The sequence below is a fragment of the Aricia agestis genome, chromosome 21 (assembly GCF_905147365.1).
Source record: "Aricia agestis chromosome 21, ilAriAges1.1, whole genome shotgun sequence".
Taxonomy (NCBI): Eukaryota; Metazoa; Arthropoda; class Insecta; order Lepidoptera; family Lycaenidae; genus Aricia; species Aricia agestis.
Genome location: NC_056426.1, coordinates 4,636,214 through 4,883,881, shown reverse-complemented (window position 1 = coordinate 4,883,881; position 247,668 = coordinate 4,636,214). Strand labels below are relative to the sequence as shown.

The 247,668-nt window shown below is 38.0% G+C and overlaps 4 protein-coding genes and 2 long non-coding RNA genes across 6 annotated transcripts; 4 read left to right on the top strand and 2 right to left on the bottom strand.

Annotated features, from left to right (window-relative positions):
• Positions 1–35,521: 35,521 nt before the first annotated feature.
• LOC121737744 lies at positions 35,522–38,922 on the top strand. The gene is made up of 5 exons (XM_042129428.1): positions 35,522–35,662; positions 36,663–36,770; positions 37,395–37,492; positions 38,494–38,553; positions 38,845–38,922. Exons 1-5 carry the CDS (start codon positions 35,532–35,534, stop codon positions 38,901–38,903), a joined length of 456 nt encoding a protein of 151 aa, XP_041985362.1. The 5' UTR covers positions 35,522–35,531; the 3' UTR covers positions 38,904–38,922.
• Positions 38,923–41,028: 2,106 nt separating this feature from the next.
• On the bottom strand, positions 41,029–48,356 carry LOC121737737. The gene is made up of 5 exons (XM_042129424.1): positions 48,269–48,356; positions 47,072–47,191; positions 46,094–46,191; positions 43,237–43,296; positions 41,029–41,136 (listed from the first exon to the last, which is right to left on the bottom strand). The coding sequence occupies exons 1-5, from the start codon at positions 48,346–48,348 to the stop codon at positions 41,078–41,080; spliced, it is 417 nt and encodes a 138-aa protein (XP_041985358.1). The 5' UTR covers positions 48,349–48,356; the 3' UTR covers positions 41,029–41,077.
• Positions 48,357–60,062: 11,706 nt separating this feature from the next.
• LOC121737738 (ly-6/neurotoxin-like protein 1) lies at positions 60,063–160,135 on the bottom strand. Its single transcript, XM_042129426.1, has 4 exons — positions 160,100–160,135; positions 100,041–100,217; positions 78,312–78,369; positions 60,063–61,976 (listed from the first exon to the last, which is right to left on the bottom strand). The coding sequence occupies exons 2-4, from the start codon at positions 100,212–100,214 to the stop codon at positions 61,867–61,869; spliced, it is 342 nt and encodes a 113-aa protein (XP_041985360.1). The 5' UTR covers positions 100,215–100,217; positions 160,100–160,135; the 3' UTR covers positions 60,063–61,866.
• LOC121737735 lies at positions 132,794–134,125 on the top strand. Its single transcript, XM_042129422.1, has 2 exons — positions 132,794–133,416; positions 133,744–134,125. Exons 1-2 carry the CDS (start codon positions 132,837–132,839, stop codon positions 133,869–133,871), a joined length of 708 nt encoding a protein of 235 aa, XP_041985356.1. The 5' UTR covers positions 132,794–132,836; the 3' UTR covers positions 133,872–134,125.
• Positions 158,620–176,382, top strand: LOC121737739. The gene is made up of 3 exons (XR_006037180.1): positions 158,620–158,731; positions 169,870–169,871; positions 176,372–176,382. It is a non-coding gene; the product is annotated as an uncharacterized LOC121737739 (long non-coding RNA).
• A 14,932-nt stretch (positions 176,383–191,314) lies between these two features.
• On the top strand, positions 191,315–195,305 carry LOC121737740. Its single transcript, XR_006037181.1, has 3 exons — positions 191,315–191,373; positions 193,495–193,588; positions 195,172–195,305. It is a non-coding gene; the product is annotated as an uncharacterized LOC121737740 (long non-coding RNA).
• Positions 195,306–247,668: the final 52,363 nt, after the last annotated feature.

Genomic DNA, 247,668 nt, shown 5'->3' with positions numbered 1-247,668 from the left:
CGGCCGGCGCGGGCGGGCCCAAAGGATACGAAAATAGCCGAAGTTTAAAATATTAAGAACATAAACTACGTATTGCACTAGTACTAAGTCCACGTGCTACGTGGATCATCGGTTTTGTTCGGCTATTTCCGTATCCATTCGGCCTGCCCTGCCTGCCCTGCCCCGGGGCAGTTCCAGATGTCGAAAACGCTATTAAAGTTTGTTTGAAAGTTGGAGCTTCTAAAAGATATTACGTCTAAAATGACAACTCCTCGATCGGTCTGAATATCTTCGAGGCACTATTAGTAGGCAATATTCTCACAACGTATAGAATACCTACGGCAAAACATTAGTATCAATGCGGCAAATTGCCGGGTATTCTTATTTGAAAACCCTAATCTAAATTAAATGTTAATATTTAACCTGCAAACGATCTTTTACTATCTGGAATGCTAATCAAAGCTTATAGTGTCTTGTATTCTGAATAGGTAATAATATATTAATACCTCAAAATAATATCATAATATTAAATTGGGCACTGAAGATACATAATATTTAGGCCATCACCAAAAGCCAAAAGAACTTAATTATAATAGTAATCTGAGATTAATTTCTATATTTATTTTATTTGCAGTTCATATTATTAACTATATTGTAACATGACGCGCGTCGATACAATGTGATTGCGATTAACTTTTTTTAAACTTTTTATTAATTCTTTAATACTTCTTCTCCTTTGTCAGTTCGCTGGTCTATTATCCCCCGGATAATCTTATGCATTTTCAATTTTGTCACGTATCCAGGACGCCAGTTCTACATTTTTATTTTTTTATCCATCTCAAAAACTTTTCACGTCAGAATTTTTTGCGTATAGTGTGCGCTAGGGATTTCTGTATCTTCCCAACAAGCGGGCGAAATCAACCCTTTTCAAAAGGGCTTACCGACTCCGAAGCCACTCACCTGATACTTTATAGGTACATTAGTTAAGATAAAACTTACAATGGAACTTGATAGTTGTATAGTTCGATACATCCTAAAATTCGGTTAAATTTGCTCGTACGTATTGTTTGTATCTTTTTGAAACTATTATTTTCAGCAGATCTTCATGATTTTAAATAAGATTTACGTCATGCATAGTAGGTGCCTAAATAATATTATTATAGCTGATATTTAAAATTAAAATTTAGTTCAGTGGAACTCATATTTATTTTCGACCGTGTACCTACTTAGTTTATGTTTAGATAAAAAAAAAATAACTTACCGTCAACGACATCCCATCTTTTCAAAGATAAATTGTTCCATGTTCAAAAAAAGTTTTTGAAATTGGAAGATAATGGCCGACGAAAGTTAATGGAAATACTGAGAAACCAAGTGCGAGTCGGATTCTCATACTTTGAGTTCCGTGTTCATTTTATTATTAGTAAAGGCTTTCTCTTCTTTTTATAATTTAATGGCAAATGTTACATAAAAATATTTAAATACAGTAGGAAAACTTTATAATGTTTTGTCTTTATAGACAAGAACAAAAAGTTGTAGTTCTACTTACAAATTACAATAAGTATAAGTACTTAATATTATTATTTATCTTAAAAAAACGTTAACACATAGTTCTAGTCTCTAGAGTCAGGAGTCTAGACTCTAGATTAACGAGAAAGTACCCAATGAGTTTTGATTCACTTGTGAATGTCAAAAGTTAAGATTTGTTGGATCAAAAAAGGCTTTAACATCTTTCCGTTAACTTAGAAGTTTGATCTGTTGATGGCTTCAACTTTCAAGGGATCGAAACTTTAAGAGGAGTCCACACCGCCCTTTTTTCCATACAAACGTTACCCCCTGTTTCCTCCCTGGATAATGCTAGTAGAGTTATAATTTTTTCCTGAATATCTACGGCCACTAATACAATGTCCCTATGTTTTCTTTTTTTTCATAATTTAATTATTAAATAAGATATGAACGTTCAAAAACCCAAAAAAATTGGCCAGATTTTCCGCTGTGTTTAAACGTCCAGAAAACAGATTTGGCTAGAATATACAAAAAAAAAGCAAAACATAGGAACACAGCTCAAGCCTTTTTTTAATCTTTAATGAAAAAAGTACTTAGATCGGTTAAGTTTTGGAGAAGGAATCAGGGGACAACGAATTGTTGATTTTCTGGATTTTCTGCAGTTGTCTCTATCGCGTTCTGCAATATAGGCTTGAGGTAAGGGAGACAGCTATATATATTACACGTGCTTTTTTTTCATTTCTCTAACCCCTGGTGTATCCTCTTAAGTTTTATAAATAATGGATAACTATACAAGGTCTGCCTCTCTTTTTTATTGAGTAAGTAATTAGAAATATCGACCATATTAGCATCTAAACTCTAAAGCAGCCTTTCCCCAAGTGGGCGAAAACGCCGCCTTGTGGTCGCTGAAGGCCAGTGTTCCCACTTCCCGCTTCCACCGTTTCCGTGCCGTGCCTTCGGTGCCAAGAAAAAACTGGGGGCGTTGTGGAGGTTTTAATTTAAAAGTAGGTGAAACAAAGAGGGCGCCAAACATTTTTTTTTCTCAAAGTAAAGACAAAATAAGTTTGGGAACCCCTGCTCTAAAGCTTACCCACTGCCACACTCAAGAAATGAATTATTAATCACTATTAACTGTTAGCCGCATACATTAACTGTCAAATTCTTACATAATTTAATTTCCGTGTGATTATTATTTCGTACCTGTGTGCTCTACCAGGGAGGTAGAGTTCTACGCGTCCCGAAATAAGCCTTGGCAGACAAACGGACCTCAAAATTATCTGACTATGACTTGACGGACGTTGTCCGTAGAGTCCACATCCTGAGGATGCTCCGGTGTTGGGGCGAAACGCGCGTCGAGGTTTTCAACCTGCATGGTGGTGAGGGGCCTTGCACGGATTTACCAGCATTATTGCTTGTGTGGTGGTGGTGTTTGCAGGTTCTTGCATGCGAGTGTACGCATAGGCAGTGTGGGAGGAGGGAGGTGCTGTACGCATTCCAATGCGTACACTCACTCATTTACTTAAAGGTGGAAGTTTATTTCGTGGAATATTGCTGAAAATAATAACAAACTAAATTTTTTACTCAAAATTATCAGGGCTTATCTCTTTCACGGAACCCTAAAAGTATACACTATAGTTCCGATATTTTTCGTTTTTCGTTAATTCCACGAGAGTAATTACGCGCCGTGTCTGCAGGATGAGCAACGCTAACGACTTTGTTTGTTGTGTACTCCGGTGGCCATCTTGTGCACGTTAATTAAGCATTAACCGACTTCTAAAACGAAGGAGGTTATAATCCAGGGACAAAAAAGGATGGGAGCATCGAAATAACATAGGAATAGGGTAAATTAGTAAAAAATACGTACGTAACACTCGGGGACTGCCGCGGTGAAGTTATTGCATAGTTTTTTTATCAACTTATTTTTTTTCTTTATGAAATAAGAGGGCAAACGAGCAAACGGGTCACCTGATGGAAAGCAACTTCCGTCGCCCATGGAGACTCGCAGCATCAGAAGAGCTGCAGGTGCGTTGGCGGCCTTTTAAGAGGGAAGAGGTAATAGGGGAGGGTAGGGATGGGAAGGGAAGGGAATAGGGGAGGATAGGGAAGGGAATTGGACCTCTGGTAAACTCACTCTTTCGGCGAAACACAGCGCAAGCGCTGTTTCACGCCGGTTTTCTGTGAGAACGTGGTATTTACCCGGTCGAGCCGGCCCATTCGTGCCGAAGCATGGATCTCCCACGTATACGTAAACGTCTAGTCGCACGCACACAAACACCGTGCCGAAGTCTGGCAAACCTGCGCCGACCGGTACAGCGTATGGAGGTAACAGACATACACACTTTAAAAGAGTAAAGATATGTATATCGCAAAAACCTTGTAATTCTTTACACAGGCCAAATACAAGAGTTTCACTTGATTTGATGTCGCTTTTCATCTTGAAAATCATTTAAGTACAACATGCAAATATAAATCTAATGATAAATAACATAAAGTCGGATTTTAAACTACAACACCCACGTTGTTAGTTGTTTAAAAGCCATTCAAAAACTCATAAACTTATAATGAACCATCTTACAAAATGTTTGATAATTTCATTTATATTTAAGGGAACATTAAACTTAAACTGTACTTAATGTTAAAATAGCTCCTGTTAAGGGGACTGTAAATTGTGCCCATTTACATTAAAGTTTTATTAACCACTAGCTTTTTACGGTGGCTTCGTCCTTTTATATTACCTTTTTAGTTTTTAATCCTTTCAGTGGTAAAATTTTTTGCACTTCAAATTGGAATTTTAGCTTAGAATACCATCCCTCGTTTTAACCCTAAATGGGGATTTTAATAATATTTTCTAAAGATAGGTACATTATATGAGTAGGTGTACCACCACTATCCATACTATACTGATATTATAAATGCGAAGGTGTGTCTGTCTATCTGTCTGTCTGTTACCTCTCCACGCCCAAACCGCTGAAAAGATTTTGCGGAAAAAGAAACATTATAGTATGAGTATACCTCCACTATCCATACTATACTGATATTATAAATGCGAAGGTGTATCTGTTTATCTGTCTGTCTGTTACCTCTTCACGCCCAAACCGCTGAAAAGATTTTGCGGAAATTTAGTACCTATAGAGGCACCTATTTTGAGTCCCGGGAAAGGACATTAGAATACTTTATATCGCGGAAAAATGTACGGTTCCCGCGCGATAAACAAATTTTGGCACAACGGAGTTGCGGACGTCAACTAGTGTATAATACAATGATTAGAAAGGATACTTAATTGGATTAGTATTTGATACTAATAATATTACTAAAATATATTAGTATGTTTACCTCATAAAGTTAATATTAACTTTATGAGGTAAACATACCTAGCGGAAAAGAGCAACAATCTCGAGCTGTCAAACGAAACCGAAATTGATTTTCATCTGTGTGAAAAATATGTGTACGTATACACTTACACAAGCATGATTGAACATGAATTCTATGAGATTAAATTGTCAACGTGCGGCACGTGCCGACTGGACGTCAAAAAAGAGTGCTGCTGTCATGTATCACACGTCTCTTTTTACCACGCAATGTTACTGATAGTGACATCTCTCTTGCTCAGGCCTTTGTTTCACTATTCCGCTAGGTACCTATATACCTAGCGGAATAGAGAACTAACTTTATGGTTTACCTTTGGGACAATTTGCAGCATTCTATAGCTTTTTTATACAGGGTGTTATACAGAAAGTAGAAACCAACTAAGCGGATTCTTCAGATTGTTCGCAAATATGTCCGGTGATTATTGAATGATTGTTTTTCTTCCCAACTTTATCAATTACGGAAAAGGTTGGTGAAGTTGCGGAAGATAAAAACACGGAGGCGACACTAAAAGCAAAACTTTGAGCAGATTTTTGTCTCACAAACATCAGAGACATTTCCTCCAGCGTGAAAGAGAAAGATATAAGGTTTATCTATACTTTATTAATATTATAATTGGGAAGAGTTTGTTTGTTTGTTTGAACGCGCTAATCTCAGGAACTACTAGTCCGATTTGAAAAATTCTTTCAGTGTTAGATAGCCCATTTATAGAGGAAGGCTATAATTTATCACGCTAAGACTAACAGGAGCGAAGAAATAGAGAAAAATGTGGAAAAAACGGGGGGAAATTATTTGAAAGGGCTTATCTCACGAACTACTGGAGCAATTTTTCTGTTATTTGGCACAGATGAGAAGTAGACCACGTGAAGGATCATAGGCTATTTTTTGTGGACTAATTTGCCTGTTAAATATCTAATTTACGCCGTACGCGGGCGAAGCCGCGCGGAACGTCTAGTAGTTTATACGTAGCGTATTCAAGGTCCGCTGTGGTCCGCTGCCTTGGTCTGTCATGTAAATTATTGCAAACTAGACGACGCCCGTAACTCCAACCGCCCATTCTTCCGCTATAAAAAGTATCCTATGTCCTTTCCCGGCAAATTTCCGCAAAATCGGTTCAGCGGTTTGGGCGTGAAGAGGTAACAGACAGACAGACAGATATATAGATAGTTAGATAGACACACTTTCGTATTTATAATATTAGTATGGATATTTTTATCATTAACTTAAAGTCCATATCTGAGCACACAACAACGCATTCTATGCTGAAAGTCCTTACTCGGAGACGGAACCATTGTTTTGTGAATTATTGTGACAAAGAATGTGATGCTTGGATCCTCAAAGTTTGGATACACATTACACAGGTTTTATTGGGATGTTTTGCTCCTTTCCTTCGATTAAAGGGCTGAAAAAAGTATAAAAATACCTACCAATAGTAATTTTTCCTGCGGCCTGCCCTATTTGTTTTTGATTTCTTTGTCCCTGAAATCTGTTTTCGTAATTCTTACCTTGTTTATCGCAAGGGAACCGTACATTTTTCGGGGATAAAAAGTAAGTATCTCCGTAACAAATTTCAGCTAAATCGGTTCAGCGGCTTGCGCGTGAAGAGGTAACAGACGGACAGACACACAGACAGGCACAATTATTTTGCATTTAAAATGGATTCGCATAGTTTAGGTAATAAATATTTAGTAATCTGTGGTATATATTTTAATAATAAACAATGAACTAAACATTATAACAAGAAAAGGGATACAGTTCGTGATATCCGTATTTCTTAGTTCTCACTTCTTGTGCCCTAGCCCTCAAGTGTATAACGGCCCTTGAAGTGTTTTTACCGCGTGTGATGTGTCTGACACACCCTTTGTCCTGGTCCTTTGTCATAACAAAGGTACGATTATGTTTTATCCTTTTTGGAAGCTAAGGCATCTTATATTTTGGAGTTGTTTAGCTAAATAAATCTTAATTTGCAAAATGTTATCTATCTAATAATGTATGTAAATAAAAAGTAATTTTAAATTTTGTTAGTCTCGCTAAAATTCGAAAACGGCGGAAGTCAAAGGAAAGTTTATACTTTATACTATTAGAAGGAAAGGGATTGAAATTGAAACCAAAGCAATACATTCATAAACATACAATGTATTCATTTTATAAAATGCAATGGGTGGGGGGGCCGCGAAGTGTTTTTTTTTTACACCAGAAGTTCCATAATTATAGGTAAGTATATTAACTTTATGAGAGGTTCACATCACAAAAGGTTGAAAAGCACTGGATAAAAGTATCGAACGGTGGTCGCTTTGTATTTCCTACATGCAGCGTTTGTACGTGCCATGTACCATGTACAGCGTTTGCCATGTACAGTGCGTTAAGAAAGTGAAGAAATTAAAAAGTGGCAACATCGTAGTGTCATACCTTTCAAATCAATCTAAGAAAAAAAGGATGACATTACGATGTTGCCACTTTTTAATTTCTTCACTTTCCTGAGGCACTATAGGTACTCATTTAAGAAAAACTATATAACCTTTTTCACAAAAAGTGGGACTTCGACACACAGAGTAGAAACTTCTAGTCCCGGATTGGGACCATCTGTTTTGAGATCTCATCCCATCCGTGCATATATCAGGCAAATAAGGATTATAATTTCAAATATCGTGCCATTAGAGTTGGAAGCCCGCCAGCTCGGCCACAGACTGAAAAACTAATCCCAAATGCTATTGTTTTTAAAAATGGCCGCCATTTGTCAAAGAGGCTTTGTAAACGGCACTGGACATTGCATTTCATACAATTTTTTTTTATGAAATAAGGGGGCAAACGAGCAAACGGGTCACCTGATGGAAAGCAACTTCCGTCGCCCATAAGACACTCGCAGCATCAAAAGAGGTGCGTTGCTGGCCTTTAAAGAGGGAATATAGGGTAATAGGGGAGGGTAGGGATGGGAAGGGAAGGGAGCCGGCCCATTCGTGCCGAAGCATGGCTCTCCTACGTATAAAATTCTACACCAGCCTCGTCTTTACTAATATTATAAATGCGAAAGCGTATCTATTAGCTATCCGTTATCTGGCGACGCCGCGTTAAAGTAAAAAACCGTGTTGGATATGTTTTAGATTGCTTGTTTTCTATGAGACGCCGGCTCGGCCTCTTATAGAAAACAAGAAATCGCACAGCAAGAAATGGAGAGGGCGTAAGCGACAAAACGGTTTTTGTCGCGTAATTTAAAAACCATAAATATATTTCATATAAACTATGGGCAAATTAAAGTGTATGCTTGAACCAATCAAATTATTAAGGTGTCGGCTTAAATGGCTAAACTGATACTTAAGCAAATTAGATGAAAATTGCTATGGAGATACTTTAAAAGAGGGGAACGAATTTTGACGCAGCGGAGTTGCAGTCGTCATCTAGTTACTAAATAGTTACCATGACAGTGTAACGGACAGTGAGATAGACAGACAGACAATGAGATCGACACTTCCATTTCTGTTCTTCCTAAGTCTATAAAATCCGAACCAATAGATAGCAATGAAATGAAATGGCTGAAATATGCTAAGCAGGTAAGGCTGGTGTGGATTAAAAGTAGTATTTTCTCCGTTCACGTGTGAAAGTATTGCATTTGACGTCATTATTCTTGTTTTGCTTTATTTTCAGAGATGCCGTTTGGACCCCACTTATCGATACCTATTAACTTTTCTTTCGCTGTCAACCCCAAATCAAAATCTGCTCAGGATTTAGACCACAGATTTAGACAGATTATACACAAACATCCATCAATACTTACAACGTTTCGCATTTATTATGCACTAGATGAGGCCCAAGACTTCGTTGCGCCAAAATTCGTATATCGCGCAGGAACCGTACATTTTTCCGGAATTAGAAGTATCCTATGTCCTTTTCCGGGACTCAAAGTATTTTCAGACCAAATTTCAGTTATTTCGGTTCAGCGATTTTAGTGGACAGACGGACACACTTTCGCATTTATAATATTAGTATGATGCACAGTATCTCCGCAATATTATCCGGGATAAGCTAAAACTTAAGAGCTTACACGATCGATGCATGCACTTAGCCAACATAAAATATTAGCTTAAGGCGAGTGGTCCGCTACCTGCAGTGCGGCCATCTTCTAAGCTAAGAAGCCGTTAAAGTGCTTTATACACCATCCATCTTGACGTAAGTCCCACCAAGGTCATGCAGGATGCACGACTCAAAATGACAGTGTATAGGATTGACGTCCGTCAAAAAAATGGTCATGCACGGCGCACGACAAAAAACGACAGCTTTTAGACGTCAGATAATAATCATTATTATTGACGTACGTCAAGCCCATTCATTGCCATTTTACATCGTGATTCCTGCATAGCCTTGGCGGAACATACGTCAGGAATCAGGATGGATAATGAATACCGGGCTTAAGCGAAGCAACAGCCAAGTGCAGTTTTATGATGTTCGTACAAACTGACAGTGAAATGGTATTCCTTTCATCGGTGTATTTAGCCGACTACGGTGCAGCTAGGAGGGTAATGATTTTGGTAGAGCATCCATACTAATATTATAAATGCGAAAGTGTGTCTGTCTGTCACCTCTTCACGCCCAAACCGCTGAACTGACTTTGCTAAACCGTTGCAAAAACTATTGATCTAATTATTGCGAGTGCTGATAATAGATTTAAAATATTATATAGTTCTCTTCCTGTGACGTAAGATACTTACGAGTGTTGCCAATGGATACTCATAAAAAAGTTACAAGTGCTTTGCTGCCTTTTTAAGAGGGAACACGATTTCTTCTTGAAAGTTTGCAGGTCGTATTGGTCCGGAAATACTGCTGGCGACAGTGCGTTCCAGAGTTTTACAGTGCGTGGCAGAAAGTTACGCGAAAAACGCACTGTGAAAGACTGCCTCATCAAGGAATAAGGATATTATAATAAGGATTTATTTACCTGCTATTTTTTTTAAATAGCTGGAGCATTTTGGTTACAAGTTGCTCAAGATAGATATGCTTGGAAGTCTTTAGAGGAGGCCTTTGTCGAAAGACAAGCTGTTGAAAACCAACATCCATTTGCCGATGATAATAATTAATAGGTAAGTAATTACAGTTAAGCATTAGTTATAGGATTTTGTTATTTAAATATTTGTAAATTTTGTACAAAAGCAGCAATAGGCTATTTTATTTTATTCATTAATTAATAAGGATTTATTATATTTTTCGCGTGGAACGATAGAAAAATAATATCTTACTTAGATATAATTTTTCCCCATTAGTATCCCGCATGACATACTTAAACAAACAAAGCTGTAATAGCGACTAGCGTTTTACAGACATTTTTAAACAAAGGCGGGTCGGAAACAGAACACAATGGAACTGCACATTATGTGACATTATTGCGTATTTTGTTTTTAATTCAAGCTGTTATCGATAAAGAGCTAGTTAGCTGCACTCAAAACGCGCGGAATTTAATCATTCATATCAACATAATTTAAACTTTTATTACTATGATATTAAGTGTAACGTCTAGCCGTACTAAAACCATAAAGTTAATATAACTAGCGGAATAGAGCAACAATCTCGAGCTGTCAAACGAAACCAAAATTGGTCTCTGTGTGTAAAAATATGTGTACGTATACACTTACACAAGCATGATAGAACATTATTTCTATGAGATTAAATTGTCAATGTGCGGCACGTGCCGACTGGACGTCAAAAAAAGAGTGCTGCTGTCATGTATCACACGTCTCTTTTTACCACGCAGTGTTACTGATAGTGACATCTCTCTTGCTCAGGGTTTTGTTTCTCTATTCCGCTAGGTATATTAACTTTATGACTAAAACCGCTTTTCAGTGATGTGGGTGAAATAATTTTATTGTGGTTTCATTTATTCCTTTTTAATAAGCGCCTACAGCAATAGTACTTCAGTTTATTTAAATGTTAGTATTGATAAAGAAAATTTACAGGCGTTAATTATGTTTTTATAATATGACGTGTTGGGGTCAGTTCAGACTGCAACGTGACGAGGCCAGGCGAGACGCGGCGCGGAATAAATTTGTATGGATTTGACAGATTTCGATTGCGTGATACGTCTTGCGAATCCATATAAATTTAGAAATGCATCTACGCGTCGTGTTGCTGTCTGAATCAACCCCTAACCACCGTTTTAATATTTCCTGAAACTAATGCAATTTTTCACTTATGGTTGTTGGTTGCTTATGTACCTACCCATATTATAGAACCTATATTATATCTTCTTCTTCTTATATATAAAATTCTCGTGTAACAATGTTAGGCCGCGTACTCCCCCGAAACGGCTTAACTGATTTTAACCAAATTTTATATGCATATTCAGTGGGTCTGAGAATCGGCTACTGGGTACTTTTTATATTGATAAGTGCATTTGTTGAATAAATAATAGTAAATTATTACAACTCGAGACTGACGGCGACCATTACTTGTGCGACGGGATAGCGATGGACGTTGCCATGGTGACATACTTATTTAGTCACTTCAATAAAATAATACGGGCGAAATACTTTAATAAATGGCAAAGAAACGTTTGCCGGGACAGCTAGTGTTTATCTAATACTAGCTGTTGCCCGCGACTTCGTCCGCGTGGACTTCAGTTTATAGCGCGCGATGTCAACAAAATTGGTGTCAAAAGCTTTTATAAAAAAAACCCTAGTACCCCTTAAATCAAAACAGCTGTGCAGTGTGCCCATAATATTTCATTTTTTAAAATTAAACTTTACTTATATATTATGTCAAATTTTAAAGCTTATTTAGCCCCCCAATTACACAACTTTACCCATAAACTATTTATCATTGATAGGTTTAAGGTTACGTCACTGTATATAATATAAAGTACTGACTTATTAAATATCGTAAAAAAGAAATAACAATCGAAAAAAACTAAACTGTAATATATGATGATACCACCTCTTATAGAAAGATGTTGGGCAAGCGTTAGCGCGATGTAAGAGACGCACGGCGCCATCTAGTATGAATTTTTGGAACTAACTTAATTTGAACAAATTTTCGTATTTTCACCACCTTACAACCCTTTTTTTTCAGTAAAAAAGTAGCCTATGTCCTTTCTCAGGCTTTAGACTATCTGTATACAAAATTCCATTACAATCGGTTCGGTAGTTTTGGCGTGAAAGCGAGACAGACAGACAGACAGACAGAGATACTTTCGCATTTATAATATTAGTATAGATTATACTATCTACTAAAGATAAAGAGGAAATGTTACTTTGTTTGATTGTGTCGAATCGAAAATATTTGTACCTACCTATTGCAGTATGCTCTCTCGAATCTCGATCATCAGCATTCTTGGTTCTGCTAGGACTATTAAGTCATTCTGAATTTCCGTAAATACGATAAAATAAAATAAAATGAGTAAATAAATTAGAAAAAAAGTCCAAAAATAAAATGATTAAATCCACGTTCAGCCGGTGGCCTTATTCATTTAAAGTAAACCTCGGAGCATTTCTCATTAGTACCCACTAGTATTGTGTCGATTTATTTCGTCATTAAATAGTCTGGCTATGATACGTAGCTCATCCGCAGCTTGGCGGTCTGCCAACGTCAGGTGGTCTGGACTAGTGATGCGAGAGTGATATCGATAAAAAAAGCGTTGACGCAGCACTGCCGTTTGACGCATAACCGGCCACATGGTTGCACCGTTATTACGAAGCAGTCTTAAGTTAATATATCAACTCGGAAAGGGATCGTCACCGTATCGCCTTTCGCCTCGCCGTCAACCAGGCGTCAACCTAACGTATTACCAAAGCGTATCAGTAGCGCCTGCACGTCAACTCGGCTACGGCTAGGCGACGCCTCACTTACGGCTACGGAAGGGGAAAAGGGCAAGGGTGGACGAAGAAACGTAAGCTTGAGTACGGAGAGACGTAGGCACGGGGACGACGAGCCGTAAGCGGATGCATGTTCCAAATCGAGGCGATTACGTTACGGTTCCGCTTAGTGTGCGTTGCAGTAGGGAGTTTCATACAAACAATATTGAACGGCTCGAGGCGATACGATGCCGATCCCTTTCCGAGTTGATATGTGTGCTGTGACTTTTAACGTAAACACCCCCTCCCGCTTCGTTTCGGGGGCTACGCGCCGTGTGTACAGGGTCTTAGTTCCCGAACCGGTGGTAGGCACCTTATTGTAGTTTCGGCGTTCAGAAATAATTTGGTAAAAAAATTAATCTGAATAAAAAATATATTGATTTAGATTTAGAATTTGAATATTGCGAGTTGCGAGTATTGCGACAGCTATGCAACAGGCATTTACACCCGGTTTTGTGCAAGATTGCAACCAGTGGGTTGCATGAAATGCGTAACTAATCTCTACACCAATTTTGGTGTGTACAGTGTAGGGATAAAATTTATCAATTCTACTTCTTTGCTTTTTTTAGCGCCAAGACTATTAATTTTTATAGCAATTAGCAGTTTATCTAATAAATGTACTAGTCGATAAATAAATCATATTTAAAGTGGAATATCGATATCCAAATTATCGACAGCTACCCCATCTCTCGGCATACGTAAGACATTATACATAGGGGACCGTCCTATGCAAACTATAACTGTGCCAATGGCACGCCGGTTTATGCCAAACCGATAGGGGGACGGAAGCAAAACAAACAATTCGGATTATGCCAGACGGTTGGCGGGGAGATGCGTCGCCATGATGCAAGATGTAGGGAAGCCTAGTACCATTTATTTGATAAAAACAACCACTGTTGATTAGAGCTCTATTAAAATCTGCTGAATTATTCCGAATGAAATCTATACTTACTAATAAAAGGCAAAAATGTGTTTGTCAATCTATCTGTCTGTTTTGAGCGTGAAGATTACATTATTATATTCCTTCAAGCCCTATAAGGACACCGCGGTGACCGCGATAACAATAGAATACAATAGCATTTCCAAGAATCCCTAATCGAAGGAATTTAATCGTGAAGAACACGCCCAAAGCGCTGAACCGATTTTGTTGAAATTTGGTATGGAGATACTTTCAGTCTCGCAAAAGGACAAATTATACTTTTTATCCCTGAAAATGTACGGTTACCGCGCGACGAACGGAGTTGCGTATTTTGATAAAAACCAATCACCGTTGATTAAAGTGACCATAATATTTTATTACTGATTACAAAATATCCCGTAGGAAAGAGTTCAATTTTAAGTTTCATAGTTTAAAGAAGGAAAAGTAAAGAAGGAAAAGTTCAATAAGGGAGAAGCTGACCAGGCAAACGTTGCGTTGTTTATATACTATTTTGTTATTTTTGGGGTGGAATTATGTTGGCCAATTCTGTGACCTACTTATAACAGAAGATAAGCAATAAGTAAACGAAATTGGTCCAGCCACTTTAAAGAAGTTTGGCAACAAACGACACAAGTATTTTTTATAAAAATAAAAGTTTCGTTTCAGGTATAATATCTTCACGTTGCGATGTGAACTGACCTTTAGGGGCTCGTCAAATAAATTCCCTTCCGCTTCAGTTGACTTCGGAGGCATGATTTATAAATGACTGGACGTCAGCCAATTTGTTGTCCGTCAGCTCAAAGCGGCTAACCACCTTTATTGACTTGCGTTTGATTTTTGAACTAAGGGCCGAAACACGAAACTTTTCTTTGACTTTTTTATATTTACCCGACTACGATAAAGCCAAAAAGGAGGTTGATGAATTTGGCGGGCTATTAAAAATATGGCCTGACTTTAACAAATGGAGTGTCAATAGATAAGTAATGATAACACTTGTGACATATCAAAGGCTATATTTTTTTTGTGGCCCTATAGTTTCTATTTTAAAGGCCGGCAACGCACCTGCAGCTCACTATTTTCTAAGTACAATATCTTTTTTGTAGAAAAAAAGATGTCCGTTTTCCGCCATCTTGTGAAGCTGTTTTAAGATGTCACGTCGCCAACATAAATCAGTCGCAGCGGTTTGTAGCAGGTTCAGATTCATAAATATGTTTTTTTTAATGAAATAAGGGGCAAACGAGCAAACGGGTCACCTGATGGAAAGCAACTTCCACTCGCAGGATCAGAAGAGCTGCAGGTGCGTTGCCGGCCTTTTAAGAGTGAATAGGGTAATAGGGGAGGGTAGGGATGGGAAGTGAAGAGAATAGGGGAGGGTAGGGATGGGAAGTGAAGGGAATAGGGGAGGGTAGGGAAAAGGGAGGATAGGGTATTGGGCCTCCGGTAAACTCACTCACTCGGCAAACACAAACACAAAACACAGCGCAAGCGCCGTTTCATGCCGGTTTTCTGTGAGAGCGTGCTTTTTATCCGGTCGAGCCGGTCCATTTGTGCCGAAGCATGGCTCTCCCACGTCTAATGTTATGATTGTATCGTGAAGATACATTTTTAGTTTTACATTTAAGTAACGCCAATGGAGTTATCTATCTATCTTAAAAATGAATCTGTCTTTATCCGAATTTGTGCGAGCGGTGCTTACATAAGGCTTGATTTAACCATGAGTAGCGGCCAAATCGCTCGTTCGTGCGGACGCATATAAATCCAGACTAAGGGTGGGTTGTACCAACTTACTGTAACTGTAACTATAACTACAATGCAAAATGTCAAATCTTTCGTTTAAAGTCAAAATTGGACGCCATATTTAACCGTAACCTTGAGCTCGACAAGGCTTTAAATGGACGTGACGAAAAAAGGAACTAACGCTGTCATCATCATACAAAAACGCCATTTTTGACAGTTCTCCTTTACCAGCAGCACCCCCGTCCACGTTCATTTAAAGCCTTGTCGGACCAGCTGTCATCAAATTCTGTGGTTAAAGTTAAAGCTAAAGTTAGCCTTAACTATAAACATAACTTTAACTTTAACCACGCCTCTGGTGCAACCCAGGGTGGGTTGGACCATTATGACATAGCCCGCCCAACTAATTTGGGCGGGCTATGTCATAATTAAACGGAGATTTTGCACATCAACACCATGCATTATCTGTTAAACTCTTCATTAAATTGAAGTTAAGTTTTTTTTTTTATTCTGTTTAATTTAAGTATAAAACATCATTAAATGTGATCGACAGTCAGGGTGCTGCAAGATATGCTCAGTCGTTTAAATCATAACCGTCATTTCAAATTGAAAAAAAAAAAACCATTTGTTTCAATTGCGTATTATTATGTGGTGAAAGGAAAATTTTGTCAAGTCATAAAAAAGACCATTTCGGGCTTTTTACGAGGTGAAAAACAGTGAAATTTTCTGTGATAATTTCCAAACAAACAACTCTTGTCCCCCAGGGCGAATCATGTTAAATAATATTGCTGAAAGCTCGAAAAATTTCGCTTGTTTTAGGTCCATGCTAATGTTTAAAGGTCGGCTTACATTGCAACGTGACGCGAGGCGATGAATATTGTATCGAATGTTAAGAATTTGCTTGTTAATAATCTCGCTTTTGCTTATTAATTTAGCTAACTTCTAAGGATCAGTTCACATTGCTACCTTGCTACGTGACGAGGCGATGCGGTGGTTTTTTAACTGCAAGCGCATTGCCTTAATGAGGTAGGTATGTCATAAAATATGTGGGGAGCAGTGCGTCGCAGCATTATCTCCGATAAGCTTTGTCCACACTCCACACTGTGCCTTTTTCTGTTCGTCAAGGGCATGCGTTAGAGCGCAGTCAACAACAAACGTGAGGCATGCCCGCGACGCATGCTCTCTGACCGTATCCAAAACTTCAAAAATGACAATGTTGGCGTTGCGCTCCTTGACGCATTCAATTATTGAATGCGCCAATATGAAAGTTGATGACGAAAATTGAAGATGAAAGTGCACAGTGTAAACATTATTTTTCTCAGCTATTCGTTGCGTAATGCGTTGCTACTGCGTTAAAGCGACGGCAACGAAGCAACGCGAGAACAGACACACTTTCCCATTTATAATACTAATATTATAAATGCGAAAGTGTGTCTGTCTGGATACTAAAAATAAGGAAAACAAAAATCACGATCGCTTTAGAATGTTGACCTAAACGCGATCGCTAGTAATAGGTCAACTAATATATTTAGCAAAACTAATTTAAGATGGCCGTTAGAGAATCTAGGTTACACGTTAGATTTCCTAATTTTTAGGGTCAGCTCGCAACGTGTAGATGCTGTGAGATGGATTTCTAAGTGTTCAGACCGCAACGCGACGCGTAGCACCATTTCTAAGGCATCCATTACACGGTAGATTCCTCGTCAGTCAATTCCAATAATCATGAGTTCCGTTTGACTGTTGGTGAGTGATGGACTGACGAATGTATCCAGATTTTCGTTAATCACCGTCAGTCACGCTCTTACACGGTAGATTACCCATCAGTCACAGTCATGACTGTGGTAAAACTGACAGCAAAACCTACCGTCTAATAGATGCCTAGATAATAGGTTTGTATGGATTTGACAGATTTGTAAGACGTCTCACTCTCACGAAATCTGTCAATTTAGTACTTTAGAAATGCATCTACGCGTCGCGTTGCGGTTTTTTTTTTTATTAAATAAGGGGGCAAACGAGCAATCGGGTCACCTGATGGTAAGCAACTACCGTCGCCCATGGACACTCGCAATATCAGAAGAGCTGCAGGTGCGTTGCCGGCCTTTTAAGAGGGAATACGCTCTTTTCTTGAAGGTTTGCAGGTCGTATCGGTCTGGAAATACTGCTGGTGTTCATTCCAAAGTTTTACAGTGCGCGGCAGGTCTGGATTTACCCTCAGTTTACGTTGTAAAAACGCACTCAAGACGTCACAGTGCGATTATCCAGGCGTTTATCGAATGCAACGCAGACATGTTATTGTGGATAAGCGCTGCTTCACGCCCCAGTTCCTATGTGGGCCTCGTCTTATATTTTCTCAGCAAACACACTAATGTGTCATAGGGAAGTGCATTTGAGATGCTGAATTGCTGACGTAATAAGAAATAAGTGAAAGAAGTGGGTAACTATCATTTAAAAATTTTCATTTTATGAATAAACGAGCTTTTGCCCGCGGCTTCGCTCGCGTTAAGAAGTATTATTATATACAAACTTTCATCCCCTATTTGAACCCTTTGGGGTTGGATTTTATCAAAATTATTTCTTAGCGGATGCCTACGTCATAACATCTACCTGCAAGCCAAATTTCAGCCCGTTCCGTTCAATGGTTTGGGCTGTGCGTTGATAGATCACTATGTCAATCAGTCAGTCACCTTTGAGTTTTATATATATAGATTTGGATATGCTTAGGGCCGGGACTTTGATAAATATACGTAATAAAAATATGCATTAAATAGCCAGATATATTAGCCAGATGTTGAAGTAAGTAAGTTACAAGGTTTGCTTGAAATAAAAGATAAAAAATGAGTAATTCATAATTCATTTATTGCTAGAATGAAAACAGGTTGGTCTTAATTCTATATATTATACAATTGAATCTTTCATTCTACCATATTAAAATGGTGTGCAATACAAAATTAAGTCCTTATTAATAATATATATCAATATGAAATAAACTACCAATGAATTCTTTAAATAACGAGACAATAATAGTATATAATATAATTAAAAGTAAATCATTTTAATACATCATAATGATAATTTATAGGCACTGACCTCCATTATACAAGTACGCTGTATAATGGAGGTCAGTTTTATAGGTAATTATAAAATTTCGTATGTCAAAAACTGCCGTTATCTTATGAAATGTTAGTTATCTGGTTCTTCCACTCATGTCTTTTTTACTGACGTAATTACAGAACATTGTGCTGTAACTGCTAATTTCAGGATAGAAATCTGATGGACTATTATAATAAAAACTGGCCCCCGCACCGGTTTCGGTGACGGTGGCTGGTTTGATTGAAACCAGGCCAGTTAAGCAGGAGTAATTTATTAGTGCCCAAGTGTGCGTGCAGTCAGCAGTATACAAGAACAGTCTGTCTTGCTTAACTCTTATAACACAGTGGGACGGGCGACCGACACGACTGGCGAGAGATATCAGGCGCAGGGCCATCTCTGTCAGCCTGCATTGCCAAACTTGGAAATAACAGTCATGTTTCCAACGCAGGAATCGAACCCACGACCTCCGAGTCAAGAACCACGCTCTTAACCACTCGATCGATAGCTTTGACTGAGAGTATTATAATAGTTGTTGATACAACAAGTAATCATACTAGATACCATTTATCATGTTCATTCTCATTTTGTATTGTGATGCAATATGAGTGGTTTTAAAAGGGAAACAAAGCTAGGTGTTTATGCTCCGTCAGGCTGAAACCCTGTGTAGTAAATTATTATTGGAACGGAGTTCCTTATCGCGCGTTGCGAAAGGGGGCTAGACCGAGAAAGTTGTAACGACACTTTTTTATTAGTGCCTGCACGGTAGGGGCAGAGGGCGTTGATAGTATTCCTGGGCGTCAACTAGATGGCGTTTTTGAGAATAAACAGTGACATCTAAGTCCGACGTCGGACGCTTATAACTTCATTTTTTTTTTAATGAAATAAGGGGGCAAACGAGCAAACGGGTCACCTGATGGTAAGCAACTTCCGTCGCCCATGGACACTCGCAGCATCAGAAGAGCTGCAGGTGCGTTGCCGGCCTTCTAAGGGGTAATAGGGGAGGGTAGGGAAGGGAATAGGGGAGAGTACGGAAGGGAATAGGGGTGGGTACGGAAGGGAATAGGGGAGGGTACGGATGGAAATAGGGGAGGGTAGGGAAAGGAAAAGGGTAGGGGATTGGGCCTCCGGTAAACTCACTTACTCGGCGAAACACAGCGGAAACGCTGTTTCACGTTTCATTCATTCCATCAGGGTGTCCCTTGACACCTCTCAAGTTTTTTATCACATTATATTGTTACTAAGTAACAATAGGTACTAACTACTAAGTGATAATACTTATTATTACTATATTAAAAACTAAGTAACAATACTATAAAGTGAACGTCTCTACGCAAAGTGGGTGAGTGAGCTGTGAAGAAGATAACTTGGTATTGTCATTTATACTTTGTATGGTTTTGTAGCGCGATTATGACTCTTATTGGTGGTAGTATGCAATTTTATTAAAATCGGTTCAGCCTTTTGAGTCGGTAGAATGAAATATGTCAAAGTATGTTGTAAAATAACACTGAAAACTTTACACATAAGTCATAACAGTCATAATTCTTCTTTGTAATTAAACTTGAAATTACCCTACAGCTGTATTATGTAGGTACAGTGTTTTTCAACATTTTTCATCGTAAGACCCCCTTTTACTTACTTATGTAAATAATTCTGGACCCCCATATTCTTATGTTTTTATTTTAAAGTCTTGTAGTTTAAAATTTAAGACTTAAAAAAGATTTCTAGTCAACCAATATAGGATTAGGTGTCTAAACTTCTAGCAATAATTAAGAAAAAATAATCAAACAACGTTAAAATGATTTTATTTACCTTTTTACAAAGGACTTTACCATTTAGAATAGTTTACAGGCAACTACACGCCAGCAAACGAAATCGCTTCTAAAAGAGTGCAAAGTCTTTTATTTAAGTAGCGCTCACAGAATGAAAGAAACGATTCACAAAAGAATTTGAGGGGCACTGGCCCGCATGAGCCAGTTAAAAAAAACATGTTTAACGTTAAGTGCGGCGCGGAAAACTAAGTTATCGAGTTTTTTTTCTGCTTGATAGTTTGTTGGGGATTATTTATTTTTTAAATTATTGTAGATAATATATTGGTATTTCTTAGCGATACAGAAAAGCAAAATCAAGGCAAAAAAGGCAAAAATAAAAAGCAAGGCTTAAGAGGTTAAGCAAAAGTAACAGTTGATAGAAAAAAAATGGACTTATATTGTTTCCTTTGACAACATTGTCCTGACCTCTTTATTAAACACTCAAACGACGATGAATAAGGAAAAAAAGCAGCACAATATAGTTCTGTAGAATTAAATGACGGTGGAAAGAATTACAAAAATAGTTCCCGCATCATTCATGCTAGAATTTTCTTTTCTATGTGACATACTTGATAATTTGCCGTTTTCATTTTCTGAACTGTGTATTTTTAAATGAACGACGTGAAATTAAATAGCGCCGATATTTTAAAGGAATATAAAAAATTTACAACCCGAAAAAACTCGAAAACGTCTGGAGCTATTACTTTTTAATAATCCATTAAAATTTATTTTCTAAAGATTTTATGACAAGAGGAATTAAATAAATCGTTAGGGAATGTCATAAAAACGTGTATTTTTCTTTTCGTATTCATCCTTACTAATATTAGTGTGTCTGTCTGTCTGTTACCTCTTCACGACCGAGCCGCTGAACCGATTTTGTTGAAATTTACTTTGGAGATACTTTAAGTCCCGCGTGAGTACATAGTATACTTTTTATCCCGAAGAAATGTACGGTTCCCGCGCGATAAACCAATTTTGTTGCGACGGAGTTGCGGGCGTCATCTTGTGCAGAATATATTCCTGCCGTTACAATAAAATTTTACGTATTCCGTTGTTATTCAATGTTTTGGACATTATGTCGACGGCGGCTATAGCAATAAAAACTTATAGAAAATAAGGGACAAGAGAAGGTCACGAACCGCAATATAAGGTTATTGATAACATTATATTATAACTAATTAAATACAATAATTTTTAATTTTCCGACATTTGTTTCGATTTAAATACTAATTTTAATAATTCAATTCTTAAGGCAAATGTTAATTGGTTTAGCTAATAGTATTTATACTGTAAGGGTCAATTCAGACCGCATCGTGACGAGGCGAAGCGAAGCGCGGCGCGACATAAATTTCTTCTTCTTCTTTTTTATTAATGACCACATTTATTTCTGTGGATTTGACAGATTTCAATTGCGTGAGACGTCTTGCGAATCTGTCAAATCCATATAAATTTAGAAATGCATCTATGCGTCGCATTGCAGTCTGAATCAACCCTTATACCCCCAATCTAAATTGAAATATTGCTCCATAGAGAAAGTACTGAATTAAAAGTATATTTTTTTCATAAACTTTTTTCTGTTTCAAAATAATATTTGTAAACGTAGCCTAATATTAAGCAATTTCGTCAGCGTTCAAACTATTCCACGAACCCCAGGTTCCACGGAATGCACTTTGGGAATCCCTGGCCTAAATTTTTTGATTCTCAGAACAATAGATATACTTACTACAAAACAATATCTATTTCGATATAAATATTAAGATTTCGTTACTATAAACTCCGTTGCGCCAAAATTCGTTTGTCGCACGGGAACCGTATTTTTGTGTTCAAAGTATACCAAATTTCAGAAATTGGTTCGTGAAGAGGTAACAGATGGACAGACAAGCTTTATAACATTATTAATTTAGTGTTAGAATGATTATGATATTAATAGTAACTCCCACACCGGTTTCGGTGACGGTGGCTAGTTTCATTGAAACCAGGTCAGTTAGGCAGGAGTAATTTTATAGTGCCCAAGTGTGTGCGCAGTATACACACAAGAGCACTCTCTATTCCTATTTCTCTCATAACCCAGCGGGACAGAATACCGTCACGACCGGCGAGAGATCAGGTGCAGGAGCGACTTTTTACGTGCCCATCCGATGCATGGATCATCTTACTTGTCAGACAATCAAGTGATTAGCCTGCATTGTCCTAACTAAACTTGGAAATAATACATAATATTATGTTTCCAACACGGAAATCGAACCCACGACCTCCGAGTCAAGAGCCACGCTCTAAACCACTTGACCACGGAGGCGTTATTTTTTTTTAATAATATTAGTACCTATGGATATAGAATGATTATGATATTATTCCTAAACCAAGCCACGTACGTTAGAGTTTTCATACAAGCTGTGATACCATCTTCAAATATTGTATCTGTCCGTTGCAAATTAAATTTATAAACTAAACACGTACGATATCTAATTCGTTTTGCTCACGTTTGAAACTTATTGTTTGCTTAACAATGGCTTTGTTTAAAAACTTAATAACAAAACTTAATTGCATAATAATAATTATACAATATAACAATTATTGATTTTCAAAATCACTTGTATAAATTTTCTATTATTACTATAAGTTTTTCGTTCTACTGTTGCAGTGGTTATATTACCTAAATATTATATATTTTTTTTTCAACTGTACTATTATTATTTAGCCATAGTCAATCATACCATCCAAATATCATTGTTTTGATAAAGTTTAAAGTTGTAGCTAATGTATGTATACATTGATTTTAACTTCTCTCTCTCTCTCTTTTTTTTAGTATCATAACTATTAGTGGAAACTTGTAATTGGCTCTTAGCTTTCTAGTAATTTTTGTTAAAGCTATTTTTAAGTAAGTAGCTGTAAGTTTTCCAAATAAAATAAAAATAAAATAATATAAAAATAAAACAAACCAACAAAGCTTTAATACAGAGTTCTCAAACTTTTTTTTAAGTAGACCCCCTCGATTTTTATCCTCTTACTAAATAATTATATATCTTGTATCTATTACAAGGTATAACAAAACAAACTGATGATACTTTCGGGTGTTTTTTTTTTTATGAAATAAGGGGGCAAACGAGCAAACGGGTCACCTGATGGAAAGCAATTTCCGTCGCACATGGACACTCGCAGCATCAGAAGAGCTGCAGGTGCGTTGCCGGCCTTTTAAGGGGTAATAGGGGAGGGTACGGAAGGGAATAGGGGAGGGTACGGAAGGAAATAGGGGAGGGTAGGGAAAGGAAAAGGGTAGGGGATTGGGCCTCCGTTAAACTCACTCACTCGGCGAAACACAGCGGAAGCGCTGTTTCACGCCGGTTTTCTGTGAGGACGTGGTATTTCTCCGGTCAAGCCGGCCCACTCGTGCCGAAGCATGGCTCTCCCACGTCAAAACGGTCACGGTGTGTAATGTGTTCCTTATAATATAACAGAGTTATTATTAGGGAGGACTCGTGTTTAATCAAAACGCGTTCAATGCTATTTTCGATTGTTGTTTTAACACAATTTTGCTGTTATAACATAAATCAGGACTGTTCTGCCTGTATCATTACGGCATTTATGTTCAAGGTTTATTCAGCAGATTGACCTTCAGGTAACGGTACTTTTGAACAGGAAGCTAATAAGGTACGTGTGTTATAAGCCCACTTCACAGTCAATCGAGCGAAATAATAGGGTACGGCGATACAGCTTACGACAGGGGTTCCCAATCTTTTCCAGCCTGCGGCGCAGTTGCACGTCACCATAATTTGTCACGGAGCCCGGCCCTACTAGTTATTATAGTACGGGAGCCCTAGAACAATTTTTTTTGTGATTACTAACAAGCTAATTTTTTGTGAGTAGCTACATTTTGATAAGACGAACAACATTTTCGAGATTTTCAAAAAATCTCGAAAGTGGTAGTTAACTGAGATGGAAAGGATTTCATACTTTGACTTGATGGTCCTAAAATATGGATTGTTTTATTTGTAGGACAAGGTTACTCTTAAATTATTATTATTATTATTATTATTATTATCAGCCTACATTGTCCCACTGCTGGGCAAAGGCCTACCCTCTTTCCTTCCAAAGTTCACTATCTGTGCTGTTGTTGGCCACTCTTTATCAAACGCATCTAGTTCGCCGCGCCACCTTTTCTTGGGTCGGCCTTTGTTACGCCGACCAGTCGGTAGCCAAATCTTCTGCCAAATTCTATCTCTGTTAGCTACCACTTTCGAGATTTTTCGAAAATAAAAATGTTGTTCGTCTTATTTTATGTAGCTACTCACAAAACATTAGCTTGTTAGTAATCACAAAAAAAATTGTTATAGGGCTCCTACGAATAATAAAACTAAGGAAAAGTAACTCCGTCAAAAAACATGCTCCACAATACTTATCAAAAAAGTGTACCTTAGGTACACATTTCAATACGTATATTTTGCAATATTTAGGTGACCTTGAGTGGTACTAGGCTGACGTTACATGACAGATCAAAAGGAACCAAATTTAAAACGGTAATAGTATGGGAGTTATGTTTCCTTAGTTTTTATTATTTGTAGTAGGGCTCTGTCACTATTAGTAAAAAGATACATAAATAAACACCTTTTATGATTATATAAATTACGTTATGATCATAAATGGAAATCATACTAAAATACACAATATTATTACGTTATGCAGGTAAATAATAATAAACAAATAGTTAATAATCTACTTGCTTTACATAATAAGGGCCTGTTTCACCACTTTCTGATAAAGTGCCAAATAGGCTATTCACAGCTTTTTTGACAGATTCTCCATACTTCATCTGTCAAGTTAAGTGGTTGATAGCCTATTCGGCACTTATCAGGAAGTGGTGAAACAGGCCCTATAATAATTTTATTTTAATAATATATGTGGATTGAAGGCGCCCGGGCCTTGCCTTTCCACGGCGCACCAGGGCGCCGCGGCGCACACTTTGGGAACTTTGGCTTACGATATAATAATATAATGTTGCTTGTTATGTCGCAGTGGAAACAAGGCATGATATAATATATTTTAAGGTTTGGCTAAATCAAATATGAAAATATATTTTAGATTTTTAGATGCAGTTTAATATGGATAATAATCAATTGTTATATTTCCATAAATTAGTAAATGATTCGTCATACTTTTTTCCAACATTTCCGTATAAATTATCTTATATTATCATTGTACTATTGAGGAAATTGATTCCTAGGCAGTTGACGGACCTACGTCATGTGTTCGGCTTATGTCAATACAATGCTAGCTGTGATCGGTCGGATGGGTTTGACGTAACGCGACCAAACTACTTAGGTTCGCCATCTGCCTGGGAATCAACTTCCCTGATAGTACTGAAATTAGAGAGGACGATATTAATTACGTAATCCTAAAACTAGGAGTAAGGGCCAGGCCTCAACACTGCGTTGCGACGTCGCATCGCAAAAACTACATTGCTTTTCTAAGGTTGTTTTTGCGACGCGACTCCGCAACGCGGCCCTAACTAACAAATAACATGAGCCTGGCCTTCCTGCCATCAAGCGTAAAATGGCCACAGGCTACTTTGCTACCGCATGTACTTAACACTCGGAAAAGCATCCTGAAAATAATTGCTTGTAGATCAGCCATTTTCCAAAGGTCGAAGTAGCGCTGGTAAGGTAATAAACTTACTTATATTTCTAACAATAATTATACTACTGTACATTAAACGTTTGTGTTGTACCTGACACATACATTTTAAGGGACAATTCAGACCACAACGAGACCGTAGATATGCATTTCTTTTGTACTGCATTGACAATTTAGAAATGCATCTACGTGTCGCGTTGCGGTCTGAAACAACCCTAATAAAACATGGACTGCATCATTGTTTAAAAATCTATTTGAATCATATTTATTTTAATAATTAAGTCATAAACGGGTTGTTGAATATTATTATCATTTATATCTATATAATATATCTTCTTGCTGTAATCTTCTTCATTCATTACATTCCCTGTAATTCCAATTACATGGCATGATATCAATTTTTTTTCAGTCAGATCATAGCCATACAACACAGCCCTAACGCGGGTTGTTTGAGCTTTTCCACCCCGGCCAGCAGGCAGTAGGCAGTAGGCATAATTCGCAGGCCAATATGACGTAATGGTATAACGAGCACTTCTGCCCGTATTTATGCGTTTTGCTTTCCGCTACGATTGGCTAGGGTTGGCACTTATGGAAAAAAAATATTTTACGTAAACATTCGATTCTATCTAATATCCATACTTATATTATAATTATGGATATTAATTTGTTACGTGGTAGAGTCATGCTTTGGAACAAATGGACCGGCTCGACCGGAGAAGTACCACGGGCTCACAGAAAATCGGGGTGAAACAGCGCTTGCGCTGTGTTTTGTCGAGTGAGTTTACCGGAGGCCCAATTCCCTACCCTCCCCTTTCTTACTTCCCCTACCCTGTAATCCTATTCCCTCTTAAAAAGCCAGCGACACTTCTGCAGCTATTCTGATGTTGCGTGTGTCCATGGGCGACGGAAGTTGCTTTCGATCAGGTGACCCGTTTGCTCGTTTGCCCCCTTATTTCATTAAAAGATATATATGCGAAAGTGTGTCTGTCTGTTACCTCTTCACGCAAAAATCAGTGAATCGATTTTGCTAACATTTTGGTATATACTTTGAGTATCCTTTATGGGAAAGGTCCCGCCTTTCCTATAAAGGATACTTTTTATCCCGGAAAAATGTGCGGTTCCCGAATTGTGCGAATTTTTGAGCAACGGAGTTGCGGGCGTCATCTAGTCAGCTTATAATTCGATAGCTATACACTGTAATATTTTCTGAAAGTACCCTACTGCTTGTTTGAAATACAGAATTTTATTTAATTTTTCTTTTTTGTAAAAAGAATTCCGCAATACTAGGTTACATGACTTTTATTTTAACACATACAAAGTAGCAGATAGCATCAAGATGTTACGACACAATTTGCATAATATTTTTAGCAAATTGGCAGCCCTACAGGTAGCATGTTAGTTCGAGTTTTCCGAAGCAGAATAATTTCATGTGCAATATTAAATTTCTGAATACCTGCAGTTTGAGGCTAATACGTCTATCCTCGCCCTCGATATACCTTGTTTAGTTCCATGCAGCACTTGAATCAACTTCAACGAACTGTACGCATTTAATAGCTAAGGGAATGTAAGGGTAAATTAAAAATGATTCGCCTTTAAAATGATTTCTTTACTTTTAAATGGTTATCAGTATGCGTTGACTTTGTACAGTAGACTTTATAAAAATAACCCTTTTTATGTGTATACTGTACAAGGTCAAGTCTTAAGCCGAGTTACAAAACTTCTTATAAAAAACTTGATCTACTTATACATCCATACTAATATTATAAATGCAAAGTATCTCTGTCTGGCTGTCTGTCTGTCTCGCTTTCACGCCAAAACTACTGAACCGATTGCAATGAAATTTTGTACACAGTTATTCTAGAGTCTGAGAAAGGACATAGGCTACATTTTGATGTGGGAAAATATCTTATTTCCATGAAAATATCGATGAAAATAAATTCGCATTGCGCGTGGCCAGCGCTCATCCCGGGGGTCCTGGGTTCGAGTCCCGCAGGCGGAACAAAAAGTTTTCAATGTTCCTGGGTCTTGGATGTGTATTAAAATAAAATTTCAAAAATTTTAAATATATTTTATATATAATATTATAAAAAATCCAGAAATATATCGATGCAATTTGCAAAAACATTTTAGTTCTAATATGATTCAACAGATGGCGTTTTATTTTTTACTTCTTTGTAACATAGAACTAATCATACTTAAGAACTCCTACTGCATTTCTAATATATGTGACAAGTTGACAACAGAAGGCGCTCTAAAATAAAGGAGTTCAAGTGTACCCTGTTGGCCTATATTCCATCCAGAAAATATATCAATGCAATCAACATTTTAATTCTAATATATGAAAACAGATGGCGTTTTATTTTTTACTTAAATATATTTTATGTATAATATTATAAAAAATCCAGAAATATATCGATGCAATGAAGATTTTAGTTCTAATACGATTCAACAGATGGCGTTTTATTTTTTACTTCATTGTAACATAGAACTAATCATACATATTAGTTACTAGCTGTTGCCTACGACTTCGTCCGCGTGGACTTCAGTTTATAAAGCGCGATGTCAACAAAATTGGTGTCAAAAGCTTTTATAAAAAAAAACCCTGGTACCCCTTAAATCAATACAGCTGTGCAGTGTGCACACAATAATTATTTCATTTTTTTATATTAAACTTTATATTTTATGCCAAATTTTAAAGCTTAATTAGCCCCCCAATTACACAACTTTACCCATAAACTATTTATCATTGATAGGTTTAAGGTTACGTCACTGCACAGATAAAGTACTGAGTTATTTAATACCGTAGAATAGATATAACAATCGAAAAAAATTGAAACTTAAATGTAAGATCAAAGATGATACCACCTCTTATAGTAAGACTTTTGAGCAAGCGTCAGCACGATGTAGAAGACGCACGGCGCCATCTATTATGATTTTTTGGAACTAACTTAATTTGAACAAATTTACGCATTTTCACCCCCTGACAACACTTTTTTCTAGTAAAAAAGTAGCCTAAATCCTTTCTCAGGCTTTAGACTATCTTTATAATCATAATCATAATCATAATCATAATCATAATCATTTATTTGCCTTGAATGTAGGTTACAAAAGTTCTTACAATATTATAAATGGTACAAACATTCTGCTATAAGTAGCGTGCAAATGTTATCATAGTAGAGAGAATGCATAGAAATTAATTAATAAGTTATATTACTAAACAAAATATAAAGTATGTCAAAAAATAATTATCTATATGAAACAAATAACTTCTTAATCAAACTTAAATTCTACAATCTTAGTGTAATAATAGGTATGTCATTTTTTAAATTAAATGTCAATAAACCAATATTAAATAAATCAAGTAAATAAATTATTATTTTAATCTAAGTATTAACTGGAATGAGATTTGAAAGAAATTTCCTTATCCTTAATGAATTCATTAGTACTATAATAGCCTTTGTCAAGTAAGAAATTAAATATGTGATTTTTAAATGAATTTAATTGTAGTTGCCTTATGTCTTCGGGTAATTTATTATAAAAAGTTATAGCCATACAATATGCACTGTTTGCAAAAATATTGAGCCTTTTAATTGGAATTTGTAGTTTGTTTCCTCTATGTGGCCTTTCGCTTATTACTTCTTTTTTGTCATGAAACAATTCTTTGTGACTTTTAACGAACTTGAGTATTTCAAAGATATATAGGCAAGGTAGTGGTAGTACTTTAAGTTTTTTAAATAACGGCTTGCAGCTCTCTAGTCGTCGGGCACCACATATTGCTCTTAAGCAAGCTTTTTGTTTTATAAAAACTCTCTGGCTGTGTGCTGAATTGCCCCATAACACAATACCGTATCTTAAAATGGATGATATGTAACCGTGATAAGCTATAACAGCCGCCTTTTCATTGACATTTTGAGATAAGTTACGCAGTACGTATATAAATCTATCTATTTTTGTGCACAATCTATCTGTATGTTGTTTCCAAGAAAAGTGTTGGTCCATTATGATTCCTAAATATGTAGTTTCGTCAGTAAGAGCAATATTAGCACCACTATAACTTATATTTAAATATACATTTGAGCTATTTAATGTCTTGAAGTGTATCATATTCGTTTTATCTGCATTTATCTTTAAATTATTAGTCTCTATCCAATTATAAATTATTTTTAAGCTATTTTTTATTTCTTCATATAAAAGTTCTTTATTCTTACTTACGTAAATTATCGTAATATCATCTACATATAAACAACATTTATGCTTTATAATTTTTGGGAAATCGTTTATGTACAGCAAAAATAACAAAGGCCCTAATACACTACCTTGTGGTACGCCATATGGATTGTTTGTTATGTATGTCGACATTATGTTATCTGCCCATTTACCTTCTTTTCTAATAATTTCTACCGCCTGTTTCCTATTTTTTAAGTAGCTTTTGATCCACTCAAGTGCTATACCTCTGATGCCATATTTTTCTAATTTATTTAATAACCTTTTGTGACATATTAGATCAAAAGCTTTTGACATATCTAGGAACAAAGCCACCACTGAATTGCCAGCATTTATGTTTTCAGTTATGTATTTAGTTAGGCAAAAGCTTGCTAGAGTAGTGCTGCTATTTTTTTTATATCCAAATTGAGCCGGATCTAAAATGTTTTTGGACGTTACAAAACTATAAATTTTGTTGTACATTATTTTTTCGAAAATTTTTGCTAAGTTTGGTATTAATGTTACTGGACGATAATTATTCATGTCCTCTTTAGCGTTCTTTTTAAATAAAGGTTTAACTACTGAGTACTTCAAAATATCTGGAAATTTGCCTTGAACCAAAGACAAATTTATAATATGGCTTAATGGTTCAGATATTTTGTTACCTATTGTTTTTATTATTTTAGTTGATATTTGGTCAAAGCCAGTAGAATTCGTATCCCTCAAACCTTTAATTACTTTAGTGATATCATCTTTGGTAACTGGCGATAAAAATATTGTTGTATCGTTATGAGGAATTGAATCATTACTATTTTCATTAAAGCTAACATTGGATTTATTACATTTACTAATAGAAATAAAATATTTATTAAATTCATCTGCTATTCTTTCAGGATTGTTATATATCAAGTCATTGACTTTTATACATTTGATTTCATTAACAGATAAACCTTTGTTTTCTATATTTGAGTGTATTACTTCCCAAGCTGCTTTACTTTTGTTTTTAGCTGTATTAATATACTTTGTGTTACCTATGGATTGTGCTTTAGAAATACATTTTTTTAATAACTTTGAATACTTTTCATATTTCATTTTGTTAAAATATTTATTGTCTTTTGAGTAAGTATATTGTAAATATAATTTCCTTTTAACCAGACATGACCTTTTCAGTCCTTTAGTTATCCATTTATTTTTAAGTTTCTTATTAACTACTTTTAATGTTATGACAGGAAAGCACAAATTATAAAAAAGCGTTAATTCATTATGGAATATATTGAATGCCGCATTAGTTTCCTTCTGTTCTAAAACCTCATTGAAAGATAAAGCTGATATACAATTCTTAAATTTAGTAATGTTACTATTAGAATAATCCCTCCTTTTTTTAAAATAGTATTCTAATTTATTATTTTTGCTAGAACTACTATGCTGAATTGTAAAGGAAAGTGTCTGGGCTGTCTCATGATCTGAAAGACCAAGGTAATATGTGTTTGCTGTAGTATTCCTAATATTACTCACAATAAGATCTATACATGTTTCCTTTCTTGTTGGTTTTTTAATGTGATTAGTAACATTATGATGAGATAAGATTGAATTAAGTTCCTGAGAAAATTTGTTTACTTTTAGCATATTGATATTCCAATCCCCACACAAAATTATTTTCTTTTTGGCAGTTATCTTTAATTTAAGTAATAGTGAATTTAATTTATCAAAGAAAATGCTTATATCCGCTGTTGGAGTTCTATAAATGCAGATAATAAACAAATTAATTTCGGGTATTTGTACTGCACAGTATTCAAAGTGTGTTTCAACAGGTTCTATGTCACGATAAAGATAATCTAATTGAGTATAATAGAAATTATTTTTTATCATAATACACACTCCTCCCCTTTTTTTATTAAGTCTTGTAAATTGAGCAGCTATATTATAATTTTTAAATATAACATTTTGCTCAGAACCACGTTTTATAAAAGTTTCTGTCAAACAAATAATGTCTATAGAGTTTAAATTGTCTTTTAACCTTGATTCTTGCAGTAAATTATTTAATGTTAATTCCAATATGCCCAATTTTCCTAATAAACCAGCTATATTCTGATGTAGAACGGTTACTAACTTATTATTATAGAAAAAACGTACTTGTGTCCTTTAATTTAACTGTATTCAATTTTTTGAAGTAGTATGGAATGGTCCCCTTTTTTATGACATTTATTTTTTGTATCTCATGCTCATTTACATTATTATTCAACGTTACAATCTTCTTGCGTTTGTTCTCTGATGTAAAATAGTATGGAATTGTACCTTTTCTAATTTTAAGATTTGTAGACAATGTACTTACATTATTGGATAAAGAATTCTTGATAAAGTTATTTTTATAGTTTATGTTATCGATTTCCACATTTAATTTAAAAACAATGTATTCTAATGTATTCTTAAAATTGTATTGAGTATAGTTTAATTTAGATATATCTATATACGTACAATTCTGGAAATGATTAGCTAAAGTTTTTATTTTATAATTTAACAAAGTTGTATTAAGATACGGATTGTGATTTACACTTATAATAAATATCCTAATGTTTTTTAGTAAATTTAAGGTATTACATAAGTCTATATACAATCTATAAGGATTTTTATCATTCGATCCAATACCAATAACTACAATATCATCCTTATTCATATTTTTGCACTCATTATTACATTTGTCAAGAATGACATGTGACAGAGCGTATGATTTAATGTTGCCATTTATCTTATAAATGTCATTCCACTTATTTAGTCTACTTTGATACATATGAGTAGATAGATGTCGCAGTTGTTGATCTCCGAAGACATAGATATTATTTTTTTTCGATGTACCTTCCATCTTTTGTTTTTCTTGTGACAGCGATATGTCATTCTGTTTGACATTTGTTAAGTTTATTATCGTCGGTAGGTGCGGGCCTGTTGTTTTTATCTGTTTTTGTTGTGATGGCTGTGATACTGCTGGTGTTAGTGATAAATTTATCGTAGATTTGCGTACGGACATTATTTTTCTTGGCTTAGGCGTGCCCGAATTTCGTTGAGGTGTATTTGTATTGCTTGTGCTATAATCAGACAACTTTTTTAACAGTGCAATTGTTTTGTTTTTGGCTTCGATTTCACGTTTTAGTGATAGTACTTCGGTGTTGAGGTTAGTGATTTCCTCGTGTGCGCTGGTAAGTTCTTCACTTAATTTTTCAATTTGACATTTTAGTTCAATCGTTTCTGTCGAGTCGACGGGAATTATAACTGGTTGGCTTGAAGTGGAGATATCAAGTAAAGTTGAGTTATGTATTGATTCACTGTCCACTAACGATACTATATCTTGATCAGATTTGGACCGTACCAAATTTTTTTTTCCTGAATGTAATGTTAGTATCCATTATTTATTGTCAAGGTTTTGCTTTGTAGTGTTATTAATTTTGGTTTACTTTTCCGACTGCTAGATGGAGCTTTTGTAGTAACCGTTGAAAATCTTGATTATTTTGAAACCAACCACCAAAATCTTTATATTACTATATTTTACTGCGATAATCACTAAAATGGTTTGGTATCGTCACAAAATTTATTCAGTTCACTTGCATTTTCATAAATATTCCATTTAGATAAAATTAAAGATTTATTTCCAAAGTTTTACTCTTCCGTTTACACAGTCACTTTTTCCCTTTTGTTCACTAATTGTTCAGTTTTTTCTTTTGTAATAATAACGTAGCACTTTAAACTTATTGAATTATAATCACTTATCTAAATATTATACTCGTTTTTTAATTTAATTTAATTTAGAATACGGAGCCGATGTTTTCGTGTCAATTGACAGCTGTCAATTGACACGAAAACTATTGTCAAATATACAAAATTTCATTACAATCGGTTCGGTAGTTTTGGCGTTTGGCGTGAAAGCGAGACTGACAGACAGACAGACAGACAGAGATACTTTCGCATTTATAATATTAGTATAGATTATGTGCATACTGCACAGCTGTTTTTGGGTATTTTGATTAATTAAGGGCCGCGCTACACCGGAATGGCAGCGGCGAGGCGAGCACTTTCAGCGCTGCCATTCCGGTGTATTCCGCGGCCCTAAGAGCCACTTACCAGGCTTTTAAAAAGTTTTTAAATTTGACACAAATTTTGTTGACACCGCGCGCTATAAACTAAAGTCCACGCGGACGAAGTCGCGGGCAACAGCTAGTATTATTATAAAACAAAGTCGGTTTTTTCCCTCATGTCCCTTTGTTTCCTTTAATCTTTAAAACTACGCAACTGATTTTGATCATTCTTTCAGTGTTAGATAGCCCATTTAACGAGGAAGGCTATAGGCTATATTTTATTTCGCCAAGAAATAGAGGAAAATGTGGAAAAAACGGGGAAAATTATTTGAAAGGGCTAACTTGAACGCGCTAATCTCAGGAACTACTGGTCGAATCTGAAAAATTCTTTCAGTGTTAGATAGCCCATTTATTAAGCAAGGCTATAGGCTATATTTTATCACGCTAAAACTAATAGGAGCATGTGGAAAAAACGGGGGAAATTATTTGAAAGGTCTTATCTCTCGCGAACTACTGGAGCAATTTTTATGTTATTTGGCACAAATAAGAAGTAGATCACGTGAAGGATCATAGGCTATCGATTTCAATAATTTTTTCAGTGGCTATATATTTTATACCTGTGCGACGCCGGGGCGGGTCGCTAGTATGTAATAAATTACTACTTATTAAAATCTTAAAATCTAAAATCAATTATTATATTTCGATTGGTTTCAATTGTAATTTTATAGCGAAATACGCAAAACTTTTATTAAAAATGGCATGGTCAATTTATATTAAAAATTTTAATTTCAATTTACCAAGATAAGAAATTATTTTAGCACCAATTATACTCAGACGGCAAAACTACTACTATCATAATATTAAACTTGTAATAACAATTTTTTAACTTGTTTTAAAATAAATCTTCAACCATTCAAAGGCTACAAACAGTTTTTAGATTAAGCATTATTAAAATTAATAAGAAATATTCAATATTATATTTTACGAGCTTTTGATCGCGGCTTCGTTCGCATTAAGAAGTATTATTTTATACAAACTTTCATCCCCTATTTGAACCCCTTGGGGTTGGAATTTATCAAAATCCTTTCTTAGCGGATGCCTACGTCATAACATCTACCTGCATGCCAAATTTCAGCCCGATCCGTCCAGTGGTTTGGGCTGTGCGTTGATAGATCACTATGTCAATCAGTCAGTCACCTTTGAGTTTTATATATATATAGATAGAAGATAGATAGATAGATTAATAACATTACAGGCAAAAAATTACAAAATGACTTGTAACACCAGTCACACAAATTTTCTACAGACCCTGGGGTGCCGCAACGCACACTTTGAGAATCGCTGTGTTTTGAAACGTCAAGATTTTTTTACCATTTCACTTCAATGCAACTAACGTATCGCAATGAAAATTATAAAATTTCTAGTTCTAACATCACTAGTGGTTCCTGTGTTGCTGCAAGACGAACCTCTTATGACCCCTGGAACCCCTGTGACTCAGATGGGTCCCCCAGGTATGGAAGACCGTATGAAAATGTAAGTGTAATAAATAAACACATCGTTTAATAATAATTAATTATTATTACTTATAAATTATAAAAATTACTAGTAATCGTCCGTGGCCTGGCAGAGTAAAACTTTGAGTTCGCTCTCGAGATGGTGCAGGTTCGATCCCGGGTCTGCTGATGAAGTTGTGGTGTCGTACAGTTCCCGTGACTTCGTCAGGAAGCGGTGGCTGGGCGCACCGTAGAGTTTTAGTGGGTGGGGCCGCGGCACACACCATCTTCGCCCGCGGCGAGTCCCACATATCCGCAGTGGGAGTCCCCATCCCCTGCGGAAAGCGTCACAGCATTTCTCTACGTAAAAAAAAGGTTCGATCCCGGGTGGTGAATACCAATGAGACATATTTTTCTTATCTCAAGTAGGTACTAATAATTCAGTTTAAATAGAAGTCTTTGCTAATAATACGGACGCTCGTACGGGAGAGGAAAACATCGTCTAGCTACTAAAATATGTCAGTAACTGCAGACATATTCTAGTGGCCCAATGTTAATAGGTTTAATTTTCTAACGATCCATGCTGCCGCTGCTTTGTAATAGCGTAGAGCAAAATGAATCCTATCGTCTAGGCTCTAGGTCATAAAGGGGCAATTTATTAGAATTTTCCGCAGAAAATCGCCGTAAGTATCTAAACATCTAGTATGTTTAGATACTTACGGCGATTTTCTGATTTTTTTTCGCCATGATTACGCCAGTAATGCGCTACGCATACAATATAACGCGACGTAATTTCGGCATGGTGTGTCATCGGTAATTTAAAATACATTGCAGGCGGAATCATGCCGAACTTCCGCCGCGGAACTTCGGCATTGTGTGTTTAGACACTAAGGGTCAATTTATACTAGCGGCTAGCGTATAGTCGAAGCGCATCGAAGAGAATTATCAAAACTGACTGCGCTAGTATAAATTGACCCTAAGAAGTATCGTTCTATGATGTGTTGTATTTCGATGAATAAATATGAATCATTCTATTCCAGGTTCTCTTCAACCCCAAAAAGCAAGGTTCATAGGCGCACCACACCACCGAGGGTGTCTTTTCCAGAAAACTGCGACTACCTCGCCTTCTACTGCCTGAAGGCTTTTATGTAAGTTCAACGAGCGTATATCACCTGATGGGAATCCCGGAATATCAGGCTAGTGTTTGTAGTTTTTAGTTTTTCTCCAAGTGCGAAGAAGCTAGGCAGGGCAATAATTTTACAGGATAGGACAGTATAAGCTATTGAACCCATTTGAATCAATTAACAAAATACTTTCAACAATTTCATTCCTTTTTTTCTTTTTTCTCAATATTTTCCTTTTTTCCTTTATTTCCATTCCTTGTCTTGCCTTTTTGTCCTAATAACTATGGAATAACAACTGCATTTTATACGCACCTAAGGATCGTCTAGTCGCGTAACGTCTCGTCTTATTTCCTTACGAATACCGAAACAAGACGAGACGTAACGAGACGAGACGATCATTACGTAATTTATTTATTTTTTCTCTCACCTCTCACTCAGTTTCTACTTAAACAAGACAAAGCGGTAACGCTTTGTCTTGTTTAAGTAGAAACTGACCCTAAGGGTAAATTCAGACCGCAACGCGATGAGGCGAGGCGAGGCGCGGCGCGGCATTTTGTATGGATCTTCTTGCGAATCTGTCAAATCCATATAAATTTAGAAATTCATCTACGAGTTGCGGTCTGAATTGACCCATATTTTAAATTTTAGCACAGGAAAAGTGTGCGCCAGGAGCGCGCATTTCACATACTACACGTTCAAAAACTATTGCATGCTGGACTACGTCAACTGTATGGAAAGATATGATCGTGAGTTTGTTTCTGTTACTAGACGACACCCGCTACGTTGCGCCGAAATCCTTGCATGAGAACCGTACATTTTTCCATAAGAAACATAAAAATACGTACAAACTCGGAGACTGACGCAGTAAAGCTATTGCATACCGTTTTTTATGCAATTATAATTCGCATACGTCAAGTCGCACGCACACAGACACCGTGCCAAAGTCTATTGAACTGAAACAACGTTAGACGATGCACGGCATCGACGTCGGGGTGGAAGGTGTTAAGTTTATTTTCGTTACGGCATTTCTTCGGTCGCTGCGCTCAAACTTAACTATCTTAATAAATCCTTTTGCACCTCACAAAGTATCTCCAAACCAAATTTCATTATAATCCGTTCAGTCGCTTAAGATTGAAGAGGTAACAGACAGACAGACTTTCGCAAGTATATTCAGTATATTTAGGGGGTAATTTTTGACATGCTTCCCCTCTTTCCCTCAGCTCCAAGTATACCAATCATTTTAAAAGGTAGCCGAAATCTTCAACACATTAGCAAGACGCCTCTCAAAGTAATTTCACGCCCTACAAACTTGTGACGCGGCCGCCATCTTGTTTTGAGTGATGACGTCACGCTTGTTAGCCTCAAGTTGTCATAGCACTGATACAAGTTTTGAAGATGTGTTGATGATATAACGTGCAAGACATTCATATGGAGTAGAATATAGGGTAGTCTTTTATCCCGAAAAGTAGTACCCACGCGCTAAGCAAACATTTGTTTAGTACGTGGGTGCGGCACATTTTTCCAGGATAAAAATAATAAGTATTCTATGTTCTTACCCGAGTCTCAAAGTATCTCCCTACCAAATTTTATCGATTTTTTCAAGGTAAAGAACAGACACACTTTCGCACTTATAATATTAGTATTATATTTGTGTTTTAGTAGTTATGGATGTCCGCTACTATTTGTTAGAATAATTTTGAATCGAGGGTTGTTTTTAAATTTCTTTTGACATACATATTTTTTCTAGTGTGGCAACCTGTGTATATGGGGGAGTGTATAGAAATCAAACCTCTGGACGAATACGGGCGTAAGCATAGACTTATAATATATACTGTCGTATTATAGGTTTATGGGCGTAAGTATAAAACCTTTAATAAGGGCTATACTATAATATTATAATATTATATTTAACACGAAAATTAGCACGAAAGATCCTATTGAAAAAGAAAGAAAGAAAGAGAAAAAGAAGGAAAGAGTCGGAATTATTTGTGAAATAAATAACTGGCCAAGGCTCAGTTTTTATTAGTATTATTTTAAAAGAAACAAAACCAGGCACGACCCGACAATGCATTATTAAACAGTACGCAATTGTTTACAGATTACCCTTACGACGATGACTTGTTCCTGGATCAGTATTACATTATAGAAGATGTTTGATTAAAATAAAATGCAATAATACTTGGTATTCTTTTAAAGAAGGTCTGAGCCGAGCTCTCTTGTCAAAAACTACTAAGATATGCGAGAATGTTTCCAAAGGTGGCTCCGATCTTTGCCGCAAGCGACAAACACTTGAGAGGTGTCAAGGGACACCCGAATGGAACGAAGTTATTTCTTATGTTCAAAAAACCTGTATACATTTATATAGTATATAATATAGTTATATATGTTATAGTCAAAGTCCGGTACACAGTCTCTTCGCGGAAGGACTGGTTTATCCTAGGTTTGGCCAAAGTCGTTAGGCGATCCCCGAAATACATTTCAATTTCGCCCTTTGCCTGAAGTATTTTTAGTCAAACCCAGGAGCTCCTAACTTTTCAGTCAAACGTCGAAAGTAAATTATTCTGTTTCGGTTTTGGCCTAGTCAATCCTAGAAGCGACTGCAAAACTCGGTCAAACGTTGATCTGAACATGTTTAAAGGTTCATAATGTCTCTCGCGGTGTTCGGACCGATTGTTTTGTCATTTCATGTTCCTTCATTGAGCGCACGCTCAATTGTGTACGCACGCACGCGGGCGTGTAATTGTGTAAAATTGAAGATGAGTGAATCAAACGGTGTTGTTGTTACTAAAAACGTGGATAAAGAAGTTTATTAAAACAATTAACATTAACATTAATGCCTCACCATGTCAGAAAAATGATTAATTTGCCACTTTAACTACCTAAGAAATTATTAAAACAATTAACATTAAAGTTAATGCCTCACCGTGCCAGAAAAATGATAAATTTTCCATTTTAATTACTTAAGAAATTATTAAAACAATAAACATCAAAATTTTAAAAATGTTATTTTTTATACTTACCTAATCTTACAAACTAACCTCCGTATATTTCAAAGCACTTATTTATTTATTTTATACTTTATTGCACATCGTACAAAAGGCGGGCCACACGGCATTCTCTCAAAGCATCTCAAATATAAAAGTGAAAATCACGTAAGCTGACCAATCAGGTGTCAGAACTGGCAGAGTTAAGCGGTTAAGACTTGAAAGCTGCTTAAATGATAAAATGCTTCCAAATATACGAAGATAAGACACTTCATACCTATATCGGAGTTTGACTCGTCAAACCCCGATTTAATAAAATTGTGTTTTGACGTTTGCCTGACCAAATTAGTCCCTCCCAGGTTTGACGAAAATTGTTTAGTCAAAGGCCGAAAATTTACATTTGTTTGGGCTTTGACTAAGTCATTCAGTCTGACCTGAGGATTGACCAGTCCAACCTAGGAGCGCCGGAGCTTCGGAGTTTGCCTATAACATATACACTCAAAAAATATTAAAAATCGCCATCTAGTTGACGCACAGGAGTACTTACTATCAACGCCTTCTGCCCCTAACATGCAGGTACTAATAAAAAAGTGTCGGGGTCAAATCAAGGTCAAATATCGTTCTGTCTAGCCTTCAGATTGACACCGAACGCGCGATAAGGAACTTTGTTCCAAATTGACAGTTAATGACCTAAACTATAGGTTTGGTTTTACACTACAAAGCAGCGGATGGCATGGGGCGCTAGACCAACGTCGGTAGAAAATTAATCACAATAAAATGTAGGAAAGTTTTTTTATCTTATATCTTTAAACGAGCAATTCTTGTATATAATTTTATATATAATTGGAATCTCGCAATCGGCTCCAAAGATTTTCATGAGTATATAGGGCAGCGTTGCCAGACATCGTTTCATCAAAATCAAATGTCCCGCGCGGGGCAGGCTCAGTCCCGCTTTTCGGGGAAAGCGTACGTACGTACAGCGTTCTGAGAAAGAAAGATGCGTAATGAAGTTAATAGTGTGGGAGGTAGAGGGGTGGATTTTCTTTGGCTACTTTAGCTATCGATTGTCACGTAAACGTTTTTTAAACGCAAATAAAAAGATAATAATAAAAAAAAACTTTTTGATTTTATGCCTTTTTTTTCTTTGTCCCACTTTTGACTGTGGAATCCCGCTTTTTCACTCAAAAAGTTTCAAAGACCCGACTTGGTACAAAAAAAATCTGGCAACGCTGATATAGGGGGTTTTGGGGGCGATAAATCATTTTTAGAAAATGTCATTTTATTCGTGTTTTATCGAATACCGAGCAAAGCTCGGTCAAATAGCTAGTATTTTTAATACAAGAGATGTCAGTGATCTTCCATGACGTAGGTTTCATTGAGAAATTCGTCGTTCTCGTAGTGGTACACTGAAAAAATGTAAATGTATTAATGATCCACTCAAAACGCAACTTTATTACTACACAAGAAGGTATACATTTAATTGACAGACTTGACGCGTTGTTGGCCAGCCTGTCCCAATTTTGAATGTCTCATTAAAAATCGGCAAAGTGCGAATCGAACTCGCGCACGAAGGGTTCCGTACCATTATAGAGCAAAATTAGGCCAAAATTGTGTTTTTTTGCATGGGAGCCCCCCTTAATTTTTTATTTTATTTTAATATTATTATTAAATATTAAAGTACACATATAAGTTAGGACTTTGAGGACAATTCAAGTACCTATCTGTTGCCATCATTGATATAGAGCAAAAGAGGCCAAAAAAATCACGTTTGTTGTATGGGAGCCCCCCTTAAGTAATAATTTTATTTTGTTTTTAGTATTTATTGTTATAGTGGCAAAAGATATAAGTACATAATTTGTGAAAATTTCAACTTCAGAGAGACGGACAGACGGACAGATATCGAAGTCTCAGTAATAGGGTCCCGTTTTTACCCTTTGGGTACGGAACCCTAAAAATGATTCGCATCGTCTCGACACGTTGCAATGTGAACTAACTGAACAATATTGCTCTATTCACTAAGATGATATCCATACTAATTATCTATTTACACTGTGCTAATATTATAAATGTGCGAAAGTGTGTCAGTCAGTATGTCAAATTTTATAATTTAATTTCTAAACAAGCTGATTATCCAAAAGCCACAATATCGATCACAATTTTGTGGTAGTTTGTGGCTTGGCAAAATTAATACACCAGCTGTTACTTCCTATGCGGTACTTAACAGCTCTAATTATTAGATATGAATTAATAATTATTAATTAGTCTATGTAATGTGACGTTGGGTTATGTTGGATGACCATGATTGTCACCAAAAAGCTATCTACAAGCACAATCACCTGCGATTATGGGCAACCTAAAGGTGCTCCCTCACCGGGAGCATTCGCGTGAAATGTAACATTATAGATTTGATTTTGAGCATTACATTACAAAACTACCTCCCTGGCTGACGAGCATTCGCATGTAATGCAATCTTAAAATTAAATAGATTCGACTTTGATTCACGTAGCATAGAACTTACAATTGTATTAAGATATTACACACTGTATCATTACATTGTAATGATCGGTTCCTCACTGTTTTTTTTTTTATGAAATAAGGAGGCAAACGAGCAAACGGGTCACCTGATGGAAAGCAACTTCCGTCACCCATGGACACTCGCAGCATTAGAAGAGCTGCATGTGCGTTGCCGGCCTTTTAAGATGGAATAGGGTAATAGGGGATGGTAGGGAAGGGAAGGGAATAGGGGAGGGTAGGAAAGGAAATAGGGTAGGGGATTGGGCCTCCGGTAAACTCACTCACTCGGCGTGAAACAACGCAAGCGCTGTTTCACGCCGGTTTTCTGTGAGAACGTGGTATTTATCCGGCTGAGCCGGCCCATTCGTGCCGAAGCATGGCTCTCCCACGTATTAAAATGCTTTTAAAAATTTATGCTCGACTCTGTAACGTTACATTACAAGCGAATGCTCCCGGTGAGGGAGCACCTATAACGAATAGGTAATAAATAATTTGTGCGTAAGTAATTGCTTATATCAACCAAGCCTCCGTGGTCCAGTGGTTCAGAGCTCGGCTCTTGACTCGGAGATCGTGGGTTCGATTCCCGCGTTGGAAACATGTTATTTCCAAGTTTGGTTAGGATAATGCAGGCTGATCACCTGATTGTCTGACAAGTAAGATGATCCATGCGTCGGATGGGCATGTAAAATGTCGGTCCTGCGCCTGATCTCTCGCCAGTCGTGTCGGTCGTCCGTCCCACTGGGTTATGAGAGAAAAGGAATAGAGAGTGCTCTTGTGTACTGCGCACACACTTGGGCACTATAAAATTACTCCTGCGTAGCTGGCCTGGTTTCAACGAAACCGGCCACCGTCACCGAAACCGGTGTGGGAGCTATTATTATTATTATATATCAACCAAACACACTCAACAATGACACAAGTTATATGCGCACGTGACGTGATATTTAATTGTTTTGCTATTTATATTTTGGAGAAATTATGTTGATACTTACAACCGTACTCCGTGTCAAGAGGAAAATCAAAACATTCTCCCATGTGAACGATTTGCCAGACTGAAAAATACGAATTGAATTATATTTTATGTAAATTACTTATTGAAGAAATAGAGGGCGCTCCTTGTAGTACAAAAAATATTTTGTAACACGAAACAATAACGTACCACGAAATATTACATTTTTATACGTGGGAGAGCCATGCTTCGGCACGAATGGGCCGGCTCGACCGGGTAAATACCACGTTCTCACAGAAAACCGACGTGAAACAGCGCTTGCGCTGTGTTTCGCCGAGTGAGTGAGTTTACCGGAGGCCCAATTCCCTACCCTTCCCTTCCCTATTCCCTTCCTTACCTCCCCTACCCTGTAATCCTATTCCCTCTTAAAAGGCCGGCAACGCACCTGCAGCTCTTCTGATGCTGCGAGTTTCCATGGGCGACGGAAGTTGCTTTCCATTAGGTGACCCGTTTGCTCGATTGCCCCCTTATTTCATAAAAAAAAAATTGCACTACTACAAGCATACAATTATAGTATGCTTGTAGCTACGCACTACGTACTACGGCAATACGCAAGTGCTACGTGGGTGCTACGAGATCGCTACGCCGTAGCGTGCTACGGGCTACGAAGCTACAATTTTTTGTTATAGCTAGAAATACGATATTTTAAAATGATTTTCTTTTTCTTACACACAAAATAATATGATTGCTTCGTTAATATTATAAATGTGATAATCTGTCATAACTTTACGCTTTAACCACGATTCTTTGACATCCGGGAAAGGAGGTATGATAGTTTTTATCCCAGGAAACGGATCAGGAATATCTAGACGACATTTTAAAATAGCTATCAGCTTACCTCCTATTGCTTATATTTTAACTAGATGACGCCCGGAACTCCGTTGTGCCAAAATTCGTTTATCGGACGGAAACCGTACACTTTTCTATGGCCTTTCACGGGACTGCAACCCCAGAAAAATCGGTTCAGCGGTTTTGCCGTGAAGAAATAACAAACAGATACGCATTTATTATATTCGTATGCATATTTTTTGTACTCATTTTAAAAAGTGAAATTCCCGTTGTTTCACCGTAACAATGGGAGTATGCTGACGTGGCTACTGTCAGTTTACGAGTTTGTGCCGCATTGCGTACTGCACAACCGTAACTGATATTTTAACCGGCATCCGAAAAAGGAGGAAAGTAACTTGAAATTATTTTGGAAACCTAACTTAAAACTTTAGTTGTACATAATTATAATACTGTATAACATAATAACAATTTAGTTGTATATTTCATTTCTGTTCTGTGCCCTATCTGATGTTTTCTGATCAAATTTCTCTTCGAAGGTCTGCTGAAAGAAGTTTCTTTAGAGATAAGCAGTACCTGTTGTTCACGTTAGACGCCTCCGTGGTCTAGTGGTATAGAGCGCGGTTCTTGACTCGGAGGTCGTGGGTTCGATTCCCGCGTTGGAAACATGTTATTCCCAAGTTTGGTTAGGACAATGCAGGCTGATCACCTGATTGTCTGACAAGTAAGATGATCCATGCGTCGGATGGGCATGTAAAAAGTCGGTCCTGCGCCTGATCTCTCGCCAGTCGTGTCGGTCGTCCGTCCCACTGGGTTATGAGAGTAAAGGAATAGAGAGTGCTCTTGTGTCTGCGCACACACTTGGGCACTATAAAAATTACTCCTGCGTAGCTGGCCTGGTTTCAATGAAACCGGCCACCGTCACCGAAACCGGTGTGGGAGCTATTATACCTGTTGTTTCGTCTTTCTTTATAAGTATAACTTGTTACATGTCTTTTGTGTGCAATGAACGGTTAAATAAAAAAAAATACTATATGAATAATTTTTTAATTAATTGATAATATTTACTTACGTGAATTTTAAATATTCCAGTCTATGTCTATCATGAGATATTTTTCATATGACAAAAAGAAACAGACGTATTCTATACTTAGGCTGTTATCAGCAGCGTAAGTATTGTAAGGGTCAGTTCAGACCGCAGCGCGACGCGTAGATGCATTTCTAAATTTGTACTGAATTGACAGATTTCAATTGTCTAAATTGAAATCGCGGTGCAGTCTAAATTGACCCTTAGGGTTGATTCAGACTGCAACGCGACGCGTAGATGCATTTCTAAATTTATATGGATTTGACAGATTCGCAAGACGTCTCGCGCAATTGAAATCTGTCAAATCCATACAAATTTATGCCGCGCCGCGCCTCACCTCATCAAGTTGCGGTCTGAATTGACCCTTAAAAGTTACTTTAAAACGCTGCGAGACTTTGCAATGCATAAAGGCAATACGATGTAGCAACGGCTTGGCATTTAATTTCGTATCGTTAATACGCACTTTACAGCATAAACTGACCCTTAGTATCGAACGTTTGCAAGTAAAGGTGAGACTGCACTAAGCGACACTGCGCTGCTACTGAGCAACGCGATACGTCACGGTTAAATATTCTCTGTAATCGTATGAGGCAAGCTGCCTCACGCGTTTGTGACTTTCACGTGGTAGAGAGAATACCACGGGCTCACAGAAAACCGGCGTGAAACAGCGCTTGAACTGTGTTTCGCCGAGTGAGTGAGTTTACCGGAGGCCCAATCCCCTACCCTTCCCTTCCCTATTCCCTTCCTTACCTCCCCTACCCTGCAATCCTATTCCCTCTTAAAAGGCCGGCAACGCACCTGCAGCTCTTCTGATGCTGCGAGTTTCCATGGGCGACGGAAGTTGCTTTCCATCAGGTGACCCGATTGCTCGTTTGCCCCCTTATTTCATTAAAAAAAAAAGCGTAGTGTCGCTTAGTGCTGTCTCGGGTTTAAAATCTGAATAACACAGGTAACTCTAGATCTTTACCTTCATATCTCTCCAAACAGTTGACATAGTCCAGCATACAGTAAGTCTTGAACGTGTGATATACGTACTGCGCCGTCCGCGCGCATAATGTTCCAGTGCTGACAGATTTTATGAAAAAAAAAAGATTAATATCTTTCGACAGCTATGCAACATTATTTAGTATTGCACACTGACCTCCATTATACAAGTACGCTGGACTTATGATACCCAGCTGTTTTTTGTGCCTATTTGAAATGGAATCAGCGCCCCCAATGCGGGGGAAGAGAACTAATCTGACGTTAGTTTGACGTTTGAAAGTCGCCATATTGGCGTTGATAGCAGTAGTGAGTGTACTTGGAACTAATACTAGTTTCTACAACCAATAACGGTTAAGCGGCCATTTGCAAGTTACGTCAGATTTAGTTCTCTTCCCCCGCATTGGGGGCGCTGATTCCGCTTCAAATAGGCACAAAAAACAGCTGTCATTTCAAAGGGAATCATAAGTTCAACTTACTAGTATAATGGAGGTCAGTGGTATTGCACAGTAAGTGACTGGCAGACAGCAGAATTTCTTCACAAAGTTTTTGACACAGCAGATATAGCATCATAATTGCTGTCAAAATCCTGTTGCACAGACAGCTGTGCAAGATACGCCATCACCCTTCTGTCACTTCTGTTTCCATCAATAAAACTATTATGCTAAGTACTCACATGCGGTTTTGCTCGATAGTTTTACTCCGAATCGAAGGAAATGACATATGTACCATCGGAGCCGGCTCGAAGCAAGCCTTCGAGCTGTCAGTTTTGCGGTCCACACGGTGGTTATTGCTCGATTTGGAGTAAAACTATCGAGCAAAACCGTATGTCAGTACTTAGCATTATATATTTTTTTATTGTGTTTAATATCATACCAAACAAAGTTTCTTTTTTTCTCTTGAAATAACAGAATAGAAGTATTGCGTAACCTACCATCAGGCGATACGCTCATTGAATACTCACTTGTAAGCTCTAAGACAGTAGTGGGCTAGGTAGTCGCAGCTTTCATTGAAAGACAGTCGAAAATGGAGAGTCGTCTTGGTCTTAACCGTAGATGGAGTGGTGAGCCTCACAGGTGTTACTCTAAAATTTAAAATAGAAAATTAAAATAATCAGCCAAGTGCGAGTCGGACAGACAGACGGGCAGACAGCCGGGCAGACAGCCGGGTAGACAGACGGACAGACAACGAAGTATCATGAATACCCGTTTTCACCTTTCTTTGGGTACGGAACCCTAAAAAACAGGTTGCACGTCGGGAGTGCCAGAAGATTTGAAGAACGACCCTGAAGTGCAAAAATTGCTTCAGTAGTTCGTGAGATAAAGCCTTTCTAATATTTTCCCCGTTTTTACCACATTTTCCTGAGTTTCTTCATATGAGTCTTAGCGTGATAATATAATATAGCCTATAGCCTTCCTTGATAAATGGGCTATCTAACACTGAAATAATTTTTCAAATCGGACCAGTAGTTCCTGAGATTAGCGTGTTCAAACAAACAAACAAACTCTTCCCAAATATAATATTATATAGATTTCGCCCATATTATTTTATTGAAGACGTGACTAAATAAGTATGTCACCATGGCAACATCCACCGCTATCCCATCGCACAAACAATGGTCGCCGTCAGTCTCGAGTTGTAATAATTTACTATTATTTATTTAAAAAATGGACTTATCAATATAAAGAGTACCCAGTAGCTGATTCTCAGACCCGCTGAATATGCATATAAAATTTGGTTCAAATCAGTAAAGCAGTTTTGGAGGAGTACGCGGCCTAACATTTAAAAGATAACACATTTTACATGCTTTTGTAAATTATTTTAAGTTACTGTTGTAATTTTCCATCTTTTTAGTAAAATACGTTCTAAAAGTGTTAACTTTGTTAACCTATTTAGAAATAAATATTTTGATTTTGATAATAATGGTGCATGCTGCAGACAGCTAACATGGTTATTCATCAAATATGGAAAAACCTTTGGGATTAGGTCACACCGGAACAAAACGTGACGATACATGGACTGTTGCACTATGTAAAATAATGTTTCGATACATGCACTTCAAATTCTGTTAATAAAATGCGTCGCTACCAAAATAGTCCGAATGGCATATTTAAAAATGCATCAGTGCTTAAAAAATTAGTATTATTACTTAAATACTTACTCCTCTGAATTGACACCAATGACCATGAAAACAAATAAAGCTAAAAAGATTGGTTTATTAGAAACGAAAGTTAATTTCATTTTTACTACAATTTGTAATCGAAAATAATGCTATTGCTAATTAATTTGTGGTACCACTACGGTACATAAGCATAAGGGTCAGCTTACATCGCTACGTGGCGTTGACACACCTTTTAAGGGTCAATTCAGACCGTTACGCAACAGATCTGTCAATTCAGTACGAATTTCTAAATTTGTACTGAATGGACAGATTTCAATTGCGTGGGAACTGAGACGTATTGCAAATCTGTCAAATCCATACTTTAGAAATGCATCTACTCATCGCGTTGCGGTCTGAATTGACCCTTACGCGGCAAGTCAGTCAATTCAATGTGTATCTTCTTGTGTAGTAAATAAAGTCCAGTTTCAAATGGCTTATTTAAAAATGCACATCCTCGCCACCGCAATGTGTCAACTCCGTCCTTGATTAGTTATTTTCTATGGTTATTAAATTTTACGATGAAAAGTCATGAACATAAAGAAAATTGTAATAATTTTTAAATTCAATTTTATCGACTTACTATTAGCAATTTGCGTTAAGATAAGTTGTTATTGAGGTGGGAGAGCCATGCTTCGGCACGAATGGGCCGGCTCGACCGGAGAAATACCACGTCCTCACAGAAAACCGGCGTGAAACAGCGCTTGCGCTGTGTTTCGCCGAGTGAGTGAGTTTACCGGAGGCCCAATCCCCTACCCTATTCCCTTCCCTACCCTTCCCTATTCCCTTAACTTCCCATCCCTACCCTCCCCTTACCTATTAACCTATTCCCTCTTAAAAGGCCGGCAACGCACCTGCAGCTCTTCTGATGCTGCGAGTGTCCATGGGCGACGGAAGTTGCTTTCCATCAGGTGACCCGTTTGCTCGTTTGCCCCCTTATTTCATTAAAAAAAAAAAAAAACGTTGGTCTGTCAATTGCATAGGAATCAACTTCCTCGATGGTACAAAGCTTCAAATTATAGAAAAAAATTGTTTGAAATTCTGTACCCAGATAGTGAGGGTCATTTCACATTGCAATGTATGCATCGCCTAACCATAAGGGTCAATTCAGACCGCAACGCGACGCGTATATGCATTTCTAAATTTGTACTGAATTGACAGATTTCAATTGCGTGAGACGTCTTACAAATCTGTTAAATCTATACTTTAGAATTGCATATTATAACGCGTTGCGGTCTGAATTGACCCTTAAAGTCTACATAATGTTACCTTACCTCAAATAACCGCAACTTAGCGCCAAAACCAACCATAATAGTTGTTTCTAACAAAATCTGTCTTATGTGGGGTCCATTATATCCCAAGTAAAGTCGTTCGGGCTACATCAAGGGTTAAACTCGTTGTGGGAACATTACACCCCGAAAGAGTTTGCTCGTAATAATTATACAAGTTAGCATTGACGGGTTATCCTTAAGCACCTTTTACATTGTACATGCCATAAAAAAGAACGCGTTGTTTTTATCTAAGAAATAGCAGGCAAGGCATCAGTGGCGAAGAGTCCATATAACCCGATTCCCGTCGGCTTCCCTTTTAGAAAATCGAATCTATGGACCAAATACATTTTTATCTAATAAATATTTTACATACTTAAAAAACTTTGAATTCACTAAACGCCTACAAAATTTTATATGCAATAAATTTTTCTCTCACTTGAAATAGTTTGAATTAATAATTAATTGCCTATAAATTTATATAGGCAATGCAACGTGCAGGCCATCTCCGATAGAAGCCGATAAATTAGCGGGTTATTTCTTCATACAACGATATTTCATAGTAAGCATCTGTCCTTTTCATTCCTGTGAACTGATCGTCATGTTCTGTCTCGTTTTACCACGCGCCAATATACTCGGAAATAACTCGGCGAGTTATTACGGAGAAAGGTTAATTAGCAACGCACAAGTGCGAGCGAGAAAGATGAGTCATGAAGTAAAATTGTTATGAGTCAAATGGCGGATGAGTGTTTGTAAACAACTTGTTTGTTTTGTGTTTAAATGTCGAATGTTATTTTATTTTAGCGTTAAGAAGAGTGCAGTGTCGCGAATTTAAATTAAATTGTATTGTAATTTGTTAATTTTGACTCGTACAGCTGAGACTGTTGTCTGACAGATTATTTGCTGTCGAAGGGAACTTCGTTTTCCAAACTTAGTTTTAGTTTTAGTTTTGAATGACCATATGTGCCGTCAGTCGTCACGCATACAACTTAACTCAGAAGGCATTTTTCAAATTTGAAACTCGAACATTGTTGAACATCAGTGCTGAGCGTTTTGGTAAGTAGATTTTTTACTCCGGCTTCCCTTTTGAAAATATTCACCCTTCGCCACTGCAAGGCATATAATTATTTTACATGAGGTAGAAATAATTGTAATAGTTTTGATGTGTTCACTATTTATATACTTTACGTTAATAATTAAAATGTTTTTCTATTAAAAAAAAACAACTTTCAAACATTAAATAGAGATATGCATATTGTATTCGCAGCGTGCGAAGTGGGTGGAGGGGGTAAAGAAAGCGATTGCCGCGCTTGCCGCGGCAAAAATATGCAAAAAAGAGGCTCAGCTAATAGTCAAACAAACTTGTCAATCTTGTTTTAAAATTTTCAGAAATTGGTCTTAATTGTTTTTGTATCGTAGACTGCAAAAATAACAGCAGAAATCGGTAGTCAGTATACAAATTTAATGTTTTTCCTAAATCCACTAGGAAATTAGATCATATATAAATGGATAGCTGCTGTAAAAATGAAAAAGTATGTGATTCGATATAACCTAAAATTGCATTACCAAGTCAATTTTATTTGAGTTGCATTTTACAAAGCTATTAATACCTACCTATTATTTTAGTGTTGATGAATGATGGATCACCGTGGTCTCTCTCTCTGGACAAAACTTGCCGTGATAGTTTCATAGAATATTTCATTTAAATTCAAAGTATAGGTACTTTGAATTTAAATGAAATTTCAGGTGGAAGAAACAGTTACTCACAAATGACGATAAACCAGATACTACATCTGGTTTAATTGATCTTTTAGAAGCTGGAGATAGAGTTTTGAATGAAAAAGGTTTTCAAGTAAGCAAGTTTTAGATGAAACGGGTAAAAAATTAAAATTATTATGCCCCTATTTTGAGCAAAATAAAACGAGTACTCTCAAGAGGAAACCGAAAGGACTTATGATATTGCTCGAGTAAGAATCCATATTGAAAGCAATGATATTCTATGTTACTATTTTAGAAATCCATTTATTGAAAGTGTAACTCAGAAACATGAAGAATGTTTGCAGTGTTTTAGTAAATTTATAGACTCCAATTTTCTTCAAGAGTATTTATGTTGTGAAAATAAATAAAACAAGATTTTTAAAAACATTACATTAATTTATTTTATTTATTTATTTAATAATTTATGTACACAAAAAATGTTTACAGTGAAAGTCTTAAAACTAGAAATACATTTCAGTACAAAGGTACTACTTATTCCGATTGGAATCTCTTCCAGTAGACCTGTTACAGGAAATTTAGAAAACAGGTAACAAAAATCAGTGCACACAACAATTGAGTCTATATAAAAATAACAATTATTATAAATACCTACGCAAAATAACAGAAAACTATATAATTTGTTATCATATAACAAATTAAATAAAAATAAAATATAAATATATAAATGTAATACTAATCTATAATTATAATTACGTACCTACTTACATATTAAGTACTTATATATAAATAAAATATTATAGAAACAAATATTTTAAAATTTACAAATACACAAATATGTAAATATACATATACATATAATATATAATATATATTATTATATATATTACTTATATAAAATTTTAGGGGTTTGATTGAGGTGACATTGTTAGGTGAAGCTTAAATAGTGCTCATGCAGTCTTCTCTTAAAAAGTGCAAGAGTTTTACTTTCACGTATTTGACTTGGCAAGATTAATTTTTTCAAGTATAAAGTATTGCTCGTATTTTTGTTACTGATTAAGGGCCGGGACACATGTTTTTGTGTCCCGGCCCTAAAACAGTATGTTTGCACTTGCCGCTCTGGTTATAAACGCAGCTGCATTTTACTCCAGCAACAAGCCGATCATTATTATCTACCTGTAAGAATGAATATAAATGTTTAGACTTTTTATTTTTTTTATTTATTGTTTTAAGCGGGGGTTTTTTCCCAACGGAAAATATCACCCCCATGATACCATAAATTATTACAGTTCAAACAATACAAAATCAACACAAAGAGAAAAGAAAAAAGAAAAAAATAAAGATACAAAAACAAGACATGCTAACGCCGACTTACACAATATTTAAAAAGTTTATAAAGACCTCTGGCAGCTATAGAATTTGGAGAAGACAAAACTGTATTACAGAAACCTACTTGAAAATTATAATTAAATACATAAAAATAATCCTGTCTCTCGGCCTCGGCCCGGACACACTCCATCAGAACGTGATATACGTCCTCCACAACGTTACACTCCTCACAGTTGGGACTAGGCGTCTTCCTCATAAGGAAACCAAAAGCGTTCAATGGAATATGTCCAGACCTAAGCCGAAAGGCAGTGATGACCTCCTCTCGATTCAATTTTATGTTCTCGAACCAAGGGGATCTGCACAACGTATGCTGGATATTTATGCAAATGTTCAGTTACGTTTTTTGGTTGGTTGAGTACTTACGGTTGAACTTGTTTTATAGTTTGCTAAAGTCACCGATGTTCGGCGAATTATATTGGCTCGTATTAAATAAAAGATTGCCATTAGTTCTTAGCTCTTCTACATCCTTTACATGTCCTGCTAACACCAATTTATTTCATTTTAGCATAGATTGGGCCTTGAACTTAAAGAGTGTATTACACTCTCAAAACCTTTTTTTTTTTTATGAAATAAGGGGGCAAACGAGCAAACGGGTCACCTGATGGAAAGCAACTTCCATCGCCCATGGACACTCGCAGCATCAGAAGAGCTGCAAGTGCGTTGCCGACCTTTTAAGAGGGAATAGGGGGAGGGTAGGGAAGGGAAGGGAATAGTTGAGGGTAGGGAAGGGAATAGGGTAGGGGTTAGGGGATTGGGCCTCCGGTAAACTCACTCACTCAGCGAAACACAGCACAAGCGCTGTTTCACGCCGGTTTTCTGTGAGAACGTGGTATTTATCCGGTCGAGCCGGCCCATTCGTGCCGAAGCATGGCCCTCCCACGTATGAGATATTTTTATGATTATATTCATTCTCCACAAGTAGTTTTTAACTAAATATAACCCAAATACCATTAATTATTGTTCTATATATTTTATTTGCTTTATTATTTACAAAATAAACAAACTCTTGTTGTTTATTTTTTGACACATGCCCCTAAAACTTCGTTTGAAATGTGTCACTACTGACGTGCACGTTCCGATATTTTCTACGCTGGTTGTCTATAAACTCTTCTTACAAATTTTTGAACAGCAGCCTTATTCCCGAAACTGATATCAAACTGATATCAGATTTTTGACACTTTAGACATCTAAAATATGAAGAAATAGAATGTCCAAAGCAATGATATTCTATGTTACTAAGTATTTTAGAAACTCATTGGTCCAAAGTGTCAAAAATCTGATATCAGTTTGATGTCAGTTTCGGGATAAAGCTTAGGCCAAACCTACGCGACCAAAGCGACTGCGAAGCGCTAGCGTCTACCGCGCGGCGGACGTTGCCCATGTAATCTTATGGCGCCGTGCACACCTACGCGACCGCGACGCGAGATGTTCGGCAAAGCGAAACATGCGCGTCAAGTTGTCAGACGCGTGTTTTGAAATTTGAAGTGTACATAACTAGACTTCTTTTTTAAAACCTTTTTTATATTATTTTGTACAACTCTTTAGTTTATAATTTTTTGATTTGTTTAGGTATTGATCATAAAGTTAATATACCTAGCGGAATAGAGAAACAAAGGCTGAGCAAAAGAGATGTCACTATCAGTAACACTGCGTGGTAAAAAGAGACGTGTGATACATGACAACAGCACTCTTTTTTTGACGTCCAGTCGGCACGTGCCGCACGTTGACAATTTAATCTCATAGAATTCATGTTCAATCATGCTTGTGTAAGTGTATACGTACACATAATTTTCACACAGATGAAAACCAATTTCGGTTACGTTTGACAGCTCGAGATTGTTGCTCTATTCCGCTAGGTATATTAACTTTATGGTTTTGATAGATTGTGTCATGACATTAAGGCACCTACCACATGTGCATGCTTGAACATAGTTTTGCTAGCGCATGCTTCTCACATGGAAAGATGTAAGACTGACTTATCTACCACATGCATGCGCAATCCACATTCTTGCCGAGATGGCGTATAAACAATGTTTCTCAATGAAGAACTGCTTTTTCTTCTGCTTTAATTTTTCCAGTGTTTGCTAGCGACAAAATTGATAATGCATAAATATTTTTTTTTTTCATATGCGTATTTTTTTTATTCCTGTCAGAATAATCTTTCGATTTGATCTTCCACAGAGCGAGCAGAGATTTTTATAATTCAATGAATTCAGTTGCAAACTGACGTTTATAATATGTACGTAAATCTGCCATTTTATAGCAGCGTGCGCGCATTTTAACACCATGTTTTGACTGACAAAGAGCGGCTTGAACACTGAACTTCCAACAACACGCGCAGACAAGTCTAAACGAAGGCATGCCTGAATTTCAAGCAAGTTTAAAAAACAACAAGACAAACTTTGGGGCTTGCGCGTACTACAGTTTTACCAACTACACGCACAATGTTCAGTGTTCAAGCCGGCATGCGCAAGCAAATCTGTAGTCAAGCATGCACGTGTGGTAGGCGCCTAAATTAATTCAACTTGACCATTGTGGACGTGTTTTATTCCTCTGCACCTTCCAAATCAAAAGCAAGCTTAGCATCTCGCAACCCTCATGTCCATCCGTCACACGCATAGGACTCTGATATTAAGTATGAGGATGTCATTACCACAACAGTTAGCATACACCAGATAAAGTCGCGCGTCTTCAGTGACTGTTCATTAACAAATGAAGTTTGACGGTTCGCGCCGTAGTCGCGCACCTGCGCGACTACGGCGCGAACCGTCAAACTTCACGTGCACGGCCAGTTTCGCGTTGCAGGGGACAGGTGACAGGGGACGCGGTACGCGATACGGGAGCGCCGTATCGCGTACCGCGTCCCCTGTCACTGACGCGTAGGTTTGTTCTAAGCTGGCTGCAGACCACTGTTCTGACGCGATTTCAACATTTTTACTCACCCCAAAAAGTGCACAACGAACTTAGAAAAACTAAATAAAACAATATTCTTTGAGATAAATTGGTCTTTATTTAGCGAAAAACAAAACAGAACTTTACATACCAAAATATTTTTTTACAACAACACAAATTAATTTTTCATAATTTCTAACAAAATATTATCAACATTTTATGTGTTTATTCTGTTAAATAAAGGAAATTAAATTGTCACAAATTACAAAAATTCACATTCACAAAAATAACGTTAATAATGCTTTGACAAAAAATGTAAGTATTATTATTCTCGAAAAACAATATTTTTCTAGTTTATTGAAAATTTTAAAATACACAATTTAATAATAAAATAATTAGTTTAACTGTTATTAAAATTAAATTGTAATAAAATATAATATTTTAATATCTTATTTACAATAAATTACATAATATACGAAAACAGGGTAAAATTAGTATGATTGGATAAGCACTAATGCAATAAGATTTCTAAACGATTTTGAAGCCTTTGGCTACTTAGACAACCTGCATTCGATAACATCGACAGCGAAGTTATGCTAAGTACTCACATGCGGTTTTACTCGATAGTTTTACTCCAAATCTAGCAAAAATTACCGTATGGACTGCAAAACTCACAGCCCGAAGGCTCGCATCGAGCCGGCTCGATGGAATTAAATTAATCTAATTTCCTTCGAACTTACTCGACGCGAGCCGTCGAGCTTTACTCAAGCCATACTCAAGCGTGTGTGGCCTACAGTACGTTTTGCGGACCACACGATAATTTTTGCTCGATTTGGAGTAAAACTATCGAGTAATGCTAAATGTGTGGACGAAAGCCCGAGCCGTGGTTTTTACTCTACGTGATTGCTCGATCGAGCAAAACCGTATGTGAGTGCTTATCATTAGAAATCAGTGTTTTGACATAAGTCATCGCAAGCGCCTTGTTATATTTTATCTACGAGTATTGAAAAATCCTGTACATTTTGTACTATGTTTTTCTTTTTTTTGCTTTAAGAAATATCGAACGCAAGTTGTCTAAGCACCAATAAATAGGCTAAAGCTTTAGAATAATAAAATTTTATACTCTAAACATTAATCTCTTTTATACTCGTATTATATCGTGTTAAGACCCAATCACACTTGATCAATCTTCAGAAAGCTTTTTTTACTGTCTAAAATGGCCATTAATATAACTGACGCACTAAGAAACATTTTACGTCATCAGAAAGTGACATATTTCATTCAGATGACGAAAAAGGGCCATATCACATTTTGACAGTTTTCTACGTCATAATGACATTCCCCGCGTTCCATATAATGTTAAAAACGATCAAAACGCTCCAAATAGGAGGCATTGTGCTGAAATGTCAAATACGTTAATAATTAGAGGTTACTGTAGAGTCCAATCTTAATTTCAAAACGTTGCGCGATCGCACCATTTTACCATTTTAGAACGGCAAAAAGTTTGTCTTGTGTTTGTTTTTTTGGATTGTATTTTCTTAATATCGCACAAGTGTGTTTGAGTATTAATGTTTTTTTTTCTAAGATGTCCAGCCGCTTTCAACTTTTTTGTCACGACTGCCATCTTAGAAAACTAAATCTATCCTCTTAACGATTAAGTACTAACGCTAAAATAGTATTTTATAATAATTTAGAATAATTCTGTTATTATTTAGTAATGATATTTCTATAAAGCGTATTTTTATAATTAATTTACTCTAGGAAATTAAGATATAAGATATAATATTAACAATTTTGTAATGTTCTTTGGTTAAAGCGATGTTTACAAGCTAGAGGCAGCAGCAACATTGACAGTTAACAAAACAAAAAGACGTTTGACAACGGCACTATTCTGACATGACGTGTGCAACATGTCGGATTTTGGTCAGATTGTTTACTATCATAAAGTTAATATACCTAGCGGAATAGAGAAACAAAGGCCTGAGCAAGGGAGATGACACTATCAGCAACACTGCGTGGTATAAAGATACGTGTGATGTGACATGACAGCAGCACTCTTTTTTTGACGTCCAGTCGGCACATGCCGCACGTTGACAATTTAATCTCATAGAAATCATGTTCAGTCATGCTTGTGTAAGTGTATACGTACACATATTTTTACACACAGATGAAACCAATTTCGGTTTCGTTTGACAGCTCGAGATTGTTGCTCTATTCCGCTAGGCATATTAACTTTATGTTTACTAAATGTGCTAGTGTCGCTCTCTGGCGTAACCTTTGCATAATATTCCTATCACATGACTAGGTTAAAGTATAAGATTAAAAGTAAGAATGTCATTTACACAACGTAGTAATTCTGTAACTACTAATAATAACTATTTTCTATACTAACCACAGGCTTGAAAAATATACATAGTGAAAAATAATAACAGTGAAAAAATTAATGTTAATAAGTACTAAAATATTTCTATACATCAAACATTAATAGGTGTGAAGTCCGTTTTTTACTAAGGGTCAGGAACACCGAAAAATAAAAACGCATCGTCTCGCGTAGGGTGGTTGTGAGGGTGAAGTCGCACTAAAAGAATACATAATTGTGTTAATAACGCGTCGTATCATGTATAGGTGTTCCTGACCCTAACATTCTAAGTCACAACGTACTGATGCAAAAAATCAGAGTCTACATTGTGCCTTTTCATGACAATACAATACTTTACAGTTATATTCGATACTCATAAAAATAATTATACAGCGTCTGGTTGTCCTTGTCTCTCTTTAACAAATGTCACATATCAGACAAAGACAACCATAAACAGTAATTCGCTGTGTGAATATTTTTATTATCTGACTATTATAGTCTACTATCTTCCTTAGAATAGTAGATTTTTAGCGTCCGTGTGAATCTGCCTTTATGGCTTTCACACTAAACCAAAAAAACTGCAACACGTATTTTGTGAAAACTTTGCGACAATTGTTAAAATAATCATGGAATTAAAAAGACATATTAGTTACTAGATGACGCCTGCAAATTTGTTACACCAAAATTAGTTTATCGCGCGGGATAAAAAGTGTCCTATGTCCTTTCCCGGGACTCAAAGTATCCCAATAGCTAATTTCATCGAAATTGGTTCAGCGGTTTGGGCGTGAAGAGGTAACTGACAGACAGACAGATAGATTGATAGACAGACAAATAGGCAGACATACACACTTTCGCATTTATCATATTATTATGAATTCCATGACAAGGACACATTTAGTCAAAGGGTAAACAATACGGCTAAACCAACAAATGATCATCTGTATCTGATTTATCCACAAAGTTAAATTATAAAGATCATATCAAAGCGAACAAAAACAATCGCAAACAATAATGATACCAATATTGTTGCCGAAAATAATTATTCATTTCCTCTCGAGTTGAGGCCGTGCTATTGTTTTCGGAGATAATTTTAACTGGAGCCATATTTTAGTGCTTTATTTTCTGCACGAAACAAAAGGGCGAGTTAATCTTTTGGACCTTTGACGTCTATACCCTTCAGACATTATCTAGCAGCTGTGCAATTCTTTATAATTTTAAAAATACCCCATACAATTGGACGCTGGTAAGCATTCGTGTACTAGCCATAAAAAATTGCGTATTGAGTTATGAATGCAGTTATGTTCTTTAGATCATCGACTGACAAGACTGCATTCAAAATTAAAAAAAAAAAAATGTGGGCTAGGGCACAAATGCTTAAAAGCGAGCATATAAAGTATAACGTTAGGTACAGAGGGGTGAGCCAAGATCTTTTTTTTAATCGCTTCTTTATAGAAATATCAAAATGTATGGAATTGACATAAGACGAGTCGAACGTCAACGTCATATTAACGAACGCTTAAATGTCAATTCCATACATTTTGATCGGCAATTCTATAACGAAGCGATAACGAAAAAGTCTTGACTAAATGGCCAGTTCACATCGAGACGAAACAAGTTAAGGCGTAACTTAGCGATGCAAAATTCAAAATGTGAAATGGCGCGACGCCGCGCCCGCGCCGCCTAATATTCTCAACGTGACTAACAGTACTTTTTTTCTTTTCTGAAAACGGCTGTGACTGTTTTGCCAAGTAGCAGAGACCAAAAGGACATACTATTATACAAAATACACTGTAATGTCGAGCCTAATTTGTAGTGGGGATAAAACTACATTAAAATAATAACAAGCATTCGCCATTGCAACAGGATTAAAGGCTTTGTCGAACAAAGAACAGAAGCGATTACAATAACGACTAAGCGACGACTGCCGTTTCTGTCGCAGTGTGAAAACCTATTTTAAATTATTTCTTGACTTGGCTCCACGTTTTAAGTTCTATACAGTATGTATTACCAATTGCTTGGCATTAATTTGAAAAAAAAATAATATAAAAATATGATTTGGTTTCAAACATTCATCATGTTTTGAAAATCAATGAAAAGGTAATTAGGTAATTTCCAGATAAAAATGTTTTTAAATTTTTACTTTTTTCCTTTTAAAATTATAATTTAAAATATCTGTGGATATCGACTCTCGATCATCCGAAGTGCCAAATGCATTATGCATATTATTAAGCTTGGCTCCAAACGCTCACTTGAAACATTGAGTGAAACTAAAGTTAAATATTTGAAATTCTAATCCCTATTCGAATTTTAAATGTGCAAAATATAAGGTTTAGAATCTGATTACATTGCAAAGTGTCTCATCACTTTGCAATGTAATCTGTTGCAAATTGCAATGCATTTTCAAATAAGTCATTCTTTAGAACCGGCATGGCAATCCGAAACAGCGAGCGGTAAAGTCTTGTGTCATAAATAAAGTTTCATTTTGGATGACTCTTAAAAATGGCATTGCATCGCCGCGTTAAGATAGCATTCGAATCAAGACGACCGCGACGAGAGACCACGATTCGAGACCGCAACTGGCAACCGGTCGCAGGTCGCGGGGCGATAGCTACCTACGAATCTACGCGACCGAGTCGTGCGATCCATACAAAACTCGTAAAAATTTCATCTTCGTACGAAGAAAACGCGGCCATTTTGTATCTGTCGCGCCACGGCACCCTGTGAGCGACTGGGTCGCGCGACACAAGTCGCCGGCAGGCCACGCTCACACGTCGCGCGACTCGCTTCGCGATTGCTTGCATCCGTCAGCACTCAATACTTCCTATTAATTATTCATAAAAGGTCGCGGTCACCGGTCGCGGTCTCGAGTCGCAGTCTCGCGTCGCAGTCGTCTTGATTCGAACGCTACTTTTAAGTTGCATTGCGAACTAACCTTAAAGATTTAAAATATAATATGGCACATGTTAGGGTAGTGAGTAAATCAATACAGACAAAACACATTATAAGCACATCATTTTTATGTTGACTCGTTAATTTAAGAAATAGGCTCAGTACCTACACCAAAACGAGGTAAGACGACGTGGCATAATAGCAATACAAAATTAAAATATTCGGCGTCACCGCGTCACACAATGATAAATTTTGATTTTTATTACATCGTGGCATTTTAACGCAACGGCCGCGGAATCTCGTGTCGTTCTATTATGTACTAACCCTTAACCTGACAGTTAGAAACGATAGAAATGTACAGTTTAGCCACAATTTTCATATCTTTTACCAAGTCATCGGAATGAGCGCACGTCAGATACGTTCTGTGATCAAACTGTGTAGTTTTATCGTTACGTGTGTAGTGATTTTGTACATTCCTCTTACGTTTAAAGCCTATTCTTTAATCAAAATAACGAGACACAGAATTTCATACAAACATGAAGTTTTGTGCTTCGATTCGCCGTTCGGACTTAGGGTCAATTTAGACCGCAACGCGATGTTGATACATTTCTAAATTCGTATGGGTTTGACAGACTTGCATGACGTCTCACGCAATTGAAATCCACAAATTGAGAAATGCACTTACGCGTCGCGTTGCGGTCTGAATTGACCCATAAGGTACAAATGAATGCGTGACAAAATATAAAAATAATCTTCAGGTACACTAGAAGCAAGCGCTTACACTTAAGACTTGTCTCAAGACCGACTATTGCAATACGAAGTATTTGTTTGTGGGTGTGCAATGTGCATATTGTTCTGTATAGCAATAGTCTGTTTCCAGGGTAAGTTATAAAATTTAACGCAGTATACTAGCTAGTGTTCGTGACGTCATGAATCGACGCCATACTGGTGAATCTTTCCGAAATATACGCCCAGTGCCCACGTATATATCTTCACGACGTCATAAGCCAGTATACTGAGTCATATTTTAGAACTTACCCTTAGACGAATCTCAAGTGAGCGCGAGCCCTAAATGGTACTTAACACGGTCAGTGCGCATACAAAAACGCAGCGACGATCAGCGCGACGGCCGGCGTCAGTGTGAAAGCCCCGTTGCACTCGTCCGTGTCGCAGCAAAATGTACGGGCGCCCCACCATTCTGTGACAAAAACATAAAGTTAAAGACCTGTTTATGAAAAACAATAATTATTATCCATACTTCTTTACTTAATATTATAAATGCGAAAGTGTGTGTGTCTGTTACCTCTTCACGCCCAAACCGCTGAACCGATTTTGCTGCAATTTGGTATCGAGATACTTTGAGTCCCGGGAAAGGACATAGGTCACTTTTTATTCCGGAAAAATGTACGGTTCCCGCGCGACAAACGCATTTTGGCGCAACGGAGTTGCGGGCGTCATCTAGTATATTTAGGGTAAATTCAAACCGCAACGCGACGCGCAGATATTTTGCCAAAATTGTATAGATTTGACAGATTTGCAAGAAATCTCACGCAATTGAAATCTGTTAATTCAGTACTTTAGAAATGCATCTACGCGTCGCGTTGCGGTCTGATTTGACCCTTAGTATAACAAGCATCGTTGATCTTTCTTTTATAATCAAAAATCTACTTTAAATGTTTCTTTCTCAATAAGTGAAATGAAAAGTGAATTTTCCCAAAAAACCTTTCGAATATTCAACAAAAAGCTTCTCTTACTGGCATGAATCGCGCGAATGGAACAAAGCTAAAGTTTTCATTTTAAACACCATTTATAGAACGAATAAACCCTTTTGAGTATAATTTGAAACAAATTAATACAGAGATTGAAAAGCTGAAATGACAAAACTTAACGCGAACCGGGTCAAGCGTTGGACCATCGACGTACAATAGTCAGGGACATCGCAGTCTTAATTTAAAATATTATTTATATCATGTCAACATATTGCTCGATACTCCATTGCGCATCAATTTGTCTGTCGCGCGGGAACCGTTAATTTTTCGGGATAATAAATTTTCTACGTCCTGTCCCGATCCGTAAAGGATATACGTACAATTTTTATAGAGATCCTGTTTATATTTTTTCGATGAAAAAGTTTCTATATTATGTATGAAACAAAGTTACTGCAAATATTCAAAATGCCTCCATTTTAATATCCATAAATAAACAAAATATAATCTGTCAACACTAAAAACTTTAGGTTATTAGCTTGGCTCATATATTGATATTTGATATGATATTTGATATCCGGATTATTATACACCTTATATTGATATTTGATATGTTATTTGATATCCGGATACACCTATTTTTCTTAACTAAGACAAGTTTCTTTAAAAATTATAACGATTTAAATTTCAAGGTACATAATATCGCCAAAAATCTGCATGGTTATATTAAACTTAAAAGTGATCGTTCAAAAAATATTTACAAAAACACATTTTAATGACTTATTCTTATTTAAATAAAAATGAAATAAATCTGCATTAACTGAGAACTATGCTAATAAACTAATAATCAAAATATTGTGAAATGTAAACTTTTACCATCGAAAAGTTGTGAAACCTTTTCCTTGAATATATACGTGCGACTTCTCTAAATGGAACGTTAACGCAGTATCAGATAGCGCTAAGTTTTGAAAGCTCATGGTCTATATTTTAAATTTAAATTGACCTTGGCAATTTGGTGACGAAATTGGGACACAGGCTCTTGAAGTATTTTATCTGCCATATTTTTAGACATTTGAATATTTCTAGCAAAATACTTTGTGACAAAGTTTTTGGAATGTATAACTGTATTCACAGCGGAAAATGTACATTTTACAGTAGCCTATTGCTCTAAGTAGAGCGGCAAGACAGTACTTCCAACCAATTTGATTGGTCGAGAGCACTGTATCACCACTCTATTTCTTTTACTCTACGCCTACAAAGCAGCAGCATGGATCGCTAGACTAATATCGGTAGAAAACCTATAGCCTATACTTTTTCGTATCACCGTTCCCTTTTCTAAAGAAACCTTAAATTACTTAAGGCGCTGTGGTTGTTGCAACTACGTAAAATGGGTTTTTTAAAACACGTTTTTAGTAAAGGAAATGTCATTATTTAAGTATAAAATAAGTACCGTTTTAAAATTGAGAAAATTTCCTATACGCAAAGGTATATCAGTACACAATTTGAAAAATTCTGCTCGATAGAAAAAAATCTCAAAGATGACTGTTATAACGCTGTTTTTCATAATTAAATCGTTTTATGGCTAAATTACACACGTTCTAGAAAAAACAAAAAATGTAGTATATGTGTCGTAGCCTAAGGTAAACGAATTGATATATTTGATTTGTGTAATACTAAAAACAAAAGGTTTTTACTCCTATTTCCTATAATCAAGGCACGCGGCGAGCGCGTAACAGCAACTGCAGTACAAGGCGCACTGATATGCATGTTATTTTAATGTCCTTAACGTCGATATTCGTACTGACAGACATCGACCTGCTAATTTTAGGGACTACTGGGCCTTAAGTGCTATTCAATTTTTTTGTGATTCGGTGCATATTTTAAAGCATAATTTGGTGCTCACTATGCAGAGGTGGATCTATAACCTTCATTGTTGGTATAATAATTTTGATACTAGTTTTGTGACCAGTGGCGTGCTCCAAATTTTATGACGTAACGTGCCACTTACAGCACGCGTGCCATTGGGCATGCGGCATGCCGTATGCCATCCCTGCCCGAGGTCATATAGTGGCATTTTATTTAAATTTGTGTCGGTGACGGCGGAGCCCGCGGATGTCGACAAACGGCCTAACAAATTTAATTGGAATACTTTAAAATACTTTAAATAACAATATTAAATAAAACTTTAAAAGAAGTGCAATAGTTTTCTTATGTTACTTAGCACAGGCACAATAGACATAACGACCAGTACTTCGACTGCAAAGAGACGGACAGGTTTCAATATCTGTCAAATTCGTCGGGTTTCACTAGGATTATGAACGGAATGTGCCTCGCGCTGGCTGATATAATTTATTTTTAAATATTTGAAATAAAGATTTCAAAATCGGATTCTGACAATATTAATCGCATGTGCCAAAACACAAACAACAATACGACAAAGAGGAACACGTCCAGCGAATATGTCATAGTTTTAAATTCGTAGGTAACAATTTAACAACCCTAGCGACGATTTTCGTCATAATACGTCAAATTTAAAAATTTCAACATCAGTTCTAGGTCGGCATACTCTATATTTCTGTCTACTCTGCTGTAGTATTCTATCTACCCGAGTGTAGTTATACTAGACGAGCTACTATTATTGTTATCTGTTCGTGTGATAGTGTCATAAAAGTTGGCCTGAATTACGATAATAATAATAGTAGTCACGACCAATCACGTTTTTGAACGTACCTGTAGCTCTACCATGAGTTTAAAGCTATAGTATTTATCGATACTCGATACCGACTACCGTAAATTTTTTGTATGGCAAAATTTACAGCGCCTCTAGCGGTCACTTGCGGAACTAAAATCGCCATACTAAACATTTACGTAGTCGGTATCGAGTATCGATAAATACTACTCATTGTAGATACTGATTAAAAAATAGTACTTATCTAAATTCTAACAAAATATTTGTAATATATTAACAGAAGTATGTAATTTTCATCTCCGATTGCGGCAGATAGAGTCTTTTACAAGAATAAAGATTAAACTGTCCAAACATTGTTCTATAATAAGATTACTATAAATTCTGAAGCTTCTTCACTCAACTAAGTAAGTAATTGATAACTTTTTTCACGTCGATTGAGAAACTTAAATGAACTTTTTAATTCGTTCGCTTTTGAACTCATTTCGAGTCAGACTGAATAATTCGCTTGTATAAATGCCCAAGTGCTGTATGCGATTGAGATGAAAAATTGATATAGACGAAGAGAAATTGACTTTTTAATCAAATGAAGTCTTTTGTCAAGGAAAGTATTTTTCACTAGATGACGCCTACAACCGTTACGCCAAAATTCACATGGGAACCGTACATTTTTACAGGAAAAAAAGTATCTTATATCCTTTTCCGGGACTCAAAGTATCTCCTTACCAAATTTCAACCAAATCGGTTCGGTTTGGTCGGGAAGAGTCAGACTACTCTGACAGACAGACAAACTTTCGATGTGTAATATTAGTAATGTATCCTTTTGATTGCCCTTGAGATGAAATGTAAAAATACGAAAATCCTAAAATTCGTCCTCCATTTTAGAACACAGCAATCAGGATTTAAATTTTAAAAGTGGAATATGTTTTTTTTATTAAATGGGCTGCGAACGTGGCGTTTTGCCAATGTCCGCTGCGGTTCGATTCGGAATGGAAAACGTTAATTCTTTATTGCGCTTGTATTTTTAATTAAAATATGTATGTCAGTATAAAATGGATATCCTTTGTTTTGATGCTTCCATATCCAATATCCATACTGATTTTATAAATGCGAAAGATTTTTACCTCTTCATGATGAAACTGCCGAACTGTTTTTGAAATAAATTTTGGTATGGAGATAATTTAAGTCCCGGAATAGGACATTGGAATAAACATACTTTTTATCCCGGAAAATGTACGGTGATGCGGGCGTCATTTAGTACTAATAAGAAATGTGATAGGGTGTCTGTCTGTCTGTCTGTCCGTCATCACGCTTAAAACGTTGAACTGATTTTAATATGGGTAGAAAGATACCTTTAGGCTCGGGAGGGATATTTTGTCCCGGAAAAATGTACAATACAACCGCCCAATATATAGTTGGCACAATTTTAATATTAATTATAATTACTTAATTAAAACATGGCCTATTTTACCTGTATAACCCATGTAAAGTTCGATTCGAGCGGATGTGAATTTTAATAAAGTTTCATTAGGCTGGGTACACAATTGAATTATTAATATACCTCACCTTTACAAACAATAAACCTAGGTAGGGTGAACATGACTAGTAATTGGACAGTACTAGTTATTGGACAGAGCACAAAAACATTATAATATTTATTAAGGTTGCTTTAAAACTGCCTGTTTTTCTTAAAAATCAGGCGTTCTTTTACTTTAAAAACAGGCAGATTTTAAAGCAACCTTAATAAATATTGTGTTTTTATGCTTTGTCCAATGACTAGTACTGTCCAATGTATTAATCATTTACCCTAAATTATCATAATTTTAATGCATGGAAAATTTGTTTTGTTTGAGTAAAATAAACGCTTGCAAAGTTAAATATTCTTACTAGGGCAAAAGTAGTACAGCGAAGCTGAAAGCGATTTCAATAGTTTCAAAAGTGGCCTATTTAATACTAGTACTCGCGTAGGTTCCAAAATAAAACTCAGCACAAGACGCAATATTACATCCTCAATTACATCTAACGAAAAGCTATGCGATTCGTCAAGACACTGGCTTTTTTATAAAATAAGTGGGCAAACGAGCAATCGCGTCACATATATGAAAAACAACTACCGCTGCCCATGGACAATCGCAACAGCAGAGAAGTGTATGTGCGTTGTCGGCCTTATTTCGGAATGGCAACGATTCTAGACGTCTATTGGTGATATTGGTTATAATTTGGAACTTACATGTCGTTACATGATTTGGTCATAGCTATTCAAACAATATCACTTTGTAATTGCCGGTCATAAATGATGGAACATGGAAAAGTGTCACATAATTCTGAATCATAAAAATAACAATCCCAACACGGAGGGATGGTTTTATGATGACGGCGGAGTGGTTTTTTATGATGGCCGAATGATATGGGTCGGTTTTTATTAAAACCCAATTTGGGTTATTGATTTTGCCCATTGTGGGAAAGTGTACAACCCTTTTTTTGTCCCGAAACTAAATTTGGCGTTGATAGAAAGCGTTCCCTGTGTGGTGAAAAACACCTGGATGCTTAGTAAGATAACATTCGTTTGCTTAAAGAAATCTATTACGGAGGCTGAATGTTAACCGATTTTGATTATATTTTGTATGGAGATACTTTGAGTCCCGGGAAAGGACATAGGTAGATAATGCAATCTTGATCTTGCAAGATCAAGAGTCCACCAAGATCTTGAGTGATTTTCCAAGATTCAATCTTGAAAGCCATCAATCCTGAATTTCGAAATCCTGTTCGCGATCTTGACAAAATTGTCCAAGATTGTAACAAGATTTCGAGATTCAGACTGTTCATACCTACGCTGCAAAGCGCGAACCACAGATTTAAGGGTATATAATAGAGTTTTGCTGTGTTTTCTAATAAGTATTTCTGATCCCGAAAGACGATTGACTCAAATGAAATTGAGATTTATTTAATCAGTAGATGACGCCCGCATCTCCGTTGCGCCAAAACTCGTCTATCGCGGCGGAACCGTACATTTTTTCGGGATAAAAAGTATCCTATGTCCTTTTCCGGGACTTCAAGTATCTCCATGCCAAATTTCAGCAAAATCGGTCCAGCGGTTTGGGCGTGAAGAGGTAACAGACAGACAGACAGACAGACACACTTTCGCATTTATAATATTAGTATGGACGTAATATATTTATCTGATATTTGGCTAACGGAAAACACGATTCACTTATTTTGACTCGAAAGTTATATTTTTCGAAATTATGAGTCTTTCTGGGCTTTTCAACAAATATCTGTTACACTTATTAAGGTAATATCATTAAATCACACACTTTATAAATAATAGCTAAAGGAAATATTAGTATTGTATTCAATTTTTAAGTAATCATCAAAAACATTTTTGGGACTTATGACCTTTACTTTCGTGCGATATTGTTCACTATTAGCTGCAGCTTAAAGCACATTGCCCGGGAGCTGGAATCATTATAATATCACGATTAGAGGATAGCGGTGCTAGCGTTTTGACAATAGGCTCTTAAATGAAAATTCAGTTGATAGACTAGCACGAGTCGGCGCATGAGTACCGAAATTGAAATTTTAGAAGTCTTAATAATAGGGTTTACTAAGACTTCGTTGTCTGTCCGTCTGCCTGTTTGTCTATATATCTCCAGGCTGTATCTCAAGAACCGCTATAGCTAGACTTCTGACATTTTTACAGATTGTGTATGTCTGTTGCCGCTATAAGAACAAATACTAAAAATAAAATAAAGTTAATATTTAAGGGGTGCTTCCATACAAGAAATGTGTTTTTTTTGGCCTTTTTTGCTCGTAATCAATAATAGTAACAGCGACGCACTTGAAAATTTCACGAAATTCTTAATTATATTTGCACTTTAATAATTTATAATAAAATTAAAATAAAGTAATTGTTTAAGGGGGGCTCCCATACAAAAAACACAATTTTTGTCTACTTTTGCTAAGATAAAAAAAGATATAAACAATGAAATTTTTTCAAATCTTTATTAACAATATTATTAACTATTGTATAAAGAATTTTAAAAAATATATTACTTTGACATTATTTTTTTTTAATATATTTTTCATCGGTCGAAAGTACCCAAATTTGAGGTTTTTCGAACATTTAAAAATTAATATATTTAAAAATATTAACTTTATCGTAAAAACTCATGGGACCTTTTTTATTGGTATTTCAAAAAAAAAAAAAAAATTTGTTCGGTTGAAAAATAACAATTCCTTGCAATTGTTTAAGCAATGTTTGTTTAAACAATGTGGCACCGGGTTGCGCCCTGGCAACATGCGTTTATATCATCAGGAGGGCAAGTTGAAGTTGAATAGTTTTCGGTACTCATGCGCCGACTCGTCCTAGTCTATGAGGAAAATGTAGAGCTTGATATAACGATGACCAATACGAGCGATTACGAACGTGTATACGGGGTGTAACAAAATAAAGTGATGATACTTCAGGGTTTTGTGTATGAGTATAGTAATGTATAGACTGTCATAACTGTAAAGGGTCTAAACACACTATGCCGAATTCCCGCAGCGGAAATTCCGCATGATTACGTCAGCTATGTCAAACGCATAGGTACAATATAACGCGACGGAATTTCGGCATGGTGTGTCATCGGTAATTTAAAATACACTGCAGGGAAAACACTTCCCTGCAGTGTATTTTAACTTAGTGTCTAAGCACACCATGCCGAATTTCCGCGGCGGAAGTTCTGCTTGATTCCGCCTGCAATGTTTTTTAAATTACCGATGACACACTATGACGAAATTCCGTCACGTTATATTGTATGTGTTTGACATTGCTGACGTAATCATGCGGAATTTCCGCCGCGGAACTTCGGCATAGTGTGTTTAGATACTATGATTACTGATTTTACCTTGTATATTTCTTATTTCTTTAATGCAAAATCTAGCTCCATTCCATATTCGATCCTGTCCGTTTCATCATTAATTTTGTTGTTGATTAGCTATGTCCACACTGTGCACTTTCATCTTCAATTTTCGTCATCAACTTTCATATTGGCGGATTCAATAATTGAATGCATCAAGGAACGCAACGCCAATATTGTCATTTTTGAAGTTTTGGAAACGGTCAGAGGGCATGCGTCGCGGGCATGCCTCACGTTCGCTGTTGACTATGCTATAACGCATGCCTTTGACGAACAGAAAAAGGCACAGCGTGGACAAAGCTAATAGGCGTGTCCTATCCAACTACAAATGATGAGATTGGATCGAAAAAGGATCGAAGGTGCACCAACATTGATTTAGAACAGTAGAATAAGGGCCAATTCAGACCGGGACCGCAACGCGGCGCGTACATGCATTTCTAAAGTATGGATTTGACAGATTCGCAAGTCGTCTCACGCAATTGAAATCTGTTATTTATTCCGCGCCTCGCCTCGCCTCGTCGCGTTGATACATTTCTAAATTTGTATGGATTTGACAGACGTCGTCGTCTCACGCAATCGAAATCTGTCAAATCCATACAAATTTAGAAATGCATCTACGCGTCACGTTGCGGTCTAATTTAACCCTCAGATGTAGACTGGATATGTTTACATCGATATAGTGCTGATCCTCTGAATTCAGTGACTGGAGCCAGCTACAGTAAATCAGAATTTAAAGTGACATAGTGCGATTCGTTTCTAGGGTTCCGCACCCAAAGGGTGAAAACGATCTGCCCGACCGTCTGTCATCAGGTCGTAGCTCAAGACAGTTGAAATTTTTACGAATAGGCATGATGACAAATTTTTTTCTTATTGGTAATTGAAAGACCCTTAAAAAATAGAAACATCGCTCAAAGAATGACTCTGATAGCTTAAAAATTCACCAAGATATGACAATTCGAACATCTTATAAAATGCCGAACCTGCCCGAAACGCTCCATACAAAGTGCTACGAAAGTATGACGACACTCTTTCGTAGTTTGTACGCATCGGGAGACAACTTTGTTCGACAGATTAATTAATATTGCGTTTATGAAAGTTGTTTCATAACGAAAGTTGCTTTTAATTGCATAAGCTATCGAATATTAAGAAATTTTATTAAAAAAAAAATCGACTTGAATGTCCAACTTTGAAGGCGCATAACAAAAATAAATACAAATGTTATCAAGCTGAAATTTTGGGAACACTTATTTTTTATCGTGATTTCTTTATTTTATTAACAAAATTGGCTAATCTTTGACCTTGTCATCATCACTATTGTGTAGATATTTCTGTTGCCACTATAACAGTTAATCATAAAAAAAATATGAAATAAGTATTTAAAGGGCGCTCTCACACAAAAGCATGATTTTTTACCTACTTCTGGTCGATTTACAATAGGTTCAATGGTACGGAACCCATGCGCGAGTCTTACTCGCACTTGACCGAAGCTTGGAGCAGTGCCAGCACTAAATCATACCTTTTGAGCAATTTTATGCACTTGCAAGCTTCCGGTATTGCAGATTCACGATTTGAGGTGCGGGAAATGAGCTGGCGCATCACCTATTGGTAAGAGATTACCTAGGACTTAGCTCTTTGTGGTAAATGGCAAAATGTGTGCTTCACGGAGTTTTTCCGCGTAGCATATATATCTAGCCCATAATACAGGCGAAAGTGTGTCTGTCCGTCTTTTGCCTCTTCATGCCTAAACCGAATCGAGAGAAAACGAAGCGCAATTTGACAATGCATTAAGGCCGGTATAAATAGTCAGTACTCAAGATGCATCTCGGTCTCAAGACACGGTTCAGGCTCTGTGATTGGTTGGCTGTCAAATTTTGGACCAATCATAGAGCCGAACCGCGTCTTGAGACCGAGATGCATCTTGAGTACTGCAGACTATTTATACCGGCCTAAGTAATACAAAACTCAAATATCAAATAGCGATACGCCTCTTCTTGTCGCGGTGTGAACCGATTCTAAGTAATAAATACAGTAAAAATAAAAGTAAGCGTAAGTTAATACAGCACTCACAGGTGTTACCAGATCCTTAGTATTAAGACTATAGAAAAAGCTAGATTTAATTTATTATTTAAAGCACTCTATTTCTATACTGTACTGTACTGTACTCGGCGAAACATGGCGGTAGCGGTCATTGACTCCCTGTCAAAAACTTGTCATTTTCTATATAAACCGCGATTGACAATGGATTGTCAGATGTTGTCAATCGAGGCTTTGAATAGAAAATGACAAGTTTTTGACAGAGAGTCAATGACTTCTACCGCCATGTTTCGCCGAGTACTCAGTAAAGTCCACCGACGCTGCGAACTGCGAAACAGCGGCGAACCCATTTACTGTCTCATCCGCCACACGACAGTGCGTTTTATTGCATCTCGCTCTATTCCTGTTTCGCATTGGTTTCGCAGAGTTTTCACAGTTCGCACCAGAGAGACCAGAGACTATTTTCCTATAGTCTATAGTTAAACTAAGATCAACCCAAACGCCACTTTGAAATGAAATAAGACCTTCTTGTTTATATCCAAAGAAAAAAGGAAACACTTTGATAAATAAAATATTTATCCCGATTTCCAATTACAAACTTTCAACTTTTTTTCTTATCGAAGTCGCTCGTAAATATATCTAGGGGCCGATTCTAATTCTTCGAATTTCATTTCGACCGCTGGGCGTAGGCTATCACAGCAATAAGCATGAAATTATTGTCAGTTTGTTTTTTATTGTTAAAAATATGACATTCAAAGCATATAACATTGAAGAGGTTAAAAAACAGGGGATGAAAGTTTGTTCGCCCATCCAGTGATCGGCAAACAAACTTTCATCCTGTTCTTTCATCTCTGTTATCCCATATCATGGCTTTATCTGGGTCGATTTTGAAAAAAATAATTGTTAAGGGCTTGTTTTGAAATTGCTCCTATTGATATTTTGGTGTAGATCTAAATTATGGGATCCGCGGAAACAACTCATAAAAATTTTAATGCACACTAAGGGTGAAGCCAAACGAGCCTAATTTGTGAGTTGTGAGTCGTAGAATTTCGGCTGGCAGAAATTCTGCTGCATTCAGTTTCATACAAAAGTCCTCTTTGATTCACACGAGCGTAATTTTGTGAGTCATGATTTGTAAGAAAAGATTATTACGCGGCAGAAATTCTGCGACTCAAGACACTCAAGAGACAAGACAAGCAAGATTGCAAGCTATTTCACTTACGCGTGACACAGACAGAGCGCGTTATACACCTACTGACAGAGAGAGAATGTAGACTATTCGAAGTTTGAAGTTTTCTAGTTTCGAGGTCTGAGAATCGAGCACCAAGTGGAATTTATTCCACGCGTGCAGTGCGTGTGTGGAATAATAAATACACTTTATGGCCGCATAAAAATTTCCATCAAATGTAATCTTTTCTCAATTTACTCGAAGAAAGTGTTTGCCGTGAGGGCTGAACAGTGAACAACCAGCTGTTTTATACCGAAGCGAGAAGCGACGCGACGATGCATTAGGATCAGCTCAGCGGGGCTAAAATGGTCGCTTTGGAGAATCATATAATTAATCATAATATGATTAATTTTTAAACTCCACTTTGCGTGCATTAATGATTGGTCCCGCGAGCGGCGCTCGCGCGCTGAGACCAATCATTAATCGAAGCGAATCACTTTTAAACTCCACTTTGCGTGCAATTCATATAGTGATTCGCTTACATCAATGATTGGTCTCTCGCGCGGCGCTCGCGCGCGGCGACCAATCATTAATCGAAGCGAATCACTATGTGAATTGCACGCAAAGTGGAGTTTAAAAATGAATCATATTATGATTCAATATATGATTCTCCAAAGCGACCATTTTAGCCCCGCTGACTGTAACGCGATGCGTAGATGTCGTGAGATGCATTTGTAGTACTGAATTGACAGACTTCAATTGCGGGAGACGTCTTGCAAATCTGTCAAATCCATAAAAATTTAGGGTCAATTCAGACCGCAACGCGACGCGTAGATGCATTTCTAAAGTATGGATTTGACAGACTTGCAAGACGTCTCACGCAATTGAAATCTGTCAATTCAGTATAAATTTAGAAATACATCTACGCGTCGCGTTACGGTCTGAATTAACCCTTAGAAAAGTATTTCACGGCATCTACGCATCACGTTGTGTAACAAAAATAAGTAATAATACTTTAGGATGTGTACGTGTCCCTTGTAAAGAGTTCACTGTGAAAGTAGCAGCGCTGAAAGACAAAAATTTTTTGGGAACAAATATAATGACCACCAAAAAAATGCACTGATACCCTAAACTTGTTTACCAAAAAAAGATAATTAACCCCAAAAAAATAAAGTCTAAAATTGCAATACAACCAGCTATTTTAGTCATGACAACACTTCAAATTGTAATCGAACACCAAATATAGTAAATGATCACCAAATAAAGTAAATGATCACCAAATATAGTAAATGATCACCAAATCCTTGTGAGCAAATCAATGCGATATTCCTGTCCAAATAAATCACTACGATTGACAAAACATGTAAGCATAATATTGTTAACAAAATAGTCGGCAAGTGTGAGTCGGACATGGAGGGTTCCGTACCGTTATAGAACAAAATTAGACCTAAAATTGTGTTTTTGTATGGGAGTCCTTTTTAAATTATTTTTTTATATAATTATTACCTAATTGTTGAAGTTAACATTATAATAAATATAATCAAGGCCTTTGCGAAAATATCAACGTGCCTACCGGTTGCCATTATTGATATCGAGCAAAAAGACCAAAAAAATAACGTTTGTTGTATGGGAGCCACCTTAAATAATATTTTTATTTTGTTTTAGTACTTGTTGTTATAGCGGCAACAGATATACACAATCTGTGAAATTTTTAGAAGTCTAGCTGGAGCGGTTCTTGAGATACAGCCTAGGCCCTAGAGAAAGACAGAAGGACGGACAGACGGACAGACATCGAAGTCTCAGTAAAAGACTCCCGTTTTTAGGGTTCCGTACGGCGTACCCAAAGCGTACAAACGGGACTCTTTTACTAAGACTTCGATGTCTGTCTGTCCGTCTATATGTCTTCTTCTCTTTAGTAGGATATTTGCTAAATAAAAATATATTTGGTTATAATTTTACACTAAATGCTAACGTATAATGTTGCTGATCGTTTACTACTTTTGGTTTAAGTAACAATGATTTATTTGGAGTCATTTTGCATAAATGATAGCGAGATAATAAATCTTTGGTGATCATTTTATATTAAAATGCTAGTATAATGTTGGTGATCATTTACTATTTTTGGTTTTAAGATGTTAAATCTTTGGTTATCATTTTACATTAAAATGGTGGTCTGTATTTTCGTGATCGTTTACTATTTTTGTCTGTGAAATGTTACTATTTCTGGTGATCAGTTAATTATAAGCCAATTTTTTTTTCACTTTTGTATGGGGAAACTCGTGAGTTCGTGACGCTCGGGCCCTTGCCCATACAAAAGTGAAAAAAAAATTTCGTCTTTCAGAGCTGCTACTTTCACAGTGAACTCTCTACAAGGAACACGTACACACCTTAAAGTATTATCACTTATTTTTGTTACACACTGTATAGAGTGCAGCGCGGAAGATTATAATTTGTATTACCACGCGTACTACAAAATATTTTTTCTTTTACTAAATCACTGCATTACGTGTTAATCATTATTATTTATAAAATATCCATAACCAGCGCCAGACAGACATTATGGAACTATGAATATTTTCAAATAATAATGAAAAACACGTTATGCAGTGATTTAGTAAAAGAAAAAATATTTTGTAGTACGCGTGGTAATTTAAATATAATCTTCCATACCCATGGACGATTAATCAGTCAAGAACAAATCAAGAAAAACGAGTAGCATATCAGCCACGACACGAATTTCGCTTTATGGTCTTTTTGTGATTGCCAGAACGCGTCGTGGCCGTTTTCATTAGAGCCACGACGCGAATTTCGCGTCGTGGCTGTTTCACTGTGACCACAACGCGTTGTGAGCCATTTTTTCGCTCATTGAGCGATTTCAATTTTCGGTCTTTGAGCGTAACACATACAATAATTGCTTGTGATATCGCTGTGAAGCGGCCAAACCACGTGTTCGCACGATATCGCTGTGAAGCGGCCAAACCACGTGTTCGCACGATATCGCGGTGAAGCGGCCAAACCACGTGTTCGCACGATATCGCTGTGAAGCGGCCAAACCACGTGTTCGCACGATATCGCGGTGAAGCGGCCAAACCACGTGTTCGCACGATATCGCTGTGAAGCGGCCAAACCACGTGTTCGCCCGATATCACGGTGAAGCGGCCAAACCACGTGTTCGCACGATATCGCTGTGAAGCGGCCAAACCACGTGTTCGCACAATATCGCTGTGAAGCGGCCAAACCACGTGTTCGCACGATATCGCGGTGAAGCGGCCAAACCACGTGTTCGCACGATATCGCTGTGAAGCGGCCAAACCACGTGTTCGCACGATATCGCGGTGAAGCGGCCAAACCACATGTTCGCACGATATCGCTGTGAAGCGGCCAAACCACGTGTTCGCACGATATCGCGGTGAAGCGGCCAAACCACGTGTTCGCACGATATCGCGGTGAAGCGGCCAAACCACGCGTTCGCACCACCGGGTATTAATTAACGAAGTGTCTAGTCGTCCGATTACCGGATGAATAAAATAAAACTTAGTCGTCCAATTACCGGATGAATTAAAAAAAATAATTCGTCCGATTATCGGACGAATAGATTATCTTTTAGGGCTGTTGCTAGTCGTCTGGTGATCGGACGACTAAGATTTATTTTATTCATCCGTTTACCGGACGACTAGCAACAGCCATTAATTAATTAATTAATTTATTTTTTATTATAAATCCATATTTATAAATCCAGCCTAAGATATTTTCTACTGATATTAGTAAGGATAAAAACATATTCATGCACATGAATAAAAATACAAAATCGCCTGAAATCGTTGACCAAATAAAGAATTTATTCGATTTGAATACTTAATTCGATTGTTTTTCATTTCGCGGCCTAACGAGTAGTGAAAAATGTATTGAACATTTTAATTAAAAGTGGGAAGTAGAGCAAAAAACAACAAAAGAAGTGGAAAAGAAACAGCAGGACTGGTATACGTTTTACATAATGTAGGAATGGGCGCTTTTCCGTCCGCATGCGGGCGACAACAAGCTCTTGGCCGCGCGTGTTGTCGCATGACAGGAAAACATCTTTAAAATGATAGGACTATTTTGTTAAATTAAATGATTTTTTTTAAATACTAACATTAGCTTTTAAGATTTTTTTTTTTATGAAATAAGGGGGCAAACGAGCAAACGGGTCACCTGATGGAAAGCAACTTCCGTCGCCCATGGACACTCGCAGCATCAGAAGAGCTGCAGGTGCGTTGCCGGCCTTTTAAGAGGGAATAGGGAAGGGTAGGGAAGGGAAGGGAAGGAAATAGGGGAGGGTAGGGAAGGGAAGGGAATAGGGGAGGGTGGGGAGGGAAGGGAATAGGGGAGGGTAGGAAAGGGAATAGGGTAGGGGATTGGGCCTCCGGTAAACTCACTCACTCGGTGAAACACAGCGCAAGCGCTGTTTCACGCCGGTTTTCTGTGAGAACGTGGTATTTCTCCGGTCGAGCCGGCCCATTCGTGCCGAAGCATGGCTCTCCCACGTATAAGTAACGCGTTACTAACAATTGGGCCAAATGTAGTCGGAAAAAAAAATATTATAGGATGCGGGCAACCTGTATGCGGAGTGCGGACCAGCCACGCGCTCATGATTTCCTTTCGACTCTGATTCGAAAACTTTACGTGTTCTCATTGGTCAATACCGAGCGTGGCGAGCGTTTATTGGATGTCGAGTAATTTTCGAATCCGTGTCGAATTGCGTCGTGGATCAGACTCTTGATCCGCATGCGGGCGATAGCACGCATGAGTCATGTCAGGAAAAGCGTTCGTAATGGTAAGGGCACAGCGTAATAATAATTTCCATAGACTGTGGTAAGGGTCAATTCAGACCGCAACGCAACGCGTAGATGCATTTCTAAATTTGTACTGAATAGACAGACTTGCATGATGTCTTATGCAATTGAAGTCTGTCAATTCAGTACAAATTTAGAAATGCATCTACGCGTCGCGTTGCGGTCTCATTTGATCCTTAATGTAAGGTAAAGGGAGGTGAAGTTACCTTTTTCGCTGCAGGTCGGCACGCAGTCTCTCACTACTGTCAGCTCGCTGACATATTTCTGAAACAAAAGACATTTATTATTGTATAATGAATAATGATTAATGACATTAAGGGCCAGCTGTATACCTCTTCATGATAAGTGCCGGATAGGCTATCCACAACTTATCTGATAGATGGATCATGGACTTTAGAGCGTCTGTCAGTTTAGTTGTGGATAGCCGATAGATAGATAAGTTGCTTTTTCACCACTTCCTGATAAGTGTTATCAGGAAGTGATGACTCAGTCCTTTAATCGTAATATATATTTTTTGCTGCCGGCCGACCAACACAGGAATAAATTTTTACAAACTAATTATTACCTGAGTTATTTGAGACAAACATTTATTTATTTATTTGTCCGATTTCTTTGGCAAAATCTGATAAGACGTGTCACAAAAATCCTCTTTTGAGCTCTGCTATTTTTACAGCAAACTCTATGTAAGGGACATAATATACACATCCTAAACTTCTAAAGTATTACACCCTGTATATCGTCACGCCTTGCTTTGTCTCGTTTCAAAACGGTCCCTGAGCGATTAAAATACTTTCAAGGGTAAAATTCAAATAGGCTTTATCGCATATCGAGTAGGCAGCCCGTCACATGGCTTACCCCGGCTTACCCTGGGGCCTGGCGTCGCGTGCTAGTTCAGATTAGTCAGCTTATGATATTAAACTGACATTATTAAAGAGTAAGTTTTTTTTAATGAAATAAACGAGCAAACGGGTCACCTGATGGAAAGCAACTTCCGTCGCCCATGGACACTCGCAGCATCAGAAGAGCTGCAAGTCGGCCGGCCTTTTAAGAGGAAATGGTTAATAGAGGAGGGTAGGGAAGGGAAGGAAAGGGAATAGTTGAGGGTAGGGAAGGGAATAGGGTAGGGGTTAGGGGATTGGGCCTCCGGTAAACTCACTCACTCGGCGAAACACAGCGCAAGCGCTGTTTCACGCCGGCTCGACGATCTTAATGTGTGTCACCTAAAGTTCGCGTACTGTAAGCTGTCTACACACCGAAGCCGCCGGCCCGCCGGCACGAACCAGGCGGGTTAATGCCGGCAGGCAACCTCGGCGGCTTCTGAATGTTGCAATTCGGACGCCGGCCCGACGCAGGCGGCGGCACAAACCCGGCGGCTTCGGGCAGCGGGCAACTGAATGAGCGCGAGCTAAGTTGGTTCAAAATGAGGCCGCCGGCCTTGCCCGGCGACTTTGGTGTGTAGACAGCTTAAATATTGCCGCGCAAGATCGCCGTCTTGGAATTTTACTCGTAGCTCGTCTCGGCTCGTACGTCTGGCAAGACTGCGAACCGCGAGCCTGGGGACATGGTACTCCAGTGTGAGCCATTCTCGTATGTCACCGACGTCGAGCCGAGTAAGTTCGCGAACTTAAAACCCGCGTGCTTTAAGTTCGAACGTCTATCAGGCACTTTATAGTGACATTAGCAACAATATTATATGCAAAAGGATAATGCGGCATCTCCACCACAATGGACGATTTCTAACGCAAACTAGAGATGTTAATTCATAGGCAGACAGCTACAAAATTTGGTCGCACTTTTCCCATCAAATGTCAATTGTGAAGAGTCAATTCGGACTGCAACGCGACGTGTTGATGCATTTCTAAATTTGTACTGAATTGACAGATTTCAATTGCGTGAGACGTCATGCAAATCGGTTAAATCCATATAAATTAGAAATGCATCTACGCGTCGCGTTGCGGTCTGAATTAACCCTAAGAATTCTTTTAAGCACAATTTTGGGCTGGGTAAACAGAAAACAAAGTTTTCACTTCAATAAAACAAAACTGATCAAAAATAAATGCAAGAAAAATAATTTACGCGCGCATTTAATCAAATGGTATTACCGGTCCTCCGTACAGATATTTTATCCATTATAATTAAACCTCATAATATGCACTCAATGAAGTTCCATGCTAATAAATTTTGTTCTCTAGACGGAGATTTTATTAGCTATTTTGGTACCAGCTGCATGTTGCAGTTCGTTATGTACAACAAGAAAATATTCTGTATACTTAAATTATACACTCTGTATAAATTATGGAATTAGGGCGACGATATCGATTTTTCTCAACAATTATGACTAAAGCTAAGAAATTAAAATTCATTGTCAGTATTCATCATGTCTTGATATCTTTGAATTACCCATAGCATAACACGATTGGTCAACTTTTATAACACAGAATAATTAATCAAAAAGACCTGGGATAAAACAGGGATTCTAATTTTGCCAACAGAGGAGAGTGATTTAAGCTTCCAAAATTTGTACATAGATTAGTTCAAGCATACACTTAAATTTGCCCATAGCTTATATGAAATATATTTATGGTTTTTAAATTACGCGACAAAAGCCATTTTGTCGCTTACGCCATTCCCATTTCTTGCTGTTCCATTGCTTGTTTTCTATGAGAGGCCGGGCCGGCCAAGCGATCTAAACATATCCAAAACGATTTTTTACTTTAACGCGGTGGCATTTTCGTGAATTTCTAAGCGAATTTTGTGCCATCACGATTACTTTATAGAATTAATTATGGTGTGTATATATAATTATATACTCTGTATACTATTATTATTATAATATAGACTCTTAAGTAGAGGAATTATAGACTCCGGTAGTTAAATTAATTTGTAATCAAAGCAAACTTACATCTCAATTATTGAACGTATTTCTGAGTACAGCCCGTATATTATAATTTACTGACTATTACCACAGTATATGAGTATACATAATATTATTATTATGCCGTAGAGTGTAGACCATACCCTCCACTCATACGTTCACAGATACGTTCATGAATAGATTATAAAAAAACAATACAATACACGTCGTAGCGCTCGCTCGCTAAAACTTGTTTTTGTGCAACAAGATTTTTATTTTTTAATTAAACGTATTTTAAATTTTATAAATACGGCCCGGATCGGGCGCTTAGCCCCAATTTCACCAACGTCTGTTAGTGTTAACAGCTTGTTAAAATGTAATGTCTTCTCTTTCATTCATATGAAAATCGAAAGAGGTAACGTCATACTAATTCCGGCGTTAACTTTAACAGTCGTTGGTGAAATTGGGGCTTACACTCTTAGATATAAGTGTGAGGTACGTTTCGCGCTAGAAAACATGTCTTTGTGTTCTTGGATTTTGTTCAAGAACACGACTGAGTCACAGGTAGCATAAGGCGCTTTACAGACGACGGGGCGGGGCGGGCCGGTCAATTTCGCCGCGAACGATAGCACAAAGGGAATCCTATATTACCAACGCACACGGCGGGCAAAAAGACCGCGCCACAAGTGCCCGGCGGGCACTGGCGGTGCATGTCCGCGGCATGTCCGCGGCTGCCCGCCGTGGATCACACAAACCAGTTTACATGCAATAACGCAGACGGCGTGTGCTTAGTGTACGCGGTGCGGGCAGCCGCAGATATCGACGTGCGTACGCAGCAAAATTGACCGGCCCGCCCCGCCCCGTCGCGTCGTCTCTGTACTATCAGAGAAGTGACTCATAGGTAGATGGTTGATGGTGTTACATCAGTACTAATCGATGATCTACTTTGCTTCAATATAGCTCGACCAATGTACACTGGTCCGCCATCAGCAAAAGAACCAATTACTCTGATGGAATAACGCGCAACCTGAGTCGTGAACAGAAAAAACTCCGTGTTGCACAATTTCGAGAATACAGCGAAGTAACACTACCGTATTTGTACTGTGATAATGGAACCACTAAATAGGAATCCAAGATTGTGCGGCGCGGGTTTACTTAACAGCTCCGCGCTAACGATGCTGTTTGAACTACACAGGGTGTAAAGTTCTATTGTGGATAGAAATTATCCATACTTCCATACTAATATTAAAAAATGCGAAAGTTTGTCTGTTTGTAGTTACCTATTCATGCCCAAACCGCTGAATCGATTTAGCTAAATTTGGTAAGGAGATACTTTGTATTCCGGAAAAATATACGGTTCCCGCGCGATAAACTAGTTGATGCAATGGCGTTGCGGCCATCATCTAGAATCTAGATTCTAATAGGTAGTTATAAAACTTATCCCATATTATTTAGCTCTAAATCTCTTCTAATAAAATTCGCAGCGGCGTTAAGAGCGCATATGACCCTAACTTGACTACATACTTAAACCTAGATCTCAAAATCTGTAAGGTCTAGAAAACTGATTTTTTGACACAAGTAACTTCAGTTCATGAAGATTAAATGCTCAAGACGGAAACACGATTACTCAAAAAATGCTCAATAGTTTCCTTTTTACAAAAAACCTTGTTTTAGACACATTTTTGCTTGGATCTTCGAAGTTTGCTGTCTTTTCTTTAATATTTTTTAATATCTAAAAAGGTATTAATAAAACCTAAATTTGCTCAAAACACTTTTTTCACAATCATTATAGTTCGTCTTTTATTCAAGTAAAACTAACTCGGCGATGATTCCGCGCCGTCCTTTTTCACCTGGCATATGAAAGACGGGCGTGAGTGTGAAGAGAGAAGGACGATGATGGATTTTTAGAGTCAGGTGAGCTCTTAAGAATCGCTTACACGGGCAATAATTACGGCAATAATTGCTCGGCGACACGAATGGGGCGATCTGGAGCAATTAGTGGAGCAATATGGAGCAATTTATTTCATATCGCTCAATGTCATATCTATCAATGTCATAGCGTCCGCATTATGTAGGTACTTGAGATCAGAGATCTCAAGTTATCGTACGGTGACGGAAAACATCGCGAGGAAACCCGCACATGGTTGGTCCCAGACGTATTGACTAGTTAATCTTTCCTCTGGACTATGACGACTATGTTGCGAGAATGCCGTATGCGCTTGGGCAACCATACGGACATTTAAAAAATCTTGTCCCAGGTACTACAGTATTTGAGGAGTGGTTACTTCGCTCTAAAAATACTGTATCCACAATTACGGATGAAAAGGCCTAGTTTAATGTCATATCGCTCAAATATTCGATGGCCATGTATCACTCAATATTGTATTGCGCAATATTGCTGCTTGTTACCGCAAATTCCTGTAGTCCTGACGTCAAAGTTGACGAGAATTGACTGGAGTTGAGTAACTTTAGTTGCCCGTATAAGCGCACCATTAGACTGATGAGTAGTGACTCTTAAGAAGCGCTTACACGGGCAATTAATTGCCGGCGACACGAATGGAGCGATCTGGAGCAATTTAGCGGAGCAACAACATGGGGCAATTTTAATAAATTGCGGCGATACGAATTGACAAATATCCGATGGGCTCGTGTATGATAGACTAGTTGCTGATTGTTGCTGCTTGTTGCCGAAAATTGCTTGCTGTAGTCGTGACGTCAAAGTTGACGGGAGTGGAGCAATTTTAGTTGCCCGTATAAGCGTCCCTTAAGTAACTGCCACAAGTAAAATAATTTCCAATTAACTTTGACAATAAAAATTAAACTCGTTTAGCCGAAACAAAGCCGCGTTTATTATTTCGGCTACTTTCGTTTTAGTTATTGCCACTCTCCGGAATCACCCAAGAAGCTTTTCGCTGTACCTCTTTTATATAATTAGTCGCAGGACGTTGCCTGAAATCGTCCCAGTTCCCGTTTCTGAATTAAGAATACCTACTTACTCAGAGAGAAATTTAATGATTACTTATTATTTAACTACTACGAAATTTGTCGTAAGTATCTAAAATTACTCATCTTAGATAATTATATCTACACTGGTATAATACAGAGGCTACAAATAATAAAAACTAAGGAAACGTAACTCCCATACGCGGTACTATATATCGCTGGCCCCGGGCAATAAAGGCGTAATATCAAAAATCGTTTTGTTCAGGAGAGACAAAATAAGCTATTTTGTTTATAGTGCAGCGCACAGTGGTCCAAAACAAATGTGTGATGTCTCATAATATGAAAGATAATTTTTTTACCTATTTAACCATATCAAAATAATTGTGATAGTATAAAAAATTATTGAAATAATTGAAAAAAAGTATAATACAACTAATAAGCGATATTGTTTCAATTGTAACATTGTTTATTGACTTTATAAAAACACCAAACCGCTTGAGATTTACGGCTGTAAGAACATAATACGACGTATTTTTCGCTTTAGATTTCGAGCGTACCAGCCGATTACTCCGTTCTTCTGGGGAATTTTACAGCGAAAGCTTAGTTGTATCGTATCTTCACCAGTTTTTTAGTTATGTTTCATAGAGTAATGCAAGAATACAGTTTTAGTCGTAAGAGAATTTTCGATTCAATAAAGCTTTTGTCATTTATTATACCCAAAATATTATTTTAAAAATATGAAATAAATAGGGGTGATAGACTCATACTCAGAGAAGCCAAAAATCAAATAACATTAAAAAGGGCGTAAGCGGCGTTTACCGCTTTGTTGCCCGGGGCCAGCGAATTATATTATACCGTTAAGGGTTCCTTTTGAACTGTCATGTAACGTCAGTCTGATACCGCTTAAGGCCACCTAAATATTGCAAATGTACTTATTAAAAATGTGTACCTAGGTTTGTGCCTAGGTACACATTTTTGACAAGTATTTAAGAACATGTTTCTTGACGGAGTTACTTTTCCTTTTTTTTATTATTCGTAGTACAGAGGTTTGATTTTTGGTTTGTAGGAACTACTGGTCCAATTGCAAAAACTTTAACAGCTGGTGTGTTCCTATGTCGTTCTCAGAATTCTACCCAGGTGAAGCAAAAGCTAGTTTAGATGTTAATCCAATTTCGAATCACCCTGTAAGTAATGTGATGTGGATTTCTGTTAGCGCGTCACGCGCCTCTAGCCACTGGAACCACTCCAACACCCTGTATTCATCATCATCATGCTTTGAGCCAGCTTCAACTAATTATTGAACTAAGAGAGCTGATGTTTTTTCAAACGGCGGACCGCATTAAAACATTTTTTCAAACGCGGAAATCGAACCCACTGTCAAGAGCCGTGGCTCTTGACTAACCCTAAACCAGTGTTTAACTAACTCTAAACCAGTGAACCACAGAGGGGCTAGAAGTGAGTGCTAACTGCTAACACAATAAGTATGTATTTTTGGGTGCCCGTCCACATTATAATTTTTAGGCATTCCATAATAGTATGTATTATTTCCGGTTAACTTTCTGTATGACGTATGATGCGTTGCACTATTTCAATCATAAAATATATTCAAGACACAAAATCAGTGATAGAGGGTACCTTGATGATGATAAATAATAATATTATTATTGTATTAAACTAAGCATAATATATTCTAGCTTATCTAAATCGCCTTAGGGCTTATCACAACGCCCTTAACATGCCAGCGATTAGGTATACAATCTTTGACATTTACCATACTTGACGTCATATTATGCTAACCTCTGAACATAATATTTACACACTAGATGTCCCGCGCGGCTTCGCCCGCGTAAATTAGGAATTTTACAGAAACCGTACATTTTCCCATGAAAAATAGCTATACTCTCTTCACGTGGTCTTCTCTATATATGTACATATTATGTGCCAAATATTGCTATAAAAATTGCTCCAGTAGTTCGTGAGATAAACCCTTTCTAATATTTCCCCCGTTTTTCCCACATTTTCCTGAGTTTCTTCGGTCGTATTAGTCGTAGCGTGATAATAATATTATAGCCTTATAGCCTTACTCGATAAATGAGCTATGTAACACTGAAATTAGAAATAAGTTTTTAAATCGGATCTGTAGTTCCTGAGATAAGCGCGTTCAAGCAAACATACTCTTCAGGTTTATAATATTATAAGTATTGATTTTTTTAAATTATCGCTTGACAAACTCGAGTCTCGAATCTCGATCTAAAAGACTATGAAAAGTACCAATAACAGGCTCATAATCATGGGACGATGCATGGTATAATATGGTAGTGATGATGATGATGATGAATGTAATTTGTATAGTAGCATATGCTTTCCGTTCTTAAAACAACGCCGAAACTCCCAAACTTGTATCTATAAAGAATCAGGAGTTCTCTCAGCACCTTTCGAACCACGGTATACCAGGTATACCTCGGTGCAAAATCTTACTTGTTGGTAGCATATGCTTAGAATACTTTTCACGAAACCGAAGTCACCACATGTTTCCCTATACATTTTGAGGAGTTCCCTCGATTACTTATGGATCCTTCATCAGATCACCACTTTTGTGAATATAATACCAAATTGAGATGATACCCTATATACCAAAAGAAAAAATTTGAAAATCGGTTAACAAACGACGGAGTAATCGTTGAACATAATAAAACGAACATAACACCTCCCCCATTTTGAAAGTCGGTTAAAATTGTAGCCTATGTGTTATTCTGATGTATAAGCTATATTATTGTAAAGTTTCATTAAAATCTGTTCAGTAGTTTTTGCGTGAAAGAGTAACAAACATCCACACATCCACACATCCATACATCTATACATACAAACAAACTTTCGCCTTTATAATATTAGTAGGATAATAATATGGGGTATATTATATTATGTAAGGGTAACACAGAAATGCAACCTTGAGAGTTGAGATGCAAATTGCTAATTTATATAAAGAATTGACAGATTTCAATGTAACTTGCATGACGTCTCAGGCAATTGAAGTCTGTCAATTCAACACAAATTTAGAATTGCATCAGCTCATTAGTGTCAATTCAGACCGCAACGCGTTACGCGACGCGTAGATGCATTTCAATTTGTATGGATTTGACAGATTTGCAAGGCGTCTCACGCATATTTTGATTTCTGTCAAATCAGTCGCGTTGCGGTCTGAATTGACCCTTAGACAGCATTTGAAAGCATCCCGAATAAGCGGTAATTCGTTATCGCTTGATATCACTCATTCCAGGAAGCTGGCCGTCAAACGCCAGCTAATCGGCTGAATTATCCAAATGGATGCCTACACGGCCCAGTTGACGGATACTCAACATGACAAAATACTGCAACGCTTTTTAGCCGACTTTCAAACATGTATAAGTTTCAAAAACCATGTACTTAACCCGAGTAGGTATGTAAAAAATATTATGTATACTCGGGTTATAGTTATTTTTATTATAGACTTTAGATAAAAAGACTTTAGATAAAAATATAATAAGTTACTTGCGGCAGTTAATGTTAAAATTGGATCAATATTGTTTACCTCTTACAAGACTACATACATACATTCATACTGCCAAAATCATTCATTAGCTTTCCTTTTCAATTCGCCTAAGTCGGGTTAAAAGGAGAAGGGTCTATACTCAGAAAATATGTAAGACGTAGAAGGGTCAATTCAGACCGCAATCCGCAACGCGACGCGTGGATGCATTTCTAAGGGTGAAGATAAACGAGCGTAATTTCTGAGTTACGAGTCGCAGAATTTCGGCTGGCAGAAATTCTGCTGCATTCAGTTTCATACAAAAGTCCTATTTGATTCACACGAGCGTAATTTTGTTAGTCATGATTTGTATGAAAAGACATTTACGCGACCGAAATTCTGCGACTCACGGCTCACAAAATTACGGTCGTTTGGCTTACGCTCGAGTTGTGCGTCGTCACGCAATTGAAGTCTGTCAATTCAATACAAGTATTGAATTGACAGACTTCAATTGCGTGAGACGTCATGCAAGTTACATTGAAATCTGTCATATCTATACATATATTTAAAAAATGCATCTGACGGCATCTACGCCTAGCGTGTGGTCTGAATTGACCCAGAAGCGTACACCATGCGCCGTTAGGAGAGGAAGCCCCTTTCTATTTACTAAATTTCACGTGGGAGAGCCATGCTTCAGCACGAATGGGGCGGCTCGACCGGAGAAACACCACGTTCTCACAGAAAACTGGCGTGAAACAGCGCTTGCGCTGAGTTTCGCCAAGTGAGTGAGTTTACCGGAGCCCCGATCCCCTACCCCATTCCCTTCCCTGCCCTTCCCTATTCCCTTCCCTTCCCTACCCTCCCTATTACCCTATTTCCTCTTAAAAGGCCGACAACGCACCTGCAGCTCTTCTGATGCTGCGAGTGACCATGGGCGACGGAAGTTGCTTTCCATCAGGTGACCCGTTTGCTCGTTTGCCCCTTAAGTATTTTATTAAAAAAAACCGCCCCTACTGTTTCGTTTCTGCCGGCACTCCCAGAGTGCAAAGGTTTCACTTCAATAAAACTGTCACCTCAATGACAGTGTCTATTTTAACGTGCAGTGAATTTAATATAGCTCTCCGAGACTTGTACGGAAAACGGCACTGTCGCTCTGTGCCAGAGAAATTACATACCTATTTACCTGCCATTTTAAAGACGTGTAAAATATTTCTACTAAAATGAAATTGGACTAGAAAACTATAGGTACTACAGTTAGTTTTTATTATTCGTAGTACAGCCTACGAATTACTACAGAATACGAATAATAACAACTAAAGAAACGTAACTCCCATACTTGAATCGTTTTGAATTTGGTTCCTTTTCGCACACTAAAATGCGAATGCGCTAAATAAATAAATAAAATACAAACACAACAATAATTGTCACTCCTACAATTATTACACAATATTCTTGCATATATTCGGATCTCTTTTTGCAAAAATCTATACTAATATTATAAATGCAAAAGTATCTCTGTCTGTCTGTCTCGCTTTCACGCCAAAACTACCGAACCGATTGTAATGAAATTTTGTATACAGATAGTCTAAAGCCTGAGAAAGGCCATAGGCTACTTTTTTACTGGAAAAAAGGGTTGTAAGGGGGTGAAAATACGAAAATTTGTTCAAATTAAGTTAGTTCCAAAAATTCATACTAGATGGCGCCGTGCGTCTCTTACATCGCGCTAACGCTTGCCCAACATCTTTCTATAAAAGGTGGTATCATGAATTATTGGAGTTTCGATTTTTTTCGATTGTTATTTCATTTTTACACGTTATTTAAGAAGTCAGTACTTTATATTATATACAGTGACGTAACCTTAAACCTATCAATGATAAATAGTTTATGGGTAAAGTTGTGTAATTGGGGGGCTAAATAAGCTTTAAAATTTGGCATAAAATATAAAGTTTAAAAAAATGAAATATTATGTGCACACTGCACAGCTGTTTTGATTTAAGGGGTACCAGGGTTTTTTTTATAAAAGCTTTTGACACCAATTTTGTTGACATCGAGCGCTATAAACTGAAGTCCACGCGGACGAAGTCGCGGGCAACAGCTAGTTAAGTATGCATGTATGCGGGTCACATTTTGTAGACTCGTGGACAAATTTTTTGACACAGTTACTTTTCCTTAGTTTTTATTATTCGTAGACTACAGCGATACATTTTTTTGAATATACTAGATGACGCAACTCCGAGTCGTCCACGGAGCTCATACGAAGAGCTCCGTGGTGTCGTCAAAAATCGTTTATCGCGGGAAACCGTACATTTTTCCGGAAAAAAAGTTTAGAAGTTCACAAGTTTTTGAAAGGGCTTACAAAACTGTTCTTATTTATATTAGTACAAATTATTATTTCGTTTCGTAGATGAATTCCTATAGAAAAATATAGTGAGAAAAAGAAAGATTTTATTTATAAATGATAATTTTAAATTCCAGACGCAATTCCACCTCGCTGTCAAAGCCTTCAAGTTGTGTATTGGTGGGGAATTGAAAATATCAAATATTTTGTACACAATACATTTTACATGTAGCCGAGCCGATCTTGTGAATAGTTTATGCGATTTTATTGTAAAGAGACACGTTATTGATAAAGTTATTTTAGGTTAACACAGAAAGGGTAATTTTAAGCTGGATTATAAATATTATGCAAATGCCCTTTATGAGAAATTGATATTTTATAGGCAGACTACATTTTTTTTTATGAAATAAGGGGGCAAACGAGCAAATGAGTCACCTTATGGAAAGCAACTTCCGTCGCCCATGGATACTCGCAGCATCAGAGAGCTGCAGGTGAGTTGCCGGCCTTTTAAGAGGGAATAGGGTAATAGGGGAGGGTAGGGAAAGGAATAGGGGAGGGTAGGGAAGGAATAGGAGAGGGTAGGAAAGGGAAAAGGGTAGGGGATTGGGCCTCCGGTAAACTCACTCACTCGGCGAAACCCAGCGCAAGCGCTGTTTCACGCCGGTTTTCCGTGAGCCCGTGGTATTTCTCCGGTAGAGTCGGCCCATTCGTGCCGAAGCATGGCTCTCCCACGGAAATATATGACGCCGCGCTGCGGGCGCGTCTTAGTCCATGGAAATAGTACAATAAAAGGGGTCTTGACTTGTATCAAATGGGGTAGTTCTGATTTTTCCGTTGCGCCAAAACTAGTTTATCGTGCGGGAAACCGTGCATTTTTCCAGGATAAAAAGAATTATATATGTCCTTTCCTGAGACTCAAAGCATCTACATACTTTCAGAAAAAATAGGTTCAGCGGTTTGGGCGAGAAGAAGTAATAGACTGAAAGATAGACAGACGCACTTTCGCATTTATAATATTAGTATGGATCAATTATTTTATCCTAAGTATATCTTTTAGCAAAAATCAACGTAGTTAATCAAAATCGGTTAAGGACTCAGGTGCTAAATAGCAGCCAGATTATGATAGTGTCTACATTTTAATTACAATATTTTTTAAGCTTTAAAAACCGAGTTACACCAAGCAGACCCTTGTAAACAATAAAATATATTTTTTGCTAACACCATAGTTAAATTTAAATTTTTACACCGGCAACACAGCGAGGCAAAAATAATAAAATTGCCATTATCACTTACCCCTTTTTGCCCTAAACGTGAATTTGCATTAAGTAAATTACATAAATACATTTTTCTGGCAATTTAGGATTCTGTGATCCTGAGCACACAGATATTTTGCCCGTTTTACAGTTAGGGTGAGGGTACACGGAGATACTTGACAAAAAAGAGAATTTGTTATTCAATAATATATGCGTAATATTCTGTATCATAAATAATAAACACGGGTTTCGGTGACGGTGGCCGGTTTCATTGAAGCCAGCCAGTTACGCAGGAGGAGTAATTTTATAGTGTCCAAGTGTGTGCCCAATGCACAGGAGCACTCTCTATTCATTTAGGTACTCTCATAACCCAGTGGAACGGACAACCGACACGACTGGCGAGAGATCAGGCGCAGCACCGATTTTTACATCCGATGCATGGATCATCTTATTTGTCAGATGATCAGCCTGCATTGTCCTTACCAAACTTGGTTTCCAACGCGGGATTCGAATCCACAACCTCCGAGTCGAATCCACTCTCTAAACCACTACACCACGGAGGCGTTCCGTATCATAATGAGACCCTATCATCTGGGCTAACAAAATCACACGAGTTACTGGACTTATGTTAGACCTAGATATATTACCCTGGACCTAGTTGCGAACTAATAACTAGATAGCAAAGTTGGCGGTCGATATGAAAAACGGGACATCCTTTCCTATGTTGATTTGATATATACTATCAGTAGGCAGATGGCGGACCTACGTAATTTGGTCCGATTATGTCAATTCAATAATAATAATATCTATAATATCTATGGACGCTTCACACCACGTCAGTCTGGCCCTGTGCTAAGTACCTGAAGGACTTGTGTTACAAGTACCAGACAACGGATATGTATTTAATACTTTTTTACTATAAGTACATATATTTAAGATTTTTATTATATATACACATATTTAATACACATCCAAGACCCAGGAACTTTTTGAAAAAGTTTTTGTTCCCCCCGGCTTGAGCTATCAACAGCCCACCAACTGAGCCACAGAGGTCGTGCGTGCTCATTCAAAGCTAGTCGTGATCTGTCGATTTCTCCGATAGTATTATCAGGAAGTTGATTCATAGGCAATGGCAGACCTACGCAATTTGGATGCGTTATGTCAAACCCAGCTATCAAGAATAAACTGATAGATATCGCCTTTCCAGTAATCCGTATCCGTATTTCATTCAAATCGGTAGCTTAGTTTCGAATAAATAAAACAAAAATATGCAATACCTACATTATACAACTAACTCTCATAGGCTCGTCATTTTGCATCTCTGAGTGCGGCCCTTAGGGTCAGCCTAAGGGCCGCACTCAGAGACATTTAATCATAATTAAACTTAAATTTAATGGAGAGTTTGACATAATAAAAGGTATGGGGCCTACCGCCTATGTCAAATATTCATTTAATTACAGTTAAGTTATATTCGTCTCTGAGTGCGGCAAAATGTTTAGAAAAAGACATAAAGTTAATACTTATACCTAGCGGAATAGAGCAAAAATCTTGAGCTCACAAACGAAACCGAAATTGGTTTTCATCTACGTGTGAAAAATATGTGTACACTCACAAAAGTATGATTGAACATGAATTCTATGAGATTAAATTGTCAACGTGCGGCACGTGCCGACTGGACGTCAAAAAAGAGTGGTGCTGTCATGTATCACGCGTCTCTTTTTACCACGCAGTGTTACTAATAGTGACATCTCTCTTGCTCAGGCCTTTGTTTCTCTATTCCGCTAGGTATATTAACTTTATGGGAAAAAAAGATAAAGTGACAGTAGAAAATGTAAGGAAAGAAACGTCCAATCGACATATTGGATTTTCGTTAATTATTCAAACGAGATCGGACATGCCTGGGGCTCGATTCCCAAGCGTCGAATTTCGTTTCGAGAAAATGCTATCTCACTCGAGTGCGCATATAATATGCTGTCAGATTAGAGTGAGACGCTCTACGATCGAATTGAAGTTCGACGCTTGAGAATCGGGCACCCGTTCTTTAATCGCGGATTAATTTGAGCGTCGGATAACGAGCTCTTAAATATTACATGACTTGAGGTAATACATGTAATATTTAAGACAGTATAATATATACTGTCTTAAATATAACAGTATAATATATTTTGTCCGCGGCCTTGCCGTTATCTTACTGGGTTATAATATTATGGAACTCTCCCAGCATATATGGCAAAACAACATTTGGCGAACAAGATACTCTTGAATATAAAAATTTCGTGTAGCAGCGTTTTTTGCTAAAATTCTTTGAAAGTTAAAACGTTACATTTTGTTAAGATTTTGTGTGCACTGTAGGTCTGAGAATCAGCCAATAAAATTTTATATTTTTCATACCCAAAACAACATTGTAACCTATCAAAAAGCGCACAGTTATATTTTGTAGATATTACTGTACGTGGGAGAGCCATGCTCCGGCACGAATGGGCCGGCTCGACCGGAGAAATACCACGTTCTCACAGAAAACCGGCGTGAAACAGCGCTTGCGCTGTGTTTCGCCGAGTGAGTGAGTTTACCGGAGGCCCAATCCCCTTTCCTATTCCCTTCCCTTCCCTACCCTCCCCTATTCCCTTCGCTTCCCTATCCTCCCCTATTACCCTATTCCCTCTTAAAAGGCCGGCAACGCACCTGCAGCTCCTCTGATGCTGCGAGTGTCCATGGGCGACGGAAGTTGCTTTCCATCAGGTGACCCGTTTGCTCGTTTGCCCCCTTCTTTCATAAAAAAAAAAAAAAAACTAGCTAAGAGCCGAGCTTTCGTACTGCTGAAGACTTTCGTAGTTTCTATGCGTGGTAATAATATTTAAGGCAGTTGTCACTTATATTATATTTTAATAGTAACGAAACTTTGACTGATCGATGTTTTTTTTAATGAAATAAGGGGGCAAACGAGCAAGCGGTTCAACTGATGGAAAGCAACTTCCGTCGCCCATGGACACTCGCAGCATCAGAAGAGCTGCAGGGGCGTTGCCGGCCTTTTAAGGGGGAATAGGGTAATAGTCAAGGTAGGGAAGGGAAGGAAATAGGGGAGGGTAGGGAGGGGAATAGGGTAGGGGATCGGGCCTCCGGTAAACTCACTCACTCGGTGCTAACAAAGTGAATCAGTGATTGCGTAGTTTCCCCTATGGCCAACATGACAAAACAACGTCTGCCGGGTCAGCTAATATATTGTTATCGTCAGCAACACGTGTATTCGCTACTTATTACCGCGTTTACTGGGACGAGGTTTTCTTTGTTGCCATTAATTAGTTTTCCCTTACTCAATAAATATCGGGGATTTTCGTACAAGCTTTCATTAGCGACTTGTAGATAATAATTCTTTATTAATTAACAGTTAACTAGCTATTTGACCGAGCTTTGCTCGGTATTCGATAAAACACGAATAAAATGACATTTTCTAAAAATGATTCCTAGCTAGATCGATTTATCGCCCCCGAAACCACCTATATACTAAATTTCATGAAAATCGTTGGAGCCGATTCCGAGTTTCCAATTATATCTTTATATACAAGAATTGCTCGCTTAAAGATATAAGATAAGATAAAATGACATTTTCTAAAAATGATTCCTAGCTAGATCGATTTATCGCCCCCGAAACCCCCTATATACTAAATTTCATGAAAATCGTTGGAGCCGATTCCGAGATTCCAATTATATTATATTTATATACAAGAATTGCTCGTTTAAAGATATAAGATAAGATAAAATTGCATTTTCTAAAAATGATTTCTAGCTAGATCGATTTATCGCCCCCGAAACCCCCTATATACTAAATTTCATGAAAATCGTTGGAGCCGATTCCGAGATTCCAATTATATATTTATATACAAGAATGGCTCGTTTAAAGATATAAGATTATATACAAGAATTGCTCGTTTAAAGATATAAGATATACTCGTAGTATTAGGGTCTGATTAGGGTCAATTAATTCGGGCCGCAACGTGACGCGTAGATTTCTTAATTAGTAATTGTGGATTTGACAGATTTAATGAACGTGAGACGTCTTGCAAATCTGTCAATTTGTTTTAGAAATCAATTCAGTACAGAAATGCACCGCGTCGCCAGAGTAGACAGAATGATAGTGTATGCCGACTTAGAACTGATGTTGAAATTTTTAAATTTGACGTATTATGACGAAAATCGTCGCTAGGGTTGTTAACTTGTTACCTACGAATTTAGAACTATGACATATTCGCTGGACGTGTTCCTCTTTGGTCGTATTGTTGTTTGTTAAAAATCTAAATCAAAAATTATATCAGCCAGCGCGAGGCACAATCCGTTCATAATCCTAGTGAAATCTGACGAATTTGACAGATATTGAAACCTGTCCGTTTCTTTGCAGTCGAACTACTGGTAGTTATGTCTATTGTGGCGTCGCGTTGCAGTCTGAATTGACCCTTATAAGTCATAATTCTTACTAACTGGATGATTGCATGCTGAAATCGTTGCCGTAATAAAAAGAGACAAAACGAAACGCTGAATTGTAAAAATAGCGATTGGAAATTGGACTTATAATAGACAATGATATCTTAGCTAGAATTTGTATTATATTTCAAGCAGGATAAAGTTATGACCTTTTGATGTCCAAAAGTTGGAGAGGGGAAGAGGGGATTTCGGGAGTAGCTCGAGTGTGTCAGATTAAGCTTGCATAGGCTTCCGACATATTATGTGTCTAGTTATCATGGTATAGAAAGCAGATTTCTCACGTGGTGGGTAAAAATAATGTTTTTATAATATTGAAATATTGTTGGATCTGTCAGATCAAGATAGGGGATGTTTAGTATACCCCCAAGAAGCTTCCATATTATAGAGCACTGACGATTCAAATGTTAGGTAAGCCTGTAGGGACATTTTAAAATATTAAAAAAAAGCTTCATCTTTCCTTAACTAAGCTTCGCAGATATTTTACTTTGCTCTTAACTAAATGATTTAGTCCTTGTTGTCTAAAATATATTTATAATTTACCTAAATAAGCAATTTTCTGAATTTATTTTCATTTTCAAAACTTTAAAATGGCTGCAGTTTTCAAACCAGCCATTTTAACCACCGTTAAATTAAAAAACCCTTTTTTTATGAAAGAAGGGGGCAAACGAGCAAACGGGTCACCTGATGGAAAGCAACTTCCGTCGCCCATGGACACTCGCAGCATCAGAAGAGCTGCAGGTGCGTTGCCGGCCTTTTAAGAGGGAATAGGGTAATAGGGGAGGGTAGGGATGGGAAGGGAAGTGAATAGGGAAGGGTAGGGAAGGGAATTGGGCCTCCGGTAAACTCACTCACTCGGCGAAACACAGAGCAAGCGCTGTTTCACGCTGGCTTTTTGTGAGAACGTGGTATTTCTCCGGTCGAGCCGGCCCATTCGTGCCGAAGCATGGCTCTCCCACGTATACCCTATTTTTTTTATCAGCTTTACCTAATGTACAAAACCTACTAGGTCTCCATGACGCTCGAGTGACTACAAAAATAGTACCCTCCCCTCCTCTACTACAATAAACTACATATTATACTTTAAACTAGAATTTACATTATAATAGCGTATAATGCTACTAAACGAATAGGCCATTGTCTACGGAGCGAGGCCGTTTGAGCAATAACTCACTCATATAACTGTTCCATTTTGTCGATTATTTTATTAATTATACTGCACTGCCGATCATTTATACCAATTTTAGTGATATGGTTATTAAAAGACTTGCTATTTATTATAGCTGGTTGATTTATTTTAATTACAATTAATAAATTATGTAAAATATTTGGAAATTTTTAAATGAAAACCTACACATCTATTTTGATTTTTGACGCTACGAATTCCTCAATAAATATAGTAGGAACCTTGGCTATCCATGCCAGGTGCGAGGTCACTCACTTATATTATTTGGCAAGATTTTGAGATTTTTCAATTTGACACTAGATTTTGGGGAGGGTCATGTCCCCTATGACCCCTCCCCGCCTTCGGACCGTGCCTAATCCTTGCCAACATTATAAATGCGAAAGTTTCGCTAAAATTTGGCATGGAGATACCTTGAGTCCCGGGAAAGCACATAGGATATTTTTTATCCCGAAAAAATGTTGCGGGCGCCATCGAGTTTAGAATAATTTAAAATTTAAATCAAAACCTAGAAACATTTCCTTCGACGCTACAAACATTATCAATCAATATAGTGGGAATCTTGGCTATTCTTCCACTAAAATTCAAGTACAAAATAAATCTCAAATGATAAATGAAACCAAGAAATGCGCCTCGATGGGGACCATTAGTAACCGAGAGCGATCATCTGTTACTTGTTACCTAATTCCTGAACTGTATCGGGACGTAATGTGCTCTGAGTGATAAATTTGAAAAGGCAAAACAACGCTCGCCGGGTTCGCATGATTTCAGCAAAATCGGTTCAGTAATCAGTGGTTTGGTCGTGAAGAGGTAACAGACAGAAGACAGACGCACTTTCTCATAATTATTTTATAATATTAGTATAGAGCCACTATGAGAACAAATTATGTTCTAACGCCCCTTTTGTTTCTTTGTTCCTGATGAAATAAATCACTCCCTAAGCCTCTACATACCGCCCCCCCCCCTTTAGACCTTCAGCGCCAACAAGGGGGCGTTATCGCCCACTTTGGGAAAGGCAGGTATAGAATATAGACTTCTATTACTTACTAAGTGAAATTGTGTATGTCTGTCAGAGTGCTTCCAGTGATTAATTTGAGAAGGCAAAACAATGGGCCAGCTCGACTGGAGAAATACCACGGGCTCACAGAAAACCGGCGTGAAACAGCGCTTGCTCTGTGTTTTGCCGAGTGAGTGAGTTTACCGGAGGCCCAATCCCCTCCCCTATTCCCTTCCCTCCCCTATTCCCTTCCCTCCCCTATTTCATTCCCGTCCCTTCCCTACCCTCCCCTATTACCCTACTCCCTCTTAAAAGGCCGTCAACGCACCTGCAGTTCTTCTGATGCTGCGAGTATCCATGGGCGACGGAAGTTGCTTTCCATATTCAGGTGACCCGTTTGCTCGTTTATTTCATTAAAAAAAAACTAAAAAAAAAGTAGCTCTTTCGGCGCTGCTACTTTCCCAGTAAATCCTATATAAGTGAATGTGTCACTTATAATGGTATTATTATAGAGTCAGTTTTCACTATGGTTTTATTATTAAATACATAGTAATAAATAACACTTTGTTTTTTTACACCCTGTAGTGTAGCAAGGAATTAGTAATTTACGAATAGCTAACTAAAACCGAAATTCACTGTAAGTAAGCCTACAGAACTTGACGAAAGTCACCGTGATAGAGCTTATTCGAACTTCGAAAGCTCCGTCCAATTTAACTTGAGCGCCGGAACCGAATGTTAAGTTAAACTTTTGCTATGATTCTTACGATTTTTATTCAGTTACTTGAAATATCTCTAACTTTAACTTGACTTTAACCAAGATAACTCTGTAAGTAAGTTAGGGTACACATCCATATCCATACAAATTTTACATATGCGAAAGTGTGTCGGTCTGTCTATTACCTCTTCATGCCCAAACCGCTGAGCCAGCGACTTCGCTTATGAAGATTGAGTCCCGGGAAAGGGCATACCTTTTTATCTCGAAAAAATACAACATGACTGGTGTTACACTGATACACATGATCAATACTTAACGCCTCCGTGGTCTAGTGGTATAGAGCGCGGCTCTTGGCTCGGAGGTCGTGGGTTCGATTCCCGCGTTGGAAACATGTTATTTCAAAGTTTGGTTAGGACAATGCAGGCTGATCACCTGATTGTCTGACAAGTAAGATGATCCATGCGTCGGATGGGCATGTAAAAAGTCGGTCCTGCGCCTGATCTCTCGCCAGTCGTGTCGGTCTTCCGTCCCACTGGGTTATGAGAGTAAAGGAATAGAGAGTGTTCATGTGTACTGCGTACACACTTGGACACTATAAAATTACTTCTGCGTAGCTGGCCTGGTTTCAATGAAACCGGCCACCGTCACCGAAACCGGTGTGGGAGCTATTATTACTTAAGGAGAGTACTCTGTACTCGATTCTCATTATAATTATGTAATAAAATAGGTACTTCATTTTTTTCGCATTTCCCTTTAAATAAATGTATCATGGATATTAATTACTAAGTAAATTACGCGGCTAGGCAAGTAGGCATACTATGCGGCCGGCGCGGCGGCGCGGCGGCGCGCGGCGTGCGCCACCAAAGAAACACCGCGCCGCTCTATTGAGGCGCCGCTACCCTTCCCATGAAGCGAATACAAAATTGTTGAGTTGGGTAAATAATTATTTAACTTTAAGCTACATTTACTCAGTGATCAATTATTTATATATTTTTTTTAATCTAATATAATATCCAAATAACACGTCCTCAAGTATAAACATGTCTCACCAGTCATGCAGTACGGTTACAGGCGATAAACGAATTGTGCCGTAACGTAGTAGCGAGCGTCATCATGTTACACTATGAACCTGCATTTCAATTCATTCAATTTAAATTTCGGTTGCCGTTTCAAAGAATCTTTTCAATCCGGATTTCTGCCGAAATTCAAGTGTCTCGTTAAAAAGCGCCAATTCGACACTGATCGACGCCGTTTTGAATGTCTTTTAAAAATGGCATTTCAAGTTAGGGTCAATTCAGACCGCAACGCGACGCGTAGATGCATTTCTAAATTTGTATTGAATCGACAGATTTGCGTGACGTCTCATACAATTGAAGTTTGTCGAATCCATAAGAAATGCATTTACGCGTCGCGTTGCGATCTGAAATCTGAATTGACCCTAAGCCCAATAGCGCATTGGCGGCTCGGCCGCAGCGGCCAGGTTGCGGCCAGGCAGCGCCCAGGTCGAGATAGATATGAGATAGATAATATTATAATAAATACCTTAGTATGAACTACGAAGCTGCCATAGACCACGAGCACCTGGCCGCCGCGGCCTAGCCGCTAGTGCGCTATTGGTCTCTGGCTAGAATATTAGTGTTTGGGTTTTTAATAAATAAATAAAATAACACTCACAATACAATACTTGGCGTCAGGCGGACACTGGTTCAGGCGGGCCGCGCTGCGGTTGTTGCAAGGTGTTATCGACCCCACGCCGTCGCTGTACTGCCCGCACTGCCAGCACTTGATGCCAGCGGTCGCCGCCGCCAGCGACACAACCAACGCCAGTGACAGTAGCGCGCTTGACATTTTCTGGAACAAAAAAAAAGTGTCAAATATTCCAAAAGAAAAATAAAATAGTCATAATGGAGAAATGAGGCACCATCGGTCCAAAGACACAGACTGTTATAAATTCAGCGAGAAACCTCTTAGGGCCAATTCAGACCGCAACGCGACGACTGACGAGGCGAGGCGCGGCACGGCATAAATTTGTATGGATTTGACGGATCTCAATTGCGTGAGACGTCTGTCAAATCCATACAAATTGCGGTCTGAATCAACCCTTAGGGTCAATTCAGACCGCAACGCGATGCGTAGAGGCATTTCTAAATTTGTATGGATTTGACAGATTTGCAAGACGTCTCACGCTCCCGAAATCTGTCAATTCAGTACAGAATTTATGCATATTATCTACGCGATGCGTTGGGGTCTGAATGAACCCTTACAAAGACACAAACTATTATAAATTCAGCGGGAGACCTTATGAGATTGTTATAAATCCCAAAACAAAAATCTCTAACTTTTTATGAGTTTACAACAGTTTGCTACATACTTAGTTCCAACCGAGTATCCAAACACGATGTCGCTTCATTTTTTTTAAACAACAGTGGGCTCAATCATAATATCAAACGGTGTATGGCCAAATTACATTTACTGCGATCAACTAGTTACTTTACAAAAAACATACACAACTTATTTTACGGGTCTGCAAAAACTTCTCACAATTCTAACAGCTCTAAAACGCTATACACTTTGACCCCGAATCTTGGCTTTTCATAACCTCAAAGCGCGGATTCCCCAGGGAGTCGCGGGATTTATGTTAGCAACCCGTCATTCGACTTGGGAAGGTCGGGTATGATTTAAGTCTTGTGTTATCAGTGTTGCTAGTTGCTACTTGCTAGATGTTTTGCTGATTGTTTCGAAGTACAAAAAGTATAAGGGCCTGTTTCACCAGTTCCAAATAGGCTATCCACCACTTAACTTGACAGATAGAGGATGGTGAATCTGTCAAAAAAGTTGTGGATAGCCTATCCGGCACTTTATCAGGAAGTGGTGAAACAGGCCATAAGACTTAAATATTATAGTCTTACTTTAGGCAGACTTTAGGTTATGATTTAAACGTAAAAAGAGTATGTGGCTCGATTCTCATTCCAAGATGTTGCAATGCATTTTGAAATGAGAACAAATTCAAATTCAAAATTGGAACAAGCAGCCCAACAATGCGAGTGGCAAGTCTGTAAATTTAATGTATATTTCTTCAAATTGTTCCCAGCTATCTGTGCTCTGTCTCGATAAAAATATAAAATTATTAATTAATATATTATAATTTATAAATAATATTTGATGCTTAGAGCTTTAAAAATACTTTTTTATTTTGATGCTAATATTATAATTTATAATCGATTAGAATAACAATTCTAATCGATTTGTGATTCAAGAAGAATATTTATATATTGTACCATCGAAGAAATTGATTCCTAGGCAGTTGACATACCAACGTCATTTGGTCGGATCATGTCAATTTAATGCAGGGTCGATTCAGACGCAACGCGACGCGTAGATGCATTTCTAAATTTATATGGATTTGACAGACTCGCAAGACGTCTCACGCAATTGAAATCTGTCAAATCCATACATGCTGCGCCGCGCCTCGCCTTGCCTCGTCACCTTGCGGTCTGAATTGACCAATTGTGATCTGTTGGTTGGGTTTTACGTAACGTGACCAAACTACGTAGGTCCCCCATCTGCCTAGGAATTAACTTCTCCTATAGTGGGTACATTATACAAATAATAAAGTATCTATACATATAATAAAATCGTAGGAAAGTCAATTCTGTACATTGAATATTTTTGAAAAATAATACTTGCGGCGTGATCTATAATCGATATGGAAGCCAAAAATATCGTTTTTAGAATTTTTGTCTGTTTGTCTGTTTGTCTGTATGTATGTCCGGGATAAACTCAGAAAGTACTGGATGGATTTACTTCAAATTTTGCAAGGATATTACTTAGAGGTCGGGTCAACACATAGGCTATATATTATAACGATATCACCTATGGTGGGGGGGAGGGGCTCCAGTTTCATTATTTTTAGTTTTTGCTCATATCGCTAAAACGGTGCGTTGTAGAGAAAAAAAGTACCGTACACAATGAAAGCTCATAAAATTTTCCACAGATTTCTCCTTTACACTTTGTATCTATCTCCACTCCTTGCCTTGCTATGAGCTTTTATCTCTCTTATCTATACACATTTCGAGTGTCGTTTGATTTATATGCAGCGAGCTTCGGCACCGGTCGTTTCTTGGGGGAGGGGGGGGCTGCGCCCCCCCCAAACCCCCCGCCCTCCTTAAAATTTTTCTCTAAACAAAACGATGTCACGGAGTTATATTTCTCCTTCTTTAAGAACAAAGTTAAAAACTACACTAAACATGCGGTTTTCGAGTGTCAATTTATTTGGGGGGGCTGCGCCCCCCACCAAGGATCGGTTACTTACAACAAAATGGTGTCGTGGCGTTTGTATTGCGTCTTATTTCTCCTTTTTAGGAACAAACTAAGTCATCTATACATATAATAAAATCGTAGGAAAGTCAATTCTGTACATTGAATATTTTTGAAAAACAATACTTGCATCGTGATCTACTCTGCTGACGCGGACGAAGTCGCGGGCACCAGCTAGTAACGAATAATTGCCGGATCGGAATAAAAAAGGCATAGAATATATTTCTACCATTTCCTACACCCAATAAATTAACATACCGAAGTTACTTCTCCGAAGCAATAAAACACTCCCGAGATAAAAATAGCCAGCAGAATAATATATAACCTCATCAACCTACGTCATTGGTCGTCCAAATGCGTTCGGATCGCTTCGGCCATTTATAATTCAGATAAAAAAAGGTAGCCCGAAGTGCTATAAAGTCGGCAAAATTATAGAGGTATAGGAGAAACGATGTTTATAGCCAAACTTGGGCTCTTGTTTATATTTAATAAGAAAATATGTTTACGTGCAATCGTCAGGCCAAGCCGAAGTATCGACGTGGGAGAGCCATGCTTCGACACGAATGGGCCGGCTCGACCGGTGAAATACCACGTTTTCACAGAAAACCGGTGTGAAACAGCGCTTGCGCTGTGTTTCGCAGAGTGAGTGAGTTTACCGGAGCCCCAATCCCCTACCCTATTGCCTTCCCTTCCCATCCCTACCCTCCCCTATTACCCTATTCCCTCTTAAACGGCCGGCAACGCACCTGCAGCTCTTCTGATGCTGCGAGTGTCCATGGGCGACGGATTTTCTTTCCATCAGGTGACCTGTTTGCTTGTTTGCCCCCCTATTTCATAAAAAAAAGCCTAGTAGAAGATATTCCTACAGGGAACAAAACTAAGTGACGATAATTTAGGATGTTAAGAGTCCGGGTGCCATCGACATTCTCATACAAACGTAATACCAAGATTCATTCCCCATAGGAGAATATTTACCATATTATTCAGCTTAGGATAGTAATTACAAAGATTCACTGCAAAATATTTACATACCAAAAAATATGAACGATAACAATTTAGTATGTAAATATGGTAATCGTTCATATTATTCATATGTAAATATTTTGCAGTGAATCTTTGTACAGGAACCTAGGTAATTACTATCTTAAGCTGAATAATAATAAAATATGGTAAATATTCTCGTATGGGAAATGATCTTGGTATTACGTTTGTATGAAAATTGCGATGGCACCCGGACTCTTAATGTGTCCTTCTGTGGTAGCTGTGACAGTAGCAGCGCTGAAATAGTTATTTCTATGTTTCTATGAGAAATAATCCAACGTTGCGAACCCCACACAATTATAATTAAAAAATTCGAAAACATCTATCTTCGTCTATCATATGACTTTTACAATGTGCCAGAAAAGGAAAACCAGATCTTTTATAGTACGCTTATTAAGTATTGTTGTTAAATAAGAATTTATTTATAATTTAAACAGTACAATATTTAATAAACACAATATACCTGGATGACCGAGCTTTGCTTGGTATAGCAAACACTCATTGACTTCGTGTTACTTAATAACGCCATCTGCTGGTCGTTAAAACAATTAGTTGCTCACATAATAGTATTATTATTCGCCAATAGATGTCAGGAAGAGTCATATTTTTCAGTTTATCGATTATCGATAAAACACGAATAAAAAGACATTTTCTGAGAATGATTCCTAGCTAGATCGATTTATCGCCCCCGAAACCCCCTATATACTAAATTTCATGAAAATCGTTGGAGCCGATTCCGAGATTCCAATTATGTATATACAATAATTGCTCGTTTAAAGATATAAGATAGAAAGCTACAATTTAATATGTCATAATATTGTAAATTACGCGCTTCTAAGCCGGGGGCTTTGCGCCTACATTATAAATTGTCGCCCGTATGAAAATAATATACAGGGTGTAACAAAAACAAGTGATAATACTTTAGGGTGTGTACGTGTTCCCTGTAGATATTTCACTGTGAAAGTAGCAGCGCTGAAAGACCAAAAATTTTTTTCACTTTTGTATGGGCAAGGGCCCGAGCGTCACGAGTTTCCCCATACAAAAGTGAAAAAAATTTTTGGTCTTTCAGCGCTGCTACTTTCACAGTGAACTCTCTACAGGGAACACGTACACACCCTAAATTATTATCACTTGTTTTTGTTACACCCTGTATATTAAGATTGAGATTTGTTATGGCATTAAAACATACAATATACAGTATATTATGTTGCCTGCGAGTGTGTTCACGGTTTGTATGGAAAACGACGAAATGTTTTGTCAAGTTTTTTGACAATGGTAATGACCGCTGTCGCCTTGAATCAACGCCTAAACTATTTACCAAACAAACTGAATTCGATTCCCAAAAAAACGAAGTGGATACAATTATCTTTTTTAAATGAAATCTTTATTATTTGAGTAGGCTTAAACGAAAAATATTGAGTTAATTTTGTACAGTCAAAGACAGATTGATATTTTGGACGTTATTAAAGTCCACACGGCGTATCGAGTGTCGAGTCACTAAACTACATGATGTAAAAATTGGTATGAAATTCTGTGCACCGTTATTTTGGTTGTAGTACTAACTACTGAAGTTACCCTTAGAGAGAATAACTCCGTAATTCGTAACGGCTAAGAATTTGGCTCTCGAATCTAAGGTCGTGGGTTCAATTCCCGCATATGAAAAATATTTCTAAATTCGGTTAGGTTAGGACTATTCATGCCTAGAATGAGTATGCATAAAGTGCTGTGCCTGATCTCTAGCCTTCACTAATGAAGAAAAAGAGAGTGCTCTTAGGATCAAATCAGACCGCAACGCGACGAGGCGAGGCGAGGCGCGGCGCGGCATTTGTATGGATTTGACAGATTTCAATTGCGTGAAACGTCTTGCGAATCTGTCAAATCCATACAAATTTAGAAATGCATCTACGGTCTGCAGTTGCGGTCTGATTCAACCCTTAGTGGACACATTGAACAGTCTACCTGTAGCCCAAGCACGGCCACCAGTAGAAATGCGAAAGTATAGACAAACTGTGGACATAAACTAAAGGTGCCGTTCCGATCTTTACCGCGGCCAATCGCGATCGAAAAAAATTCATTTAAAATGCCTCTTTATGACAGACTATAGTATATTATGTCATAGATATTATTATTTGAATTTTTAGGACCATTGTCGTAAAGTGGCATTTTAATTGAATTTTTGGAAACGAAAAATGATCAGAACGCTACCTTAAGTTTATCTCCACAGTTTGTCCATACTTTCGCATTTCTACTGGTGGCCGTGCTAGGGCTACGGGTTTTTTTAATGAAACACAATCAGCCACTATAAACTATCTGGTTAGATTTCAATGAAACCGGCCACCGTCACCATAACTGTTACTTCATCAGCGAGTTACACTGTAGACTGTACTAAAGGGGGAGTATAATATATTAATTAAGCGATCTTCGCGTCCCCGTTTTAAAGCCGCCCGCGTCCTATATTGCGTTTTTTGTACGCTCCGCTCAAATTTGTGTCAGCTGTGTTATACATTTTAAGTGATAAGTTGTTATGAATATAGTTAGTTATATTTGAAAGGGCTTATGTCGCGAACTTCTGGAGCAATTTTTATATTATTTGGCACCGATAAGAAGTAGACCACGTGAAGGATCAAGCTATCGATTTTAATATTTTTTTCAGTGGCTATAATATATTTTATACCCGTGCGCCGCCGGGGCGGGTCGCTAGTTTTTGTATATATTTATCTGAAGTACATAATACTAATATTATACATACGACAGTGTGGCGTCTGTTACCTCTTCAAGCCCAAACCCCTGAACCGATTTTGCTGCTAACTGCTAAGAGTGGTTTGCACCAACTTACTTTAACTATGACTATGACTGCAACCATAACTTTAATGTCGGCTGTACACTCTCGCCGAGACACAGCGAGACGGCCCGTGTGCGAGAGTGTAAATGGGTGCGCTCGCCTGTCTCGGACCCTCTCGGTCCGGTGTCGGTATTTAGCGCCCGAGACAAAGGGTCTCGCGAGGAAAGCGAGCGCATTACTGTACAGTCTCGCGTTTTTCACTACTAGTCGCGCCGCTAGACAGTGCAGAACAGAAAAATAACAATAATAAACGCCATTATCAGTCATTATCTGTGAGAAATAAAGTTAAATATGATTATAGATCTTTGGATTACAATGATATCTTTCGATGCATGGTGAATTAAACCATTCACCATGCATCGAAAGATATCATTGTAACTGCGATTGAACTAAGCGAGAATGTACATAATCGCACTCGGGCAAGGGGCTCTCACACGAGACTCTCGCCCGAGAGCTCTCCGCGGGAGTGTACAGCCGACATTACTATAACTACAATGCAAAATGTCAAATCTTTGGTTAAAGTCAAAAATGGACGCCATATTTAGCCATAACCATAGAGCTCGACAAGGCTTTAAATGAACGAGGCGAAAAAGGAACTAATGCTGTCATCATACAAAAACGCATTTTTTTTACAGCAGCGCCCCCGCTTACGTTCATTTAAAGCATTGTCGAACGAGCAACATACATCTGTTAAATTCTGTGGTCAAAGTTAAGGTTAAAGTTAAGTTAGCCTTAACTATAACCATAACTTTGACCATAGCTGTAACTATAACCACGCATCGGGTGCAAACCACCCTAAGTAAATTAAAATATTCTGTAGAAATTTTAATTATTTAGTCTCATTTTATATTACATACATATTTTCCCTCGCCCTTTGTATAGCGCCAAGTATTTTAGTAATTAAAGTGGAAACGTATTATTTTAATTATGAAGGTACAACATTGACAACATGCCTACGCGACACAAATTTTTACATTATAGGGTCAATTGTCAAAAATGTCGTTGTCACAGGTGCGGGTTTTATGCCGTGCCGTATCGTAAATAGCAGCTACCGTACTCTTATTTAAGTATTATAAATGATGTTTTATTATTTTATTGTATTATTATATTATGTATAGTATTATTATATATTATTATTATTATTTATGTTGAATCTGTCGTGCGTCAGGCGTAATATGTATAGGAACCACGGAAGATCAGGTACCGCGGTGCAGTGTTCTGCGCCGTGGTAATACACCTGAGTGGGTATCCTTTTCGGCATTATACAATGCACTGCCTAATGATGCCATATTATTATTTTTTTTTGTAGTTTGTGGTTTGTTTTATTTTTTCTTTTGGGTTATTGTTTGCTTTAGTGTGTGCAGTGTATTGTATTTATGTTTGAATAAAATTTTTATTATTATTATTTTTTATTAATTCAGACCACAACAACCCACAACGCAACGCGTAGATGCATTTCTGTGGCTCAGTTGGTGGGCGTGTTGGTAGCTCAAGCCGGGGGTCGCGGGTTTGAATCCCGCCGACGGAACGAAAATTTTTCAAAGTTCCTGGGTTATGGATGTGTATTAAAAATATGTGTCATATAATAAAAATCTTAAATATATGTATAGTATAAAAGTATTAAATATATTTCCGTTGTCTGGTACCTGTAACACAAGTCCTTCAACGGGGCCAGACTGATGTGGTGTGAAATTAAAAAAAAACTAAATTTGTATGGAATTCTGTCAATTTCAATTGCGAGAGACGTCTTGCAAGTCTATCAAATCCATATAAATTTAGAAATGCATCTACGCGTCGCGTTGCGCTCTGAATTGACCCAAGGGTTGGCAAGGCAATTCCAGAGTAAGTTTACTCCAGCGATCGTCTGTTCTTCGAGCTACGTGACCAGCGCAGTTCTACTTCAGCGTACTGTTTTTTTTTTTTAATGAAATAAGGGGGTAAACGAGGAAACGGGTCACCTGATGGAAAGCAACTTCCGTCGTCCATGGACACACGCAGCATCAGAAGAGCTGCAAGTGCGTTCCCGACCTTTTAAGAGGGAATAGGGTAATAGGGGAGGGTAGGGAAGGGAAGGGAAGGGAATAGTTGAGGGTAAGGAAGGGAATAGGGTAGGGGTTAGGGGATTGGGCCTCCGGTAAACTCACTCACTCGGCGAAACACAGCGCAAGCGCTGTTTCACGCCGGTTTTCTGTGAGAACGTGGTATTTATCTGGTCGAGCCGGCCCATTCGTGCCGAAGCATAGCTCTCCCACGTAAGATTCTAATTCTAAGCACTATGTCGGTGACTTTAGTTCTTTGACGAATTGTTTCATTTCGAAGCTTATCCGCCAAAGAAACTCCGAGCATAGCGCGCTCCATAGCACGCTGAGCAATGGAAAACTTACGAGCTAGCCCTGCTGTAAAAGGCCAGTTTATATTTATTGTCAAGGCCGTCAATGGAAAAACCTTAGATAAATTATTGGTCTCGCGCGCGCGGTCGTAGCGCGAGCGCGAGACCAGTCATTCATCTAAGGGAAAAACATAATTTAATCTAAAAAAAACTCTTCAAAACTCCATCAAAACGGGAATATTCATGGTCCCGAATTATATTTTCAATGAAATCACCCCTGGGGCGCTGACATGATTGATGACAGACCTCCGTGAAATGACAGGTGTGTTGTGATTATTACAGCAGGGATACCATGGATGGTGTCTTAAAAAACCTGTACAGATTGGGCGTTTAGTAGTTGCCATGGGCGTACCACGCGTAAGGGGGGGAAAATACCCAGGTCTGGGCCAGGGGGGGGCAAATAACCTAGGTTCTGGGCCAGAGGGGGGCAAATCAGATTTTTAGTTGTGTAGATATTGTATTGCAAACATATATAGGGGGTTTCGAGGGTGATAAATCGATCTAGCTAGGAATCATTTTTAGAAAATGTCTTTTTATTCGTGTTTTATCGAATACCGAGCAAAGCTCGGTCAAATAGCTAGTATACTATAAACGATTAGAAGGAGTGGGGCGCCCCTTCGTGGATTGCACGGACTATATATTTAGACATTAACCTATTGCAATCGATATTACGGCGGCGTTGTTCCTTCCGGTTTTGAGTTTAGTGTCAGTTTCGGTTTCGGGTCTAGCTTCGGTTTCGTTTTCGGATTTAGTTTTAGTTTCGGTTTCATTTCGGCGTTGGTTTCAGTTTCGGGTTTAGTTTCAGTTTCGGTTTCATTTCGGTCACGGCGTCGCTCATGGTTTCATTTCGGTAACGGAGTCAGTTTCAGTTTCATTTCGGTTACAACGTCGGTTTCGGTTTTGGTTCCACTTTCAATTTCGATTAAAATTTTATTAGTAGATAATGTTCTATATAAAATTCTCGTGTCACAATGTTAGGCCGCGTACTCCTTCGAAACGGCTTTACTGATTTTAACCTATATGCATATTTAGTGGGTCTGAGAATCGGCTACTGGGTACTTTTTATATTGATAAGTGCATTTGTTGAATAAATAATAGTAAATGAATGAGAATGAGACTGACGGCGACCATTGTTTCTGAATTGTGCGACGGGATAGCGATGGACGTTGCCATGGTGACATACTTATTTAGTCACTTCAATAAAATAATACGGGCGAAATACTTTATATGGCAGAGAAACGTTTGCCGGGACAGCTAGTAATAATATAAGAAAGTTATAAGCTATTAATACTATAGCAAAAAGATGCGCGTTTTCAACTTGATCGTACCTATCGCTTTCAATAATAAAATGTCGAATCTCAAAGTTTGCAGAATATCTTCAGTATTTGCATAAACATGAGCTCAAGTTTTAATTAAGTGAACTGAGTTGATGCGTTCTTCTATTGAGCTTTCGACTTGCTTTTAGCTCAAAATACTGAAAAAAATAATTTTGTTGTACTTTGATTTTGACGTTTATAGAGGACTTAATACGTAAAACTCTTAGTACGTAAAGGTCTTAGTTAACATCGCAAATGGTTCCATCGACTGCCCTGAATTACTCTCAAAAATAAATTTACGAACCAACCGACAAGGATTTCGTTACCGGCCTCTACTTGATGTACCTTCTGCAATAACTAATAATAGAAATAATGCATTTTTCTTACGAAGCACTTATGCTTTTAATAAAGTATCGCAGGACATGGACATTGACCTATTTTGTACTAAATCTAACGTTGTAAAACGACTATTGGCAAATTCATTCTTTGATTAGGATTGTATAATAATTATTGTGTTTGAGGTAAGTACTTAGCATTATTACTTGGTTTTGCTCATAACTCTCATTGTATTATTATTTTTTCTCTTGTATTTAAGTTATTTGTCTTTATCTTTCCAAAATTAGTTAATATAAGTATATTTAAGATTAATATAGTTTGACACATTTGTGCTGATTTGTATATCTAATGATTAACTTTTTACATACATGTGGAGACTTGTCATTAGCTATTTAGTTATCTAAATTATTGTACTAGCTATTTAAGTTATTTGTCTGTAAGCCTTCTGAATATAAAAAAAAAACTTTTTTTATATTTCGTTTACCGTTTTTTCTTACAATAAAAGCAGTAATTAATAATGGTAAATATAGTTTTTTAAATTATATAAAACTAGATTACTCCCAAAGCTCCGTTGCACCAAAATTAGTTTATAATCATTGTTATTCTCTTTGGTTAGGACAATGCAGGCTGATTGTCTGACAGGTAACATGATCCATGTGTCGGATCACGGATGGGCATGTAAAAAGTGGGTCCTGCACCTGATCTCTCGCCGGTCGTGTCGGTCTTCCGTCCTACTGGGTTATGGTGGGGTTATGAGAGTGAAGTAAGAGAAAGTGCTCTTGAGTACTGATCACACACTTGGGCACTATAAAATTTCCCATGCGTAACTAGCCCGGTTTCAATGAAACCGGCCACCGTCACCAAAACCTGTGTGGGGGTTATTATTATCTTGGACCTACGTGGAAAACAAAAAACAAGACCAATCAAAATTTTCAAGTCCACCAGTTCTTGGCTTCTCAATTTCCTTTATTGTGTGTTTGAAAAGATTAACGCTTGGATTAGTTCTAGAGAGTTGTGCAATTATTGTGCGCGGCTAGTTCATTACTCACGGTTAAACTGGTTGTTTAACTGGGGTTTAGATTAAAAAGAGATTGAACTCTGGTTAAAAATAGCAGCTGATTAAGTTGAGATATATGCATATATTAGAGCAGGGGTCACCAACTAGTTTTGCTTGGGGTCCATTTTAAGAAATAAAATGACCCGCACATAAAAAAAATGTAATTACGGAAATTACATAGGTATTTATTTACATATCTATGAGAAAAGTGTCAATTTTCCGTTTCTTGTTTGGAGTGAAATTGGTGCAAGTTACTGACATTAAATCCTGGAGATGTTCATCAGAAACCGAACTTTATTTTTAACGAAGTTCATCTCCGAACATGCTTGGTCCGCACACGGCCGGCGGTCCGGATGCGGACCGCGGTCCGCCGTTTGGTGATCCCTGCTATATAAATTTAGAAATGCATCTACACGTCGCGCTGCAGTCTGAATCAACCCTAAGCCATAGAGGAGGACTTGATATACTAACAAACATAATATTATCACAATCGTATAAATATATCACTAATATAGTTTTAAAAGCCTTTATGAAGTGCCGTATTGAAATCCCGGACTGGAATCATGCCAGATTCCAAAACAATCAATTCCGAACCCTGTCCCTTTGTATTAAGATTCTAATTTGCGTCACCCAAACAACGAATCGTGACAACAGACCGACAGGTCTGGAGGTAAACAATTCTCAATTCTAATTTATTGTTTTAAGGTTGAATTTTGAAGGAGTGTCGTCTCAATGCGTCAAAGGGAAGCGATTGCTTTCAGAATTGAACAGATGTCGAAGTTTCTCAGCTGATTAATGCTTTATGCGGGGTTTCCTTAATAAGGCACCGTCATTGTTGCGGGTTGCCCTTAGACTAGCGCCGCCACTGATAGCGTGTCAATTCGATTGTATACAGTGTGTAACAAAAATAAGTGATAATACTTTAGGGTGTGTATGTGTTCCTTGTAGACAGTTCACTGTGAAAGTAGCAGATCTGAAAGACGAAATTTTTTTTTCACTTTTGTATGGGCAAGCGCCCGAACGTCACGAGTTTCCCCATACAAAAGTGAAAAAAAATTTTGGTCTTTCAGCGCTGCTACTTTCACAGTGTACTCTCTATAAGGAACACGTATACACCCTAAAGTATTATCACTTATTTTTGTTACACTCTGTATATCGATTATCGATACCTAGCTTTCGTAAGAGGATACACCAAGGGCTAGAGAAATTGAAAATAGGTATTTGAAAATGTATTGCTGTCTCACCAATCTCAAGTCTCTCACCGCAGAGCGCGATAGAGACAACACGATAAAAGTTCTAATAAAAGAACAGAAAATCATCGATTCGTTGTCCGCTGATTTCTTCTCCAAAACTTATCCGATTTAAGTACTTTTTTCATTAAAGATTAAAGAAAGGCTTGAGCTGTGTTTCTATGTTTTTTTTTTGTATAATCTAGCCAAATCTGTTTTCTGGGTGTTTGAACATAGAGGAAAATCTGGCCATTTTTTTGGGTTTTTGAAAGTTCATATCTTTTTTATTAACTAAATTATAAAAAAAAAAAGAAAACATAGGGTTTTGAACGTTCATGTATCTTTTTTATTATCTAAATTATGAAAAAAAAGAAAACATTGTATTAGTGGCCTAGTAGTGGCATTGTAATAGTATTAGTAGATATTCAGGAAAAAAATTATAACTCTACTAGCATTATCCAGGGAGGAAACAGGGGACAACGTTTGTATGGAAAAACGGCGGTGTGGACTCCTCTTAAACTATTGGATAGCTTTTATCGCGGGCTTTGGGAGCGGCAACCAAGTCAAGAAATTCCGTAACGAAAAAACCTAACAACCTTAGAGTTATTTCAGACGGCAACGCGACGCGTAGATGCATTTCTAAATTTATATGGATTTGACAGATTCGCAAGACGTCTCACGCAATTGAAATCTGTCAAATCCATACAAATTTATGCCGCGCCGCGCCTCGCCTCGCCTCGTCGCGTTGCGGTCTGAATTGACCCTAAGACTGCATTTTTCCAACGCTTCGCATGGAAACCACGTGGCCACACTCCAAGTTGGCTTAATTCGAAAAGTTCGTAAAGAAAACGGCTGGTCGATTATTGAACGGCTCAGGACGTTGGACGCGTTCCCGAAATCCCAAATTCCGGTCACACAACAAATACCGAAAATCTCACATTGTGATTTCGTAGAACTAAGAACCTCATTTTTCGAAGTAGTCTAGTGCAAGTTTAAGCTTATTTATACCTACATTAATACGGAATGGAATGGAAGTGATAAATCGTCCTTTGAGTTTTTGAAGTGAAAACTTCTTTAGCGGCGTTGAGCACTTTTGTGGGATGGGTAAAAACTGTGAAACTCGCGTCAGATTCTCGTGCTGATCGAAAAACCGTAAGACGGATGGAGAGTAGTGTTGTAACATCGAAATCGATTAATCGAACAATCAATTTTTTTTTCGATTGTCGATATTATTTTATCGATTGTAAGGGTTTCGATTAATTAAAAAAATCGATTTTTTAAAAATCGATTTTCATAAAAAATGGGTTAAAAATTTAATCGATTGTAATTAAAAAATCGTTCTTTTTTTAATCGATTTTCATAAAAAATGGGTTAAAAAAATAATGCACAACGTGTTCGCGCCAAACTTTAGCGCGACGAATGTGGCAGTTGGCAACACTGCGCATGAGTCTGCGCTGTCAGCTGTCATACGTTTGACATACAGTTCGACACAGTCCATTACCGGCGCGCGATCGTTACATACGAAAAATATCGGCTAGCCGTTCCTGTGAATCGCGATCTCAGCTCAGTGAAATAGAAGGTGACAGTGTCGTGTGACCACATCAGCTCACCCCATCTCAGCTCATCTGCCCAGCTACCTCAGCCACCAGGTAACCCCAGTTTCCTTTCTGCCCATCGTTGTAGTGTAGGGGTCCTCGCCCCTACACAACGTTAATAATCAAGTTTTCACTTCTGCCGGCACTCCCGGAGTGCAACCCGTCTTTTTTTTCCATAACTTACGTGTCAAGATAAGATAGTTGTAATTATTTATGATGAATTCATTTGACAAAAAAAAAACGCAATGATTATACTGTACTCAGCGAAACATGGCGGTAGCGGTCATTGACTCCCTGTCAAAACACTTGTCATTTTCTATACAAGGTGTAACAAAACTAAGTAATAATACATAAAGAATAATACTTTAGAGGTGTGTATGTGCTCCTTTCAGAGAGTTCACCTTACATGAAAATCGCTGATAATTGTGAAAAAATGTGATAGCGTCCTTAAGCTACGAATTTTGTTACGGCGTAGCTATCAAGCTACGGGTATATACGTCGCAGGCGTATTGTATAATCCGCTGTTTTACATTATGGCTAGTTGTTTTAAAAAACATGGCCGTTTTGTAATGCGGCGGTTTAATGATTAGCCGGATTGTCATTGCGATACGTTCTTCAATAAGGCGGCCCACGTTTAGCCGCATCGTACTTTCCTCGTACATTTTCTTTACTGTTTTACATCGAGCGTCATGGAAATTCTTTAATTGCACATCAAAATTGTTCTGAAATTTAGTGTTTTCTTTGTTTAATTCCCTCAAAACTTCGCAATTTAACAACACACTTTCGGTACTCAACGCCATTGTTATTGTTATGTTACAGGCAGCGCCAAGAGTATTAAGAATCGGAACTAAAAACTGTCAAAGAGGCGACTTATCTTCTTTTTTTTTTTTATGAGATAAGGGGGCAAACGAGCAAACGGGTCACCTGATGGAAAGCAACTTCCGTCGCCCATGGACACCCGCAGCATCAGAAGAGCTACAGGTGCGTTGCCGGCCTTTTAAGAAGGAATAGGGTAATAGGGGAGGGTAGGGAAGGGAATAGGGTAGGGGATTGGGCCTCCGGTAAACTCACTCACTCGGCGAAACACAGCGCAAGCGCTGTTTCACGCCGGTTTTCTGTGAGAACGTGGTATTTCTCCGGTCGAGCCGGCCCATTCGTGCCGAAGCATGGCTCTCCCACGTATAAATTATCTTACGCTTTAATACATTATGGCTAGCCGTTTTGAATAACGTATGGCGCCGAATACATTCCGGCGATATTTCATTCAGCCGCATTCAATTCGGCTAATCGATAAATCGCCGCATTACAAAACGGCCCTGTTTTTTAAAGCTAGCCGTAATGTAAAACGGCGGTATATATAATCCGCCTGCGACGTATACAAAGTGCTATGGCATAGTAAAAGGAGGGGAAGTAAGTTATCTTCATACAAAGGCACCGCGCGCGGCTTGTATGTGTGCGCCATAGTATCAATGCGTCGCCACGTACGGCACACAACAAAATCTCGGCGGTACCCACGAAGCTAAACTGGCCGAGATTTTGTTGTGTGCCGTACGTGGCGACGCATTGATACTATGGCGCACACATACAAGCCGCGCGCGGTGCCTTTGTATGAAGATAACTTAGGTACTTCCCCTCCTTTTACTATGGCTACGGCGTAGCATTCAACGCTACGTCGTAGCACATGCGCTACGACATCCGGGCCGTAATGGCCGTTTCAAACTGTCGTAAAAATATGCGTCTGTAATAAAAATGCTAACATTATAAATCCGAAAGTTTGTCTGTCTGTCGGTCTGCTTATCTATCTGTCTGTCTCTTACCTATTCACGCTTAAGCTAAACTGATTATGATGAATATTTTAACGATACTTTGAGTCCCGGGAAAGGAGATACTAGGATACTTTTAATGATGAAAAAAAAGAAAGTACGGTTCCCGCGCGAGAAACGAATTTTGGCGCAACGAAGTTGCAGGCGTCACCTAGTGCTCAATATTTACAAGGGAACGTATTTTGTATGGATTTGACAGATTTGCAATACGTCTCACCGCTCACGAAATCTGTCAATTCAGTACAAATTTAGTAATACGTATACGCATCGCGTTGCCACCTGCGGGGCTAAAATGGTCGCTTTGAAGAATCATGATATGAATCATAATATGATTGTAACACGCCTACAGCACAACACTAGTTGTACCACATCACTAGTCGCGCTGTCTTCTTCAGACCTCGCTCTTTCTCTTTCTCGCGCAGCGCGGCATGCGGCCGCGCCGCCATTTTTGTGATCTCTTTACGACTTCATGTTCTCGCTACCGTTGTTGAACCTACTAATTATTAAGTGTAAAACGCTGTGAGAATATATTTTGTACTAAAAACCGAATAAAATTAGTTGCGAAAACATCCGGCGTTGTTATTTACATGATTCATTTTTCTTAAATCGCAAAATGCAACTCTGCTTGCAATTAATTTCTGTATTTTTGTACTGATTTGACATTTGTCAGTTTGTCAGTTTCGACAATTCATTTGCTGAATTGATTGAGAGGAATTGCTAAATGTGACCATTTTAGCCCCGCTGAATCAACCCTAAGTCGTCATTTCTGCTGCTTAGTTTTTTTTATCCCACTAATCTATCTACATCTATATATATCTATATATATAAAACTCAAAGGGGACTGATGACTGACTGATTGACATAGTGATCTATCAACGCACACCCTTGCAGCTCTTCTGATGCTGCGAGTGTCCATGGGCGACGGAAGTTGCTTTCCATCAGATGACCCGTTTGCTCGTTTGCCCCTTTATTACATTTAAAAAAACATGGTGATCAACGCACAGCCCAAACCACTGGACCGATCGGGCTGAAATTTGGCATGCAGGTAGATTCCACGTTAATTAATTTTTGCTTTTGACAGTAAACATTTGAGATCTGACATCTCCATTTGACAAATGTAATTTTTTTAAGCGGATGCTTGTTCTGAGCAACCGTCTAAATATTATAATGATTCATAAATCATCTGGGTAATATTTAGTCCACTCAAAGAATAGTCCAAAAGAAGGTGTAGACTTTAAAATATTAATTAATCATCTGACTAATATAATAAATAATAATACCTACCTAATAATAGTCAATTGAAATGTTACAGATCTTTACATTTATTCTTTAGAGGATGAAATTATATTATTGGGATATGTTGGGGGGGTCAATAGAAGCTTAACTTCAAGTTTGTGGGGTCGCCACCCTTTTCCTCCGGCCGTCATCTTGAAAAAAGGGGTAACAACACTATTTTCGCGATATTTCGGAGACTATTACGTCTTACAAAAAAATCTAAGATCATAATTTGTTGCACATTATTTTGCCTACAAAATAATATGTTTAAGTATGTAACTATTCACCCTAAATTAAAAATTTTAAATGTTATAAGCTGTACTTAATCAAAAAAGCAAATTTTTTTTAAAAGTTTTCTTATTACTTTTTAACTTTGTTTAACAATTACATTTTACAAAAAAATTACCTCAGACCAACCTTGTAAATGGTCTTTTGAGAAAAAGATCCCCCGATCTCATGAAGTGAAGCAGATACAAAGGAAACTGTGGAAGCATGTGTGGCTGCAGAAAAGCAGGCCTAAAATGCCCTATAAAGGAGTGAGCACACTGAGACGGGCCGTGCCGGGGCTCAGCGTGCCGGGGCCCATCGCAAAAATCCACCTCCATACAATTTGTATGGAAGCGGATGCGCGTATCGCACACTGTGTCGGGGCGCAGCGGATTTCCGCTTCCATACAAATTGTATGGAGGCGGATTTTTGCGATGAGCCCCGGCACGGCCCGTCTCAGTGTGCTCACTCATTAATAGTATGCCTACTATTCTGTAGAGCATTTCAGTGGTGAAACAGGCCATTAGTGTCAGTAAATAGATTGTATATCAGTAGTTTAGTGCATAGGTTAACATTTATCTTCTGGTCTACTTCATTTGCACTGTTAAAACAGCCAGCAAAATTTAGTTCTAAAATAATTCTTTACAGTCTATTTTAACATTTTCATAGAGTAGTTTCTTTGGGGCGGTAGACAAAGGCGCATAATTAAGAGGTTGTAGAGAGCACAATGGCATAATACTAGGGAATGCAAATCTCGCGAGATTGGGGTTCAAGCGAGATATCGCGAGTTTATGAATACAATACCGCGAGATCTCGCCAATTTCGAGATCTCGCGAGATTAGCAGTTTGGTGGGTTTTTTTTGCAAATAATTACAATATTTAAATAAATTACGAAAAAAAGTAATAAATATTATAAGTATTAAAAGATTAACATTCATTTTCACGATTTTTTTCAATAGAATTTTATGCATCAAACATTGTTTGATGTATCTGTCTATAATTTTTAAGTAGTAAATTTTACATACGTATCTACTAACTATCAAATAACAAATGAAAGAAACAGCCAATCTTCTCTTCTAATGCGCTTTTATAATTTTTTACGTGGCGGTAATATCGTGGACGTCCGCGGTAAAACGATAACATAGGATAACGTGACGTCCAGAATTATAAAAGCGCACTAAAAAACACAAATCTTTTAGTATTAAAATAGTTCTTTTATAACTAACAAAATAACGAGAAGTCAAAATTCAGGACCTAGTTGAGACTCACAGTGCACAGTTGCTTAGGCCAGCTCCTCTATATTTTGACTCCGTGATCGCAACTCTGTCCGTGTCAGTCCGCGCTTCAGATCAGACGTTTTTATGCTCAAGTGCAATCTCGTTAAACTCGCGAAATCTCGCCTTTTTTTCGACCGAGATCAATCTCGCTAAAAAACGAGATTGCATTCCCTACATAATACTCCAAAGCTGGAGTTACCTTACTTAATTAAATTCTGACCGCTCTTGTTTCTTCCAAAATCTTGTTTATTCCAAATTCGTTGGACAACGAATTTGGCGCAACGGATACGGAACGGGCGTCATCTAAGTAGTATTTAAGAGGAGTCCACACCGCCCTTTGTTCCATACAAACGTTGTCCCCTGTTTCCTCCCTGGATAATGCTAGTAGAGTTATAATTTTTTTCCTGAATATCTACGGCCACTAATACAATGTCCCTATGTTTTCTTTTTTTTCATAATTTAATTATTAAATAAGATATGAACGTTCAAAAACCCAAAAAAATGGCCAGATTTTCCGCTGTGTTCAAACATCCAGAAAACAGATTTGGCTAGATTATACAAAAAAAATAAAACATAGGAACACAGCTCAAGTATTTCTTTAATCTTTAATAAAAAAATTACATAAATCGGTTAAGTTTTGGAGAAGGAATCAGGGGACAACTAATTATTGATTTTCTGGATTTTCTGCAGTTGTCTCTATCGCGTTCTGCGGTATAGGCTTGAGGTAAGGGAGACAGCTATAGATATTACACGTACTTTTTTTTAATTTCTCTAGCTTTAAGTTTAAGTACTTTCTAGTCTTGTTAACCTTAAATCAGTAGTTAAAAAAATGTTCGTTACTTTTGGTAACACAACTATCTAAATAAGTATACAAAACTCAAAAGTGACTGACTGACATGGTGATCTATCACGCCGCCCAAACCACTGTACGGATCGGGCGGAAATTGGTATGCAGGTAGATGTTATGACGTAGGCATCCGCTAAGATAGGATTTTGATCAATTCTACCCCCAAGGAGATAAAATAGGGGATGACAGTTTGTAAGAAACTTTGTCAATTTAAACCGATCGGGCTGAGACTTTGATACATAATTAATAATAATTAGACATCGAATTATTATTAATATCATACAAATGCATATAATGGCTCTTTTTAGGCGCTAGTGCATATTTTGGCAATTTTTCGTTGATAGTGCATATTTCGGTAGTTGTATGCCCTCGCAGTCTTCAAACTAGCTATCATGACACACACCGAGGCCACAAAACAGAGGTATAGATTAAAAAACACTCCAAATATGTGGCTCCATCCCCATTAAAAGAATGCAATACACCCGATAGGTACAATACCTTTCTAGAAACAATTATTATTTAAATTTTTCTTTGTATTTGGCAACATTAGTAAAAATTTGGAATAAAGTAGTTACCGATTTCTTAAACTTCCATGGTACATTAAGATTGCAATCGGAAAATGTTGGTAGAAAATTGGTGCTGTATAAAAAATTAAAAATCCTGGATTTGATGAAATTATAAAGTTGCCGCTTTAAGAGGATTCCACACCGCCCTTTTTTCCATACAAACGTTGTCCCCTGTTTCTTCCCTGCATAATGCTAGTAGAGTTATAATTTTTTTCCTGAATATCTACGGCCACTAATACAATGTCCCTATGTTTTCTTTTTTTTTTTTCATAATTTAATTATTAAATAAGATATGAACGTTCAAAAACCCAAAAAAATGGCCAGATTTTCCGCTGTGTTCAAACGTCCAGAAAACAGATTTGGCTAGATTATACAAAAAAAGCAAAACATAGGAACACAGCTCAAGCCTTTTTTTAATCTTTAATGAAAAAAAGTACTTAAATCGGTTAAGTTTTGGAGAAGGAATCAGGGGACAACGAATCGTTGATTTTCTGGATTTTCTGCAGTTGTCTCTATCGCGTTCTGCGGTATAGGCTTGAGGTAAGGGAGACAGCTATAGATATTACACGTACTTTTTTTTCATTTCTCTAGCCCCTGTTGTATCCTCTTAACTCTCCACAAAAATTATAAATTTTAATAATAAGTGACTTTTGATTCTGCATATTTTGTGCATATTTCGGCCATTTATCGTGCATACTTGCATGCATATTTCGGCACTTTGATCGTACATAATATAATCCGATGTCTAATAATAATACTTCTTAACGCGAGCCGAGCGAAGTCGCGGGCAAAAACGAGCATAAACCGCTACCCCAAGCCAAATTTCATCAAGCAAACCGCTAAAGAGATAATGCAACTAAATAGTAAATACAAAACATGTTAATAGTTTCTGAAAGTTGACTGCGGTATCCAGAGCCGGTTTTAGTTAATTTGTAACAGTTAAATAAAGTTAGTGTTTGTACCATGTTAGTCCGCAGTTTACTTAAAGTCTAAAAGCGGGGCCACGTTGCTGCGGTGCGGTGCGTCGGGACTCGTGGCATAACGCAGTGTATGTCACATAGCTACGTTGCAACTTGCAGCGACAACCATAAAACGTAACCAAAATTGGTTGTCATCTGTATGAAAAATATGTATACACTTACACAAGCATGATTAAACATGATTTATAAGAGATTAAATTGTCAACGGGCGGCACGTGCCGACTGGACGTCAAAAAAAGAGTGCTGCTGTCATGTATCACACGTCTATTTTTACCACGCAGTGTTACTGATAGTGACATCTCTCTTGCTCAGGCCTTTGTTTCTCTATTCCGCTGGGTATATTAACTTTATGGCGACAACACAATTCAAACTAACACGATATAATATTATCATGTGGAAATCTCGAGGTAGGTAACGACTAAAGGTCAATTCAGACCGCAACCCGACGCGTAAATGCATTTCTAATTTACGGATTTGACAGATTTGCAAGACGTCTCACGCAATAGAAATCTGCCAATCATTTAAAAACGCCTCGCTGCAATATGATCTGAACCTAACGCTAAGGGCCAATTCAGACTGCAACGCGACGTGTAGTCGCATTTCTAAATTTGTACTGAATTGATAGACTTGCATGACTTGAGTGACTTCCATAGAGTTAATATACCTAGCGGAATATATTAACAGTAATAATATACACTTTTCATGCACTTTTTCACTTTTATTAATAAACAATTATGTTTTACACGACCGGTTTCGATAAAATCATCATCAGGTGTAGTGCAGGTAATTTTAAATTTTTAAATAATTGGTAAACAAAAATAAGGTTAAAATTTCTACTATTTAGTACAATTTTCTACCAAAAACAATGTTTTTCTACCAAAAAAAACAAATAAAATTATAAATGTAAAACCTTTCATATAAACCTTTGATATTGATAAATTAATGACTAAAATAGGAATTGTACTTAAATAGCAACATAAATATAAAATTGGTCAGAAAATCATTAAATTAAAAAACAATAATTACATTAAATATAGATTAACAATTTAATTTAAATGTCCTGTAACTAAAATAAATAAATAATAATATTAAACAATTCATAAAATGTCAATCTTTATATAAATAATGTCGTAAGATAATAAATTCATATAAATCATGTCAAAATAATGCCAATGTCAATATATAAAATCTCTTATATCTAAATTAAAATGTCAAACTTAAACTAAAATTATGTCCAAAATATTAAATGTTATGTATCCTGTAATAATATAGAATTTGAGAGGCATGTCTGATCGTTAAGAAGATTCCCATATTTCTTGTGTCTATTTATTTCCAGCGCTTCTATTAACTTTATGGTGACTTCCCACGCATCTCATTGAAGTCTGTCAATTCAATACAAATTTAGAAATGCATCTACGCGTCGCGTTGCGGTCTGAATTGGCCCTAAGAGCGGGGCCACTGTGCACTGCAGCGATGCACCGCGACGCGACGAATCAGTGTAGCTTCTCCCTTAGAGTTAAAACCATGTTAAATACAAAATTAGCTTAAAGTTTTAAGATGCGTTAGCTACTGCAGATGCAGACTTTTGCAGACAAGCTTAATAAGGAAGTATAAAAGAAAGTTTAATGTTTAGGTACGACGATAATGACATTATTTCAAATAATAAGCTTACTTGAAGCTTACTTAATAATATACTCGTAGGCTGGATGCCTATACAGCCTTAATTAAAAAAAATATATATTAGTACACATCTTATTTGTATTACAGCCTTGTAATACAAATAAGATGTGTACTAATATATTTTTTTTTAATTCAAATTTTTGACGAGGCTATAAAATTTATACAGGACTAGATGTCCCGCGCGGCTTCGCCCGCGTAAATTAGGAATTTTACGGAAACCGTACATTTTTCCATGAAAAATAGCGTATGTCCCTATAACTCCCTTCACGTGGTCTACTCTATATCTGTGCCAAATATTGCCATAAAAATTGCTCCAGTAGTTCGTGAGATAAACCCTTTCTAATATTTCTCCCGTTTTTCCCACATTTTCCTGAGTTTCTTCGGTCGTATTAAACTTAGCGTGATAATATATTATAGGCTATAACATTACTCGATAAATGAGCTATCTAACACATAATTTTTTTTTTAAATCGGACCCGTAGTTCCTGAGATTAGCGCGTTCAAGCAAACATACTCTTCAGATTTATAATAATAAGTAAGTATAGATTTTTTTTTAAGTATCGCTTGACAAACTCGAGTATCGATCTAAAAGACTATGAAAAGTAGAAATAATAGAAATAGATGCCGCTATAACAACAAATACTAAAAACAAAATAAAATATATAAGGGGGCTCCCATACAACAAACGTGATTTTTTGGCCTTTTTTGCTCTATATCAATAATGGCAACAGGTAGGTACTTGACTTTTTCTCAAAGTCCTTAGTTATATGTCTACTTTAATATTTAATAATAATATTAAAATAAAGTAAAAAATTAAGAGGGGCTCCCATACAAAAAACACAAAATTTTGCCTAATTTTGCTTTATAATGGTACGGATATAGGTTAAGTTGGTTTTGATAATTTTTTTTGTTGTTTTAGTACTAATATCATGTTACATACCAAATTTCAGCTTTCTAAGACTTCAGGAAGTACCTACCCTAACACTTTTGATGATCGGTGAGTCAGTGACCAAATTGTGGGTATTTGGACTCCTATAAAATCTAAAGTATAATAGCTACGATATTCAAACTTTGCGCATTTAATAAATATACCCATGTCACTATATCTCAAAAATTTCAACTATTTGGCATTATTCAAATCAAAGTTACGAGGGTTCAAAAATACGACGAAACGTTTCGAGAAAAGGTAGGTAGTGCCCATGCGCGCTTCGCTTGGCTCATCTTGGCGGGGGCACTCTCGTGCCCCCAGATTAAATAATTTTTCCTATCTAATAGTGCCTTTTTCCGAATTCGGCTAAACCTCAACTATTTCTGTACTCAATCTTCTTAATTTTGAAGTCGGTACCAGATAGCTGAATCTTTTGTTCTCTGACAGAATATTTGAAACTTTTGGAACTGGCACCGACTTCAAAATTATGAAGATTGAGTACAGAAATATTTGAGGTTTAGCCGAATTCAGAAAAAGGCACTATTAGATAGGAAAAATTATTTAATACTTTTTAGTTCATATTATAAGGATGTTATTATTGTTTTTACCTTGGAAGTCGGTTTTAATTTTTTGTTAAAAATAATAATTTCACTCTTTTTAGTTACCTACTATAACCATCGCGTAAGTATATTTAATATTCTACGTATCTTAATTCTTATTACAATTTGTTAAGAGTCAGACGTCGTGCTCACAGATATCAGGTAGATAATTTTAAACAATACATTTAAAAAAATCGAAGTGGACAGTAAACACGTGCTAGCCGCTAGGCAATTATTGTATACCTATAAACTTACATAGGAATTCGATCTGTATATGTATCAAAATCGTGTCAATATAAACCGTATAAACGAAGTATTTTTTATACTAATTGCGATTGTGTTTCTTATTCCTATTACGATGTAGATTAGCTATGTATGTCCACACTGTGCACTTTCATCTTCAATTTTCGTCATCTTCTTTCATTCAACTTTCGTATTGGCGCATTCAATAATTGAATGCGTCAAAGAACGCAACGCCAACATTGTAATTTTTTTTGTTCGGTTGGCCTGAAGGAAACGGGGCACTATGGGAAAAAGAAAAATTTTGACGAAAAAATACAACCCCCATTGACCACCCCTTTTATTATACCAATCTATAGGGGGCGCCAAGGGAAGCAAAAAAGCTCAGATAAACTTTTCTCAAAAATCAACCCCTGTCGAATGACAGGCTGAAATGTGACCCTCGTTAGTATAGCGAAAATACTTCAACCCCTTAATATTATCTTAATCTTAGTAAATGTTTACAAACCTACCCCAATTTATTTGACAAACTACTAAAAAAGAAATTCGACGATTTTTAAGTACTTTCGCCATACTAACGAGGTTCGTATATCGGCCTGTATCTGGCCGGGGGTTAATTTTTGAGAAAAGTTTATTTGAGCTTTCTTACTCCCCTTGGCGTCCCCTATCGATTGGTGTATTCAAAAGGGGTGGTTAAAATTTTGACGAAAAAATTTTCTGTCTTTTTTCCATAGTGCCCCGTTTCCTTCAGTCCAACCCAAATGTGTGCCTTACGCTTTGGAGTAAAGGTTGAATTTGTTACTTATGTTCAATTTTGTGGTACTTGAAATATTATGTATTTAGAAACAACATTAAGTATATTTTTTTGTATTAAAATCGCTTTGAAATGTACCAAATAAATAAGGACATAACGTGATGACTGATGATATTTTATGGTGTTGTGTGTATATTGTATCCATATACAACCATGTGAGTTGTGACATTGGTGACCCTGACATGGTAGTGATGATGATGATGATGATGATGATGATGATGATGATGATGAATGTAATTTGCATAGTAGCATATGCTTTCAGTTCTTAAAACAACGCCTAAACCCCCAAACTTGTATCTATAAGGAATCCGGAGTTCTCTTAGTATCTTCGGAACCATAGTATACCTCGGTGCAAAATCTTGCGTTTTAGTAGCATATGCTTAGGATGCTTCTCATAAAACCAAAATCACCATATGATTCCATATAAAATTTGAGGAGTTCCCTCGATTACTCATGGATCCCATCATCAGATCACCACTTTTGTGAAAATGGGACCAAATTGGAGTGAAACCTAATATAACAAAACAAAAATTTTGAAAATCGGTTCACAAACGGCGGAGTAGTGGTCCAACATACAAAAATAAAAAAAAAAAATATCCACAGCCGAATATATTATAACCTCCTCGTTTTTTGGAAGTCGGTTAAAAATTTAATATGAAAATACACTTTGCAGCCGTAGAAATATAGAGGGTAGTTTTTGTCACTGATAGCCATGCTTCTAGATAGATGTGATCTGTCGGATGGGTGTGTCCGTCATTTTTTTTTTTTAATGAAATAAGGGGGCAAACGAGCAAACGGGTCACCTGATGGAAAGCAACTTCCGTCGCCCATGGACACTCACAGCATCAGAAGAGCTGCAAGTGCGTTGCCGGCCTTTTAAGAGGGAATAGTTTAATATAGTAAGGAAGGGAAGGGAATAGGGGAGGGAAGAGAGGGGAATAGGGTAGGGGATTGGGCCTCCGGTAAACTCACTCACTCGACGAAACACAGCGCAAGTGCTGTTTCACGCCGGTTTTCTGTGAGAACGTGGTATTTCTCCGGTCGAGCCGGCCCATTCGTGCCGAAGCATGGCTCTCCCACGTATAAATCGTCATCTGCCTATGAATCAATTTCTTTGATGGTACATGCAATCTGCACTACCTCAACCTCTGTAATATCTTCATGACCTCAACTGCGGCACAAACCATTACTGTTCGCGCTTTAAATCGAACGAATTAATCCCACTCGCCCATATTGGCACTGACCGCCAATTTGCAAAGTAATCCGATTTTATTGTGGCATAATATCGGAAGAACCCTCACAGTTTATGATTCGATATCCATAAATATGTTTTTATGTGGAGTGGGGCGCAGGAATTCGTTGTATGAAATGATGTGACACCTCGCACATTCGTGCGCATAATACGCGCCGCATTTCGTGTACTATGCGGTGCGTTCGACGCGTACGGCGCGTACGGTGCTGACAATGTGCGACTAGCCTTAAGGTGACGCCGCGTTAAAGTAAAAAAAAACCGGCCAAGTGCGAGTCGGACTCGCGCACCGAGGGTTCCGACAGCTTAAAGGTATTATAGACCTGAGTATTTGGTATGAATTTCAATTACCTCTACGCGTTTATGAGGAAATGGGTAGTAAGTTTAAAATTATTAAAAAAAAATATATTATGTGATGTAACTAAAAATTTATGGTTTTCGTAATTTTTCCTTTATCTATGCTATAAGACGTTGCTTCGTACCAAATTTCAAGATTCTGAGTTCACGGGAAGCACCCTGTAGGTTTTGATTCCCTTGCAAGTGTCGAAAATTTGCGGCATAAACGGCTGTATCTTTTGATTGCGTTGGCTTAGAAGTTTGATTTTTTCACAGCTTCAAGGGACAGTAGACCTGAGCAATTGATATAAATTTCAGCTTCATACCTCCACGCGTTCCTGAGAAAAAGGGTCTTGACAGACGGACAGACGGACAACAAAGTGATCCTATAAGGGTTCCGTTTTTTCCTTTTGAGGTACGGAACCCTAAAAACAGTGTTGGATATGTTTTAAGGTGGCCATACACGGGACAATTATCGTAACGATTTATCTCCTCGATGTTAAAATCGAACAACAAATTGTACGTGTGTAGCAATATCGCAAACGATTTTACGTTCAAAAGATCCATTGGACGATTTTCTTGACGATCGATCGAAACGACAAATTTTCCCGTGTATGGGCACCTTTAGATTTCTTGTGGCCGGCCTCTCATAGAAAACAAGCAATGGAACAGCAAAACAATGGAAAGGACGTAAGCGACGAAATGGTGTTTGTCGCGTAATTTAAAAACCATAAATACATTTCATATAAGCTATGGGAAAATTAAAGTGTATGCTTGAACCAATTTATTTACAACTTTTGGAAGCTTAAATCACTCTCCTCTGTTGGCAAAATAGGAATCCCTTTTTACAGAGGTCTTTTTGATTGATTATTCTGTGTTATTTAAAAAGTTGACCAATCGTGTTACGCTATGGGTAATTCAAAGACAAAGACATGATGAATACTGACAATAAACTTTAATTTCTTAGCTTAAGTCATTGTTGAAAAAAAAATGATATCGCTGCAGCCAAATTATCCAGGCGTCACCTTAACAGTAAGTATTAACCAATGTCTTTTGTCTAACTGTACAATAGAGAGAAAAGTACATTTTATCATGTCAGAGTTTAGCACAAAAATAAGACGGTGCATTTACGAAAACAACAGTTATTCCATCTTTTAAACAGCTTAATGTCTGAGTTCTAGTTTCTTATTTAGTTTGTGTTTTATTATTCTAAACGACTGCAGATGTTGTTAAGAATATAGCTTTGGTTTTATTACAGAGAAGGCAAAATGAAAGGTAATATGATTACGGCAGTTTATGTATGTAGTGGATAGTTGAGAATTTCCTAATTTTAACAAATTACACTAAATACACTTTTCCAACGCAAGAATCGAACCTACGACCAAGTCAGGACTTCTAAACTATTGGATTAATTAGGCGTATTATTCTTAGACCAACACGCGACATATATATATATATATATATATATATATATATATATATATATATATATATATATATATATATATATATATATATATATACATATATATATTATTAGTTGATAAGTTAATTATTATTTTTTTGTCTTGTGATTGCTAATATTACTAAATCAGCTCTTTGTAATTTGTGTAAAGTTGTTTTTTGTATTTTTTTCTAGCTATAAAGTGATATTCATTTAGTTTTGTTATTTTAAATTGTTATAATTTTAAATAAAGGCCGTTAATCGGCTTGCATTATATTTTTTTTTAATCAAACCCGCTTCTGGTTCCTAAAATCAGAAGTGGGATCTGAACCTAGCTTCATCCTGACTTCATTTTTGTAATCCGTTTGTAATTAAAGAGCTGGTTTAGTGCAGTCGCATATTGTAACAATGCCGCGCGCTAGGAACAGTGGGACGCCGCCGAGACGGTCGCGGTCTCGGTCTCGGTCTATAACAGTGCCTAATGATAATGTACGTTCGTGTCGCCCGAAATATCAACGTTCTCGCAAACGGTATCGCTGCCCGAGGCAAACAACATCGCGATCGCGTTCTCGTTCGGGTCCTCTTGTGCGTATCAGTCGCGGTCGGTCTCGATCCCCGCGTGAATCAGAACGAAGCAGAGATAACGGTTTGCACGAAACTTTGAGTAGTATTTTAACCCGTTTAAGTAACTTAGAAGACAAAAACTTTTCTTCTACTACCCCCGTTTCGAATGTGTGTAACGATAATTCCAAGACGTCTGTTTCTGTTTCTGAAATGGATTCGACAAAGAATTTTGTTGATGCCCTCAATAAGATCGTAACGACTAAACCGCAAAGCTATTACGTGTCTAATTTTGACCCGGCCCTACATGACATCGAAGTCTGGTTCGAGGAGGTAGACCGTGCGATGTTGCTTAATCATTGGGACGATAAAGAATGTCTGTCTCGCGTGTCGGGTTTTCTAAAAGGCGACGCAAAAGCATGGTTAAACGAATGGTCAACGAACGACAGGTCTTGGTCAAATTTCAAAAATGACTTTAAGTCCTTGTGTCCCAAACGGTTAGATTATGCGTCTATACTATTTGATACCATGCAAACTACGTCCGATAAGTACCTTACCTACGCGGAATATGCACGACGGACTCTTTTGCGTCTACGAATAGTAAAAGGTCTCAGTGAGGAGCTCATAGTACAGATTATTATAAGGGGTATTACTGACCCCCAGGTGCGTGTCGCAGCAGCAAACGCAAACCTTGCAACTACGGATATAGTTTCCTTTTTGTCAATTCACAGTAAGCCGCCGCCGAATAAGTTGTTAAAACACAAAAATTTCAATAGTTCAAATCGAAACAATAAACGGCCTGCGTTTGAACCGATTAGTCATATGTGTTTTAAATGTAACAAGCGCGGCCATAAAGCTTTTGATTGCCCTGAAAATAACAAATTACCTAACGATAAAAATAAACCCTGTGCCTTCTGCAAAAAGCTAGGACACTCGGAGGAAAATTGTTTTGCCAAAGCCCGGACTGATTCTCGAAAAGTTAATTTGTGTAAGCCTAGTACACTTGACCGAAATAGTGATATTACGTCCGCAGTAGTGCAAGGTATAGCTATAGACGTCCTTATCGATAGCGGCGCCTTAGACGTGTCTTTAATTTCAGCGAACTACCTCAAGTATTTTTCTTGTTGTCTTAAGCCTACTTACTTATGCATTAAGGGAATTAGTGAGAGTGAAATAATTGTTACGTCTTATGTTACGCTAACTATAGAATTTTGTGACATAAGCGTTGAGGTAGATCTTTTAGTTGTTCCAGCATCTTGTATGAATGCGCCCATTATAATTGGCACCGATGTGCTAAACAGGGAGGGAATTATTTTCGTACGTACCCGAGACCGTCAGTATCTTACACATTCATTAAAAACAATTTCGTCAGTAACGACGACTAGGCATAGTGATATTAATACGCCTTTAACCGGGAGCCATTTACGTGACTTAAAGATTGTTATTGACGAGTTCAAGGATTTTTTTATTACCGGCACCGCGACTACTACTGTTAAAACTGGTACTATGCGTATTCGACTTACTGATGAAACTCCTATCGTTTATCATCCTTATAAACTGTCGTATCATGAAAAATTAAAAGTGCGAGAGATAATAAATGACTTACTGGAAAAGCGAATAATTAGGGAGTCAGAATCGACGTACTCGAGCCCAATTATCCTAGTTAAGAAGAAAGATGGAAGTGATCGTATGTGCGTCGATTTTCGAGCTTTGAACCGGGTAACTGTTAAAGAAAGGTACCCTCTGCCTTTAATAGACGACTGCATCGATCGGCTTGGAAGTTGTAAATTTTTCAGTAGTTTAGACATGGCATCAGGCTTCCATCAGATCCCCTTGGATGAGTCGTCTATTCACATGACAGGATTCGTCACGCCAGAAGGTCATTATGAGTACCTTAAGATGCCTTATGGCCTGACGAATTCCCCTATTGTTTACCAACGAATTATTAATGGTACTTTACGCAAACACATCGATGCGGGCAATGTTATCGTTTACGTGGATGATGTTTTAGTTTTAAGTGATTCTGTGGAAGCCGGTATACGATTGTTGCGTGAAGTATTGTTAACATTAACGAGAGCGGGATTTTCTATAAATCTTCGCAAGTGTTCGTTTCTAACTGAGGAAATCGAATACTTGGGACGAGTTGTAGGTCGGGGTCAGGTAAAGCCGAGCCCTCGTAAGATAAATGCTTTAGTTAATGCTCCGATCCCTGAAACTGTCAAGCAAGTTCGACAGTTCCTCGGTCTAGCGGGGTACTTCAGACGGTACATCCGGAACTATGCATCGAAGACCGCATGTATCGCTCATTTAACTAAAAAGGATTTCAAGTTCCATTGGGGTGAGGCTCAAGAGAATGCCCGTTGCGAGATAGTTAAAGCCCTCACAAGTGAACCGATTCTTGCGATCTTCGATCCAAAGTTATCGACGGAACTCCACACTGACGCCAGTAGTGTAGGGTACGGCGCGGTTTTAATGCAAGTAGACTGCGAGAATAAAAAGAAAGTTGTTGCATACTTCAGTAAACTTACACAGGGAGCAGAAAGCAGATACCACTCTTACGAGCTGGAGACGCTAGCTGTAGTCCGAGCGTTGCAACACTTTCGACAATATTTAATTGGTTTAAATTTTAAGATCTTTACGGACTGCAACGCATTAAAGTCCACAGAACGTAAGAGGGATCTGCTCCCCCGCGTTGCTCGCTGGTGGGTGTACTTACAAGACTTTACATTTGAACTTGTTTATCGCAAAGGCATTATGATGGCACATGCTGATTACTTAAGCCGAAACCCTCCTGTTAAGAGTGTTAATCAAATAGAAAGGCCACGTAATTGGGCCCAAATTGCACAAGCTGCTGACAAAGAAACGCAGCAGCTTTTGCAAAAATTAAATGATGGTGAGCTAGATGCTCAGCGCTATGTTAACCAAAATGATATTTTGTTCTACAGGTACACTGCTGTGGGTGAGGAAACTAGATTGCTATGTTTTATCCCAAAAGGACACCGTTTGAGCCTTTTGAGAATATTTCACGATGAGCACGGTCATATTAATTCTGAGAAAACTACTGACTTAATTTTAAAGCACTTCTGGTTTCCTCACTTACGACAGTTTGTTAGAAAGTATATAGCTCACTGTTTAGTTTGTATATCTAAGAAGAGGGTGCCAAGAGCTCCTTTACAAATTATTCAGTCATGGAATAAACCCGATTTGCCATTCCATACTATTCATGTTAATACGCTGGGCCCTTTGCCTGAATCGAATGGTTTTAAATTTGTTCTAGTTATAGTAGATGCTTTCTCGAAATTTTGTTTCTTATGTGCTATTTATAAACAAGACGTTAATGAACTCAAACGCGGTTTCCTTAGTGTGGTCTCTCTTTTCGGTGCTCCGCAATTACTCGTGTGTGATGAATTTGTCAAACTGGCCAAAGAATTGTCAATAGACGTGCACTACATAACCCCGGAAATGCACCATGCTAACGGCCAGGTCGAGCGTTACATTCGCACAGTGCTGAACATGATACGCATCGAAACTAACCACAAGAAAGCCGAGTGGTCGAGTTCTCTCTGGAAGCTGCAACTGGTCCTGAATATGACCAAACACAAAACCACACAAACATCTGCTCTGAATCTGTTGACAGGTATCAATGCTGCTACTCCTCTAATACGTTCGCTCGTGCGCGATGTAGCCGTCCAAGGACAGGCGCCAAATCGCGAGGCATGGCGCGAACTATGTCGCAACAGAGCTACCGAACTGTTGCGGAGGAACCAGAGGCGCCAGGACGAGTACGCCAATCAACAACGGCGGACCCCTTCTACTTACCAGATCGATGACTTGGTGTTTGTCATCAAAGTTGCGCAGTCCACCGGCAAATTGGACTCCGGCATGCGCGGCCCGTATCGCGTAATACGCGTTCTACCGAACGGAAGATACGAGCTGAAGCTGTTGGCGGGAGCTTACGGGAAGTCGACTCAAGCTGCGGCGCAACATATGATACTGTGGAAAGGGGAATGGTGCCCTGAAACATGTGCAGCATTTTTCGATGGTTTGTATGATGATGACCGGTTGGTGAGGCACGGGTGATAGCGGCCCCTGTCTTACGATTTAACACTGACATGCGTGTTCGAGGCGTACTGTCTGTTGTTCGTTTGTGTTGCTACCATGAATATTTATGATGTTCTTATCTGGGTTATATGTGGAGCGTGTGATAGAATGATATTTTATGAAATAAATTGAATGTTTTGTTTTACATAGCTGGTTTACGAGTATGATGAATGTTTGAGGGCCTTGTCAGAATGAAGTATGAAAAGTTTTAGGAGATGTGTCTGGACCTATGAACGGCCTTATAAACTGGATGTGTATAATGTTTCAGATGATGGATCATGTGATGATGCAGCAGATGATAACACGAGCAACGAGAGGCAGAGTGCAGAACCAAGAGAGACTCGTCCCCTTCATGTACGAGACGACGCAGTTGCTGGACCTTCGAGAGAAACTTGAACTGGCACCGGGACGTTGCACCGTCAAGATAGGCCGTATTAGTTGATAAGTTAATTATTATTTTTTTTGTAAGGCAACATCCCACCACGATGGGTATATAAACCGGTCGGTTGTGAGTTGCGGGCCATTTCGCTCTTGGACTTGGGACCGTAAGGTGCTACCCTGCTTGGTGAGATCTTTCCTAATTATTTTCTTTGTGCTTTCAAATAATTGTTAGAAGTGTAATTTTTGTCTTGTGATTGCTAATATTACTAAATCAGCTCTTTGTAATTTGTGTAAAGTTGTTTTTTGTATTTTTTTCTAGCTATAAAGTGATATTCATTTAGTTTTGTTATTTTAAATTGTTATAATTTTAAATAAAGGCCGTTAATCGGCTTGCATTGTATTTTTTTTTAATCAAACCCGCTTCTGGTTCCTAAAAATATATATATATATATATATATATATATATATATATATATATATATATATATATATATATATATATATATATATTTTTTATGTAATAAGGGGGCAAACGAGCAAACTGGTCACCTGATGGAAAGCAACTTCCGTCGCCCATGGACACTCGCAGCATCAGAAGAGTTGCAAGTGCGTTGCCGGCCTTTTAAGAGGGAATAGGGTAATAGGGGAGGGTAGGGAAGGGAAGGGAAGGGAATAGTTGAGGGTAGGGAAGGGAATAGGGTAGGGGTTAGGGGATTGGGCCTCCGGTAAACTCACTCACTCGGCGAAACACAGCGCAAGCGCTGTTTCACGCCGGTTCTCTGTGAGAACGTGGTATTTATAACTACATACATAACTACAGACATTATGAAACTCCTACATATTACGGTCACCTCAGGCTGCATTGTGACGCGTTTATGCCGTGGTATTATTTTTAAATTATACAGAGTGTAACAAAACTAAATGAAAATACTTTATATTGTGTGTCTCCTGTATAGAGTTCGCTGCGAAATGCGCTCAAAGATAACCTTTTTTTAAGGTTGTGTGGAAAAATTCATGACGCTAAGGGGTTATAATATGCCCATACAAATCACAAAAAAAACGCTCTTACAACGCTACTATTTTCACAATGAACTCTATTTATTGCTTAAAGCGACAAGGCCGCCCCTGCCCACATTTTACTGTAAACATGTTAAGTTAGTCGAACTAGTTATAGTACCAAATTGTTATCTATAAGTGACACACAGCCTAAAGTTACATCACTTAGTTTTGTTACACTCTGTATATGGAATTTACATATCTCAATGTAACTTGCATGACCGCTGACGTGATTGTAGTCTGTCAATACAGTTCAAATTTAGAAATGCATCTCACGGTATCCACGCGTCACGTTACGGTCTGAGCTGACCCTAGAATGCATGTCACGGCAGCTACGCTTTTTTTTTTTTTTTTTTTTAATGAAATAAGAGGGCAAACGAGCAAACGGGTCACCTGATGTAAAGCAACTTCCATCGCCCATGGACACTTGCAGCATCAGAAGAGCGTTGCCGACCTTTTAAGAGGGAATAGGGTAATAGGGGAGGGTATGGAAGGGAAGGGAAGGGAATAGTTGAGGGTAGGGAAGGGAATAGGGTAGGGGTTAGGGGGTTGGGCCTCCGGTAAACTCACTCACTCGGCGAAACACAGCGCAAGCGCTGTTTCACGCCGGTTTTCTGTGAGAACGTGGTATTTATCCGGTCGAGCCGGCCCATTCGTGCCGAAGCATGGTTCTCCCAGGTATTCTTTTCGCTTCACGTTGCAGTTTGAGCTGACCCTAAGAGCTAACTTTAAGGGGGCGACTAACGCTAAAGTGTCGATATTATAATTCATGTTTACACTTGAAAATAAGCCCCTAATTGTTTCATTTTCTAAAATTAGATACTACATTATATTTCCGAGAATTCGATCTGAGCAAAAACACCATGTCTTAAAATTTTCTCGATAGAAAAAAATCACAAAGATGCATCTGATTTTCACGAATTTTTCATTTATTGCCATAACCGTGCATTAAACTAATTTAATATTTTAACACATTGTATAAAATTCTATCATTGAGAGATCGACCTAGCGGATTTTTAAAATGTTGTATATTTATCGAGGTATTGAGAAAAAACTAATATGGCGATGAATCCGCGTCGTTCTTTTTCACCTGGCATATGAAAGACGGGCGTGAGTGTGAAGATAGAACGACGATGTTTGATTTTTGGGGTTAGTCTCTTAAACCACTGAACAACGGAGGCGTATAATCCTTCTATGACCAACAAGCGACATAAGTACAGCCATTACGAAACTACATCTTAGCCGGTTACAAAGTGCAACTGTTCTGAGCGGCCATTCGTCTTAATGTGTCCTCGGACGGACGTTTAATCTTGATCAAAATGTAATTTTTCAAAGCCAGAGCTCAATTTGGATCCAATACTTATTTAGTTCGCTGACGATCTTACCTTCAAAGGGAAAAAATCTCCGGTACTGGAAGATGTGATCCCCTTATCGCGAAGAATATTAGTTATGAAATTGAGATTAACTCTCCTCGAAGGTCAAGTCGACCGTCAGAACTAGATAACTTCTAAATAACTCCCACACCGATTTTGGTGACGGTGGCCGGTTTCATTGAAACCAGGCCAGCTACGCAGGAGTAATTTTATAGTGCCCAAGTGTGTGCGCAGTACACAAGAGCACTCTCTATATTCCTTTTACTCTCATAACCCAGTGGGATGGAAGATCGACACGACTGGCGAGAGATCAGGAGCAGGACCTTCTTTTTACATGCCCAACCGACGCATGGATCATCTTACTTGTCAGACAATCAGGTGATCAGTCTGAATTGTCCTAACCAAACTTAGAAATAACATGTTTCCAACGCGGGAATCGAACCCACGACCTCCGAGTCAAGAGCCGCGCTCTTAACCACTGGACCATGGAGGCGAAAATATAAAACCTCATAAAATAACCGCGACCGAAACTCCATAGTTGCTGGTCGTTCTTACCACTGTAAAGGTTACACACAGGTAAACTTTCAGCTTTACGAAACGAAGGAAGGTCTAGCCCTCGCGGGCTCTTTTTCTACTACTTTAGCAGTGAACTCTATACAAGGAACACGTAACTATTATCCCACCAAAAACATTTTCATGTAAAAATGTTGCCAAGATGAGAACATAATATTATTATAGTTCGTCGTGTCAAAAAGTTGTGAGATCTCATAAGAATAATAAAATCAATAAATAAATTAGTTACGGTATATTATTATTAAGTTCAAAGCCCTGACGAATAACAAAATGGCCAAGCCACCGATTTTGAGTAATGTGTAGAGTTTTTAGATTCTTTTCGTGCGGCTGACACATTATAATATAATTATTAAATATTTTGCCGTGCTTTAGAGTAAAATTAAGGTTTTTAGATTTAGGGCTGAGTATGTAAGGTTAGAAACTTGGCTCTACATATTATGAGATCTCACTACTTTTTGACACGACGAACTATAATATTATTGTGTTCCCATCTTGGCAACATTTTTACATGAAAATGTTTTTGGTGGGATTTCATTTCTTTTTGTGAGCTGGTTTACGTTGTTTTTTTCTTTTAGTTCATTTTTTAGGGTTCCGTACCCATAGGTTAAAACGGAAGCCTATTACTGAGACTTCGATGTCTGTCCGTCTGTGTCTCCAGGCTGTATCTCAAGAACCGCTATAGCTAGACTTCTGAAATTTTCACAGATTGTGTATTTTTTGGTGTATTTCTTTTAAGTTTCCGTACCCAGAGGGTAAAACGGAACCCTATTACTAGACTTCATTGTCTGTCCTAAAATTCCTAATCAATCTGTTTCAAGTTTAAGTAAACTTGAAATATATTAATAATAATAATAATATCTATGGACGCTTCACACCACATATTGATAGTTAAGTAACTAATTATTATTTTTATTATTAATGAAATATTCTTATTAATTAAATACTTGCAAAGAAATGCTAAGACTACGACAATTATTTCAACTTACGTACCCAAAGGGAAAAAACGGTACCCTATTACTAAGACTTCGTTGTCTTTCCGTCTATCCGTCTGTCAGTCTCTAGGCTGTAACTCAAGAACAGTAATAGCTAGAGAGTTGAAATTTTCACAGATTATGTATATCTATTGCCACTGTAACAAAAAATACTAAAAATAAAATAAAAGAAATAATAAAGGGGGCTCCCATACAACAAACGTGATTTTTTTGGCCTTTTTTGCTCTATATCAATAATGGCAACAGATAGGCACTTGAATTTTTCTCAAAGTCCTTAGTTATATGTCTACTTTAATATTTAATAATAATATTAAAATAAAATAAAAAATTAAGGGGGGCTCCCATACAAAAAACACAAATTTTTGCCTAATTTTACTCTATAATGGTACGGATATAGGTTAGGTTGAGTTTAATAACTTTTTTGTTGTTTTAGTACAAATATAATGTTACATACCAAATTTCAGCTTTCTAAAACTTCAGGAAGTACCCTAACAGTTTTGATGATCGGTGAGTCAGTGACCAAATTGTGGGTTTTTGGACACCTATAAAATCTTAAGTATAAAAGCTACGATATTCAAACTTTGCGCATTTAATAACTATACCAATGTCACTATATCTCAAAAATTTCAACTATCTGGCATTATTCAAACCAAAGTTACGAGGGTTCAAAAATACGACGAAACGTTTCGAGAAAAGGTAGGTAGTGCCCTTGCGCGCTTCGCTTGGCTCATCTTGGCGGGGGCACTCCCGTGCCCCCAGATACACGTCGCGCTGCAATGTAAACTGACCCTATAATCTACAAGGTGTAACAAAAATAAGTGATAATAATTTAGGGTGTGTACGAGTTCCTTGTAGAGAGTTCACTGTGAAAGTAGCATCTCTGAAAGACCAATTTTATTTTACTTTTGTATGGAGAAACTCGTGACGCTGGGGTGCTTGCCCATATAAAAGTGAAAAAAAATTTGGTCTTTCAGCGCTGCTACTTTCACAGTATACTCTCTACAAGGAACACGTAAACACCCTAAAATATTATCATTTATTTTTGTTACATTCTGTATAATCTATATGAGTAAAAAAGATTTTTAAATTTTGTTAGTCACTAAAACTCGAAAACGGCTGGACCGATTTGACAAATTTAAATCTTGAAATATTTGTGAAAGTCCAGGGAAGGTTCATGTTAGGAGTTCCTCCTACGTACGTAAGTGATACGAAGTTCACCGGGTATATAATGTACTCGGCGAAACCTGGCGGTAGCGGTCAGTGACCCCTTGTCAAAAACTTGTCATTTTCTATACAAAGCCGCGATTGACATGATCTGACACTTCGTTGTACAGTATAGTATGTTGTAAATATATAAATAGAGACGTGGGAGAGCCATGCTTCGGCGCGAACGGGCCGGCTCAACCGGAGAAATACCACGTTCTCACAGTAAAACCGTCGTGAAACAGCGCTTGCGCTGTGTTTCGCCGAGTGAGTGAGTTTACCGGAGGCCCAATTCCCTACCCTATTCCCTTCCCTACCCTCCCATATTCCCTTCCCTTCCCATCCCCACCCTTTTTTATTACCCTATTCCCTCTTAAAAGGCCGGCAACGCACCTGCAGCTCTTCTGATGCTACGAGTGTCCATGGGCGACGGCAGTTGCTTTCCATCAGGTGACCCGCTTGCTCGTTTGCCCCCTTATTTCATATAAAAAAATATATAGGTGAAACTCAGTGCAGTCACTAATATAATACTTGCCAAATTCTAAAGAAATAGGACACTCAGTCTGTAAAATGCTATGGACGTGGATAAAATGTTCAGCAACTTCTTAGACGAATGGAAAAGATATTTAATTAAATGTCTTCTTGCCTACCATAAAAAGTTCAATTTTAAAAAGCAAACTTTAAAAATGATATATCATACTTCCTGTGATAGCATGTCAAACTTAATGACACTGCGTTTCTACGTTACGTTAAATTCGTAAAAATTGGGTGATTAGTATAATGTATATTATAGACTGTCTTATTGTGACGATTCAGAACGCAACGTGACGCGTAGATACATATTTTCTAAATTTGTATGGATTTGACAGATTTGCAGGACGTCTCACGGAATTGAAATCTGTCAATTCAATACAAAAGAAATGCATCTACGTGTCGCGTTCCGGTCTGAATTGATCTTAATGTAGTTCTTCTTTTTAGGGGTCCGTACCCAAAGGGTGAAAACGGGACCCTATTACTAAGACTTCGATGTCTGTCTGTCCGTCTGTCTGTCTGACTGTCCGTCTGTCTGTATGTCTGTCTCCAGGCTGTATCTCAAGAACCGCTATAGCTAGATTTATGTAATTTTCACAAATTGTGTGTTTTTGTTGCCGCTCGCGCTATAACAACAAGTACTAAAAAACAAAATAAGTAAATTAAATATTTAAGGGGGGCTCCCGTACAACAAACGTAATTTTTTTGCTATTTTTGGCTCGATATTAATAATGACAATAGTAACGCACTTGCAATGTTCACAAAATACTCAGTTTATTAATTATACTGTAATAATGAAAAATAAAATTTAAATAAAATAAATCATCAAGGGGGGATCCCATACAAAAAACACATTTTTACCAATTTTTGCTCTATAATGGTACGGAACCCTTCGTGCGCGAGTCCAACTCACACTTGGCCGATTTTATTATTTATTTATTTGAAAGCTGACATGATCGAGATTCAAGAGTAGCCATAGTTCATCATCGGCCCGTTAAGTGCCGAAAAATTTGGGTTTAACTATGTCAAGAAAATTTATTAGGGTTATGAATGGGGGTTGTTTTTTTGTTAATTTAACATTATTGTTAGCGTATTCGTGGTTGCAATCTTTACAGGGTTCCGGTGCTTCCTGTACAATCATGATACGGCATAACTTAATATTTTAATAACATCCCCCATTTTCCGTAAGCCTTGTCAGATTTTGGGGCACACAATTTGTCTTATGTTATTGAGTTTGCAGGTAATTTTGTTACATAATGTATATGGAAAAATATATACTAATACTAGCTGTACCGGCAAACGTTTCTTTGCCATAATTTTATAAATTATTTCGCCCGTATTATTTTATTGAAGTGACTAAATAAGTATGTCACCATGGCAACGTCCATCGCTATCCCGTCGCACAAGCAATGGTCGCCGTCAGTCTCGAGTTGTAATATTTTACTATTATTTATTTAACAAATGCACTTATCAATACAAAAAGTACCCAGTAGCCGATTCTCAGACCCGCTGAATATGCATATAAAATTTGGTTAAAATCAGTAAAGCCGTTTCGGAGGACGCGGAGGAGGAGGAGGAGTACGCGGCCTAACATTGTGACACGAGAATTTTAATATATAAGACTAGCGGCCCGCCCCGGCTTCGCACGGGTGGATATTGATTTTTAAATATTTTTTTTTCAATCTTTATTTCTTAGTCAATCTTTATGTTAAGCAGAACATAAAAATGGTTTACACTATTTAGCCTGTAACTACTGTATTATAATAATTATAATACATTTTTTTGTTTCATTTATTGTACCCAATTAGTCCTAATTTCGAAAAGGGCACATCTCACAATTATTAAATATCTAATAACAAATTTAAATCAATATTAAAATAAATCATTTGAATCATTTTTGAAAGCAAATTAATACCAAAATGTTACTCAATAACTACTTTTAGAATATTTTACATGGTTTGGAAAATATTTAGTTTTTTTTAGTTCCTGAACATTCTAAGTTTACAGATATGTGCCCTTTTCGAAATTGCATATTCAATTATTATACACATTTTTATTGTATTTTTTTTTTATTTTAAGTGTTATGTTTGATTATTTTATCCTTACCTACAGAAGATACTATTATTTATACTATTTTGCAATTTCTAAATGTATTTTTTTGTTTAAAGTATTTTATGGTTTTTTTTTTGTAGTTTTATGCTTTATTATTTCATGCTTACCTACATGCGTAAAAGATTCCATTAAAATTGGGTAAAAGCTTCCCTGTAAACGATATTTGATGTTGTTTTGTTTTGTGGCAGCAAAATAAATTGATTATCAGCAGCTCCAACTCGGGATAGGCCAATGTATAGTTGACCATGAGTAAAACATTATTTTCGTAGATCGATACCTACTAATTTGAAAGTCTGACCTAATTATACTTCCATCGGCATCGTGGGTATCGCAGACATCGTGGGTATCGCAGACACAATAGATCTTCAATAATTGTTATGCTGGCAGCCGGCTGCCGCTATTGGAGATTTATAGTTATAGAAATTAATTATAATAGCAATCAAAAATAATAGTCATTCAAAACGTAATGAATTAATGAAGCACTATAATATTATCCCATCAATGAAGCGGCACCCGGCTGTCGCATAACTATTATATTATAAATCTATTGTATCTGCGATTCCCATGATCGAGGTAATAATAATTAATATTTACGTGGACTCTCCGGGCGAGCACACCCGCGCGGCGCGCCTTGACGACGCCCAATTCGCAACGTGCAGCAGAAATCGTAATATTTTAATTTCACCATAACATTAAAACCAAACGTCCAATTTTAATCATTCAAAGACCAAATATTATCTACATTAACTGTACTTAGTAATGAAATAATTTATTTTGATATGAATTAATGCCATGAGTAAAATAAAGGCATTTAAATGTAGGTAGTCCAAAAACATTTCAAGATTTTTTAATAAAAAAATGGTTATTGTGCCTCACTAAACATAGATAGGTATAGTGTGTCGCTTTTTTGTAGATTTTTAAAAGATCTACAATTACTTTTATGGTTCTATCTTTTATAGTTTAAGCAGCGTACGCGAAAAAAGTAACATTTCTGGTTGATTTTTTACACCTTGCGTCCGAAAATCCCAAATATCTTACGGAACCCTATTTTTTTCCAAAATAAAATTTAGCCTATGTTCAGCAGAATTAATGTAGGATTCCAATGGTAAAAGAATCTTTCAAATCAGTCCAGTAGTTTCGGAGCCTATTCAAGACAAACAAACAAACAATCAAATCTTTCCTCTTTATAATAGTAGTGTAGATTGTTTGATTGATCCTGTTTATAACAGGAAAGGAATAACTTCTTATTACCACGGGAAAATGTGCGGCTATTACAAAACATACTTTACTATATTATAAAACATGACGTGAAATATTATTAATCCATATCCACACTTTTCTAATATTAATGCGAAAGTATGCCTGAAAAGGACATAGGATGTTTTGTGTCCCAGATTAATGTACGGTTCCCGCGCGATAAACGCGATTTGAGACAATGAAGTTGCGGGTGGCAGCTAGTAAATAATATAAATGCGAAAGTGAGTCTGTATGTTACCTCTTCACGCTCAAACTGCTGAACCGATTTTGATAAAATTTGGTATGGAGTATGGACATAATATTAGTCCCGAGAAAGGATAGAGGATGCTTTTTATCCTAGAAAAATGTACGGTTCCCACGTGATAAACGACTTTGGGGCAAGGGATATGCGGGCGTTATCTATAGTACTACTTAAATAAGTCAGTTTTTCTTGACCTTTAGGGCCTTATCACACTGGCGATTAGCGAGCGATTTGAAAGCGACGTGACTGCGCAGCGCACACGCCACGATGACGCCGCGATTGCGCGGCGTGCACGCAGCTTGCCTTCGGCGTTTTGGACACTCAGCAGCAAAATGGATTCTGACATCACTTCCTAGACGAGTCTACTATATTATATAATAATAATCTGTGTAGACGAGTGTACAAAATGGCGTCCACGCCACGCCGCGACGACGCTGCGCTATCGCGACGTGCACGCCACGTAATCGCGGCGTGTGCGCTGCGCAGTCGCGTCGCTTTCAAATCGCTCGCTAATCGCCAGTGTGATAAGGCACTAAAAGTCGATTCATCTTAACTTTCACGAAGTAAAACACAAATTAATTTCGTCTACTAATCGAATCATTTTTCAATACCGGCGTTTTCAGAGAATTAACTAAATTTTGGCACGAATTGCTGTTAAATCAAAGTTAAATAATGGATTAAATTTGTTGAATTATCAAAACTTAGTTAAAGTCTAGTTTATTTGAATTTACAATGTTACTCTTGGGTTAGACAGTAATATCAAATTGTTCATATTATAATTATATAAAGCTTTATTTAGATTATAATATTTTTAACAATAACCGACTTTAAATAGTATTCCTTCATCATGGGAAACCTACCTTTGAAATATTTTCTTTGCAAGAAAAAAAATAATTAAAATAAAGTTATCTACAAACAAACATGAATAATCATAATAAATATTACGGTCGAATTGAGAAACCTTCTTTTATTTTGATGTCGGTTAAAAACTGATTTCTTTTTTTAAGATGAAGTTAAGAAACATAATGTACTTATACTTTTCTCCAAAGCCAAACGTGACAAAACAAGGCGAATCGCGGCCGCGCATAATAGCGATACAAAATTGAATAAGTCAAGCGGCTTTACATTATTATTTATGTTTTTGACATTTCAATTATCTACAGCTTTTATACTGCGCCACAGTATAGCAATATTAGTCTATTGCTATACTGTGACTACGCGGTCTGCGCCTCGTCTTTCTAGCTTCGGTAAGACCTGATCCGAAAAACCAGATGTTGTTAGTAGTGTAAAACACGTTATAAATGTACATTCTTTCTTCAAAATTTTTCAAAAACTAGCGGTTCTACGGAACCCTATATTGCGCGTGGCCCACCCGACATGCACTTGGCCGGTTTTCTTTTTAAATCTTAAGTTCGACGACCGGTGTCCTCTTAAGTATGTGGCATACAAGTCTGGCAGACATTTTAAAAAGTTTTCCTTTTAAAAATATATTATACTGTCGCTGTGCAGTTTGTACTGTAATGTGTGACCTCTCAAACTTGGACAAACAAGCCCTAGCCACGAGCTAAAACACATTCTATGTCCGAGCACTAAAGTTTATTTTACTTTGTACAAAATAGAGCATATTTGCAATGGAATTTAAACTCTATCTTCGAAGTTTAAAGTCCATTTCGGTTTACAGTTACAGCTTAATCTTTTAAAGTGCACTGCAAATTCGGAACCAACTTATGTGTCATTTAACACAATATAACCGTGGACATCCTTGTTTATCATCAGTATGTACCAGAGGATGAATGGATCTGCTAAGTACTAAACTGTCAATGTTGAATTTCGCTCAATACAAAGCAAGATAGTTATGTTTCCAAATCGCGTTTTGTAGATAAAAAATATGTTTCATCTTTTCCCAGGCGGCAGGCCTCAAAATGAAATAAATTAAATGCACATTTAATTTCTTCAAAAGGTCAGCGGTCATAGCGTAAAGGGTAACAGACAGACATACACATTTATTTATAAAATCAGAGTAGATCAAATTTGCGTCCAGACTATAATTATAAGCCAAGCTTACAAAATCATCTATTTTTTTATGAAATAAAGGGGCAAACGAGCAAACGGGTCACCTGATGGAAAGCAACTTCCGTCGCCCATGGACACTCGCAGCATCAGAAGAGCTGCAGGTGCGTTGCCGGCCTTTTAAGAGGGAATAGGGTAATAGGGGAGGGTAAGGATGGGATGGGAAGGGAATAGGGTAGGGGATTGGGAATCTTTATATAAGTTACAAATTATTTTGAACTAGATGACGCCCGCAACTCCCTTGCGCCAAAATTTGCTTATCGCGCGGAAACCGTACATTTTTCCGGGATAAAAACTATCCTATGTCCTTTCCCGGGACTCAAAGTATCCCTGCGCCAAATTTCAGTAATATCGGTTGAGCGGTTTAAGCGTGAAGAGGTAACAGACAGACAGACAGACAGACACACAGACAGACAGCCAGACACACTTTCGCATTTATAATATTAGTATAGATAATGTTCACCGATAGACAATTACACTAATTTATCATTCGCCCATTTTTTGCGTCATGACTAAAGTTTAAAACCAAGCATACAACAAAACTCCAAGTTATTTTCGAATATTCGTGACAAAAAACTGCGAACAATTCTAAAAAATTAAGTTAGCTTTCCGCGAGTATAACAAAATATTTTCATACTTTCCGGCCTTTAGGCGGCGGTTGGGTAGAAAACTGCCCCTACTCCCGACACAATCGAGAATCGAATCAACTCGATCTCAGTACTAAATTTGTAATCTAACACTCGATCGTGAACTTGATGGCCGGTTTACATTATTATTTACTCCACTTCAGTAAAACTGTGGAAGGAACTGTCGCCAGCAGTATTTCCGGACCAATACGACTTGCAAACCTTCAAGAAGAGAGCGTATTCCCTCTTAAAAGGCCGGCAACGCACCAGCAACTGTTCTGATATTTAGAGTTTCCATGCGCGACGGCAGTTGCTTTTCATCAGATGACCGGTTTTCTGGTTTACCACTTAATTTTATATATAAAAAATCCAATAGAGCACTGGATTGGTGTGCTGTATGGTGCTGATGACGTTTGCTCACTGCGATGTCGATCTTGATTCGATTTCCTTCAGAGAAACACGATCGAATCAAATCGAAATCGTATCGTTTCGTGGTAAGTCCCCTGCTATGTTTAACTGCATCCTTCAGTTAGTGAAATAGTTGAAAATAACTTTTCAACTAAAAACGGTCGCAACTTTTAGCGTGTGCGGAATTCAGATTCATATACTTACTAGCTGTGCCCCGCGGTTCTTCTTAATTGTGTAAAATTAAAAAGGAATATTAGATTTGTTACACCTTGTATAATACTTCTGTATTATACAAGGTGTAACAAATCTAATCTAATAAGAAATAAAGAAATACAGAAGACTACCGCATGTACACAATAATATTATTAAAAAAAAATTACCACTGCTAATTTCACTGTAAGTGTAACTCTTTAATAACTACATAAACTCTTTTATATATGAGACACATACACAGCCTAAATATTATTTAAAAATATAGTTATGAATATTTCAAAATAATTGGTTCATATCATCGAAATACAATCGAACAACAGAACGATTGCTCTTAAAACAATGATTTTTTTAAATGACCGACTCGAGTATGACAACCAACGAAATGCACCCGGCGTACCATGATGAGCATTTCAGGAACCACTTTTTTGACTCAGTTACTCTTCCATACCAATTTATTTCGATGGTTAAAATTCATCTCAAAAATGCATAGAATTATAAAACGTATTGCCTCGTAGACAGAACATTAAAATGCATGAGAGTAGACCCATATTGTCGATTTGACAGAATTTATAATATTTATCAGTGGTGTTGGATTCTTGCCAATCCGCGTGCAGATGGAACTCATTATGTAGTTTGACCTATAGATCTAGAAATACTAGATATGTCTTAGCAGCCAAGTTCACTTAGCGCCGAAGAGCGAGAGATACACAGAAAGGACAAAATGAAATTTAAAAAAATGTTTAAGTATCTTATAAATGTTTACAATATGGCGAACAGATATGGTGCATCGAATCTGTCTTAATATCTTTAAGTTTTTTGATTATACTTACTAAAAACGTAGTTTGATAAATATGATTTTATGAAGATGATTGACATCTATTAGTCATCACTACATAATATTATAAAACAAAGTCGCATTTTTTTCCCTCATGTACCTTTGTTCCCACTTCCCTTTAATATTTAAAACTTTAAACTACGAAACGGATTTTGATGCGGTTTTCTTTAATAGATAGAGTGATTAAAGAGAAAGGCTTATAAATATAATTACAATAATTATTAAATAGTGGAGAAATACTGCTAATTTTTGGATTTCTAATGTGATGTCCAAAATAATTACATTTTTTCCGCTTACATTGCAAACGCAGGCTGAACCCTATGAGATTTATCAAAATAGTATTGTGACTTGTACACTATGAAAAGGTCTACAGAAAACTCCGCGATGCGAAGAAACGCGACGCGTTGATGCATTTCTAAATTAGCATGGAGTATGGATTATTTTTTTTTTGTTAGTGGCGGCCGAAAAGGAAGATCTTCCGACCGAGAGAGATACCATGCTCGGTCAGGCCGAAGCACACTGACCTGACATTGTATATATCTTGCCGTTCTCCGGAACTTCGATAGCGCGATGCAGAATTGTTAGGCGAATTGTGGGTACCGCCACTGACTTGACAGATTCGCAAGACGGCTCACGCAATTGAAATCTGTCAAATCCATACAAAATGCCGCGCCGCGCCTCGCCTCGCCCACCCTTAAACTTGTCTACGCATTTCCTAACTCTGCAACTGACCTCGATGTTTCTTTAGTGAATCGCCCAGAACACCCTTTTGTTCGTCTCCACAGAGATCTGATTTATTCGATCTCGAGTGTACCTTTTATGCCTTTCGAGATCTCTTTGAACATAACTTCTATGATATATTAGTAATTTTAAAACGGCGAAGCTAAAGCTTTTTAGGGTTCCGTAGTCAACAAGGAACCCTTAGAGTTTCGGTCTGTCCGGCCGTCTGTCCGTCCGTCTGTCCGTCTGTCCGTCTGTCTGTCCGCGGTTTTGCTCAGAGACTATATAGGACCTACAAAGCTGTAATTTGGCATGAATACGCACGACAAAATGGTACATAATATCAAATCTTAATTATATATAATAATAATATTATGTATGTTAGACCTTAAGATATTTATTATAATATGAATATTATGTATGTTAGTCTGTAAGGTATTTGTATCATGGGCCTAGGTGCCTGAAATAAATGGTGAAATAAAAATAAAATAAAAAAAAATAATCAATTTTTCTCATTAATACCTATTATTGCAATTTAATAATTTTAAAATTACATTCAATCATTCTCTTCAACCACACAGTAAAGCAACGCCTCATATTATGAAAAGATAAAAACTGCATTTCAAACAATGTAGCACTTATAATCACACTTTCATTAAAATGCATAATGTGTAAGTCGAGCATTACATCCACACCTCATACAAACCCACACAACCTCGTAAAAAACTTCAAACAACCCCATATTAAACCTGCTATACACGACACTAAAAAATGTCACAGGCCGAAACGAAACTATTGTACTGAAGTTATGCTCAAGAATAAAAAAAGAAATAAATAAAAAAAAGAAAACAACACCATATTATTATGGTGATTCGATTCGGGTGGTCTATACTCGTAATAATTATCCTTGTGCGTTCGTTCTACCCTAGTCAGCAAATTCGTCATGATAATAATTATACTTATTTCTTTATTCACCAACAACGACGCAATATAGGGCCTGAAGGGTGAATCCTGCATCACAATATAGATATTGAATTAGGATTCAATGACCGGTTGAGACAACTTTTATGGGCGACAGCCAATAAATTATTGGCATTGATCAAGAACTCCTTTGAATGGGAATTTTAAACCCATGTACAACAGTACGCTATGCATAAAAGGACCTACCCATCGGAATCGGCTGGCCCATTTATCAAAGCCAGTACTATTATTATATTCTGTGCCAAAGCTGCGAGGCACTGAGACCGAACTGCGCAGTTCCATCGCTACCGTCTGTAGCCGGCTTTATCTCACACTCACACACCAAGGCCTCACAATAATGGCCGGCCTAATTCCGCCTCATTATACATGTGACGTCACGTCATGAGTCATGACGTCACCTCAAAGTTTTGGATCTCGCTGAGTGCTTCGCCGGTACTCTAAGCCCTCACTGTAAGTACTTGTGGGGAGGGGGACAGTTGAAATGATGTAAATCTCACGCTTGTCGCCTATATGTGGTACTCTCCCTCTGTCCTAAGAGTTTTTGATCAGGGACCCGATTCTCAAACGTCAAAATATGTCTCTTCTGCTGTCAAACGCGAGAGTAAGGGTCAATTCAGACCGCAACGCGAAGCATAGATGCATTTCTAAATTTGTATAGATTTCACAGACTTCAATTGCGTGAGACGTCTTGGAAATCTGTAAAATCCATACAAATTTAGAAATGCATCTACGCGTCGCGTTGCGGTCTGAATTGACCCTAAGACGGAATGCGATCGAAACGATGCTTTAGGCTTAAAAATTGGGCCCCTAGTCCACGTGTCCGGATGTAAGTTATTGTTACTTTTAACCGACTTCCAAAAAGAAGGGGGTTTCTCAATTCGACCGTATATATGTTTTTCCAATCGCAAAGTCCAAAACGGACGAATCCGCGGGCTATTTTAAATATTGTTTACGCCGAACGCCGAAAACTGAAATAATTTATGTAAGATGCCTGTCAGATTGCGATTTGTGTGTCATATTATGATATTAATTACCTCCAAGACGGGTCTGAGGTGGAATTACCATATCGTAAATATATTTTGGACGTCTAAATGACGCTTAATTAAATTTTGCTACAATTCTGTTTACTGGTTGGTTAAATTCATGAATTTATTGGTTTTACAACTTATTAATATATTTTAACATCTTCATAAAAAACAATATTATTAGTTTAAAACCAGGATAAGATTGGGCATGTTAAATACTGAAGATTGGTCCTATAATAATATTGTGCATAATAATAACCCAGTATACTGGCCAGTTCTCATGACTTATAGAATTGATGCCATACTGTTGATTTATTCAGTAGAATACGACAATGCAATATGCATCGACATAATTATTATATTATGACTTTGTTGCGTTTTCATTATAATAATACATCACCAGTGGCAGCCGCGGCACACCAACACAATATAGCGTCAGTATGACGTCACGACTTCACGAGCACTGGGTTTTATTTTGGAACCTAGGCTTAATTTGACGTTTATGAATTCTTTCACTGTATTAAACAGAATAATAGCAAAATATATCTTTATCAATTAAAGGATCTTCTTACGAAACAAAGCAATAAAATGGCCATTCTATGTCCCCAAAAGTTATACTTTTTATTTGTATTTTACCGCTTATAAGGCTGGAAATAATTTTATAGCTGCAAAAATATTGGTTAAACGCTTTGGTATTTAGAGTTTTTTCATTACCCTAAAAGGAATCATAAAAAAACAATAAAAATGAGAGTTTCTTAGAGACGTTTTATGAAATTAGTTTCGATGTCATTTTGTATAGACCGAAAAACGAGCAGAGAAATCACGTTATGGTAGAGCCATTTAAAAGGCGTGTTTTGTGTTTAACAAAATGTTGTGCGCTACATAACGCCCACAACTCCGTTGCGCAAAAATGTGTTTATCGCGAGGGAACCGTACATATTTTAGGGATAAAAAGTGTCCTTATTCCCTTGGGACTCAAAGTATATTGTACTGAATTGAGCATTAAGAGGAAACAGACAAGCATTCTTCCTACTCCTCCTATTTTCTTCTGATTAATTTCGTTGCGGGTCCCAAGACAGCTTTAGCATGTCCCTCGGGCTCCCTGAGATCATATCAAAGGGTTTTCGTGGTTGGATGCCGCTGTCGATCCTGGCGACACAGGAGATACAGTGGTGGGAATGTGTGGTGGGCCAAAGCCCGTAAAAAAAACAGACAAGCAGACACACTTTCGTATTTTTAATATTAGTAGGTAGTAGGTACGGTGTACGGATATCACTAAGTAATTTTAAATACCAAATCATAATTATTGCATTACAGTGCCAAAGTTCCATCGATTTTTTTAAGATAATAAAAGTTGGTGTATAATATAAAATTTCAGTAGCCTAACATGTGTGGTTTTAATGATCCCAAAATCCCAAGTAAACCAACCAAGTTTAATTAAACTTAAGGCTCAACCCTCTGAATAAAGCATCACCAAACATGGCTGACCTGGATTCTGCCCTGACGTAAAGTGTTGCCAATATATGAAATGCATTGCCCCCAATATTTTAAAATTGAAAGCTACATTGTACGAAGAAAATCGCTAATGTCTGTTTGGTCTTACATATTATTTTTATCCATATAGTTGTTTTTAAATATTTATATAGATATTAATTAATTATTATATTTTACTATCTATCGGTTTAGACAAAAATGAATTTTAAATTATGTTAGTATCGGTGAAACTCTAAAACTGCTGACGATTTTTTTAATTTTACGTTTGACGGCTACACCGCTAAGTTAAAAGCAAATGCATTCAGAAAATTCAGACCGAGACGTGACGCGTAGATGCATTTTTGTACTGAATTGACAGTGACGTCTTGCAAATCTGTCAAATACATACAAATTTAGAAATGCATCTACGCGTCACGTTGCGGTCTCTGGGTCAATTATTCAGACCGCAACGCGACGAGGCGAGGCGAGGCGCGGCGCGGCATAAATTTGTATGGATTTGACAGATTTCAATTGCGTGAGACGTCTTGCAAATCTGTCAAATACATACAAATTTAGAAATGCATCTACGCGTCACGTTGCGGTCTCTGGGTCAATTATTCAGACCGCAACGCGACGAGGCGAGGCGAGGCGCGGCGCGGCATAAATTTGTATGGATTTGACAGATTTCCATTGCGTGAAATGTCTTGCGAAGCTGTGAAATCCATACTAATTTAGAAATGCATCTACGCGTTGCGTTGCGGTCTGAATCAACCTACTGTGGTTTACAGTCAAATTACTGTATGGTGTTTATACTATGTTTTGACCATAGATACAACGTTATTGATAATCTATAGGTCGGTTTAGACGCTCGGCCGCGACTATGAATATGCATGAAACTGTTTAGCATATAAGGCCTTACATGGGTTAATTAATAAACTAGCTAAAAGCCGCGCTGTGTGAGGGCTCGCGTCGTCATCCCTTAACTGACCGATGGTAACACATCTACATATAAATAAAAAGTACCTGGATGACGGAGCTTTGCTCGGTATAGTAAACACTCATTGACTTCGTGCTACTTAATAACGCCATCTGCTGGTCGTTAAAACAATTAGTTGCTTACAAAATAGTATTATTATTCGTCAATAGATGTCAGGAAGAGTCATATTTTTCAGTTTATCGATTATCGATAACACACGATTAAAAAGACATTTTCTGAAAATGATTCCTAGCTAGATCGATTTATCCCCCCCCCCCCCCTATATACTAAATTTCATGAAAATCGTTGGAGCCGATTCCGAGATTCCAATTATATATATATACATCTATTGACGCCCAGGAGTACTAACAACGCATCGCTGTTTTTTCTCAAAAACGCCATCTAGTTGACGCAAAGGAATACTATCAACGCCCTCTGCCCCTACTATGCAGGTACTAATAAAAAAGTGTCGAGGTCAAATATCGTTCTGTCTAGCCTCCTTTCGTAACGCCGAACGCGCTATAAGGAACTTCGTTCCAATAATGTCTGTCTGTCTGTTACCTCTTATATTTGGTATACTTATTTGCGTTCTAGGAAAGCACATAGAACATTTTCCATCCTGAAACGGTTTTCTAAACGAATTTCGGCCAACCTCCAAATTTTGTATTTTACTGTGAGCACTTACAACCATCTAAAAGCGAGCTCCGAGCTGTAACATTTCTATTGGCAATAGTTCCAATACTGTGCGACCCAGAATTCTACAACTAGAATATTGGATTCTTGGACTATTTAAGATCTAAGATTTGAATACATTTTAGATTTCATGCAGCATTTAGTATGTAAGTAGCTTGGGCTCGATTTTAGAGACCACACACGTATGTAAAGATTTATTTAAATATCGGCGCGGTCGCGCTGTCATTTACATACAATTGTTTGTGATCACGCGGTTTAGCCGCCAAACCGCGCGTTCGGGCGGACGCATAATATAAATCGAGTCTTAGTGTCTAAACACACTAGGCCGTAAACAAACGCATGATTACTTCAATGCACACAATATACGGACGGAACGCGACGGATTAGTGTGTCATCGGTAATTTAAAATACATTGCGGGCGTGCAGAATTTACGCCGCGTAAATTCGGCCTAGTGTGTTTAGACACTTACTCTTACTCTTCCCGGGACCCAAAGTACCTCCATACCAAATTTCAGCAAAATCGGTTCAGTGGTTTTGGCGTGAAGAGTAAACGAACAGACAAACACATTTCGCATCAATAATAATATTATATTATTATTGATGCGAAATGTGTTTCACCTCTTTGTGATAAAGTGCCTAATAGGCTATTCAAAACTTTTTTGACAGATTCTCCATACTTGACCTGTCAAGTTAATTGGTGGATAGCCTTATCAGGAAGTGGTGAAACAGACCCTAAGTTAAGTACCAGCTTAGTATGGAGCTAAGTATGGAGGAATGGAAGTATAGATATGGATTTATCTGAAAATCATAACCTCGCTTCTGTTGTCGGATAGAAATATAATTAATTTTCAACAGTGGCAAGCAAATGGAACGTCTTTTTTACAAAAAAAATTAGGATCACGAGAACCTTTTTACCTGAAATGTTAAGAGTCTCGTAATTATTTCAACGAGTCAATTATACTAATTTAAATGAGTTTTTTTGTAACTTTCGGTAGTCATTATAAATTTTTCAGTAGTAGTGTTAAAAACCTGGACTTTTGTTTTTTTAGTTCATATAATACTAGTAGATATACTCTTACGCCGGTTTTTCTCGCCGGGGGTTCCCGAACCGGTGGTAGGCACCATGTAGACTTTCTGAGAACATTTGGTTCAAACTTATTCAGAAATAAAACAATTTTTATTTATTTAAGATTATTTATCGATAAAAAGATTCGCAGTAATATTTATTTTAGACGTTCAAAGTTTGGCCTTCGTCTGATACGAAGCAGCTTGGTATCAGACGAATAACTATTCGGTACCTATTTAGGTAAAAAACAATTATTAATAATATTATCTTCATTTTCTTTATACAGTAAATTTTATTAAATTAGTTACTTAATAATTACTTAGTTGCTTAGTTAGAGTTTTTTAATAATAAAAGCCTCGAATATTCGATTACAACGAATACCACGTATCAAATACCTAATTTGATACGCGGGAGAGCCATGCTTCAGCACGAATGGGCCGGCTCGACCGGAAAAATACCACGTTCTCACAGAAAACCGGCGTGAAACAGCGCTTGCGCTGTGTTTCGCCGAGTGAGTGAGTTTACCGGAGGCCCAATCCCCTACCCTATTCCCTTCCCTACCCTCCCCTATTCCCTTCCCTTCCCATCCCTACCCTCCCTTATTACCCTATTCCCTCTTAAAAGGCCGGCAACGCACCTGCAGCTCTTCTGAAGCTGCGAGTGTCCATGGGCGACGGAAGTTGCTTTCCATCAGGTGACTCGTTTGCAAGTTTGCCCCCTTATTTCATAAAAAATAAAAAAAATAAAAACCTACTCAGAAAACACACACGATCTTAGGAATAATATATTTTGTACTCATACCCATGTTTATTATAATTTCTGTTGGCAAACATAAAATCCCGGTAAGTACACCATAAGCGAAACTTGGCAAATGAGAGAAATTATGTTTTTTTTAACTTTATTCTCGGCATTTTTCTTTTTAACTTTTGACACAGACATCTTTTTCACACTTTCAGGATTCACCGCACTAATTTGTATATACTGCGTTGTTCCATTTTTCTCAAAAAATTCAATAAAATCGACAAGAGTTCAGTTTCGAGTGTGGGTGTGACTTGCCGGGTTTTGATATTCACCTACAATTTTATAATCCGAACATAATATAAGGAACGAGAGAGTGACACCATAATGTAGTTTTATTACTATACCCGACGCCATCATAAAGATCTACCAATAATATTTATCTGTTTATCATATTATTGTTAGTACGTCACTATAAATATTGAGGAAGTGATTTATGTGAATTGCGCAAGGAATTCAATATTCGACACCAACAAAGATAAAAAAAAGACTGCTGTTTTCTAAGATAAATTACAAAGTTCAAGTGTTAATTTGGTCAAAATCTGTTATTACTTATTAGTAGTTGCATGAAAAAGGTAATATAACAAAATAAATGTGATGTGTTGCGATTTGCCATCTGATAGGAATCTTTAAAGTAAAAGAAAATTTCTTCAGAGGCCTTGTGCGCTTTTTTGGGACTGGTAAAGGGGTATGAAGATTTTTATATGGAGCCTGACCGACCTACAGTGTCCGCCATTATGTTTTTCCGCGTTCACGAATATTTTAAGATGTTGCAACTTTGGCAGTTCAAATCTTCGAAATGTGACACTTTACGTGGTTTTGTCCAAGATTATTTTTTGTTTGTTTTGATGTTAAATATCCATTTTTGAAAAAAATATTCGTGAACGCGAAAAACACAATAGCGGACAGTAGGTCGGCCAAAATCTTCATACCCCTTTGACACGTTACCAGATCGAAGATTTGATTAATGTTAACTTCCTATATTATTTCATAAGATCGAAAACAAACAAACAAAAATTAATTACATTCAGATTGTATTTGTATCCAAACTTCTATTAATTCCATTATTAGATGTTTCACGACATTATACCATAGATTAGAAATTGTAGATAATATGCCACTATCCACTAAAATATATTATGATTACACCGCTGAATTAAATTTGGAATATATTTTGATGGCATTAAAAAAACAAAGTTAATATTAATTTAAGTTGTTGATGCTGTATCATTTTTAGTTAGTTAGTTATCATTACGAAACGTAATTTTTTGGTCTTTATGGTAATCCATAATGGCAACATGTAGACACTTAAAATTTTTACAAAATCCTCAATTATATGTGTGCATTAATATAAAATAATAAAATTACATTAAAATAAATAATTAAGGGGCTTCCATCCAAAAAACAGATTTTTTTCCCTATTTTCGTTCTATAACGGTACGGAACCCTTCATGCGCGAGTCCGACTCACACTTGACCAATTTTTTTCTATAGTTTATGCATTTTATTTTTTTTACTGAACTATTTAATAAACTCATGCAAACACGTTAAACGCCAATGACTATAACGATAATGAAAAGATAAACTCGAGTTTAAAACTTCAGAACTTGGGACAAAAATAAGAAACTGCAGGCTTTGGTCACCGATGTTGCCTGATGAAAAGGCCTTAGGGCATTTACATCTGCAGAGTAGAGTGGCGTGACTTGGCCGAGAGCACTGTCTCGCCGCTCGGTAGGTGTAACCAGGGGGGTGAGCCAAAATCTTTTCGGTTTCGTTTCGTTATAGAATCGCCAATGAAAATGTATGGAATTGACATAAGCGTTCGTTAATATGACGTTGACGTTCGACTCGTTTTATGTCAATTCCATACATTTTGATCGGCGATTCTATAACGAAGCGAAAACTAAAAAGTTTCGGCTAAATGGCCAGGCCCTGAGTACATTTTGTTTGTTGACTGCCCTATCTATACATGCCATGATCTATGCATATTATAATCTGAGCCGCCCCATTCCCGAAGTAAACTTCGTGACATAATAGATTTAATGATCTATTTTCCTTCTGAAGTTTTCTTTGTCAAAGGAAAAAGATTTCTCAAATATTGGAAAAGTTAAGCGTGAATAATTAGGATATTTTTCGCAGGATTTACGGCCAAACTTAAAGTCTTAACAATTACTTAACTCTAATTTAATGAAGCGTTTGCAATTAGCTTACACTCATTTTATGTCTGACTGCTTATAAAATGAATGTTAAGTTATCATTAATAATAGATTTTAGAAAAAAGCAAAAATTCATCTTTCTCTGTCACTCTTATAAGTATTCTGAATTTAATAAATTAAAATTTTAATAATACTTTCTCGTTTTTATTTGATGTCCAAAAAAAAACTTAGTGATGACCGTTTTTTTTTTATTATTATAAAATTGTGGCCGTCTATGGACTGTTCGTCCATATCCTTTTTTTGTTATTTTATTATTTACATTTTTCGCACCAAGGATAATTGAAATAATATTATGAATTTTAATTAATTGTGGTCCATCACGCCATGGACACTTTTTTTTTTAAATATAAGTAATATATATTTAGTAGAATAGACTATAATATATTATACATATAATAAATAAATATATATTTATTGTTTTATAAATTACATAATAATAATATTAATGTTTTGAACGATGAGGTCCTAGTCGGTGTGGCGGCCAGTAGGTCCGACATTTTCCGATTTCCTTAGATTTTATGCTGCTCCACCCTTTGCCTTTAGATGTTGTGACATTGGCTTGGTGGAGAGGGGTCACTCAAGCTGGGTGGAGTTTCTAGGGTATTAAAGAGATATCGTTCTGTGTCGAATCTACCCGCCATGTGGCTTAGGACTTTATCGTTCCTGTCTTTTATAGCCATTTTTATATTATAATCTTTTATGTGTTCGGTTGACACCTATATTGATGACCGTTACATTTTAGTGCTTAAAACGTTGATCCATGTTATTTTCCTTCTGAGATCCATACTAATAATAATGATAAATGCGAAAGTCTGTCTTTTACCTTTTCACGCCCAAACCGCTAAACCGATTTAGCTATAATTTGGTATGGAGAATGGAGATACTTTGAGTACCGGGACAGGACATAGGGTACTTTTTTTGGCGCGACGAAGTTACGTGGGTCGCTTTTTCGAAAAAAAAAAAACACCATCGACTGAACTTTTTCTAATAACTTTCAATTAGGAGCTTTACAAAGAGTTGCGAGTTACGAAAAGGTTTCCCTTTAAGGGACATTTAAAATTCAGGTAAACTTACCTAATAAGGGTTTTTAAAGGTATTTATGTTCTATACAGGTTTTGCTCTTGTTTTTGTAAAGTATACTTTTTCAGGATGTAAAATTTTTTCACTTTGTATGTAAAACAAGGCGCGGGGGAGCTTGTCCATACAAATCACAAAAAAAATATCTTTTAGCGCTGCTACTTTCACGGTGAACTCTACAATTTAAGGGACACACACTCTCTAAAGCACACTCTCAGGTAACCTATTAGTTTCGCTCGGGGTCCATATTAAGAAATGAAATGACCTTCGCGGTCCACACATTAAAAAGAAAAAACGAAGGTAATTACGGAATTTACAAGGGAATTTATTTACTGTATTATCAATAAGAAAAGTGACAATGGTCGGACTTCGGAGTGAAATTGTTGCAAGCTATTGATAATAAATCCTGGAGATGTTCATCAGTAAGTCGAGACCAAAATTTATTTTTAACTAAGTTCATCTTCGAAAATGCTCTCGGTCCGCACACACTAGGTCGGCGGTCCGGATGCGGACCGCGATCCGCATTTGGTGACCCCTGCTCTAAAGTATTATGACTTAGTTTTGTTAGACTTTGTTTAATAGTTTTTGTAATCTACTTTTTTCGATGGAATATAAGTAGAGGTAATTATGGTAAATAATTTAACTCTTACTGCACTCAGAGACGATTGTTGTAATTAAAAGAAGATTTTAACTGGCCCATACATTATGTGTCAATGCCGAGAACGACAGTAGATTTGTAATGAAATGAAATTAAATTAGAAGTAGATTAGAAGTGTTACACAGTTTATATGCACTTTGATTAGAAGGATTTTTTCAAATGTAAGTTTTACATGCTGGCTACATGCTACAACGTATAAAGCGTGGGAATAAAAAAAAAGTGTTCTAAATTTAAAAAATCTCCAACTTGGATTATTATGTTATGGTATTTTTATATACCGTAAACTACCAGTCATTGGACAGCTCAGGATTTTTTAACATAAATAGCTGTAAAAAATTAAAAATTAAATATAATATGAAATAGAAATAGTTATATTTTTTAAGTAGTTTTAAATTTCGAACTTCAATCATATTTTATGAACTTCCTTGTATTTTTTAATAGGTCTACTAGAGGTAAAGCACTTTAATTTAAAGTTCTAATCACACTTTTTGTCACTATTAAATATTTAAACAATAATAATAGTGATTAATAACATAAAATTTTAATCTTTTGCTCATTTCAGTTCATTTTTAAAATTTCAAAATATCAATTAAGTAAACACAATATATTATGTTAGCACTTATTAATTATTGTATTCACTTTTCACGTTATTGTTTTAACATATTAATTCAAATAATAAGTAATTATTTTTAATTCTAAAAATATGAAAAAATATATAATTTTAATAATCTGCGTAAATAAGTGTCATATTATTTCATGTAATAAAATAGGAAAAGTTCATGTACATTAACAGAGTTATAAATTGTTTTGCTTACTAACAAAATTTAAAGTCTCCCGAAATTGATTTACTTAATACGCAAAAATATTGACACAATAAGTAATCACTTTACAATAATAATTATCATCCTAAAAATATCCTTCGCGTGCATCCAAAAAACTTGCATCGTATAAAAAAAAAGTTTAAAACTTTTTTCTAAATTAAAAGTTTACACGAAACTAGTACACCGCAAGCCCGTGCCGCGTCCACTTATAAATAAAAAAAACTACGTTCCATATTCAAAAGTGACATACCTCTGACAGCTCTGCAGCGGTCCGTCGTGTATGAGCGCGCGAGTTTTACTGACGCTGCATGCGGCGACATCGGAAAACTTTTGCCGAATTCCCATCGCTAGGTAAGTAATTATTATTAATATTAACTAGCAAGCCCGGCAGACCTTGTCCTGTCTTAACTATGAAGTTTGAATGGTCAAAAAGGGATATAGGCACGTGATCATAAATAATTATTTAATAACATGACGGTCGCAGTCGGGACGATTCTTAATTTTTCCTATTTTTCTCGTTTTTTAAATACTTAAGTATGATTTATTCTACTTTGTACGCAGTGTATTACATTTGTTTATAATAAGTAACAATCTGAATCCTGTTGTTCTTAAAATTCAGGATAGGTTTTAATTATTTTAAAGTGAAAAATTGCGCGTGCGACAAAACATGTATCGGCTCAGCTACTTGTTAATTATTTTAACATTTTTACTTGTTACTTGTTATTTATTAAATAATTCTTCTTTTCTCATGTTCACTGTTAGTAATTAAACTCCTGTCTTCTTCCAAGCGGTTACCGACTTGGATAAAATTTTTCGTGTGTGTTTTAGTAGGTTCTAGAATGGTTAAAATTCACAATTCGATCAATAAGGTATTGTTTTTAGGGTCCCGTACCCAAAGGGTAAAAACGGGGCCCTATTACTAATCCTTCTTTGTCTGTCTATCTGTCTGTCCGTCTGTCTGTCCCCAGGCTGTATCTCAAGAACCACTATAGCTAGACTTCTGAAATTTTCACAGATTGTGTATATCTGTTGCCGCTATAACAAGAAATACTGAAAAAAAAAAATTAATATTTTAGGGGGGCTCCCATACAACAAACGTGATTTTTTCGGCCTTTTTCGCTCTATATCAATAATGGCAAGAGGAAGGCACTTGAATTTTTCACAAATTCTTTCGTTATATGTGTACTTTAATATTTAATAATAATATTAAAATAAAGTAAAAATTTAATTCCCATACAAAAAACACAATTTTTTGCCTTTTTTTGGTCTGTATTGGTACGGAACCCTTCGTGCGGGAGTCTCACTTGCACTTGGCCGATTTTTCAATTTTTGTATTGTTTAGATTGGACATTTAGGAAATGTGTACCAAGTATGTAGACAGGAATGTAGGACATATTATAGTCTATCGGGACCGATACTTAGAAGTACTATAATAACATTATTATTTAGTTTGAGTATACTATAATAACATTATTTAGTTTGTTTCCGGTATTTGAAATATTAATTAATAGTGATGATGAATTATTAATGTACGAAACTTAAACAATTTTACACTAATCCGAAATTTTGGGCACCAATAACGTACATCTGTGCGCTTATTTCGTAAGTTTAGTTTATATATTCAGGCCTCAGGCCTCAAGTCGTGTTCGCGATAAACATTAAGGTCGGTTACAACTTGACGCATTAAGGTAGGTTAGAACTTGATATTTTACTAAGCTGAAAAGGTCAGCTCTCATTTAGACGAGTCAATGCGATGATTTTATTGTGTCGTTTAAAATAATAGGCAGATCGACACCGCTGGTGGCAAGTCTGTCAATTCAATGTGTATCTTCTTGTGTAGTAAATGAGGTTAAGTTTTGAATAACTAATTTTCAAATACATCGTATCGCATCTGAATCTAACATAAAATGGCTTGCTGTATATACGCTATAATAGCAACGCAGTAGCATACAATATATCTGTGCTGTAATAGCTACGCTGTAAAAGACAAGCTGCGCTGTAGTAGCTACATCTGCTTTGTTGTAGCTTCGTTGTAGCATACAAGCTACACTGTAGCATACAAGCTACGCTGTAGCATACAAGGTACGCTGTAGCATACAAGTTACGCTGTAGCATACAAGTTACGCTGTAGCATACAAGCTACGCTGTAGCATACAAGCTACGCTGTAGCATACAAGCTACGCTATATCATACAAGCTACGTTGTAGCATACAAGCTACGCTGTATCATACAAGCTACGCTGTAGCATACAAGGTACGCTGTAGCATACAAGCTACGCTGTAGCATACAAGCTACGCTGTAGCATACAAGCTACGCTGTAGCATACAAGCTACGCTGTAGCATACAAGCTACGCTGTAGCATACAAGTTACGCTGTAGCATACAAGTTACGCTGTAGCATACAAGCTACGCTGTAGCATACAAGGTACGCTGTAGCATACAAGTTACGCTGTAGCATACAAGCTACGCTGTAGCATACAAGCTACGCTATATCATACAAGCTACGTTGTAGCATACAAGCTACGCTGTAGCATACAAGCTACGCTATATCATACAAGCTACGTTGTAGCATACAAGCTACGCTATATCATACAAGCTACGCTGTAGCATACAAGTTACGCTGTAGCATACAAGTTACGCTGTAGCATACAAGCTACGCTATATCATACAAGCTACGTTGTAGCATACAAGCTACGCTATATCATACAAGCTACGTTGTAGCATACAAGCTACGCTGTATCATACAAGCTACGCTGTAGCATACAAGGTACGCTGTAGCATACAAGCTACGCTGTAGCATACAAGCTACGCTGTAGCATACAAGCTACGCTGTATCATACAAGCTACGCTGTAGCATACAAGGTACGCTGTAGCATACAAGTTACGCTGTAGCATACAAGTTACGCTGTAGCATACAAGCTACGCTATATCATACAAGCTATGTTGTAGCATACAAGCTACGCTATATCATACAAGCTACGTTGTAGCATACAAGCTACGCTGTATCATACAAGCTACGCTGTAGCATACAAGGTACGCTGTAGCATACAAGCTACGCTGTAGCATACAAGCTACGCTGTAGCATACAAGCTACGCTGTAGCATACAAGCTACGCTGTAGCATACAAGGTACGCTGTAGCATACAAGTTACGCTGTAGCATACAAGCTACGCTGTAGCATACAAGCTACGCTGTAGCATACAAGCTACGCCGTAGCATGCAAGCTACGCCGTAGCATACAAGCTACGTCGTAGCATACAAGCTAAGCCGTAGCATACAAGCTACGCCGTAGCATACGAGCTACGCCGTAGCATAAAGATACGATGTAGCATACAATCTACGCCAGCAATTCCCTAAGTGTGCTCATAAATTGTTTTAGAAGTATCACCAGACAACAGCATGGAGATAATTCTTTCATAGACAAAACATTCTTTTATTTTGAGGGTCCGTTAAAATATTAGATCTTGGGAGGTTTCCGCCACCAAAAAAGTTTCAGAATCGCTGATCTACGTCGTAGTACCTATCGGAATCGCCTCATTCTGTTGCATTATAAACGCGAGGACTATTATAGTGTGCCAAGGAAATAGACTTACGAGTGATGTATTTGTATACTCCAGTTCTAAATTATTGTTTTCCGATACCAACTTCGAGTGGGAGATTTATTTTTGTCAAATAAATTAGCCTGCGTCCTCAAGGTCCCATATCTGGAATTTTAAGCGTAAGGGAACGTCCATAAATCACGTTAGACCTTTTAAAAGATATTTTTATTTATCAGTACAAAAGTAATATCGCTTATACGATGAAAAAAAACTTGAGAGGTGTCAAGGGACACCCGAATAGAACGAAGTTATTTGTTATGTTCAAAAAACTTGTATACATAACTATACAATCAAAAAAATTATAAAAAACGCCATCTATTGACGCCCAGGAATACTAACAACGCGTCTCTGTTTATTCTCAAAAACGCCATCTAGTTGACGCACAGGAATACTATCAACGCCCTCTGCCCCTTCTATGCAGGTATTAATAAAAAAGTGTCTCCAATCGTTCTGTCAAGCCTCCTTTACGCCGAACGCGCCATAAGGAAATTCGTTCCAATACAATATAAATCATTTTATAGAAGACGCTCGCAACTCCGTCGCGCAGAAATAAGTTTATCGTCCGGGAAACGTACACTTTTCCGAGATAAAAAGTATCCTATGTCTCTTTCTGAGGCCTGGGACTTAAAGTATATCTATACCAAATTTCAGCAATATCGGTTCAATGACTTGTGCTTGAAGAGGTCACAGACGAACAGACGGATAGACAGACAACACGAATGACAGGAAAAGCGCCCATAGCCGCATACACTGCCAAAATTTAAACCTTTAATTTTGCCTTCTCCGTAATAAAACCAAAGATATCCTTAACAACATCTGCAGCCGTTTAGTATAATAAATATGAAACTAGAACTAAGACATTAAGCAGTTTAAAAGATTGAATAACTGTTGTTTCCGTAAATGCACTGTCTTATTTTAGTGCTACACTCTGACATGATAAAATGCACTTTTCTCTCTATTGTATAGGATTGTCCGTGGCCTAGTGGGTTAAACTTTACTTCGCACTTGAGAGGATGCAGGTTCGATCCCGGGTAGAGGCAGTTTCAGATCTGAAGTACATATTAATACGGACGCTCGTACGGTGAATGCAAACATCGTGGTTGACAGGACCACACATGGTTGGTCCCAGACCTGTTCATTCCTTCCTGTTACGAAAATGCCGTATGTGATTGGTCAACGTGGCTCTTGACTCGGTCTTGAATTCGTATCCCGCGATGAAAAAAATATTCAAGTTTAGTTAGGACAGAGAAGATGGTTTTTGTCTGACAAAAAAGATGACCCATGCGTCGGATGGGTATGTAAAAAGTCGGTTACGCCTGATTTCTTGCCAGTCTTGTCAGTCATTCTAAACACATGAGTTGGTAAAGGCGGAGAGAGTGCTCTTGTCTATAGCGCACACACTTGGGCACTATACACTTCAATTTCTTTTGGTACATTATTATGACAGTTTATTTTTATTTTCCAAATAGTAAATACGTTTCCCATGGGATGAATAGATCGCTATTCGTAAAAAAATAAACTCATTTTCTTGCTAAAGGTTCCATAAATCTTGTAATAGAAAACACGGGTCCTTGGGGTGTATTTAGTGTCGCTTAGCCCCCACTTTCTACCCCCATGGGAACAAACAGGTGTATATTTATACCAATGGCTTTACAAAGGGATCAAAAACGTTTGTAGTATTTGTTCGTTTTTTTTAATAAAATTAGGGGGCAAACGAGCAAACGGGCACATGATGGAAAGCAATTACCGTCGCCTATGGACAATCGCAACATCAGAAGAGCTGTAGGTGAGTTGCCGGCCTTTTAACAGGGAATACGCTCTTTTCTTGAAGGTTAGCAGATCGTAATGGAAATACTTCTGAGTTCTGGCGACAGTTCGAAAAACGCACGGTGGAAGACAGCTACAAGTCAAGGTGATGAGAATGGTAAATTTTTCGCGTGGAACAGTGGCGTAAAAATGCAGGAGGGCCGGACGCCTGCAACTCCGTTGTACCAAAATTCAGTTATCGCATGGGAACCGTACATTTTTCGGGGATAAAAACTATCCTATGTCCTTTCTCGGGACTCAAAGTATCTCCATGCCTTTCAGCAAAATCGGTTCAGCGGTTTGCGAGTGAAGATGTAACAGACAGACAGACAGACATGCAGACAGACGGACGGACACACAGACAGACACACTTTTGCATTTATAAAATATTATGAAAACTCTACGAAAAATAAATCCTAGCTAATAAGCTAGGATTTTTTTATGAAAGAAGGGGGCAAACGAGCAAACGGGTCACCTGATGGAAAGCAACTTCCGTCGCCCATGGACATTCGCAGCTTCAGAAGAGCTGCAGGTGCGTTGCCGGCCCTTTAAGAGGGAATAGGGTAATAGGGGAGGGTAGGGATGGGAAGGGACGGGAATAGGGGAGGGTAGGGAAGGTAATAGGGTAGGGGATTGGGCCTCCGGTAAACTCACTCACTCGGCGAAACGCAGCGCTAGCGCTGTTTCACGACGGTTTTCTGTGAGAACAAGGTATTTCTCCGGTCGAGCCGGCCCATTCGTGCTGAAGCATGGCTCTCCCACGTAAGGTGATATTTTTCGCGTGGAACGGTGGCGGAAAGATGCAGGTGGTTGTGACGCCTGCAACTCCGTTGCAGCAAAATTCGATTATCGCATGGGAACCGTACATTTTTCGGGGATAAAAACTATCCTATGTCCTTTCCCGGGACTCACAGTATCTTCATGCCTATCAGCAAAATCGGTTCAGCGGTTTGAGAGTGAAGAGGTAACAGACAGACAGACAGACGGACGGACACACAGACACACTTTCGCATCCATACTAGTCCATACTCCATCTAATATTATAAATGCGAAAGTGTGTCTGTCTGTCTGTCCGTCTGTCTGTCTGTTACCTCTTCACGCCCAAACCGCTGAAGCGATTTTGCTGAAATTTGGCATGAAGATACTTTGAGTCCCAGGAAAGGACATAGAATACTTTATCCTGGAAAAATGTACGGTTCCCGCGCGATAAACGAGTTTTGGCACAACGGAGTTGCGGGCGTCATCTAGGTTATAATATTAGCTAGGATTTATTTTTTCGTAGAGTTTTCATCAACTTCTCGGTCGTTTGAGATTTATTATGCAATACAAACGTAAGATCACATAATCAGCGGTCCTTCATTCCATATAACAGGACGAGACCCTTCTCAAAAATGACCTAACTTAATTCAAGTGGATTTTCTTAGGGGATTTTATTTTAGCGCGCTATACACAGGGACGGAAAGGATGGAGAATATTATTGTAGCTGCACATTTTACGAGTATTTAATATATATTTTATTGGAACGAAGTTCCTTATCGCGCGGTCGGCGTAAAAAGGGAATAGACTGAACGATATTTGACCTCGACACTTTTTTGTTAGTACCTGCATGGTAGGGGCAGAGGGCGTTGATAGTATTCCTGTGCGTCGATTAGATGGCGTTTTTTTGAGAATAAATAGTGACGCGTTGCTAGTATTCCTGGGCGTCAGTAGATGGCATACTTTTAATAGATTTTTTTGAGTGTATATGTATTATGTATACAGGTTTTTTGAACATAAGAAATAACTTCGTTCCATTCGGGTGCCCCTTGACACCTCTCAAGTTTTTTATTTATTTATCACTGTTTTTAACTGATATTTATTGCCTTTAACCAATAAACGAGACACACTCTATAAAAAAATTCAATGCCACTTTTCGTGTGTGCTTTTATAACCCAAGAACGGGTTCACCTAATCAAACCAAATTTTTAGACTTTGTTTGGACTGTTTAGTAGATGGTTTATGTGAATTTTGCACAAAATCGATCGGGTGGCCATTCATTTTATCACATTTTTTGTAACAAATGAATACAATAAATAGCGGATCATTTTGTTAATGGGGATTTTGCTGTCAAATCGAAACCTTTTTCAGTGTTGACAGTACAAGCCATAAAGTTAATATACCTAGCGGAATAGAGCAACAATCTCGAGCTGTCAAATGAAACCGAAATTGGTTTCATCTGTGTGTAAAAATAAGTGTACGTATACACTTACACAAGCATGATTGAACATGAATTCTATGAGATTAAATTGTCAACGTGCGGCACGTGCCGTCTGGACGTCAAAAAAAGAGTGCTGCTGTCATGTATTTTTGGTCGCTTTTTACCACGCAGTGTTACTGATAGTGACATATATCTCTCTTGCTCAGGCCTTTGTTTCTCTATTCCGCTAGGTATTTTAACTTTATGGTACAAGCCGAAATTTGATATGGAGCTATACTTTGAGTCTCAGGAAAGGACATAGGATACTTTTTATCCTAGGTGTAAATATGTACGGTTGCCGCGCGATAAACGAACAATGCAACAGAGTTGCAGGCGTCATAGTCCCCAGTACACGGAACTAACTTTTTTCTCATACATACAAATTTACCACTTTGTGAGTGCCTTGTTTACAATGAGTCCGACAAACTTGCTATGCGAAAAATGTCGGCGCTGCTGCGTTTTCGAATGCTTGACTCCTGGAATTGTCGATATGACGTCACCATGGCTCCTCGTACATACAACTTTCATTTTTTGGAATTTGTTTAATAAAGTTAATTTAAAAACTGTGGTCAACTTGTCCGACAAGAATCACGCTGCGTCTGGAGTGTCCGACACTCCGAAGATGTCGCTATGACGTCACTATGACTCTTCGTACATACAACTTTAATTTTTTCAAATTTGTTCAATAAAGTTAATTTTAAAACGATGGTCAACTTGTCCGACAAGAATCACGCTGCGTCTGGAGTGTCCGACACTCCAAAGATGTCGCTATGACGTCACTATGACTCTTCGTACATACAGCTTTAATTTTTTCAAATTTGTTTAATGAAGTTAATTTAAAAACTATGGTCAACTTGTCCGACAAGAATCACGCTGCATATTGGAGTTTCGACCAGCCCAAAAATGTTGATGTGACGTCATTATGTCTCCCCGTACATGCAACTTTAAATTTAGTAGTTTTCGATTTAAAATAAAGTAGGGTAAATGACTAGCGATTGGACAGTGCCAGTCATTGGAAAAAACACAAAAACACAATATATATTAAGGTTGCTTTAATTAAAAACTGCCTTTTTTAAAGTAATAGAACGCCTGATTTTAAAGAAGAACAGGCAGTTTTTTAAACAACCTTAGTAAATATTATAGAGGGGAAGAGGAAGAGAAAACTCTTTAATATTTAAATAATCGGCCAAGTGCGAGTCGGACTCGCGCACGAAGGGTTCCGTTATACGTACCATTATAGAGCAAAATTAGGCTATAAATTGTGTTTTTTGTATGGGAGCCCCCCTTAATTTTTTATTTTATATAAATTTTATTATTAATTATTAAAGTAAACATATAATTAAGGAATTTGTGAAAAATCAAGTACCTACCTGTTGTCATTATTAATATAGAGCAAATAAGGCCAAAAATCACATTTGTGATATGGGAAATTAAATATTAATTTTTGTTTTTTTTTTTATGAAATAAGGGGGAAAACAAGCAAACGGGTCACCAGATGGAAAGCAACTTCCGTCGCCCATGGACACACGCAGCATCAGAAGAGCTGCAGGTGCGTTGCCGGCCTTTTAAGGGGGAATAGGGTAATAGGGGAGGGTAGGGAAGGGAAGGGAATAGGGGAGGGTAGGGAAGGGAATAGGGTAGGGGATTGGGCCCCCGGTAAACTCACTCACTCGGCGAAACACAGCGCAAGCGCAGTTTCACGCCGGTTTTCTGTGAGAACGTGGTATTTCTCCGGTCGAGCCGGACCATTCGTGCCGAAGCATGGCTCTCCCACGTATAAATTTTTCTTATTTGTGGTTATGGGCGCAACAGATATACATAATCTGTGAATCTAGAGTTACAGCCTGAAGACACACAGACGGACATACAACGAAGTCTTAGTAATAGGGTCCAGTTTTTACCCTTTAAGTACGGAACTCTAAAAAACCGGCCAAGTGCGAGTTGGACTCACCTATGAAGGGTTCCGCAGCAGCAATAAGGTTTATTTCTATGAAACTACATAAAAGGTTTTTGATTTATTTTTATATTTCAGTTGATTTAGTGAAAGTTAAATGAAACCTTCATTTAACTTTCACTATTTCAATTTATGATGTAAGTATAAAAAAAAACTACTAACTAGATATTATCTCGTTCGTGTTTTTTTTTCATTTTCTTGTCGGACTGACTATTTAACTCAATATATTTGTCGGACAAGTTGATATAAGCATTTAGAATAACATTATCTATCATTGCTATTTTTGTCCGACATGTATGTACGAAGAGCCATAGTGACGTAATATCAACATCTTTGGGCTGTCGGACTCTCCATACGTGATTCTTGTCGGACAAGTTGACCATCGTTTTTAAATTAACTTTATTGAACAAATTTGAAAAAATTAAAGTTGTATGTACGAAGAGTCATAGTGACGCCATAGCGACATCTTTGGAGTGTCGGACACTCCAGACGCGGCGTGATTCTTGTCGGACAAGTTGACCATCGTTTTAAAATTAACTTTAATGAACAAATTTGAAAAAATTAAAGTTGTATGTACGAAGAGTCATAGTGACGTCATAGCGACATCTTCGGAGTGTCGGACACTCCAGACGCAGCGTGATTCTTGTCGGACAAGTTGACCACAGTTTTTAAATTAACTTTATTAAACAAATTCCAAAAAATGAAGGTTGTATGTACGAGGAGCCATTGTGACGTCATATCGACAATTCCAGGAGTCAAGCATTCGAAAACGCAGCAGCGTCGAAATTTTTCGCACAGAAAAGTTTGTCGGACTCATCGTAAACAAGGCACTCACAAAGTGGTAAATTTGTATGTATCAGAAAAAAGTTAGTTCCGTGTACTGAGGACTATCATCTAGTATGATATAAGTTGTCCGTTTAATATGTCCGTATGTCCGTCACCGAAACGTCCAATTTCCGGTGTACAGCTTCATGTCTCATAGTACATTCATATTATACGACGACCTCTGTGGCTCAGTTGGTGAGCGAGTTGGTAGCTCAAGCCGGGGCTCGCGGGTTCGAATCCCGCCGACGGAACAAAAGTTTTCAATGTTCTTGGGTCTTGGATGTGTAAATATATTATTATGTATAATATAATAAAAATCTTAAATGTATGTATAGTATAAAAGTATTAAATATATTTCCGTTGTCTGGTACCCGTAACACAAGTCCTTCAGGTACTTAGCAGGGGGCGAGACTGACGTGGTGTGAAGCGTCCATAGATATTATTGTAATTATACTACGAATATACTACTATACTACGTGGGAGAGCCATGCTTCGGCGCGAATGGGCCGGCTCGACCGGAGAAATACCACGTTCTCACAGAAATCCGGCGTGAAACAGCGCTTGCGCTGTGTTTCGCCAAATGAGTGAGTTTACCGGAGGCCGAATCCCCTACCCTATTCCCTTCCCTTCCCATCCCTACCCTCCCCTATTACCCTATTCCCTCTTAAAAGGCCGGCAACGCACCTACATCTCTGATGCTGCGAGTGTCCATGGGCGACTGAAGTTGCTTTCCATCAGGTGACCCGTTTGCTCGTTTGCCGTATTAAATATTAAAGACTTCGTTCTAATAGGGAACATTACGCGAAGGCTCCGGCCTTCGCTTCTGCTCCGGCAGATGTCGCTACTGGCACGTACAGTAAGGGTGCTAAGTATAACTGTTACTTTAACTATAACTTTAACTACAATGCAAAATATCAAATCTTAGGTTAAAGTTAAATATGGACGCAAGACGCCATATTTAACCATAACCATAGAGCTCGACAAGGCTTTAAATGCACATGGCGAAAAAAGGATCTAACGCTGTCATCATACAAAAACGCCATTTTTGACAGTTCTCCTTTACCAGCAGCGCCCCCGCCCATGTTCTTATAAAGCCTTGTCGGACCAGCAACGTCTTCTGTCAAATTCTGTGGTCAAAGTTAAGGTTAAAGTTAAATTAGCCTTAACTGTAACCATAACTTTGACCATAACTTTAACTTTAACCACGCCTCTGGTGCAACCCAACCTAAACAATCCGACCAAAATCCGACATGTTGCTCACGTCATATCAGAATATCAACAAAAACGTTAGTAACATTATTTCGCATTTAAATATTTTTTCTAAATAATTATATTAGTACAATAAAATCGGCCAAACGCGATTCGGGCTCGCTCACGAAAGGTTCCGTACCGTTGTAGAGAGAAAGTATGCAAAAATATGTGTTTTTTGTACGGAAGCCCCCCTTAAATATTTATTTTATTTAAAGTTTATTATTAATAATAAAATTACAAATATAAGTGAGGATTTTGTGAAAATTTAAAGCGTCCAGCTGTTATTGATTACGAACAAAAAAGACAAAAAAATCACGTTTGTTGTATGGGAGCCCCCCTTAAAAATTAATTTTATTTTGATTTTAGGATTTGTTGTTATAGCGGCAACGGAAATACACAATCTGTAAAAAAATCAGAACTCTAGCTATAGCGGTTCTTGAGATACAGCCTGGAGACTGACAGACGGACAGACAGACATCGAAGTCTCATGAATAGGGTCCCGTTTTCACCCTTTGGGTACGGAATCCCAATAAAAAGCAAAAGTTGTTCCTAAATATCAGTACTTTCATTTGACACTAATTTCAAAAATGGCCGCTGATAGCCCAAATTGCACATAAAGACATCTATTTAAAATTGCACATTGTCCTTTTGTGAGTCTTGCTTAAATTCGGGAACGGCTAAACCAATTTGACAAATTTCAGTCTTGAAATATTCGTGGAAGTCAGGGAAGGTTTATATTTGGATGAAAGTTTCACAAAGTTCGTCGGTACATCTTAAATATGTAAAATTCTCGTGTCACAATGTTAGGCCGCGTAGTCCTCCGAAACGGCTTTACTGATTTTAACCAAATTTTATATGCATATTCAGTGGGTCTGAGAATCGGCTACTGGGTACTTATTATATTGATAAGTGCATTTGTTGAATAAATAATAGTAAATTATTACAACTCGAGACTGACGGCGACCATTGTTTGTGCGACGGGATAGCGATGAACGTCGCCATGGTGACATACTTATTTAGTCACTTCAATAAAATAATACGGGCGATATACTTTATATGAAATGATGTTTTTTTTATAATATAATATCATAGTTTATATGGCAAAGAAACGTCTGCCGGGACAGCTAGTTATTATATGATTTTTTAATTAAAAGTAATTGATGATGTTGTAACTTATAATAATCTTCTTTTTTTGTGGTCGGTAATAAAACATCTTCAAAGAACAAATATTATATACTAAGCCTGAATAGTAAATACTCTATTTCCATACAAAATACACTTTTACAACCTAAACATAAAATTCTTTATGTTTATTTTTTCACTTTTTTCTAAGCAATATTCTTTTGATATCTGAGAGCCCTTTTGATATAATATTTCCTTGAAATTATAATACCATTAAAGGAATGATAACAGAAAGAATATTAATGATATTCTGTAACAGATAAAAGGAGAGAAATACCGGCCAAGTGCATTTGAGGCCGTACGTAGGGGTTCCGTATCCAATGCAGACTATGACAACTCGTACCAATGTTAAAATCATAAAGTTTATATACCTAGCGGAATAGAGCAACAATCTCGAGCTGTCAAACGTAACCAAAATTGGTTTTCATCTGTGTGAAAAATATGTGTACGTATATACTTACACAAGCATGATTGATTAAATTGTCGACGTGCGGGACGTGCCGACTGGACGTCAAAAAAAGAGTGCTGCTGTCATGTATCACACGTCTCTTTTTACCACGCAGTGTTACTGATAGTGACATCTCTCTTGCTCAGGCCTTTGTTTCTCTATTCCGCTAGGTATATTAACTTTATGGTTAAATCGGAGACCTTATTCTCTAAACTGATTCGATTTCGATTATAAGTCTCTCCCTTATACAGTATACACAATAGGATATTAAATTACTGCAATATTTTTACGCTTCGGATAGCACCACCATATACAGTAAGCAAAATATAGTTTTGTTGGACGTTTAACAACTTTTTTTTTAAATAAGGGGGCAAACGAGCAAACGGGTCACCTGATGGAAAGCAACTTCCGTCGCCCATGGACACTCGCAGCATCAGAAGAGCTGTAGGTGCGTTGCCGGCCTTTTAAGAGGGAATAGGGTAATAGGGGAGGGTAGGGATGGGAAGGGAAGGGAATAGGGTAGGGGATATTTGGGCCTCCGGTAAACTCACTCACTCGGCGAAACACAGCGCAAACGCTGTTTCACGCCGCTTTTCTGTGAGCCCGTGGTATTTCTCCGGTCGAGCCGGCCCGTTCGTGCCGAAGCATGGCTCCCCCACGTCCACGTTTTCTGTCAATATTCTTATTTGGCGTGTGCAAGATGTTGGATTTTGGTCGGATTATTTATGCTAGTAGCGCCCTTTGCTCCGACCTTTGCGTAATATTCCCTACTGAGAATCGAATTAATTCGATCTCAGTAGGATTTGGTAGTCCCACCTACACTGACGCACACGTGCTGTTGCTCAATTTGTATAGGTCTACCAGAATCTGATGTCAAAAAGTGAGAAAATAAATTGACTCTAGCAATACCGGGGTAATTGGAATAAACTTTTCTTTTCTTGTAGCGCCTGATTCTATGTGTGAAACATGCAAATATAAAAATTTTCCAATGATCATGGATATTTTCTGAAAATCTGCTGTCAAAAATTGCCATCAGATTCTGGTAGACCTATAAGTTCTAGGATTAAAAATTTGACATTTAGTCAATGCTACTACTTGATTCGAATTTGTTCGGATGTACGAATCACGATTGAAGCATAATCGAAATCGTAATCGAATCAGAATCGAAAACGAACTTTCGTGAATAAGGTCACTGATCCGATCTCAATTTTGCTTCAACTGCGATCATTGATGGGATGAACCCTAAAAATACAAAACAAAAATGTGAAAAAGAAGAAAACAAAACATTCAATTTTTTTTCCTTTTGACATAATTAACCTTTTTCGTCATTTGCTACCCCTCATTTCTCATTTATTTGTTCAAAATGTTAACCTGCCACCATTTTGTGTGTGACAAAAAGCTTAAAAGCACCTAATGATTAATACCGGTGCTTTTAGAGCGCATAATGGTTAGTCATTATTTATGAATCTGAAAAGTTGCAGGGGACAATTTTGTAAAAACATCTGTGTCTCTCTTTGGGTCAATTCAGACCGCAACGCAACGAGGCGAGGCGAGGCGCGGTGCGGCATAAATTTGTATGGATTTGACAGATTTCAATTGCGTGAGCCATCTTGCGATTCTGTCAAATCCATATTTTAGAAGATTAGTGATCGGCAGGCGTTGTTTTGCTATTTAAAATATGGGAATATAAAAACTTGAGAGGTGTCCAGGGACACCCGGATGGAACGAACTTATTTCTTACGTACAAAAAATATGTATACATAATAGGGATACTAACAACGCGTCGCTGTTTCTTTTGAAAAACGCCATCTAGTTGACGCACAGGAAAACTTACTATCAACGCCCTGTGCCCCTAACATGCAGGTACTAATAAAAAAGTGTCGAGGTCAAATCAAGGTCAAATATCGTTCTGTCTAGCCTTCAGATTTACACCAAACGTGCGATAAGGAACTTCGTTCCAATAATATGATTTATGACATAGACTAAGGAAAATATTTTATTATCAAAACATTATGTCAAGATGATTCTACGAAAATTATTCAATACAAAAGGAAAGTTTCCTAAGACCCGGACTCTATCCCTTTCCGTAAGGGCTCTAGCACATGGCAACTTTATATAGCAATGCAATAGCGCGTTTGGCGAACGCGCGATAGCACAGCTACTAACGCTAGTTGAAGGCTTTCCGATCCGTGTCGCAAGGGACCGCTACCGAGAAAAATTCAAATGAAATGTCACTAGAACTAGATTTTCTACCTAAATTATTCTTGCATGCCGCCGCTGCTTTGTAGTGACGTAGAGTAAAATAAAAATTATTTCATAATGTTCCATTTTATTTTTTATCCGTCGCGGGCGCTTGGGGCAACGATTGAAACCTTTAATCGCATTTGCAATGCGCTTAAAGGCACTACATGGCACTACCAACGCGCGTTTGCGTAACAACTACTGTAACATAGAAACGCGCGACCGTGTCGGGCGATCGTGGGAAGAAAACGGAGGGAGAGGAATCTTATGTATTTTTGTGCCAAATAACGAAACCGTTGAGACTCAAAAAATCGAACTATAATGCCGCGTCCTACACTAACAATGTCATTTGTTTCGTCATGTTTGTTAGAGTATGACGCGGCATTCCATTCGTTCGATTGAGTCCCGAAACGGTTTCGTTGTACAGCCATAGAATTGCGCTTGCATCGCGACATGAGCGCCCTATCTGCTAGCTAGCCTAGGGCACACAGCTAGCGACCGCTTCGCACCATATCGCAATGCACGATAGTATCGGTACTGCATCGCTACAAAAATTAGTATGCTACAGCCCTAAAACATCACGTCTCGCGTCACGCATACGTCACAAGTGTCACAACGTGTCACCGTTTCAAATTGACACGTACAAAATGTCACGCATGCTTTCCACGTTCAGAAATATCATTTCCTTATTCCCAGGCTACACATTGACCGGTATTACGGCCCTTTTCCTGTCGTGCGTGGCATCGTCGCCGAACGCGCCATAAGGAACTTCGTTCCAAAAGTTTTGTTCGGCGTTTGACAACGTTTCCCTCAGTATTCTAATATGAAGTGTACATCATGTCGCAGTAAGTTGACTGTATGAGCTAGTAGCGCCCTCTGCTCCGACTTTTGTGTAACGTTATTAAGTACTAGATGGAATGTGACACACCCTATTTAAGGTGACGCCGCGTTAAAGTAAAAAACTGTGTTGGATATGTTTTAGATTGCTTGTTTTTTATGAGAGGCCGGCCCGGTCTCAGAAAGGGCGTAAGCGACAAAATGGTTTTTGTCGCGTAATTTAAAAACCATAAATACATTTCATATAAGCAAATTAAAGTGTATGCTTGAACCAATTATGTACAAATTTTGGTAGCTTAAATCACTCTCCTCTGTTGGGAAAACTATAATCCCTTTATTTACAGAGGTTGGACAGGCAAAATGCGTGTAATAGCTAGATTGCCTGCGGGATAGTAAAAGTTTTCAAAAAGAAAAAAAAAACACTCCGAACCCGTATCATGCCCGACTCACCCGTTCCATAGTCAGCAGGGGTGCTCCTCAGGCAATTGCAGTAGCAGCAAGCCCTTTGGATCTTGTAGGGTCAGAATGCTTGTCTTCTCAAGCACGTGGTCCGCTCCGGAGCGTAGCTGAAGTACTCTTGAATTTTGATGCACTTGGTCGGCCGACCACACAAAAAGTTCACAGCGATTATATTGGGAAAGAAACTTGAAATTCCAGCTGGATTAAGCCTTTTCAAGGAAAAATTATCAGAACAAAATTTTCTCGTATGCCATCAAGCCCGGTCCGCGGCAAAAAAGCGCCAGCAAACACTTGTCATCTGTCAAGTGTCAAAGATATGTATTCTTCGTCTTCTTCCGACAGTGGTGAATTGCCATATTATGTTAAAGGTTCATCCAACGGTTGATGAACAGAAACTCCCAAACTGAGCTACATTTTAACAAACATAACACAAATCCAGACTGTAATTTGAGAACTTATTATTTAATTATTAAGGAAATTAAGGAAATATAATATATTAAATTATAACAAAATTAAGTGTACAACCAGAAGTATTTTTGATTGATTATTCTGTGTTATAAAAGTTGACCAATCGTGTTATGCTATGGGTAATTCAAAGACAAAGAGATGATGAATACTGACAATGAATTATAATTTCTTAGCTTTAGTCATTGCTGAGAAATATCGATATCGCTACAGCCAAATTATCAAGGCGTCGCCTTAAATTTCTCTCCATAGAACTGCTGGAATCTTGATGAGAGGCCTGTTGAGTATACTTTTTGTGTCACTGCTGATAACAATACAAACAGTATAGTTGGTCAGTAGTCAAACCTCTAAAACAGCCTTTCCCAAAGTGGACGAAAACGCCGCCATGTGGGCGCTGAAGGTCTACAGGAGGACGTTGTGAGACTCAGAAAAAAATGGGGGCGTTTTGTAGAGGTTTAGGGGATTGGTAATTTCATTTCATCTGGATGCATTTTAAATTGACTAACAAAATTTGTTTTCAAAGTGGGCGGTAGACAAAATAAGTTTGGGAACCTTTGCTCAAAAACCAGGCATAAGTATTACTTCTATCCTTCTTCTATGGATATTGTCGTACATGTGTACGTACATCGTTATCGCGGGGTTTAATAAGTAAAAGATTTAAGGTACGACGAACACTATGGACTAGTCACTAGACATTTTTTTTAGTATGTAGACCATTGTGTCGTTTTTCCATTTAAATAGTAGTGTTATAAATATTATGTCTTGTCAACGATAAGCCTATATAAATAAAAATGGATTTTCAATTGTGTTAGTAACGCTGAAACTCAAAAACGGCTGAACGGATTGGGCTAATTTTAGTCTTAAAATATTCGTAGAAGTCCAGGGAAGGTTTTAAAGTGACACGAAGTTCACCGGGACAGCTAGTTGTTAAATAAAAATAATTAAATAAAATATTATGTAACTTTTGTGAGGTTTGGAACGAGACGAGCGACGCGCACTGTAAAACTCTGGGACGAACTGTTACCAGCAGTATTTCCGGACCTATACGACCTGCAAGCCTTCAAGAAGAGAGCGTATTCCCTCTAAAAAGGCCGGCAACGCACCTGCAGCTCTTCTGATGTTGCTAGTGTCCATGGGCTACGGTAGTTGCTTTCCATCAGGTGACCCGTTTGCTCATTTGCCCCTTTATTTCATAATTAAAAAAAAGACGATACATAAACTTATCTGTATCTAGACAACGCCCTCATTTCTCAACTCCTTTGCGCCAAGAGTCGAGTATCACACGGGAATCGTACATTTTTCCGGGATAAAAGGTATCCTTATCCTTTCCCGAGACTTTCCCAGCAACTCGGTTCAGCGATTTGGGCGTGAAGAGGTAACAGACAAACAGACAGACAGACTTTTAGTGTCTAAGCACACCATGCCGAAATTCCGCGGCGGAATTTCCGCATGATTCCGCCTGCAATGTATTTTAAATTACCGATGACACACTTTGCCGAAATTCCGTTGCGTATTGTATGCTTTAATACATACAGGCGTAATAATGCCGAACTACGGCCGCGTATTTTCGGCCTAGTGTGTTTAGATCATAAAGATAAAAGTACCTGGATGACCGAGCTTTGCTCGGTATAACAAACACTCATTGACTTCGTGTTACTTAATAACGCCATCTGCTGGTCATTAAAACAATAAGTTGCCAACAAAATAGTATTATTATTCGCCAATAGATATCAGGAAGAGTCATATATTTCAGTTTATCGATCATCGATAAAACACGAATAAAAAGACATTTTCTGAAAATGATTCCTAGCTAGATCGATTTATCGCCCTCCAAACCCCCTATATACTAAATTGTAAAACATGAAAATCGTTGGAGCCAATTCCGAGGTATATATATATATATATATATATATATATATATATATATATATATATATATATATATATATATATATATATATATATATATATATATATATATATATATATATATATATATATAAATATATATATGCCATTTACACGGTCGATTTTCGCCGTGCGGCATAAATCGTATATATATATACGATTTATGCCGCACGGCGAAAATCGCAAGCCCCAACGTCGTGCGGTCAATGGCCGCATGCGGCTGGTGACTAAAATCGACCGTGCAAACGCTCAGTCGCAAGCGATCGCTTGCTGCGAATACTACTGTTCTACTGTTGACTGGTGACTTGCCGGGTGACTAAAATCGACCCGTTAGTCACCCGTGTAAATCGACCGTTATGTGTATTGTGTATACGTAAATAGATTTTTACACACAGACGTAAATCAATTTCGGTTTCGTTTGACAGCTCGAGATTGTTGCTCTATTCCACTAGGTATATTAACTTTATGGTTTTGACACTTTCTCGTCGTTAGTGTGCTAGGGTCCCACACCAGTACCCCCTGGGCATTGTTTCACAGTTCTCTCACTTGGAACTTGTTATATTTTCACATGCTCCACAAAGAAAATGGAAAAATCGACAACGTAAAGGGTACCGAGACAAGTTGCATTCCGTAATGACAGCGGAGTTAAGCTTCGGCGAAACCTACGCGACTGCGAAGCGGGACCGTCTGCAGCGCGAGACGTTCGCGTTTGCAGAGCGGGAAACGGTTTCGCAGCGTAGTCCGCAGGTGCGGTGTGTACACACCAGTTTCGCGTTGCAAGTGCTCCCATCCCGCGTCCCGCGTTACTGACGCGTTGGTTTGGCCGATGCCTTAGAAATCAATGAGATTTGAAACGTGATTTACGTGAAGTACATTGGGCTTCTGGCTAAATTGACACAAGGCTGTGCACAAGGGTAGAAAGTTACAAGAAGCCTCGGAGATCAAGCTAGTTAAACAAACTTATGACATGCTAATTTTGTCTTCAGAGAGGAAATGCGCGTATGTACAATCAGAGAAGTTGATTCATATTCGGATGGCGGAATTACATAAATTGGTTGTGTTATTGCTGATAACGCAACCAACATTCATCAAATACCCAGCCGACAGATTACGTCTAATGCTGGCTTCTCACGGCGCGTAATATCATGCCGCGCCGCGCCGCGCCGATTCGATTTGTACGAGCGAGCACGAGCCAAGAGGCGAGTCCATGCTACCCGTTCTCACGGCGCGTAAAGAGGGTGACAGACGTGCGAGTAAGTACACAGACTTATGGCACGACGATCCTAATCGCCTGTGTGTCAGCAAAGAGCCGCGAGCCGCGAGCCTGGGGCATGGTAATCCGGTGTGAGCGATTCTCGGGTGTCACCGACGCGAGCCGAGTAAGGTCGCGAACTAAAAACCCGCGTACTATAAGTTTTATACGTGGGAGAGCCATGCTTCGGCACGAATGGGCCGGCTTGACCGGAGAAATACCACGTCCTCACAGAAAACCGGCGTGAAACAGCGCTTGCGCTGTGTTTCGCCGAGTGAGTGAGTTTACCGGAGGCCCGATCCCCAATTGCCTTCCCTACCCTCCCCTATTCCCTTCCCATCCCTACCCTCCCCTTTTCCCTCTTAAAAGGCCGGCAACGCACCTGTAGCTCTTCTGATGCTGCGAGTGTCCATGGGTGGCGGAAGTTGCTTTCCATCAGGTGACCCGTTTGCTCGTTTGCCTCCTTATTTCATTAAAAAAAAAAACTGCTGTGTTATGTATGTGCAGTATGAGGACGATAGGTATCTTAACTTCTAATGAAACAACTAACGAGTACTAACAGAATAAAGTAACGAATACATATTTTATGGGTACGCTTTTTTTCTTTACTACTACAGCTCGCTCTACACTCTACAGCTGTGGCTCTACCATGAGTTTAAAGCCATAGTATTTATCGATACTCGATACCGACTACGTAAATATTTAGTATGGCGATTTTAGTTCTGCAAGTAACCGCTCGAGGCGCTGTAAAATTTGCCATACTAAAAATTTTCGGTAGTCGGTATCGACTTATCGATTATCGAAAAATACTATAGCTTTAAACTCATGGTAGAGCTACAGAGTACAGAAGTACCCGAATATGATTATTAATTTGGAGGGTTGCTCAGAACAAGTACCCGCTAAAAATTATTTATTTGTTATGTAACAAATACCTTCTCCTTTGTTCTTTGACAATTACATTGTGCTATGGCTTTGTGTTTGGAGAACTTTATTTGTAAGGTACGTGCAAGCGATAGCGCGATCTAGGCGACGCCTAGCGACATCTATGTGACCATCTGATAACTAAAGATAATAAAAAATAAAAATTTTCATCGTGGGGAAATGGGGGAAAATAATATTATGTATCTAGATTTTATAATTAATTATTATTATAAAGTTTTTTTTAATGAAATAACGGGGCAAACGAGCAAACGGGTCACCTGATGGAAAGCAACTTCCGTCGCCCATGGACATTCGCAGCATCAGAAGAGCTGCAGGTGCTTTGCCGGCCTTTTAAGAGGGAATAGGGTAATAGGGGAGGGTAGGGAAGGGAAGGGAAGGGGACACTTGACAGTTAAAGTATGGAGATTGGAGAACCTGTCAAAAAAGTTGTGAATAGCCTATTCGCCACTTTATCAGAAAGTGCCAAGTGGTGATGGTGACAGCGGACAGGTGATGTAAACTAACTAGTCTAGTAGTTTTTAAATTATTATATTTTTATGCTATGAAGTATGAGCTATCTTATTTTTACTACTTCAAACTTATACGGTCTTAGCACAAAAAACTAAACATCTGTAATTGAACTCTGATGCTGCGAGTGTCAATGGGCGACGGAAGTTGCTTTCCATCAGGTGACCCGTTTGCTCGTTTGCCCCCGTATTTCATAAAAAAAAGAGCAGTTGTTTTGAGACCATTTTGTGCTGCATTTTTCTTTAATCAACTGTTCATCAGGATCTATTATAGTAACTAATAACACCATAAATTATGATTATGTTTTGCATGACGTCCGCTCCGAACAAGCAAACGCCTCAAAAATTATTACATTTGTCAAAATGCAAATGTCAATGTCAACTGTCAAGTATAAATTATAAAATAACACACGGACTTTTGTTTGACGGTGCGTGCAAGCAATAGCGCGATCTAGGCGACGCTTAGCGACATCTATGTAAGCGTCTGATAACTAAAGACAATAAAAATTGTCATGGAGCGTCCTATAAATTACGTGGAGATATTGGGATAAATGTCCCAATATTGTTCCCCCTATACACCTTAATAATGAACCTCTAGAGAGAGTGTACACTTTTAAATATCTGGGACATTTCGTGACTGACGGCCTTCGAGACGATGTGGACCTCGAAAGAGAGCGTAGGGCATTGTCTGTTATGGCAAATATGTTGGTGCATAGATTTGGTCGTTGCACGGACGCCGTAAAAATTACTCTTTTTAAAACCTACTGCACCTCTTTTTACACCTGCAGCTTATGGACCAACTACACCAATAAAACATACAAAACCTTACGCATTCAATATAATAATGCTTGTAGAGCACTGTTGCGGCTGCTGCGTTTCTGTAGTGCCTCAGCGATGTTTGCTTTTGCGGATGTACCTAGATAGTTTTGAAGCTATACTCCGCAAAAGGACTGCATCGCTGTTGGCCAGGGTCCGCGGCAGCGGCCACAGTGTCCTGAGGGCTGAGAGAGATAGTCGACAGCGGGAATTGTCCTCTGATCGACTTTATGATAAATAGGACTAAATCTCTTTTTGGAATAGAATACTAACATAGCGATAAGTTTCTTTACTAACAATTTTATGGATCTGAGTAATCTGAAATAAACCAATTTTTTTTTTTAAATGGTCGCTGACTGCCGAGCATTAGCATGCATTAGTGTCCTTGCTTTGTTGTTTGAATACAGTCTTGTTCTAACTTCTAAATCATTTATAGAACATAACTGCATTCATAAATCAATAGGTAATTTTTTGTGGGTTAGTAGTAGTACTTAGTACACGAATGCATAACAGCATCCAATTAATAATGTCTAGATCTTAATAATAATTATTGGAACGAAGTTCCTTATTATTGTAAAGTTTTGTTATCGTTTTTGAAATTATAAAATATGCGAAAGCGCATTTTATTTAAAAAATATTTCTTTTAAGAAAAAAAATGTTGACGTTCTGTATTCTGAGGGCCTCGTATAGGGTTGTCAGATGTCCGGTATTTAAGCGTACAGTCCGGTATTTTCGAGGCCTGTCCGGTAAAAAATAAACGGTCATACCGGACAGAACAATGTCCGGTATTTTGAGAAAAGTACTGGTACCTAGTTTTAGGTGATTTTAATTTTTTTTAGAAGCTCCTACCTTTATTTCGTTATGTAAGTTACAGTACATGGCGACCACAATTGTATGACCGCAATAATAATACAAAAAAAACTGTATTTTTGCGACCTACCATACAACCCCCAGCATTTGGAGTTGTTAACTTTATGGTCAGCTATGAGCTCGCACTGTGTAACCCACTGTGTAAGGCATAACTTAAAGAAATTCTAAAATATAGTAAATAAGTAGGTACCAGCTGTAGTCAGTACTAGGTAAATGCTCCAAATCTAACATTTAAAAAAGAAAAACAATATTAAAATAACATTTAGGTAGGTAGGTACTTGAGGTTTAATTTTACTTTACTATTATAATTATATATATTTTTTACTTTGTATAATAGGGAAGTTAAGTTTTTTTGTGTCGGGGCCGGAGGTTTACTAATAGTTTTTGGCAGACTGTACATATTATGATTTATGATTCGACCAAATTCGACCAAAGCGACCATTTTAGCCCCGCTGTTACCTAGTCTAGTGACTATAGTCCTCAACTTTAACTCCCCCATTTTTTCACAAGCCTTTATATTTATTCTTTTTTATTTTATGGTTAAAGTCTGTTGTCTTTTTTTATTGAATTGTTTTTTTTTTATCAAATCTGCAATAGTCAATATACTTTAAACGGGGAGCCAAAAGAAGAAGAAGAAAGTAAATATTTTGGGAATAGCGAAATTATTAGAATATTATGTTATGGGTCTACCAGGATCTGGCAGATTTTCAAAAAATATCCTTAAACATTGGATACATATATACGTGGGAGAGCCATGCTTCGGCACGAATGGGCCGGCTCGACCGGAGAAATACCACGTTCTCACATAAAACCGGCGTGAAACAGCGCTTGCGCTGTGTTTCGCCGAGTGAGTGAGTTTACCGGAGGCCCAATCCCCTACCCTATTCCCTTTCCTACCCTCCCCTATTCCCTTCCCTTCCCATCCCTACCCTCCCCTATTACCCTATTCCCTCTTCAAAGGCCGGCAACGCACCTGCAGCTCTTCTGATGCTGCGAGTGTCCATGGGCGACGGAAGTTGCTTTCCATCAGGTGACCCGTTTGCTCGTTTGCCCCCTTATTTCATTAAAAAAAAAAAACATTTTTATATTTGCATGTTTCACACACAGCCGCTATTAATATAATATGGGAAACAAAGGATCAAAATTTTATTCCAATTACCCCAGTATTGCTAGAGTCAATTTATTTTCTCAGCCATCAGATTCTGGTAGACCTATATTAGCATTGAAACTTATAAATTACTAGATGTCCCGCGCGGCTTCGCCCGCGTAAATTAGGAATTTCACAGAAACTGTACATTTTCGAATAAAAATACGTAGCTATAAATACTCCTTTCACGTGGTCTACTCTATATCTGTGCCAATTATTGCTCCAGTAGTTCGTGAGATTAACCCTTTCTAATATTTTCCCCGTTTTTACCACATTTTCCTGAGTTTCTTCATATTAGTCTTAGCGTGATAATATAATATAGCCTATAGCCTTACTCGATAAATGAGATATCTAACACTGAAATAAGTTTTTAAATTGGACCTGTAGTTCCTGAGATTAGCGCATTCAAGCAAACATACTCTTCAGGTTTATAATATTAAGTATATATTTTTTTAAATTATCGCTTGACAAACTCGAGCCTCGATCTAAAAGACTATGAAAAGGCTCATAATCATGGGACGATGCATGGTATAATATTATGGTAGTGATGATGATGATGATGAATGTAATTTGCATAGTAGCATATGCTTTCCGTTCTTAAAACAACGCCGAAACTCCCAAACTTGTATCTATAAAGAATCAGGAGTTCTCTCAGCACCTTCCGAACCACGGTATACCAGGTATACCTCGGTGCAAAATCTTACTTGTTTGTAGCATATGCTTAGAATACTTCTCACGAAACCGAAGTCACCACATGTTTCCCCATAAATTTTGAGGAGTTCCCTCGATTACTTATGGATCCTTCATCAGATCACCACTTTTGTGAATATAAAACCAAATTGGGATGATACCCTACATACCAAAAGAAAAATTTTGAAAATCGGTTAACAAACGGCGGAGTAATCGTTGAACATAAGAAAACGAACATAACACCTCCTCCATTTTGAAAGTCGGTTAAAATTGTAGCCTATGTGTTATTCTGGTGTATAAGCTATATTATTGTAAAGTTTCATTAAAATCCGTTCAGTAGTTTTTGCGTGAAAGAGTAACAAACATCCATACATCCACAAATCCACACATCCATACATCTATACATCCATACATCCAAACAAACTTTCGCCTTTATAATATTAGTAGGACTAGTAGGAAGTAGGATAGTAGGAAGTAGGATAATTAAATAATAAATCATTTTAACGAGTAATTAATATGCGCCATCTACCGCATGTCACTAAAACTACGATGTGCAACTATGATCTCTGTGTTATCTTCAGGTGAAACTAGGTGGCGCTGCTAGTCTAAGCTACGCACGACTCGAGCTCGAAATAAAATATTATAATACCTAACCCGCCAGCACCCGCGCCCCTAAAAATTACACGAGTACACGCGCGTAAAGCATTTTGCTCACGTTCATGAATGTCATTAAATGCAGGTTTTACAGAGTAATATTTTATTAAAAAAGGACACTTCGTATTAGGGATTGCAATCCGGCAAACCGGATCCGGTAATCCGCCGGATCCGGCATCATATTACGGGTACCGGATCCGGTGGCAATATACCGGATCCGGAGACCGGATCCGGTGTTAGCAATTTGTGGCAAATAGATATGGTTTTTGCATGAATAACTTAATGTTACCCCTGGTGAATAAGCTTTTTCTTTTTCTATGATTTATATTTTGCTAAAAATAAGGCCGATTAGAACACTAGTATTTAAATAGAAGCTGAAAGGGCCTTTCGGCCATAAACAGCACTATTAGAAGTCGTTTGCCAGGTGACGCTTTGGTGGTGACACATGAGTGACTTTTAAATGATGAGCAACAAATTGATATTTATCGTTAAATATTAACTCGCCATTAGCTACAGCTAAGTATGGTGGTAGGGACTAGGGAGGGTGCAGGTTCAATCCTGGGGAAGGCGTGAACCAATGAGACATTTTAGATTTCAAGTACATAATACGGGCGCTCGTATGGTGAAGGAAACATCGTAACTCGTAAGGAAACCCGCACATGGTTAGTTCCAAAAATTGATCTGCTCATTCCTCTAGACTAGGCCGACTATTGTGCGATAATGCCACATAGAGACAGTATTTTAGTCCAGACTCCAGACTAACGCCTACAACACCACTGTTACTGTACTGTTCTCATCTCTGGGCAGGGGCGCCAAAATACCAACTACTCCCTCTGAATTGTATCCAACGAAGGGCTGCTCGAATTGTTGACTGCCATAGTGTTTCAAACAGGCTGGACCCCTTGGAATTACACCGAGGTGTGGCTTCATTCTGCATCCTCTATCGATTGAATCACGGGGAGTGCTCTGAGGAATTGTTCGGAATCATACCTCCGGCAACTGTTCGCCATCGCTCCACGCGAAAAATTTACCTTCCTCATCAACTTGATAACTGGCAGGCTTCCACCGTGCGTTTTTCGCGTAACTTTCTGCCTCGCACTGTAAGACTCTGGCACGAACCATCACCAGTAGTATTTCGGACCTATACGACCTACAAACCATCAAGAAGAGAGCGTATTCCCTCTTAGAAAGCCGGCAACGCACCTGCAGCTCTTCTGATGTTGCGAGTGTCCATGGGCGACGGTAGTTGCTATCCATCAAGTGACCCGTTTGCTCGTTTGCCCCCTTATTTTATAAAAAAAAATCCGTAACCGCTTGAGCAACTATACCGACATTTAAAATCTTATTCCAGGCACTAAAGTATTTAAAGAATGGTTATTGCTCCTTAAAAATAGTGTATAAATCAGCTACAAGGGATGCATAGGCCTTTTTTTTTTAATTTAAAAGCAAAAATAGGATGATTTTCGCTTTTTACTTCAGATTCATCAATCCGGTCCGGATCCGGTCGGATCCGGCCGGATTGATGGGAATCCGGTGAAATCCGGTCCGGATTGAAAATGACGCCGGATTGCAATCCCTACTTTGTATATTGTAAAAAATATATTGTGAGTATTAAAACTTTATCAACATTAAGGTTGGGTTTCACCAACTAACTATAACTGTAACTTTAACTATAAATACAGTGCAAAATGTCAAATCTTTGGTTAAAATTAAATATGGCGTCCTTGGTTTTTATGCGTTTTTAATACGAAAGTTATAAACCCTAGAGTACTAATCATCGCCTGAGAGGCCGCGTACGGTCAGTTTTTTTCAATTATTTCAAAAACACGCCAACTCCGCATACATCTTGCTGCAGACCTAAGACCAAACAGGATCCCCGCTCCGCCAGACTCCCCGTTTTCAAAATATAACCTACTCGATCGCCTGGGAGGCGATCATTAGTATTAACCGTAATTTATTTTCGTCCGTAACATGTTATATTTTGCGATTTTTACAGCTTGTAGCATATTATAATCAACCAAATGCTTATTTTATTTTTATATTCGGATAGCGAAACTAAGGACTAACTGGAGTCGATCTGTATGACTATGCCGATAGAAACAAATTAAATATTTAAGGGGGTCTCTCATACAACAAACTTAATTTTTAGAGTTCCGTAGCCATCAAGAAACCCTTATTGTTTCGATCTGTCCGTCCGTCTCAGGTCTGTCTGTCTGTCAGTCTGTCTGTCCGCGGTTTTGCTCAAAGACTATAGGACCTACAATGCTGTAATTCGACATGAATGCAGATATTAATGATGCCGACAAAATGGTACTTATTATATAAAATCTTTAAAAAATATTTTTTCATGGTACCTCCCCTACACATCAAGCGGGGATGATATTTTTTTTCGCGTTCACCCCACCTGAATCTAATCTATGAAAAAGGATTAACACAATGATGAACACTCGTAATATTAAAAAAAAAACTCCGATTTTCGATCGTAATTCTCGTCCTTGTAGACAGGCAGATTGGCCATGAATCATGATTAATGATTATGAATTATTTTTGGCCCGAATTACAAGATATGGACTTGGACAGCATGAGGTTTCAAAAGGACGGTGCCACAAGACACACAGCACACGTTACAAATTACAATCGACATTGTATTGAAGAGCAAGTTTGATGAAAAATCGGCCAAGTGCGAGTCGGACTCGCGCACGAAGGGTTCCGTACCGTTATAGAGCAAAAGTAAGCCTCAAATTGTGTTTATTGTATGGGAGCCCCCTCATTTTTTATTTTATTTTAATATTAAATTATTAATTATTAAAATACACATATAATAAAGGATTTTATAAAAAAATCAAGTGTCTAATTGTTACTATTATTGAAATCGAGCAAAAAAGGCCAAAATAATCACCCTTCATTATTAAGCTTTTTATATCGGCAACAGAAATACACAATCTGTGAAAATTTCAGAAGTCTAGCTATAGCGATATTGTTTTTGAGATACAGCCTGCTGACAGACAGACGGACAGACGGGTAGACAGACAACGAAGTCTTAGTAATAAGGTACGGAACTGACTTTCGCGGTTCGCACATTTTACTAAAAAAAGATTAAACAAAAGTATTTTTTTTTTTATGAAAGAACGGGGCAAATGAGCAAACGGGTCACCTGATGGAAAGCCACATCCGTCGCCCATGGACACTCGCAGCATCAGAAGAGCTGCAGGTGCGTTGCCGGCCTTTTGAGAGGGAATAGGGTAATAGGGGAGGGTACTAGGGATGGGAAGGGAAGGGAATAGGGGAGGGTAAAGAAGGGGATTGGGCCTCCGGTAAAAAAATGTTGACGTGGACGCGGACGAAGACAACAGCTAGTATTAGTAAGGGGGATTGTGTTTATAGTCTTTGGATAGAGCTACAAGGTAAAAACTACTCTGTGGGCTATGAGGTAAATGGAAGTATAAATCCCCTTTATCGCAAACATTGTATGTTAATACTGTGCTGTGTGAAGTATAAATATGACTGTGTGGACGAAAGTGGAAAGAAATAAGGAGATCTATGTCGTAGGTAAGTTTAAAACCTCCATAGTATAGCCCAGTACGTACCCAGGTTCTGGGCCAGGGGGCAATTTGCATGGCAGGGCAAATCAGATTTTATACATTATGTTTGTGTAAAGCCGTTATCCTTGAAACCATCAAATGAGACCGTCCAAATGAACAACTTTTTCTATGAGAACAATGCTGGGAATTAAAAAAATCCGTCTTCATACCCATACAAATTGCCGATCTGGGCATCCCTATGGGTATGAAGACGGCATTTTTTTTTTGAGTTCCTAGCGTTGTTCTTATAGAAAAAGTTGTTCATTTTGACGGTCTCATTTGATGGTTTCAAGGATAACGGTGTTTACACAAACACGCTGTATAAGATAGGTGTTATATTATTATAAAGAATAAAAAATTATACATTTTTTATATAATTTCTTTAACCAGGTACTTTACATTGTCTATTTTAAAAGTAATTTTCCGAGGGTCTCCGGCAAATCGATTTAAGTCTGTGAAAGAATCGCTCATAACTTTCTTTCTTCGCTCATAATTTTCTTTTAGTTTTCTATAAAAGTACTAGATGACATATGTAGGGACGTCAACATGATCCAGACGGTGACCCCCGCCCTCGGTGCGGCAGCCGTCTGCCGCTTCGGGATTGATGGGTTAAAAGTTAAAACTAGCTAAAAACCGATAATTTAGCCGTAGCGATATCGATTTTTCTCAGCAATGACTAAAGCTAAGAAATTAAAGTTCATTGTCAGTATTTATCATGTCTTTGTCTTTGAATTACCCATATCATAACACGATTGGTCAACTTTTATAACACAGAATAATTAATCAAAAATACCACTGTAAAAAAGGATTCCTATTTTGCCAACAAAGGAGAGTGATTTAAGCTTTCAAAATTTATACATAAATTGGTTTAAGCAATAAGCATACACTTTAATTTGCCCATAGCTTAAATGAAATGTATTTATGGTTTTTAAATTACGCGACAAAAACCATTTCACCAACAAAAATTTTGTTTTGGTTGGTTGGTATCCGTCGCCCATGGACACTCGCAGCATCAGAAGAGCTGCAGGTGCGTTGCCGGCCTTTTAAAAGAGAATAGGGTAATAGGGGAGGGTAAGGATGGGAAAGAAAGGGAATAGGGGAAGGTAGGGAAGGGAATAGGGTGGGGGATTGGGCTTCCGGTAAACTCACTCACTCGGCGAAACACAGCGCAAGCGCTGTTTCACGCCGGTTTTCTGTGAGCCCGTGGTATTTTTCCGGTCGAGCCGGCCCATTCGTGCCGAAGCATGGCTCTCCCACGTCAAAAATACTTTGAATTACGTGAAAGGGCGTAGGAAAAGTATTTTTTATCTAGGATAAATGTACGGTTAGCCATAAAGTTATACTTATAGAGAAGCAAAGGCCTGAGCAAGAGAGATGTCACTATCAGTAACACTGCGTGGTAAAAAGAGACGTGTGATACATGACAGCAGCACTCTTTTTTTGACGTCCAGTCGGCACTTGCCGCACGTTGACAATTTAATCTCATAGAAATCATGTTCAATCATGCTTGTGTAAGTGTATACGTACACATATTTTTAAACACACATGAAACCAATTTCGGTTGCGTTTGACAGCTCGAGATTGTTGCTCTATTCCGCTAGGTATTAACTTTATGATTTTAGCGCAACGGTGTTACGGGCGTCATACAGTACCGTAATATGAATAATACGAACCTTTTTTTATTTCAGCTACATACAACTTCAGCCCACAATGCTCTCACCACCTTGGCCTGGAAGTTGGGGAAATTCTGCTGGTGGAAGGAGAAGCCCAGAACTGGTATTGGGGGAGGCGCATCCATCAGGAAACCAGGGGTGCCTTCCCCAAAAACTATGTGAAGTTACAACGCGTTGTGGACACGTAAGTCCCGAAATGAATTATTGTGATTCTGAAAACCAGCCTCACGGCTGCACTCCAAGATGATAAAATCTTATAATATAAGATATTATCATAATTACTACAATAAAGTATTATATTAGATACTACAATAAAGTATTTCGCCCGTATTATTTTATTGAAGTGACTAAATAAGTATGTCACCATGGCAACATCCATCGCTATCCCGTCGCACAATCAATAGTCGCCGTCAGTCTCGAGTTGTAATAATTTACCATTATTTATTCAACAAATGCACTTATCAATATAAAAAGTACCCAGTAGCCGATTCTCAGACCCACTGAATATGCATATAAAATTTGGTTAAAATCAGTAAAGCCGTTTCGGAGGAGTAGTACGCGGCCTAACATTGTGACACGAGAATTTTATATATATAAGATGAAGTTTTACCAAATTGGCGTCTACTCAGCATCTGTTGCAAACGCTATATACTGTACTCGGCGAAACATGGCGGTAGCGGTCATTGACTCCCTGTCAAAAACTTGTCATTTTCCATATAAACCGCGATTGACATTGATATGTCAGATGTTGTCAATCGCGGCTTTGTATAGAAAATGACAAGTTTTTGACAGGGAGTCAATGACCGCTAACGCCATGTTTCGCCGAGTACAGTATACAGGGTGTAACAAAAACAAGTGATAATACTTTAGGGTGTGTACGTGTTCCCTGTAGAGATTTCACTGTGAAAGTAGCAGCGCTGAAAGACCAAATTTTTTTTCACTTTTGTATGGGCAAGGGCCCGAGCGTCACGAGTTAATACAAAAGTGAAAAAAATTTTGGTCTTTCAGCGCTGCTACTTTCACAGTGAACTCTCTACAGGGAACACGTACACACCCTAAATTATTATCACTTGTTTTTGTTACACCCTGTATAAAAGCAAAAAATGTAATTAAAATGACAAACGTTCATAACTATTTAACTATTTCAAAAGAATCATTAAATACGTCATGTCAGTGGTTAACAACCACTGACATGACGTATTTAATGATTCTTTTGAAATAGTCACCATGGCAACATCCATCATTTTCAGTAACCACTGGTTACTGTAAATTATAAAGGAAGGAAAAATCACTAAAATATTATATTCATTATGTTACATTACGATAAGCATTGAGCACACAATAATTGGCATTCTCATATTCGGAATCATAACAATATATAATATTTAATTAAGTCTACATAACTCCCCCAACTCCGTTGCGCCAAAATTCGTTTATTGTGCGGGAACTGCACATTTTTCCGGGATAAAAAGTGTATGTCCTTTCCCGGGACTCAAAATATTTTCATACCAAAATATTCAAGCAAAATCAGTTCAGCGGTTTGGGCGTGAAGAGGTAACAGATAGGCTGTATGGATTCAAAAGTTTGTCTGTTTGTCAGTATGTCTATCAGTGACAGAAAACCGGCGTGAAACAGCGCTGTGTTTCGCCGAGTGAGTGAGTTTACCGGAGGCCTAATCCCCTACCCTATTCCCTTCCCTACCCTCCCCTATTCCCTTATCTCCTCTATTTCCTTCCCTTCTCCCCTATTACCCTATTCCTTCTTAATAGGCCGGCAACGCACCTGTAGCTCTTCTGATGCTGCGAGTGTCCATGGGCGACGGAAGTTGCTTTCCATCAGGTGACCCGGGTATGCTTTTCATTTAGAAAAAAGTCAGTCTGTCAGTCAGTTCGTTAGTCAGTCTGTCAGTCACTCTGTCTGTCTGTCTACTACCTCTTCGCGCCCAATAACCATTGAACTGATTTTGCTAAAATTTGGTTTGAAGATAATTTGAGTCCCGGGAAAGGACATAGAATGTCCCGAAAAAATGTAACGGTTTCCAAGCGATAGACGAATTTTGGCGCAACGGAATTGCGAGCATCATCTAGTAATATTTTTAATGAATGTACCATCGAGGAAATTTATTCCTAGGCAGTTGACGGACCAACATCTTTTGGTCGGATCATGTCAATTCATGTTAATAATTGTGATCTGTCGGTTGGGTTTGACGTAACGCGACCAAACTACGTAGGTCCCCCATCTGCCTAAGAATCCTTTCCCCTGATAGTACGTGTTGTAGGTACAGAAAATAAATTAATAATTCCAGGTCCAACGAGAATGTTTGTCCCAGCACCGCCGATCTTCACTTCATCAAGCAAACACTCGACGAATGGATGGTATACCTGAAGAAACTCTTTGTGGTTGGTAATTTTACTTATAAGGGATCATCCAGAGTATGTCACGCCTAAGGCTGCGTTTCCACCAGAGATGTTTTGCGAGGAAGATCTTAAATCTAAGAAGAGACCGTAATCCCTCTTAACAGGCCGGCAACGCACCTGCAGCTCTTCTGATGTTGGGAGTGTCCATGGGCGACGGTAGTTGCTTTCCATCAGGTGACCCGTTTGCTCGTTTGCCCCCTTATTTCATTAACAATAGCTTCGCCGTGCTGAGCGATGTCATGACAAGCTCACGTCAATGAAGTGATTCTATTGGTTCTCAAAAACACATTCCTCGTAACCGGCAACACATCTAGTGGTGGAAACGCAGCCTAAACGTGGGGAGAGGGTCGATGGATGGATGGTCGAGGGACATGGAGTAACAGGGAGGGGGGAGGTGTCTAAAGTTTGTGACATCACATTTTTTAAATAAATTGAATACTTAGCGAAATTTAAATTACCTATTTTTATAAGTATTAATTTTTAGATGTAAAATTCACTCACAATGTGACCACCTATGAAAATGGGGGAGGTGTCTAAAAATCATGAAAAACGTGTGACACACTTTATGGATGGTCCCTAATAACAATTAGTTTTTAGGGACCTAAATTGTATAGCTAGGCAAAGGCCTCCCCCAAAGGCTTGTAGGATCTTTCTCACCCCTGCGCCACCGCTGGCCAGCCTGGCTGGTGTCCCTCCAGCTCTACGCCATCTTTCTAGGTCGGCCTCAAGTGCGAGGATACATTTTTCCGTGGTCAACTATCCTTTGTCCTTTCCCGGCACCCAAAGTATCTCTTTACCTGATTGCCTGACAAGTAAGATCATCCATGCGTCGGATGGGCATATAAAATGTCGGTCCTGCGCCTGATCTCTCGCCAGTCGTGTCGGTCGTCCGTCCCACTGGGTGATGAGAGTGAAGGAATAGACAGTGCTCTTGTGTACTGCGCACACACCTGTGCGCTATAAAATTACTCTTGCGTACCTGGCCTGGTTTCTATGAAACCGGCTACTGCCACCGAAACCGGTGTGGGAGTTATTATTATTATTATACCAAACAGCAAAGTCGGTCGGTTTGGGCGTGAAGAGATAAAGACAGACCAGACACGATTTTGCATTTATAATATTAGTATGGATTCCTATAGCCACCTTCCGGCTACATTATAGATCAGCTCCATGGCATATTTTTGTCACGCAAGCCTTACTGCTTCTGTGTCATATTGGAATAGCATCAATGTTAGTTTTTTTTAAACGTTTATTCCAAATCAAAATACAAAAGTGGCTTAAAATAGTTTCCCGCCAAACTAAAAAGTCGTGATCTATCTTCTGGGTGTTCTTCTGATCTTCTTCTGGACAGAGCCAACCAAATAACGTCCATTCATACTTTTATGTCTGTCTGTCTGTTACCTCTTTACGAGGTAACAGACAGACAGACATAACATACCGCTGAAGGACATAGGCTACTTTTTATCCCGGAAACATGTACGGTACCCGCGCGATAAACGCATTTGGCGTCTGGATGACGCGTGTACCTATGCAGTTCTTTATTAAAGCAGTTCTTGGTCTTTCAGGCAAACGATCCACGGTACGGAGCGGTTCTGACACACATGCGTATCCTAATGAACCTGTACACTCAGATAACTTGGGGCAAGCTGCCTCAGGAGAAGCTGAAGAAGATCTGCAAAATAGCACGCTTCCAGATAGACAATGGGAACAAGTGAGTTCACACACTGCAATGTGACCAGCCCCGGATTTATAAATACGCCGCATTCAGAGCATAAAGTTAATATACCTAGCGGAATAGAGCAACAATCTCGAGCTGTCAAACGAAACCGAAATTGGTTTTCATCTGTGTGAAAAATATGTGTACGTATACACTTACACAAGCATGATTGAACATGAATTCTATAAGATTAAATTGTCAACGTGCGGCACGTGCCGACTGGACGTCAAAAAAAGAGTGCTGCTGTTATGTATCACACGTCTATTTTTACCACGCAGTTTTACTGATAGTGACATCTCTCTTGCTTCAAGCCTTTGTTTCTGTATTCCACTAGGTACATTAACTTTATGATTCAGAGCCGCGGCCTAGGGGGAAAGGTTTCGTCGAATTCATCTCTGATGGTACCAGAGTGGAACATAGATTTTCTTAGCGAGTACTTATCCATGCTTTAGGAAGTATTATAAATTCGAAAGTCTGTCTGTCTTAGACTTTCGCGAAGAGGTAACCCTCCTCACGCACAAACCGCGAACCGATTTAACTGAAATTTGGTATGGAGATACTTTCAATCACGGAAAAGGACAAAAAGACATAGGATACTTTTTATCTCGAAAAAATGAAAGGGTCCTGAGCGATAAAGTAATTTTGGCGCAACGGAACTCAAAATAAGTCTGCACTAGTCAACTAGTGCAGACTTATTTTGTTACAGGACTCCTTCTTCTTCTTCTATATATATAAAACTCAAAGGTGACTGACTGATTGACATAGTGATCTATCAACGCACAGCCCAAACCACTGGACGGATCGGGCTGAAATTTAGATGCAGGTAGTTGTTATGACGTAGGCATCCGCTAAGATAGGATTTTGATAAATCCCAAACCCAAGGGGTTCAAATAGGGGGTTAAAGTTTGTATATAATATCAAATCAAATCAAATCAAATGTCTTTATTGCCAGAATGTTGTTAATATAAAGGTCTTAATAATTCTTATGGTTCTAACATTCTGCCATAACAATGGCGTGCAATGAAATTATTAAGTTTTTCATACATTTTTACGACAGAAAATTTATAAGTAAGTAATTATTATCATTCATTAGTAAGATATTCTAAGTAATTTCTCATTATTAAAAATATCAAAATTAAGTTAAGAAAGTCAAATAATCTAAAATAATGTCAAAGTTAGCGCATGTCAATATAACCTTAAAACTAAACCAACTACTTATCTAACTACTTATACATTAGAAAACATAATATTATACAGTATAATGTAAATAATTTTATATTAAGTATGTCAGTTTCATTACAAAGTTATATCAATTTCAATAATACTTCTTAACGCGAGCGAAGCCGCAAGCAAAAGCTCGTTGAAATATATATTTTTTCAGGACTCTTGGCTTCGAGATTGTGATACGGAACGAGCACGGCCAACTCGTGAATCCTCTGGCCATGACTGCGATCGAACTGAACAGACTCCACATGGAGGTCGACGCGATGCTGTCTGATGAGGTTTGTGTAGTTCCATTAGCTTTGAAAAGAAGCGTCCTAGCGCTTGTGAGCAAAATGCCTAGCTGTACCTCCTATCAAAGCGGTTGTAAATTTTATTGGATGGCCTTGGAAAAGCGCCCTAAGCAAAATGGCAAGCTGTACACCAACTTCATATCAGAACGACAGATTGTGTCTGCGCTAAAGAACTGTTTAGCCACTAGCAAGCGCTGTCAAATGCTGTTTGTACCAATGAAAACTCTGGTAGTGTTTGGCGGAAAAATATAGAGAATTGAGATTATTTTTAAGCAAAATGACGATCATTAATTGGTCAACGGAATGTCGGCTTTTTGGAAATCACCTAACGGGTCCTAGACAAATCCGCTTTTATTACAAAACAGTTATTACGTAATTATTATTATGGATGCCTTTTTTCGCGTGTTGATGATTATGATGATTAATCCTTTCCAGAATATAACAGTAGAATCGCCCCAAGTGAAGAACATGAAACCCGAGACCTACACGATAGTGGGCAAAGTGATAAAGTTTATAAGTGTCCATGCGGATCTAGAGCTGAGCTTCGCCCTATACAACGACCAATACTCGAAGCTGACAGAGAACGTGATGATGCAGTGGCTCCCGCCGAACCAAGTGTTCAAGGAGAGGGCGACTTGCGCCTCGTTTGTGTTTGCAGTGAGTATAAGACTACCACAACTTCCTTCAAATAAATTTTGTCTGGTATTCAAAATATCTGAATACCAAAATTCAAAAGTGCACAACGTCCTAACGACAAAATCGTCAGGGATCTTGTTTGGTCAAAGTATCTGAATGCCAAAATTTTAAATTGCACAACGTCCTTACGACCAAATCGTGAGGGATCTTTTCTGCCCCCCTAGACAAGTGGCATTCTATTTCAAGCGTTTCGCTTGCGATAAACTATAATGAGCTAGGGCCGCGTCGCGCAGCCGCCTCGCTCTCCGCACGCGGACGCTCCGCGAAGCACTGTGCACGGCCCTAGCTCGTTATCGTTCATCAATTGCGAAACGCTTTAAATCGAATGCCACTTGTCTAGGGGGGCAGGAATTCAAATTAGTATCTGAATACCAAAATTCGGCAAAATTGGGTCAGCGCGTAAAGCGTGTAAATGAAGTACCATCGAGGAAATTAATTCCTAGGCAGTTGACGGACCTAGATCGGCTTATGTTAATTCAATGTTAGCTGTGAAGTAATGAATTGTGATCAGTCAGATGGGTTTGGCCATAAAGTTAATATGGCCAAACCCATCTGACTGATCTATCACCTAGCGAAAAACAGAGCAACAATCTCGAGCTGTCAAACGAAACCGAAATCGGTTTCATCTGTGTGTAAAAATATGTGTACGTATGCATGTACACAAGCATGATTGAACATGATTTCTATGAGATTAAATTATCAACGTGCGGCACGTGCCGACTGGACGTCAAAAAAAGAGTGCTGCTGTCATGTATCACACGTCCCTTTTTACCACGCAGCGTTACTGATAGTGACATCTCACTTTGTTTCTCTATTCCGCTTGGTATATTAACTTTATGGGTTTGACTTAACGCGACCAAATTACTTGGGTCCGCCATCTGCCTAGGAATCAACTTCTCTGATAGTACACGGACATGACAACACCAGAAATCCGGAACTTGTATACTTATCTTATTTTGGGCTCCAAAGAACGTTCTTTGTGACCTAAACACTTCACTTTACTTTCAGGATTTACCACTCGGGGAGATTCAAAAAAAGGTATATCTAGTCTGTAATGTGACCAAAATCACTTGGGTGGATTGTGTGCCTTCCGATAGAAGGTAAGTTTTTTAAACATCTTTGGTTGTAAATTGTACTTAATGTCATTTTTTTAAATGAAATATAAGGTGGCGAACGAGAAAACGGGTCACCTGATGGAAAGCAACTACCGTCGCCCATGGACACTCGTAGCATCAGAAGATCTGCAGGTGCGTTGCCGGCGTTTTAAGAGGGAATAGGGTAATAGGGGAGGGAAGGGAGGGGAATAGTGTAGGGGATTGGGCCTCCGGCGAACTCACTCACTCGGCGAAACACAGCGCAAGCGCTGTTTAACGCCGGTTTTCTGTGAGAACGTGGTATTTCTCCGGTTGAGCCGGCCCATTCGTCCCAAAGCATGGCTCTCCCACTTCAATTTTTTTTTTCCTTCTTCCTGTCTCTTCAAACCATAAATTAGTTAATATACCTAGCGGAATAGAGCAACAAACGAAACCAAAATTGGTTTTCATCTGTGTGAAAAATATGTGTACGTATACACTTACACAAGCATGATTAAACAGGAATTCTATGAGATTAAATTGTCAACGTGCGGCACGTGCCGACTGGACGTCCAAAAAAAGAGTGCTGCTGTCAATATCTCCCGTTTAAAAATATTGCATACTTGATTATGATAATATTACAGAGTATATAAGCCCGGGACACTTAAATTTTGCTCTCCTGAGAATGGCCGCTTAGATTCATAGTTTGGTCCACTGGAAAATGCCCTTTTATTTTATTTTTTTTGTGTAATTTAAGTACCTAGTTATGTACAGACTGGACAAAGGCTTTTGGTTTGGGTCCGCACTAGGAAATTATATATACTAATATATAATTTCCTATCATCCCATTCCTCATCCGCTTCCTCATCCGCATCCATTTCCTCAAAAGATATCCTCTTCCTCATCCGCATCCTCTGCGCGTGACAATTCCTCTTCCTTCTCCTGTTCCTCATAATCACTTCCTCAACAACCCTAGCTGTCATGTATCACACCGCGATTCACACGTCTCTTTTTACCATCTGACATCTCTCTTGCTCAGGCCTTTGTTTCTCTATTCCGCTAGGTATATTAACTTTATGCTTCAAACACAAACTTTTCAATCATATATTTTGCAGGCACACGATGGCTGCACGGGCATCAGAGAGAGTCAAAATTCGTCGTCCTCTCGGCGTGGCTTACGTCAAAATAGATTCTCTCTCCACCGATCAAGATAAATTTATAACTCTCGATTTTTTCATGTAAGTCATCAATCTTAGATTTAAGAATGTGCTTTGTAATACTGAAGACGTAAGTGAATGAAATGAGTAAAATATTTTTATAAAATACTAGATGTCCCGCGTGGTTTCGTCCGCGTAAATTAGGAATTTTACGGAAACCGTACATTTTCCCATAAGAAAAAGCTCTTATGTTCCTACTCTCTTCACTTGGTTTACTCTATATCTGTGCCAAATATTGCCATAAAATTACCCAGGTTCTGGTACCAGTTGGGGGCAAATCACCCAGGTTCTGGGCCAGGGGGGGGCAAATCAGGTTTTTCATAAGCTAGGTGTTTGTAAAGAATAAAAAAATAATAATTTTTAGTTGTAAAAATATTGTACCTATTGCAAACAAATGGCAAAAATTCGTTCTTAATTTTTAATTTTTATAGATAAAAGTACTAGATAATATACTTAGTAGGGACGTCAACATGATCCAGGGGGGGCAGCTGCCCCTCCCCCCCCCTGCCCACCCCCTCGGTACGCCCATGCTTGTATCTATAAAGAATCAGGAGTTCTCTCAGCACCTTCCAAACCACGGTATACCAGGTATACCTCGGTGCAAGATCTTACTTGTTGGTTGCATAATATGCTTAGAATACTTCTCACGAAACCGAAGTCACCACATTTTTCCCTATAAATTTTGAGGAGTTCCCTCGATTACTTATGGATCCGTTATCAGATCACCACTTTTATGAATATAATACCAAATTGGGATGATACCCTGTATACCAAAAGAAAAATTTTGAAAATCGGTTAACAAACGGCGGAGTAATCGTTGAACATAAGAAAACGAACATAACACCTCCCCCATTTTGAAAGTCGGTTAAAATTGTAGCCTATGTGTTATTCTGATGAATAAGCTATATTAATGTAAAGTTTCATTAAAATCCGTCCAGAAGTTTTTGCGTGAAAGAGTAACAAACATCCATACATCCATACGTCCATACATCTATACATCCATACATCTATACATCCAAACAAACTTTCGCCTTTATAATATTAGTAGGAAGTAGGATATTAGTAGGAAGTAGGATTAAGTCATAGTCATATTGTGTAAACCCACCCATTTTTTTAATTGCAATTTGTATATGACTTTCGCGTCGCGCCTTTTTTCATCTTGTTGTGTGAACTGACTTTTAGCATCTTTTCCCAGGTGCGAAAAAGAAGCCATGAACACACTATTGAAGAACGTTCTTGCTCATCCCGAAGATCGGAAATCTACACAAACGCTTCTCGTAAAATTACAGCTGGCAGTAGGTAGTTTACAGGAGGTGAGGATGGCATTCATTACACTGGAAAACCACAAACTTGAAAATGTGTCATTAACCAAAGCTAATTAAGGTCGGGTTGCACCAGAGGCATGGTTAAAGTTAAAGTTATGGTTATAATTAAATATGGCGTCCTTTAGCTTTAACTTTAACCGGAGAACTTCACAGATGTTTGTTGCGTTTATTTTTTTATTGAAGCTACAGGTAACGGGATTGAGGGTATAAAAAATTGAATTATCCGTAAAACTCGACAGGAAAAATATAACACTGTAAAAAATAGTAAATTTTCACGAAAAATTTAGATATACGTATGAGCGGAGATTAAATATGGCGTCCTTGCACGCCATATTTAACTTTAACTAAAAATTTGACATTTTGCACTGTAGTTGCAGTTAAAGTTAGTTGGTGCAACCCAACCTAAATATCACAAAAACATGCTATACCTACTTGTTGGAAATTAATATTGGGAAGCTCTTTACGATACAAAATGTGATCAATGAGATGACGATAATGATAATTAAAATAATAATAGCGATGACAAATAGGATAAATTAGTGCAATATTTTAACGATAAAGGCAGCACTAGCACAGACAGTAAACAAAAAGTTTTGTTCGACGTTTGACCACCTTTCTGTCCATTCCACTGACCTCCATTATACAAGTACGCTGGACTTCTACCCACCTGCTTTTTGTGCCTATTTGAAGCGGTCACTAGTATTAGTTCCAAGTACTCCCACTACTGCTATCAGCGCCAATATGGCGACTTTCAAACGTCATTTTTAAGTCAGATTTAGTTCTCTTCCCCCGCATTGGGGGCGCTGATTCCGCTTCAAATAGGCACAAAAAATAGCTGTCATTTCAAAGGGTATCATATTAAGTCCAGCGTACTTGTATAATGGAGGTTAGTGAATTCTAAACATGAAAAACTGTAAAAAAATTTGGAGAAAACTATTGTTATTGGCCTAGGAGTTAGGAATAATTAAAGGAAATGTGTTGGATTTTAGCGTTAGATTTTTGGATTTGTCTTGGGATTGCCATGTATTGAGTGTTCTAAGCTATGCGTGCCTTAAAATTAAATTAGCTAGCTATTTACTCTGTATTATCTCCAATTCTACTCACCACCATGATAGAACGGTCTATCAAACTGGAAAGTGTCATGGTTACGTCAGATTTAGTTCTCTTCGCCCGCATTGGGGGCGCTGATTCCGCTTCTGATAGGCACAAAAAATAGCTGTCATTTCAAAGGGTAAAGTCCAGCGTACCGTACTTGTATAATGAAGGTCAGTGCCATAATATTCTAATGTGACGTTTACTGTATGTACTAGTAGCGCTCTCTGCTCCAACCTTTGCGTTTGAGAAAAGCATGCTTGAATAACGATGTTCTTACAGATCGTCAAGGAGGCTCCAGATTTGATAAGAAAATCTAAAATAGCCCGCACGATAAAATTACCAGAAGTAATTATGGCAGACGACGTACGAAATGATCTATACGTGACGCTACACGAGGGGGTATTTCCGAGAGATAAATTCTCTGACAAGAGCGTAGAGATAGTCGTTAAAGTCATCGACAAAGCAGGAAGGATAATACCCGTAAGTTATTTTAACGTCTCCGTGGTACAGTGGTTTAGAGCGCGGCTCTTAACTCGGAGGTCGTGGGTTCGATTCCCGCGTTGGAAACTCGTATTTCCAAGTTTGGTAAGGACAATGCAGGCTGATCGCCTGATTGTCTGACAAGTAAGATGATCCATGCGTCGGAGGGGTATGTAAAAAGTCGGTCCTGCGCCTGATCTCTCGCCAGTCGTGTCGGTCGTCCGTCCCACTGAGCTATGGGAGTAAAGGAATAGAGAGTGCTCTTGTGTACTGCGCACACACTTGGGCACTATAAAATTACTCCTGCGTAACTGGCCTGGTTTCAATGAAACCGGCCGCTGTCACCGAAACCGGTGTGGGAGTTATTATACACGAATTTTAATCGCTAAATAACAATAGAAGAGACGAGTAGAGGAAAGTAGGTGACTAACAATTTGAAAACTGACGTTTTTTGCATAAATATACGCTTTAGAACCAGGAAAATGATTTGAAATGAAAAATCTATGTATTCTATGTGTGACATGTGCATGGTGGCCACAAAGGAAGATCTTTCGACCGAGTGAGGTGATATACTCGGTCAGGCCGAAGCCCACGAGATACATTTCAGCTGTCGTATATATACCGACGCGCTCAGAAAACTTCGATAACGCGATGCAGGAATGTTAGGCGAATTGTGGGTACCGCCGCTAGATAATACATAATTTAATGGAGTGGAGGTTACAATTATATGAATATTATCTCAAACTACATAACACGATCTGCTAAACTTATAAGTTTGTATAAATAAGATAGAAAAGCTTAAGGGCCTGTTTCACCACTTCCTGATAAAGTGCCGGCCACGAGGGGCCGCCCCACAACTCCCACGAGCGGCCACGGGCGACCGTAAACTTCTCAAGCGATACTATGTATTACAATAATGAAGATAAAGTTTAAAATCATATGACACTGAAAGCGCTCGCCTTGCCGCTGCCATTCCGGTGTATCGCGGCCCTTATGCTGTAAAATGTTAGTTAAGTACCTACCTTTGTTTTTTTTTGTTATCCTACAGTTACCTTGAAATTTTCAGAACGCCATATCCCATGGAGCAAATGCACCGCTCTTGGATGAGTATACGTCTGTTGTTTACTACCACGAAGACAGACCTAAATGGCAAGAAGATTTTAAGGTAAATATTAAAAAACCGTTTGTCTGTAATGTCGGTTTACTGACGATGGTTGAACGTGACAACGTACCTCTTTGTCGCTCGTCCTGCGCTCTCGCTTGCACTTCGAGCCTTAATCTTGATATATTATGTCTGTGGGAACGCCTCAGAGCGAGGTAACGCCGTATAGCTATGACAATACTGTGCACTTTCATCTTCAATTTTCGTCATCAACTTTCATATTGGCGCATTCAGTAATTGAATGCGTCAAGGAAGGCAACGCCAAAATTGTCATTTTTGAAGTTTTGGATACGGTCAGAGGGCATGCGTCGCGGGCATGCCTTACGTTCGCTGTTGACTGCGCTATAACGCATGCCCTTGTCCCTTGATGAACAGAAAAAGTGTGCAGTGTGGACAAAGCTTATGAGCCATGTTTTTCGTGCATGCAGCCGGCTCCACCGATTTTTTTTTAATGATATTATCACACATCCCTTTTTACCACGCAGTGTTACTGATAGTGACATCTCTCTTGCTCAGGCCTTTGTTTCTCTATTCCGCTAGGTATATTAACTTTATGGTCTAAACACACCATGCCGAAGTTTCGCGGCGGAATTTCCGCATGATTCCGCCTGCAATGTATTTTAAATTACCGATGACACACTACGCCGAAATTCCGTTGCGTCATATTGTATGCTTTAATACATTACAGGCGTAACCATGTCGAACTTCGGCCGCGTATTTTCGGCCTAGTGTGTTTTGACCATAAAGATAATATACCTAGCGGAATAGAGAAACAAAGGCCTGCGCAAAAGAGATGTCACTATCAGTAACACTGCGTGGTAAAAAGAGATGTGTGATACATGACAATTGACAGCAGCACTCTGTTTTTGACGTCCAGTCGGCGCGTGCCGCACGTTGATAATTTAATCTCATAGAATTCATGTTCAATCATGCTTATGTAACTGTATACGTACACATATTTTTCAAACAGATGAAAACCAATTTCGGTTTCGTTTGACAGCTCGAGATTGTTGCTCTATTCCGCTAGGTATATTAACTTGGTTGCGGTGTCAATTGACTCACAATGTCAGATCCAAAGTGGTTTGATGTGTATTTTCTGATAATAAAATCTTTCAGATATCCGTCAACGCTGAAATGTTTGAAGACGCCTGTATAGTGTTCTTTTATCGCCATCGAAGCTTCTCCAACCAAAATAATATGTTCTTCGGCGAACGCTTCTTCGCCGTGTCATTTATGCGACTTACAGAAGAAAAGAAGAAAGAGAAAAGGGAATTTCGTAAGAAAAGACCTGTCCTGGCTGATATTACTCGTAGTTTGGTGGTTTATAAGGTAATCGAAGGCAAACGCTGTCCTAGCTTGTGAAAACAAAATAAATTTAAGTCTAGAAAGCGTATTGCTATTGTAAAAAAGCATTAATTAATGGCATGAAACATTTAAGGTCATTTGAAAATTAATTTATGAAGTATGATCCGAATAACAAGGCGAGACAAAAACAATATTAACAAAAATTATAGTATACTTAATCAAAATGTTGTGACTAACTAGTTGGTTGGTTGGTTTTATTGTTGGATATAGATGATTCACTCTTGATTGACGACTGATTTACGGCCGTTCCCAATATTTGATCTATCTCTGGTTTTGCCCTACTAGAGATAGGAATAGCTCGTATTAGACATTAGAGACATATATTTTATGTCAATTGTGAGCTACTCCTATCTCTAGTAGGGCAAAAACAGAGATAGATCAAATATTGGGAACGGCCGTAAAAGAATACATTTTTGAATGAGGTGAAATTCTATTTGCCATCAGGTGCCGCGATGTAGCCTTTGGGTGTATCGTGTCAAACTGCTGTCATATGTCGCGATATAGCCGTCATGTGTCACAATATAATATCTGTCATATGTCATGATAAGGGCCAATTCAGACCGCAACGTGACGCGCAGATGCATTTCTAAATTTGTACTGAATTCACAGATTTGCATGTCGTCTCACGCAATTGAAATCTGTCAAATACATACAAATTTAGAAATGCATCTACCCTTTATTTGAACCTAATAAGTATATTTGACACGATAGAGCCGACGGCTACATCGCGGCATTTGGTGGCAAAGAGAATTTCAACAACCCCCATTTAATTGCACTTACTTACCTAGTTTTGTTGTTCTCCATTACAGATAGACTACAACAAACGCAGCAATTTCACCATGGAGGAACATCTGAGCAAGGTCTGCCAGCAATTGGCTTCGGACAGACGGGATCTGCGTCCCGAAGCAGAGCGCGGCAATAGATGGGTGTCCACCGTATTGTCGTCTCTACCGCGGAACGAGCTAATAGTTTCCACAAAATTCACTTCCACGCAGCTGACGCAAAGAGGTAGAATTCATGAATACTGGAGTCTGGATTACTCTGTCATAGGGTCAATTCAGACCACGTCGCGTCGCGTAGATGCATTTCTAAATTTGTACTAAATTGATAGATTTCAATTGCGTGAGACGTCTTGCAAATCTGTCAAATCCATACAAATTTAGAAATATACGTGGGAGAGCCATGCTCCGGCACGAATGGGCCGGCTCGACCGGAGAAATACCACGTTCTCACAGAAAACCGGCGTGAAACAGCGTTTGCGCTGTGTTTCGCCGAGTGAGTGAGTTTACCGGAGGCCCAATCCGCTACCCTATTCCCTTTCCTACCCTCCCCTATTACCTTCTTAAAAGGCCGGCAACGCACCTGCATCTCTCCTGGTGCTGCGAGTGTCCATGGGCGACGGAAGACGGAAGATTGCTTTTCATCAGGTGACCCGTTTGCTCGTTTGCCCCCTTATTTCATAAAAAAAATACTGGAGTCTGGATTACTCTGTCATAACTCATAGGGTCAATTCAGACCACGTCGCGTCGCGTAGATGCATTTCTGTACTGAATTGACAGATTTCAATTGCGTGAGACGTCTTGCAAATCTGTCAAATCCATACAAATTTAGAAATGCACGCGTCTCGTTGCGGTCTCAATTGACCCTTAGGGGCCTGTTCATACCATTTGCAACCCAGTGCAAAAGGACCTGACATGAACTGAGAGAAAAGGAAACCCTTCTTAAAGAACAGATTATAACAAAGCATTAGCCAACAATTGTTTCTGACTTTCTTTCAGAGGAAATCCTTAATGTGTTCGAATGGAAGCCTTTACATGAACACGGTCAACTACAGCAGGCCCTGCGCAGGCTGCAAGACGTCCCGGGCTCAGAACTCGTGAAATTCCTTCACGATATACTCGACGCGCTCTTCTCAATTTTATCTCAGGTATCCATACTAATATTGTATATGCGAAAGTGGGTCCATCTGTTACCTCTTCACGCCCAGCGAGTTGGTTTTGTTGAAATTTGGTATGGAGATACTTTGAGTCCCGGGTCCGTGTCCTTTACATTGGATACTTTAATTCTTCCGAAAAAATGTACATCATCTTGTATTTTATTTTTACTTTAACATTTTTATTGCTTGAGGACGGTTCCTTGGTCATCTTAAGTTCACTACTGTAGCAAACTTTTTAATTTAAAATTAACAAAACAAAAACTTAGCTTTAAAACCGTGCGTCCACCACATTGGAACATGCAAATATATTTTTTAAGATGTACACACTCCATGTCATGTAAAATATGCTGACTTTCCGTACGGATTGATTCCGGAGCAAGAGACACGCTAATATTTTATTATTCTTTCACAGTTAGGGGAGAGAAATGGTTTCTCAGATAATAGCTACTCGGTGCTGGTTTTAGACTGCCTACTGAATGTATTTTCGCTTTTGGGGGAGCAGAAGTTTTCTCATTTCAAGCCGGTACTGCAAACGTACATCGAAAACGAGTTTCGCTTTCCGTCAGCATATGAGTGAGTTTGGGAAGATTGTTAAAGCGTCTCCCAGACAGACGCGGCCTGCGGTGGCGGTGGCGGTGGCGGTCAGTTGGATGGCTTCGCCGCGTGGCCGCGTGTGTCTGTGTCGTTCCTAGAACTCTCAAGTCATCCAACTGACCGCCACCGCCACCGCAGGCCGCGTCTGTCTGGGAGACACTTAAATATATCTACTAAGGGTCAATTCAGACCATAAAGTTAATATACTTAGTGGAATAGAGCAACAATCTCGAGCTGTCAAACGAAACCAAAATTGATTTACGTCTGTGTGTAAAAATTTGTTTACGTCTACACTTACACAAGCATCTTTCTAAGAGATTAAATTGTCAACGTGCCGATAAGTACCGACTGGACATCAAAAAGATGAAAAAAATCGGTTTGTCATGTATCACACGTCTCTTTTTACCACGCAGTGTTGCTGATAGTGACATCTCGCTTGCTCAGGCCTTTGTTTCTCTATTCCGCTAGGTATATTAACTTTATGATTCAGATTTCAGACCGGAACGCAACGCGTAGATGCATTTCTAAATTTATACTGAATTCGACGGGTGCAAAGTAAAAAGAGTCATCTACAAAACAGCAACTTTTCAGGAGAGCGCATAATAGGAAAAAATGCTCCCATTTTGTCAATTTCCGATCAAATTTATTGAAATTTTCATCATTGTTTCATTATTTATTTATGAATCCACATGTATATTTAATTTCTTCTAATTATGTTTAATTTACGAGATATTGTAGTTGTCTGCATCTACATTGCGCTTGAAAATATGACAACTGAGTTAACTACCACTTGGTCGTTTCTACGTGGGAATTAAAAATTATATTTATTAAAGTATTTTTACCGATTACTAGTACGATTATCAGTAACTACGTAAAGTGTAACACTTTATATTATTAAAATTATTATTAAAAGTAAGTTATATTATTAAAATATGTAGTTAAACGTTTTACATCTTAAACACACCAAGTTCAGAACATAATTGCGTAGATATCTTTTTCTACGTTGTCGATTCGGTGCAAGGTACACGATTTAGAAGGAAGTTAAAATATGAAATACTAGCTTTTGCTCGCGGCTTCGCTCGCGTGGAATTTGAAAATCGCGTAAATTGCAAATATTCCCGTAAGCTCCCTTAGAAACATGATGTTTTTCCAAGACCAAAAGTAGCCTATGTTACTTTTCATCCTTTCAATTAAGTTTATGCCAAAAAACAATACGATTTGTTTCTTCGTTAGAGCGTGAAGGAAGGACAAACAAACAAATAAATAAATAAACATACTTTCCCATTTATAATATTAGTATGGATATACTTAGGAATCATTCATTTACTTTCGTAAAAATCGTATTTTCTCACAACAAAAATGAAATTCTGTGTCAATACTTTAATTATTTTAAACTAATTTAAAAATTATTCAGTATCATTATCAGTACAGGAACTATGTTGTAAATTATTATAATTTAGGCAGAGGCTTATTAAGTCTTTGTACTTGGCACTTGTAAGCATGATGGGTTCATTATAACATCATAAGCATCGCCGGACGTTTTACACCATCGGAGGGGTGCATACGATTCTTCAGAACACAAAATGAAATTTTATTTCAACGATTTCTCAATTGCTTCTCGTGATCACAGAGATCCCAAAACCGGTCAAAGATAAGTTAATAGAAAAACTTCGCGAGAACTTGCAAATGCCGGGATATGATGTTACGCAGGTTGCAATTTACCATTTCTGGACTGATGTAATTGTTTACCTAAATTTTGTCGTAATTTACGTCTCGTATCAATACACGTGTCTTTATTTCTCAATCGCCTTTTCTTTAGATCAATATTTAACTGACGTCTTTTTCTACCGTTTAACGAGGAAGGCGTAGAACATTCACTTGATGCCTCCACTGCCGAAGAAGCATCAATGGTGTTGTCTATAGAAGATTTAAAGTTTGAGAGGGACAATATACTCGATGGCCTGTTTGAGTTAATAAACTCAAGCAGGTCATAGATTATATGAGATCAAAGTATCTGTTTAATAAAAAAGAATATATAATATTTTGATCTAATACTGATAATGGACGCGGCGGACTTGAAGTGATGAACTGTATTCTGAGGGTGTTGGCGTATTTCTTAATTTGCTGAGATCGACAAATTTTCAAAATCATTTTATATTTCAGACTGAGAGTGAACTGGTGTGACTGGCCTAGAGTATTCAGATCATGGGGACTTATCTTACAAAGTTAACTTATATTCATTTGTCTTCATCGGTGACACATCAAGGTTTTCTATAAGATGTTCAATAATTTCATCGGGCAACACAGTATTTTGCTCTATAAATCTATCACTTATGTTCTGGAAACTTTCAACTTCTTTAAAAAGTCGTTTTGGACTTTCTGAACATGAAAAAACAGTAAAAAATAACAGTAACAAATTAGAAGTCAATTAATATAGCTAACAATAAGAATTAACATAAATAGGTACTCATAAACATAATAAACAATACTAATTTGCAAAAGTAAATTGAGACATCTAAATCACAATCGCAACGTAGAAAAAGCTATATGGCAGATAGCCGCTTATGCCGCATAACATGACCCCCGCGCGTCCCGCGTATAGACGACCAGCGGTAGTTATCCGCATCTACATCGTGCAATTTCACAAAACAAGAGTAGATGTCTTCTTTTACGTGACAAAAGTACCAAAAATAAGGTGATATTTGAATTTTTGTTTTTGGTATGTTGTAGAACATGATATTTTAAGCTAGTTTCTACAAAAAAACGAAAAACTCAAAATTGCAGATGACTTTTTTTACTTTGCACCCGTCGATTGATAAATTTCAGTTGCGTGAGACGTCCTGCAAATCTGTCAAATCCATACAGAAATACACATAGAGGAAAATAATACACAGGGCAGAAATACATCTACACGTCACGTTGCGTTCTGAATTGACCCTAAAGCTTAAATAAAAATGTTCTTAAATTAAAAAGCAAAATAAAAATGTTCTTATTCTTATTGTTAAAGTTTAAAATATCGTGTACGGTAATTCTTTCTTCAGAATTGGCGACCGCGACATAAGTGGATGAAGTGCGTAATTACTATCATTTCACAACATAAGAGCAAATCATTTTTTGGGTTCCGTACCCAAAGGGTAAAAACGGGACCCTATTACTGAGACCTCGATGTCTGTCCGTCTGTCTCCATGCTGTAACTCAAGAACCGCTATATTTTATTTATTTATTTATTTATAGCAGGCTACATAGGCCCATACAATATATACCTTAATGATTAACATACATATAAATTATATACACTTAATAACTACACTTTATTACGAGTTATCGGCGACGTGACGCGCGCTTCATTCCGGAGTCTCCCCCGGAACCTTCGGTAGACCACACACGCTATAGCTAGAGTTCACAGACTATGTGTATCTGTTGCCGCTATAACAACAAATACTATTTAAACAAAATAAATTAGATATTTAAGGGGGGCCTATATAATGTTTTATTATTACTTATAAAAAACATTTTTTAGAAGTAATAATAAAAAAAATAGGAAAAAAAATGTTTTTGTATGGGATATACCATTATAAAACGGTACGGAACCCTATGTGCGCGAGCTCAACTCGCACTTGGCCGATTTTTCCCGTTCCAAAGTCTCCATTTATGTAAAAAACCACAGTTTTCAAATCGTAAGATACTTTTATCTACTCATGTCTTCAATTAATATGAACTTTGATTTCTTTTGTTTAAATTTCAAAATTAATTTTATTTCATTTGTTCAATTTATCATCTTTATATTTGGTCCGTAATTTTGCTTACTTTATTTATCCTTTATTTCATTTATTTTATTTATTTCAGAGTACTTCTACCAGTTATGGAGTGGGAGATTGGGTTCTCAGAAAAATTTTGTGAGGCTAGGCAGCGCTTACGGAAATGTTTGAAGCATTTTGAAAGTCTAATGCATATCGTTGTGCGATCACGTCTACTACACATAAAGCTGGAACCTGTAAACGAAGAACCAGAAATAATTCCACCACTCAAGGTCAACAATCTTATTTTAGCTTTGTCCACACTGTGCCTTTTTTGTTCATCAATGGCATGCGTTATAGCGCAGTCAACATCGCACGTGAGGGCGGTGAAACATGCCCGCCACACATGCCATCTGACCGTATCCAAAAAAACAAAAATGACAATGTTGGCGTTGCGTTGGCAATTATTGAATGCGCCAAAACGAAAGTTGAATGAAAGAAAATAGCGAAAATTTAAGACGAAAGCGCATAGTGTGGACATAGCTAATGGCATGCGTTATAGTCAACATCGCACGTGAGGCATGCCCGCGACGCTATGACACTTTTCATTCCAACGTGGGTGGATTTTGACGCATTGAATTATTGAATATGCCAAATGAAAGTTGAATAAAAAGATGACGACGAAAATTTAAGATGAAATTGCATAGTATGGACATTGGACATAGCTAAATAGCTTTGTCCACAATGAATTATAAAATCGACACTTTAGGGTTAGTCGCCCCCTTAAGAAGGCGACTAATCCAAAATTGACGATTTTATAAATCATTTTTGTACTTGATAATAAGCCCCGAATTGTTTAATTTTCTAAACATAGATACTACATTATATTTCCGAGAATTCGATCTGAGCGAAAACACGATATCGTAAAGTTTTCTCGATAAAAAAAAATCACAAAAATGCATCTAACTTTGACGATTTTTTTCATATACTTATTGCCAAAACCATGCATTAAACTGAGTTAATATTTTTACACATCTAATAAAATTCTATCACCGACGGTTCGACCTAGCGGATTTTTAATATTCTTTATATTTTTAAAGATATTTAAGAAAAACCACATTGGAGCTTCACCGTTAAATTTGTCTCACCTCTCAGTCGCCAACAGTCGCGTTCGCGCGCGCCCAAGGAGAGGATGTACTTATTTTTCCTTTACTCCGGATTGAGAAATATTTAATCGAAACCATGGGAAACAAACAAAAACTAAATAAACACACTAAAAGCAACTATTACAGGAGAAAACGGGAGCAGATGAACAATTGTAGAATGTTTTTTAATTTAATATAAAATATGTTTATTTGTTTACGAATATGATAATATTATCATGACAAATAATTTGTCAAACCCAATTGTTGCCGCCGCACATGCGTAGTGCTTCGTGCTTGAGATGATACCATTAGACGATCTGCGTGTATCGTCCAATGGTATCGTCTCATAGCACGAAGCTTCGTGACGATAGACGAATCAGCGGCCGCGGCAATAGAGATTGAAAAAATAAATCAGCCTTAAATCGATATCGTTTTGACAAAAACTAGTGTATGACAGCGATTTGAAAATCGATTTGGTTTCAATGAATGTCGTAATCGATACTATGGAAATATCGAATAAATTTCTTCGGAACAACGCTACGGTCTTGAAATGATAAGATTAAATTGTCAAACAGTGATAACATTATAATATTATATGCAAAATTCACTACTTTGACCATTCGTTTGATAATAAATAATAATAAGAGTATGAACAAAGTTGACGGTACATTTATGTAAGGATTTAGAAGAGTACATAATATACTTACTACATAATATATTATAAGGTCTTTTATACCTATGATATTGCCGTTTTGTTTGAAAAATGTTCTTTTGAGGGTTCCGTACCCAAAGGGTACGGAACCCTCAGGCTCCAGGCTGTATCTCAAGAACGGGTATAGCTAGACTTCTGAAATTTTCACAGAATGTAAACATCTGTTGCCGCTATTACAAAAAATACTAAAAACAAAAAAAAATATTTAACGTACAACAAATCTGATTTTTTGCTTGATATTAATAATTGCTATAGCTATAGGCACTTGAAATTTTTACAAAATGCTTAATTTTATTTGTACTTTAATAATGGATAGTAAAATTAATATTTAAGGGGGCTCCCATACAAAAATTACAATTTTTGGGCTGTTTTTAGCTCTATAACGGTACGGAACCCTTCGTACGCGAGTCTGACTCACACTTGGCTGATTATTCCGAACTTACTTATTTCTGTTATTCAAAGTAATCACCCGTGCAATCAATGCACCTTTGCCAACGCTGTGGCAATGTATGGATGACCTACCTTGAAAATATCAGCTGGACGGCAGACTACACAAAATCTTTGACATTCCCGAACACGTGATTTTTCTAGTATATCGAGATGAAATTTGAGCTGGGTTTTTTATCAGCACCAGCATCAGAGACGATTTTAGTGATACCATGACGGGTAACTCCGCCGTTAGTTGACGGATTTGCAAAATTCTTTTGTTATTGTATAAGATGTAGTCCGAATTTCGTAACATGTTAAAAAAAGTGGTGATCTGATGGTGCAATTCATGAGAAGGGGAGCTAAAAGGAGGAAACTAGCTGACCCGGAAAACATTGCTTTGCCAATTATTATTTTTTAAAGTATAAATATAAAAAGTAAATAAAAACCTATTGTCAGGCCTAACGAATGTACATAGCATTATAATCGGTTGAACCGTTTTGGATGAGTTCGGGCACAAACACTGTGACCCGAGAATTTTCTATACATATTTGACTAGATGATCCGGCAAACGTCAGTTTGCCACATAAATTATTTCTAGTATCAATAATATATTATATCAAAAAGCAGATAAAAAAATATCCTCAAGCCTAACGAATGTATGTATGCAAAATTTCATTGAATCGGTTGAGCAGTTCGCTTACAAACATTGTGACATGAGAATTTTGTATATTTTAATCTGACAAATGTTAATATATTTTACGCAAATACACACAAAAACTAACCAAATTCGGACGTGGACGAAGACGTGGCTAGTAGATTATATTAAATAAAGTTTTAATATTTTTGTAACAACAACAGCAGAATCGATCCAGTAGTGTCAGCGCCTCTTCGATTTCGATTTAATAAACATAATATCATAAAGTATTACTAGTGTTTATGGCAAAAATGATTAATTTGATTGTCAAAGTACAGATAGAAAATGTGACTCGAACTTCTCAAAATGTTATCTGATATATTTAGTTATACTACGTTCGTACAAAAAGTGATTACGAGAATAATTACACAAAATAGCCGCGGTGACATTTTAAATGCGTTGGGCAAGTGCGGGGGGTATAAAGTGCGCGGGTGAAAACCGATTTTTTTCTGTCACAGGACTCACAGGTCGCCCCCTTAAGGCTTACGGCTGCACTCAGAGACGTTTAATGATGAATAACTTCAATTTTATGAAGAGTTTAACAGTATTGTATCAAGCTTATGGCAAAATCTTAATTTAATTACAGTTAAGTAATTATGATTCATCTCTGAGTGCAGCAGTTAGTTTACATTGCAACGTAACGAGTCACGATTCACGAGTAGGGTTTAAGCCAGATGTCCGGTATTTAATCGTACAGTCCGGTATTTTCGAGGCTAGTCCGGTAAAAAATAGAAGGTCATACCGGACAGAACAATGTGATTTTAATTTTTAGAAGATGCTACCTTTATTTCATTATCTAAGTTGTAGTAATCAAGTAAAAGGCTTTCTCAAAATCACCATAGTCTTGGCGACCACAATTTAATGACCGCAGTAATATGACGACCTCTGTGGCTCAGTGGTGAGCGCGTTGGTAGCTCAAGCCGGGGGTCGCGGGTTCGAATCCCGCCGACGCACAGTGGAAAATTTGGGTCCTTATCGGATCAAAAATCTGTAACTTCAAGGTTTTTCATCGTATTGTATTGAGATTTGGCACATGTATACAGTGATATACAAAGATTTTAAAAATAATCAATTTTTGTATTTTTTTTCATTGTATACATATTTATTTTAGGTTAAAAAAAAAGAAAAGATAAAAAAGTAATACGAGTAGTTTATTTTTTATAAATAAGTACTAATATGAGTAAAATTATACTTATCACACAAGCATAATAAAATACATAAAATTATAAAATCGTATAGTACCTATCTATGCCTCACACCAAACTAATTTATCTTAGATTAGACAAATCTTATAATATTATTGGTTTTGTTCTAGGTTTTAGTTACTTATAATGTTATATCTAATTGTTATTATCCTCGCTATTCCTAACTAAAATTACTTCCGGTGTAAATGTAGGATCACCTTCAGGTACCACCTTCAAAAGACTTAGTGCCTCTTCATCAAGATCCTTCACATTTCTCACATAAGGTTTTCTTAAACTTGAAACGTATGGATCTGAAGTATATAGAAGCGTTTTAAATACGTCTTCATTTGTAGCTATACGGGAACATTTTCTGGCATGGTGCAGGCGCATATTTCTGTAGTCTTTATTGCGCGACTCTAGTGCATCTTCCGACAGTTGCCCAATAGGAAGAACAGAAAAATGTTTGATCACGCTTTCTCCGTGTATAATTAATTTGTGCACGGAGGATGGCATGTAGTACCAATCATAGTTACTAACATAAATTCGCGCAGTTTCTAAGGCATAAACTCCAAATTTTTCGGGATCGATCATCATTCCAGAAGATAGAGCTTGTAAAATAATATACAAGCGTTTAATCAATGTTTCATCAACACCTGTTATGTTCGCCGAGCAAGTGTAATTGTAAAAGAACCTTCGTGCTGTATTTCCATCACTTGAGTTTCCACTTAATTGACGAGGTTTATCGATAATTAATCCTAGCTCTTCCCTGAAACGTTTTTGAACAAATTCCTTCTTTTCTTTCTTCAATTTCTTTAATTCTTCTGTTGTAGCAGACCAAGTCTTAAAGTCAAGATTGTAGCAAATGTGTAATACCATTTCCATGCAGCGAATCCAGGCATGCAATGTGGATAATCCATATTGGTAAGCACTTTCATTTTCAGGTCTAGCAGTCACTTTTAATAGGTCATTCATAAGTCGAGGAGTAGCCCCACATATCGTGCACGTAGAACCCGATGGAGTTTCTGTTAGGACCTGAGCCACCTAACCATCAATCATTGTTAGAAAAAGTTCGTGCTTCACATTTACTGCAACACCATCTTTGTTTATTAATGACGGGCGTAAAGATTCAATTTGTCTGGTAATTTCGTCTACAACTGCCTTAGTTTTTTCAGGAGTTTCTTTACAATATTCAATAGAAATGGGTCTACAATAACGAACAGATGAAGGTACTGGATTTTGCCAAATAATGGCTTGTGAGAGGTCATCAATTAATCTAATGGGAACTAATGAAGTGACGAACAGATTGGCATCTGAAATAGTTTCCGATTCTTCTGGCAGTTTCTGCTTGTATTGACTTTGGCCAGATGAACCATCACATCCCCATTTACAGTAAAGGATTAAATTTCTGTGTTGTTCTAGGAAAACTGGATTAATTTTTAAAATTCTGGCAACTGTGTGGTCCAGTAAGTCTTGTATATTAATCACTTTAGCATAAGTATTTGTGGTTTCGATTGTAGAAGATGGTGGATAGCAAGTTTGTTTTATTTCTTGTATTTTGTAATATGGGGGAAACATTGTACACTTTCTTTCGTATCCGATAAAATCTTCATTTGGTTTGACTCTTTCCACATAGTCGAGAAAACTTTTTGCTTTTCGCTCTCAGAGTTTCTTAGCTCTTCAACAAGATGAGCCTCTGCATACTCACCTAAGGCCCGCAGTCCTTGCAAAAATGCGTTACAAATGTGCTCAAACCCATATTCTTCTAGTAAAAGAGTGTTTTTCCTTTTCTTTGTTGATTCTGAGGAGTCTCCATAAGCAATGCACGGTCTTCCTCGTTTACCAGAAGTTGATGGCAGTGAATGTGCTTCAGACTCCGGAAACTGTACTGAATATCCTGACTCCAGCCAGCTTGTATTATTTCGAATAAATTCGTCCTTTTTCCGTGATGCTTGAGCCCAGCGCTTATTGAAAGAAGGCAGAATATTTCTTTGAATGTCACCAATTACAAAACACAAGATGTCTTCAGAAACATTTAATGTTTGCTGTAGAACTATGGACAACGATTCCAAGGTTCTGCCACGCTCGATATAGGGAATGATGAAATCGCCCTTAGTACAGTTGAAAGTTGACATTTTAATGGAAATAACCAATTTAAATAAGTGTCACTCAATATGAAATACACGCTGAAGTGTGCAATTTGAAGATATTTGCTTCCCTTTATATACTGGTTTTTTAGATATGAAATACGTACTAATATGAATGTTATGCATATTTACTCATGCACAACGAGTGCAAAATAGATGATAAGCTATTGCTATCAAAATATGGTGGTTAATATAGTTTTTGTAAACTATGTCAGCAGTAACCGCAAAAGATACCGAATTATCTACTCCGACCGCTATCACATTTTTTCCCATAACTTCCAGGACCGCAAATTTCCGCAGCTGATTTTTTTAATTTTTCATTTATAAATAGTTAAGCTATCAAATAACATATAAAGTTGCGCGTAGGGAGCCGTCGGTAAATGTGAAAACCTTCGACGAAAAAAAAAGAAAAGTGAAAAATAGGGTAAGTATGTCAATTTTTAAGTACTTACTCAAAAATAAAAAGCATATTAAAAAAAGTTAATAGCTCATTATTAAGAATATAAAATATCATTTTTAAAAATGTATAAAACCGCATGCATGAGCTAAATACTTTTTTCACAATATTCATTTGAATTACGTGTATGCAAACATTTGAATGAGCCATCCGCTACTTCAACTTACTTCAACCTATGAAAAAAAAATATTTATGCAGTTTTAGAACAAAAAAATGTCTGATTAGGATTATTTGGTTATTAGAGTATCGAATGCAATAAATATTTCATTCAAATTGTGATATTTTTAAAATCCATTTATGATATGCTCTAGTTCTACCATTTTCCATAGTGCGCCGCTACCCTTCCCATGAAGCTAATACAAAATTGTTGAGTTGGGTAAATAATTATTTAACTTTAAGCTACATTTACTCAGTGATCAATAATAGCCAAATAACACGTCCTCAAGTATAAACATGTCTCACCAGTCATGCAGTACGGTTACAGGCGATAAACGAATTGTGCCGTAACGTAGTAGCGAGCGTCGTCATGTTACACTATGAACCTGCATTTCAATTCATTCAATTTAAATTTCGGTTGCCGTTTCAAAGAAACTTTTCAATCCGGATTTTATGCCGAAATTCAAGTGTCTCGTTAAAAAGCGCCAATTCGACACTGATCGACGCTGTTTTGAATGTCTTTTAAAAATGGCATTTCAAGTTAGGGTCAATTCAGACCGCAACGCGACGCGTAGATGCATTTCTAAATTTGTATGGATTTGACAGGTTTGCATGACGTCTCATGCAATTGAAGTTTGTCGAATCCATAAGAAATGCATTTACGCGTTGCGTTGCGATCTGAAATCTGAATTGACCCTAAGCCCAATTGCGCACTAGCGGCTAGGCCGCAGCGGCCAGGTTGCGGCCAGGCAGCGCCCAGGTCGAGATAGATATGAGATAGATAATATAATAGGTATAGATACCTTAGTATGAACTATGAAGCTGCCATAGACCACGAGCACCTGGCCGCCGCGACCTAGCCGTTAGTGCGCTATTGGTCTCTGGCTAGAATATTAGTGTTTGGCTTTTAATAAATAAATAAAATAACACTCACAATACAATACTTGGCGTCAGGCGGACACTGGTTCAGGCGGGCCGCGCTGCGGTTGTTGCAAGGTGTTATCGACCCCACGCCGTCGCTGTACTGCCCGCACTGCCAGCACTTGATGCCAGCGGTCGCCGCCGCCAGCGACACAACCAACGCCAGTGACAGTAGCGCGCTTGACATTTTCTGGAACAAAAAAGAAGTGTCAAATATTCCAAAAGAAAAATAAAATAGTGATAATGGAGAAATGAGGCACCATCGGTCCAAAGACACAGACTATTATAAATTCAGCGAGAAACCTCTTAGGGCCAATTCAGACTGCAACGCGACGACTGACGAGGCGAGGCGCGGCACGGCATAAATTTATATGGATTTGACGGAACTCAATTGCGTGAGACGTCTGTCAAATCCATACAAATTGCGCGATGCGTAGAGGCATTTCTAAATTTGTATGGATTTGACAGATTTGCAAGACGTCTCACGCTCCCGAAATCTGTCAATTCAGTACAGAATTTATGCATATTATCTACGCGATGCGTTGGGGTCTGAATTAACCCTTACAAAGACACAAACTATTATAAATTCAGCGGGAGACCTCTCATGAGATTGTTATAAATCCCAAAACAAAAATCACTAACTTTTTATGAGTTTACAACAGTTTGCTACATACTTAGTTCCAACCGAGTATCCAAACACGATGTCGCTTCATTTTTTTTAAACAACAGTGGGCTCAATTATAATATCAAACGGTGTATGGCCAAATTACATTTACTGCGATCAACTAGTTATTTTACAAAAAACATACACAACTTATTTTACGGGTCTGCAAAAACTTCTCACAATTCTAACAGCTCTAAAACGCTATACACTTTGACCCCGAATCTTGGCTTTTCATAACCTCAAAGCGTGGATTCCCCAGAGAGTCGCGGGATTTATGTTAGCAACCCTTCGCTCGACTTGGGAAGGTCGGGTATGATTTAAGTCTTGTGTTATCAGTGTTGCTAGTTGCTACTTGCTAGATGTTTTGCTGATTGTTTCGAAGAACAAAAAGTATAAGGGCCTGTTTCACCAGTTCCAGATAGGCTATCCACCACTTAACTTGACAGATAGAGGATGGTGAATCTGTCAAAAAAGTTATGGATAGCCTATCCGGCACTTTATCAGGAAGTGGTGAAACAGGCCATAAGACTTTAGGCAGAATTTAGGTTATGATTTAAACGTAAAAAGAGTATGTGGCTCGATTCTCATTCCAAGATATTGCAATGCATTTTGAAATGAGAACAAATTCAAATTCAAAATTGGAACAAGCAGCCCAACAATGCGAGTGGCAAGTCTGTAAATTTAATGTATATTTCTTCAAGTTGTTCCCAGCTATCTGTGCTCTGTCTCGATGAAAATATAAAATTATTAATTAATATATTATAATTTATAAATAATATTTGATGCTTAGAGCTTTAAAAATACTTTTTTATTTTGATGCTAATATTATAATCGATTAGAATAACAATTCTAATCGATTTGTGATTCAAGAAGAATATTTATATATTGTACCATCAAAGAAATTGATTCCTAGGCAGTTGACATACCAACGTCATTTGGTCGGATCATGTCAATTTAATGTAGGGTTGATTCGGACGCAACGCAACGCGTAGATGCATTTCTAAATTTATATGAATTTGACAGACTCGCAAGACGTCTCACGCAATTGAAATCTGTCAAATCCATACAAACTTTGCCGCGCCGCGCCTCGCCTTGCCTCGTCACGTTGCGGTCTGAATTGACCCATCGTGATCTGTTGGTTGGGTTTCACGTAACGTGACCAAACTACGTAGGTCCCCCATCTGCCTAGGAATTAACTTCTCCTATAGTGGGTACATTATACAAATAATAAAGTATCTATACATATAATAAAATCGTAGGAAAGTCAATTCTGTACATTGAATATTTTTGAAAAATAATACTTGCATCGTGATCTACTATGCTGACGTGGACGAAGTCGCGGGCACCAGCTAGTAACGAATAAAGCAAATTATTGTTTGCCAGATCGGAATAAAAAAGGCATAGAATATATTTCTACCATTTCCTACACCCAATAAATTAACATACCGAAGTTACTTCTCCGAAGCAATAAAACACTCCCGAGATAAAAATAGCCAGCAGAATAATATATAACCTCATCAGCCTACGTCATTGGTCGTCCAAATGCGTTCGGATCGCTTCGGCCATTTATAATTCAGATAAAAAAGGTAGCCCGAAGTGCTATAAAGTCGGCAAAATTATAGAGGTACAGGAGAAACGATGTTTATGGGCAAACTTGGGCTCTTGTTTATATTTAATAAGAAAATATGTTTACGTGCAATCGTCAGGCCAAGCCGATGTTTCGACGTGGGAGAGCCATCCTTCGACACGAATGGGCCGGCCGACCGGAGAAATACCACGTTTTCACAGAAAACCGGTGTGAAACAGCGCTTGCGCTGTGTTTCACAGAGTGAGTGAGTTTACCGGAGCCCCAATCCCCTACCCTATTCCCTTCCCTTCACATCCCTACCCTCCCCTATTACCCTATTCCCTCTTAAACGGCCGGCAACGCACCTGCAGCTCTTCTGATGCTGCGAGTGTCCATGGGCGACGGATTTTCTTTCCATCAGGTGACCCGTTTGCTCGTTTGCCCCCCTATTTCATAAAAAAAAGCCTAGTAGAAGATATTCCTACAGGGAACAAAACTAAGTGACGATAGTTTAGGATGTTAAGAGTCCGGGTGCCATCGACATTCTCATACAAACGTAATACCAAGATTCATTCCCCATACGACAATATTTACCATATTTGAGTTATTATTCAGCTTAGGATAGTAATTACGAAGATTCACTGCAAAATATTTACATACCAAAAAATATGAACGATTACAATTTAGTATGTAAATAAATTTTGCAGTGAATCTTTGTACAGGAACCTAGGTAATTATTATCTTAAGCTTAATAATGACTCAAATATGGTAAATATTCTCGTATGGGAAATGATCTTGGTATTACGTTTGTATGAGAATTGCGATGGCACCCGGACTCTTAATGTGTCCTTCTGTGGTAGCTGTGACAGTAGCAGCGCTTAAATAGTTATTTCTATGTTTTTTTTTTATGAAATAAGGGGGCAAACGAGCACCTGATGGAAAGCAACTTCCGTCGCCCATGGACACTCGCAGCATCAGAAGAGCTGCAAGTGCGTTGCCGGCCTTTTAAGAGGGAATAGGGTAATAGGGGAGGATAGGGAAGGGAATAGTTGAGGGTAGGGAAGGGAATAGGGTAGGGGTTAGGAGATTAGGCCTCCGGTAAACTCACTCACTCGGCGAAACACAGCGCAAGCGCTGTTTCACGCCGGTTTTCTGTGAGAACGTGGTATTTACCCGGTCGAGCCGGCCCATTCGTGCCGAAGCATGGCTCTCCCACGTATGAAAAATAATCCAAATTTCTATGAGAAATAATCCAACGTTGCGAACCCCACACAATAATTAAAAAATTCGAAATCATCTATCTTCGTCTATCATATGACTTTTACAATGTGCCAGAAAAGGAAAACCAGATCTTTTATAGTACGCTTATTAAGTATTGTTGTTAAAAAAGAATTTATTTATAATTTAAACAGTACAATATTTAATAAACACAATATAGAAAGCGACAATTTAATATGTCATAATATTGTAAATTACGCGCTTCTAAGCCGGGGGCTTTGCGCCTACATTATAAATTGTCGCCCGTATGAAAATAATATATATTAAGATTGAGACTTGTTATGGCATTAAAACATACAATATACAGTATATTATGTTGCCTGCGAGTGTGATCACGGTGATATATGTAAAACGACGAAATGTTTAGTCAAGTTTTTTGACAATGGTAATGACCGCTGTCGCCTTGAATCAACGCCTAAACTATTTACCAAACTGAATTCGATTCCCAAAAAAAACGAAGTGGATACAATTATCTTTTTTAAATGAAATCTTTATTATTTGAGTAGGCTTAAACGAAAAATATTGAGTTAATTTTGTACAGTCAAAGACAGATTGGTATTTTGGACGTTATTAAGAGGATACACCAGGGGCGAGAGAAATTGAACATAGGTATTTGACAATGTATTGCTGTCTCACCAATCTCAAAGCTCCCAAAAGTTCTAATAAAAGAACAGAAAATCTTCGATTCGTTGTCCGCTGATTCCTTCTCCAAAACTTAACCGATTTAAGTACTTTTTTCACTAAAAATTAAAACAAGGCGTGAGCTGTGTTCCTATGTTTTTTTTTTTTTGTATATTTTAGCCAGTTTTGTTTTCTGGCTGTTTGAACACAGAGGAAAATCTGGTATTTTTTTTGGGTTTTTGGACGTTCTTATCTTTTTAAATAATAACATTATGAAAAAAAAGAAAACATAGGGACATGCTTATAGTGGCCATAGATATTCAGGAAAAAAAATCATAACTCTACCGGCATTATCCAACAGAAGGAAACAGGGGACAACGTTTGTATGGAAAAACGGCGGTGTGGACTCCTTTTAAAGTCCACACGGCGTATCGAGTGACGAGTCACAAAACTACATTATGTAAAAATTGGTATGAAATTCTGTGCACCGTTATTTTGGTTGTAGTACTAACTACTGAAGTTACCCTTAGAGAGAATAACTCCGTAAGTCGTAACGGCTAAGAATTTGGCTCTCGAATCTAAGGTCGTGGGTTCAATTCCCGCATAGGAAAAATATTTCTAAATTCGGTTAGGTTAGGACTATTCATGCCTAGAATGAGTATGCATAAAGTGCTGTGCCTGATCTCTAGCCTTCACTAATGAAGAAAAGAGAGTGCTCTTAGGATCAAATCAGACCGCAACGCGACGAGGCGAGGCGAGGCGCGGCGCGGCATTTGTATGGATTTGACAGATTTCAATTGCGTGAAACGTCTTGCTATTCTGTCAAATCCATAAAAATTTAGAAATGCATCTACGGTCTGCAGTTGCGGTCTGATTCAACCCTTAGTGGACACATTGAACAGTCTACCTGTAGCCCAAGCACGGCAACCAGTAGAAATGCGAAAGTATAGACAAACTGTGGACATAAACTAAAGGTGCCGTTCCGATCTTTACCGCGGCCAATCGCGATCGAAAAAAATTCAATTAAAATGCCTCTTTATGACAGACTATAGTATATGTCATAGATATTATTATTTGAATTTTTAGGACCATTGTCGTAAAGTGGCATTTTAATTGAATTTTTGGAAACGAAAAATGATCGGAACGCTACCTTAAGTTTATCTCCACAGTTTGTCCATACTTTCGCATTTCTACTGGTGGCCGTGCTAGGGCTACGGGTCTTTTTAATGAAACACAATCAGCCACTATAAACTATCTGGTTAGATTTCAATGAAACCGGCCACCGTCACCATAACTGTTACTTCATCAGCGAGTTACACTGTAGACTGTACTCCCCCCCCCCAAAGGGGGAGTATAATATATTAATTAAGCGATCTTCGCGTCCCCGTTTTAAAGCCGCCCGCGTCCTATATTACGTTTTTTGTACGCTCCGCTCAAATTTGTGTCAGCTGTGTTATACATTTTAAGTGATAAGTTGTTATGAATATAGTTAGTTATATTTGAAAGGGCTTATGTCGCGAACTTCTGGAGCAATTTTTATATTATTTGGCACCGATAAGAAGTAGACCACGTGAAGGATCATAGGCTATCGATTTTAATATTTTTTTCAGTGGCTATAATATATTTTATACCCGTGCGCCGCCGGGGCGGGTCGCCAGTTTTTGTATACAGGGTGTAACAAAAATAAGTGATAATACTTTAGGGTGTGTACGTGTTCCTTGTAGAGAGTTCACTGTGAAAGTAGCAGCACTGAAAGACCAAATTTTTTTTCACTTTTGTATGGGAAAACTCGTGACGCTCGGGCCCTTGCAAATACAAAAGTGAAAAAAAAAATTCGTCTTTCAGCGCTGCTACTTTCACAGTGAACTCTCTACAAGGAACACGTACTCACCCTAAAGTATTATCACTTATTTTTGTTACACACTGTATATTTATCTGAAGTACATAATACTAATATTATACATACGACAGTGTGGCGTCTGTTACCTCTTCAAGCCCAAACCCCTGAACCGATTTTGCTGCTAACTGCTAAGAGTGGTTTGCACCAACTTACTTTAACTATAACTATGACTGCAACCATAACTTTAATGTCGGCTGTACACTCTCGCCGAGACACAGCGAGACGGCCCGAGTGCGAGAGTGTAAATGGGTGCGCTCGCCTGTCTCGGACCCTCTCGGTCCGGTGTCGGTATTTAGCGCCCGAGACAAAGGGTCTCGCGAGGAAAGCGAGCGCATTACTGTACACTCTCGCGTTTTTCACTACTAGTCGCGCCGCTAGACAGTGCAGAACAGAAAAATAACAATAATAAACGTCATTATCAGTCATTATCTGTGAGAAATAAAATTAAATATGATTATAGATCTTTGGATTACAATGATATCTTTCGATGCATGGTGAATTAAAACATTCACCATGCATCGAAAGATATCATTGTAACTGCGATTGAACTAAGCGAGAATGTACATGATCGCACTCGGGCAAGGGGCTCTCACACGAGACTCTCGCCCGAGAGCTCTCCGCGGGAGTGTACAGCCGACATTACTATAACTACAATGCAAAATGTCAAATCTTTGGTTAAAGTCAAAAATGGACGCCATATTTAGCCATAACCATAGAGCTCGACAAGGCTTTAAATGAACGTGGCGAAAAAGGAACTAACGCTGTCATCATACAAAAACGCATTTTTTTACAGCAGCGCCCCCGCTTACGTTCATTTAAAGCATTGTCGAACGAGCAACATACCTACATCTGTTAAATTCTGTGGTCAAAGTTAAGGTTAAAGTTAAGTTAGCCTTAACTATAACCATAACTTTGACCATAACTGTAACTATAACCACGCATCGGGTGCAAACCACCCTAAGTAAATTAAAATATTCTGTAGAAATTTTAATTATTTAGTCTTATTTTATATTACATACATATTTTCCCTCGCCCTTTGTATAGCGCCAAGTATTTTAGTAATTAAAGTGGAAACGTATTATTTTAATTATGAAGGTACAACATTGACAACATGCCTACGCGACACAAATTTTTACATTATAGGGTCAATTCAGACCACAACCACCCACAACGCGACGCGTAGATGCATTTCTGTGGCTCAGTTGGTGGGCGTGTTGGTAGCTCAAGCCGGGGGTCGCGGGTTTCAATCCCGCCGACGGAACAAAAATTATTCAAAGTTCCTGGGTTATGGATGTGTATTAAAAATATGTGTCATATAATAAAAATCTTAAATATATGTATAGTATAAAAGTATTAAATATATTTCCGTTGTCTGGTACCTGTAACACAAGTTACAACGGGGCCAGACTGACGTGGTGTGAAATTAAAAAAAAACTAAATTTGTATGGAATTGACAGATTTCAATTGCGTGAGACGTCTTGCAAGTCTATCAAATCCATATAAATTTAGAAATGCATCTACGCGTCGCGTTGCGCTCTGAATTGACCCAAGGGTTGGCAAGGCAATTCCAGAGTAAGTTTACTCCAGCGATCGTCTGTTCTTCGACCTACGTGACCAGCCCCGTTCTACTTCAGCGTACTGTTTTTTTTTTTAATGAAATAAGGGGGCAAACGAGCAAACGGGTCACCTGATGGAAAGCAACTTCCGTCGTCCATGGACACACGCAGCATCAGAAGAGCTGCAAGTGCGTTCCCGACCTTTTAAGAGGGAATAGGGTAATAGGGGAGGGTAGGGAAGGGAAGGGAAGGGAATAGTTGAGGGTAAGGAAGGGAATAGGGTAGGGGTTAGGGGATTGGGCCTCCGGTAAACTCACTCACTCGGCGAAACACAGCGCAAGCGCTGTTTCACGCCGGTTTTCTGTGAGAACGTGGTATTTATCCGGTCATTATTGGTATTTATCAAGCATGGCTCTCCCACGTAAGATTTTAATTCTAAGCACTATGTCGGTGACTTTAGTTCTGTGACGAATTGTTTCATTTCGAAGCTTATCCGCCAAAGAAACTCCGAGCATAGCGCGCTCCATAGCACGCTGCGCAACGGAAAACTTACGAGCTAGCCCTGCTGTAAACGGCCAGTTTATATTTATATTATGGCGCTGTAAAACGATTTTCATCGTACGCCTTGTCAAGGCCGTCAATGGAAAAACCTTAAATAAATGATTGGTCTCGCGCGCGCGGTAGTAGCGCGAGCACGAGACCAATCATTCATCTAAGGGAAGAACATTATTTTAAACCAAAAAAAAACTCTTCAAAACTCCATCAAAACGGGAATATTCATGGTCCCGAATTATATTTTTAATGAAATCACCCCTGGGGCGCTGACATGATTAATGACAGACCTCCGTGAAATGACAGGTGTGTTGTGATTATTACAGCAGGGATACCATGGATGGTGTCTTAAAAAACCTGCACAGATTGGGCGTTTAGTAGTTGCACTCGATATTTTTTTAAATAAACGAGAGTGATGTTAAAAATTAAACGAGTATAGTCCGTGCTATCCACGAAGACGCGCCCCACCACTTTTTTGGGTGAGCATCTTCCCTTTGACCGTGACGCTTTTTCTTAATTGGTCTATTTATTGTAGTGTGCGCGTGCACTCATAGGTAATTAGTGTTTACCGATAACACTCAAACATTGGCGAAAGCTTGCATACGTCATAATCTTATATCTTTAAACGAGCAATTGGAATTGGAATCTCGGGATCGGCTCCAACGATTTTCATGAAATTTAGTATATAGGGGGTTTCGGGGGTGATAAATCGATCTAGCTAGGAATCATTTTTAGAAAATGTCTTTTTATTCGTGTTTTATCGAATACCGAGCAAAGCTCGGTCAAATAGCTAGTATACTATAAACGATTAGGAGGAGTGGGGCGCGTCTTCGTGGATTGCACGGACTATATATTTAGACATTAACCTATCGCAATCGATATTATTTTCGGGTCTAGCTTCGGTTTCGTTTTCGGATTTAGTTTTGGTTTCGGTTTCATTTCGGCGTCGGTTTCAGTTTCGGGTTTAGTTTCAGTTTCGGTTTCATTTCGATCACGGCGTCGGTCATGGTTTCATTTCGGTAACGGAGTCAGTTTTAGTTTCATTTCGGCTACAACGTCGGTTTCGGTTTTGGTTCCAATTTCAATTTCGATTTAAATTTTATTAGTAGATAATGTTCTATATAAAATTCTCGTGTCACAATGTTAGGCCGCGTACTCCTCCGAAACGGCTTTACTGATTTTAACCTATATGCATATTCAGTGGGTCTGAGAATCGGCTACTGGGTACTTTTTATATTGATAAATTGCATTTGTTGAATAAATAATAGTAAATTATTACAACTCGAGACTGACGGCGACCATTGTTTCTGAATTGTGCGACGGGATAGCGATGGACGTTGCCATGGTGACATACTTATTTAGTCAATTCAATAAAATAATACGGGCGAAATACTTTATATGGCAAAGAAACGTTTGCCGGGACAGCTAGTAATAATATAAGAAAGTTATAAGCTATTAATACTATAGCAAAAAGATGCGCGTTTTCAACTTGATCGTACCTATCGCTTTCAATAATAAGATGTCGAATCTCAAAGTTTGCAGAATATCTTCAGTATTTGCATAAACATGAGCTCAAGTTTTAATTAAGTGAACTGAGTTGATGCGTTCTTCTATTGAGCTTTCGACTTGCTTTTAGCTCAAAATACTGTAAAAAATAATTTTGTTGTACTTTGATTTTGACGTATACGAGTATAGAGGACTTAATACGTAAAACTTTTTTTTATATTTCGTTTACCGTTTTTTCTCACAATAAAAGCAGTAATAAAATTTATGTGGGAGAGCCATGCTTCGGCACGAATGGGCCGGCTCGACCGGATAAATACCACGTTCTTACAGAAAACCGGCGTGAAACAGCGCTTGCGCTGTGTTTCGCCGAGTGAGTGAGTTTACCGGAGGCCCAATCCCCTAACCCCTACCCTATTCCTCAACTATTCCCTTCCCTTCCCTACCCTCCCCTATTACCCTATTCCCTCTTAAAAGGCCGGCAACGCACTTGCAGCTCTTCTGATGCTGCGAGTGTCCATGGGCGACGGAAGTTGCTTTCCATCAGGTGACCCGTTTGCTCGTTTGCCCCCTTATTTCATAAAAAAAAAAAAGTAATGAATAATGGTAAATATAGTTTTCTAAATTATATAAAACTAGATTACTCCCAAAACTCCGTTGCACCAAAATTAGTTTATAATCATTGTTATTCTCTTTGGTTAGGACAATGCAGGCTGATTGTCTGACAAGTAACATGATCCATGCGTCGGAACACGGATGGGCATGTAAAAAGTCGTGTCGGTCTTCCGTCCTACTGGGTTATGGTGGGGTTATGAGAGTAAAGTAAGAGAAAGTGCTCTTGAGTACTAATCACACACTTGGGCACTATAACATTTCCCATGCGTAACTAGCCCGGTTTCAATGAAAACGGCCACCGTCACGAAAACCTGTGTGCGGGTTATTATTATCTTGGACCTACTTGGAAAACAAAAAACAAGACCAATCAAAATTTTCAAGTCCACCAGTTCTTGGCTTCTCAATTTCCTTTATTGTGTGTTTGAAAAGATTAACGCTTGGATTAGTTCTAGAGTGTAGTGCAATTATTGTGCGCGGCTAGTTCATTACTCACGGTTAAACTGGTTGTTTAACTGGGGTTTAGATTAAAAAGAGATTGAACTCTGGTTAAAAATAGCAACTGATTAAGTTGAGATATATGCATATATTAGAGCAGGGGTCACCAACTAGTTTCGCTTGGGGTCCATTTTAAGAAATAAAATGACCCGCACATAAAAAATGTAATAACGGAAATTACAAAGGTATTTATTTACATATCAATGAGAAAAGTGTCAATTTTTCGTTGCTTGTTTGGAGTGAAATTGGTGCAAGCTACTGACATTAAATCCTGGGGATGTTCATCAGCAAGTCGAGACCGAACTTTATTTTTAACGAAGTTCATCTTCGAACATGCTTGGTCCGCACACGGCCGGCGGTCCGGATGCGGACCGCGGTCCGCCGTTTGGTGTTCCCTGCTATATAAATTTAGAAATGCATCTACACGTCGCGCTGCGGTCTGAATCAACCCTAAGCCATAGAGGAGGACTTGATATATTAACAAACATAATATTATCACAATCGTATAAATATATCACTAATATAGTTTTAAAAGCCTTTATGAAGTGCCGTATTGAAATCCCGGACTGGAATCATGCCAGATTCCAAAACAATCAATTCCCAACCCTGTCCCTTTGTATTAAGATTCTAATTTGCGTCACCCAAACAACGAATCGTGACAACAGACCGACAGGTCTGGAGGTAAACAATTCTCAATTCTAATTTATTGTTTTAAGGTTGAATTTTGAAGGAGTGTCGTCTCAATGCGTCAAAGGGAAGCGATTGCTTTCAGAATTGAACAGATGTCGAAGTTTCTCAGCTGATTAATGCTTTATGCGGAGTTTCCTTAATAAGGCACCGTCATTGTTGCGGGTTGCCCTTAGACTAGCGCCGCCACTGATAGCGTGTCAATTATATTGTATCTACACCTAGCTTTCGCCCGACTATTAAGAGCGCACGGCGCACCTGACCCTAATTTGACTACATACATAAAACTTATTTTTGACACAAGTATCTTCAGTTCATGAAGATGAAATGCTCAAGACGAAAACACGATTACTCAAAAAATGCTCGATAGTTTCTTTTTTTACAAAAAAACCTTGTTTTAGACACATTTTTGCTTGGATCTTCGAAGTTTGCTTTGAGATACGAAGATGTAAAAATATACATTATAGCTGCTGACTGCTGTGTGTGGTCTCCTGACGATTTCTATAGAAAGATGTATTGAGATGTATCGAGATGTATCGTATAATATACATCTTTACATTACCTGCTCTGTGTGTGACAAGCTTAGCTTGGCGATGATTCCGCGTCGTCCTTTTTCACCTGGCATATGAAAGACGGGCGTGAGTGTGAAGAGAGAAGGACGATGTTTGAGTTAGGAGCGCTCTTAAGCTATTGGATAGCTTTTATCGCAGGCTTCGAGCGCGGCGACCGAAACAAGAAATTCCGTGACGAAAAACCTAACAACCTTAGGGTTGAATCAGACCGCAACGCGACGCGTAGATGCATTTCTAAATTAATATAGATTTGACATATGTTATCCATAATATGTTATGGGTGCCAAACTTGGCCAACCACGAACAAACATACCAATAAGCTCGCAGTATGTCGTGATCGGTCATCTTGGCGTTCATTGAGAGAGGCCCATGTCCAGCAGTGGACGACTATAGGCTGATATGATGATGATGATGTCAACGCAGCATGGAACGACGTACGCTAAATAATTACGAGACCGGTGGACAAAAACAAAAATAAGAAAAATAACTAAGGTAACAGACATATTGATAAAAACTAAAATGGAACTGGATTGGACATATAACACGAACAGACAATGGGAAAAAATGGACCAAGGACATAATGGAATGGTATCCTAAAGAAAAAGACGAAAAGGACGTCAGACCAAACGATGGGAGGATGACCTTCCAAAAGGATGGAGGAGATTTGCCAGGGACAGAGACAAATGGAAGGAAATGGGGGAGGCCTATGTCGAAGGACAACCTGACTAAATGTGTTTTTATTGTTTTGCTATAAAAATTGTATGGTTACAGTCAGTGAAAGGCTTTATTTATTTTATTTTATTACTTTATTATGGATTTGACAGATTTGCAAGACGTCTCACGCAATTGAAATTTATGCAGCGCCGCGCCTCGCCGCGCCTCGTCGCGTTGTGGTCTGAATTGACCCTTACAGTGCGTCCGACTAGTCGTATGCGAAAGTTAATGGCATAAATTGATAAAAAATGCTTTTCAATAGCATCTCCTCTCTTCCTTCACTCTCATGACCCAGTGGGACGGACGACCGACACGACTGGCGAGAGATCAGGCACAGGGCCGACTTTTTACATGACCATCCGACGCATGGATCATCTTACTTGTCAGACAAGCAGGTGATCAGCCTGCATTGTCCTAACCATAGGACAATGCAGGTTAGGACCACAGATAATATTATCTGTGGTCCTAACCAAACTTTGAGATGACATGTTTTCAACGCGGGAATTGAAGCCTCCGAGTCCGAGTCAAGAGCCAAGCCATAGTAAAAGGAGGGGAAGTAAGTTATCTTCATACAAAGGCACCGCGCGCGGCTTGTATGTGTGCGCCATAGTATCCGCGCGCGGTGCCCTTGTATGAAGATAACTTACTTCCCCTCCTTTTACTATGGCCAAGCTCCCCACGGAGGCGTTAGGTTAGCAAGTATGATGGGATAGCTTGCCCGATTTCATTTATAAACCAAAGTTGACGTGTACGGCTGATTGTATTTCAAAATTTCCGGTGTTTCCGGATTTATAAAACCGATTTACCCTCCGCTTTACTCTGCTTCACTTCATCCGAAGCCGAGCACAAAATTCCGGAAATTGAGGGAACATTGATAACACCAGATGGCCCACACCGAAATCTGAAGGTCGCAAGATTTGGGCCTTAGGGTTAGGGTGTTGAGACATTGTATTCGACAATTTCGATGGCATAGGGTTGATTCAGACCGCAACGCGACGCGTGGATGCGTTTCTAAATTTATATGGATTTGACAGATTTGCAAGACGTCTCACGCAATTGAAATCCGTCAAATTCATACACCACGCCTCGCCTCGTCGCGTTGCGTCATAATTGACCCGAATTTTACTATAATTCTAGGGAGTGGCTCCGCTGCCGGCGCCGGTTGCCGTACTGGCTGCCGGCGCCGTTTTCCGAAGTTTGCCGAAGTCACGCGATGATTGCCGAATAGGCTGCCGGTGCCTATTCGGCAAACATCGCTTGTCAAATGAGAGAATAATGATCAAAAACATCAGTCTTGAGCTAAGGGACTATGAAAGTTACACATAATAAGGTCATGTGAGGATGCATATTATCTACTATGTGATATTTAAACTCCTTGAGTCTTGACATGACATTCTTGATGTTCTTTACATGATGCTCACGACGACATGATGTTCTTTAAACAACGCTGAAACTTTCTAACTTGTAGGGAGATCGCAGACGACAGACTTTTTGTGCGATCGAGTCTGCGGCGCAAATACAGTCGGCATGGCCGCGCCATATAAGGAGTCTGAAGTTCTGTTCAGTACCTCTGGAAGTATACCACGGGGTATACTGTGGTGCAAAATCACTTTTTGGTAGCCGAAAAAAGGTAGTAAAGCTAAGGTAGATGAAAATGCATCACAAAAAACTAAAATATCCACAGCCGAATATATAACCTCCACCTTTGGAAGTCGGAAAGTCGAAAAACTATTTGAATTACTATTTTTATTAAAACTATAATTAGGTATTTCTTTTTAAAATTTGTTTACCGGCAATTGAACCTAGCGTTTTACGCATTTTCACCGGCTCCCATTTTGAGTACCGGCTCCGGCAGCTGTTGTTTTATATCCCGGCTGCCGGCAGTATACTTACCGCCCGCGCGCCGGTTCCCAATACTGATATTTTTGGGAGCCGGCGCCGGCATCGGAGGCACTCCCATAATTATTCTACTTAGCGGATGCCTACGTCATAGTAAAAGTCTAGAGCCAGTCCACACGGCGCGTTGCGTTGCGGTAACGGTAGAACAGAAGGTCCCTTATGTAGGGACTGAATAAATTAACCGACTTGGTATTAAAGTAAAATACTAGATGACGCCCGCAACTCCGTTGCGCCAAAAATCGTTTATAGCGCGAGAGCCGTACATCCTCTCGGGATAAAAAATATCCTATGTCCTTTCCTGGGGCTCAAAGTAAATCCATACCAAATTTCAGCAAAATTGGTTTAGTGGTTTGGGCGTGAAGTGCTAACAGACAGACACACTTTCGCATTTATAATATTGAGTATGGATGAGTTTCTAACCGTAAACAAAGAACGAAAGCATTAATAAAAAAGCTTATCTAGTTATCTAAGAAAATATCTGAAAAAGTAATTAGTAGCATCCATCAGCATAGAAAGTAAAAACTTGATAAATATTGCAATAAAATAGTGAAGATGCAAAAATACTTATATAATAAGTATTTTTGCATCAGACAGATACACACACAGACAAACAGACAGACAGACAAACAGACAGACACGTCAAACCTTTAACTCCCCTCTTTTTTGTCGGGGGTTAAAAAACAACGCGTGACAATGAATTGAAATTTAAAACGTCAAGTCTTCAACCAATCAGAGAAGATGTGGGGCGCTTAAACCGACCAATCAGTGATTCTATAATAACTAACGATTCGTTTCGCAATCTTACTAAGGCGACTCGCGTTTTGGCCTTTTGTCAGTAAGGTTAAAAAATGTAATCACCATTGTCTAATTATCCGTGTTTTTGCGAAGTCCCTAGAATTTTCGCGATAATCCGATTTATCAAATCATCCTACGACATAATATATATTTATACACAAGAATTGCTCGTTTAAAGATATTATAAGATTATGGTTCCGTTACCTTTAAACTTTTGTCAAATTCAGAGGTAAGATATATTTCTAAGCGTACAATTGCGTACAGACCGTGTTATCGTTTGTTGTCGCATCTCAATAAGGGTAATTTCAGACCGCAACGCGACGCGTAGATGCATTTCTAAATTTATATGGATTTGACAGATTCGCAAGACGTCTCACGTAATTGAAATCTGTCAAATCCATATATGCCGCGTTGCGGTCTGAATTGACCCTAAGACTGCATTTTTCCAACGCTTCGCATCGAAACCACGTGGCCCCGCTCCAAGGTGGCTTAATTCGAAAAGTTCGTAAAGAAAACGGCTGGTCGATTATTGAACGGCTCAGGACGTTGGACGCGTTCCCGAAATCCCAAATTCCGGTCACACAACAAATGACCGAAAATCCCACATTGTGATTTCGTAGAACTAAGAACCTCATTTTTCGAAGTAGTCTAGTGCAAGTTTAAGCTTATTTATACCTACATTAATACGGAATGGAATGGAAGTGATAAATCGTTCTTTGAGTTTTTGAAGTGAAAACTTCTTTAGCGGCGTTGAGCACTTTTGTGGGATGGGTAAAAACTGTGAAACTCGCGTCAGATTCTCGTGCTGATCGAAAAACCGTAAGACGGATGGAGAGTAGTGTTGTAACATCGAAATCGATTAATCGAACAATCAATTTTTTTTTAGATTGTCGATATTATTTTATCTATTGTAAGGGTTTCGATTAATTAAAAAAATCGATTTTCATAAAAAATGGGTTAAAAATTTAATCGATTGTAAGGGTTTCGATTAATTAAAAAATCGTTTTTTTTTTAAATCGATTTTCATAAAAAATGGGTTAAACAAAACTGAAAGGGTTTCGATTAATTAAAAAAATAGTTTTTTTTAAATCGATTTTCATAAAAAATGGGTTAAAAAAATAATGCACAACGTTAATAATCAAGTTTTCACTTCTGCCGGCACTCCCGGATAACTTACGTGTCAAGATAAGATAGTTGTAATTATTTATGATGAATTCATTTGACAAAAAAAACGCAATGATATAATATACTGTACTCAGCGAAACATGGCGGTAGCGGTCATTGACTCCCTGTCAAAACACTTGTTCTATACAAGGTGTAACAGTTTTGTTACACCTTGTATAGAAAATGCTATACAAGGTGTAACAAAACTAAGTAATAATACTTAAAGAATAATACTTTAGAGATGTGTATGTTCTCCTTTCAGAGAGTTCACCTTACATGGAAATCGCTGATAATTGTGAAAAAATGTGATAGCGTCCTTAAGCTACGAATTTTGTTACGGCGTAGCTATCAAGCTAAGGGTATATATGTCGCAGGCGTATTGTATAATCCGCTGTTTTACATTATGGCTAGTTGTTTTAAAAAACATGGCCGTTTTGTAATGCGGCGGTTTAATGATTAGCCGGATTGTCATTGCGATACGTTCTTCAATAAGGCGGCCCACGTTTAGCCGCATCGTACTTTCCTCGTACATTTTCTTTACTGTTTTACATCGAGCATCATGGAAATTCTTTAATTGCACATCAAAATTGTTCTGAAATTTAGTGTTTTCTTTGTTTAATTCCCTCAAAACTTCGCAATTTAACAACACACTTTCGGTACTCAACGCCATTGTTGTTGTTATGTCACAGGCAGCGCCAAGAGTATTAAGAATCGGAACTAAAAACTGTCAAAGAGGCGACTTATCTTACGCTTTAATACATTATGGCTAGCCGTTTTGAATAACGTATGGCGCCGAATACATTCCGGCGATATTTCATTCAGCCGCATTCAATTCGGCTAATCGATAAATCGCCGCATTATAAAACGGCCCTGTTTTTTAAAGCTAGCCGTAATGTAAAACGGCGGTATATATAATCCGCCTGCGACGTATACAAAGTGCTATGGCATAGTAAAAGGAGGGGAAGTAAGTTATCTTCATACAAAGGTACCGCGCGCGGCTTGTATGTGTGCGCCATAGTATCAATGCGTCGCCTCCTACGGCACACAACAAAATCTCGGCCAGTTTAGCTTCGTGGGTACCGCCGAGATTTTGTTGTGTGCCGTACGTGGCGACGTATTGATACTATGGCGCACACATACAAGCCGCGCGCGATGCCTTTGTATGAAGATAACTTAGGTACTTCCCCTCTTTTTATGGCTACGGCGTAGCATTCAACGCTACGTCGTAGCACATGCGCTACGACATCCGGGCCGTAATGGCCGTTTCAAACTGTCGTAAAAATATGCGTCTGTAATAAAAATGCTAACATTATAGATCCGAAAGTTTGTCTATCTATCGGTCTGTTTATCTGTCTGTCTGTCTCTTACCTATTCGCGCTTAAGCTAAACTGATTATGATGAATATTTTAACGATACTTTGAGTCCCGGGAAAGGAGATACTAGGATACTTTTAATGATGAAAATAAAGAAAGTACGGTTACCGCGCGAGAAACGAATTTTGGCGCAACGAAGTTAACTAGTGCTCAATATTTACAAGGGAACGTATTTTGTATGGATTTGACAGATTTGCAAGACGTCTCACCGCTCACGAAATCTGTCAATTCAGTACAAATTTAGAAATGCGTATACGCGTCGCGTTGCCACCTGCGGGGCTAAAATGGTCGCTTTGAAGAATCATGATATGAATCATAATATGATTGTAACACGCCTACAGCACAACACTAGTTGTACCACATCACTAGTCGCGCTGTCTTCTTCAGACCTCGCTCTTTCTCTTTCTCGCGCAGCGCGGCATGCGGCCGCGCCGCCATTTTTGTGATCCCTTTACGACTTCATGTTCTCGCTACCGTTGTTGAACCTACTAATTATTAAGTGTAAAACGGTGTGAGAATATATTTTGTACTAAAAACCGAATAAAATTAGTTGCGAAAACATCCGGCGTTGTTATTTACATGATTCATTTTTCTTAAATCGCAAAATGCAACTCTGCTTGCAATTAATTTCTGTATTTTTGTACTGATTTGACATTTGTCAGTTTGTCAGTTTTGACAATTCATTTGCTGAATTGATTGAGAGGAATTGCTAAATGTGACCATTTTAGCCCCGCTGAATCAACCCTAAGTCGTCATTTCTGCTGCTTAGTTTTTTTTATCCCACTAATCTATCTACATCTATATATATCTATATATATAAAACTCAAAGGTGACTGATGACTGACTGATTGACATAGTGATCTATCAACACACAGCCCAAACCACTGGACCGATCGAGCTGAAATTTGGCATGCAGATAGATGATATGACGTAGGCATCCGCTAAGAAAGGATTTTAATCAATTCTACCTCCAAGGAGTTAAAATAGGGGATGAAAGTTTGTATGTAATAATGCTGCTTAACGCGAGCGAAGCCGCGGGCAAAAGCTCGTAATATTACAAACACGATAATTCGTGCGGAAGCATGGCTCTCCCACGCTATACATGGGAGAGCCATGCTTCGGCACGAATGGGCCGGCTCGACCGGAAAAATACCACGTTCTCACAGAAAACCGGCGTGAAACAGCGCTTGCGCTGTGTTTCGCCGAGTGAGTGAGTTTACGGGAGGCCCAATCCCCCACCCTACCCTCCCTTATTCCCTTCCCTTCCCATCCCTACCCTCCCCTATTACCCTATTCCCTCTTAAAAGGCCGGCAACGCACCTGCAGCTCTTCTGATACTGCGAGTGTCCATGGGCGACGGAAGTTGCTTTCCATCAGGTGACCCGTTTGCTCGTTTACCCCCTTATTTCATAAAAAAAAAAAAACGATGACGACCCCGTGGCGCCCTAAATCGATTATCGCACTTTTTCTTTAAAGTATCCTATGTCCTTTCTTAGGTCCCAAAGTATATATCTATTCCAAGCAGCAAAATCGGTTCAGCGGTTTGGGTACATAGCAGTACATAATTTATTAGGGTTCGGTACCCAAAGAGTAAAAACTGGACACGGGACCCTATTTTTATTTTTTTTTATGAAAGAAGGGGGCAAACGAGCAAACGGGTCACCTGGTGGAAAGCAACTTCCGTCGCCCATGGACACTCGCAGCATCAGAAGAGCTGCAGGTGCGTTGCCGGCCTTTTAAGAGGGAATAGGGTAATAGGGGAGGGTAGGGATGGGAAGGGAAGGGAATAGGGGAGGGTAGGGAAGGGAATAGGGTAGGGGATTGGGCCTCCGGTAAACTCACTCACTCGGCGAAACACAGCGCAAGCGCTGTTTCACGCCGGTTTTCTGTGAGAACGTGGTATTTCTCCGGTCGAGCCGGCCCATTCGTGCCGAAGCATGGCTCTCCCACGTATAGCATGGCTCTCCCATGTATTACTATTACTGAGACTTCGATGTCTGTCCGTCTGTCCGTCTATCTCCAGGCTGTATCTCAACTGCTATAGCTAGACTTCTGAAATTTTCACAGATTGTGTATTTCGCCGCCATATTTGCCGCTATAACAACAAGTACCTAGTTATTGCGGTTCGGACGGACGGATAGACATCGAAGTCTCAGTAATAGGGTCATGTTTTTACCCTTAGGGTGCGGAACTCTTAGTGCCTTATCACCCTGGCGATTAGCGAGCGATTTGAAAGCGACGCGACTGCGCAGCGCACACGCCGCGATTGCGCAGCTTGCCTTCGGCGTTTTGGACACTCAGCAGCAAAATTGATTCTGATGTCACTCCCTAGACGAGTCTACTATATATATATTAATAATCTGTGTAGTCGTGTGTACAAAATGGCGTCCACGCCACGCCGCACAGTGGAAAATTTGGGTCCGTATCGGATCAAAAATCTGTAACTTCAAGGTTTCTGGACATCAATCATCATCAATACTCCCCGCCCCTCCGCACCACGTCAGCAGACATCAAGCATAACCGGGTCGCCTCGACCATAAGCCGCGTTGGAGGTCCGCGCCGGTCGAACCCGCGTCTAGCTTGAACGGGGCAGCCATAGGCTACAACGACCGGTCAGCAAGCAGAGCACGGGGTCCCTCTCCTGGTCATTGCACGCGTAGCTTCGGCCCACACCTGACAACACAAGCGCATCGAAGAATACCACAGGTCTTCGGGGGGGAGTGATGTGGCGGTACCCACAATTCGCCTAACATTCCTGCATCGCGCTATCGAAGTTTCGGAGAACGGCAAGATATATACAACGTCTGAAATGACGTCAGTGGGCTTCGGCCTGACCGAGCATACCACCTCGCTCGGTCGGAAGATCTTCCTTTTCAGCCGCCACTAGCAACGTTAAAATTTAAAAAATAATTATTTTTTGTATTTTTTTTCAATGTATATATATTTATTTGAAATTAAAAAAAAAGAAAAGAGAAAAAGTAATACGAGTAGTTATATTATGTTTATTTTTATAAATAAGTACTAATATGAGTAAAATTAAGAAAACTTGAACAATTACTTATCACACAAGCATAATAAAATACATAAAATTATAAAATCGTATAGTACCTATCTATACCTCACACCAACAGATTAGACAAATCTTATAATATTATTGGTTTTATATAACTAGGTTTTAGTTACTTATAATGTTGAATCTAATTGTTATCATCCTCACTATTCCTAACTAAAATTACTTCCGGTGTAAATGTAGGATCACCTTCAGGTACCACCTTCAAAAGACTTTGTGCCTCTTCATCAAGATCCTTCACATTTCTCACATAAGGGTTTATTAAACATAAAAAGGTATAGATCTGAAGTATATAGAAGTGTTTTAAATACGTCTTCATTTTTTGGCATGGTGCAGGCGCATATTTCTGTAGTCTTTATTGCGCGACTCTTGTGCATCTTCCGACAGTTGCCCAATAGGAAGAACAGAAAAATGTTTGATCACGTTTTCTCCGTGTATAAGTAATTTGTGCACGGAGGATGGCATGTAGTACCAATCATAGTTACTAACATAAATTCGCGCAGTTTCTAAGGCATAAACTCCAAATTTTTCGGGATCGATCATCATTCTAGAAGATAGAGCTTGTAAAATAATATACAAGCGTTTAATCAATGTTTCATCAACACCTGTTATGTTCGCCGAGCAAGTGTAATTGTAAAAGAACCTTCGTGCTGTATTTCCATCACTTGAGTTTCCACTTAATACAAAAAAACTTCCATACAAATTGTATGGAGGCGGATTTTTGCGATGAGCACCGGCACGGTCCGTCTCAGTGTGCTCACTCATTAATAGTATGCCTACTATTCTGTAGAGCATTTCAGTGGTGAAACAGGCCATTAGTGTCAGTAAATAGATTGTATATCAGTAGTTTAGTGCATAACATTTATCTTCTGGTCTACTTCATTTGCACTGTTAAAACAGCCAGCAAAATCTAGTTCTAAAATAATTCTTTACAGTCTATTTTAACATTTTCATAGAGTAGTTTCTTTGGGGCGGTAGACAAAGGCGCATAATTAAGAGGTTGTAGAGAGCACAATGGCATAATACTAGGGAATGCAATTCTCGCGAGATTGGGGTTCAAGCGAGATCCCGCGAGTTTATGAATACAATACCGCGAGATCTCGCCAATTTCGAGATCTCGCGAGATTAGCAGTTTGGTGGGTTTTTTTGCAATTATTTACAATATTTAAATAAATTACGAAAAAAGTAATAAATATTATATAAGTATTAAAAGATTAACATTCATTTTCACGATTTTTTTCAATAGAATTTTATGCATCAAACATTGTTTGATGTATCTGTCTATAATTTTTAAGTAGTAAACTTTGACATACGTATCTACTATCAAATAACAAATGAAAGAAACAGACAATCTTCTCTTCTAATGCGCTTTTATAATTTTTTACGTGGCGGTAATATCGTGGATGTCCGCGGTAAAACGATAACATAGGATAACGTGACGTCCAGAATTATAAAAGCGCACTACAAACACAAATCTTTTAGTATTAAAATAGTTCTTTTATAACTAACAAAATAACGAGAAGTCAAAATTCAGGACCTAGTTGAGAATCACAGTGCACAGTTGCTTAGGCCAGCTCCTCTATATTTTGACTCCGTGATCGCAACTCTTCAAAACTTCAAATCAGACGTTTTTATGCTCAAGTGCAATCTCGTTAAACTCGCGAGATCTCGCCTTTTTTTCGTCCGAGATCAATCTCGCTAAAAAACGAGATTGCATTCCCTACATAATACTCCAAAGCTGGAGTTACCTTACTTAATTAAATTCTGACCGCTCTTGTTTATTCCAAAATCTTGTTTATTCCAAATTGGCGCAACGGATACGGAACGGGCGTCATCTAAGTAGTATTTAAGAGGAGTCCACACCGCCCTTTTTTCCATACAAACGTTGTCCCCTGTTTCCTCCCTGGATAATGCTAGTAGAGTTATAATTTTTTTCCTGAATATCTACGGCCACTAATACAATGTCCCTGTTTGTTTTCTTTTTTTTTCATTATTTAATTATTAAATAAGATATGAACGTTCAAAAACCCAAAAAATGGCCAGATTTTCCGTTGTGTTCAAACATCCAGAAAACAGATTTGGCTAGATTATACAAAAAAAATAAAACATAGGAACACAGCTCAAGTCTTTCTTTAATCTTTAATGAAAAAATTACTTAAATCGTTTAAGTTTTGGAGAAGGAATCAGGGGACAACGAATTGTTGATTTTCTGGATTTTCTGCAGTTGTCTCTATCGCTTTCTGCCGTATAGGCTTGAGGTAAGGGTTTCCCTTACCTCAAGCCTATACCGCAGAACGAGAGAGCTATAGATATTACACGTACTTTTTTTTAATTTCTCTAGCCCCTGGTGTATCCTCTTAAAAGTTTTAATAAAAGTTTAAGTACTTTCTAGTCTTGTTAACCTTAATCAGTAGTTAAAAAAATCTTCGTTACTTTTGGTAACACAACTATCTAAATAAGTATACAAAACTCAAAAGTGACTGACTGACATGGTAATCTATCACGCCGCCCAAACCACTGTACGGATCGGGCGGAAATTGGTATGCAGGTAAATGTTATGACGTAGGCATCCGCTAAGATAGGATTTTGATCAATTCTACCCCCAAGGAGATAAAATAGGGGATGAAAGTTTGTAAGAAACTTTGTCAGTTTAAACCGATCGGGCTGAGACTTTGATACATAATTAATAATAATTAGACATCGAATTATTATTACTTGCATATGCAAATGCATATAATGGCACTTAGGCGTTAGTGCATATTTTGGCAATTTTTCGTTGATAGTGCATATTTCGGTAGTTGTATGCCCTCGCAGTCTTCAAACTAGCTGCCATGACACACACCGAGGCCATAAAACAGAGGTATAGATTAAAAAACACTTCAAATATATAGCTCGATCCCCATTAAAAGAATGCAATACACCCGATAGGTATAATATTTTTCTAGAAACAAAATTTGTCTTTGTATTTGGCAACATTAGTAAAAAATTGGAATAAAGTAGTTACCGATTTCTTAAACTTCCATGGTACATAAACTTCCATTAAGATTGCAATCGGAAATTGTTGGTAGAAAATTATTATTGGTGCTGTAGGTATAAAAAATTAAAAATCCTGGATTTGATGAAATTATAAAGTTGCCGCTTTAACTCTCCACAAAAATTATAAATTTTAATAATGAGTGACTTTTGATTCTGCATATTTAGTGCATATTTCGGCTATTTATCGTGCATACTTGTATGCATATTTCGGCACTTTGATCGTGCATAATATAATCCGTTGTCTAATAATAATACTTCTTAACGCGAGCCGAGCGAAGTCGCTGGCAAAAACGAGCATAAACCGCTACCCCAAGCCAAATTTCATCAAGCAAACCGCTAAAGAGATAATGCAACTAAATAGTAAATACAAAACATGTTAATAGTTTCTGAAAGTTGACTGCGGTATCCAGAGCCGGTTTTAGTTAATTTGTAACAGTTAAATAAAGTTAGTGTTTGTACCATGTTAGTCCGCAGTTTACTTAAAGTCTAAAAGCGGGGCCACGTTGCTGCGGTGCGGTGCGTCGGGACTCGTGGCATAACGCAGTGTATGTCACATAGCTACGTTGCAACTTGCAGCGACAACCATAAAACGTAACCAAAATTGGTTGTCATCTGTGTGAAAAATATGTATACACTTACACAAGCATGATTAAACATGATTTATAAGAGATTAAATTGTCAACGTGCGGCACGTACCGACTGGACGTCAAAAAACGTCTCTTTTTACCACGCAGTGTTACTGATAGTGACATCTCTCTTGCTCAGGCCTCTGTTTCTCTATTCCGCTGGGTATATTAACTTTATGGCGACAACACAATTCAAACTAACACGATATAATATTATCATGAGGAAATCTCGAGGTAGGTAACGACTAAAGGTCAATTCAGACCGCAACCCGACGCGTAATTGCATTTCTAATTTACGGATTTGACAGATTTGCAAGACGTCTCACGCAATAGAAATCTGCCAATCATTTAAAAACGCCTCGCTGCAATATGATCTGAACCTAACGCTAAGGACCAATTCAGACTGCAACGCAACATGTAGATGCATTTCTAAATTTGTACTGAATTGATAGACTTTCATGACTTGAGTGACTTCCATAGAGTTAATATACCTAGCGGAATATATTAACAGTAATAATATACACTTTTCATCCACTTTTTCCAACATTATTAATAAACAATTATGTTTTACACGACCGGTTTCGATAAAATCATCATCAGGTGTAGTGCAGGTAATTTTAAATTTTTAAATAATTGGTAAACAAAAATAGGGTTGTCAGCGTCATGAAAAATTTCTACTATTTAGTACAATTTTCTACCAAAAACAATGTTTTTCTACCAAAAAAACAAATAAAATTTTAAATGTAAAACCTTTCATATAAACCTTTGATATTGATAAATTAATGACTAAAATAGGAATTGTACTTAAATAGCAACATAAATATAAAATTGGTCAGAAAATCATTAAATTAAAAAACAATAACTACATTAAATATAGATCAACAATTTAATTTAAATGTCCTGTAACTAAAATAAATAAATAATAATATTAAACAATTCATAAAATGTCAATCTTTATATAAATAATGTCGTAAGATAATAAATTCATATAAATCATGTCAAAATAATGCCAATGTCAATATATAAAATCTCTTATATCTAAATTAAAATGTCAAACTTAAACTAAAATTATGTCCAAAATATTAAATGTTATGTATCCTGTAATAATATAGAATTTGAGAGGCATGTCTGATCGTTAAGAAGATTCCCATATTTCTTGTGTCTATTTATTTCCAGCGCTTCTATTAACTTTATGGTGACTTCCCACGCATCTCATTGAAGTCTGTCAATTCAATACAAATTTAGAAATGCATCTACGCGTCGCGTTGCGGTCTGAATTGGCCCTAAGAGCGGGGCCACTGTGCACTGCAGCGATGCACCGCGACGCGACGAATCAGTGTAGCTTCTCCCTTAGAGTTAAAACCATGTTAAATACAAAATTAGCTTAAAGTTTTAAGATGCGTTAGCTACTGCAGATGCAGACTTTTGCAGACAAGCTTAATAAGGAAGTATAAAAGAAAGTTTAATGTTTAGGTACGACGATAATGACATTATTTCAAATAATAAGCTTACTTGAAGCTTACTTAATAATATACTCGTAGGCTGGATGCCTATACAGCCATAATTAAAAAAAAAATATATTAGTACACATCTTATTTGTATTACAGCCTTGTAATACAAATAAGATGTGTACTAATATATTTTTTTTTTAATTCAAATTTTTGACGAGGCTATAAAATGTATACAGGACTAGATGTCCCGCGCGGCTTCGCCCGCGTAAATTAGGAATTTTACGGAAACCGTACATTTTCCCATGAAAAATAGCGCATATAACTCCCTTCACGTGGTCTACTCTATATCTGTGCCAAATATTGCTATAAAAATTGCTCCAGTAGTTCGTGAGATAAACCCTTTCTAATATTTCTCCCGTTTTTCCCACATTTTCCTGAGTTTCTTCGGTCGTATTAAACTTAGCGTGATAATATATTATAGGCTATTACATTACTCGCTAAATGAGCTATCTAACACTTAAATTTTTTTTTAAATCGGACCCGTAGCTCCTGAGATTAGCGCGTTCAAGCAAACATACTCTTCAGGTTTATAATAATAAGTAAGTATAGATTTTTTTTAAGTATCGCTTGACAAACTCGAGTATCGATCTAAAAGACTATGAAAAGTAGAAATAAAAGAAATAGATTCCGCTATAACAACAAATACTAAAAACAAAATAAAATATATAATTTTTGAGAAAAGTTTATTTGAGCTTTCTTACTCCCCTTGGCGTCCCCTATCGATTGGTGTATTCAAAAGGGGTGGTTAAAATTTTGACGAAAAAATTTTCTGTCTTTTTTCCATAGCGCCCCGTTTCCTTCAGTCGGACCAAATTGGAGTGAAACCTAATATAACAAAACAAAAATTTTGAAAGTCGGTTCACAAACGGCGGAGTAGTGGTCCAACATACAAAAATAAAAAAATAAAAATATCCACAGCCGAATATATTATAACCTCCTCGTTTTTTGGAAGTCGGTTAAAAATTAAATATGAAAATATACTTTGCAGCCGTAGAAATATAGAGGGTAGTTTTTGTCACTGATAGCCATGCTTCTAGATAGATGTGATCTGTCGGATGGGTGTGTCCGTCATCAGCCTATGAATCAATTTTTTCGATGGTACATACAATCTGCACTACCTCAACCTCTGTAATATCTTCATGACCTCAACTGCGGCACAAAACATTACTGTTCGCGCTTTAAATCGAACGAATTAAGCCCACTCGCCCATATTGGCACTGACCGCCAATTTGCAAAGTAATCCGATTTTATTGTGGCATAATATCGGAAGAACCCTCACAGTTTATGATTCGATATCCATAAATATGTTTTTATGTTCGGAGTGGTGCGCAGGAATTCGTTGTATGAAATGATGTGACACCTCGCACATTCGTGCGCATAATACGCGCCGCATTTCGTGTACTATGCGGTGCGTTCGACGCGTACGGCGCGTACGGTGCTGACAATGTGTGACTAGCCTTAAGGTGACGCCGCGTTAAAGTAAAAAACAGTGTTGGATATGTTTTAAGGTGGCCATACACGGGACAAGTATCGTAACGATTTATCTCCTCGATGTTAAAATCGAACGACAAATTGTACGTGTATAGCAATATCGCAAACAATTTTACGTTCAAAAGATCGATTGGACGATTTTCTTGTCGATCGATCGAAACGACAAATTGTCCCGTGTATGGGCACCTTTAGATTGCTTGTGGCCGGCCTCTCATAGAAAACAAGCAATGGATCAGCAAAGCAATGGAAAGGACGTAAGCGACGAAATGGTGTTTGTCTCGTAAATAAATACATTTCATATAAGCTATGGGAAAATTAAAGTGTATGCTTGAACCAATTTATTTACAACTTTTGGAAGCTTAAATCACTCTCCTCTGTTGGCAAAATAGGAATCCCTTTTTTACAGAGGTCTTTTTGATTGATTATTCTGTGTAATTTAAAAAGTTGACCAATCGTGTTATGCTATGGGTAATTCAAAGACTGTAAACTTCTTGCTTTTGTCTAACTGTACAATAGAGAGAAAAGTACATTTTATCATGTCAGAGTTTAGCACAAAAATAAGACGGTGCATTTACGAAAACAACAGTTATTCCATCTTTTAAACAGCTTAATGTCTGAGT

Bases quoted from the DNA above. Each gene is read 5' to 3' on its own strand.
- LOC121737744 (XM_042129428.1), top strand. From the start codon at position 35,532: ATGAAAATTATAAAATTTCTAGTTCTAACATCACTAGTGGTTCCTGTG. The intron at 37,493-38,493 runs GTGAGTTTGTTT...TATTTTTTCTAG, and splicing joins CTGTATGGAAAGATATGATC to TGTGGCAACCTGTGTATATG. The intron at 38,554-38,844 runs GTAAGCATAGAC...AATTGTTTACAG, and splicing joins ACCTCTGGACGAATACGGGC to ATTACCCTTACGACGATGAC.
- LOC121737737 (XM_042129424.1), bottom strand. From the start codon at position 48,348: ATGAAATTAACTTTCGTTTCTAATAAACCAATCTTTTTAGCTTTATTT. The intron at 47,192-48,268 runs GTAAGTATTTAA...TTTAAATTTTAG, and splicing joins ATTGGTGTCAATTCAGAGGA to AGTAACACCTGTGAGGCTCA. The intron at 41,137-43,236 runs GTAAGTATCAAC...ACATTTTTTCAG, and splicing joins TCTTGACACGGAGTACGGTT to TGTACCACTACGAGAACGAC.
- LOC121737738 (XM_042129426.1), bottom strand. From the start codon at position 100,214: ATGTCAAGCGCGCTACTGTCACTGGCGTTGGTTGTGTCGCTGGCGGCG. The intron at 78,370-100,040 runs GTGAGTGTTATT...CTTTTGTTTCAG, and splicing joins CTGACGCCAAGTATTGTATT to AAATATGTCAGCGAGCTGAC. The intron at 61,977-78,311 runs GTAACTTCACCT...TTTTTGTCACAG, and splicing joins GCCGACCTGCAGCGAAAAAG to AATGGTGGGGCGCCCGTACA.
- LOC121737735 (XM_042129422.1), top strand. From the start codon at position 132,837: ATGCACCATGCTAACGGCCAGGTCGAGCGTTACATTCGCACAGTGCTG. The intron at 133,417-133,743 runs GTTTGTATGATG...ATAATGTTTCAG, and splicing joins ATGTGCAGCATTTTTCGATG to ATGATGGATCATGTGATGAT.